A 251,854-nucleotide genomic window follows, 5' to 3' on the forward strand; every position below is an offset into this window, starting at 1 on the left:
GGGGCCGGTACTGCACGTCGCGGGGCCGGGCGGAACCGGGTCTTGAAAATCAGACCCGCACAGGACTCTGATCTGCACAGCAGGAGTCAGCAGTTTGACATCACCTCCTGATCACTGTACAGTGATCAGGAGGAGGCAGACACAAGGATGGTGCTCCATGCCATACATCTTGCAGAGTCATACTCCCGCATCATTGTGAGGTCTGATGACACAGATGTGGAAGTACTGCTGATTTATTATGCAAGCAAAGGAATGTTTGGTTAATCTCTAGTGTACATGCATGCAGGCCATGGGATGAGAGAGAGATATGTCCCCATCAACACCATATCAGAGAAACTTGGAAAAGACATGTCTAACTGTCTACCAGCATGTCATGCACTCACTGGCTGTGACACAACAAGTAGTTTGTACAGAATAGGGAAGACAACAGCATTCACCAAACTCAAGACCCATCTCAGCGAGCTCAAAGATCTGGCCCATTTTGGACTCTCTGCCAGCTTGGAAGAGTCTTTGCCAGTCGCAAGACAATTTGCGCTTCTGCTTTATGGAAAAAAGAAAAAGGAAAACGGACTGATGTGCACAAACTTGGATGAACTGAGGTTCATAATTGCATCAACAACAGATGCAGCCTCTGCAAATCTGCCGCCAACAGAGGATGCATTTGGACAACATGTGCAAAGAGCCATGTATCAGACAGCGATATGGTGTCACAGTCACATGCCCAAACCCCTGTTATGGAGTCCTATCGGCAAGGGATGGATTGTCAGAGACGGAGCCATTCAACCAGTCCTATTTACCAAACCTCCAGCACCTACAGAAGTGAGAGACATTACTCACTTGTATTGGAAAGATGCAAACTGTGGAGAGAGTGCAAAGTGCCAGTGCCTCTCTGTTGGCCTCCCCTGTACGGAGTTCTGCACCTGCTGTGCAGAATGTCAAAATGTTTCCCCAAACGTCTCTGAGGAACCTGACATTTGACATTTGTTACAACCTAGCCACTGCATTCAATAACTCAATCCCGGCCGGGCTACAATATTACAGTTTGGTTTGAATGTATCCAATTTACTACTACTATTATTACTACTTGAGGTGTCGTGGGCCTAACTTAACGAAACATCGGTGAAGGAAGGTGCCCACTTGAAAACCCCAATGACATGCTTCATACTGCTGTTGGCTAGGGTAGGTAACTGGTGATTTGTGTCTTGTTTATTAGTTTATTAGTTTGTTAGCCTGTTAGCTTGTTTTATTCTGGATTGGGCTTCTAAATGTGTTTTTCCTCGGATTTTGGCACAAGGGATAGTAACATCTTGTCCTGTGTATTAATTAATAATGATCGCTCTTTTTCTAACACTTAACGTGTGTGTATATTGTGTAAATAGTGTATCCGTCAGTAACCATGTGGTTCAGAGGAATTTTTACCTTATTTTTGACCGGTTTACTACTCTTGGAATGTATCGCATGGGGACAACAGCTGGCGCCAAACGCATGGGGCTATTGTTTACAGCAGAGAACAGCTGTTGGAGCTCAGCTCGGCAAGGAAATAAAATGTTTCCCTAATAACAAACCCTTGGTAACTAAAGACATCAAGGCCATCCTGAACGCCAAGAAAAGAGCATTTAGGTCGGGGGATAGAGATAGGATCAGAGCCATCCAGGGGGAGCTGAAAGTGAGCATCAGAGTGGCAAAGGAGGGCTACAGGTCGAAGCTTGAGGCGAAGCTCCAGAAGAACAACATGAGAGAGGTATGGAGGGGTGTGAAAGCCATTACGGGCTTCAACAGAGCTGGTGGCGGGGGGGTTGATCGGGCCAACGAATTGAATCTGTTTTTCAATAGATTTGATACAGCTGGCCCAGGGGCCCCCTCCCCCGACTCTCCTGACTGCAGCATACAAACAGCAGCCCCCACCACACGGCTCTCCCCCCCCCCCTCCCTCTCCCTCTGGCTCTGGCTGATAGCCCACCTTCCCCTCCCCCTCATCCCCCAGGCTATACCCCGTCACCCAGAGACGAGGCTACACCCCCCCTCCCCCCCCCGAAGGGCTTCAGAGCTGATGATGCCACCCCCCCCCCCCCCCCCCACCCCCACCCACGCTGACCATCACAGCGGACCAGGTGAGGAATCAGCTTATGAGACTACACACAAGGAAAGCAGCTGGCCCGGATGGCGTCAGCCCCATGGTGCTCAAAGCCTGTGCCCCCCAGCTGTGTGATGTGCTACAGCTGATCTTCAACAAGAGCCTGAGTCTCCAAAAGGTCCCCGTGATGTGGAAAATGTCCTGTATCGTTCCTGTACCGAAAAAGCCAAGACCCAGTGGCTCCAACGACTACAGGCCGGTAGCTTTGACGTCCCACATCATGAAGACCCTGGAGAAACTCGTCCTGGAGCAGCTCAGGCCTATGGTCAAACCATCCCTTGACCCCCTCCAGTTCGCCTACCAGCCCCGACTGGGAGTGGAGGACGCTGTCATCTACCTTACCAACCGTGCCTACGCCCACCTTGACAACCCGGCCAGCACTGTGAGAGTCATTTCTTCGACTTCTCCAGTGCTTTCAACACCATCAGGCCGGCTCTACTGGGTGAGAAGCTGACGGCGATGTGATGCCCCCCTGGTGGCCTGGATTGTGGACTACCTGTCTGGCAGACCACAGTATGTGCGCCTGCAGAACTGTGTGTCAGACAGAGTGGTCAGCAATACGGGAGCACCACAGGGGACGGTCTTCTCTCCCTTCTTCTTCACCATCTACACCACGGACTTCACCTACCAGACAGAGTCTTGCCACCTTCAGAAGTTCTCTGACGACTGCGATAGTGGGATGTATCAAAGATGGCGACGACGACGACGATGAGTATCGGGATGTGGTGGCCAACTTTGTCACATGGTGTGAGCAGAACCACCTGCAGCTCAATGTGTCAAAGACAAAGGAGCTGGTGGTGGACCTGAGGAGGGTCAAGGCTCCGGTGACCCCTGTTTCAATCCACGGGGTCAGTGTTGACATAGTGGAGGATTACAAGTACCTTGGAGTGTACATTGACAATAAACTAGACTGAGCTAAGAACTCTGATGCACTCTACAAGAAGGGGCAAAGCCGTCTCTACTTTCTGAGACGGCTGAGGTCCTTCAACGTCTGCCGGACCATGCTGAGGATGTTCTATGAGTTGGTAGTGGCTAGTGCCTTCCTTTATGCTATTGTGTGCTGGGGCAGCAGGCTGAAGGCAGCGGATGCCAACAGACTCAACAAACTGATCCGTAAGGCCAGGGACATTGTGGGGCTAGATCTGGGCTCTCTGACTGCGGTGTCAGAGAAGAGAACGTTGTCCAGGCTACGCTCCATCATGAGCAATGACTCGCACCCACTCCACGGCGTGCTAGTCAAACACAGGAGTACATTCAGTGAGAGACTGATTCCACCTAGATGCAACACGGAGAGGCACAGGAAATCATTCCTGCCTGTGGCCATTGGTCTATTTAATGCCTCTCTTAAAAGAGCACCTCGGAGACGCTCAGTCTCCCTGAGACTGAGCCAGCCGATAGGCTAACTGAAATAAGTGCCTGGCTGAGCCACGTGTAACGTATAGGGCAAGCCGAATAATAATAATAATAATATAAGTTCAGTGTGCAATAAAGACAATTGGCACGTAAGGTATACTTACTCTACGTATTTTGCTTACTTAGACGTATTCCACTTATTTTGCTCCTATCGCATTTAATACTGTTTATTCCATGCTATGTTGTGTTCTTCTTATTCTTCTTATTCTGCTTATTTTACTATCGCATTTACTACTGTTTATTTTATGCTATGTGTGTTATGTGAGCGAGCTACTGTAACTTGTCCTAATTTCCCCCTGGGGATCATTAAAGTCTTTCTGATTCTGATTCTGATGTATTTTCAAAATACAAAATACGTATTTGTATCTCAAATACATTTTTCAGACCAGTATTTTGTATTTGTATTGTGATACATTTTTTGAGCAAGTATTTGTAATTTGTATCAAAATACTTTATGATGTATTTTCGCCCATCTCTGATGATGGCACTGTGTGAATAAAAGCTGACTGTAATAAAACTGATTGCATTCTAATCAATAAATATTATATCATAAGGAAGTAGGCTACAGCTAGACAGTAAACTGCATATGCAATATAGATGAAAACAACTACGGTATACATACATATCAAGACAAAGACAAAGTAACGTTATGCAGCAGAAGCAGAAATGATTGACACTTTGGCAACGTTAATTTGCTCAGACTTGCAGTAGGCTACATGAGGTTTCCAAGTAAACTTGGACTCAACGGAGCTACTGCGCAGAATCTGGTTCACTGATCTGGCAGGATTTCGGCTTCACTCGACCTTGCTGGGCGGAGATAGCCATCATCTCTCCATATTTAATATAACTCAATGGTCACAACAAGTCGTGAACTCGAAGCATCTTCTCGGATGTCCGACAGCACCTGAAGGTACCTGAAGGCAGCAGCACCACTCGTTCTCGCGCACGAACGATGGACTAGGCGCATGCGCTTAGAGGACGGGGGGAACCGTGGCTCCGTTAGCATCCCGAGCTAGCGGGCTAGAGTGGCCGCTGTACTGCGTGCGCACCACTGTAAAGGCAGAAAGCTATCGGTGACTTCAGATATCCCCAGCTAATCCAGCTAGCCCTCCACGCTCTCCCCGGAATTTATAAGACAACGTTAATAGCCTGCACTGCCACCGTGCAAGACAGATAAGGAGAGCTGCGTTGCGTGTGAACATCATCCTTCCCTTCCTCTCCTCTCTCCTCCTCTCCTCGCATGCAGCATTTCTCTGTCTGCTGTTTTCAGTAACGTTACCAGCGTTGCTTTGCTTTTCGACTAGTTGTGAGGATGAGGTTGCCGACTAGCAGACATTGCGTGGTGGAAGGAGATGGCAAGAAGAAGGACCAGGCTCCCCCGTTCAGAAACCCATTTGTGCACGTCTTGAAATTCAGCCCCCTGGAGAAGGCAAAGGTAACGTTATGCCTCCACTAACTAACGTTAGCCAGTCAAATGTACTGTTTTATTTAATTACATACGACGTGCCGGTTTTATTATTCGTGGAACATGATCAATGTTAATGCTCAGCTGAGAGCCTATCACTTGGCCATTTTTCTCGCTTGCATGTGAGCCAGCTGAGCTAATGTTAGCTAGCTAACACGCACACACGCACGCACACACACGCACGCACGCACGCGTTGCTCGGCTCTCTTCCTCTTCTGTCTTGCAGCCTTGCTCTGATGCTGCTGCTGGCAAGTCTTCCAAATCTGTTCAATTACTGTTTACCCAACGAATCAGAGAGTCTGCTGAACTGGTTGTGCTCCCGCATGCATATATGCTACTTGGAGATTAGCCCGCCTCTCTGGAATTCGCTAACCATCTACCACGTTAGTCAGATAACATTCTGATTTAGATACCCGAGCATAGCTGCGATTGTTGGGCCTAGCTTGTTACTTGTTTCCAAACACAAGGATGGGGTTTCTCAGTTGAGTGAGTCTGTGGGTGTACAATCCCCATTAATTTCCAGCTGTTTAAAGTCGAGCTGAACCCAAGAATGACTTTTCTTTTCTTTTAGTTCAAATACCTGGGTATGCAGTGCACCTATTTAATAATGTATGCAAAACAAATCACAACAATCTAATTTCTTTAGTTTTTCACACTTTTTCACATCAAAAGTTCGTTTTTCAAGATTTAATTGATAACAGTAATTTACAGTTTGCTGACGTCACCCATTACCCTGCTGAAAAAACCAGCATGCACCAGCATAGCTTTTTATGCTGGTGTACCAGCATCCCAGCATCACATGCTGGGATGCTGGTAAATTTGTTGTGTTTTGAAAACACAACAAGTTATGCTGGTGTACCAGCATCCCAGCATGGGATGCTGGTGGTGTGACCAGCATGGGATGCTGGTGGTGTGACCAGCATGGGATGCTGGTGGTGTGACCAGCATGGGATGCTGGTGGTGTGACCAGCATGCAATGATGCTGGTATGCTGGTGGTGTGACCAGCATCCCATGCTGGTCACACCACCAGCATGGGATGCTGGTGGTGTGACCAGCATGCGATGATGCTGGTATGCTGGTGGTGTGACCAGCATGGGATGCTGGTCACATATGCTGGTCTTGTGACCAGCATGGGAAGCATACACCAGTACACCTATGCTGGTGTGCTGGTGTGACCAGCATACACCAGCTATTCTGGTGTCAAAACACAACATGCTGGTCTATGGTTGAATGCTTGTTAACCAGCACCCCATGCTGAGAGTAGTCAGACCAGATAAACATCACAAAAGTAATCTTTCTTGAACTAGTTAAATGAAGACTATTTCAGGTTTACATAACAATATAATTATTTATTAAATAAAAGCAACACAGAGAGGGAGTGGGAGAGAGAACCGCACATACAGCAGTGCACCTGAACAGTCAGCCTGTACCTGTCTTTATGTCAAAAGTATTAAAAGTAAAAGTGTGACTCAACTCAATTAATGTGCTGAAGGCAATTAAAGACTCATTACAATTAAACTCAATTAAATAATAAAACTACTGACTAATTAACAATAACACAACAAACAGGCAACATCACCCGACAAGAAAAGAGGTCACCCCAGGAACAGCTGGAGAAGAGGTGTGCAGGCAGAAATGTCTGGGAGCAGGCTCAATTGGGGAGAACAGGGAAGAACCGCCAACCACCGACATTTTGTCAATAGCCTATGCTCCCTTGAGGAGCAAAGGCCTTAAGTCAAATCAGAAGTAGAGAATTCCACTGAAAAACAATGCAGATTTATTTTGCACAAAATCTCACAATCCTAAAAACAGGCATTCATTTACCGTAATTAATTAATTTCAGTTATTGAGAGTTGATTTGAGTTCAGTCGTGGACCAGTGATGTCATTCACAAATCACAACTTAAATCAACTCTCAATAACTGTCAAACTAAATGAATGCCTGCAAAACGGTTTACAGTTTTTGGATATGTGTGAGATTATGTGCAAAATAAATCAGCATTGTTTTTCGGTGGAGTGTCCCTTCAAGTGCTATTCTTTGCTTGTTTGTTTATGTCCATTATTTTCTCTGTGATGTACCATCCAGGCTTCCCCACTCGAGCTTCCACATCTGCTTCACCCAGGTTTTGGTTCTGGAGCCATTCTTTGTATCAAACTGAAAAGCAAACAGAGATAAATTAGTGGCAGAGTAACACTGTTCTTTGGTCAATATTTCAACTGCCATTTGAAAAAGTGCTACACAAAAGTGACGCATGAGCTACTTTAAAAATTATTTCACTGTACTGTCTGCCCAGGGTCTAGCTGTACAAAGACCTTTCTGGCTCACAGCCCGATTGGTCCCAAGTTCCCAACACATTTTAAAATTCATCTTGAAGTTGATAAGTCAGATACTGTAAGTGGGGGCGTTAAATCGCACCTTTCTGATCCACCTTGGAACCTGGTAAAACAGCTCATCCATTCCAGACACATTACAATTTGGTAAATAAGAGTCCAAATGCAGTGACACATGCATTAGGTTCCATGGGATCATGGCATCAGCTATGTGCACAAATCATTTATTTAACAAGCCAGTCACCTTTAATTAAAACTACAGCCACCCACAGGATATGTCCATCTAGATCGTTTTGGTGTGAGTTGCTGAATTTTGGAGACACCGGCCATGTTGTGGTGCTCAAAGCACACACAAAAAATAAAAATAAAATAAAATAAAATAAAATCCTTTCCAGAAAGGATAAAAAGCAAGTAGGCCTAGAGGACCACAGGAATAGGTTTTTGGAGAAAAGAAAAGTTCTCAACTTACTTAACAGATTAATGTGTGTCCTCCACTGGCTGTTTCTCCCTCAATGTATGATATCTCATCGAAAACCTGCACACACACAGTATATAGACAAAGAGACAGTGTCCATTAGAAAAGCATGTGTGAAAAGCAGCACTTGCCCCTCCCTCATTACCACCACTGAGGTGCCCTTGAGCAAGGCCCTTAACCCCTTAATGTGTGTGTGAGTGCGAGCAGGGCCCACTTGAAAAAGAGATGGAAATCTCAATATGGTTACATCCAAGATCTACAGAGCATTACAGGGAAACAGTTTAGTGACTGTAATATTTGCACAATTGAAAAGTGAAACCCAACGAAAAAGGTCTGGGTCAGTTTCTCTAGCTTTACTTTACACATCACAAATACCAGGTAAGGTAGAGCTTTCCCCCTGTTTTCATATTTATACAGTAATTAAATCAGCTCCACCATTAAAGTCGAAGTGAACCGGAACGGAATGCACCAGCGCGAGCGTCAGACACTGAAAACGAATTGAGAGGCGGACCATATACGTGTCGATGATTTGATTTGACAATTCTGAGGACTGGCTTTGGGATTGGCCAATCCTGGCGTGTTCCACCCGCAAATCCAGTGGGATTCAGCCTGTTGTCATGCTACACGAGTGGGATCCGCAGAGTACCAGGGAGCCAGCTGCTTCGTGCGGGGAGAGCGGACAATCCGATTCATAGGTGCTGCCCGCCCGCCTGGAATCTCCGAGAGACGACCCCTGACAGCCAGGGAGGCTGTCAGGCTCGGAGGCGCGCGCCATTATCGTTATAAATGTAAATAATATTCCTGGAATGCGTGTTTTAACGAGCCAGTTACATTTCTTTGCATTCTTAGACATTACCGTTTGATTTAGTTTGCATAATTGCTCAAGTTAGTAGTTAGTTTATGGGCTAGAAACTCTGCCAGATGACAGGCACTAGGCGCCATTTTCGCCTTCATTTGGAAGAGAAAATGATCCTGTAATTAAGATTTGATTGACAGCTGAACCAAAATACTAAACTAAATACTAAACCAAAATACTAGCCTGTTACAATATAGAATTATCACCCAGCCTGAGCCATAACGCCACCACAAGCGCGCGCACGCACGCACACGCACGCACGCACACACACACACACACACACACACACACACACACAGAGCTGAAGGTGAGAGCAGCGATCTATCACGGTAAAAACGTGTTCCCCCCTCAGCTTCCATAATCAGCGGCCCCTCTCCTTCTTACAAGTAATTGACTAACGTGAATAACCTCTTTCTGTCGTAGTAAATAACACACAAGTTAAGCCTACTTCACTCACCTCCACAAATAATCTGCTTCAAGCCGCCGGTTCGTTGTTTCTGGAGTTTATTTGAAGACCGGAGCAGTGAGTGCTGTACTGACAATTGACAAATGGTGCAGACAGGTCCAGCCGCGCGAAAGTTTGGAGATGGTCTCGCGCAGCATATCAGAGGCGTAGTGATACTCAGTTCCATAAAATAGTTCCAATTGAATGGAGGGTATGCAGCACGGACGTCACTTTCCCACTGGAACATGCCCCCTCAATCGGGACTGGCAAAACCTAAAACCTATGGGCAAAACATTCAGCAGGTTCTCTGTTGTTTGGAGCAGCAGGTGTCATTAATCTAGGCTGATTACTGCATTCAAAATCAGTCTTGCTGTCACTCAGTGGGCGTGACCATGCAGTGACTTCTGCCTGTGACATCACGTGCATACCCTCTATATGGGAAAACTGGCCTCAGAAATGAGTCTGACCCACGGCCACCTAGAGTTTATATTAATTAAAGCCTCTGTTACAGTAGAAAACATAACATAGCTTGAAAGTAATAATAGTAATAATAATGACAACAACAACAACAACAACAATAATAATAATAATAATAACAATAACAATAACAATAAAGGTAATAATAATAATAATAATAATAATAATAATAATAATACATTCATGTGTAATGTTATTTTAAAGGACTATGCTTGATATAGAATTGCATTAGCCTCTTGTATTGTGTTATATTAGCCTGTTACCCTGTAAGGTGTTTTGTTGGGCATGGTTAAAACTTTTTTCTTGTGTGTTGCGTTATTTGTTGCTTATGTTATAACTTGGCCCTGTACCATTTATTTTATCTGGCAAGCTGTCAATGGAGGCCAGAAGACGATACAAAATATAAAAAAGAAGGCATATAACCCTAGCCTGGGTAAACCCAGCCTCCACGTGACCTGCTCTCAGACCTGCTCTGCTCTCGTAGTGACTGAGAGCAGGTCTGAGAGCAGGTCATGTGGAGGCTGGGTTTACCCAGGCTAATATAACCCACCCTATAACCCATAGGGGATGGGTGATGGGCCAGATTGTTTCCCAAACTTTTTCACATGGAGGTCCCCTAAACTAGACCACAGACCCCCAATTTTGTGCCAGGGTCCCCCATCCAATAAAACTTTTGCTTTTAGATGTTTTCCTCATGGTTGCCATGGCAGCCATTTTACTTTCCACTATAACCTAATTATTTTTGCATCAAATCTCCTGAACCAAACATGATGACAGAAAAGGTGATGTCTACCCCTTACTGTATGTTTTCATGGTATGATCCAGTGTAGGAAATTAGCCAGGGGCAAGGCCAAATATGCTCTAATAAATCTCAGAATGCACCAAAAAAACATGATCAAGGGGCAAAAATTGTCCCCAAGATTTTGATAGGCCTAATTATATTCTCATTACATTAATTACATTTTCATTTGCTTATCTAACACACACTAACACAATTAACTTTTGTAAAACACCCCAAAAAGGGACCTAGGCTTGGCCTGGACACGAAAGTTAAAATTAAATCCATGCCATGGACCAGCAGGGTACAGGGGAGGTCATTTCCATTGTGGAGCACTTCACAATCTCCTCCACCAGCATGACCATGCTGGTCAAGCAATCCCCAGCACAACCATGTTGGTCCACCAGCTTCACCATGCTGGTCCAGCAACTTCACCAGCTTTACCATGCTGGTCCACCAGCTTCATCAGCATGACCATGCTGGTCCACCAGCTTCACCATGCTGGTCCACCCGCTTCACCATGCTGGTCCACCAGCTTCATCAGCATGACCATGCTGGTCCACCAGCTTCACCATGCAGGTCCACCAGCTTCACCAGCTTCACCATGCTGGTCCACCCGCTTCACCATGCAGGTCCACCAGCTTCACCAGCTTCACCATGCTGGTCCACCTGCTTCACCATGCTGGTCCACCAGCTTCATCAGCATGACCATGCTGGTCCACCAGCTTCACCAGCTTCACCATGCTGGTCCACCAGCTTCACCATGCTGGTCCACCAGCTTCACCATGCTGGTCCAGCAACTTCACCAGCAAGGCCATGGTAGTTTACCAGCTTCACCAGCAAGCGTTAGCTGGTGGACCAGCAAGGTAATGCTGGTCCACCAGCATCAGACCAGCACTAACCAGCATAGACCAGCATCAGACCAGCACTAACCAGCATAAACCAGCATAGACCAGCAAGAAATTCATGCTGGTCTATGCTGGTTTTTTCAGCAGGGATCAAATTTCTACCCCAATCATCATAACCAATCATATCACGACATGCAGCTGTCAATCAAATCTTCATTTCTGGATAATTTTCTCTTCCAAATGAAGTCGAAAATGGCGCCTAGTGCCTGTCATCTGGCAGAATTCCTATCCCATAAACTAACTACTAACTTGGCCAATTGTTAGAAACATGACCAAAAAACAAAAACTATAATCTCTAAGAATGCAAAGAAATGTAACTGGCTCGATAAAACGTGCATTCCAGGGATATCGTATCGTTACAGCAGCGATAATGGCGCGCGCATCCGAGAGCTTGGTTGTTGGGGGTTGCACCTCGGAGATTCCAGGCCGACGTGCTGCACTCTCCGCTCGGCAACACGAAGGCAGCTGGCTGCCTGCGGCTCGCTGAGCTCCACTCCTCCCGTCAAAAGGCTCTTCCCGAGGGGAGCGCCACAACACACTAATCCCACTCGATTTGGAGGCGGAACACGCCAGGATTGGTCAAAGCCCAATCCAGTCCCCAGAATTGTCAAATAAAATCATCGACATGATACTATGACCCGCCTCTCAACCTGTCATCTTAGACAAACTTATGTTTTCAGTCTGAAACTGACTCATTATGCACGTGACGAACAGGTTCAGTTCCACTTTCAACACCCCCCCCCCCCCAATTATCCGCTGCTTTGTCACACTCACACATCTTTGTTGCATCCTATTCAACCAACACATGTGGAGGGGTGATGAAGGAATGGAAAACTGACGGTCATGCTCAACATTTTTCAGTTACAACTAGCCTACATTATCTTCCCCAGCTGTAAAATTCACACTTGACCAGCCACTTGATTGAATGCATTAATTAATTCAATAAGTTGCAAAGGCAGCTATCCATGATTTGATTTGATTTGATATGTTTATTTGCAAAGGGACAGTGCAAGTTAATGAACAAGACTCCAATGTATTACAGCAATGTATTACAAAAAAGCTTGTAAACAAGCCAGATTATAGCCAAGGCTAGTTTCCATCTGTTGTCCCTCAGGAGATGTTACCTGGAATCATAAAACATCTAAAGACATACAAACATTGGATTAAGACAACTATGACAGTAGTGCTAATAGCAAATTAATATAGTACTAGCAATAGCAAAAGAAAATAAAAAATAAAAAAATACGGGTCATGTTGCATGATGGGGAAAAATACATGTATGTACAAATCACAATAACGCTTGAATACATAATGTAAATACAATTATTTCACTGCTATCCATATAACAATCCATAAAACATAAAACATAACACATACTGCTCAATAGCCCCAACGTGACCCTACTACTGTACTCCGTATATTACAATATACTCGTACAGCAGTCAGGGTCACACAGCCTTCTCATAGGCAATAAGGGGGAAAGGCTGTTCAAAACGCTCTCCTACCCGGCTCCGACTCCGATTGCAGATCCAAAGATATGATAGTCCTCCTACGGAAGCCAGTAATTTACCCGGTGCTGTTAAAATGATACTGTAAGGAAGTTTGTGTGCTTGCCTTGTGTGAAGTTGCTGGATCTTAGGTAAGGGCTCACGGGTAGGGATGCATTGATTATAAATTTTGATGTACGATTATAGTCTGAGAAAAAAACCACGATTATCACGGTTTCACGATTATTGTTATGGACGTATAAAAATCACATGAGCATTCTCTAAATAGAGGTTTTATTGTATTTCCCCCACAATCTTAACAGTTGCTGCCTTCCGGAATACTAATGCACGATATGGATTTTTACAGCCGATAGTATAGGCCTACGCTAACCGATAAATATTCTCCTGGCCAATAACCGATACGATAAACATACTATGTTACTTTTTTCACATTTTTGTATTTAAAAAAATAAGTTCTTAACCTGTATTTTATGCACACCTGGGATTAAAAAAAGAAGAAAGGGCAGATGTAGTGAGCAAAGATGGATGATTTAATATTCCATGGCTCTGACCTAAACAAATCTAACTGACATCACTATTGTGAACATAAAACAAACAACATTTCTGATATAATATGATTGTATTAGTAAAGTGTATCACTCAATACTCAATACAAAAAATATTTTATTATTATTTTATAGAAGCGAAAGCCTATAGCTGCTTAGTCTGCAGAAAAAAACACAAAAGGCATAGTAACTTAGACTCTTATTGGCATGTTACTGGCAACTAAATGTGCCGTCTGAATGTTGCATTGGGGTCAGTTCTATTGAAGTGATGATGGGGCAGGCATGGAAAGCCTCACTATAAGCCATCATGTGTCGTTTCACTTTTTACTGGAAAATGCTCCTCTAGATTAAAGAAAGGACACTCTGTGGTGTTGACTGGTGTTTGTTATGTAAATGTGCGCATTTGTTTTCCTTGTCTCAGTCAGATCAGGACTGCCAAGCAGCTAGCTACGTTAGCTTCACGTTATTAGGCCTACATGTAACGTTAGCGGGTTGCTTTTGGAGTTGACACAAACCCTTGATGTTTGTTTTCGTGTAAAGCATGAGGTTCTCTATGGTTTAGGCCAGCGCTGGGAGCATGAAGTGCTTTAAATGCGGGGATGTTTGGTCACAACGAGGTTGAGGAACTATGTACGCTAGGCCATGGCCAGCTAGCTAACATTAGCCACAACAGCTAACGTTAACGTCAATGACTGTATGTTAACGCTAAACAAATCCGCTGCCTCCTCTCCACGTTTGGTTTAACGTAACACCAGCTCAGACTTTCGCCTCATCTCAGAAACCTTGCGGGACATGTATTGCAACATTTATTTTGGTGCTGGCGTCCATGGCTAGGCTACAGACTGGCTACTACTGTGAGACATGGCAGCTGCCTGTGTTTGGTGCCTCCGCTAAATAGTCCGTGCGGAAACGAAGCGAGAGAGACAGCCAGGTAAGGTTCCTCTCCTTCCAGCGCCGTCTGCGCCGCATGGGAGTTTAAACTGACGGACTGTTGTGAAACAAAACACTCGGTGTAGCGGAGCCTCTGCGGTTATATAACCGTGACGTTTTAAATCGCGGTTAATAGTCAAACCGGTTAACCCCTGCATCCCTACTCACGGGCAGTGATCGATTAGAACCACAGAGATGTCTTTCAGGCTAATTTATTTGGAATATCAGGCAGAAGCAGTATACAGAGTGGCATACAGATTGCAGAAAGGGGAACAGGACAATACATATCATAGCAGAACAACACCTTTATAATCCCCCCACATTCGAGGTATGACATTGTTGGTGATGTAGTCTCTTAGAACAGACGAGTTGGCTTCCGCAATTTTCAAATGCTTCCGCCATACCGTCTGTACTTCGTGAGGGAGAATCATGCACCAACCGGAATGGGAAGCAGAAAGGCGGGTCTTCCGCTCATTAGTCCAATCAGAATTTTTTTAAGGCGGGTTTTCCGCTAATTAGTCCAACCAGAATTTTTTTCCGTGGACAGACGTGTCGTGATTGGTCGGATTTTGTCGAACTTCCTAACAGTCTGATGGTTTTTTTCCCAACTTCCTTGTGCATGTTCTGGGGGTGTAACGTACAGACTATATAGCTGCATTCGCCGGATGTAGATGAGACAGTCTGTTTTAACTCATTCATGGCCAGTTTAGGACTGCCAATATTTAGCACAGGCCAAAGATTTTCATAATTGTTGGTCATCTTTCAAGACCCACAGTAAATTATCTACCGTAAATTCCGGACTATAAGGCGCACCGGAGTATAAGCCGCAGCAGCAAAATTGCCTGTTTGTTACATATATAAGCCGCACCGGACTATAAGCCGCGGGTGTTTTAATGTTTTTTTTTTTTTTTTTTTTTTTATTGTGTTTTAACACTTTGAGTGCCACGGCCCTTGGGCAAAAGGTTGCTTGCTGTGCCACATAGGCCGCAATGCATTTTAAAACAGTCATATAATTTCTTTAATAATTACTATGTAAACACTGAACACGCACAAATAACGATGAGACTCTCTTCTATCACCTGCAAAAAAAAGTTTATTGATCCCATTTTCCGTTCTTTAGTTATGAGCCGGAGAAGATAGCTTGATTGAAGCAAAAACACCCCTTTTTTTCTTTTTCGCATGCTTCCAGTTCGGAATAATAAGGCTGATTATGCGAATGTGCTGTTGCAGCGTACACGGAGGTGCTCAGTTGTGACAGTGGATGCTGCTGCTCGGGGCACAGCTGGCGTTGTGCTCGTTGTGCTTCATGCACGTCGATGCATACGGACGGGTGCGATGCGATTTCCTCCTTTTCCCCAGTGACTATTTCTGTGTGTTTGGCTCCTTTTTCTCTGATCAGGAGAGTGCTGTCGCCACCTAATGGGTTTGTAAAATAGGTTATCGACCTCCAATAGCTACAATATTGTTAGAGGCGACGTAAGAAGCTTAGATCGACACCCCCCCGTCAAAAAAACAATTTGGATTTACTGACGCCATTTGGCGTCGCTGGCACTCTACGGTAAATTTCTACTGACGCCATATGGCGTCGCTGGCACTCAATGTGTTAATGTTTAATTACCATATGTAAGGGTTCGTGCACAGAGGGGATTGTCGGGAAAGAGATGGCTGTTTGAGGAAGCTCCCATTTATTAACATTTCAACAAAACAACATAACACAACACCACCTGTGTTTTTTTTTACAGTGCACACAGTGTCCGCGGTGTGGTGAAAAGAGGGCAAGAGAGGAAATTAAAACAGAAGTGGATTTATAGTTAGAAAGAGTGCTAAAGAAGAGAGAATTCCGTTTTTTATTTATTTTTTTGCTGAAAAAATCCATAGATAAGCCGCATGGGCCAAAAAACGGGGAAAAAGCCGCGGCTTATAGTCCGGAATTTACGGTATTAGCACCAAAGTGATTTGCAATACCTCAAAATGAAGATGTACGTCTCTGGATTCACCAGGAAAAAAAAAGTGAGCTTTTAGCATGTTCTGTACTCTACTTACAGCCATTTATATACACCCTGTTTTCACCAAAAAGGTCTCTCTGAGAAGACAAACAGGAGAAAAGGCAATTTTTGTAGAAGACACAATCTCAGGCAGAACTCGCTCTCAATTCTTTTATTTTGAACTGTATTGACATCAGACATGTAAATATTATTCGTTATGACACAAATGACAAAAAAAAATATATATATATATATATATATATATATATATATACATGAAGTGCTTTTTTTACATTCAACAATACAGTTTACTCAGTGTGAGTGAGTGTACAGACAGACAGACAGACAGACAGACAGACAGACAGACAGACAGACAGACAGACAGACACACACACACACACACACACACACACACACACACACACACACACACACACACACAGAGAGTTCTGTAGCCTGTACTACAAAGCAAGATTAGTGGTTTAGCGAGGTAACTTCAGGTTTAACCCTGGTTTAGCCGTACTACAAAGCAAGTTAACTTCTAATCACCATGGCAACTCATGCTGCAAAGCTAACCTGGTCCCGACCAGGTTAGCTTCAGAGGATAAGATCAAAATCCATGACAGACCCATATAATCGGCTCTCTGGAGTCACTCAGCATTCATATAAGATTGCCATATGAAAAATAGATTGCAGTCAACTGAGAATAGAACAAGAAAAACATTTGTGGCTCTGTAGGCTACATAATTAAATTAAGCCTACTTACCACTTTATGTCTTAACAGCTCAACGATGCGTGGAGAAATATGATCACTATTAATCACGCAGCGCATATCATACACAGAGCTAGGCATGGGTCGATTTCCGGTTTTTTCGGTTCGGTATACGAGCCCAAACCGGTTTGATCACGTGCAAACCGAAAAACCCTTTTTTTTTTTTTTTTTTTTTTTTTTTTTTTTTTTTTTTTTTTTTTTGCCAGTCCATTCTGATTGCACTATTGTTCGTATTAGCCTCTTCTCAAGTTGCACTAGTAGGCAAAAGTCTTATTTTGTTTATTATGTTGATGTTTGAAGAAAAGTTAAGCTGAATAGTTATGAGAAATAAAAACAGTGTGTTGTTACAGTTAAAAGGTTCTGCTTATTTGTATTCAGTGTTCGTGCTGGTTGGCAGCATACCAGCTTAGAGGTGCATTATCGCCACCAACTGCAGCCGCTTTGATACGTTTTTTTGGGGAATATCGAACCGGTTTCAAAATGTTCAAACCGACCCATGCCTAGGCCCTATATTGTGTGAATTTGTGAGTTTTGATGTTTATAAGGCAGCTCAGCTGTAAGCCAATCCATTCTGATTGCACTGCTTGTGTTTTTATTAGCCTTTTTCTCAAGTTGCACTATAGGCAGAAGTCTTATTTCATTTATTATTTTGATGTTTAGAAGAAAAGTTGAGCTGAATAGTTATGAGAAATAAATACAGGGTGTGTTTGTTACACAGGTGTCCTGCTTCTTTTTATTCAGTATCATTGCTGGTTGACAATACCAGCTTAGAGGTGTATTATCGCTATCAGGTGGACTGAAGTTGCACTACAGACAGTTATGGGCCACACTCGGGAGCCCTGCTTGAAAGATTTTTTTTTTTTTTTTTTTTTTTAATTACAAAAAAAAATCGGTATACCGGTTCGATCCGGTTTAGACGGCAATATCGAACCGGTTTTAAAATTTTCAAACCGACCCAGCCCTACACGGAGCCTCAAATGGAGTGAGGGTGATATTCTCCTACATGCCAGAAAAGCCTATACATATAATATAGATATGGGATAAATATGGGATAGCCCCAATAGGCTACTAAATATGCAGGCTATTCTTGCATGTTTCAGCTGGAACTGTGTCCTAGGCTGTATGCCAATATATGCGCAAAAATAGGCTACCGTAGTTTTTATCAATGAAAACTATGCCCACATCGTCTCAATTCAGTTCAGCAGTTTTCTCTTTTATATTAGGCATCAGCATTATCATTATTTTATATATTAATTATTCGATCAGTGCAACTACACACATAATGAGTGATAGAGATCATTATTCATTGAGCATGCGTTTCTAAATCTATGGTCTAAATAGGTTTACAGATTGTGGAAATTTATAGGCTGAGATTACACATTTAAGGGACAGAAATCGCTGATCAAAGTAAATCAAATGACTGATGTGAATACAAGCGGCAGCTTTAGCAGTCCTTCAGCAGACTATATCCAACGCAGATTTTCATTCTGACATAGGTTACATTAAATATCCGCTAAAACTCTGATCACGCACTGCGCTTTCATTGAATGAGGAAATGGGTGTGGGCGTGGATCAACTCAGCTGTTCATAATGTGATTGGCTAGCGCACCTCTTTCGCGTGGACGCGCGCCTGTGCACGAGCGAAAAACGTGCGCGTGCACAGGCAGATCCCAGATAAAGCCAGCTTCAGTTATCGAGTAGAAAACCAGCGTCGTAGTATCGTTAAACTAGATAGCTTTGATCCTGTTCAGTCAAACCAGATCAAAGTGACAGATCGCGGGTCTGTTAAGACAGCTTCGTAGTACAGGCTACTGTCCACAGCTGCTGCTGGATCGCACCTCTTCCCAGGGAAAACTACTGATCGCCCCGCAAATTAGCATAGGAGGGGAACACCAAACTGGTTTGAGATCAGCGTCTAGCCTCCTCTGCCTCTGCATTGTTTTCCTCTTCTCGTTCGGGCTGGGACGAATGCTGCGACACAGGAACGGGGTCGGCTTGGCTTTGGGACCAGGCGCTGGAACCGGATCGATCATGTTGGTTTGACTACCGCGAACAAATCAATCCAGGTTCGCCCTGCAGCAGAGGCGACCAGCGCAGCGCGCCGAGGGGTGTTTCAATGGCGTTTCTCCTCTATGCAACAGGCAGCGTTTCTCCGTTTTCTCCTCCTCTTCCATTTCAAAACAACAGCTGCGGTATGTGTTTGATAACGTGTTGTCGGCTTGACTTTGAGGCTAGGGACCTGATAACATGTCACAGGCTGGGGAAGTCTTTGAACTACGCGCTGTACTAATAAAAACAAAAACACGTCAAACACGTCATTGGCCCTCTGGGCTATTCCTGATAACACGTCAAAGACGTCTTTGGCCATGAATGAGTTAAGAGACTATTGGTGATGTCACAACGTCCGGGGAGGTATGACATCATCGATGACCTCACAAAGTCACGTCTGCCATCACAGTCAGCCTAGACCGTCTGACATCGCTGATGACCTCACAGGGGAACCTCTGACATCACCGATGACCTCACGAGGTGAACTCTGACATCATCATCGATGACGTCATCATTGCGTCGTTGGCGCCTTGGTTCGTGGACGTCAATTGCCCCAAGAACAGGCCTGATGGTGGGCCATTACGGAGCATTTTCTACAGATACTGCTGCGTGAAACAACCGTTTAAAAGCAGTCTTTGCATTAGGGATGCCACGGTGTGAACATTTTCACACCCGACTAATAAGCACGTGACGTCACCGGTATTACCGGTTACACCGCCAAAAAAAAAAAAAAATCAATAGCCTATCTTTTTTCCTCCCTTCTGTTTAGGGTTAATGTGTCACCATGTGCACAAAATGGCAAATAAAAATAATAATTGCAAAGACATGTAAATATAGTAGCTTAGTGAACATTTATTTAGCCTACACTGATTTATGAATGATATACTTGCAAATCTAGAGCGCAGCAGCGCTTCACTTTACTTTGTTTGATCTTTAGCGCTAGGATCAATCATTAGATCTTCCCGACCCTGTTTCAACAACATGAATGCATAGAAGGTTGTTTTATTTTTTATTTTTTTTAATGAAAAACACAACAATAGATACAACAGTGAACAGTGCAATTAGAACCTCTCAAACAATATAGGGTAGGCGGCTATTACATAACAAAGACCGATGACGGGCAGCACAGCTGCAGACACATCCCGTGATGCTCTATAAAATAAGACAAATAAATGAGCTACACTATCTTAAATAATATATTATATACATTGTAAACAAGTGAAATTAGCAGCAAAAATTTTGGAAACAAAAAAATACAAAATAAAAAATAGGCTATGAAAAAAGCCTTCCACACATGCAGGCAAGCCAGTTTTCAAAACGAATGCTTGCTTTGCTATAACATAAATAAATTGCACCGTTTTAAATGGAGAAATTAACTATAATATAATATATATATAATACAACAACAACAACAACAACAACAACAACAACAACAACAAGGTGCTGCTGAGGTGCGGCACGGCCGCTTTCTTAAGGCCAAAGTCATAGGCTATACCTTACATGCAGGCTTTCAAAATTAGATAATATATAGCTTATAAAAAAATAAAATTAATTTGCACTTTGGCGGCAGGCTTTCAAAATGAGAGAAAAATATAGGCTATAGCCAATAAAAAATAAAATAAAATGCCAATTTGGCGACAGCCGACACAGCCCGGCCGACACGGCTTTATAGCCTACATATTCTTTGCTAGGAAAACCAGCGTATTCACCTTGTCTGGTTTAAGAATGGATCTTTTGGCGGTGACTATGTTCCCAGCCGTGCTGAAGACCCTCTCCGATGCACAGCTTGTTGCACAGATGCAAAGGTATTTCCTGGCCACCTTTGCCAGCAGGGGAAGCCTTGGTTCATTGACTTTCCACCAGATGAGAGGATCCTCCTCACATATCCTTTGCAGAGATACTTTGTCACAGCATCAGTGCAAGTGTTTTTTGATTGATTGATTGATTGATTTATTCGATGAATGACAAAAAAGTAGAGCACATCATACACAGAAATATAAAGGCCACTCATACATCACCATCAAGGATAAAAACACAATAAAGTCCGAGGACTTGTTTCCATTGTGGTCCTTGGTCTCGGACAGACAACTCAGACCAACATAAAAACAGGCATAACAACAAAGAAACATAAAACTACTTCAAACATATAGACTATTAACACATTGAGTGCCACAGCGCTTCAGTAAAATTGTCTGCAGCCTGTGCCAGATTCACTTCCATTCAGTTGAAAACAGCTATAGAATTTTTTCTATTAGGGCTATATTGACAGGGCTGGACTTTAATGAAACATTGAACACTCCTGCTTCTTCCAAAGAAGAAATTTTGTTTCTAGACAGTTCCATTATGAAATGACAGCCTCTGAAAAAAGTGCACTTTCAAGGGTTTTCTGTCGTTTTTTTTTACTTTCCAAGATATAGTCACTTTTATGAATACCTTTTGCACTCTAATTTCGAGCACATTCACTGACTCTGGCTGGTGTTTTCTGATGTGGTGGCGTGGTGTGGTTTCTGTGCAGCCTGCGTGCCCCCCCCCCCCCCCCTCTCCACCTCTGAGCTGCGGGCTCCTCCCCACACGCACAGAGTTTGTTTTCTCACAGACTCCCGTTTTTGCCCCGGACGGATCCCAGCGCGCAACAAGGAAATGCCAAACGCGACTGAACGAAAAGGCTTGGCCGTTCGGCTTCGGATGCTGGCTTTCTGGCAGGGAATCGTGTGGAGATAGATAGAAGCAGAAGAGCTCAGTTGTGAGCGCGGATGCAGCCGAGCCCACTGTCCGCTGCAGACAGAGCAATCTATACGGCTCTGGCTGAAGCATGCATCGGTTTCCCCTTTGATCACGTCTTTCCCTGCTGTCTCCTGCACAAAGTAAAGGATCTGAGGTGGGTGGCGCAGCTCCCGTGTCGATGTTTAAGGTGGCGCCGTGTGATCCCTTGAAGGGATTCATGCTCACTGGCTAGGTACGACCTTAAACAGCAGAATTATGGAATAATATGAATTATGATTTTAGGACGTCCACAGACGTCCTTGGCACCCCTCGTTACATTTTTTTAGGACGTCCAGAGACGTCCTTGGCACTCAATGTGTTAAAAAAACCATTTAAAATGTTAAAACAGTTTTACCAAAAGCAATATAAAAGACATTTGAAACAGGACCCAATCCCGAAAATAAAGAACACATTAAAAGGCTAAAAAACCAATCTGACTAAAATAAATAAAATAACTTTAAACAGGCTATAAATTAACAATACTCAAAATATTTACATTTACATACCAGAACCAGTCATGAACCAGTTTTTGAGAGAGGTTTTAAAGCTGCTCAAGGTGCCAATCAGCTTCAGGCTGTCCGGAAGGCCATTCCACAACAGCCCGGCTGAGTATTTCAAAGAGTTTTTGTTCATACAGCTCTTAAATTTAATGGGGACAACATTGTGGGAGCTCCCTCTGGTGGAGTAGCTATGAATGTCGTTTACCCTGATGAAATAATTTTGGAGATATTTAGGGACCATGTTATGCAAGATCTTATGGACCAGGCACAGCTTGATTTGGTTCACTCTTTCCTCCACTCTGAGCCATCCGAGGCTGGAAAAATGGCCAGGCAGGAGGTGGGTTCTGGGATGGAGAGAGTGTAACAGCCGTACTAGTTTGTTTTGTGATATTTGAAGTTTATTTTTGAGGGCCTTGGTGATGCCCGTGAACCAGTAGGTACATGCATAATCAAAGTGACATTGTATCAAAGCGCCCTCCAGAATTTTTAGAGTACTTTTGTCCAGGAAGTAGGAAAGTCTGGCCAGGAATCTAACCTTCTGATTTATTTTGGAGATGGTTTTTAAAGCCATACTCTCTCCCGATACTTTACTGTCCAGGATACAGCCGAGATATGTAATTTCCTCCTTGCTTTCAACAGTCACATTGTCGACTGTGATGGTGAAGCCAGGGGATTGTTTAAGTTTGGCGTTAGAGCCAAACAGAATTGACTCGGTTTTTCCTAGATGGAGAGATAATTTATTATCTACTAGCCATGTACTTACTTTCTGGAGTTCGTTGCTGAGAATAAGTTCTACATCCTCTTTCTCTTTGTGGGAGACCAGGAGAGCCGAGTCGTCCGCAAAGAGAAACAGGTCGCAGTCACATGCCGACTTCATATCATTTACATAAATTAGGAAAAAGAGTGGACCCAATATGCTCCCTTGGGGCACCCCGCACCGTAGGGGGAGAGGGGAGGACAGGGTACCGTTCACATCGGTAACCTGCTCTCTTCCCTTTCCACCTCGCGCTGTCCTTATATTTAACGCATCGCGCAAAAGCACCACTTATGGACGGCTGTGTCTCTCCTCTCTCTGGGTGGGGTTTAGCCGCGGGCCCCAGCTTCGCAGCCTCGCTCTTGTGGTGCACTTGAAGGTGAGTGTGTAGGTTCGATGTGTTTCCCCCCGATGCTGCCACCTTCATCAGACAAAGTTTGCACACTGCCTCGTTGACATTCTCCGGTTCCCTATTGGCGTTGGGTTTAAATCCGAAATATTGCCAAATAGGCGATTTTGCTTTTTTCTTTGACACCAAATCCTCAGCCCTCTCTTCTCCGCCATCGTGTCTCTTGGCCAACTCTCTTAATTAGGATCGTGATCACAGTGTGCCGCTGCTGTGAGTCCAGACAGCGACAACAGACATGTCTTGACTTGTTCTTTGGGGGGGAAAAAGACGGTGGAAAAAAAAAAAAAAAAGACGGTGTTCCCGGTGGGCACATTATGTAATCGGTGTATTCCCCAACACCGTGTAACACCGGTAATACCTAAAATCGCGGCAAGCCTACTTTGCACAGCCTGTGCTGAATTTACAGCAGGGTGTGTTTGATCTCACTATCATGGTGCACCGCTTGCACCCGGCGAGCAAACACATGCAGGAGACGGCAGCTCAGTCAGTGATCAAAATCCAGCGCACCTGGGAAGCAAAACATGTCGGGCCTGTCTGATTCTCAAGTGAACGAGCAATATAGGTGGCATTTCTAGGTAAGAAGTTGTAATTGGGCTGTCTGAAACCAGTTTGATACATAAGTTCACTGAATTTGCAACCTTCTAGGTACCTGGTTATGGATCATTTTCGAGGAACCATATGATGGTACCTTTGTTTTGTTAGGATATCCCGTGATACCTTGCGACCCTTCCAATCGATGAAGAAGAACGAAGCGAGTCCGAGCAAGCCCCTAATGGCGACACCCACAAAGCCGACCGCATCAGAAAAAAGTGAAACAACGTTGGCTAAATAACAAATATCTGTCACTTTCTTTTCGTTTTTATTCTAGAATAGTCAATAACGTCAACCTTTACTTAATTTCAGTGCAGTCAGATGTTTGTACAGTGTCAGGAAAGTCTCTTTTGAACAATAGTAGGAAGCATCTTACCTGACTCGGTTCTGGACAGCAGAGGTTGCTAGCTAACGTTAACCCAAACTTACAGGACTTACACTGTACAGCCAGGAGGATAGCAGCATGGTAGCAGCATGGCAGACCTTCAAGGGTAAGTGGAGTTCGTTTTAACCGTGCTGTATTAAATGACAAGCTGTCATTGCTTAAGTAACGTTACCAATGTGTTGGTGAAATCCTTACCCCGCTAGCCGGGCGCTTCTCGCTCATGCTCAGTATGAGCGAGAAGCGCCCGGCTAGCGGGGTGAGTGAAATCCAACGTTCTCATTAGCTTGGTTTCGCGCTTTTAATTTGAAGGCCGAAACGGGAATTGGTTTCCTATCATTTTACACGTACCATTTTCCTTCTTCGCCTTCAAATTAAAAGTTTAAAAACAATTCGCAAACGTTCGCCTGTGAAGCCTCGACCTGTTTGGATTATAATAACGTTAGAGAAAACAGCCATCAGCCATGCAGTTTTATACTAATTTATTGCCAAATGCTTTGGGAAACAACTTCATCAAGCTTGGTCAGAAAAGGTCCGTCTATTCAATGGAAACAGCACCAGTGCGACCTGTCGTGTGCGATGCTACCTTCAAGCAGTGGCGTGCCTGACCAAGTTGGTGCCCTAGGCAAGCCCCCCCCCCCCCCCCCCCCCCACGATGGAAATTAATTTGGGGACGGATAGTTTGACGATAGTTGGGGGGAAAAAATAGCCTAAACACACGCTCTGCTCGTTAGAATGAACGGCGATGAAAATGACCCAAACGCAAATGCAACCCCTTTACAACACACACGCACACTAAACAAACATGCGGGTAGAGAGGTGAGCGCAGGTGAGCTCCGTTTCCCCCTCTCTCACTCAATGCTGTGGTGTGTGTGTGTGTGTGTGTGTGTATGCCGAGCCGCATGCAGACAGTGATTCAATTTGTTTAGTTAAAGCTGCCGTTTCCCTTTGTTTAATCTAAATCCTTTGTCCTTATTTGTTTGTTTTAGACACAAATCTGTCATGAATAGATCATCTGCTGCTTTATACTGCCTGTTAACATCAACCACAACAAGGGATTTGAGCACCCTTGAAACGTTCCTCTGGTCCTCTTCACTCTGACCGGCGTCCCACTTGCTGAGGCTAAAAGAGTTCACCACATTTAGCAGTTTTGTACACTGGCTGTGATTTTTATTATTATATAGTAGCGGTTTCAAAGTGTAGGGCAGCGTGAGACAAAATTAAGATCGAGAGAAAATGTGCAACTTGGCCATGCTGCACAATGGCTGCGCAGCCTCCACTGCGCGAATCAGCCGGGGGCGGAGCTCCCGCAGTCTGGCTGCCTGTTGAGGCGAGTGAGCCGGTGAGGTGAGCTGTGAGCTGTGAGCCCCCCCCCCCCCCAAGAAAATATAATAAAAATTATATTGCAGCTAATTCCACCACAAATACCGTAAATTCCGGACTATAAGCCGCGGCTTTTTTCCCGTTTTTTGGCCCCTGCGGCTTATATAACGGTGCGTCTTATCTATGGATTTTTTCAGAAAAAAAAAAAAAAATACAAATAAAATCTCTCTTTTTTAGCACTCTTTCTAACTATAAATCCACTTCTGTTTTAATTTCCTCTCTTGCACTCTTTTCACCACACCGCGGACACTGTGTGCACTGTAAAAATAAACAACGGTGGTGTTGTGTTATGTTGTTTTGTTGAAATGTTACGGTAATACGGTAAATGGGAGCTTCCTCAAACAGCCATCTCTTTCCCGACAATCCCCTCTGTGCGTGACCACTTACATATGGTAATTACGGTAAGCAAACGGCCACTCGGCCATCAACTCCCTCCCCCGACTACCAGGAGAAAATCACAAACTTCGGCGAATTCACACAAAGGAAGATCAAGGAATATTCACAACAAGACGAGCAGTAGAAGCAACACTCTCACTTACCATGGGGAAGGTACGCAGAAATTCACACGACGCAGCTTTCAAGTTGAAAGCAGTCAATCTCGCATTAAAAGAGGGAAACAGAGCAGCCGCGCGTAACCTGGGCATCGATGAGTCAATGGTGAGGCGTTGGACGGTGCAGCAGGAGGACAAACACAAAGGAAGATCACGGAATATTATAGGAGTGTGAAAACATCCACAATCACCAACGGGTTCCAAAACGCTGGACTGCTGCGGGATGAAGAGGATGATGCCGCCACAGCTGGCGCTGAGGGCCGTCAGAGGCTTCAGAGGCTGTTCGATGCCGACAGTGATGAAGAGGAGTTCGTTGGTTTTGAGTGACAATGAAGGAGAGAGGAGAGTGGTTGACGAAGCCACCCTGAACCTGTTCGTTTCCGACACTGAAGATGAGGACTTTGGTGGTTTCAGTACGCAGGAAGAAGAGGAAGACGAGGATTAGTGACTTGACTTCTCTGGTTACAGGTTTGCTGCACATATAGCCTATTGTTGTGTGATTTTGTCTGGGGATTAGTGACCTGACTTTTGTTTTGTTTTGTTGAAATGTTAATAAATGGGAGCTTCCCCAAACAGCCATCTCTTTCCCGACATTCCTCTCTGTGCACGAACCCTTTCATATGGTAATTAAACATCAAAACACCCGCGGCTTATAGACCGGTGCAGCTTATAGAAGAAAAAAATAGTCAATTTTGGTCCCGCGGCTTATAGACCGGTGCGTCTTATAGTCCGGAATTTACGGTACTTATACAGTCACACAAACTGACGTCATGTCACTGCTAAAACTACACAAACTAACGTCATGTCACTGCTAAAACTGCTGCCTGCAGTGCAGGCTCAGAATCGCCCTTCCCCCACTCTGGGAAAAAGCTCCGAGCAGGTAGAAGGGGGCGCGGCCGCGCAGGGGGTGGGGTGGTATGGATTAGGGACCATGGTGAAAGTGCTGCAGCCAAGCACGTAGGCCGGTTTTGAGGAATACCAAGGTCGTTTTAACGCGGCGCGGGGGGCCCAGGGGGGGCTATCCCCCCCGGATAGAAAATTCTGTCCATTTTAAAGTAAAATGCTTCAATCTGGTGCACTTTGAGAGCAAAATTAAGAGGCTAGATCTATAAAGAACTACAGACATCATGTTAGATTAATATCCTCTTTAACTGTGCTGTTGCTTTAAAATGATACAAAAAATAAATGTCTCCCCATATAATATAATTTATATTCTGCATACAGGTCACATGGCAGAATACTGCTCAATTAAATAGAATGGCCCATCTACACAAACATCACTTACAGGGTAGTTACTTACCCATTCACTTCAATAGAACTGTCCCCAAAGTCTAGCCCCAATTAGAGAGCTGCGTGGCCTGAAATTTCGGCCCGAGCCCTCCCCGGCCCGTGACATGCAGACCCGTGCCCGGTCCGGCCCGCCGGAGTTATAAAATTAATTGGCCCGAGCCCGTTGCGAGGCCCGAAGCCAATATTACGATATAATGACACATCTCTCTCCCTCTCTGTTCCGCGTGCAGCGTCGCCGCGCGGCCGTCCTGCGCAGCCTCTCTCTGTCTGTCTCTCTATTTGACTCTCTCTCTGTGTTCGGGAGCTGTCCGCTCGCTGTACATGGACGGACACGGCTTGTTTCTCTCTCTCTCTCTCTTCGGGAGCTGTCTACAGCTACTAACGTCACGTGAGGGTCTGTGTGTGGCTGTGTGGCTGGGGGAGTGTCTGTGCACTGCTCCTCTTTGTCTGACTGTGCTCTGCTGTGTCAAATCAAGCGAGTACGCTAATACAACATTATTTAATTGAATTATTGAAACGGCCCGACCCCGGCCCGGCCCGGACCTATTAATAAAAAATAAAAAAAAAACAAGCCCGGCCTCGGCCCGTTTTGGTCGGCCCGAGGGGCATGTGAGGGTACCCTCGGGTTTGCAGCTCTCTAGCCCCAATCTAGCCTCAATGCAAAATCTGAATGTTGTGACTTATCTTTCTTCCTTCTATAGCACACAGAGAGGAAGCAAATTGTTGCATTTCTGATCAAAACTGTCACAACTGAGGCCATGACCTCGGTGTCCTCAATGGTAGCTACGGGCCTGGCTGCAGCCCAGGCAGCCAGAAAGCCAGAATTAGAAAAATTATTTCACTATTATTTAAAGACTTAAGACGTTGTTGTGCTTATTTTTTGTCTACTATTGCAAAATAATAGTAGGCCTATTATCATGAAAAAGTATTTGTAATTTTTTTTTTTTTTTTTTTTTTTTTTTTTACCCTCTCTGGCGCCCCTAACGGCTCAAGCGCCCTTAGCATTTGCCTAGTTCGCCTAATGGACGGCACGCCACAGCCTTCAAGAATGAGGACGTCTGAAACAAGTTATTTTTTAACCACCTATATTAAAATGAGATACCTAATTAAACAAGCATCTAGTTAGGTAACTAGATGATATTAAGCTTCCTTGCATTACAGACACAACCGTCATGAAATACTCAAACTCCCAAGGTTCCTGTCGGCACTAGGAAGCTTCTCCTCTCCTAAATACGGCACAGGCTGTGGAAAGACTGCTTTTAAACGGTTGTTTCACCCAGCAGTATCGTTTTAACAGCACCGGCTAAATTACTGGCTTCCGTAGGAGGACTATCATATCTTCGGATCTGCAATCGGACGTTGTAGGAGAGCGTTTTGAACAGCCTTTCCCCCTTATTGCCTATGAGAAGGCTGTGTGACCCTGACTGCTGCACAAGTATATTATAATATACGGAGTACAGTAGTAGGGTCATGTTGGGGCTAACTGCTCAACTATTCATGTGTGCAGGTCGATTTTGATTTTGATTTTTTCGACTATTATACTTCTCTAAACATTTGTTGCCTTGCAGAGCTCTTTTTTTTCCTCTTTTCTTCATAAGTGACAAATTACGCTTTTACTCTGAAGTCAGAACAACCCAACTTACTGTTTTAGCCTAACTTGCTATGCCTAACTAACTGGCTGATGCTTGCTAACCTGCAGTCACTTGACACTGGTGGATTTGCGCTTTTGGAGGTGAGTCCTAACGTTACTCAGTGGCCTCAGGTGTTATGTGAACTATAAAGGCAGCATTTCAGCGTCCAGTGATAACGTCTTTGTTCGTGCGCGTGCGTGTGTTGTGGTAATCGTTATCTTGCACAGCCCGCAGTGCAACACGCTGCTCAGTGCTCATACACTGTGCTTTTTGGAGGGGTTGAAATAAGTTCATTGCTGCTGTCTTTATTAGCCAGCAGTAGTCACAGCCTCCAGAGGGACTTTACAGCGGGGAGAAAGGACGAGTAGCAGCACGCGTACATGACAGAGAGCCGCCCCGCCGTAACGTAATTACCCTAGTTAAAAAAAAAAAATCGATTTTACGATTTTCATTTTTTTAACATCGTCCTAACTAATTAATTCAATTACGATTCAAAATCGATTTATCGAGCAGCCCTACTAAGCATGCTGTCCGTCATTTACATTTAATAATCAGATTTAGACCTTTCGAACTTAGAACTTTGCTTGTCTGTCAGGTGTGATTTGCCACTGGTGTGCAAAAAAGTGATTCCTTTCAGATTGCAGATATAAAACGACTAGATTGGTTATAATAGGGCACAGACCAGGTAAACTAATGCAGAGTCATAAGGATATGTCCATGCTATCCACTTTTAAATCTGACCCCCATTTTTATAAAAATGGCCTTTAAATCTCTTACTGTAAGGTTGTAACTATTTACAGCCTATTTTAATTCTTCTATGCTTGTTTATAATTGTTTTGCCTTATTATACCATTGGTTTCTGGTGAGCTTATTCTGTTGTGTGTATTGCATTATGTTTTTTTTGTTTTTTTTACGTGTACAAGCACCATGTAAACTTGTTAAGAAAAGTGCTATACAAATAGTTTATTTTATTATCATAATGCTGATGTGGTGGACATATCCCATGCAGTGTAACACGTGGCAGACAGGTGACAGTGGGCAGACAGTGTTCTGAATAAACACCTGCATCAGGTTAGACAAGTGTTTGCCCTGCATCCAGTGAAAATCACTGACCAAAGACTAAAGTTAGACACTGGGTGGTGTTGTTGAGTATCCAGCTAACGTTAGCTGCAATTAGTTTGATAAAGGAAGCAAAGACTGTTGAAACCATAGCAGCATATTCAGAATGCTGCCAACATATAGATGGTATAGACCAGACAGCATGCTTAAAGGGATACACCAACACTTTGGTAGATTCACCTATTTGCCATATTGCAGACAGTAATTGGAGAATGTGGATGCCTTTATCATCACTTTGTGTGCCCTACAAAGAGTAGGGCTGGGTATCGAGTTTCGATACTTACTTGGCACCGAAATGAAAGCATCGATACTAAGGGATATCAAAACCTCCCTTGTCAATAGATACCAATTTTCGATACCAAAACAAAACGGCGTCATTGATAGGGGTGGGAATCGCTGAGTAGCTCACGATACGATATCGTCACGATACTTGGCCCTCGATAACGATATATCACGATACTGCGATACTGCGATACTGCGATACTGCGATATATTGGAAGACGATACATCACGATACCTGTGTAACAAGTGAAAAAAATACCTCTGAAGGCAAAAAATCATGTATTATGCATTTATTAGCAGAATTGACATGAACTCTCTGAGTTCACTCACTCACTCATACCATTTTCGATACCACGGAGGAAAAGTTACACATTAAGTCTTTTTATTATTACTATTAAAACAAGAAAACCTATAGGCTATAACCTACCTACCTACCTATATAATTTCTAAAAGTAGATATTAATGATCAAACATTTCCATTCATGTAGCCTACAGTAGTTATGTTTTTGTTTCAACTACAAACATAAATAAAGTCAACTTGGAAAAAAAAAAAAAAAAAAAAAAAAAAATTAATAAACATATCGATACTTGGCGCCAGTGTATCGATAACGTATCGCGGGTGGAAATATCGCGATAACGTGGGTATCGATATTTTGTCCCACCCCTAGTCATTGAGCCTATAAGCATGCGACAGGCTGGCACACCACGCTAATACGGCTGGTGATTGGCTGTCATGTAGAGGCATGCAGGAAAAGTTACGCCCACTTTAGCCGGTGTGTGTTTGTTGTGAGGCAGGCAGCCGCAGCGTGCGGTGCGGAGACAGTATACAAGAAGTGGAACTAGCGTTAGCCACTCAAGCTAGTCCTATCCTGGAGTACCATATGGCGAAGATGATGAAAAGCAGGGAAAGAAACCGAAACAAGGACTGGTTTCCACAGACAAGAGAAATTATCGAGAGGTGGGTCAGCTTCCCGCAAGTTGTTGTTGATGTTAGCGGTTATCAGATGGTCATCTGGTGCAACCGATGTTGGGTGTGGATGCTACAGACTTGTGTCTGGATTAGGGATGTCAACGGTTAACCGTTAATCGATTAACCGTCGCTAACGTCGTTGTTCGGTTATTGCTGTCGGTCTATCAGTTAATATTATTATTATTATTTTTTTTGTCTATTTACTCAATGAGCTCATGCCCAAACAAGGCGTGTCTATTTAGATGCTGAAATGTTAATGCTTTTTGTGTTAGAAATTCTAACACAAAAAGAATTTGTGTTGAAATGTTGATGCTTTTTGTTAATGCTTGTTAACACTTTGAGTGCCACGGCCCTTGGGCAAAAGGTGCTGTACTGTGCCACATAGGCCGCAATGCATTTTAAAACAGTCATATAATTTCTTTAATAATTACTATGTAAACACTGAACACGCACAAATAACGATGAGACTCTCTTCTATGCAAAAAAAAGTTTATTGATCCCATTTTCCGTTCTTTAGTTATGAGCCGGAGAAGATAGCTTGATTTAGCCAAAAAACAGCAATTTTTTTCTTGAAGCTGAGATAATGAGCCTTTTGTGAAATTAAACATTTCAAGCACATCATTGACTCTGAAGCTAATATTTTCTGATATAATGACACCTCAAAAATAATTTCCTTCAATAAAAGAGTGAAAACAAAGGAATTTTGTTTGGCCAAATAATATGTTTTAGCTGCAACCAGCAGCGCTGGCCCCTGCGTGCGCAGACCCTACACCTTCTTGCTGTTCTTGATTTACTGCTGGTGGGCATCAGATATTCTAGCTTGCGTCTGCTAATCCTGTCCTGCTGTCTGGGTGTTGTATGCTGCTCTGCGTGCTCTGCGTGCCCCCCCCCCTTCCCCCCCCAACCCCCTCAACTGCACACTCCTCCTTCTGGGAGTGTCTCTGGGGCTTTCTGCTGCCTGCGTTTGCTCTGCACTGACAAGTCCGCTACATCCAGCTTTTTTACAACCGCGTGTATTTGTCACCAGCTTCCAGTTGAGAATAATAATAACTCCACGGTAGGGGTGGGACAAAATATCGATACCCACGTTATCGCGATATTTCCACCCGCGATACGTTATCGATACACTGGCGCCAAGTATCGATATGTTTATTAATTTTTTTTTTTTTTTTTTTTTTTTTTTTTTTTTTTTTCCAAGTTGACTTTATTTATGTTTGTAGTTGAAACAAAAACATAACTACTGTAGGCTACATGAATGGAAATGTTTGATCATTAATATCTACTTTTAGAAATTATATAGGTAGGTAGGTAGGTTATAGCCTATAGGTTTTCTTGTTTTAATAGTAATAATAAAAAGACTTAATGTGTAACTTTTCCTCCGTGGTATCGAAAATGGTATGAGTGAGTGAGTGAACTCAGAGAGTTCATGTCAATTCTGCTAATAAATGCATAATACATGATTTTTTGCCTTCAGAGGTATTTTTTTCACTTGTTACACAGGTATCGTGATGTATCGTCTTCCAATATATCGCAGTATCGCAGTATCGCAGTATCGTGATATATCGTTATCGAGGGCCAAGTATCGTGACGATATCGTATCGTGAGCTACTCAGCGATTCCCACCCCTACTCCACGGCTGATCATGCGAATGGGCTGTGCAGCGGACACGGAGGTGCTCAATTGTGACAGCAGATTGGCTGCTGCAGGGGCACAGCTAACGTTATGCTTCAATGAAGCAGCTGCATACGGACGGATGCGATGCGATTTCCTTTTCCCCAACGACTTCTTCTGTGTGTTTTACTCCACTTTCTCTCATCTGGAGTGCGCTGTCGCCACCTAAGGGTTCTGTAAAATAGGTTAGACACATTCAATAGCTCTCATATTGTAAGAGGCGATGTAAGAAGCATAGATCGACACCCCCCCGTCAAAAAAACAATTTCGAGTTATTGACGCCATTTGGCGTCGCTGGCAGCCTACGGTAAATTTCTAATGACGCCATATGGCGTCGCTGGCACTCAATGTGTTAATGCTTTTTGTGTTAGAAATTCTAACACAAAAAGCATTAACATTTCAGCATCTAAATTAGGGATGTTCATTTTGAAAATTTTCCAAAATCGATAATCGGTGAAAATTAACGATCAATTATCGATTATCGATCATATTAATACTTATTTTTTTATTTATTTTTACAAAATGAATGCCTATGGCAGAAAATACGAAAGACAACGTGTTCTCCTCAATGAACTCTTTATTTCAATGTGTCTCCTCTCCAACACTGCTGTCCCCGGCGCATGCCGGCGTGAATTCCCCATGTTTAAAACAGTTTTGTTGGCACAAAGGCCCGTGCCCAGCCAGAAAACTAGAGACTATATGAAGCTCCACCTCACGTTAGTCGGCTGTGCAATGGAGTGGGGCGAGGAGGAACGAATTCCACCCAAACCTAGTCCAAAAATATATATATATATATATATATATATATATATATATTTCTTTTTTTTAATAATTAAAAAATCGATCCAAATGCCACAGGATCGATTCCAATCCTTAACGATCAATTATCGATTTTCGATAATTGATGAACATCCCTAGTACCCGTAATCCCGCGCTGAATTTCTGGCCGTCTCTTTTTTAAATGTCTGTGAGCTTCTGCTACTTTTCATTATACACATTCTCTGTGTTGTAACAGTAATATTAACCTTGATCCATGTGTCAGTCTATGCCGTGTTGGGTCCTTGAATTTGGGGAATTGGGCCTTGAAAGTCCTTGAATTTGATATTGAAGAAGGTGTAGGAACCCTGAATGAAACATACAATTGTACTTTAGCTACATGACGATCCAGAGCAGGAGAGCCATTTTAGGGCCACACCCATAGGTAAAGAAAGGCTAGTATATTTCAGTAGCAGGTTTGACTTGAATGGGGGAGCTGTGGTTTTATTGATACGGGTATTTAAGACGGCGTCTCTCTGCCACTCCAGAAAGCGTCTGAGGAAGGGCCGGTGTGTGCCCGAAACGTCACGCTGTGTTGCAAATAAAAATAACCTAAACGGGAGCTCCTCGGTGTGCGGATTGTTTCTTTTTTCACTGTAAGTACTCTATTGATCCAGCACCCAGGCCCAGTGTGGCCTACTTTTGGATGTGCGTGTCCCTACCTATTTTTTGCACTGTTTGTCTATTTGGACACAGCACTCCATTTTGTGACTCCCAGCCGGAGGACCTTACTTCCTCGTCTATTTGAGCCGCGCTGTTCATGATGGCCTCAGCAAGGACTTTTGAATTTACAGAAGAGGATTATAATCGCATCATGGTGCCAGATTCTCAAGATTCAAGATTCAAGATTTTTATTGTCACTCCATGGTACAAGTATCACGTGTGAAATTCTTGTGCTGTGGACTCCGTTTACAACATAGTGCAAATAGTACAAATATAACAAATATAGCAGGGCATATGGGTGCAAAAACAACAAGAGACACAACAAGCATAAGGCAGTATAGTGATAAGACAAGTCAGAGACAGTGGCATATTCACTGTACATAGGTGCACGTGTCGGGTGCATACTTTAGACGTGCTTAAACATTTTAAATTCTGCGTATTTGACATACAGGTGCAAATAACATATTCCTTATTAAACATACAATTAAACTCGGCATTTTAAATTCGGCGTATTTGACATACAGGTGCAAATAGCATATTCCTTATTAAACATACAATTAAACGTTAGACATACGTAGTGGTAGCAGCTACAGTACGGTACAGTGCGGCTACTACACTATTTGTGTATGTTAAGGAGTCTCGTGGCCTGCGGGAAGAAACTGTTCCTCAAGCGATTTGTGCGTGCTTTCGGAACCCTGTATCTTCTCCCTGAGGGTAGCAGGGAGAACAGGCTGTTGTGGGGATGGTTTGTGTCTTTGATGATCTTCAGGGACCTCCTGAGGCACCGCTGTTTATACAGTTCATGCAGATCTGGCAACTCACATTCTGCTACGTGCTGTGCCGCGCGTCTCACTCTCCGTAGCGCCCTGCGGTCCATGGTGGTACAGTTCCCGTACCAGGTGGTGAAGCCGCCAGTCAGCAGGCTTTCAATGGTGCCTCTGTAGAAGTCCCTGAGGATTTCTTTCCTTAGCCCGAATTTCTTCAGGCGCTTGAGTCCGTGTATTCGCTGTTGGGCCTTTTTGACGACAGTGGCGGTGTGGCCGGCCCATGTCAGGTCCTGGTGGATATTGACTCCCAGGTACTTGAAGCTGTCCACCCTTTCCACCACTGTGCCGTTGATGGTGATTGGGGGGTGTGCGCCCCCCCCCCCTCCTGTAGTCTACAATGATCTCCTTGGTCTTGGAGACGTTCAGAGAGAGGTGGTTGTCCTGGCACCATTGTTCCAGGGCCCCCACCTCCTCTCTGTAGGCCGTCTCGTCGCTCCCCGAGATCAGCCCCACGACTGCTGTGTCGTCTGCAAACTTCACGATGGTGTTAGAGGTTTGAGTCGCCACGCAGTCGTGGGTGTAGAGGTCATACCAGAAGGGGCTGGAGACGCACCCCTGGGGCGCTCCTATGCTGATGGTCAGTTTATTGGTCATTCTCTATTTAATGAAACCACTTCGGACATTTCCAGTGGCGAATCAACCTCGTCTTTGAAAAAACTTCAAGAGAAGGAAACGCGCCTCTTCCTCCATGCAGTCACATTGAGTGACTATCTGAGGCAAAAGACAATTCCAAGGGGTCTGAGAATCAACAAAATCCCCATGCTGAGCAAAGATGATGTGACCTTCTGTGATCGCTGGTGCGAGATCCTCAACAAATGTTCCTTTGATCTGATGATCCACACGATCCAGGATGTCTCTACAAAACTCGCCAAGGTAAAAGAAGAAATCGTTACACAGAAGCGGCTCCTTGCGGACAACCTCCGCGATAAGAATACACTTCCACTTATTTTAACTGAATGTGAGAAACACCAGAAAGAACTTGAGAATGAGATCACAGCCTACAAAAAGAAGAAATTCGAACGGGATCTTGAGGACTACCGGAGGGGCGCTGTTTACAGATGGCGTTTGCCACCAGACGACAAAAAAAGCACCACCGGGGCTACAGGAGGAACACGGTCACGTGATCAACAGGAGAGGCGGACATACCGAAACAAACGGGACAACACCTACAGACGCTATTCTCCAGCTACCCACAGTGCTTCCAGGTGGGACTCCGACTCTACTAGCTTCTCCGACGGCTCCCTTTTTTTAGAGGAGCACCCCCGTCCACCAAGAGGAAATGCAGGCGGGGCAAGAAGCACACGAGAACCATACCCCATCCGGAACAGGATGACCTAAACGTCTTCAATCTTTCGAGTAAGCCAATTTCAGACATTTGCCTCTCAGCCCTCAGTAAAGGCCTTTCTTTTGTGCCGACAACATATTGCAATGAATTTAAAACAGTCATTGACCTACAGAAATTTTTTCGCAATTTAAGGCTAAAATAATTTTTCACAGGCCAGAGGGCACCATATAACTTTCCTTCTAATCCCCCGACCCCACAGGAGGCTCTCCCCACGACCACTGGAGACACTGGGCTTGTATCTACACCTGAACCTGCGACTAACTCCTCTGTTACATCGAACACCACTACAAAAGCTGCTTCTTTCTTCAGAGGTAAATCGACTTTCATACCCCCCAAATACAGAAACTCTTCACTCGACACCTATTGTAGGTTGATTGAAAGTGATTTCTCCATCATCTGTAACAAAAAGAGGGAATACAAAGTGACTAACAACTTTTCCAAGGAACAACGCGATGCACTTAAAACCCTGAGTGGAGACAGTACCTTGATTGTCCAGAATGCAGATAAGGGGGGCGCCATTGTCATACTAAACAGACACTCCTATGACCAGGAGGTGAGAAGACAACTGTCCAACACGACTTTCTATAGGAAACTGGATGGTAACCCTACCAATGACATGAAAAAACGGATTCATAATAAACTTGACATTCTATTAGAACAAGGTGTCATTACTAAGCCAGAACACTCATTCATGACTGTTAACTTCCCCATCACCCCGGTATTCTATACTCTACCCAAAATTCACAAGTCATTCACAGACACACCTTTAGGTCGCCCCATCATTGCAGCTATCGATTCACTAACTGAGAAAATCTCAGCTTTTGTTGATTACTTTTTACAACCTTTAGTGACTACCCTACCCTCTTATACCAAGGACTCTATGGATTTTATTAAACTAATTAAATCTATCAACCATATAGAAGATTCACAAATTCTGGTTACTATGGACATTGAGTCATTATATACTAATGTGCCTTTTGATGGGGGCCTCCGTTCTGCTGAACATTTCCTGGACACAAGAAATGAACTTAACCCTGACACTGCATCTCTGCTGGACCTTATAAAAGAAATTCTCACTTCTAACTTTTTTCTCTATGGGAATGATTTCTTCCTCCAGGTGTCAGGAGTGGCCATGGGCTCCAAAATGTCACCAAGCTTCGCCTCCCTTTATGTGGGTCTCTTCGAAAAAGAACTGTTCAGCCAACAAGACCTTCCCTACCTCCAAAACGTCTCACATTGGAAAAGGTATCTTGACGACGTGTTCTTCATATGGACAGGACCTGTGTCCGCACTGCAGGATTTCCACCGGTTCATCAATTCTAGAAATAAACATTTACAGTTCACAATGTCTTTTGATTTAACTAAAATGATTTTTTTGGATATGTGGGTTATAAAAGAAAATAATTGCCTTAAAACTGACCTATACCGTAAACCTACCGATAGAAACTCTCTTCTCCATGGCTCTTCATATCATCCCACACCACTCAAAAAGAGTTTACCTATTTCTCAATGTAACCGGATCAGAAGAATTTGCAGTTCTAATGAAGATTTCCAAACTCAAATCATGGACCTTGAGACCAGATTCAGAAAAAGGGATTATCAAGAGAGCTGGATAAAAAATGCTACTACACGATTTTCCAATGTCTCCCAGACTCAGTGCCTGGAGTCCACTAGACCCAAATCTAAAGAAAACAGAGTGGTCTGTGCCATAGAATATTCCCCTGTCTCCAGAGAGATTGAGAAAACTATAAAAAAACATTGGCACATTATTGATAGTGATCCAGCACTCAAGGCGTGTTTTCCCAAACCGCCTTTGGTGGTCTATAAAAGGCCTCCCAATCTACGGAATATGTTGGTGAGGGCAGACCTCCCACCTATTCCACCTGCTCATTTCCTCAGCTCGATCCCCTCTGGGAATTATCCTTGTGGCCGGTGTCAACAGTGTAATTTCACTTATAAAACCAATTGTTTTTACCATCCCCACAGTGGTAAAAAATATAAAATCAAAAGTGTTATCTCATGTTCCACTGTCAACGTTATTTATATGCTGCATTGTCCATGTGGACTTTCATATATAGGCAAGTCTCTGAGATCACTCAAAACTCGTATCTCTGAACACCGCAGCACAATCAGAAACAATGTAACAACTAGCCCGGTGGCTGTCCACTTTACCTCTGCTAAACATTCTGTATCCACTCTCAAATATATTGGGATTGAGGCTCTTAAACTGCCACGCAGAGGGGGTGACATTAATAACTTGCTACTCAAAAGAGAATTATTCTGGATATATACATTGGGCACTATGGCCCCAAAAGGCCTAAATGAGGACTTTGATATGAGACCTTTTCTATAGAGGGTGATGTAATCCTATACTCAACCTGGTATTAGGATGTCCCTAATGCTCTCTCTCTATTGTTCTCTCTCCCTTCTAGTGGTGATCTCATTCATAAGTGGTATTTTTGTATTTTTGTATTTTTTAAAAACTTTCTAATTACTATTTGTTTTAAGTTATAGACTAGGTCCCCATTTCTGCAAATGTAATATGTTGTGGTCAATGAAGTTGCCTCCAGAGATGTATTTACATGCATTTTTGTATTTGTTTTGGGCCTCTTTCAAACTTTACTTAAATACTTATTATAATATAGAGCCCACAAACTACTCCCCTCTTGGGTGACATGTAGAATTATTTCTGTCCTATTTGTCTACACTGTATATATATACTGTTAGAATCTATACATTTGTGCCTAGAATTTTTTATGTGTGTACATCTTTATTTTAACTTTACTAATTACTGATTGCTGGACACCTGGTGATCTCATGTATATTGATACGGGTATTTAAGACTGCGTCTCTCTGCCACTCCAGAAAGCGTCTGAGGAAGGGCCGGTGTGTGCCCGAAACGTCACGCTGTGTTGCAAATAAAAATAACCTAAACGGGAGCTCCTCGGTGTGCGGATTGTTTCTTTTTTCACTGTAAGTACTCTATTGATCCAGCACCCAGGCCCAGTGTGGCCTACTTTTGGATGTGCGTGTCCCTACCTATTTTTTGTAACAGTAATATTAACCTTGATCCATGTGTCAGTCTATGCCGTGTTGGGTCCTTGAATTTGGGGAATTGGGCCTTGAAAGTCCTTGAATTTGATATTGAAGAAGGTGTAGGAACCCTGAATGAAACATACAATTGTACTTTAGCTACATGACGATCCAGAGCAGGAGAGCCATTTTAGGGCCACACCCATAGGTAAAGAAAGGCTAGTATATTTCAGTAGCAGGTTTGACTTGAATGGGGGAGCTGTGGTTTTGTGAATGGCTCTGGTCTGGCATAGCAGGTGTAACACAGTATCTTGTTACCGGGGATAATAGTTCAAACAAACTGGCATAAGCCAGCAACGAGCACACTCACCGGTGTTTTCAAAGTTTCGGTGCACGGCACAGGAGGTACTTAGTAGGAGAAAGAGAGCCAGCACACAAAAATGTCCTTTCGTTGAGTTTATTCCAGCAACACCAGGTACAGCACACGGACGTTTCAGCCTAACGGCCTTCTTCAGCGTGTTGCTGTGTCAGGCGGAGATGACGTTTAAATACACTGAGAACGGAAGTACTTTCAATAAACGAAATATCAAAATTCAGTTACAATATATAAAGAATTCAAGAACCAAGCAATACACAACACAAAAGTTCCATTATCAAAGAAAATGTCTACATTCAACAATGTATGCATATAAATAACAATAGTCTGGTCAGTCCCAGTGTGTGGGAGAGCAGAACCAGGCCTAGGTAAAGGCCCTGCTGTATTCAAAGTGACAGGTAGGCAGAGTAAGCCAGGTCTGGACTACAGATAGATACAAAACAAAATACAGAATACAATAGAAATGTTTTAAAACAAGAATTATGCTTAAATAATTGCATGTTTCCACTATAATGGCCTAGAAAGAGGTCCCGCTGTATTGTGATAACAGACAGGAGAGAAGGCCGTTAGGCTGAAACGTCCGTGTGCTGTACCTGGTGTTGCTGGAATAAACTCAACGAAAGGACATTTTTGTGTGCTGGCTCTCTTTCTCCTACCGGGGATAATAGTGACATGTGGAGGTGAACACCCCTCTGCATCGGTGCAGCTCTTTTGACTGAGTTTGACAATGAGGCTGAGAAAAATAGAGAATGTCAGGCGGATCACAGCCAGGGGAATGACATCAAAGCCAGGGGAATGACATCACAGCCAGGGGAATGACATCACAGCCAGGGGAATGACATCACGGCCAGGGGAATGACATCACGGCCAGGGGAATGACATCACGGCCAGGGGAATGACTCGCGGCTTAAGGGGTGTGTTAATTAGTTAAGTCATTCAATATCTTCAACAGCTACTTAGAGCTAATTAGAGCTGCTTTCCCCCTAAAATAGATTGCATTGCTGTTTGTCATGTTGTTAGAGCGTTTACCAAACCTATGTGTGAAGCGCTGCAGTTACGCTGTGTAACTCCTCATCATGGAGCGAGAGAGAGAGAGCGAAAGGAAACATTCGGCAGCTGAAGCACATGGCTTATTTATATGGATCAAGGGACAGTGTGGGAAACTATTTGACAGGGTAACTGGATTCAGTCGGACATTTGCAGTTTGGAGGATCGTGGACGTTAGGGTTGGCACGATGGACGATGGCATCGACCATCGTGATTGGCCAACCCCCCATCGACCTCTGAGCCTTCTACTTTGGATCATCATGATTAATTATCTGTTCGAATTAAATGTGTGCCGTTTTAATAATAAAACATACCAAGTCAACTTACCGTGACGCGTGGGGGACGCGCCGGCGGCATTAAACCAGCGCCCCCAGTTCAGACTCAGAGAAGCCTCCCCTCCCCCTCCTCCGCTCTAGTGCTTCTCTGCACTGGGAGCACTTGTTTAATGGCGCCGGGGCGTCCCCCGTGCACGAGAAGTCAGTTATTTTGTTGTGAAAACTTTTAAGAGAAAGAAGAAACCTCACGTTCTTTCCTGTTTTCAACCCACAGTGAGTACAAGTCGTCAACTGTGAATTTAACTCGCCTGTTTCAAAAGTGAAAGTTGAAGTTGATTGATACAACACTAGCAATATTGAACGGCGCAGGCTAACGTTAACGTTACAGTCAGATCCTGACCAACAACGTGTGTGTGTTGAATTTAACTAGCTGGCAGAAAAGTGACAGAATTACTGGCGGATATAACGTTAGATTCGCGTGGGCTTTTGAACCTAATAAGAGAGGGTTGAGGAGACTGGAGAGAGTTGAGAGATAAATAGAGCAGCAGCAGCAGCTAGGCTACTGCTAGCTGTTACAGCAGTACTGCTTGAGGAGCCAGAGCCAGGCGAATCTAACGTTATATCAGCCAGTAATTCAGTCGGTTTTCTGCCAGCTAGTTAAATTCAACACACACACGTTTTTCGAGAGTAACGTTAACGTTAGTTTTGCGCCGTTCAAATTGCTATAGTGACAGCCGATGCCCACTTCAGTCGCCTGGCTCTGTGCTGTAGCACAGAGCAGTATTCAAGCCCGCTGGTATCATGTAGAGCTCAGGCTCAGCTGTCCTGTTAACGTGAACGCATTACAGCAATGCAGCGACTTAATAAATAATTAATTATTCCCCCAACCCCCACCCCAATGGCGATGGCATCGTGCAAAACGATGTTTCACTGTAAAATAATCATGATGGGGATTTTGGTGACATCGCACAACCCTAGTCGACGTATCGCTTGTTAAAAGGACTAGATGCATGTTTGGCATGTTAAAAGGACTAGATGCATGTAAACAGACTTGTTAAAAGGAAACAGACTTGTTAAAAGGACTAGATGCATGTAAACAGACTTGTTAGACTTGTTAAAAGGACTAGATGCATGTAAACAGACTTGTTAAAAGGACTAGATACATGTAAACAGACTTGTTAAAAGGACTAGATGCATGTAAACAGACTTGTTAGACTTGTTAACACGTTCACTGCCAATGACGTGTTTTTACGTCAAACAGGATCCAACCGTTCACTGCCAATGACGTGTTTTTACGTCAAATTTTTTTGTTTTTTTGACGGTGGGATGTGCATCTAGCCCTTTTACATCTCTTATATAGGTATTGGACGTGTACAACGTGTACAACCCATTCCACCGACCCACTAAAAGTGGCGACAGTGCTTTCCTGACTAGAGGAAGGCAAGCAAAAAGCAGTGTGACTGAAGCCATTCTCATGAAGGTGGATTGGCGAAGGCGCTTTCGTTTTCGCGCTGATTGCTGGCGGTGCGGGATTGCAGATTTGCATAGTGGATTGCGGGTGGGACACACTTTGAAACACGCAGCATAAATATGACCAGAATCGCAAAAGCTTCATCAAAGCTCTCAGCCAAAACTCCAAGAAGCGAGCGAGTCCATCCAGACTTCCTCAAACAGCGGCCGCGCAGACAGGCACAGCAGCAGCAAAGCAATGAGACTGGTGACGCGAGGTTACAGCAGCAGCAACGAGCTTGTGGCACGGCCGCTGCGGCCAAGAGGACACACACGGAGGGAGGAGTTGGAAGCGGAGGGGGGTTTCCTGCTGTTATGGAGGAGGTTGCTGTTCAGAACTATTGTTTGGATGTCTGACGTCTTACTGATGCCAGGGATGAATGGTTGAAGTGACTGTTCTATCGAATTTCACAAAAAGCCGTTTATCTCTGAATAATTTTTCTGACGCTGAAACCATGCTGTATTCAACTGCTAATGCTTACATGACTGCTAACTCTACAAACTAACTCTTTTAGACAGAGAAAGCACACATTCTATTAGTTCTTTTGAGATATTGTGTGTTCACAAAATCTTAGCAGAAAAGAATCCTCGGGTCTTGAAAGATGAGCCAGAATCCTCAAGGAAACCCTCTGGCAGAACCTACCTACAGTGAAAAAAAAACGGCTGGCAGTGAATGTGTTAAAAGGACTAGATGCATGTAAACAGACTTGTTAAAAGGACTAGATGCATGTAAACAGACTTGTTAAAAGGACTAGATTGCATGTAAACAGACTTGTTAAAAGGACTAGATGCATGTAAACAGACGTGTTAAAAGGACGAGATGCATGTAAACTAGGGGTGGGGGAAAAAATCGATTCACCTAAGTATCGCGATTTTTAATGTCACGATTTTTTGGATCGATCTTTTATTCCAGAATCGATAATCGCAAATTGAAAAAAAAAAAAAAAAATGTTTTTTTTTTTTGGGTGCTTGCAGTCAGGCCACTCACTGAACAGCAGGCCAGGCGCCGCCTACTGGTTTACTAGTGGTTTTATTACTTTATTAGTTAGTCTGAAGTAATAATTACACTTCAGGGTTAAAGTGGGTGCATCTCATTGTAAAATTGGACTTCAAACGGCCCAAATCTGGCTTCAAACGGCCCAAATTTCACGCGCGTTGGCCCATATCGGCCTGGCCTGCTTGGTATCTAATGCCCGGCCTGAATTATGATCCCAGTCCGCCCCTGTTTTTAACTATATCGCCCAGCCCTACTCATGATATATAATATACAGTCTCTAGTGTATGATTCAACTTTTCCCATGTTCTAATCTAGTGTAAAAAAGCAAACAAACTGAAAAAAGAAAAGAAAAAAATAAACAAAAATCGCAATAAATCGTAATATTGAATCGCAATAATCGTAGAATCGCAATACTTAAGAATCGCAATATAAATCGAATCGGCACCCAAGAATCGTGATAGTATCGAATCGGGAGATAAGTGAATCGCCACAGCCCTAATGTAAACAGACTTTTGGTTCAGTTATTTTACATCTGAGGATGCATCGCTGCATGTAAAGATGTCTGCTTTCATCCTACCTTGTTGCTGTCATACTCCTCAAAGTAACGTTACGGGGTATGCCCTGCCCGTATGTTTGTTTAGTGTGCGTGTGTGTATGTGCAGCCTAGCCTCCAACTGGATACGCCTCCAACTGGATACGACCCAAGACGTCGTTTGTGCAAGCAGCTGAATAGGACCTGAAATCACGTTTCAACGTTAAGCATCCTATAGCGGCCGTGTGAATAACAGCCCAGTCTGAGTTCGGTGAAAATATAACCTCGTGCGGGATTTGAACCTGGGGCCCCTGGCTTGACAGCCGCCTGTCGTAACCAGTTCGTTGCTGTCCATACCCCTAACCCACACCCACACCCACACCCACACCCACACCCACACCCACACCCTAATCCAAACACTGGGCAATAGGGCTGGGTATTGGCAAGGACCTCACGATACGATACGTATCACGATACATTGCAATACATATTGCGATATATTGCAATACTCTACATAATTTTCTGAATTTTTTTAAATGGAGATAAAAATACAACACGCTGTGTACCACCCAGGTAGTGTAATAATATTAGGGCTGGGTTAAAAAAACAGATTCTCCGATTTTAAATCGATTTTTATTTGAATCCTTTGATATCGATTCATATGTCCAGAGATCGATTTTTTATTTTATTAAAAAAATACAAATAAATTAATAAACATAGGCTATAATATTATAGGCTGTGTGTGGTAGTTGAAACATAGTTTCAAGTTGACGTTTATTTATGTTTGTAGTTGAAACAAAAACATAAATACTGTAGGGTACAGAAATGGAAATGTTTTATCATTAATATCTACTTTTAGAAATTATATAGGCTGAAATCAAATCACTGTGCATAATTGTGAAAGTCTTTATTGACAGATGAAAAGGCTGTTATTTACCCTTTGTCACCACCTGGTGAGTAAATATATGTGTAACAAAAACCATTAAAATTGATAACCGGTCCGCAACTTTTTTTCCCCATCTACCGTTCCTTGGTGCAAAAAAGGTTGGGAACCCCTGTGTTACATACTGTAACTGGACAATGTAATTCAGGTTAGAGCTCAAAAACATGTTTTAGTATCACTAACCAAATCGATATTGAAATTAATCGGATCGAATCGAATCGGGATTAATCGATTCGGGAACCTTGTGAATCGGAATCGAATCGATTCTTGAAATTTTAACCAATACCCAGCCCTAAATAATATGTACATCACTTTATATTGACAACTTAGTGGACACATTTAGTTAAAACTACTGAGTGTTTGAGTGTCTAGAACCGAACGCACTTAAATAAAAAGTATTCTTATTGTGTCACTGAACACACGGATGTGCAAAAAAATCGATATGGCGATATATCACGATATTTTTCAGAAATATCGATACAGTGTTGCGGAAAAAAGTATTGCGATATATTGCTGTATCGATTTTATTGCACAGCTCTACTGGGCAAGGGAAATCCTCTTTTACATGGGACCTTTAAAATCCAAACCATACCAAACCCTGCATATGTTACTGTCTCAGTTTGACTTGCTGTATTTGGCTTTTTAACGTGTTCCATCTCTCCTCTCCATCCTCTCTTACAGATAGCGTTAATGACAGTCACACTGTTCCCCATTCGTCTGTTCCTCGCTGCATCCATGATGCTGCTAGCCTGGCCCTTTGCCTTCCTGGCTTCAGTGGGACGCTCCGAGACCAACGTCGAACCCCAGTGCCTCTGGAGGAGGTGGGTGCTCCTGTGTGTGTGTGTGTGTGTGCTATTATTTGTTTCACTATACTTTGCAGAAATGGTGTGTTGTGGAACTTTGAAATGAGATGTTCTTTGGGAGAGCTCTCTGCTCTTAAAGGACAGGGTTTGCACGGTCATGGAAAATCATGGAAATTTAAATTCAATTTCCAAGTCATGGAAAAGTTTTGGGAAAAAATTAAATCCAACAAGGTTTTGGAAAAGTCATGGAAATTTGTTTAATAAATATTTTAATTTACACCGAGTTTAAAATAAACAATGTAACAATCTAATGTTACGACTATGCACTGTTTGTTTACGCTTCAACTCCCAGCCGTGGGCATGCCCCTCCCCCAGCTGTTTACCCCTGAGAGAAAGTGTCCATGCTTGCAGAGTGCGGTTACGCAGCCCTTCCCCCGACTGCATGAGCAATCAGTAGCTGTGATCACTGATCATCAACAAGTCATCAAGTCAATTGTGACTGTTTATACCGTAATTCAACGTGATAATGGCTGCTGAACGAGGAGAACCCCCAGAACTTCCCCCGTCGAAAAATATAAAGTCCGCGGTGTGGGAATATTTTGGATACGGATGGCCAAGATATGTATGATAGCATATCTGCGAGAACACCAACCGTCCTTACTTGCCAAATTCAACGTACGTTAAAACGTTGTCTTGTGTCATCATACATCGTATCGGACATAAATCATTTTCACCGGCAGCAGGATTAATGTCAGATTACCACTTTCATAGGCTAACATGGCTAACGCTAAATTAGCACCAGCTATCTTTGCTCTAACTAACGTTAACGTTACTTGACTGAGGGAATGTCTTGTGTAGGCCAGCATGTCGTTACTGTAGTGTTATGTAGAAATTATTAGGAGACGGCGACTGTCTTTAATCAGCTTTATTGTCGGGCGGACAATATCATAACACTAGAGACTGACTGACTGCCTGGACCATGGGCCTGGACTTGACATGGAGGAGACTGACTGCGCACACTGATGGCATCACTCTGGTATCCCTACGACTTGTGGTATATCAAATAGTATCATTACAATACAGTTATCAAAACTAGGGCTGGGTTAAAAAAATCGATATATCGATATTGAATCGATATTCATGTGAAGGAACAAGCATCGATACATAAATCCCAGTATCGATCTTTTAAAATGCATTTTACCCCGTTATTATATTTTGTATTTTTTTTACCCGTGAGTCTCGCATGGTTTAGTTCTTAGCGCAACGTGATCGCAGCCAGATCTCGCGAGGTCTCGTGCTTTTCAGACCATGCTAAAGACTGAAAAAACAAGCATGGGGGAGGCTGCTCTACTCAAGGTGCCGCGCCACATCTCAAAGCAGCAACAAGCCTCGCTGGAGAAAGCATTTACGTGCAAGCTTCCATCCACTTCTCCACGTGCACAGAAAATAACATCGGCTCTGGCAGGTTTTATTTGCAAAGATCTGCGGCCGTACAGCGTTGTAGAAAATGTTGGCTTCCGAAGCCTCGTTAAGTCACTTGAACCACGCTACGTGCCACTGCTACCGTCACGCAAACAAATGAGTGAAGTGGCAATCCCAAAGCTGTACGAAGAGGTGAAAAAGAACGTCTCAACTTCACTGAAGTCAGCAGAGAGAGTCGCTATAACTTGCGACAGCTGGACATCCAGAGCTACGGATTCGTACCTGACAATTACTTCTCTGCCCTTCTTGTCCGATCGGGCCCGTGATGACACCTTCTCCAGGCTGACCACTGTCATGACTGAAGCTGCTCGTCTGGAGCAAGTGGAGGCATCTAATGTAAGTTATAGAAATAACTGAGTGTTCCTGTACACTACAGTATTTGTATGATGGTTTATTTATTATCCTGATCATGAATATTTATTTTATCTTTCAACAGCAACAAGCTGATGGTGATGGAGCTGCTGTGTCTGTACAGCAGGAAGACGACTCCCTTGGTCCTGTTGAAGTGGATGCTGCTGATCCAAAGATATCGAAGGAGCGTACTTATGCACTGATGTCTCTCCTATAATTATAGTAATTATAATTTACATTTTTTATTATTATTTTTTACACTGGTTTCCTGCCAGTGATTTGAGTTGTTGTTTACACACTGAGCAAGGGTCACTGCCACACACTGGTAATAAGTTAAAACCAGGTTGGGAATGTGCATTGTGCATGCACCATGAGCTGCTTTATGAAACACTGTTTACAACATGCTGCTGTTCAATGATTCTGTTGTATAGTGGAAATCTAAATTTGTTTGGCTTCTCACAGAAGACTGTAAAGAAAGAGACAGAAGACTGTAAAGAAAGATAAGATGTTGAATGACTATGTTGGTCATGTTTAAATAAAAAAGAATTACATGATGTAACTGCTTGCTTTATGGTCAATTCTTAATGCAAATATTAATATTTTTTAATAATGCACCAGGTTAGAGGGTTCCTTGTACAATTTACAGCATTAGTTCTTTGAGAATCTCTTCCATTATCAAAGCAAAACTGGTATTGAAACCAGGCCGTGAAACCGTGATATTTTTGTCCAAGGTTATCATACCGTCAAAAACTCACCGGTGCGTCCCTACTCCCAATTTGATAGCGTAATCTACTGTAGCAAGAGAGGGAAAAGGAAAAACAATATGACAGATGAAACACGTAATCTACTGTAGCAAGAGAGAGAAAAGGAACAACAATATGACAGATGAAAAGGTAACATTACCAATCTAGCTGTTTTAGTGAAACAAGTGTTACATGAGACCTTGATTATTTTTGAATTGCTAAATGTCAAGTTGCATGAAAATTGTTTCATGCAATTTGCAACCTGCAACTAGTTGCCTGAAAGTTTCACAGTGTAAAGCCAGCCTTAGAGTACTAAGTGACCATGTTAGTTTTTCAATTATTGTAATCAGTTAATAGTGACATTTAAAATGTAGAATGTCATACTCATTACTCACGTTTTTATGTATACACAGAGAAAATGTTCGGTCATGGAAATGTGGTTTAAAGTCATGGAGAAATCATAGAAGATCATTGGTCAAAATGTGTATGAACCCTGAAAGGAGAATTCCACTTTCAAATTCAAATGAATCGTCTATTTGGGCTGTTCGATTTTGCCTAAAAATAAAATTGAAGATTTTTTCTCTCAAAACCCGATTTTCGATTTCGATTTTGATTTTTTTGTAAAACTACAAAAGACAAAGGAATTATTTCAAATATGTTGTTTTTATTTCAAAGATTAGCAAACAAATGTGAATTTCCCTATTGGGAATAAAAGTGCAAACCTTAAGGAAAAGATCAAACAAACAAAGATCAATCCCCCTTGGTATTAATAAAGTCTTTGCTCCATGCTATCTTCTTGTAAACTTAGAGGACCATTGCTCTTGACCAAACAAAGATGAATCCCTTGGGATTAATAAAGTGAGAACCTCACTTTCACCAAACTTCACTTAATAATAAATAACAGGTTCTTCTTGATTAACTCATTCATGGCCAGTTTAGGACCGCCAATATTTAGCTCAGGCCAAAGATTTTCATAATTGTTGGTCATCTTTCAAGACCCACAGTAAATGATCTATTAGCACCAAAGTGATTTGCAATACCTCAAAATGAAGATGTACGTCTCTGGGTTCACCAGGGAAAAAAAAGTGAGCTTTTAGCATGTTCTGTACTCTACTTATAGCCATTTATATACACCCTGTTTTCACCAAAAAGGTCTCTCTGAGAAAAGAAACAGGAGAAAAGGCCATTTTTGTAAAGGACACAATCTCAGGCAGAACTCGCTCTCAATTCTTTTATTTTGAACTGTATTGACATCAGACATGTAAATATTATTCGTTATGACACAAATGACAAAAAATAAATAAATAAATATATATATATATATATATACATGAAGTGCTTTTTTTACATTCAACAATACAGTTTACTCAGTGTGAGTGAGTGTGCAGACAGACACACAGACAGACAGACAGACAGACAGACAGACACACACACACACACACACACGATCCCCCTTTTATCTTCGTTACGTTGTTTCCGGGTCTGAGTACTGCTGGCGTCTGCTGCTGTGACTGCCGCTTCTGCCCGCGTCCTTACTTTTTGTTATTGTTAGCTGTTCGTGTGTTTATTTTGTTTTGTTCTGGTCCACCCGTCCTCGTCCATGTCTCCCTGTCCTATCCTCCCTGCTGTTTGATCGTTCCCGTTTTCCCCTCAGCTATTCAACACGTCCTCACCACCCTCTGGATTACCCGTCAAACTGATCGATCATTTCCTCATTCCTCCGCTGATCAACACATCTCTGGATTACTTTCTCCCGTTGGATTTATCATTCCCTCTCACTGCCTGGACTCCTTCTGCTTCGCCCCTCCATGACCGACCCGCTGCGTGTGACTCCGTCTCGTCTCTTTCGGGCTGGCACACAGGAACGGGGTCCGGGACCAGGATCGATCATGTTGGTCACGGGTTTGACTACCGCGAACAACTCATCCATGTTCGCTCTGCCCTGCAGCAAGGCGACCAGCTCGTGCAGCGCGCCGAGGGGCGTTTCAATGGCGTTTCTCCTCTCTGCAACGGGAAGCGTTTCTCCGTTTTCTGTTTTTCCTCCTGCTCCATTTCAAAACAACAGCTGGGGTAGTTGTTTGTTCACGTGTTGTCGGCTTGACTTTGAGGCCAGGGACCTGATACCATGTCACAGGCTGGGGAAGTCTTTGAACTACGCGCTGCACTAATAAAAACAAAAACACGTCAAACACGTCTTTGGCTGGGAGGCACATTCCTGATAAGACGTTAAAGACGTATTTGGCCATGAATGAGTTAAACAAAGATGAAGTTCCCTATTTTGGGAATAAAGTGACAACCTTAACTGTCTTTCACCAAACTTAACTTTTAAAAAATAAAAGGTTTCTCTATCCTCTTGATCAAACAAAGATGAATGAATAAAGTGCAAAACTTTCACTTTTTGTAAAATAAGTAAAGCTTGAAAAAATGCATTGTATCGCTGAGGCAAAAAACACTTTTGCAAACAACAAAATTATACATGAGCGGTAGAGGTGCTTCTGTAATGTCACTCACTCTTACATTGTTTCAGTCAGTCACATTGTTTCAGTCAGTCAGTCACATTGTTTTCAGTCAGTCAGTCAGTCAGTCACATTGTGTCAGTCAGTCAGTCAGTCAGTCACATTGTGTCAGTCAGTCAGTCAGTCAGTCACATTGTGTCAGTCAGTCAGTCACATTGTGTCAGTCAGTCAGTCACATTGTGTCGGTCAGTCAGTCACAATGTTTCAGACAGTCACTCATTACATTTGTTAGTCACATTTGCAAGTTTTTTGCAAGAAACACGAGCCTGTCTACGGAATCTGGCTTGAGGGATGCCCTGTGGCATGTTACAATGTTCCCTCCAACACTAAAGAGCCTCTCTGACGCAGCACTCGTTGCAGGGATTGAGAGGTATTTCTTGGCTAGCTTGCTGAGCCTTGGGAAGTTTTCTTCGTGTTTCTTCCACCACTGAAGTGGATCAGCATCCTCGCTTACCTCAGGGATCAACAGGTAGGTTGCCAGTTCAGTTCCAATTTTGTCTGCCTCTGACAGGGAGGAAAGGGGCACTTTATTTTTCTGGAAGAAGCTTGCCAAGCTCCTCCTCTTTTTTCGGCGCAGGGCCAGGCTGAGCTGCTGCTGCTGCTGCTTCTTCCTCCTCATCCTCCTCCTGGCGCACCTGCACAGCTGGGCCAGGCTGTGCTGTGGTGTTGTCAGTGGCCAGAGACAGCAGCTCTGTGACAGCTCTCTTCTTCATGTGTTCCACCTTGTTATGGTCAATGTACGTCGTGCGGAACCTGGGATCCATAAAGTGAGGCCATGTCCAAGAGTTCATCTTTGACAGGCTCACTGTATTTTTCAAGCATGTAACTCAGAATGTTTCCTTTGATTGTTTTTGTGAGCTCAGTGTCGTCGTCGTCTGGCTTGAGGAGACTGCTTCTGAACATGCCGAGTGTTGGTTTGATGAAAGAGACAGTCACGTAACTCTCCCCAGACAGAGCATCAGTGAAATCTTGCAGTGGTTTAACAGCTTTATTCACCGACTCTAAAACCTCAAGGTCTTGCCAGGTGGGCACGAGGTGCCTGCATTTCTTGTCTGACCCCAGGACACGTGCTATGGCTTTCTCTTGTTCTAGGACTCTTCTATCAACTGATGAACAGGTAGACCGAGCTCAGTCTGTATTGCAGTCAGATCTCTTCTTCTTTTCCAACTATATGAAAAAGAACTGACAACCTTCTTACAAACCCCGATGGCACGATCAATCCGTGAGTCCATCACAACATTTTCTGTATAAAAAGAAATATCGAAGAAACAAACAACACTGTGACATCACATGGACTACATTCACATAAGAGACTAGGCTATTTCCAGAGTCCAGATGTCTTTTTTTGTTTAAAATTTTGTTTCACCTTTCAAAATGTTGATGCATAAAAAGGCACAAACCACACACACACACACACACACACACACACACACACACACACACACACACACACACACTGTGTTATGTTATACTATTATGCTGTAATGTATCATGTAACTATGCATGTGTGCATTTTGAGGAAATATGTATCTTTGATTGAAATGAAATACAAATATTTTTATACAAGTCTTAAAATCACCTTTTTCATACTAGTAGTAATAATTTAAGTAATTAAGAATGTTGGTTATGGCTTGCTTGCTTCATTAATCTAGCAATCAGTAAGTTGTTTTTAAAGCACTACAGTTCAGATAAATAAATGCAGCTATGCATTGCCATTTTAGACACTTAGCGATGGCGTGCAGTTTGTGCCCAAAGCACTGTAGGTTGGGCCACTCATTCACTTTCAGAGCCTTTATGATATTGGAGCTGCTGTCTGTTGTCATGCAAACGAGACGGTCTTCACTCAGGTTCCAGGACTCAAGTGCTTCACTCAACCCCTGGGCGATCTCTCTTCGCCTTTGTGCTCATCTGGGAAGTAAGAGGTTTGTAGGCTGACAGACGCTTTCCAGATTCCATTCGTCAGTGATAAAATGCGCTGTCAAACTCATGTATGGCTCCATAGTCCGGCTGGACCACATGTCCGTCGTAGCAGAGTAGAACGGCACATCCTCCAGCTGCTTTGTCACTCGTTTACGTGTAGCGTTGTACAGACGGGACAAAACAACGTCACTAAAATGTTTTTGGCCTGGTAGCACGTAGCGGGAGTCTAACCAGGGTATTTGCGGGGTCTTGAAAAGTCTTGAAAGAGCTTTACTTCTAGGGCTCGCATTTATGCTTCAAAACTCATGAAAGTGCTCCTCATGTGTGAAGATTATCCTGCTGAACACAGGTTCGCGTTTGAATAAGCTTGCGTTGCCCACAGGCCTCATTTGAAGCATCGCGCTAAAAACCCATTCAAAAATACCATAGGCAGAAACAGTGAAGAACCCGGAAGTCCGGGACTTCCGCGTTCCGACTACAAAAATACGTCATCCCTGCGGTACTCTATTGGAAGGCTATGCATTGATTAACTGCTAGTCTGACTGCCTGGAAGCACTCCCTGTGTGTGCAAGGCTCAAACCTTTTGGCACGCAAGCAGCGACACCAATAATAATGTTGTTCTCAGAGTCTCTGACCACACCAAACTTCTCCCAAACGTCCGACTTGGCCATTGAGGATGTATTGTCCACAATGTGGTATTCACCGCTCGCTATTTTCGCTTTTATCTCATCCATTTTTCTGCTGCCACCTGTTGCGTCCGGCCCCTCTGTGTCTCGCAGTGCATCTAGTGAAGATTTACCTGTATGTGCGTCGAGGTCGGAGGTTGTGTGTAGATTTTGAAAATAAGATACATTTCATAAGATAAATAAATAAAACGCACTCACTTGCTGCCCGCCCGAATTTAGTTAATTCTTACCCGTCCGTACCTGTCAATTTACATTTTTGTTTTACCTGTTACACAACGTTTTTGCGCGTTACCTGCAGGACTGATTCCATGCGACCCCGTTTGGGGTTGCAACCCCAAGGTTGGGAACCACTGGTCTGTTGACATAATCAGTGGTGCAGGTTGGATACCACATTGCATTATGTGGAAGGGGTATATAGCAATGAGACTTTGGAGAAAAAAGTTTCTTTAGCTGGACCGCAACAGCAGGGCCAGCCCTACATCTGGCTCTGTCTGAGGCTGACTGACTCACAACCCTGAGGACAAATTATCAATACATCAGCAGGAGGGCCATGAGGAGAGATGATTGGTTGGGTTTAGGGCATGGGATGATGATTGGTCAAAATGGTCCATGCTAGGATGGATTGGCCGGGGGGACATGAGTGATTGATTGGGTTTAGGCATGGGGATGTATGATTGGTTATGCCAGGCCAGCTGTAGCACGCACACACACGCATGGACAACGGGTACTTGGAACAACCTAGTTTTGGTCCAAGTGAAATGCTATATGGGCCCAATCCTAATACACCCCTTGTCCCTACCACTTAGCCCTTAAAGGATGGCTTTCCCGTGGGGAATATGAATATATATTAAATCTCACGCCCCTAAGGTTGTCGAATCCGTTGAAATTTTTGAAATTGCTTCTTCACAGCCAAAGATATCAACAGAAATCCACTCTGTGTGGGGGAGGGCTGGTGCGGGGACTCGAAATCCTACATTTCCCACAATGCACTGGGCTCGCGTGGCCTTCGTTTCCATGCCCACCCCTCAGGCATTTGGCTGATATCAAACTCCAGTAGGTGGCGGTAATGCACATATGTTTGCCAACCGCCATAAAACTCAAAGAAGAAGAAGAAGGCTTCGACAATAATACATTACGAGAAGAAGAAAAAATCCAAAATAAAATTGCCTCCAAATTGCACCAAATTTAAACCGAAGTATATATGTCGGGAGATGTCTTCATAATTTTTTTTTCATGCATTTTAAGGCATTTTCGTAGGAGTTACGCGCATCTGATGTTGTAACTATTTTATGTAAAAATATGTAAAAACGGGTACATTGCTCAGCGTTGATTTCGATTTCAACGCACCTACTACTAGATGTAAAATTTGACGAGCTTTCCAATGCCGCCAGTCCCGTGTTTGTGAGTGCTTCCATGGCCATGGCACCACAGGCCCACAAGTAGTGTAGTTCATAGATGCTCGACTTCCGCAAGGCTGGACTTGTCGCTCTGACGCGTTTTGCGTCAGAGCGACATGGAAATAATGTGAGAGATGCTTGATATCTCTGGCTGTAAACAACCAATTTCAAAAATTTCAACGGATTCGAAAACCTTAGGGGCGTGAGATTTAATATATATTCATATTCCCCACGGAAAAGCCGTCCTTTAATCTCAACACTCCTCCATTTTGCACGTTTATCTAGATACCAAGAACTGCAGATGCTGTGGATGTGTGGAATTTGTTTGTGACAGCATTTCAAGTGTGTGTCCAGTTTGCGGCTGAACCGTAACATGAGTTTGGAAGGCCCTGGTGTTGTGCATAGCGTGGCTCGTAGCTTCTACCAATCTTTTTATTAAGACTCCAGACCAACTCTGCAGTAGGAAGTGGAAATGTACTTCAGTTGAAGTTGGACTGATGTACGGCAGTTGTCAAAAGACATCTGGGGTCTCTGCCATTAACAGTACTGAGCAATTTATGCTGACAGTGTCCAAGGGAGGGATTCAGACATGGTTTAATTGTGTCCTGGGTTCACATGTCCTCTTCTTCATCCTGGGAGGAAGCAGCCTGTTGGGCAGATGCTGCTGCGATCTGATGGGCAGCCTGCTGCATCTGCAACCACTGGTGCTGGGCCAGCTGTGCCTGCTGCTGCCGTGCCTTCTCAAACAGGTCCTGCTGCTGTTTGAGGAGCTCCTCCTCTGGGATGCCCAGGTTCCACAGGCGAGAGCTGGCCTTCCTCCTCTTCAGCGCTACAGTCTGACACTCCTGCAGGACGTCTTTCACCTCTGGGATGTAGCATGCAAAACCAAGGCTCTCAAGCGCGTTGATAACATGCGCAGGAGATATGATCTTCTTTTCCGACTTGTCGCATATTTCATTGGCCTCTGAAGATATGAGGTGTATGAACTCTGTGCAGCAGTTCACCGCGAGCTCTCGTGCGTCATTGGCCACTCGTACATTGGGGAGGGTTTCTTTTATCATCTTGTTGATAGCTGCCCTCGGTATGGTGATGTCGTCATCATTTCCAAAAGAAGCCATCATGGCAGGCAGTTTGACAACAAACAAATATAAGGGCTCCGATTCACAGCTGACCTTGTGTAAGAAGTTAACTGATGTCCATCTACACAATGGCTCGAGTGACATCACTGATGACATCACAATTGCCCGAGTGACATAACTGGTGACATCACTGAAAGAAAGTGGCCAGGTGATGTCATACGTGGCCACTAGGGGCCGAGTGGCCAGGTCGCCGATGATGTCATACAGTTCTAGATGCCTCGGCCTGGTGGCCAGGTCACTACTATTGTGATGTCATATATCACTGATAATGTCATAAATCACTGATTATGTCAGAGTGATGAGGTCATAAATTGCCAATAATGTCATACAGCTCTAAGCCACTTCCAGACATGAACTCCGGTCAGGGTTGCTTGCCCTGAGCCTGACCCGGGGGATACGTGAAGTTCAAGTTCAAGTTCAAGTAGTTTATTGTCATATGTATAATACAATGTATAATACAATGAAATTCTTTATGCTCTGAGCACCCTCAGCCTTACATACACAAGGACATGGTCACAAAGACCGACAGAAAAAGGGTGTAGACCTACATAACTATGTAGGCTACACGTGATACAGACCTGTCTGTACACAGTGCGTGTAGACATAACACAAACCACGATACAGTACAATACAATAATGGTCCACAACAAAGTGACAGTGCGTTGCAGTGTGTGTCAGTCAACTGTTCAGCAGCCTGACTGCCTGAGGGAAAAAGCTGTTACTGAGACGGGTGGTGTGTGATTTGATGCTCCGGTAGCGTTTTTTGAAAGGGAGGAGTGAGAACAGGGTATGAGCGGGGTGGCTGGTGTCTTTGATAATGTTTTTGGCTTTCATTTTACAGCGAGTGGTGAAGATGTTATGGAGGTTTGGTAGATCTGTGCCAATGATTTTAGCTGCTGTCTTCACAGTCCTCTGCAGCAGTCTGCAGTCCTGGGCGGTCAGGTTGCCGTACCACACTGTGATACACCCTGTCAGAACACTTTCTATGGTACAGCGATAGAAATTCACAAGGCCTTTGGTGCTCAAGCCAAATTTCTTGAGGCGCCTCAGAAAGTACAGTCGCTGCTGTGCCTTCTTGAGGATGCACTTGGTGTTGAGAGACCATGTGAGTGTGTTTGTGATGTGTGTGCCCAGGAATTTAAAGCTGTCGACTATGTCGACAGATGACCCGTTGATGGAAATGGGGGTGTGAATGACCCCTTGTGTACCCTTTCAGACATGAGGAGCACCTTCAGGTGTAAAGTAGAGAGGGGGCAGGGGTGGGGCGAATTTGGGGATGACCACACAATGGGGAGTTGTGAAAACTAACCACACAGCTGTACTTCACTGTCTGAGCATAGCCTTAAGTGAATCGCATTGACATGCAGAGTCTGAAAACAAGTTGCTAAAAATACATAATGGGCGATAACTGCCTAACGTTCACGGCATATAATCGTTTGCGCATAACATTAGTAATTAATTAAACAACCCTACAACTCACGCCCAGATGCATTGATTTCCTCAAGTCTCAAGCACTACAAAGAAAACAGGTCTTTGCTATGTTCAGTCCTAAAATGCATCAATCCTGGAATTATACAGAACTAGTGCAGTGCGGTTCTCGAGATACGCGAAGGACAGACATACAGACAGTCCTGGAATAAGTCAAAATTGCATTAAATGCGGCACCGCACTCCATCGGGGTCCGAGCAGCGCACTCCCCAAGTTTTAAGTCACAATCGGACAAATGTTTCTCGAGATAAACTGCTTTTTGTGTTGCCAGTAGGTGACACTATGTCAAAAATTCAGCGCCGCACTATAGGGCTGCCACGATTAGTCGACTAGTCGCGACAACGTCGATTACCAAAATCTTCGCCGACGTATTTGGTAGTCGACGTCATTGCATATTTTTTTTTAGCTGAAAAAAAAGTTTGTTTTGTTTCCGCGAAGCTGCTGCCTGCGATGGCTTCACTGGCTGGCTTGGCATCCAGGCGTCTCCGTCCTGTCTTTGATGCACATGCACAGTACCGATCATCCGGGGGAAACGTGACATCACCGTGACCGGAAAAAAAAGCAGCTCCCAGTGCTTCTCCACAGAAAAAATGTCTAGCCGTCCTCATACGTCCAAAGTGTGGGAGCATTTCACCCACAATAATGTGAAGTGCAAAATCTGCGAAATAAGCTGAACTCGCTTATCATGGCAGCACGAGTATGATGCGCGAGCATCTCAAAAGGAAGCACGTTGTGGCGAATGCAGATGAAGGCTAATTAGCTTGTTAGCTCACTGGCAACCGCAACGTTAAGTTTTAGCTGCTAACGTTAGCTATTGGCTAATGATATTAACGTTAAAAGCCTGCTCCAACGTTCATAGCATCGTAGCATAGCATCATAGCAATGTTAAGCTCATGTGTTGCTGACGGGAATACTGGAAACCTCATTTTACTCCGCAGTTTGCACTCTACTTACGACATTTAAAAATGTGTTTGATGCCTGAGAAGACTGAAACTATTTATTTTTGTTGATATTTTGGTTGCATACATAGTGAATAGTTTTTGGTTTGCATTTCCATTCCATGTAGTAGTGCCCTAATTTTATTTAGCATTATTCATTCAATGGATAGTACATATTTCATTGCACTATATGTTTTCTATACTATATATTTTTATAATTTATTATTAAGTACATTGATGCCAGAAATAAATATGCTGCTACATGCTCTAAACTTTAACACATTGAGTGCCAGCGACGCCATATGGCGTCAAGAGAAATTTACCGTACGCTGCCAGCGACGCCAAATGGCGTCAATAACTCCAAATTCATATTTTGACGGGGGAATGTCGATCTAAGCCTCTTACATCGCCTCTTACAATATGGGAGCTATTGAATGTGTCTAACCTATTTTACAGAACCCTTAGGTGGCGACAGTGCCCTCCCGATTAGACAAAGGCCAGGAGAAAAGATAGAAGTGATGAGGAAACGGAAATCGCAATGATATGCATGAAGCGTGCATACCGTTAGCTGTGCCTGTGAACAGCAGTCATCTGCTGCCATAATTGAGCCCCTACCGTGTCCGCTGCGATAGTCCATCCATATGATTTAGTTGCCGACACGGCGACACCAGGGTCTTTCTGAAAAATTACATTATTCTCAGCTGGGAGCTGGCGACATGCTGTAAAAAAGCAGGGGGATGCAGGCAGCGGACTTTTTCAGTGCAGATCAAACAGAGCAAACGCAGCAGAGACACTCCTCCCACCACGAAGGAGGGGGAGGAGGGGGGTGGAGCACGCAGGCCACTACAGCAGGCTCGATGCATAATGAGCAAACAAGCTAGAATAGGCTATCTGATGCCCACCAGCAGTAAATCAAGACCAGCAAGAAGGTGTAGGGTCTGCGCACGCAGGTTCTTTTCAAGAAAATAAAACAATGCAGGAAATTTTGTGTTTGAATATTGTTATGTTACACAAAAAATGAAAGCTTAGAATGTGTAGTTTCATCCAGAAAAAAAAAAAGTTGATATCTTCTTTCTTTGTGGAAATATGGACTTCAACATCCAGCATGACCCCATGAAAGTGAGCATTTTGATGTTAGACCAAGCTGTATACTAATATTTGTAGAAAATAAACAACACATTCTATTGACATACTTTTTCCCGCAGGTAAACTAGACATTCTAACCTTTCATTTCAGCTATAGCATTTTGTTCAACTCAAAGCAGAATTCATTCTGTCGCCTTTCTAACATAAAGATGTGATTATCTCAGAAACTAATTTCAGCATGCTCTTTTCGGTCGAAAACACTCTTTTTCAGAGGGGTGTATTTCCAAAATGGAACGGTTTATAAACAGTTTTTTTTTTTAAATGAAACAGAAGGGTTCAAAGTTTCATTGAGGCTATTGGTTGTCCATATAAGAGGAACACAAAAAATGATATGGCTATATTAAAATGCATTGCGGCCTATGTGGCACAGTACAGCAACCTTTTGCCCAAGGGCGTGGCACTCAAAGTGTTAAAGTTCATGAAAATATTATTTTTGAGTGAATTATCATCATTAATTGTCTTTATTTTTATTTGGCACATGCTTAAAACAACTTGAAGCTAAATTTAGAAGCTGATGATAGCTAAATCAGAGCGATTGAGTAATTGTGCGATATGATCCGATTAGTCGACTAATCGTTAAAATAATCGGTGACTAGTCGACTATCAAAATAATCGTTTGTGGCAGCCCTACCACACTACTTCGAGTTCCCAGGAGCACACTCCCCAAGTTTGAAGTCAATCGGATGAACGGTTCTCAAGATAAACCACTTTTTGTGTTGTCAGTAGGTGCCGCTGTGCTGAATTGCACAAAATTCGGCACTGCTCTATGTCCGGTTCCCAGCAGCACACTTGCCAAGTTTGAAGTCGATCAGATGAATGGCTATCGAGATAAACCGCTTTTTGTGTTGCCTGTAGGTGGCGCTATGCCAAATTGCACAGAATTCAGCTCCCTGCACTCCCTTGAGTCCCCCTAAGTGCACTCCCCAAAGTGGAAGTCGATCGGGTTCTTGAGATAAACAGCATTTTTTATGTTGCCAGTAGGTGGCGCTATGCCGAATTGCACGAAAACAGGGCACTGCACTGCACAATAGTGCCAACGGTTCTCGATGGCATGCAGCAGATGATGATCTTTATTCTGTATATTCTTGCTACTGTTGTCAGCTAGAATTAGCTAGACATATTTTCTGTGAAGCCCTCTGAGACATGCTTGTGAATTAGGGCTATATAAATAAACTTGACTTGACATGATGCTCATCCATAAGCAGTTGTGGAAATAGCCAGGTTTTACTCTGGGAACCCTACTTACACAGGATGGGGGTTTTTGGAAGTGGCGGGGCCCTAGAGCACGGATACTCAACTTGCTTGGCCTGGGGGCCACTTTTGCAAAATGACAGGAGGCAAGGGGCCAGTCAATAAACATTAATATAAATTTTTCTGTAGCAGATTGTAGGATTTTGGGCTGTCAGCCGGAGTTTAGTCACATCTTTTTTGCATAGTTAATACATATACTGTAAGTGCCTGGGTGGCGAGCAGACAGCCATATTTGACAATTTAGCTGGAGCTCAGTAAAATTTTATTTAACCTTAGTTTTCATTGTGAATTCGGAAATTGTCGGGGGGCCGCTCTGCACCCTATCGCGGAGCGCATGTTGAGTATCACTGCCGTGATACTTATTTCCGAATGCGTGACTCATTATAGCCTACCATTATAGCCACATAAAAATCTCTTAGAAATCTCACTTAACCCATTGATACCGGCGCGCCTTCTCTAGACTGGCCCTCTAAACCTACTGCACGTTTGTAAACAGCCCCTGTAAACCGGCCTTTTTCGGAGAAGTTGCCAGAGCGGTCGGCGTTCACTAAAACCTTCATATCTCAGGCTCTATAGCACATATAAACATAAAATAAAAAGCATTTGAGAGCTTAACCCTTTGGCTTTTCGTATTATATTTGCCCTAACGTTAATTTTTTTTTTTTTTTTTTTTAACCCCCAAAAATAAAAATAAAGATTCTAACGCATTTTAAGAAATGTTAATCAAGATTACAGCAAATGTAACCCTTCCAACTAAAAAGCCACGGGTTTAAGCTCTCAAATGCTTTTTATTTCATGTTGATAGCTACTATAGAAGCTGAGGAAATAGGTTTTGTTGAACTCTTGACAATTACTGCAGCCTAACGTTATCGTTAAAAAAGTAACGTTAGCGACCTCCGTTTTGCAGTCGTCTTGAAATACGGCAAATTCGCCAAAAGTCACTCACCCAATGAGCCTTGGCTAGCGTGTCAACAGTCACATCATAATATGGGTGTGGAATCTTCTTATTCATGGATGTCTTCGTCCTCAAAGTAAGTTCAGTTCATCAGCGTTAGCATTCACTTAGCTTACTGTCTGAGACGCGGCCATGCAGAATTGCCACCGTGCAGCAGAAGAACATGCAGTAAAACCTTGAGGCTATTGCAGATTGGAACATGAGATAAATAAATCTGAAATTAGGTCAGCAGCATTAATTTCATCCTAAAGTTTAATGGGAAGTATTGCTGGACCGGCGCTTCCTTGATGTTCTGTGTAGTTCGAGCTTTGAAAAACTGTCCACAGGGTCGAGGCAACAATAAAAATAAAAAACTACAAAACCCACAATGCATTTCACCTCCGCCACGTCTATTTCAGCAAATCATGATGCATGTAATCGGTCACATGTCTTGAAACAGTGATATACACGTACTACGCATATGTGTCGCAGCCGGCATGAAAGGTAAAATGACACGCCCGTTGCCGTCGGTGTTAAAGGGATATACACGCAAATGCTGCATCCGGTATCAATGGGTTAACTAAGATCACTGGACAGCGCTATTTGACAATTTAGCTGGAGCTCAGTCACACTTTATTTCACGTTGGGGGGGCCACTCTGCAAGTTGTCAAGTCAGATGCAGCCAAGCAGGGGCAGACTGGGACCATAATTAGATACCATGCAGGCCAGGCCAACACGGGCTGACGTGCGCATGCCAACGACCGAAGGTTGCCGGTGAAAAATTGTGGCCGTTTGAAGCTAAATTTAGTGAATATAATACTAACGTGACTAGGGCTGGGTATTGGCAAGGATCTCACGATACGATACGTATCACGATACTTGGGTCACGATACGATTGTATCATGATATATTGCGATGCGATACATAATGCGATATATTGCGATATTCTACAGAATTTACTCAAAATAGAATAATAAATATTAAAACTGTATTGTGCAGTCCTACTGATAATCTCATAAAGCACATTAATGTGAAAGCAATAAGCATATAGCCTACATGTTTCACTTCATGCTCTGAAATTGTAGCCTACTTGAAGGTTCCTGATTCTGATAAGTTCAACACCTTTGCTTTGCGGACCGGCACCGTCCGGGGCCCGGTGGTTGGGAACCACTGTGCTAAATGACCTACAATGTTGAGACAGTGATAGCCACACACTAGTGATGTCACGGTACCAATAATTCAGTAGTCGGTACCGGTACTAGTGAATTTCCACGGTACTCGGTACCAATTTCGGTACCACGGTAAAAAAAACAGACTGATATTTCTTCAACATATTCTCCTTTATTAAAGTATGCAACCATTTCCAATGAACAAATGGCATGTAGCCTTCAACTTTAAAACAAAACAATGTGCTTCTGCTTCTTAAATTCAACTCTGTATGGCAGTGAGTGCAGACAGTGCAACACCAGTGGCATGTAGCCCTAAAGTATTGTTTATTGGAAAAAAGAAAAAAAAAACGATCCCCTCGGTACCATGCAAAAACAGGTACCGAACAATGTAGTACCGACTAAGTACCGAAAACCGTGACAACACTACCACACACACACACACACACACACACACACACACACTCACTCACTCACTCACTCACTCTCATACAGACACACACACACACTTTACTTTACCTCGGATCGAGCACAGTTGCGATGCTGTAGAGTGGGTTTGTTTCTGTGTCAGAGAAGCGTCTCGTCACGGCTGCAGCCAGAGTTGCTTTCATTGTTTTGATGCCTTGGTCCTCTTCTGTTTCTGTGGTCAAAAGTCGACGAAGCACAGTCACAGCAGGTATCACATCTGAGGCCAGGGCATCAGCTTTGCTCACTCTTTTGGTTAACTGCTCAAACGGGGACAGGACAGTAAGAGACTTTTCCAGGATGGCCCACTGATGTGCGCTGAGGTTGTCGGGGAGCTCATATTCTGATCCATATACCCCCAGAGCCCGCTTCTGCTCGGTGAGACACTGTATCATGTAATACGTGCTATTCCAGCGGGTCTGCTGGAGTCTGGCTGGAGTCTGGCTGGTGACTGAAGGAGCTGGATCTGAACGTCTTCCCAGGCGCGAGTAGGCTAATGGAGAATGTTTAAAATGCCGTACTTGGGTTCAATTGGGGAAACCAGCTCCAGAACTGCAATCTGACTAGCCTGTTGTGCGTTCCCTTACAAAAACTACTAACGTTATATTATTCATGTGCATTTATAGCCTACTGCCCTGATGACGAGTAACGTTATGCAGACTGCAGCTGTTTGACATGCGGGCACTTTCAGAATGGACGCTAATTAGGCTACTTCATGGGAATAATTTGCTTGACAAAAAATGGGAACCAAAAGATAAGAATTAGCCTTGTACCTAATACATGATGGTGCCTCTGTGATCCATAAAGTCGATCAGATGAATATTGAAAGCCTTGTTACCTTTATTTTTCCTCTCCCGTTCTCTCCATGTGATAATCCCCATGGGTTGTGATTGTTGTCTTGTATGCAACCCACAGCAATTCTGTAAACTAGATGTGAAGAAGATGGATGTGCTCCTTCAAGACCCCTGAAGGGGCTGAAACCCTATTGTTTTTGTGACGGTTTATTCGGGGCTGAAACCCTATTGTTTTTGTGCTGGTTTATTATTAGGGGTTCAAGCCCTGAAGGGGCTGAAACCCTATTGTTTTTGTGCTGGTTTATTATTAGGGGTTCAAGCCCTGAAGGGGCTGAAACCCTATTGTTTTTGTGCTGGTTTATTATTAGGGGTTCAAGCCCTGAAGGGGCTGAAACCCTATTGTTTTTCACCCGGTTTATTAGGGGTTCAAGCCCTGAAGGGGCTGAAACCCTATTGTTTTTGTAAATCCGAATATATTATTATTATTCTTCTTCTTTTTCATCTGCCCCGACGCAAATTCCCGTGAGTTGGTAAATGGTAGAGACCTGAAACCTGGCCCAATGACAGATATTGTTGGCTGGTAGGTGCTCAAAAAAGATTTTTCGAATCGGCCTGAAGGTGGCGCTATAATCCACGGTTTTACGTTAAAGGCCATAACTTCCACGCCGTTGGTCCGATTTTCAAACTTTTTTTTTCCAGATGTTCAGGTGAACATGCTCTACAAATTTGCCTCAAGGACCCTCAATGTCCACCTGGAAAGTTTTTGAGATATTTGGAAAAGTTTGGAAAACACATTTTTGACATCTCCTCCTAGACCGTTGGACCGATTTGCACTAGAATCGCCAGGAAGCCTCTCTGGAGCAAGCTCTACAACCTGCCTTTTTGAAACCTTTGAAATCTCCTTTAGTTTCGGAGATATTAATCGTTAAAGTTGTGAGAGGGCGTGGCCTATCAGCTAAATTGTCATAACTTCATTACCGATGAAGGAATCTTCACGAAACTTGCAGGAGGTCTTCGGAGACCATCCCAGACCATGCGTGTCAAATTTGGTGCAATTCGACCAAAAGGGGGCGCTATAGCAGCATTCAGTACTTGTACCTTCTAAATTGTTTGATTTTGAAGGGCGGCAGGAAGTGCGGATTCATTGTCATTATGGCCAGCCTTCCTTCTTGTATGACACTTGACACTTGACTTGACGCACGCACGCTATTGTACAGACATCAGACACACCTATACTTGTATCACAGTGGGTATATCACTCATGGTCTCACTCTCATTTGCATATTATGTTTTGAGCAGCTCCAGCTCTTCTTTGTTAAAAACCACATGCTAAAATTGTACTGGAAACAGGAATCCGGTGAGATTTGACCAGATAAATAGAGCTTAAGAGCAACTCTGAGCAGGAGTGTTCCATGTTGGGTAGAGAGAATGATGTTAACACATTCAATTAGCTCTATCTCAGAAACCATACGAGGTACAGCTACGAAACTTGTTAGGGAGGTTCACAGAGGGGTCTTTTACTATCCACGAAAAATTCCACCAATTGACAAGATGGTGGTGCTATAACAGCCCTCTTTATGTTTTTGTTCATAACCTTTGAACCGTAGGGTCTATAATCAAACCTTTTTTTCCCCTGGATTCCTTGGGACGTTCTGCATCTACTCACATAGGCCGACCCATAACTACTTAAAGCTACATTCAGCGATGTTTTTGTGTTCCAATAAGTGTTAACACATTGAGTGCCACAGGGCTTCAGTAAAATTGTCTGGAGCCTGTGCCAGGTTCACTTCCATTCAGTTGAAAACAGCTATATAATTTTTTCTATTAGGGGTATATTGACAGGACTGGACTCAAATGAAACATTGGACACTCCTGCTTCTCTCAAAGAAGAAATTTTGTTTCTAGACAGTTCCATTATGAAATGACAGCCTCTGCAGGAAGAGCACTTTCAAGGGTTTTCTGCTGTTTTTTTTTACTTTCCGAGATAAACACACTTTTATGTAAACAAAGGTCACAGAATGAATTCTGCTTCAAGTGTGATAAAATGCTATACCTAAATGAAAGGTTGGAATGTCTACTTTACCTTGGGGGAAAAAGTATGTAAAAAGAATGTTTCATTGATTTTTTACAAATATTTGAACACCGCTTAGTCCAACTTCAAGACGCTGCTTTTTATGGCATCAAGGTGTATGTTGCAGGCCATCTCTCCATAAAGAAACATGATATCAACTTTTTTTTTTGTGATGATGAAAGTACACTTCCTAAGCTTTCATTTGGTGTGTAACAATCAAATATTCCACCACAACATTTCATGCAGTGTATTCTTTTCTTCAAAAAAACCTTCAAAGTAGTTTCAAAATAAAACACATTTTTATGCATAGTATTTTCATAATAGCCCACAGAATGAATTCTGCTTGATAAAATGCTATTCCTAAATGAAAGGTTGGAATGTCTACTTTACCTTGGGGGAAAAAGTATGTAAAAAGAATGTTTCATTTATTTTTTACAAATATTTGAACACCGCTTAGTCCAACTTCAAGACGCTGCTTTTTATGGCATCAAGGTGTATGTTGCAGGCCATCTCTCCATAAAGAAACATGATATCAACTTTTTTTTTTTTGATGATGAAAGTACACTTCATAAGCTTTCATTTGGTGTGTAACAATCAAATATTCCACCACAACATTTCATGCAGTGTATTATTTTCTTCAAAAAAACCTTCAAAGTAGTTTCCAACTAAAACACATTTTTATGCATAGTATTTTCATAATAGCCCACAGAATAAATTCTGCTTAGAGTTGAACAAAATGCAATACCTCAAACGAAAGGTTGGAAACTCAACTCAAGTCAATAACAACAAGTATGTGAAAAGAATCTTCCATTTATTTTCTACAAATATTTGATTCCAGCTTTTTTTTTTTTTTTTTTTTCAAAAGAACCAACACATTTTATGAAAAAAAGGCATACACATGACTGATGCTATTACTGTGTTACAACTGCTACTATTCTTGTTACAGTAATGACACTGCTATTGGACGGCTTGACAACAGTCAGACAGCAGGCAGTTTGTGTTTGGAGGTAACGTTACTGTAGTCTTGAAGGACTGAATCCCGCTACAGCTTTCTCTCCAGTGTCTCTACTTTTCAACTGTCAAAGCAAATAAACATACTAAAGCTTGATGGACTGCCCACACACTCGTTGACACTAACTAAACTAAACTAAACACTGCATCACTGGCTGAAGCGGGGATGGGGGGGTGGGGGGTCGGGGAAAGTATCACTGTGAGTGATACTCAAAGTAGCACGGGTAGAGGCAGAGAGGTACGTGGTCACAGCCAGGGCAAACGTACTTGGTCTCTTTTCTGAGTCCCTGGGCTGCGCAGTGCGCACATTTTCGATAGATTGTTTTTGTTTTGGTGGCTGGGTCTGCCACTGGCAGTGGCACGTGCCCCGCGAAGTCCACATCCAGCCTCGCTGAAGCGGACCTTTTGCGTGGGTGGGCTGGTGCTCTTCCTGGAAGAGGAGGTTGGGGAGGGGCTGAAGGAGGAGGGGGATCTGCGGTCCAGGACTTGAGCACAGACAGGATGAAGTCTTTTAGGGTTCTGCAGCTGGTCGTTGGGTTGCGTGCCTTGTACACAATGAAAGCATTGCTCATTGCGATCTGCATCAGGTACATGACGAACTTAGAGCTCCATTTTGCAGTCTTCCTGATGAAGGGGTAATAGGAGATCTTCTGGTCCAGGCGATCCACACCACTCATGTACTGGTTGTACTCCACCACGCATGCTGGCTTCCTCTGGGGGACTCTCTCACTGTTTCCTTTTTGTCTCACCGCCACAGTTGTCATCTCATCCTGGTGGAACGTCGAAATCATCCGGACGATGCGTTTGTCTCGCCATGCCAGGACCATCACTGTGTCATTGTGACGAGCGCGGTGTTCACCTACTGCCAGGTCAGACGTGGTTACCTCGCGGATGGACGGCGGTTCTCCCCTGTTGACACGGAGTGTGCCAGCTGAGTGGATCTGGAGGCCGAGGAGAAGACGACACATTGACTCGCTGTTGTAGAAGTTGTCCATCCACAAGCGATATCCAAACCCCTCGAGGCCGGCAATCAGGAAGCGCACGGTGTCCTGCAGGGTACTGTGAGTTCCACAGTATGGCTTCATGGCGTAGCAGTAACCATTGGCTGAATCACACAGAATGTAACTCTTGATTCCGTACTTGGTGGGTTTGGCAGGATTGTATACACGGAAACGTAAACGTCCTCGAAAGTGCAGCATCCCTTCATCCACCGAGATGTTTTGTGACGGCTGGTACAGCTCCTTGAATTTGGAGAGGAGCAGATCAAGGACAAGACGAACCTTGTGGAGCCGGTCGCTGCCATCGACCTCCCGATTGTCGCTGAAGTGGAGAAACCGCCAAATGAGCTGGAACCTGTTGCGTGGCATTGTGCTCCCGAAGTATGGTGTTTCAAGCGCCAGATCAACAGACCAATACTCGGCCCAACTCGGCTTCTTGACGATGCCAGTAAGGAAAAGCAATCCCAGAAACCGCTTCAGCTCCACCAGGGTCAGCGGTTGCCAGGCGTTTACCCTGGAGTATGGCAGACGCAGCTCCTCTATGACAGCAATACACTGTTCCGCGTACTTGTTGGTCTGATCAACAATCAGCAACATGAGCTCGTCACAGAGGAACAGTTCCACAAAGTCGACAGGCTTGTCGGACTGCAGTGATGCTGCCGCACTGGGACCTGGCACTGCGGTGAATGGCAGCGTTTTGGGGCTCCAGTCAGCCATATCCCGCCAGCTCGGAGGATCCAGGGAGGGACGAGACTTGCCCGCTGAAAACAATGAAATAAAAGGTTTTTCTTCAGACAATTGTGATATGTAAACAAGCTGTCTTTTTGACAAAATCCAATAATCTTCTCACCTCTTTTGCTTGAAGATGCCGGCAGATGCTGCTCTTCTTCCTCCTCCTCCTCCTCCTCCTCCTCCTCCTCCTCCTCCTCCTCCTCCGACTCTTCTGTATAGTAAAAGTGAGTTTATAAAAATATATTGACATTTCTTGAAGGAAAAAAAGTTTGTTTTCAATATCAGATGAATAATTGTAATTCTAAAATGGCCTTCATCTCACCATCACTGGAGCTCAAGCGCGCACGACGTGTGACGCTGGGGGGACGTGTGACGTCGTCGTCTTCTTCCTCCGAGCTGTGCTCCAACTCTGAAATTGAATATTTTACATGGTATTATTAGTATGCTAACTAATTGCAGGATCGTTATTCTTACCAAGCTTTGTGTTGACGAAAATAAATTGATGAATAATAAAAGGTGTGTGGGTGTGTTTATTTTATTTTTTACATTTCTACCTCCTATTTTTCTCCTGCTTCTTTTTATTATTAGACATTACATTACGGCATTTGGCAGACGCTTTTATTCAAATCGACTTACAATATCAGAACTTACAATATCACATTTTTGTCAACAATCGAGAAGTCATCTATGCATACAATCGTCTGGCATTTACAGCTTTAGTAGTAATAGTTTCCTGTAAAGGATCAATAAAGTAGGCTATCTATAGCCTATATGTAGGTTCTAACCTCTGGAAGCCGCCTCGTCCAAGAATGTTCGCCTCTTAGGTCCAGGGCCAGGGGGCTGCCATTCCTCATCTCTGGCGTCATCAGGAGATGATGAAGCCGTCTCCTCGGGCTCATCCGTGTCTGTTTCAGGGAGATCTCTCTCCCGAACAGCACGGCTGAGAGCCTGTTGCAGTGTGAGCTGCCCAGGCCCTGGGAGCGGCCCACCACGCTTACGCCTGGCCTTGGGCATGACAGCTAATCTAACTAACGCTAGTCTAACTGTACACTAACGCTAATCTAAGACTAACGCTAGTCTAACGCTAGTCTAACACTAACGCTAGTCTAACAAAACAGACACACAAGACAGACAGACAGACAGAGACACACAGACAATTTTTTTTTGTTTTTTTGTTTTTTTTTACACAGATGCTATCTACCCTGACCTAACTAACGCTAAATGCTAACTGCTAAATCTAACACAGGCACACTCGCTAGCACACTCAGACACACCCGACACAACCCACCCACGCACGCACTCACCTCACACCAAGCACTCGAATCCACTCACTACACAATCTCACAAACTAATCTAAAATCGCTATGCTACTAAATTCTACTAAATGCTACTAAATGCTATAAATCTATTCTCTTCTTCTGCTACGGATACTGCTAATGCTACTGCTACTGACCAACCTACTCTACAAAGAGCCTCTGAGCGTCGCAAGGTTTTAACGTGGCTGCACTGCGCAGCTGCGATGTGATTTTTAAGGTGGCGCCGTGTGATCCCTTGAAGGGATTCATGCTCACTGGCTGGGTACGACCTTAAACAGAAGAATTATGGAATAATATGAATTATGATTTTAGGACGTCCACAGACGTCCTTGGCACTGAACGTTACTTTTTTTTAGGACGTCCACAGACGTCCTTGGCACTGAATGTGTTAAATGGCTCTATATTCTGACAGCAATCACTGAAATAGAGTGTTTGTTCAGTGACTTGAAACCCCCAACCACCCACTGTCCTCTATCTCTCTCCTGTAGTCCTGCAGGCTGGGCGGACGTATCTCTGCAACCGTAACTCATAGAGACTCACGGATGGCGACATTGGATTCGGAGTGAAAAAATACATAGTCCTTTACAGGGATCGCCATTGGACCTTCCCTTTCTTAAAAAATGTCAACTTTTCTCTGATTGGATAGTTTGAGGTCGGCTCCAATTTTGATCCAATCAGAGAAAAGTTGACATTTTCTAAGAAACGGAAATGAATGGCCATGTCCCCGCTATTTTTATCAGCCTGTCCTTGATGTATGACTTTGTGAAAATCACAAACAACATCATGGCCAATTTCCCAGAGAGAAAGGGTGTGAGTTGTGTCGTTGTGTGTCGTTTAGATGCGGCTACAGCTTACTCTCTTAGAACAGACGAGTTAATTTCCGCAATTTTCAAATGCTTCCGCCATACCGTCTGTAATTCGTGGGGGAGAAGCATGCGCCAACCGGAATGGGAAGCAGAAAGGCGGGTCTTCCACTCATTAGTCCAATCAGAAGTTTCTTAAGGCGGGTCTTCCGCTCATTACAACAAAAGGGGGCGCCATAAACGCCAGAAATGGGCGTGGCTTAACATAAAAAAGGCTGTAACTCCACACCTGTTTGTCCAATGATCGCGAAACTTGTCAGATATATCAAGGAGGATGTCCTAGTCAGAATCAGAAGCTTTGTCATCTGTGCAAGGCTTGAACCCCGCCCATCGCCGCTTGCGGCTATATTTTTATTAGGGGTTCAAGCCCTGAAGGGGCTGAAACCCTATTGTTTTTCACCCGGTTTATTAGGGGTTCAAGCCCTGAAGGGGCTGAAACCCTATTGTTTTTCACCCGGTTTATTATTCTCGTTATTATTGTTCATCTGCCCCGACGCAAATTCCCGTGAGTTGGTAAATGGTAGAGACCTGACAGTTGGCCCAATGACAGATATTGGTGGCTGGTAGGTGCTCAAAAAAGATTTTTTGAATCGGCCTGAAGGTGGCGCTATAATCGATGGTTTTACGTTAAAGGCCTTAACTTCCACGCCGTTGGTCCGATTTTCAAACTTTTTTTTTCCAGATGTTCAGGTGGACCTGCTCTACAAATTTGCCATAAGGACCCTCAATGTCCGCCTGGAAAGTTTTTGAGATATTTGGAAAAGTTTGGAAAACACCTTTTTGACATCTCCTCCTAGACCGTTGGACCGATTTGCACCACCATCACCAGGAAGCATCTATGGAGCAAGCTCTACAAACTGCCTTTTTGAAACCTTTGAAATCTCCCTTCGTTTCGGAGATATTGATCGTTAAAGTTGAGAGGGGCGTGGCCTCACAGCTAAATTGTCATTACTTCATGACCGATTAAGGAATCTTCACGAAACTTGCAGGAGGTCTTCGGAGACCATCCTAGACCATGTGTGTCAAATTTTGTGCAATTCGACCAAAAGGGGGCGCCATAAACGCCAGAAATGGGCGTGGCTTAACATAAAAAAGGCTGTAACTCCACACCTGTTTGTCCAATGATCGCGAAACTTGTCAGATATATCAAGGAGGATGTCCTAGTCAGAATGAGAAGCTTTGTCATCTGCGCAAGGCTTGAACCCCGCCCATCGCCGCTTGCGGCTATATTTATTAGGGGTTCAAGCCCTGAAGGGGCTGAAACCCTATTGTTTTTCACCCGGTTTATTATTCTTGCTGTTTTTCATCTGCCCCAACGCAAATTCCCGTGAGTTGGTAAATGGTAGAGACCTGACATTTGGCCCAATGACAGATATTGTTGGCAGGTAGCTGCTCAAAAAAGATTTTTCGAATCGGCCTGAAGGTGGCGCTATAATCGATGGTTTTACGTTAAAGGCCTTAACTTCCACGCCGTTGGTCCGATTTTCAAACTTTTTTTTTCCAGATGTTCAGGTGGACCTGCTCTACAAATTTGCCATAAGGACCCTCAATGTCCGCCTGGAAAGTTTTTGAGATATTTGGAAAAGTTTGGAAAACACATTTTTGACATCTCCTCCTAGACCGTTGGACCGATTTGCACCACCATCGCCAGGAAGCATCTATGGAGCAAGCTCTACAAACTGGCTTTTTGAAACCTTTGAAATCTCCTTTCGTTTCGGAGATATTAATCGTTAAAGTTGTGAGAGGGCGTGGCCTCACAGCTAAATTGTAATAACTTCATGACCGATTAAGGAATCTTCGCAAAACTTGCAGGAGGTCTTCGGAGACCATCCTAGACCATGTGTGTCAAATTTTGTGCAATTCGACCAAAAGGGGGCGCCATAAACGCCAGAAATGGGCGTGGCTTAACATAAAAAAGGCTGTAACTCCACACCTGTTTGTCCAATGATCGCGAAACTTGGCAGATATATCAAGGAGGATGTCCTAGTCAGAATCAGAAGCTTTGTCATCTGCGCAAGGCTTGAACCCCGCCCATCGCCGCTTGCGGCTATATTTATTATTATTAGGGGTTCAAGCCCTGAAGGGGCTGAAACCCTATTGTTTTTCACCCGGTTTATTATTATTATTAGGGGTTCAAGCCCTGAAGGGGCTGAAACCCTATTGTTTTTCACCCGGTTTATTATTAGGGGTTCAAGCCCTGAAGGGGCTGAAACCCTATTGTTTTTGTGCCGGTTTATTATTATTATTATTAGGGGTTCAAGCCCTGAAGGGGCTGAAACCCTATTGTTTTTCACTCGGTTTATTATTATTATTGTGCTTGCTGACAAGCAAGGCACAATCTTGAAATCCCACATACTTATTATTATTCTTATATCTGCCAAAAAGTTAGCCGCGTAACACCGCCCACAGTTTTTGCGCCACATAGACATGCCAGACCTCAAAATGAGCGGCTCATTGAGGACATGGTTGCTATGACTTTGTTAAGGGTTTGTGAAAGCGGTTTGGCCGCAATTCGCCATTAAGCGCCATTTTTTTCCCCATTGACTTGCATGGGGTTTGGAAAAATCTTGCAAAATCTTGCAGTAAATTAGGTGTAATTCAGAAACCATAAGAGCTAGAATTACGAAACTTGATGGGGAGGTGCACTGAGGGGTCTTTTACTATCCCCGAAAAAATTGCACCAATTGACCATATGGTGGCGCTATAACAGCCCTCCTTACCTTTTGGTCCATAACTTTTGAACCGTAGGGTCTATCATCAAAATTATTTTTTCCCTGGATTCCTTGGGTCCTCCCGCATCTACTCAACTAGGCCACGCCCATTTGCGTCTGACTAGATTTTCCGCCATTTTGCATTTTGTCCAAAACCCTTTTTTTGCCATTTCTCCTTGGAATTTTGTCCAATCTTCACCAAACCAACGCACACATCATGTTGGGAGTGTCCTGCACAACACTGATTTGGAAGTTCAAAAAAAAAACACACCATTGCGATATAATCCACTTCCAATCTTCTGTGGGTGGGGCCTATTTCACAAAAATCGTCCGATGCTAACCAAACTTGGTACAGGTGTGGAGGGATGTACTCTGAGCCTATATCAGAAGTATTTTGTCATTTAGCCTTTAGGGGGCGCTATAGCAGCATTCAGTGCCTGTCCCTTCTAAATGGTTTTATTTTGAAGGGCGGCAGGAAGTGCAGATTCATTCTCATTATGGCCAGCCTTCCTTCTTGTATGACACTTGACACTTCTGAGTTGATTTCAGAAGAGATAGTGTCATTTGGCGTGTAGGGGGCGCTATTGTTTGCCTATGGGGGGCGCTACAGCAACGTATCTCCGCAACCGTAACTCGTAGAGACTCAATGATGGCGGCGTTGGAATCGGGGTGAAAAAGTACGCTACTGGTGGGCAGAATCACGATTGCACCTTCCGTTTCCGAGATAAAAGCAATAATTATTGTGCTTGCTGACAAGCAAGGCACAATCTTGAAATCCCACATACTTATTATTGTGCTTGCTGACAAGCAAGGCACAATCTTGAAGTCCCACATACTTATTATTCCTATTCTTATTATATCTGCCAAAAAGTTAGCCGCGTAATAACTCCCTCAATTTTTGCGCCACATAGACATGCCAGACCTCAAAATGAGCGGCTCATTGAGGACATGGTTGCTATGACTTTGCTAAGGGTTTGTGAAAGCGGTTTGGCCGCAATTCGCCATTAAGCGCCATTTTTTTCCCCATTGACTTGCATGGGGTTTGGAAAAATCTTGCAAAATCTTGCAGTAAATTAGCTGTCATTCAGAAACCATAAAAGCTAGAGCTACGAAACTTGGTAGGGAGGTGCACTGAGGGGTCTTTTACTATCCCCGAAAAAATTGCACCAATTGACCAGATGGTGGCGCTATAACAGCCCTCCTTACCTTTTGGTCCATAACTTTTGAACCGTAGGGTCTATCATCAAAATTATTTTTTCCCTGGATTCCTTGGGTCCTCCCGCATCTACTCAACTAGGCCACGCCCATTTGCGTCTGACTAGATTTCCCGCCATTTTGCATTTTGTCCAAAACCGTTTTTTTGCCATTTCTCCTTGGAATTTTCTCCAATCTTCACCAAACCAACGCACACATCATGTGGGGACTGTCCTGCACAACACTGATTTGGAAGTTTTGAAAAAAAAAACACACCGTTGCGATATAATCCACTTCCAACTTTCTGTGGGTGGGGCCTATTTCACAAAGATCGTCCGATGCTAACCAAACTTGGTACAGGTGTGGAGGGATGTACTCTGAGCCTATAGGAGAAGTATTTTGTCATTTCGCCTTTAGGGGGCGCTATAGCAGCATTCAGTGCCTGTCCCTTCTAAATGGTTTTATTTTGAAGGGCGGCAGGAAGTGCAGATTCATTCTCATTATGGCCAGCCTTCCTTCTTGTATGACACTTGACACTTCTGAGTTGATTTCAGAAGAGATAGTGTCATTTGGCGTGTAGGGGGCGCTATTGTTTGCCTATGGGGGGCGCTACAGCAACGTATCTCCGCAACCGTAAGTCGTAGAGACTCACGCATGGCGGCGTTGGAATCGGGGTGAAAAAGTACGCTAGTGGTGGGCGGAATCACGATTGCACCTTCCGTTTCCGAGATAAAAGCAATAATTATTGTGCTTGCTGACAAGCAAGGCACAATCTTGAAATCCCACATACTTATTATTGTGCTTGCTGACAAGCAAGGCACAATCTTGAAATCCCACATACTTATTATTCTTATATCTGCCAAAAACTTCTGCGCGTAACAACGCCCCCAATTTTTGCGCCACATAGACATGCCAGACCTCAAAATGACCGGCTTATTGAGGACAGGTGTGCTATGACTTTGTTAAGGGTTTGTGAAAGCGGTTTGGCCGCAATTCGCCATTAAGCGCCATTTTTTTCCCCATTGACTTGCATGGGGTTTGGAAAAATCTTGCAAAATCTTGCAGTAAATTAGGTGTAATTCAGAAACCATAAGAGCTAGAGCTACGAAAATTGGTAGGGAGGTGCACTGAGGGGTCTTTTACTATCCCCGAAAAGCAAGGCACAATCTTGAAATCCCACATACTTATTATTATTGTGCTTGCTGACAAGCAAGGCACAATCTTGAAATCCCACATACTTATTATTCCTATTCTTATATCTGCCAAAAAGTTCTGCGCGTAACAACGCCCCCAATTTTTGCGCCACATAGACATGCCAGACCTCAAAATGACCGGCTTATTGAGGACAGGTGTGCTATGACTTTGTTAAGGGTTTGTGAAAGCGGTTTGGCCGCAATTCGCCATTAAGCGCCATTTTTTTCACCATTGACTTGCATGGGGTTTGGAAAAATCTTGCAAAATCTTGCAGTAAATTAGGTGTAATTCAGAAACCATAAGAGCTACAGCTACGAAACTTGGTAGGGAGGTGCACTGAGGGGTCTTTTACTATCCCCGAAAAAATTGCACCAATTGACCATATGGTGGCGCTATAACAGCCCTCCTTACCTTTTGCTCGATAACTTTTGAACCGTAGGGTTTATCATCAAAATTCTTTTTTCCCTGGATTCCTTGGGTCCTCCCGCATCTACTCAACAATGCCACGCCCATTTCCGTCTGACTAGATTTTCGGCCATTTTGCATTTTGTCCAAAACAGTTTTTTTTGCCATTTCTCCTTGACATTTTGTCCAATCTTCACCAAACCAACGCACACATCATGTTGGGAGTGTCCTGCACAACACTGATTTGGAAGTTAAAAAAAAAAACACACCATTGCGATATAATCCACTTCCAATCTTCTGTGGGTGGGGCCTATTTCACAAAAATCGTCCGATGCTAACCAAACTTGGTACAGGTGTGGAGGGATGTACTCTGAGCCTATATCAGAAGTATTTTGTCATTTAGCCTTTAGGGGGCGCTATAGCAGCATTCAGTGCCTGTCCCTTCTCAATTGTTTTATTTTGAAGGGCGGCAGGAAGTGCAGATTCATTCTCATTATGGCCAGCCTTCCTTCTTGTATGACACTTGACGCACGCACGCTATTATGTAGACTTCAGACATGGCTATACCTGTATTACAAGTGCTATATCACTCATGGTCTCACTTATACATTTTACATATTGTCTTTTGAGCAGCTGCAACTCTTCTCTGTTAAAAAACACATGCAAAAAGTGTACTGCAAACAGGAATCCGGTGAGATTTGACCAGATAAATAGAGCTTAAGAGCAACTCTGAGCAGGAGTGTTGCATCTTGGGTAAAGAGAATGATGTTGACACAAATAAGGCATTAAATTAACTATCTCAGAAACCATACTAGGTACAGCTACGAAACTTGTTAGGGAGGTTCACAGAGGGGTATTTTACTATCCACGAAAGAATTGCACCAATTGACAAGATGGTGGCGCTATAACAGCCCTCTTTATGTTTGGTTCATAACTTTTGAACCGTAGGGTCTATAATCAAACTTATTTTTTCCCTGGATTCCTTGGGACGTTCCGCATCTACTCACATAGGCCGACCCATAACTACTTAAAGCTACATTCAGCAATGTTTTTGTGTTCAAATAAGTGTTAAATGGCTCTATTTTCTGACAGAAATCACTGAAATAGAGTGTTTGGTCAGTGACTTGAAACCCCCAACCCCCCACTGTCCTCTATCTCTCTCCTGTAGTGCTGCAGGCTGGGCGGACGTATCTCTGCAAGCGTAACTCGTACAGACTCACGGATGGCGACATTGGATTCGGGGGGGAAAAATACATATAGTCCTTTAAAGGGGTCGCGATTGGACTAGTGTTAATTTTGTCGGCTATTTTTTTATTTAGTCTTAGTCTTAGTCCCGTGTTAAATGTCCTTGTTACTCTGTATCATATTTAGTCAACCTCATCCTGTTTTTATTTAGTCAAGTTTTAGTCGACTAAAAGTTTGAGCATTTTAGTCTCGGCTTAGTCAAATAAAACCATAAGTATTTTAGTCTAGTTTTAGTCAACGAAAACTGTTCACATTTTAGTCTAGTTTTAGTCAATGAAAACTGTTGAATCTGCTGATGCGCTTGTACTAGTAATTGTAATTCGAAGCAGTGTTGGCAACTCTTTCCCAGGGAAAGTAGGTAATGGTGATGCTGCCCACCCGGGCCAGTGTCGGCATGCAGCGGTAGCAACGACAAGTGGACCGTATTTACAGTCCCTGCTCAGCCCGTAGCTGAGGGGAGAATGGAGGGAGCCTGGCTGTGCGGAAAGCACTCAGACTTCTCTGGATAGAATGTAGACAAGCAAGTAGCTGTACATTTTGGGAACACAATGCCTCATACACATATAGATAAGACCCTTAGCTAAGACTGGGCGGGTTCTGCTGTAACTACTGTAAATGTTTTTAAGACAGCTACATGTCAGCTACATCTATGATGCTGCAGCACAGGAACCTGAACTGCTGCATTGAGGGGGGGGGGGGGAACAGTCTATAATTAATGTTAATTTTGTCGTCTATTTTTTCATTTTGTCGTAGTCTTAGTCCTGTGTCAAATGTCCTTGTTAGTTTTTATCATATTTAGTCAACCCCGTCCTCTTTTTGTTTAGTCAAGTTTTAGTCGACTAAAAGTTTGAGTATTTTAGTCTTGTCTTAGTCAATAAAACTAAAAGTCTGAACATTTTAGTCTAGTCTTAGTCTTGGGGAAAAAGGTAGTCGACTAACATTTTTCCTCATAGTTTTCGTGGACGAAATTAACACTAATAAGTATAAATTAAGCTTTAGTCCCCCTAATTGCATGGGCAGGGACCTTGCAAGGCAGGCGGTGCATGGCGAGGACAGCAAGCACAATTACATTTTCGGTAGGAAATGTAGACATTCTAGTTATTATTCTTATATCTGCCAAAAAGTTAGCCGCGTAACACCGCCCACAGTTTTTGCGCCACATAGACATGCCAGACCTCAAAATGAGCGGCTCATTGAGGACATGGTTGCTATGACTTTGTTAAGGGTTTGTGAAAGCGGTTTGGCCGCAATTCGCCATTAAGCGCCATTTTTTTCCCCATTGACTTGCATGGGGTTTGGAAAAATCTTGCAAAATCTTGCAGTAAATTAGGTGTAATTCAGAAACCATAAGAGCTAGAATTACGAAACTTGATGGGGAGGTGCACTGAGGGGTCTTTTACTATCCCCGAAAAAATTGCACCAATTGACCATATGGTGGCGCTATAACAGCCCTCCTTACCTTTTGGTCCATAACTTTTGAACCGTAGGGTCTATCATCAAAATTATTTTTTCCCTGGATTCCTTGGGTCCTCCCGCATCTACTCAACTAGGCCACGCCCATTTGCGTCTGACTAGATTTTCCGCCATTTTGCATTTTGTCCAAAACCCTTTTTTTGCCATTTCTCCTTGGAATTTTGTCCAATCTTCACCAAACCAACGCACACATCATGTTGGGAGTGTCCTGCACAACACTGATTTGGAAGTTCAAAAAAAAAACACACCATTGCGATATAATCCACTTCCAATCTTCTGTGGGTGGGGCCTATTTCACAAAAATCGTCCGATGCTAACCAAACTTGGTACAGGTGTGGAGGGATGTACTCTGAGCCTATATCAGAAGTATTTTGTCATTTAGCCTTTAGGGGGCGCTATAGCAGCATTCAGTGCCTGTCCCTTCTAAATGGTTTTATTTTGAAGGGCGGCAGGAAGTGCAGATTCATTCTCATTATGGCCAGCCTTCCTTCTTGTATGACACTTGACACTTCTGAGTTGATTTCAGAAGAGATAGTGTCATTTGGCGTGTAGGGGGCGCTATTGTTTGCCTATGGGGGGCGCTACAGCAACGTATCTCCGCAACCGTAACTCGTAGAGACTCAATGATGGCGGCGTTGGAATCGGGGTGAAAAAGTACGCTACTGGTGGGCAGAATCACGATTGCACCTTCCGTTTCCGAGATAAAAGCAATAATTATTGTGCTTGCTGACAAGCAAGGCACAATCTTGAAATCCCACATACTTATTATTATTCTTATATCTGCCAAAAAGTTAGCCGCGTAACACCGCCCACAGTTTTTGCGCCACATAGACATGCCAGACCTCAAAATGAGCGGCTCATTGAGGACATGGTTGCTATGACTTTGTTAAGGGTTTGTGAAAGCGGTTTGGCCGCAATTCGCCATTAAGCGCCATTTTTTTCCCCATTGACTTGCATGGGGTTTCGAAAAATCTTGCAGTAAATTAGGTGTAATTCAGAAACCATAAGAGCTAGAGCTACGAAACTTGATGGGGAGGTGCATTGAGGGGTCTTTTACTATACCCGAAAAAATTGCACCAATTGACCAGATGGTGGCGCTATAACAGCCCTCCTTACCTTTTGGTCCATAACTTTTGAACCGTAGGGTCTATCATCAAAATTCTTTTTTCCCTGGCTTCCTTGGGTCCTCCCGCATCTACTCAACTAGGCCACGCCCATTTGCGTCTGACTAGATTTTCCGCCATTTTGCATTTTGTCCAAAACCGTTTTTGGGCCATTTCTCCTTGAAACTTTGTCCAATCTTCACTAAACCAAAGCACACTTCATGTGGGGACTGTCCTGCACAACACTGATTTGGAAGTTTTGAAAAAAAACGCACCGTTGCGATATAATCCACTTCCTAAGTTCAGTGGGTGGGGCCTATTTCACAAAGATCGTCCGATGCTAACCAAACTTGGTACAGTTGTGGAGGGATGTACTCTGAGCCTATATCAGAAGTATTTTGTCATTTAGCCTTTAGGGGGCGCTATAGAAGCATTCAGTGCCTGTCCCTTCTAAATGGTTTTATTTTGAAGGGCGGCAGGAAGTGCAGATTCATTCTCATTATGGCCAGCCTTCCTTCTTGTATGACACTTGACACTTTGGCTGAAAGCAAGGCACAAATTACAAAGTCCCCCATTATTATTGTGCTTGCTGACAAGCAAGGCACAATCTTGAAATCCCACATACTTATTATTATTATTATTATTGTGCTTGCTGACAAGCAAGGCACAATCTTGAAATCCCACATACTTATTATTATTCTTATATCTGCCAAAAAGTTAGCCGCGTAATAACTCCCTCAATTTTTGCGCCACATAGACATGCCAGACCTCAAAATGAGCGGCTCATTGAGGACATGGTTGCTATGACTTTGCTAAGGGTTTGTGAAAGCGGTTTGGCCGCAATTCGCCATTAAGCGCCATTTTTTTCCCCATTGACTTGCATGGGGTTTGGAAAAATCTTGCAAAATCTTGCAGTAAATTAGCTGTCATTCAGAAACCATAACAGCTAGAGCTACGAAACTTGGTAGCGAGGTGCACTGAGGGGTCTTTTACTATCCCCGAAAAAATTGCACCAATTGACCATATGGTGGCGCTATAACAGCCCTCCTTACCTTTTGCTCGATAACTTTTGAACCGTAGGGTTTATCATCAAAATTATTTTTTCCCTGGATTCCTTGGGTCCTCCCGCATCTACTCAACTAGGCCACGCCCATTTCCGTCTGACTAGATTTTCCGCCATTTTGCATTTTGTCCAAAACAGTTTTTTTGCGATTTCTCCTTGAAAGTTTGTCCAATCTTCACCAAACCAATGCACACATCATGTGGGGACTGTCCTGCACAACACTGATTTGGAAGTTTAAAAAAAAACGCACCGTTGCGATATAATCCACTTCCAACTTTCTGTGGGTGGGGCCTATTTCACAAAGATCGTCCGATGCTAACCAAACTTGCTACAGGTGTGGAGGGATGTACTCTGAGCCTATATCAGAAGTGTTTTGTCATTTAGCCTTTAGGGGGCGCTATAGCAGCATTCAGTGCCTGTCCCTTCTAAATGGTTTTATTTTGAAGGGCGGCAGGAAGTGCGGATTCATTCTCATTATGGCCAGCCTTCCTTCTTGTATTGACTTGACGCACGCACGCTATTATGTAGACATCAGGCACACCTATACCTGTATTACAAGTGCTATATCACTTATGGTCTCACTCATACATTTTACATATTGTCTTTTGAGCAGCTGCAACTCTTCTCTGTTAAAAAACACATGCAAAAAGTGTACTGCAAACAGGAATCCGGTGAGATTTGACCAGATAAATAGAGCTTAAGAGCAACTCTGAGCAGGAGTGTTGCATCTTGGGTAAAGAGAATGATGTTGACACAAATAAGGCATTAAATTAACTATCTCAGAAACCATACTAGGTACAGCTACGAAACTTGTTAGGGAGGTTCACAGAGGGGTATTTTACTATCCACGAAAGAATTGCACCAATTGACAAGATGGTGGCGCTATAACAGCCCTCTTTATGTTTGGTTCATAACTTTTGAACCGTAGGGTCTATAATCAAACTTATTTTTTCCCTGGATTCCTTGGGACGTTCCGCATCTACTCACATAGGCCGACCCATAACTACTTAAAGCTACATTCAGCAATGTTTTTGTGTTCAAATAAGTGTTAAATGGCTCTATTTTCTGACAGAAATCACTGAAATAGAGTGTTTGGTCAGTGACTTGAAACCCCCAACCCCCCACTGTCCTCTATCTCTCTCCTGTAGTGCTGCAGGCTGGGCGGACGTATCTCTGCAAGCGTAACTCGTACAGACTCACGGATGGCGACATTGGATTCGGGGGGGAAAAATACATATTGTCCTTTAAAGGGGTCGCGATTGGACTAGTGTTAATTTTGTCGGCTATTTTTTTATTTAGTCTTAGTCTTAGTCCCGTGTTAAATGTCCTTGTTACTCTGTATCATATTTAGTCAACCTCATCCTGTTTTTATTTAGTCAAGTTTTAGTCGACTAAAAGTTTGAGCATTTTAGTCTCGGCTTAGTCAAATAAAACCATAAGTATTTTAGTCTAGTTTTAGTCAACGAAAACTGTTCACATTTTAGTCTAGTTTTAGTCAATGAAAACTGTTGAATCTGCTGATGCGCTTGTACTAGTAATTGTAATTCGAAGCAGTGTTGGCAACTCTTTCCCAGGGAAAGTAGGTAATGGTGATGCTGCCCACCCGGGCCAGTGTCGGCATGCAGCGGTAGCAACGACAAGTGGACCGTATTTACAGTCCCTGCTCAGCCCGTAGCTGAGGGGAGAATGGAGGGAGCCTGGCTGTGCGGAAAGCACTCAGACTTCTCTGGATAGAATGTAGACAAGCAAGTAGCTGTACATTTTGGGAACACAATGCCTCATACACATATAGATAAGACCCTTAGCTAAGACTGGGCGGGTTCTGCTGTAACTACTGTAAATGTTTTTAAGACAGCTACATGTCAGCTACATCTATGATGCTGCAGCACAGGAACCTGAACTGCTGCATTGAGGGGGGGGGGGGGCAGTCTATAATTAATGTTAATTTTGTCGTCTATTTTTTCATTTTGTCGTAGTCTTAGTCCTGTGTCAAATGTCCTTGTTAGTTTTTATCATATTTAGTCAACCCCGTCCTCTTTTTGTTTAGTCAAGTTTTAGTCGACTAAAAGTTTGAGTATTTTAGTCTTGTCTTAGTCAATAAAACTAAAAGTCTGAACATTTTAGTCTAGTCTTAGTCTTGGGGAAAAAGGTAGTCGACTAACATTTTTCCGCGGTTTGGCCGCAATTCGCCATTAAGCGCCATTTTTTTCCCCATTGACTTGCATGGGGTTTGGAAAAATCTTGCAAAATCTTGCAGTAAATTAGCTGTCATTCAGAAACCATAAAAGCTAGAGCTACGAAACTTGGTAGGGAGGTGCACTGAGGGGTCTTTTACTATCCCCGAAAAAATTGCACCAATTGACCAGATGGTGGCGCTATAACAGCCCTCCTTACCTTTTGGTCCATAACTTTTGAACCGTAGGGTCTATCATCAAAATTATTTTTTCCCTGGATTCCTTGGGTCCTCCCGCATCTACTCAACTAGGCCACGCCCATTTGCGTCTGACTAGATTTCCCGCCATTTTGCATTTTGTCCAAAACCGTTTTTTTGCCATTTCTCCTTGGAATTTTCTCCAATCTTCACCAAACCAACGCACACATCATGTGGGGACTGTCCTGCACAACACTGATTTGGAAGTTTTGAAAAAAAAAACACACCGTTGCGATATAATCCACTTCCAACTTTCTGTGGGTGGGGCCTATTTCACAAAGATCGTCCGATGCTAACCAAACTTGGTACAGGTGTGGAGGGATGTACTCTGAGCCTATAGGAGAAGTATTTTGTCATTTCGCCTTTAGGGGGCGCTATAGCAGCATTCAGTGCCTGTCCCTTCTAAATGGTTTTATTTTGAAGGGCGGCAGGAAGTGCAGATTCATTCTCATTATGGCCAGCCTTCCTTCTTGTATGACACTTGACACTTCTGAGTTGATTTCAGAAGAGATAGTGTCATTTGGCGTGTAGGGGGCGCTATTGTTTGCCTATGGGGGGCGCTACAGCAACGTATCTCCGCAACCGTAACTCGTAGAGACTCAATGATGGCGGCGTTGGAATCGGGGTGAAAAAGTACGCTACTGGTGGGCAGAATCACGATTGCACCTTCCGTTTCCGAGATAAAAGCAATAATTATTGTGCTTGCTGACAAGCAAGGCACAATCTTGAAATCCCACATACTTATTATTGTGCTTGCTGACAAGCAAGGCACAATCTTGAAGTCCCACATACTTAATATTATTATTATATCTGCCAAAAAGTTAGCCGCGTAATAACTCCCTCAATTTTTGCGCCACATAGACATGCCAGACCTCAAAATGAGCGGCTCATTGAGGACATGGTTGCTATGACTTTGTTAAGGGTTTGTGAAAGCGGTTTGGCCGCAATTCGCCATTAAGCGCCATTTTTTTCCCCATTGACTTGCATGGGGTTTGGAAAAATCTTGCAAAATCTTGCAGTAAATTAGCTGTCATTCAGAAACCATAACAGCTAGAGCTACGAAACTTGGTAGGGAGGTGCACTGAGGGGTCTTTTACTATCCCCGAAAAAATTGCACTAATTGACCATATGGTGGCGCTATAACAGCCCTCCTTACCTTTTGCTCGATAACTTTTGAACCGTAGGGTTTATCATCAACATTCTTTTTTCCCTGGATGCCTTGGGTCCTCCCGCATCTACTCAACTAGGCCACGCCCATTTCCGTCTGACTAGATTTTCGGCCATTTTGCATTTTGTCCAAAACAGTTTTTTTTGCCATTTCTCCTTGAAATTTTGTCCAATCTTTACCAAACCAACGCACACATCATGTTGGGAGTGTCCTGCACAACACTGATTTGGAAGTTAAAAAAAAAAACACACCATTGCGATATAATCCACTTCCAATCTTCTGTGGGTGGGGCCTATTTCACAAAAATCGTCCGATGCTAACCAAACTTGCTACAGGTGTGGAGGGATGTACTCTGAGCCTATATCAGAAGTATTTTGTCATTTAGCCTTTAGGGGGCGCTATAGCAGCATTCAGTGCCTGTCCCTTTTAAATGGTTTTATTTTGAAGGGCGGCAGGAAGTGCAGATTCATTCTCATTATGGCCAGCCTTCCTTCTTGTATGACACTTGACACTTGTCGCACGCACGCTATTATGTAGATATCAGACACACCTATACTTGTATCACAGTGGGTATATCACTCATGGTCTCCCTCTCATTTGCATACTGTATGTTTTCAGCAGCTCCAACTCTTCTCTGTTAAAAAACACATGCAAAAAGTGTACTGCAAACAGGAATCCGGTGAGATTTGACCAGATAAATAGAGCTTAAGAGCAACTCTGAGCAGGAGTGTTGCATCTTGGGTAAAGAGAATGATGTTGACACAAATAAGGCATTAAATTAACTATCTCAGAAACCATACTAGGTACAGCTACGAAACTTGTTAGGGAGGTTCACAGAGGGGTATTTTACTATCCACGAAAGAATTGCACCAATTGACAAGATGGTGGCGCTATAACAGCCCTCTTTATGTTTGGTTCATAACTTTTGAACCGTAGGGTCTATAATCAAACTTATTTTTTCCCTGGATTCCTTGGGACGTTCCGCATCTACTCACATAGGCCGACCCATAACTACTTAAAGCTACATTCAGCAATGTTTTTGTGTTCAAATAAGTGTTAAATGGCTCTATTTTCTGACAGAAATCACTGAAATAGAGTGTTTGGTCAGTGACTTGAAACCCCCAACCCCCCACTGTCCTCTATCTCTCTCCTGTAGTGCTGCAGGCTGGGCGGACGTATCTCCGCAAGCGTAACTCGTACAGACTCACGGATGGCGACATTGGATTCGGGGGGGAAAAATACATATAGTCCTTTAAAGGGGTCGCGATTGGACTAGTGTTAATTTTGTCGGCTATTTTTTTATTTAGTCTTAGTCTTAGTCCCGTGTTAAATGTCCTTGTTACTCTGTATCATATTTAGTCAACCTCATCCTGTTTTTATTTAGTCAAGTTTTAGTCGACTAAAAGTTTGAGCATTTTAGTCTCGGCTTAGTCAAATAAAACCATAAGTATTTTAGTCTAGTTTTAGTCAACGAAAACTGTTCACATTTTAGTCTAGTTTTAGTCAATGAAAACTGTTGAATCTGCTGATGCGCTTGTACTAGTAATTGTAATTCGAAGCAGTGTTGGCAACTCTTTCCCAGGGAAAGTAGGTAATGGTGATGCTGCCCACCCGGGCCAGTGTCGGCATGCAGCGGTAGCAACGACAAGTGGACCGTATTTACAGTCCCTGCTCAGCCCGTAGCTGAGGGGAGAATGGAGGGAGCCTGGCTGTGCGGAAAGCACTCAGACTTCTCTGGATAGAATGTAGACAAGCAAGTAGCTGTACATTTTGGGAACACAATGCCTCATACACATATAGATAAGACCCTTAGCTAAGACTGGGCGGGTTCTGCTGTAACTACTGTAAATGTTTTTAAGACAGCTACATGTCAGCTACATCTATGATGCTGCAGCACAGGAACCTGAACTGCTGCATTGAGGGGGGGGGAACAGTCTATAATTAATGTTAATTTTGTCGTCTATTTTTTTATTTTGTCGTAGTCTTAGTCCTGTGTCAAATGTCCTTGTTAGTTTTTATCATATTTAGTCAACCCCGTCCTCTTTTTGTTTAGTCAAGTTTTAGTCGACTAAAAGTTTGAGTATTTTAGTCTTGTCTTAGTCAATAAAACTAAAAGTCTGAACATTTTAGTCTAGTCTTAGTCTTGGGGAAAAAGGTAGTCGACTAACATTTTTCCTCATAGTTTTTGTGGACGAAATTAACACTAATAAGTATAAATTAAGCTTTAGTCCCCCTAATTGCATGGGCAGGGACCTTGCAAGCCAGGCGGTGCATGGCGAGGACGCAAGCACAATTACATTTTCGGTAGGAAATGTAAACATTCTAGTTCTTGTTATTATTGTTCATCTGCCCCAACGCAAATTCCCGTGAGTTGGTAAATGGTAGAGACCTCACATTTGGCCCAATGACAGATATTGTTGGCTGGTAGGTGCTCAAAAAAGATTTTTCGAATCGGCCTGAAGGTGGCGCTATAATCGAAGGTTTTACGTTAAAGGCCATAACTTCCACGCCGTTGGTCCGATTTTCAAACTTTTTTTTTCCAGATGTTCAGGTGGACCTGCTCTACAAATTTGCCATAAGGACCCTCAATGTCCGCCTGGAAAGTTTTTGAGATATTTGGAAAAGTTTGGAAAACACATTTTTTGCATCTCCTCCTAGACCGTTGGACCGATTTCCACTAGAATCGACAGGAAGCATCTATGGAGCAAGCTCTACAAACTGCCTTTTTGAAACCTTTGAAATCTCCTTTCGTTTCGGAGATATTAATCGTTAAAGTTGTGAGAGGGCGTGGCCTCACAGCTAAATTGTCATAACTTCATGACCGATTAAGGAATCTTCACGAAACTTGCAGGAGGTCTTCGGAGACCATCCTAGACCATGTGTGTCAAATTTTGTGCAATTTGACCAAAAGGGGGCGCCATAAACACCAGAAATGGGCGTGGCTTAACATAAAAAAGGCTGTAACTCCACACCTGTTTGTCCAATGATCGCGAAACTTGTCAGATATATCAAGGAGGATGTCCTAGTCAGAATCAGAAGCTTTGTCATCTGCGCAAGGCTTGAACCCCGCCCATCGCCGCTTGCGGCTATATTTATTATTATTCTTGTTGTTTTTCATCTGCCTCAACGCAAATTCCCGTGAGTTGGTAGATGGTAGAGACCTGAAAGTTGGCCCAATGACAGATATTGTTGGCTGGTAGGTGCTCAAAAAAGATTTTTCGAATCAGCCTGAAGGTGGCGCTATAATCGATGGTTTTACGTTAAAGGCCTTAACTTCCACGCCGTTGGTCCGATTTTCAAACTTTTTTTTTCCAGATGTTCAGGTGGACCTGCTCTACAAATTTGCCATAAGGACCCTCAATGTCCGCCTGGAAAGTTTTTGAGATATTTGGAAAAGTTTGGAAAACACATTTTTTGCATCTCCTCCTAGACCGTTTGACCGATTTGCACTAGAATCTCCAGGAAGCATCTTTGGAGCAAGCTCTACAACCGTGCTTTTTGCATTTTTGAAAATCTACTTTAGTTTCGGAGATATTGATCGTTAAAGTTGAGAGGGGCGTGGCCTCACAGCTAAATTGTCATAACTTCATGACCGATTAAGGAATCTTCACGAAACTTGCAGGAGGTCTTCGGAGACCATCCCAGACCATGCGTGTCAAATTTGGTGCAATTCCACCAAAAGGGGGCGCCATAAACGCCGTAAATGGCCGTGGCTTAACATAAAAAAGGCTGTAACTCCACACCTGTTTGTCCAATGATCGCGAAACTTGTCAGATATATCAAGGAGGATGTCCTAGTCAGAATCAGATGCTTTGTCATCTGCGCAAGGCTTGAACCCCGCCCATCGCCGCTTGCGGCTATATTTAGGGGTTCAAGCCCTGAAGGGGCTGAAACCCTATTGTTTTTCACCCGGTTTATTATTATTAGGGGTTCAAGCCCTGAAGGGGCTGAAACCCTATTGTTTTTCACCCGGTTTATTATTATTATTATTATTATTATTATTATTTTTCATCTGCCCCAACGCAAATTCCCGTGAGTTGGTAAATGGTAGAGACCTGAAAGTTGGCCCAATGACAGATATTGTTGGCTGGTAGGTGCTCAAAAAAGATTTTTCGAATCAGCCTGAAGGTGGCGCTATAATCGATGGTTTTACGTTAAAGGCCTTAACTTCCACACCGTTGGTCCGATTTTCAAACTTTTTTTTTCCAGATGTTCAGGTGGACCTGCTCTACAAATTTGCCATAAGGACCCTCAATGTCCGCCTGGAAAGTTTTTGAGATATTTGGAAAAGTTTGGAAAACACATTTTTGACATCTCCTCCTAGACCGTTGGACCGATTTGCACGACCATCGCTAGGAAGCATCTATGGAGCAAGCTCTACAAACTGGCTTTTTGAAACCTTTGAAATCTCCTTTCGTTTCGGAGATATTAATCGTTAAAGTTGTGAGAGGGCGTGGCCTCACAGCTAAATTGTAATAACTTCATGACCGATTAAGGAATCTTCACGAAACTTGCAGGAGGTCTTCGGAGACCATCCCAGACCGTGCGTGTCAAATTTGGTGCAATTCCACCAAAAGGGGGCGCTATAGCAGCATTCAGTACCTGTACCTTCTAAATTGTTTGATTTTGAAGGGCGGCAGGAAGTGCTGATTCATTGCCATTATGGCCAGCCTTCCTTCTTGTATGACACTTGACACTTCTGAGCTGATTGCAGAAAATAAATTGTCATTTGGCCTGTAGGGGGCGCTATTGTTTGCCTATGGGGGGCGCTACAGCAACGTATCTCCGCAACCGTAACTCGTAGAGGCTCAGGGATGGCGGCGTTGGACTCGGGGTGGAAAAGTAGCTTTAGGAGGCCCGTGCGGAATCACCATCGCACCTTCCGTTTCCCATTTATTAGGGGTTCAAGCCCTGAAGGGGCTGAAACCCTATTGTTTTTCACCCGGTTTATTATTAGGGGTTCAAGCCCTGAAGGGGCTGAAACCCTATTGTTTTTCACCCGGTTTATTAGGGGTTCAAGCCCTGAAGGGGCTGAAACCCTATTGTTTTTCACCCGGTTTATTATTATTAGGGGTTCAAGCCCTGAAGGGGCTGAAACCCTATTGTTTTTCACCCGGTTTATTATTATTATTATTATTATTCTTCTTGTTCATCTGCCCCAACGCAAATTCCCGTGAGTTGGTAAATGGTAGAGACCTGACATTTGGCCCAATGACAGATATTGTTGGCTGGTAGGTGCTCAAAAAAGATTTTTCGAATCGGCCTGAAGGTGGCGCTATAATGGATGGTTTTACGTTAAAGGCCTTAACTTCCACGCCGTTGGTCCGATTTTCAAACTTTTTTTTTCCAGATGTTCAGGTGGACCTGCTCTACAAATTTGCCATAAGGACCCTCAATGTCCGCCTGGAAAGTTTTTGAGATATTTGGAAAAGTTTGGAAAACACATTTTTTGCATCTCCTCCTAGACCGTTGGACCGATTTGCACCAGCATCGCCAGGAAGCATCTTTGGAGCAAGCTCTACAACCGTGCTTTTTGCATTTTTGAAAATCTACTTTAGTTTCGGAGATATTGATCATTAAAGTTGAGAGGGGCGTGGCCTCACAGCTAAATTGTCATAACTTCATGACCGATTAAGGAATCTTCACGAAACTTGCAGGAGGTCTTCGGAGACCATCCTAGACCATGTGTGTCAAATGTTGTGCAATTCGACCAAAAGGGGGCGCCATAAATGCCAGAAATGGGCGTGGCTTAACATAAAAAAGGCTGTAACTCCACACCTGTTTGTCCAATGATCGCGAAACTTGTTAGATATATCAAGGACGATGTCCTAGTCAGAATCAGAAGCTTTGTCATCTGCGCAAGGCTTGAACCCCGCCCATCGCCGCTTGCGGCTATATTATGGTTTATTTTTTCTTTTCCTCTCTGCCTCATTGCAAATTCCCGTGAGTTGGTATACTGCAGAGACATGAGATTTGGCCCACTGACAGATATGGTTGGTTCCTAGATGCTCCAGAAATATTTTGTGAATCGGCCTGATGGGGGCGCTATAATTAGGGGTTCAAATTTCAAACTTTGAAAGGCCATAACTTCCATGCCGTTGGTCCGATTTTCAAACTTTTTTTTTCCAGATGTTCAGGTTTACCTGCTCTTCAAAGTACCCCCCAGTTTCCTCAAGGTCCGCCTGGAAAGTTTTTTAGATATTTGGAAAAGTTTGGAAAACACATTTTTTGCATCTCCTCCTACACCGTTGGACCGATTTGCACCAGAATCGCCAGGAAGCATCTTTGGAGCAAGCTCTACAATCGTGCTTTTTGGATTTTTGAAATCTACTTTAGTTTCGGAGATATTGATCGTTAAAGTTGTGAGAGGGCGTGGCCTATCAGCTAAATTGTCATAACTTCATGACCGATGAAGGAATCTTCACGAAACTTGCAGGAGGTCTTCAGAGACCATCCCAGACCATGCGTGTCAAATTTTGTGCAATTCGACCAAAAGGGGGCGCCATAAACGCCAGAAATGGGCGTGGCTTAACATAAAAAAGGCTGTAACTCCACACCTGTTTGTCCAATGATCGCAAAACTTGTCAGATATATCAAGGAGGATGTCCTAGTCAGAATCAGAAGCTTTGTCATCTGCGCAAGGCTTGAACCCCGCCCATCGCCGCTTGCGGCTATATTTAGGGGTTCAAGCCCTGAAGGGGCTGAAACCCTATTGTTTTTGTGCCGGTTTATTATTATTATTATTCCCGTTCTTGTTCATCTGCCCCAACGCAAATTCCCGTGAGTTGGTAAATGGTAGAGACCTCACATTTGGCCCAATGACAGATATTGTTGGCTGGTAGGTGCTCAAAAAAGATTTTTCGAATCGGCCTGAAGGTGGCGCTATAATCGAAGGTTTTACGTTAAAGGCCTTAACTGCCACGCCGTTGGTCCGATTTTCAAACTTTTTTTTTCCAGATGTTCAGGTGGACCTGCTCTACAAATTTGCCATAAGGACCCTCAATGTCCGCCTGGAAAGTTTTTGAGATATTTGGAAAAGTTTGGAAAACACATTTTTTGCATCTCCTCCTAGACCGTTTGACCGATTTGCACTAGAATCTCCAGGAAGCATCTTTGGAGCAAGCTCTACAACCGTGCTTTTTGCATTTTTGAAAATCTACTTTCGTTTCGGAGATATTGATCGTTAAAGTTGAGAGGGGCGTGGCCTAACAGCTAAATTGTCATAACTTCATGACCGATTAAGGAATCTTCACGAAACTTGCAGGAGGTCTTCGGAGACCATCCTAGACCATGTGTGTCAAATTTTGTGCAATTCCACCAAAAGGGGGCGCCATAAACGCCAGAAATGGGCGTGGCTTAACATAAAAAAGGCTGTAACTCCACACCTGTTTGTCCAATGATCGCGAAACTTGTCAGATATATCAAGGAGGATGTCCTAGTCAGAATCAGAAGCTTTGTCATCTGCGCAAGGCTTGAACCCCGCCCATCGCCGCTTGCGGCTATATTATGGTTTATTTTTTCTTTTCCTCTCTGCCTCATTGCAAATTCCCGTGAGTTGGTATACTGCAGAGACATAAGATTTGGCCCACTGACAGATATGGTTGGTTCCTAGATGCTCCAGAAATATTTTGTGAATCGGCCTGATGGGGGCGCTATAATTAGGGGTTCAAATTTCAAACTTTGAAAGGCCATAACTTCCACGCCGTTTGTCCGATTTTCAAAAAACTTTTTTCCACATGTTCAGGTGATCCTGCTCTTCAAAGTACCCCCCAGTTTCCTCAAGGTCCGCCTGGAAAGTTTTTGAGATATTTGGAAAAGTTTGGAAAACACATTTTTTGCATCTCCTCCTAGACCGTTGGACCGATTTCCACTAGAATCGACAGGAAGCATCTTTGGAGCAAGCTCTACAACCGTGCTTTTTGCATTTTTGAAAATCTACTTTAGTTTAGGAGATATTGATCGTTAAAGTTGAGAGGGGCGTGGCCTCACAGCTAAATTGTCATAACTTCATGACCGATTAAGGAATCTTCACCAAACTTGCAGGAGGTCTTCGGAGACCATCCCCGACCATGCGTGTCAAATTTGGTGCAATTCCACCAAAAGGGGGCGCCATAAACGCCAGAAATGGGCGTGGCTTAACATAAAAAAGGCTGTAACTCCACACCTGTTTGTCCAATGATCGCGAAACTTGTCAGATATATCAAGGAGGATGTCCTAGTCAGAATCAGAAGCTTTGTCATCTGCGCAAGGCTTGAACCCCGCCCATTGCCGCTTGCGGCTATATTTTATTATTATTATCGTTGTCGTTTTCCATCTGCCCCGACGCAAATTCCCGTGAGTTGGTAAATGGTAGAGACCTGACATTTGGCCCAATGACAGATATTGTTGGCTGGTAGGTGCTCAAAAAAGATTTTTCGAATCGGCCTGAAGGTGGCGCTATAATCGATGGTTTTACGTTAAAGGCCTTAACTTCCACGCCGTTGGTCCGATTTTCAAACTTTTTTTTTCCAGATGTTCAGGTGGACCTGCTCTACAAATTTGCCATAAGGACCCTCAATGTCCACCTGGAAAGTTTTTGAGATATTTGGAAAAGTTTGGAAAACACATTTTTTGCATCTCCTCCTAGACCGTTTGACCGATTTGCACTAGAATCTCCAGGAAGCATCTTTGGAGCAAGCTCTACAACCGTGCTTTTTGCATTTTTGAAAATCTACTTTAGTTTTGGAGATATTGATCGTTAAAGTTGAGAGGGGCGTGGCCTCACAGCTAAATTGTCATAACTTCATGACCGATTAAGCAATCTTCACGAAACTTGCAGGAGGTCTTCGGAGACCATCCCAGACCATGTGTGTCAAATTTGGTGCAATTCCACCAAAAGGGGGCGCCATAAACGCCGTAAATGGGCGTGGCTTAACATAAAAAGGATGTAACTCCACACCTGTTTGTCCAATGATCGCGAAACTTGTCAGCTGTATCAAGGAGGATGTCCTAGTCAGAATCAGAAGCTTTGTCATCTGCGCAAGGCTTGAACCCCGCCCATCGCCGCTTGCGGCTATATTTAGGGGTTCAAGCCCTGAAGGGGCTGAAACCCTATTGTTTTTCACCCGGTTTATTATTATTATTATTATTCTTGTTGTTTTTAATCTGCCCCAACGCAAATTCCCGTGAGTTGGTAAATGGTAGAGACCTGAGATTTGGCCCAATGACAGATATTGTTGGCAGGTAGCTGCTCAAAAAAGATTTTTCGAATCGGCCTGAAGGTGGCGCTATAATCGATGGTTTTACGTTAAAGGCCTTAACTTCCACGCCGTTGGTCCGATTTTCAAACTTTTTTTTTCCAGATGTTCAGGTGGACCTGCTCTACAAATTATCCATAAGGACCCTCAATGTCCGCCTGGAAAGTTTTTGAGATATTTGGAAAAGTTTGGAAAACACCTTTTTGACATCTCCTCCTAGACCGTTGGACCGATTTGCACCACCATCGCCAGGAAGCATCTATGGAGCAAGCTCTACAAACTGGCTTTTTGAAACCTTTGAAATCTCCTTTCGTTTCGGAGATATTAATCGTTAAAGTTGTGAGAGGGCGTGGCCTCACAGCTAAATTGTCATAACTTCATGACCGATTAAGGAATCTTCACGAAACTTGCAGGAGGTCTTCGGAGACCATCCTAGACCATGTGTGTCAAATTGTGTGCAATTCGACCAAAAGGGGGCGCCATAAACGCCAGAAATGGGCGTGGCTTAACATAAAAAAGGCTGTAACTCCACACATGTTTGTCCAATGATCGCGAAACTTGTCAGATATATCAAGGAGGATGTCCTAGTCAGAATCAGAAGCTTTGTCATCTGCGCAAGGCTTGAACCCCGCCCATCGCCGCTTGCGGCTATATTTATTATTATTCTTGTTGTTTTTCATCTGCCCCAACGCAAATTCCCGTGAGTTGGTAAATGGTAGAGACCTGACATTTGGCCCAATGACAGATATTGTTCGCTGGTAGGTGCTCAAAAAAGATTTTTCGAATCGGCCTGAAGGTGGCGCTATAATCGAAGGTTTTACGTTAAAGGCCATAACTTCCACGCCGTTGGTCCGATTTTCAAACTTTTTTTTTCCAGATGTTCAGGTGGACCTGCTCCACAAATTTGCCATAAGGACCCTCAATGTCCGCCTGGAAAGTTTTTGAGATATTTGGAAAAGTTTGGAAAACACATTTTTGACATCTCCTCCTAGACCGTTGGACCGATTTGCACCACCATCGCCAGGAAGCATCTATGGAGCAAGCTCTACAAACTGGCTTTTTGAAACCTTTGAAATCTCCTTTCGTTTCGGAGATATTAATCGTTGAAGTTGTGAGAGGGCGTGGCCTCACAGCTAAATTGTCATAACTTCATGACCGATTAAGGAATCTTCACGAAACTTGCAGGAGGTCTTCAGAGACCATCCTAGACCATGTGTGTCAAATTTTGTGCAATTCGACCAAAAGGGGGTGCCATAAAAGCCAGAAATGGGCGTGGCTTAACATAAAAAAGGCTGTAACTCCACACCTGTTTGTCCAATGATCGCGAAACTTGGCAGATATATCAAGGAGGATGTCCTAGTCAGAATCAGAAGCTTTGTCATCTGCGCAAGGCTTGAACCCCGCCCATCGCCGCTTGCGGCTATATTTATTATTATTATTATTATTCTTGTTGTTTTTCATCTGCCTCAACGCAAATTCCCGTGAGTTGGTAAATGGTAGAGACCTGACATTTGGCCCAATGACAGATATTGTTGGCTGGTAGGTGCTCAAAAAAGATTTTTCGAATCGGCCTGAAGGTGGCGCTATAATCGACGGTTTTACGTTAAAGGCCTTAACTTCCACGCCGTTGGTCCGATTTTCAAACTTTTTTTCCAGATGTTCAGGTGGACCTGCTCTACAAATTTGCCATAAGGACCCTTAATGTCCGCCTGGAAAGTTTTTGAGATATTTGGAAAAGTTTGGAAAACACATTTTTGACATCTCCTCCTAGACCGTTGGACCGATTTGCACCACCATCGCCAGGAAGCATCTATGGAGCAAGCTCTACAAACTGGCTTTTTGAAACCTTTGAAATCTCCTTTCGTTTCGGAGATATTAATCGTTAAAGTTGTGAGAGGGCGTGGCCTCACAGCTAAATTGTAATAACTTCATGACCGATTAAGGAATCTTCACGAAACTTGCAGGAGGTCTTCGGAGACCATCCTAGACCATGTGTGTCAAATTTTGTGCAATTCGACCAAAAGGGGGCGCCATAAACGCCAGAAATGGGCGTGGCTTAACATAAAAAAGGCTGTAACTCCACACCTGTTTGTCCAATGATCGCGAAACTTGTCAGATATATCAAGGAGGATGTCCTAGTCAGAATCAGAAGCTTTGTCATCTGCGCAAGGCTTGAACCCCGCCCATCGCCGCTTGCGGCTATATTTATTATTAGGGGTTCAAGCCCTGAAAGGGCTGAAACCCTATTGTTTTTCACCCGGTTTATTAGGGGTTCAAGCCCTGAAGGGGCTGAAACCCTATTGTTTTTGTGCCGGTTTATTATTATTATTATTATTATTATTATTATTTTTCATCTGCCCCAACGCAAATTCCCGTGAGTTGGTAAATGGTAGAGACCTGACATTTGGCCCAATGACAGATATTGGTGGCAGGTAGCTGCTCAAGAAAGATTTTTCGAATCGGCCTGAAGGTGGCGCTATAATCGAAGGTTTTACGTTAAAGGCCTTAACTTCCACGCCGTTGGTCCGATTTTCAAACTTTTTTTTTCCAGATGTTCAGGTGGACCTGCTCTACAAGTTTGCCATAAGGACCCTCAATGTCCGCCTGGAAAGTTTTTGAGATATTTGGAAAAGTTTGGAAAACACATTTTTTGCATCTCCTCCTAGACCGTTTGACCGATTTGCACTAGAATCTCCAGGAAGCATCTTTGGAGCAAGCTCTACAACCGTGCTTTTTGCATTTTTGAAAATCTACTTTAGTTTCAGAGATATTGATCGTTAAAGTTGAGAGGGGCGTGGCCTCACAGCTAAATTGTCATAACTTCATGACCGATGAAGGAATCTTCAGGAAACTTGCAGGAGGTCTTCGGAGACCATCCCAGACCATGTGTGTCAAATTTTGTGCAATTCGACCAAAAGGGGGCGCCATAAACGCCAGAAATGGGCGTGGCTTAACACAAAAAAGGCTGTAACTCCACATCTGTTTGTCCAATGATCGCGAAACTTGTCAGATATATCAAGGAGGATGTCCTGGTCAGAATCAGAAGCTTTGTCAACTGCGCAAGGCTTGAACCCCGCCCATCGCCGCTTGCGGCTATATTATGGTTTATTTTTTCTTTTCCTCTCTGCCTCATTGCAAATTCCCGTGAGTTGGTATACTGCAGAGACATGAGATTTGGCCCACTGACAGATATGGTTGGTTCCTAGATGCTCCAGAAATATTTTGTGAATCGGCCTGATGGGGGCGCTATAATTAGGGGTTCAAATTTCAAACTTTGAAAGGCCATAACTTCCATGCCGTTTGTCCGATTTTCAAAAAACTTTTTTCCACATGTTCAGGTGATCCTGCTCTTCCAAGTACCCCCCAGTTTCCTCAAGGTCCGCCTGGAAAGTTTTTGAGATATTTGGAAAAGTTTGGAAAACACATTTTTTGCATCTCCTCCTAGACCGTTGCACCGATTTGCACCAGACTCGCCAGGAAGCATCTATGGAGCAAGCTCTACAATCGTGATTGGTGGATTTTTGAAAGCTACTTTAGTTTCGGAAATATTGATCGTTAAAGTTGAGAGGGGCGTGGCCTCACAGCTAAATTGTCATAACTTCATGACCGATTAAGGAATCTTCACGAGACTTGCAGGAGGTCTTCGGAGACCATCCTAGACCATGTGTGTCAAATTTTGTGCAATTCGACCAAAAGGGGGCGCCATAAACGCCAGAAATGGGCGTTGCTTAACATAAAAAAGGCTGTAACTCCACACCTGTTTGTCCAATGATCGCGAAACTTGTCAGATATATCAAGGAGGATGTCCTAGTCAGAATCAGAAGCTTTGTCATCTGCGCAAGGCTTGAACCCCGCCCATCGCCGCTTGCGGCTATATTTATTATTATTCTTGTTGTTCATCTGCCCCAACGCAAATTCCCGTGAGTTGGTAAATGGTAGAGACCTGACATTTGGCCCAATGACAGATATTGTTGGCAGGTAGGTGCTCAAAAAAGATTTTTCGAATCGGCCTGAAGGTGGCGCTATAATCAACGGTTTTACGTTAAAGGCCATAACTTCCACGCCGTTGGTCCGATTTTCAAACTTTTTTTTTCCAGATGTTCAGGTGGACCTGCTCTACAAATTTGCCATAAGGACCCTCAATGTCCGCCTGGAAAGTTTTTGAGATATTTGGAAAAGTTTGGAAAACACATTTTTTGCATCTCCTCCTAGACCGTTGGACCGATTTGCACCACCATCGCCAGGAAGCATCTATGGAGCAAGCTCTACAAACTGGCTTTTTGAAACCTTTGAAATCTCCTTTCGTTTCGGAGATATTGATCGTTAAAGTTGTGAGAGGGCGTGGCCTATCAGCTAAATTGTCATCACTTCATGACCGATTAAGGAATCTTCACGAAACTTGCAGGAGGTCTTCGGAGACCATCCTAGACCATGTGTGTCAAATTTTGTGCAATTTGACCAAAAGGGGGCGCCATAAACGCCAGAAATGGGCGTGGCTTAACATAAAAAAGGCTGTAACTCCACACCTGTTTGTCCAATGATCGCGAAACTTGTCAGATATATCAAGGAGGATGTCCTAGACAGAATCAGAAGCTTTGTCATCTGCGCAAGGCTTGAACCCCGCCCATCGCCGCTTGCGGCTATATTATGGTTTATTTTTTCTTTTCCCCTCTTCCTCATTGCAAATTCCCGTGAGTTGGTATACTGCAGAGACATGAGATTTGGCCCACTGACAGATATGGTTGGTTCCTAGATGCTCCAGAAATATTTTGTGAATCGGCCTGATGGGGGCGCTATAATTAGGGGTTCAAATTTCAAACTTTGAAAGGCCATAACTTCCACGCCGTTTGTCCGATTTTCAAAAAACTTTTTTCCACACGTTCAGGTGATCCTGCTCTTCAAAATACCCCCCAGTTTCCTCAAGGTCCGCCTGGAAAGTTTTTGAGATATTTGGAAAAGTTTGGAAAACACATTTTTTGCATCTCCTCCTAGACCGTTGGACCGATTTGCACCAACATCGCCAGGAAGCATCTATGGAGCAAGCTCTACAATCGTGATTTTTGGATTTTTGAAATCTACTTTAGTTTCGGAGATATTGATCGTTAAAGTTGTGAGAGGGCGTGGCCTCACAGCTAAATTGTCATAACTTCATGACCGATTAAGGAATCTTCACGAAACTTGCAGGAGGTCTTCGGAGACCATCCTAGACCATGTGTGTCAAATTTTGTGCAATTCGACCAAAAGGGGGCGCCATAAACGCCAGAAATGGGCGTGGCTTAACATAAAAAAGGCTGTAACTCCACACCTGTTTGTCCAATGATCGCGAAACTTGTCAGATATATCAAGGAGGATGTCCTAGTCAGAATCAGAAGCTTTGTCATCTGCGCAAGGCTTGAACCCCGCCCATCGCCGCTTGCGGCTATATTTAGGGGTTCAAGCCCTGAAGGGGCTGAAACCCTATTGTTTTTGTGCCGGTTTATTATTCTTGTTGTTCATCTGCCCCAACGCAAATTCCCGTGAGTTGGTAAATGGTAGAGACCTGACATTTGGCCCAATGACAGATATTGTTGGCAGGTAGCTGCTCAAAAAAGATTTTTCGAATCGGCCTGAAGGTGGCGCTATAATCGATGGTTTTACGTTAAAGGCCTTAACTTCCACGCCGTTGGTCCGATTTTCAAACTTTTTTTTTCCAGATGTTCAGGTGGACCTGCTCTACAAATTTGCCATAAGGACCCTCAATGTCCGCCTGGAAAGTTTTTGAGATATTTGGAAAAGTTTGGAAAACACATTTTTTACATCTCCTCCTAGACCGTTGGACCGATTTGCACCACCATCGCCAGGAAGCATCTATGGAGCAAGCTCTACAAACTGCCTTTTTGAAACCTTTGAAATCTCCTTTCGTTTCGGAGATATTAATCGTTAAAGTTGTGAGAGGGCGTGGCCTCACAGCTAAATTGTCAAAACTTCATGACCGATTAAGGAATCTTCACGAAACTTGCAGGAGGTCTTCGGAGACCATCCTAGACCATGTGTGTCAAATTTTGTGCAATTCGACCAAAAGGGGGCGCCATAAACGCCAGAAATGGGCGTGGCTTAACATAAAAAAGGCTGTAACTCCACACCTGTTTGTCCAATGATCGCAAAACTTGTCATATATATCAAGGAGGATGTCCTAGTCAGAATCAGAAGCTTTGTCATCTGCGCAAGGCTTGAACCCCGCCCATCGCCGCTTGCGGCTATATTATGGTTTATTTTTTCTTTTCCTCTCTGCCTCATTGCAAATTCCCGTGAGTTGGTATACTGCAGAGACATGAGATTTGGCCCACTGACAGATATGGTTGGTTCCTAGATGCTCCAGAAATATTTTGTGAATCGGCCTGATGGGGGCGCTATAATTAGGCGTTCAAATTTCAAACTTTGAAAGGCCATAACTTCCACGCCGTTTGTCCGATTTTCAAAAAACTTTTTTCCACATGTTCAGGTGATCCTGCTCTTCAAAGTACCCCCCAGTTTCCTCAAGGTCCGCCTGGAAAGTTTTTGAGATATTTGGAAAAGTTTGGAAAACACATTTTTTGCATCTCCTCCTAGACCGTTGGACCGATTTGCACCAACATCGCCAGGAAGCATCTTTGGAGCAAGCTCTACAATCCTGCTTTTTGGATTTTTGAAAATCTACTTTCGTTTCGGAGATATTGATCATTAAAGTTGTGAGAGGGCGTGGCCTCACAGTTAAATTGTCATAACTTCATGACCGATTAAGGAATCTTCACGAAACTTGCAGGAGGTCTTCGGAGACCATCCTAGACCATGTGTGTCAAATTTTGTGCAATTCGACCAAAAGGGGGCGCCAGAAATGCCAGAAATGGGCGTGGCTTAACATAAAAAAGGCTGTAACTCCACACCTGTTTGTCCAATGATCGCGAAACTTGTTAGATATATCAAGGACGATGTCCTAGTCAGAATCAGAAGCTTTGTCATCTGCGCAAGGCTTGAACCCCGCCCATCGCCGCTTGCGGCTATATTATGGTTTATTTTTTCTTTTCCTCTCTGCCTCATTGCAAATTCCCGTGAGTTGGTATACTGCAGAGACATGAGATTTGGCCCACTGACAGATATGGTTGGTTCCTAGATGCTCCAGAAATATTTTGTGAATCGGCCTGATGGGGGCGCTATAATTAGGGGTTCAAATTTCAAACTTTGAAAGGCCATAACTTCCACGCCGTTGGTCCGATTTTCAAACTTTTTTTTTCCAGATGTTCAGGTGAACCTGCTCTTCAAAGTACCCCCCAGTTTCCTCAAGGTCCGCCTGGAAAGTTTTTGAGATATTTGGAAAAGTTTGGAAAACACATTTTTTGCATCTCCTCCTAGACCGTTGGACCGATTTGCACTAGAATCGCCAGGAAGCATCTTTGGAGCAAGCTCTACAACCGTGCTTTTTGCATTTTTGAAAATCTCCTTTCGTTTCGGAGATATTGATCGTTAAAGTTGAGAGAGGGCGTGGCCTCACAGCTAAATTGTCATAACTTCATGACCGATTAAGGAATCTTCACAAAACTTGCAGGAGGTCTTCGGAGACCATCCTAGACCATGTGTGTCAAATTTTGTGCAATTCGACCAAAAGGGGGCGCCATAAACGCCGGAAATGGGCGTGGCTTAACATAAAAAAGGCTGTAACTCCACACCTGTTTGTCCATTGATCGCGAAACTTGTCAGATATATCAAGGAGGATGTCCTAGTCAGAATCAGAAGCTTTGTCATCTGCGCAAGGCTTGAACCCCGCCCATCGCCGCTTGCGGCTATATTATGGTTTATTTTTTCTTTTCCTCTCTGCCTCATTGCAAATTCCCGTGAGTTGGTATACTGCAGAGACATGAGATTTGGCCCACTGACAGATATGGTTGGTTCCTAGATGCTCCAGAAATATTTTGTGAATCGGCCTGATGGGGGCGCTATAATTAGGGGTTCAAATTTCAAACTTTGAAAGGCCATAACTTCCACGCCGTTGGTCCGATTTTCAAACTTTTTTTTTCCAGATGTTCAGGTGAACCTGCTCTTCAAAGTACCCCCCAGTTTCCTCAAGGTCCGTCTGGAATTTTTTTTAGATATTTGGAAAAGTTTGGAAAACACATTTTTTGCATCTCCTCCTACACCGTTGGACCGATTTGCACCAGAATCGCCAGGAAGCATCTTTGGAGCAAGCTCTACAATCGTGCTTTTTGGATTTTTGAAATCTACTTTAGTTTCGGAGATATTGATCGTTAAAGTTGTGAGAGGGCGTGGCCTATCAGCTAAATTGTCATAACTTCATGACCGATGAAGGAATCTTCACGAAACTTGCAGGAGGTCTTCAGAGACCATCCCAGACCATGCGTGTCAAATTTTGTGCAATTCGACCAAAAGGGGGCGCCAAAAACGCCAGAAATGGGCGTGGCTTAACATAAAAAAGGCTGTAACTCCACACCTGTTTGTCCAATGATCGCGAAACTTGTCAGATATATCAAGGAGGATGTCCTAGTCAGAATCAGAAGCTTTGTCATCTGCGCAAGGCTTGAACCCCGCCCATCGCCGCTTGCGGCTATATTATGGTTTATTTTTTCTTTTCCCCTCTTCCTCATTGCAAATTCCCGTGAGTTGGTATACTGCAGAGACATGAGATTTGGCCCACTGACAGATATGGTTGGTTCCTAGATGCTCCAGAAATATTTTGTGAATCGGCCTGATGGGGGCGCTATAATTAGGGGTTCAAATTTCAAACTTTGAAAGGCCATAACTTCCACGCCGTTGGTCCGATTTTCAAACTTTTTTTTTCCAGATGTTCAGGTGAACCTGCTCTTCAAAGTACCCCCCAGTTTCCTCAAGGTCCGCCTGGAAAGTTTTTGAGATATTTGGAAAAGTTTGGAAAACACATTTTTTGCATCTCCTCCTAGACCGTTGGGCCGATTTGCACTAGAATCTCCAGGAAGCATCTTTGGAGCAAGCTCTACAACCGTGCTTTTTGCATTTTTGAAAATCTACTTTAGTTTCGGAGATATTGATCGTTAAAGTTGAGAGAGGGCGTGGCCTCACAGCTAAATTGTCATAACTTCATGACCGATTAAGGAATCTTCACGAAACTTGCAGGAGGTCTTCGGAGACCATCCTAGACCATGTGTGTCAAATTTTGTGCAATTCGACCAAAAGGGGGCGCCATAAACGCCACAAATGGGCGTGGCTTAACATAAAAAAGGCTGTAACTCCACACCTGTTTGTCCAATGATCGCGAAACTTGTCAGATATATCAAGGAGGATGTCCTAGTCAGAATCAGAAGCTTTGTCATCTGCGCAAGGCTTGAACCCCGCCCATCGCCGCTTGCGGCTATATTATGGTTTATTTTTTCTTTTCCTCTCTGCCTCATTGCAAATTCCCGTGAGTTGGTATACTGCAGAGACATGAGATTTGGCCCACTGACAGATATGGTTGGTTCCTAGATGCTCCAGAAATATTTTGTGAATCGGCCTGATGGGGGCGCTATAATTAGGGGTTCAAATTTCAAACTTTGAAAGGCCATAACTTCCATGCCGTTTGTCCGATTTTCAAAAAACTTTTTTCCACATGTTCAGGTGATCCTGCTCTTCAAAGTACCCCCCAGTTTCCTCAAGGTCCGCCTGGAAAGTTTTTGAGATATTTGGAAAAGTTTGGAAAACACATTTTTTGCATCTCCTCCTAGACCGTGGGACCGATTTGTACCAACATCGCCAGGAAGCATCTTTGGAGCAAGCCCTACAATCGTGCTTTTTGGATTTTTGAAAATCTACTTTCGTTTCTGAGATATTGATCGTTAAAGTTGTGAGAGGGCGTGGCCTATCAGCTAAATTGTCATAACTTCATTACTGATGGAGGAATCTTCACGAAACTTGCAGGAGGTCTTCGGAGACCATCCTAGACCATGTGTGTCGAATTTTGTGCAATTCGACCAAAAGGGGGCGCCATAAACGCCAGAAATGGGCGTGGCTTAACATAAAAAAGGCTGTAACTCCACACCTGTTTGTCCAATGATCGCGAAACTTGTCAGATATATCAAGGAGGATGTCCTAGTCAGAATCAGAAGCTTTGTCATCTGCGCAAGGCTTGAACCCCGCCCATCGCCGCTTGCGGCTATATTATGGTTTATTTTTTCTTTTCCTCTCTGCCTCATTGCAAATTCCCGTGAGTTGGTATACTGCAGAGACATGAGATTTGGCCCACTGACAGATATGGTTGGTTCCTAGATGCTTCAGAAATATTTTGTGAATCGGCCTGATGGGGGCGCTATAATTAGGGGTTCAAATTTCAAACTTTGAAAAGCCATAACTTTTGGTCCGATTTTCAAACTTTTTTTTTCCAGATGTTCAGGTGAACCTGCTCTTCAAAGTACCCTCCAGTTTCCTCAATGTCCGCCTGGAAAGTTTTTGAGATATTTGGAAAAGTTTGGAAAACACATTTTTTGCATCTCCTCCTAGACCGTTGGACCGATTTGCACCAACATCGCCAGGAAGCATCTATGGAGCAAGCTCTACAATCGTGATTTTTGGATTTTTGAAATCTACTTTAGTTTCGGAGATATTGATCGTTAAAGTTGTGAGAGGGCGTGGCCTCACAGCTAAATTGTCATAACTTCATGACCGATTAAGGAATCTTCACGAAACTTGCAGGAGGTCTTCGGAGACCATCCTAGAACATGTGTGTCAAATTTTGTGCAATTCGACCAAAAGGGGGCGCCATAAACGCCAGAAATGGGCGTGGCTTAACATAAAAAAGGCTGTAACTCCACACCTGTTTGTCCAATGATCACGAAACTTGTCAGATATATCAAGGAGGATGTCCTAGTCAGAATCAGAAGCTTTGTCATCTGCGCAAGGCTTGAACCCCGCCCATCGCCGCTTGCGGCTATATTTATTCTTGTTATTATTCTTGTTCATCTGCCCCAACGCAAATTCCCGTGAGTTGGTAAATGGTAGAGACCTGACATTTGGCCCAATGACAGATATTGTTGGCTGGTAGGTGCTCAAAAAAGATTTTTCGAATCGGCCTGAAGGTGGCGCTATAATCGACAGTTTTACGTTAAAGGCCTTAACTTCCACGCCGTTGGTCCGATTTTCAAACTTTTTTTTCCCAGATGTTCAGGTGGACCTGCTCTACAAATTTGCCATAAGGACCCTCAATGTCCGCCTGGAAAGTTTTTGAGATATTTGGAAAAGTTTGGAAAACACATTTTTTGCATCTCCTCCTAGACCGTTGGACCGATTTGCACCACCATCGCCAGGAAGCATCTATGGAGCAAGCTCTACGAACTGCCTTTTTTGAAACCTTTGAAATCTCCTTTCGTTTCGGAGATATTAATCGTTAAAGTTGTGAGAGGGCGTGGCCTCACAGCTAAATTGTCATAACTTCATGACCGATTAAGGAATCTTCACGAAACTTGCAGGAGGTCTTCGGAGACCATCCTAGACCATGTGTGTCAAATTTTGTGCAATTCGACCAAAAGGGGGCGCCATAAACGCCAGAAATGGGCGTGGCTTAACATAAAAAAGGCTGTAACTCCACACCTGTTTGTCCAATGATCGCGAAACTTGTCAGATATATCAAGGAGGATGTCCTAGTCAGAATCAGAAGCTTTGTCATCTGCGCAAGGCTTGAACCCCGCCCATCGCCGCTTGCGGCTATATTTATTCTTGTTGTTCATCTGCCCCAACGCAAATTCCCGTGAGTTGGTAAATGGTAGAGACCTCACATTTGGCCCAATGACAGATATTGTTGGCTGGTAGGTGCTCAAAAAAGATTTTTCGAATCGGCCTGAAGGTGGCGCTATAATCGAAGGTTTTACGTTAAAGGCCATAACTTCCACGCCGTTGGTCCGATTTTCAAACTTTTTTTTTCCAGATGTTCAGGTGGACCTGCTCTACAAATTTGCCATAAGGACCCTCAATGTCCGCCTGGAAAGTTTTTGAGATATTTGGAAAAGTTTGGAAAAAACCTTTTTGACATCTCCTCCTAGACCGTTGGACCGATTTGCACCACCATCACCAGGAAGCATCTATGGAGCAAGCTCTACAAACTGCCTTTTTGAAACCTTTGAAATCTCCTTTCGTTTCGGAGATATTGATCGTTAAAGTTGAGTTTGGTTTATTTTTTCTTTTCCTCTCTGCCTCATTGCAAATTCCCGTGAGTTGGTATACTGCAGAGACATGAGATTTGGCCCACTGACAGATATGGTTGGTTCCTAGATACTCCAGAAATATTTTGTGAATCGGCCTGATGGGGGCGCTATAATTAGGGGTTCAAATTTCAAACTTTGAAAGGCCATAACTTCCACGCCGTTTGTCCGATTTTCAAACAACTTTTTTCCACACGTTCAGGTGATCCTGCTCTTCAAAGTACCCCCCAGTTTCCTCAAGGTCCGCCTGGAAAGTTTTTGAGATATTTGGAAAAGTTTGGAAAACACATTTTTTGCATCTCCTCCTAGACCGTTGGACCGATTTGCACCAAAATCGCCAGGAAGCATCTTTGGAGCAAGCTCTACAAACTGCCTTTTTGAAACCTTTGAAATCTCCTTTCGTTTCGGAGATATTAATCGTTAAAGTTGTGAGAGGGCGTGGCCTCACAGCTAAATTGTCATAACTTCATGACCGATGAAGAAATCTTCACGAAACTTGCAGGAGGTCTTCGGAGACCATCCTAGACCATGTGTGTCAAATTTTGTGCAATTCGACCAAAAGGGGGCGCCATAAACGCCAGAAATGGGCGTGGCTTAACATAAAAAAGGCTGTAACTCCACACCTGTTTGTCCAATGATCGCGAAACTTGTCAGATATATCAAGGAGGATGTCCTAGTCAGAATCAGAAGCTTTGTCATCTGCGCAAGGCTTGAACCCCGCCCATCGCCGCTTGCGGCTATATTTAGGGGTTCAAGCCCTGAAGGGGCTGAAACCCTATTGTTTTTCACCCGGTTTATTATTAGGGGTTCAAGCCCTGAAGGGGCTGAAACCCTATTGTTTTTCACCCGGTTTATTATTATTATTAGTGGCCGGGCCAGCGAAGCGGCAGGGCCACTGCTTGTATTTGCCTGTATTATTATTATTATTCTTCTTCTTCTTCTTCTCCCCAGGAAGTCAGACTTCCCATGCATGAATATAAACCAAACTTTGCACAAAGGTCCAGTCCCATGCCAAACTAAGTTGACGTGAATTTGGCGCCTATAGTCCTGATGGTGGCGCTACAGCGACCGTCTAAAGTTTCAAACTTTGAAAATTCATAACAAATCAGGCATATGGGCTATGGCTTTGCCACTTTCACCGAAATGTGTGCCCAAATGAGGAGAAACTTTTGTACGCTGCAACCTATGGCCAATTATGAAGTCTAAAGACCGCAAAACTGCAAAAACTGCAAAACTAATTAAACCCTACTCCTCCCACATTTTTTTTTCAAACGACACCAAACTCCAGCATCTGCATCGTTAGACTGTCCTCCACAAAACTATCAAACAGATATTTGATAGATCAAAAATTGAGCCCACAGTGCATCAAAATGTTTGACTGTAAATGGTACTTTAATGCAAATTCTTGCTAAATAAAGCTTGAATATCCACTGATCACTGATGATGTCATCAGTGATGTCATCAGTTTTGTGACATCACTGATGATGTCATCTATAAATCACTCAGCCTTCCTCTCCATAACATCAGCTCTGCCTTCTGCCCCAGCCCTGTCATGAACGGCACCTGATGGTGGCGCTACAGCGACCGTCTAAAGTTTCAAACTTTGAAAATTCATAACAAATCAGGCATATGGGCTATGGCTTTGCCACTTTCACCGAAATGTGTGCCCAAATGAGGAGAAACTTTTGTACGCTGCAACCTATGGCCAATTATGAAGTCTAAAGACCGCAAAACTGCAAAAACTGTAAAACTAATTAAACCCTACTCCTCCCACATTTTTTCTTCAAACGACACCAAACTCCAGCATCTGCATCGTTAGACTGTCCTCCACAAAACTATCAAACAGATATTTGATAGATCAAAAATTGAGCCCACAGTGCATCAAAATGTTTGACTGTAAATGGTACTTTAATGCAAATTCTTGCTAAATAAAGCTTGAATATCCACTGATCACTGATGATGTCATCAGTGATGTCATCAGTTTTGTGACATCACTGATGATGTCATCTATAAATCACTCAGCCTTCCTCTCCATAACATCAGCTCTGCGGGGCAGAAGGCAGACTGGATTGCATGCAGCAGATGATAGAAAGCTCATCCATAAGAGACTTGAGACTTGACTTGGACTTGTGACTAAAGACTTGAGACGTGACTTGGCCTATAGCTAAAAGACTTGAGACTTGCCCGGCCACGACCCATTGCTGCGCAGCAGCTATAATTATTATTATTTTTCATCTGCCCCAACGCAAATTCCCGTGAGTTGGTAAATGGTAGAGACCTGACATTTGGCCCAATGACAGATATTGTTGGCAGGTAGGTGCTCAAAAAAGATTTTTCGAATCGGCCTGAAGGTGGCGCTATAATCGATGGTTTTACGTTAAAGGCCTTAACTTCCACGCCGTTGGTCCGATTTTCAAACTTTTTTTTCCCAGATGTTCAGGTGGACCTGCTCTACAAATTTGCCATAAGGACCCTTAATGTCCGCCTGGAAAGTTTTTGAGATATTTGGAAAAGTTTGGAAAACACCTTTTTGACATCTCCTCCTAGACCGTTGGACCGATTTGCACCACCATCGCCAGGAAGCATCTATGGAGCAAGCTCTACAAACTGCCTTTTTGAAACCTTTGAAATCTCCTTTCGTTTCGGAGATATTAATCGTTAAAATTGTGAGAGGGCGTGGCCTCACAGCTAAATTGTCATAACTTCATGACCGATTAAGGAATCTTCACGAAACTTGCAGGAGGTCTTCGGAGACCATCCTAGACCATGTGTGTCAAATTTTGTGCAATTCGACCAAAAGGGGGCGCCATAAACGCCAGAAATGGGCGTGGCTTAACATAAAAAAGGCTGTAACTCCACACCTGTTTGTCCAATGATCGCGAAACTTGTCAGATATATCAAGGAGGATGTCCTAGTCAGAATCAGAAGCTTTGTCATCTGCGCAAGGCTTGAACCCCGCCCATCGCCGCTTGCGGCTATATTATGGTTTATTTTTTCTTTTCCTCTCTGCCTCATTGCAAATTCCCGTGAGTTGGTATACTGCAGAGACATGAGATTTGGCCCACTGACAGATATGGTTGGTTCCTAGATGCTTCAGAAATATTTTGTGAATCGGCCTGATGGGGGCGCTATAATTAGGGGTTCAAATTTCAAACTTTGAAAGGCCATAACTTCCATGACGTTGGTCCGATTTTCAAACTTTTTTTTTCCAGATGTTCAGGTGAACCTGCTCTTCAAAGTACCCCCCAGTTTCCTCAAGGTCCGCCTGGAAAGTTTTTGAGATATTTGGAAAAGTTTGGAAAACACATTTTTGACATCTCCTCCTAGACCGTTGCACCGATTTGCACCAGACTCGCCAGGAAGCATCTATGGAGCAAGCTCTACAATCGTGATTGGTGGATTTTTGAAAGCTACTTTAGTTTCGGAGATATTGATCGTTAAAGTTGAGAGGGGCGTGGCCTCACAGCTAAATTGTCATAACTTCATGACCGATTAAGGAATCTTCACGAAACTTGCAGGAGGTCTTCGGAGACCATCCTAGACCATGTGTGTCAAATTTTGTGCAATTCGACCAAAAGGGGGCGCCATAAACGCCAGAAATGGGCGTGGCTTAACATAAAAAAGGCTGTAACTCCACACCTGTTTGTCCAATGATCGCAAAACTTGTCAGATATATTAAGGAGGATGTCCTAGTCAGAATCAGAAGCTTTGTCATCTGCGCAAGGCTTGAACCCCGCCCATCGCCGCTTGCGGCTATATTTAGGGGTTCAAGCCCCGAAGGGGCTGAAACCCTATTGTTTTTGTGCTGGTTTATTATTATTATTATTCTTCTTCTTTTTCATCTGCCCCAACGCAAATTCCCGTGAGTTGGTAAATGGTAGAGACCTGACATTTGGCCCAATGACAGATATTGTTGGCTGGTAGGTGCTCAAAAAAGATTTTTCGAATCGGCCTGAAGGTGGCGCTATAATCGATGGTTTTACGTTAAAGGCTTTAAATTCCACGCCGTTGGTCCGATTTTCAAACTTTTTTTTTCCAGATGTTCAGGTGGACCTGCTCTACAAATTTGCCATAAGGACCCTCAATGTCCGCCTGGAAAGTTTTTGAGATATTTGGAAAAGTTTGGAAAACACATTTTTTGCATCTCCTCCTAGACCGTTTGACCGATTTGCACTAGAACCTCCAGGAAGCATCTTTGGAGCAAGCTCTACAACCGTGCTTTTTGCATTTTTGAAAATCTACTTTAGTTTCGGAGATATTGATCGTTAAAGTTGAGAGGGGCGTGGCCTCACAGCTAAATTGTCATAACTTCATGACCGATTAAGGAATCTTCACGAGACTTGCAGGAGGTCTTCGGAGACCATCCTAGACCATGTGTGTCAAATTTTGTGCAATTCGACCAAAAGGGGGCGCCATAAACACCAGAAATGGGCGTGGCTTAACATAAAAAAGGCTGTAACTCCACACCTGTTTGTCCAATGATCGCAAAACTTGTCAGATATATCAAGGAGGATGTCCTAGTCAGAATCAGAAGGTTTGTCATCTGCGCAAGGCTTGAACCCCGCCCATCGCCGCTTGCGGCTATATTATGGTTTATTTTTTCTTTTCCCCTCTTCCTCATTGCAAATTCCCATGAGTTGGTATACTGCAGAGACATGAGATTTGGCCCACTGACAGATATGGTTGGTTCCTAGATGCTCCAGAAATATTTTGTGAATCGGCCTGATGGGGGCGCTATAATTAGGGGTTCAAATTTCAAACTTTGAAAGGCCATAACTTCCACGCCGTTAGTCCGATTTTCAAACTTTTTTTTTCCAGATGTTCAGGTGAACCTGCTCTTCAAAGTACCCCCCAGTTTCCTCAAGGTCCGCCTGGAAAGTTTTTGAGATATTTGGAAAAGTTTGGAAAACACATTTTTTGCATCTCCTCCTAGACCGTTTGAGCGATTTGCACTAGAATCTCCAGGAAGCATCTTTGGAGCAAGCTCTACAACCGTGCTTTTTGCATTTTTGAAAATCTACTTTAGTTTCAGAGATATTGATCGTTAAAGTTGAGAGAGGGCGTGGCCTCACAGCTAAATTGTCATAACTTCATGACCGATTAAGGAATCTTCACGAAACTTGCAGGAGGTCTTCGGAGACCATCCTAGACCATGTGTGTCAAATTTTGTGCAATTCGACCAAAAGGGTGCGCCATAAACGCCAGAAATGGGCGTGGCTTAACATAAAAAAGGCTGTAACTCCACACCTGTTTGTCCAATGATCGCGAAACTTGTCAGATATATCAAGGAGGATGTCCTAGTCAGAATCAGAAGCTTTGTCATCTGCGCAAGGCTTGAACCCCGCCCATCGCCGCTTGCGGCTATATTATGGTTTATTTTTTCTTTTCCTCTCTGCCTCATTGCAAATTCCCGTGAGTTGGTATACTGCAGAGACATGAGATTTGGCCCACTGACAGATATGGTTGGTTCCTAGATGCTCCAGAAATATTTTGTGAATCGGCCTGATGGGGGCGCTATAATTAGGGGTTCAAATTTCAAACTTTGAAAGGCCATAACTTCCATGCCGTTTGTCCGATTTTCAAAAAACTTTTTTCCACATGTTCAGGTGATCCTGCTCTTCAAAGTACCCCCCAGTTTCCTCATGGTCCGCCTGGAAAGTTTTTGAGATATTTGGAAAAGTTTGGAAAACACATTTTTTGCATCTCCTCCTAGACCGTTGGACCGATTTGTACCAACATCGCCAGGAAGCATCTTTGGAGCAAGCTCTACAATCGTGCTTTTTGGATTTTTGAAAATCTACTTTCGTTTCTGAGATATTGATCGTTAAAGTTGTGAGAGGGCGTGGCCTATCAGCTAAATTGTCATAACTTCATTACCGATGGAGGAATCTTCACAAAACTTGCAGGAGGTCTTCGGAGACCATCCTAGACCATGTGTGTCGAATTTTGTGCAATTCGACCAAAAGGGGGCGCCATAAACGCCAGAAATGGGCGTGGCTTAACATAAAAAAGGCTGTAACTCCACACCTGTTTGTCCAATGATCGCAAAACTTGTCAGATATATCAAGGAGGATGTCCTAGTCAGAATCAGAAGCTTTGTCATCTGCGCAAGGCTTGAACCCCGCCCATCGCCGCTTGCGGCTATATTTATTCTTGTTATTATTCTTGTTCATCTGCCCCAACGCAAATTCCCGTGAGTTGGTAAATGGTAGAGACCTGAAACCTCGCCCAATGACAGATATTGTTGGCTGGTAGGTGCGCAAAAAAGATTTTTCGAATCGGCCTGAAGGTGGCGCTATAATCGATGGTTTTACGTTAAAGGCCTTAACTTCCACGCCGTTGGTCCGATTTTCAAACTTTTTTTTCCAGATGTTCAGGTGGACCTGCTCTATAAGTTTGCCATAAGGACCCTCAATGTCCGCCTGGAAAGTTTTTGAGATATTTGGAAAAGTTTGGAAAACACATTTTCGAGAACTCCTCCTAGACCGTTGGACCGATTTGCATCAGCATCGCCAGGAAGCCTCTCTGGAGCAAGCTCTACAAACTGCCTTTTTGAAACCTTTGAAATCTCCTTTTCTTTCGGAGATATCAATCGTTAAAGTTGTGAGAGGGCATGGCCTCACAGCTAAATTGTCATAACTTCATGACCGATTAAGGAATCTTCACGAAACATGCAGGAGGTCTTCGGAGACCATCCTAGACCATGTGTGTCAAATTTTGTGCAATTCGACCAAAAGGGGGCGCCATAAACGCCAGAAATGGGCGTGGCTTAACATAAAAAAGGCTGTAACTCCACACCTGTTTGTCCAATGATCGCGAAACTTGTCAGATATATCAAGGAGGATGTCCTAGTCAGAATCAGAAGCTTTGTCATCAGCGCAAGGCTTGAACCCCGCCCATCGCCGCTTGCGGCTATATTTATTCTTGTTGTTCATCTGCCCCAACGCAAATTCCCGTGAGTTGGTAAATGGTAGAGACCTGAAACCTGGCCCAATGACAGATATTGTTGGCTGGTAGGTGCTCAAAAAAGATTTTTCGAATCGGCCTGAAGGTGGCGCTATAATCGATGGTTTTACGTTAAAGGCCTTAACTTCCACGCCGTTGGTCCGATTTTCAAACTTTTTTTTTCCAGATGTTCAGGTGGACCTGCTCTACAAATTTGCCATAAGGACCCTCAATGTCCGCCTAGAAAGTTTTTGAGATATTTGGAAAAGTTTGGAAAACACCTTTTTGACATCTCCTCCTAGACCGTTGGACCGATTTGCACCACCATCGCCAGGAAGCATCTATGGAGCAAGCTCTACAAACTGCCTTTTTGAAACCTTTGAAATCTCCTTTCGTTTCGGAGATATTAATCGTTAAAGTTGTGAGAGGGCGTGGCCTCACAGCTAAATTGTCATAACTTCATGACCGATTAAGGAATCTTCACGAAACTTGCAGGAGGTCTTCGGAGACCATCCTAGACCATGTGTGTCAAATTTTGTGCAATTCGACCAAAAGGGGGCGCCATAAAAGCCAGAAATGGGCGTGGCTTAACATAAAAAAGGCTGTAACTCCACACCTGTTTGTCCAATGATCGCGAAACTTGGCAGATATATCAAGGAGGATGTCCTAGTCAGAATCAGAAGCTTTGTCATCTGCGCAAGGCTTGAACCCCGCCCATCGCCGCTTGCGGCTATATTTATTGTGCTTGCAGATAGGCAAGCACAATCTTAGAATCTCTCATACTTCTTTATCTTTCTTTATTCTGTTTTCTTCTGGTCAAAAGTTTGGTTCGCCATTTCTCCTACAGTTTTCACACTACACAGACATGAGAGACATCAAAACGTGCGGCTCATTGAGGAATCGTGTGCATTTGGATTGCTAAGGGTTTCGTTGGCCGGTTTTCGCGATATTCGCGTTAACGTACGATTTTTTTTCCCATTCACTTGAATGGGGTTTCGAAATCGTTGGCATTAAATTAGCTCTAGCTCAGACACCGTATGAGCTGCTATTACCAAACTTTGTAGGTAGGTTTACAGAGTCACCTTTTACTCTGTGCGGGAAAATTTTAGTATTTGACCAGATGGTGGCGCTATAACAGCCGTCCTTACGTTTTGGTCCATAACTTTTGAACCGTAAGGGCTACATTCAAAATTCTTTTTTCCCTGGATTCCTTGGGTCATTCCGCATCTGCTGATATAGGCCCCGCCCATTTCCGTCTAACTAGATTTTCCGCCATTTTGAATTTTGTCGAAAAGCGTTTTTTCGCTATTTCTCCTTCAAATTTCGCCCGATCTTCACCAAACCACATCACAGAGCGTGTGTGGACTGTCCCGCACAAAACTTATTTTGCGTTTTTTTTTAATTCCGCACCGTTGCGATATAATCGACCTCCAAAGTTCTGTGGGTGGGGCCTATTTCACAAAGATCGTCCGATGCTAACCAAACTTGGTACAGGTGTGGATGGATGTACTCTGAGCCTATAGGACAACTATTGTGTCATTTCGCCTCTAGGGGGCGCTATAACAGCCATCCTTACGTGTTGGTCCATAACTTTTGAACCATAAGGGCTACATTCAAAATTCTTGTTTCCCTGGATTCCTTGGGTCATTCCGCATCTGCTGATATAGGCCCCGCCCATTTCCGTCTAACTAGATTTTCCGCCATTTTGAATTTTGTCGAAAAGCGTTTTTTCGCTATTTCTCCTTCAAATTTTGCCCGATCTTCACCAAACCACATCACAGAGCGTGTGTGGACTGTCCCGCACAAAACTTATTTTGCGTTTTTTTGAAATTCCGCACCGTTGCCATATAATCGACCTCCAAAGTTCTGTGGGTGGGGCCTATTTCACAAAGATCGTCCGATGCTAACCAAACTTGGTACAGGTGTGGACGGATGTACTCTAAGCCTATAGGACAAATATTGGACAAATATTGTGTCATTCCGCCTCTAGGGGGCGATATAGCAGCATTCAGTACCTGTACCTTCTAAATTGGTTTATTTTGAAGGGCGGCAGGAAGTGCTGATTCATTGGAATTATGGCCAGCCTTCCTTCTTGTATTGACACTTGACACTTCTGAGCTGATTTCACAAAAGAAAGTGTCATTTGGTCTGTAGGGGGCGGGGGTGGGTGGGGCCTACTTCACAAAAACCGCCATAACTCTGGACCACATTGTCAGATCCGAACCAAACTTGGTCCAGGTATGCACATATGTACTCTGAGCTGATAAAAATAAAATGGTGTCATTTTGCCTATAGGGGGCGCTATAGCAGCATTCAGTAGCTGTATCTCACAAACTGTAAGAGCGACTGTTCCCAAATTGGGTACATAGGTTCATAGAGTACTCTTCTAATCTGGCCTAAAAAATTATACCAATTGACCTCACGGTGGCGCTATAGCTGCCCTCTTTACGTTTTGGTTTGTAAGTTTGGAACCATAGCTTCTACGATCAAAATTCTTTCTGCCCTGGTTTCCTTGGCTCCTCCCGCTTGTACTCACAAAGGCCCGCCCATTTCCCGCCCACAACTACTTAGTACACCCTAGCAACGATCTACGAATGCCCTATACCGATGAGCCGAAAACACCATAGCATCCAGTTAATACACCCTTGCAACGGCCTAAACACGTCCTAGCTACACATTGCCGATTGGGGCTGTATTGATACTGGATGGGAGGCCGGGGTTTAAGGCAGGGGCGGTGCAAGGGGGGCGGAGCGTCACGGGGGAGCAAGCACAATCAAATTTGCTTCAGCAAATTTAGCCCGTTCTAGTTATTATTATTCCCGTTCTTGTTCATCTGCCCCAACGCAAATTCCCGTGAGTTGGTAAATGGTAGAGACCTCACATTTGGCCCAATGACAGATATTGTTGGCTGGTAGGTGCTCAAAAAAGATTTTTCGAATCGGCCTGAAGGTGGCGCTATAATCGATGGTTTTACGTTAAAGGCCTTAACTTCCACGCCGTTGGTCCGATTTTCAAACTTTTTTTTCCCAGATGTTCAGGTGGACCTGCTCTACAAATTTGCCATAAGGACCCTTAATGTCCGCCTGGAAAGTTTTTGAGATATTTGGAAAAGTTTGGAAAACACCTTTTTGACATCTCCTCCTAGACCGTTGGACCGATTTGCACCACCATCGCCAGGAAGCATCTATGGAGCAAGCTCTACAAACTGCCTTTTTGAAACCTTTGAAATTTCCTTTCGTTTCGGAGATATTAATCGTTAAAGTTGTGAGAGGGCGTGGCCTATCAGCTAAATTGTCATAACTTCATTACCGATGAAGGAATCTTCACGAAACTTGCAGGAGGTCTTCGGAGACCATCCTAGACCATGTGTGTCGAATTTTGTGCAATTCGACCAAAAGAGGGCGCCATAAACGCCATAAATGGGCGTGGCTTAACATAAAAAAGGCTGTAACTCCACACCTGTTTGTCCAATGATCGCCAAACTTGTTAGATATATCAAGGAGGATGTCCTAGTCAGAATCAGAAGCTTTGTCATCGACGCAAGGCTTGAACCCCGCCCATCGCCGCTTGCGGCTATATTTCTTCTTCTTGTTGTTCATCTGCCCCAATGCAAATTCCCGTGAGTTGGTAAATGGTAGAGACCTGACATTTGGCCCAATGACAGATATTGTTGGCTGGTAGGTGCTCAAAAAATATTTTTCGAATCGGCCTGAAGGTGGCGCTATAATCGACAGTTTTACGTTAAAGGCCATAACTTCCACGCCGTTGGTCCGATTTTCAAAAAAAAAATTGTGTTCAGGTGGACCTGCTCTACAAATTTGCCATAAGGACCCTCAATGTCCGCCTGGAAAGTTTTTGAGATATTTGGAAAAGTTTGGAAAACACATTTTTTGCATCTCCTCCTAGACCGTTGGACCGATTTCCACTAGAATCGACAGGAAGCATCTATGGAGCAAGCTCTACAACCCTGCTTTTTGGATTTTTGAAAATCTACTTTCGTTTCGGAGATATTGATCGTTAAAGTTGTGAGAGGGCGTGGCCTATCAGCTAAATTGTCATAACTTCATTACCGATGAAGGAATCTTCACGAAACTTGCAGGAGGTCTTCGGAGACCATCCTAGACCATGTGTGTCGAATTTTGTGCAATTCGACCAAAAGGGGGCGCCATAAACGCCAGAAATGGGCGTGGCTTAACATAAAAAAGGCTGTAACTCCACACCTGTTTGTCCAATGATCGCGAAACTTGTCAGATATATCAAGGAGGATGTCCTAGTCAGAATCAGAAGCTTTGTCATCTGCGCAAGGCTTGAACCCCGCCCATCGCCGCTTGCGGCTATATTTATTATTGTATTTTAATTTGTACTCGTTCCTTCCACTAATGTCTGTCTCTGTTATGTGTACTGTACTTGTATGTCTGTTCCTTTGCATTTAAAAATGGAAAAACTGAATAAAAACAAAGTATATATAAAAAAAAAAGCCTTGTTACCATGCTGCATATGGAGGAGACTTTCTGCATTGTGGGCATATTAAGGTGAGCTCTCATCAGACTTTATCCTTTGATGTTCTTAACGACCAGCTGCAGGTTGAGAGCTGCTGGCATACATCGGCAATGTTTGGTTGTTGAATGAATTTGTTCATCACACAGTAGCCTATAGGCTACACTAACCTATGAACATATTCCTTTAGGCTACTAGGAGGAGGAGCAGGGTGGAAATGCCTCCCCTCGCCTCATTTAAATCCGGGAGGGGTGGATGTCACCTGAAAGCACACCCCGGGGCAGAATTATGGCAGGGCTGCTTGGCTCTGTGTGAAAACAATTTCTGTGGCAAGGCTGCCGGTGTTGCGGGCCTTCTGAATGGCAATATTGCGCAATCTCTGTGTGAAAGTGGCTTTTGTCTCAAGACGTTACACGCTAATTTGCATATCAATATGTGCTAACTGCTGCTGTTGTTGACTCCCCCTGCTCAGTGTTGCTGTCATCAGTCTCAACCATTGATAGTATAATAGATAGTGAGGAGAACTTAAAGGGATACACCACTTTTTTGGAAGTTTAGCTCATTTGCCACATCCCCCCCACATAACCAAGATACACCATGCCTTACCGGCACTGTCCGCTCAGTTTACAGTGAGCTACAGTCGTGAAGTTAGTAATTATTAGGGCTGTGACGATTCACTTATCTCCCGATTCGAGACTATCACGATTCTTGGGTGCCGATTCGATTTATATTGCGATTCTTAAGTATTGCGATTCTACGATTATTGCGATTCGATATTACGATTTATTGCAATTTTTGTTTATTTTTTTCTTTTCTTTTTTCAGTTTGTTTGCTTTTTTACACTAGATTAGAACATGGGAAAAGTTGAATCATACACTACTTTACTTTTACTTTATTGATATTTAGCAGACGCCTTTATCCAAAGCGACATACAACCAGGATTACAACACAGTACAGCAAGAAAAATTACATAACAGTTTTTGCGAACAAATGTAAAAACAGCAATTTAAATTAAAATATATTTACAAACAAAAGAGCATAGGACAATAGAGGGTGGCCTGACTGCAAGCACCCAATTTTTTTTTTTTTTTTTTTTTTTTTTTTTTTTGCGATTATCGATTCTGGAATAAAAGATCGTTTCAAAAAATCGTGACATTAAAAATCGCGATATTTAGGTGAATCGATTTTTCCCCCCACCCCTAGTAATTATCGCCATAGAATGGAGGCTAATGGTACAGCTGTTAAAAATCTGCCAAAACACACATCTCACGGTGCCAAAATACATGTTGTGCTTCGGGTACTCACCACACGATGAAATATTAATCCAAAATGCACATAATTTCACATCTTTGCACATCTTTTTGGAAGGAAAAGTGGTCGGCGGCCATGTTTGGAAAGTAGTGCCGGCTACCTCTTTTCCTTCCAAAAATGAATTAATTCATTCAAATATATTGAATTGAATTGCGGATTTCAGATATATGAGGACTAGAGATGAAACGGGATGACAATTTAATATCACGATTATAGTGACCAAAATTATCACGGTGTATCCCTATCTACAATTGAAGTGAAACTTCCCTCCCACCCTTCTCCTTTTCCAGACTGGTGGACGTGGTTCTGAGGACCATCATGCGGGTCATGTGGTTCGCCGGAGGCTTCCATTGGATGACGGTGAAAGGTTGTAGGGCGCTCCCCGCAGAGGCGCCCATCCTTACCCTGGCACCCCACTCCTCGTACTTTGATGCCATCCCAGTCACCATGACAATGGCCTCTATTGTTATGAAGGCAGAGAGCAAGGATATACCTCTCTGGGGCAGTAAGTACCAAACACACGCATGCACACACAGAGATACGGCATATTGACACTATTGTTGCCCATATGACCGTGACCTGTATTGTGAGGGAGGGAACGTGCAAACTGATACCACAGTCTTGAAATCTCTGTGATCTGAGCCACAAAGGCCTTGGACAGGATCATGGAGCATCTCACAGGAAGCAGTTGTCCTCCAGAGATAGTGCCCCTGATGTGTTGATGCAAAGCATTGTTTTGATTTGCATGCCTAGGCTGTCAGTGAAACATCACACCCATGCTCTATATGACAGGGGTGTCCACACTTTTTGAATGGGGCCCAGAATAGATCATGTGAAAATACCTGGGGGCCAGCTGCTTCTCGCATCATATGGGTTATTAAAATAAATCATATACAATACAATTGTATTCGAAGGATTTTTTCCAGCGCCATTATATTAGCTTAAAGTCCCTGGAAACCAAAATCCACAAAAACGTTCTACCGGTATGTTATTTAGGGTCTCATGTTAGTAATTGTGTGCCTCCGAAATTATTATACATTACTTTCAACCCAAAGCCTTAAAATCGACACTTTTCTACAAGATTCTACAAGGTACTTCCTCATTGAAGAGAGCAGTGCGCGAGGTGCTAAAATGCAGGAGCTTATGACGTCATAAGCTCTATATAACCTTTGTACACGCGCGCAACCCGCCCTACTGTGTGTGTGAGTAACCTCGCGTCACCAGGCTGTGTCGAGTGCTATGCTGCTCTCCTTCTCTCTCTCACTAGTCCAGAGAGAGAGAGAGAGAGAGAGAGAGAGAGAGAGAGAGAGAGAGAGAGAGAGAGAGAGAGAGAGAGAGAGAGAGAACACAGCACAAGTGGGAGGGAGACAGACACTGAGCGAGCACTGTGGGGGCAAAGAACGGACAGAGATCTCTTCCTCTCAGCAACGCGCGAACACACACACACACTCTCTCTTTCTCTCTCTCTTTCCTCTCTCCTAGAGAGACAGAGAGAAATTTCCCTGCTGCAGACGGGACATGCCCACACAGTCCGCGGGAGAAAATACACTCTAAAAAATAATTGATTCTCATGAATTTTGCCACGACTGTCAAAGCTAAATTTATATACTTTGCGACGTTCATCATCGTTCAAATTTGGCTGGTGGCTTATTAACTCATTCACCGCCAATGACGTCTTTGACGTGTTATCAGAAATAGCCCTCCCCGCCAATGACGTGTTTGACGTGTTTTTGTTTTTATTACTGCAGCGCGTATTTCAAACACTTCCCCAGCCTCTGACATAGTATCAGGTCCCTAGCATCTAAGACAACACGTGAACAAACACATACCGCAGCTGTTGTTTTGAAATTGAGCAAGAGGAAAAGCAGAAAACGGATAAGGAGCTTGCCTTGTGCAGACAGGAGAAACGCCATTGAAACGCCCCTCGCACGCTGCAGGAGCTGGTCGCTTTCCTGTGTGCCAGCCGGAGAAAACGGGAGAAAGTTCCAGAGATGCGTTTGATCATCGGAGGAATGAGGAAATGATCGATCAGTTTGACGGGTAATCCAGAGGGCGGTGAGGAAGTGTTGAATAGCCGAGGGGAAAACGGGAACGATCAAACAGCAGGGAGTATAGGACAGGGAGGCAAGAAGACAAGCCAGAAGCGGCAGTCACAGCAGCCCGCTGTCCTTCTCAAGAGCTATTCAGTTGGTTCATGAAATCGCTGGGCTGCGTGCCCTCCAGTGTTGCTCCTGGCCAATCCCGGCGCCACAGGGCGTGGTTATTGCTTATCCTATGTGGGGTTAGAAATCACGCAACGAAGGGGGATCGTGTGTGTGTGTGTGTGTCTGTCTGTCTGTCGGTGTGTCTGTCTGTCTGTCTGTCTGTCTGTGTGTCTGTCTGCACACTCACTCACACTGCTGTATTGTTGAATGTAAAAAAAAAAGCACTTCATGTGTATATATATATATTTTTTTTTTCATTTGTGTCATAACGAATAGTATTTACATGTCTGATGTCAATACAGTTCAAAATAAAAGAATTGAGAGCGAGTTCTGCTTGAGAATGTGTATTTTACAGAAATTGCCTTTTCTCCTGTTTGTCATCTCAGAGAGACCTTTTGGGCTAAAACAGGGTGTATATAAATGGATATAAGTAGAGTACAGAACATGCTAAAAGCTCACTTTTTTTTCCTGGTGAACCCAGAGACATACATCTTCATTTTGAGGTATTGCAAATCACTCTGGTGCTAATAGATAATTTACTGTGGGTCTTGAAAGATGACCAACAATTATGAAAATCTTTGGCCTGTGCTAAATATTGGCAGTCCTAAACTGGCCATGAATGAGTTAACATAGGGTCCTGTGATGTGATGAACTCAAAATGCTAAATAATAATAAAATATTTCTGGTTTCCAGGGACTTTAAATCAATAGTTCAATAGGTTGTTTCACTTTATCCACCCGTTCACTGCCCGACAATCGCTGGTATGAATTAGGCCTGTCAAAGAATATTCTATATTCAAATATATATTCAAATATAACAATTTAAATAATAGTTGAATATGAAAATTAATATTCAAATTTATTGTTATTATTATCATTATCATTATTATTATTATTATTATTATTATATATTTTTTTACATAACGTGAAAAAATCACCAAGATGGCAACATCAAAACATACATTGTTTGCCTGGTTATTTAACACGTTCACTGCCGTTGACGAGTTAACTCGTCAAGCAGAAACCAACGGTTGACTGCCGTCGACGAGTTTTTTTTTTGACGGTGGGACGTGGATCAAACCCCCATACATCTCCTATAAAAATATGGGAGCCACCGAACATGTACAACCCATTCCACCGACCCACTAAGTGGCGACAGTGCTCTCCAGACTAGAGAAAGCCGAGCAAAAACAGCAGGAAAAAGCGTGAGGAAACCATTCTCATGAGAATGGTTTGGCGAAAACGCTTTCGCGCTGGGAGCTGGCGCACAACGGTGGGGGATTCCAAAAATAGACTCTGGGTGCAACACACTTTGAAACACGCAGCAGAAAGCCCAGAATCGCACGCAGCTTCATCCCAGCTCACAACCGAAACCCCAGAAACGAGCGAGCCCGATCCAGACTTGCCCGACGAGCGGCCGCCAGGCAGCACAGACAGGCAGCAGAGACTCGCCTGTGACACACGCTGCAGAGCCACCAGAGACACACCCACGGAGGGAGGAGTTTGCGGGGTGCTGTGGGGGTGCTGTTATATTGGAGGAAATTACTGTTCAGAACTATTGTTTAGATGTCTGATGTCTCACTGATGCCAAAAATAAATGGTTAAAGTGACTGTTCTGCCTGTTCTATCGAATTTCACAAAAATGCATTTATCTCAGCTTTCCTTCTCAGACGCTGAAACCATGCTGTATTCAGCTGCTAATGCCTACATAACAGAACATGCTAAAAATTAACTCTTTTAGACAGAGAAAGCACACATTCTATTAGTTCTTTTGATATATTTTGTGTTCACAAAGTCCTAGCAGAAAATAATCCTCGAATCCTCAAAAAAAAACTTGGCTTCTTCTGGCGTTTGTTCTCAGACCTTCAGCTCCGTTGAAGCGAGCCAGACCACTGTGTCATCGTCCAGGTCAATTAAGCCACGATCACCGTTTGGTGGCCGGTGTTTTGGTGTTGGGTCCCCACATTCACACTGGGCGCTGTCCGCGAGGCCCCACCTCAGCATGTCTGCCCCGAAACGCCCCACGCCTGTCCTCAGGCGGTTGAGAGTCGACCATTGGTTTCGGGGCAGGTGCTGGCCAGGAACGTCCGTGGCTACGTCCGTGGCTACCTACTGTATTGGATAAACTGTTGGCAGTGAATGTGTTAAAAACATTACAAAAGTGTAGGCTACTACTGTATTAGTACTGACTGAATAAATATGAAAAAAAAACAATGTTTATGATGGAAAAAAATATGCTCAAATAAATATACCAAGTAGTTCTCTAAGCTCTCTGGTTGTACTGTTTTGCCTTGCCACGCATGCCAAAAAATGAAGACAAAAAACCCAATTTGAATATATTCGAACAAATATGTTTTGTTAAGAGCGAATATTCGAATATGATTTTGGGGCAATTTTGACAGCCCTAGTTCAGACCTTATTGATTTTCGGGTTTGAGAAATTTGGAACCTGGTCCTTATGGAACCGGGTATCAAGCTCCATCCCTGCTTCTGGCTGGAACTGCCGTTTGTTTTAAGCAGCAGCAGTTCATGGTGACACCATGCCCTCTTTGAACTGTAACTACTCCTTCATACTTGAAGCTAGACACTCCATTTAAACTTTAATATACCCCGCTGGTCCCCCTAGCCGGATCGAAGCAGTAATCGCGTAAGTTAAATTTGGAAAATCCTGGAGCGAAAGGTCTGAAATTCAGCACAGGTTTTCTTTATGGTTTATTATGGTAATTCACGTTGCCAGAACTAGAAAAACATCATCCTGGCACCCAGAAAATCAAGTTCACCTCAATTTACTATTAAGCTCCCCCTGCACGACAATTGACTTTCATTATAACCGCCTTTTTGAGACCTCCAGGAAATTCTTACAAAATTAATGTATTTCATTTTTTTCAGCGGGCATCCTGGACCAAATACCTTGATATTTGACCTTAAAGGAACACTCCGCCCATTTTCAACCAGCTTTGTATCATTAGAACATCAGTAGTATATCAGAAAACTGTAAACGGTTTTGAAGTCTGTCATTTAATTTGACAGTTATTGAGTGTTAAAGTGTGGACCAGTGACATCACTGGTCCACACTAACTCAAATTAATAACTCATTAATTCAAATCAACTCTCAATAACTGTCAAACTAGATGAATGATGAATAGTTTGACAGTTATTGAGAGTTGATTTGAGTTAATGAGTTATTAATTTGAGTTAGTGTGGACCAGTGATGTCACTGGTCCACACTTTAACACTCAATAACTGTCAAATGAAATGACAGACTTCAAAACTGTTTACAGTTTTCTGATATACTACTGATGTTCTAATGATACAAAGCTGGTTGAAAATGGGCGGAGTGTTCCTTTAATATCTAACCTTGGGGTTGATTGAACATTTGGTGGAGTTACATTTTTTTTTCGACTCCCAGCTACTTTCCCCAAAAATAATTATTTTTCTGATCTTACACCTCTCAGCTCGAGTCAAGACATCAAATTTGTAGTTCTATTGTGTCCCCCCCCCCCTATTTTCTCAGTGTAGGCACAGCAACCACTTGCATGGAGATTTACATGAAATATACACTACAGTGATCGTCATGGAAACATGGTCACATGACCTTGAAACCCGGATTTTCCGGTGCAAACTACTGATTTGAAGCCTTTAGACCGAGATTGATGGAGGAATCAAGCTATTTCATGTTTTTTGTGAAAATTTGCTGGGAGTCCAAAATTGGCAGTTTTGTGTTTTTTATGGTCAAATTTACCTGTTTTGAAAGTTCATCGTATCTCAGCAACCGTTGGTCCTAGAGACTTGCGGCGGCCATGGCTGGAATCAGCGTCGAAAATTGAGTATAAGTATTGAGTATAGTCGTGCGTGGTGTGGCGATCAGGCCTTCCGTTTCCCGAAGACGATGCTTCAGATTGCTTGTGCTCTGCACCGCAGCACGGCCCGCCTGATGCCGGGGCAGACAGCCCTCTCGGGCGGGCTGTCAATCAGTGTAGGTCGGTGCGTCTACCTTCCTCATTGGCCCGCGGACGCAGGTCAGACCCGTGTGAGTGTTGACCCGGATGTCAAAACTCAACAGTTGCTGGGAGTTACATTTACTCCTCAAAGTAGCCTATAATTTCACAATAAAAGCCCCTGCAACACAACCGTTTTGAAAACGTTTGGTGACGGTTGGTTCTAACGGTTGTGTTTCAGCAAGTAAAACAACTTGGTTGGGAGTTTATTGTTATGGTTATGCTTATGGTTTGGATATATAAAAAAACTAAATGTGATCCCCCCTTTCCATAAATGCAAAGTTGATTTTTTTTAGCAAGAGAAATATTATTCAATGTAAAAATGGCAATTGTTTTTATTATTACTCATATTACTTTTTACCTATATTACCTTATTTTGTTCTAGAAATAAAACACACATACAAGTTCACTTTGGGAAACAGAAACAATTTATTTCAAAACATAAAAAAACTACTTCAGTTAAACCTACTTCAGCAACAAAATTAGGCTACCTAGGCTATACCACTGGTATGCCAGTGGTGTTAGTAGCCTATGTAGCTTAATTTTGCAAAGGACAACTCTGGTATTGCTGCACTGTGGGCATATGCAACAAAATTACAACAAAAACACAACAAAATTAGGCTACATAGGCTACACCACTGGCATACAGTCCTTGCAAAGGACAACTCTGGTATTGCTGCACTGTGGGCATATGCAACAAAATTAGCCTACAGCAAAAACAATAACAGCAGCAACAAAATTAGGCTACATAGGCTACACCACTGGTATGCCAGTGGTGTAGCCTATGTATCCTAATTTTGCAAAGGACAACTCTGGTATTGCTGCACTGTGGGCATATGCAACAAAAACACAACAAAATTAGGCTACATAGGCTACACCACTGGCATACAGTCCTTGCAAAGGACAACTCAGGTAATGCTGCACTGTGGGCATATGCTTGGCTTGCAGTTCGCGCAGGTGCAGGAACTGCGGCCTGTCTGGCACAGTTGACACTTCTTCCTCGACTTGGTGGGCTTGGTGGGAGGCTGGAGGGTTGGACCCGGGGTGGAGCCGATGCTGCTGCTGCTTCGCCTGCCTGCCGTGCAGCACACACTCTTGCCATTGTGACGAGGGCGGCGGCCCCTGCTCCTCTTGGGAGGCGCTTCCGGTAGGCCATGTAGGGGATGGTCAGCGCCTTGCCCAGCTCCTCAATAAAGAGCCGGCATCGGTACATAGCTCTTGAGTTCCAGGTTGGGTGAACCTCCTGCCAGAGGACCCAGGCATTGTACGCCGATGTGTCCAGGATGTGGTGGAAAACAGCCACTGGCCAGCGGTTGGTCTTCCGGCGGCAAGTGTTCCAAGTTCCAACACACTGGATATGAGAGAGAGAGAGACAGGGGAGCATCATTAGACCAAATCATATTATGACATCATTATTGACCAACATCAGAGGCACTGAATAATTTCCCTAAGAAGAAAACTGCTACACACCTTGTCGAGGTTATCAACCGCCCCTTTCGACTTGTTGTAGTCCATGATCATCATTGGCTTCTGCTTGTCCCCTGGGTGTATGGCTGCATTGCGGTGTTGGGTTGAAAGCAATACAACGTTTTTGCCTTTCCTCGGGAGGTAGCTGGCCAGGGTGCACCGTGCCTTGAAACCAAACAGTGTTGAATGTTTGGCCCGGCCCACGGTGGTGCGGAGGACAGGGGGTACCTCCGTCCGGGACTTCCTCATCGTCCCGACCAGGGTCATTTTTCTGGCAAGCAGCTGCTCTCCAAGCCCGTAGCTGCAAGGGTAAGTAATAATTTACAGCGTCAAAAATAAAATAAGATAGGCTAATAGCCTATAAAATTGTGTCAAAAATAACATGCAATAAAATAAATGCATACCTCGTAAATAAGTTATCTGTGGTTACAGTGCCCTGCAGCCCTTCCGTCAGCTGGAGCACCACCCTGGCTCCCTGATTTCTTTCTGCTTTCTCCCCGGTCTTCCCCGTGTAAATCTAGGTTCGGAATACAGTAGTGGAGTGTTAGGCTACAATCACATGCATAAAAAAATTATAATTTGCAACGTAATAATAATAATTATAATAATAATACAATTGTAGTAGTAGTATTATTATTATTACCATTATTATGATATAATTATAATGATTACAGAATAATTCTAATAATGATAAAATTATGATTATTATTATAAAACCATATCCTACCTCGACGTTCCAGGCATATGATGTCCGCACGTCTGCGCAGCACCAGACTTTTATCCCGTATCAGCACGGCTTGGAGGGGATATACTGCCTGAAAAGGCAGCGGCCGCGGAAAGGAATCATCATCTCGTCCACACACACGCTTCTCCCCGGGTTGAAGTTTAGAGCCAAGCGGCGGTGCCAGGCCTCCCAGAGCGCGCGGATGGGAGCCAAGCGGTCCAGCTCGCCCCCGCGGGAACGAGACCTATCCAGCCTGGTCAGCTTGTCATCGAACCTGAGGAAAATGGTAAATATGTCAATAAAAATAATATTCAATAATTCAGAAAAATATATAGACTATAAAATAAAAAATAAACTATTGAAAAAGAAAAGTGAAAAAACAAACCTTATTTGAGATGTCAATTGCTCGAACCTTCCTCGAGACATGGTGGGCCGGAAAATATTCCTTCCCGTCCCCTCGAACCACAGGCTCCGAGTACACTCATGTGCGGAGCGGTAGACCCCAGCTAGGAGTAGCAGGCCGATGAAGGCTTCAATCTCCGCCGCATCGACCCGCTTCCAGCTGGGGCCTACAGTACGCTCGGCCCGCACATTAGTATGCTGGACAATCCCCTGGACCATTTCAGCCGTCAGGAACAGCCGGAATGTTGCCTCTGGGTCGTCCGCCCTTGCGGCCGCATAGCGCGTGATGCCCCGGGTTGTTGCAGCGGGGTACATTAGGTCGGTGGTCCCGCTGCTGTCCCGGGACCAGGGCCCGGCCTGGGACATCCAGCACGGCGGTGTTGGCTCTTCGGCTCTCTCCGGCGGTTCTTCTTCCTCCATCTCCTCCGTCTCACCTCCATCCTGGGATTGCTCGCCTCGGCGAGGGGCCCATGTCGGGTCATCTTCTTCAGCCTCACTCACGGAGCTTGATGATCCAGAACGGGGGGGATCCCCTTCCCCATCACTCTCGTCCCCCGACTCCGAGACACCGGTGTCTTCCTCCGAGCTATACATGACTTCATCATCAGCTTCGCGGGGCAGCTGCACCATAGCTAAGGCTTGTTCGATGGTGAATTTGGCACGGCTTGCCATCTTGTCTGTCAGTGTCAGGGTGAAATGAATGGCACCCAGCCACGACATACATATATAGGCTATTTATCAGCACCTGTGTAAACAACATCAGAAACGGGCCCCAATCTGACGCAGATTTTATTGGTTATTGGGCCCTGACGACAGTGTCACCCTATCCTGGGCCCGTGTGACAGTGTCCACCCTATCATGAACGGCTTCAGCACTGCTAACTGTCCCATGTTGATTTTCAACATCAACATCGAAAACGGGCCACTGAGACGCCGTCTCTATGGGCCCTGACGACGGTGTCACCTATCACGAACGCCCCGACGCTGTTGCTGGGCCCTGACCACAGTGTCACCCTATCACAAACCGCTTCAGTCCTGGGAACTGTCCCATGTTATTTTCCCCAAAAACGACATCAAAAACGGGCCACCGCGAAGCCATTTCTAAGGGCAATGACGACAGTGCACCTATCACGAACAGCTCCGACGCTGTTGCTGGGCCCTGACCACAGTGTCAACCTATCAGGAACGGCTTCAGCACTGGGAACTTTCCCATGTTTTTATTCATGGAGGAGCTCATGTGTGGGTGTGTATTGGGATCAGAACTGGAGTTTAGGAGATAAGAATGAAAATGTGCAATTCTCAAAAGATGAAAGATGGAATAAAATAATTCCTCCGCGAAAAATGTGTCAAATCCAAGGCTATGATAATCCCACCAGTGAAGATCCAGGTGGCATTCATGGGAAGGAAAAAAAAATCATATTTTGTGTTTTCTACTATCAATTTGATTGTGCAGTAAGTACAGTAAACTGGCATTCGAGGGGTTAAAATTCAGAGTAAGCACTAAATGTTGATATGAGGTATGAGGGATGAACTTACCAATGGATAAGAATCAATAAAAAATAAAAAATAAAATTAATTAAGACTATCAAAAATAAGAACCGGTCCCTGTACAGGGACCAGTAGACAGTTAGGGGTAACAGTGTTAAAAAAATGCAAATTTGCAATTCTCAAAAGATGAAAGATGGAATAAAATAATTCCTCCGCGAAAAATGTGTCAAATCCAAGGCTATGATAATCCCACCGGTGTATGAATGAATGAATGAATGAAAGTTTTATTTACGTGTCAGGACAAATGACATGACCCATCCCACATGGGATTATCAGACACATCAACATACAGTTATTTCCATATCGATTACGGTGCATGAACAATACAAAACCGTACAAACACACACACAGCACACGCGGCATGAGCAGCAAAACACAGATTTAACTACAATGTGTAGTAAATAAAATATATGAATTATCTATCATATGTCATATTTTTCCTCCTATCCCACGCATGAGAGATATATTCGGAAAAAGCAAAGATGTTGTCAAAAAGGAATTCAAGTATGGCACCTTCTTCAAAATCTAACAAGTTTAACTCGGGGGAGTGAACTTTTTTAAATAGTATCTCTCGTAAGTCATGATACAAAGGGCAATACAAAATCAAATGAAATTCATTCTCCACTTCCATCAACTCACAATATTCACAAATCCTATCCCCCTCCGCCGTCCCTCTGTATCTGCCTGTTTCAATATGTAAAGGCAGGATACCACATCGTAACTGAGCACATAAGGACCTCTTACTTTTAGGTAAATTAAACATCACATATTTTTCACATTTAAATTCATTTTTAAATAAACAATAAGTTCTTAATTTTGGCTTCTGCCATATTTCTTCAGTCCAAGACTGTAACCAGTTAGCGCGGATCTGAGATTTAAACGACTCTACATTTATACACATTCTTTGAGAGTAATATTCTCCAAAACCACACTCCTGAAACAAGTCATACATACTGTATCTGAGACCCACTCTCCTTCAACAGACAAGTCCCAGAAGAAAATCTGACTAGCAACCCTATTGGATGGTAGGTCCAGCAATCTATTCCAGAGGTTCACCATGCTGACTTTCCATCTGACCACACAAGGGTCCCACCCCATTTCTCCACTAACTCCTGGAAGAGGAGCATATTTATGAAGACCCAAAAAAAAGCGAATTGCCCGGTTCTGGATACGCTCGCTTAACAAAAAACGTTTACCACCCCAAATACCAGAAACATAATCTAACACAGGGCATACACAGGAGTGATACAGTTTTGAATAAGTAAGGTAGCCCAAGTCCCTCAGAACTTTGGTCTTACCTATAACACCTCCTAGAGCCCTGCTTGCAGGGTCTGCCAACATAGAAACACCAGGCAAAAAAGACAAGTGGTCATCCAAAAATAAACCGAGGTACTTGTATTTGTCAGTGAATTCAAGCTGTGTGTCACCAATAGAAAACACAAACTGACTTCTTGCGACACCTGGCTTAGTGTGTAGATCCAGGTGGCATTCATGGGAAGGGAAAATAAATCACATTTTGTGTTTTCTACTATAAATTTGATTGTGCAGTAAGTACAGTAAACTGGCATTCGAGGGGTTAAAATTCTGAGTAAGCATGAAATGTTGATATGAGGTATGAGAGATGAAGTTACCAATGGATAAGAATCAATAAAAAATAAAAAATAAAATTAATTAAGACTATCAAAAATAAGAACTAATATCAAGGTCCCTGTACAGGGACCAGAGGACGGTTAAGGGTTAGCGGGTTAGCGGGGTACAAGGGTTAAACGAGTCACCACTTTTAGGACTCCATCACCTTAATTCAGCTTTAATGTATCTTTTGTACAGTTTGAGAAATCACAATTTAAGTTTTAGGCTTTTTTTTTATAATGGGACCCTATGGAGCCAGGCTTGAGTGTGTCTCACTCTAGATGTCAGAATTGTCCCCTCATACTAGGGGTGTCATGGTACACAAAAGTCACGGTTCGGTATGTACCTCGGTTTCGGGGTCACGGTTTGGTATGAATACGGTACAACGGAGAAAAAAAGCAACAAATCCCAAATTTGTTTTTTTTTCCCTTTGAATTTTCTGAATTCTGTGTTTTGCTTTTTACGCTCATTTTACCATCAGGAATAGTGTCTAATAAGTGGGAATGAATACATGTCCACCATTTAATAAAATCTAGGCAATCCACACAAAAAGGTTTTACTCTAGAGCAGCGATTTTCAAAGTGTGGGGTGCGCCTCTCAGATGTCTGTATCCCACGGGGCGCAGCGCACGCTGCGACCTGGCAGAAGGGAGTAGAATGGTCTTTTGGAATCTGTAATATTAAAGTGTGCCTTTATTACTTTCAAACTAGTAATAATGTTTTAATAACCACTACTGCCTGCCCTGATGTAAACCAAAGTGCCCTTCTGGGACATGTATTAAAAATGATTGATTGATTGATTGATTTTCCAGCTGTTTGACAGGGCATTTCCCCCCACTTTAAATCTTTATTGTACACAAGTTTGTAAACAGAGCGCATGTGGAATACTCCCACCCACCCCTCCCCCGCTGTCAGACAGCGGGGTGGGGTTCACTTTCCCAAGTACCGGTAAGTAGGCTAACGTTATTGGATGCGAGTTTTGTTTACCATAATGATTACATTCGGTCATCATAATGGATTATTGGAATATGACAAGCAGTCATCCCCTCTTCCTCACGCCGCATCTTGCTTGTCATCTCACGTGATGTAAGTTCCTTGTTTACAAGTTAACAGCTTTGTCAGTGTTATGTAACGTTTAGCCGCGACGCGCAACTATAAAGGACTAAAGGAAAGTCCTTCATAGTTGCACGTCGCGGCTACGTAACGTTACATTAGCAAGCTTACCTCATTGGCTTGATGTAGACAGAATTAGCAAAACAGCTTAGCGCCTGAGTCCTAATTAGGATACTGCTCTGCACTCGCTTTTTTGACGACGGTAAAGGGGGGGCAGCTGGACGCTTCAATGTTGTTGTGCTTTTGTGAAGTAGCATGGAAGCTACAGCTTAGCTTGTAAACACGCGACCCCCGGTAATGTTTCCTCTCCACAAAACGTTCCATTCAGTGAACGCGGATTTCTATGGCCCTTGTGTTGTTTTGGTGTGTCTTCTTCTGTGGCGTTTATGGTGTTCAAACAGCACTTAGGTGCTTTACCACCACCTTCTGGATTTGACGTATTCGTCGTGTCACGCACCGAACCGTGACGCCCATACCAGACAAATACACGTGCCGCGTAGAGCTGTCACTTTTTAATCGAAATTTGAATGTACCTTCCAATGTGGGGAAGGGGGGGGACGTTTGATATGTAATTGACCCATCCGAATTAAAAGAATAATAATAATATTGTTTTTTTTGCGGCGGGGAGATTTTTTTTAAATGTAATTCCTTGATGATCCAGCAGAGGATCATCCACTCTAACAGCCGCTCTAACAGCTTGACCTATCCTGACCACCTGACGTGTTGACACAAGTTATTGTTTGATGAGAGACACAAGACAAAATGGAGGCGGCCGATGCAGACAACAACAAAGCCAGGAGCGGACAATCACAACACTAGCCTCAACGCGTCTCATCAGTAATTCTTCCTTCTTCGTCTGGGAGGTCGGCTCAAATGGCTGCACGCATACACACCATTATAAAACGGGACCTTCTTCGGCTGTGTCATTTTGGGTTTCAACTGCTCCACAGTGCCAGATGTATCGGTTTGGTGCTCATTGGTTTGGTGGTGTATTGCAGTTTACAATTTTGAGCATCAGCTCTAGCATGTGAATAAGGGCTCACTATTGGAAACTACAGAATATTGTAATACCATGGCCCCAGATACTTTGATGATAACAACATTGTGTCGGAGGTAGGTACAGTTTTATTGTGTTACTTGAGTACAACAACAAATCTGCGGACACACCTGCTAGCGAGTCACCCCACTCACGTTACATAGGCTATCTCTTATGTAACGTGTAACGTAATCTTTATTGGCCCGTGGGGGGGGGGGGGATTAACCAATTAACTTTGGATATAATCTAACAAATTGCGGGTCAATTAAAGGTCAATTCAAACTTTATTTTTAGAAAAAGTTGACAGCTCTGGGAACCGCGACACCCCTACCTCATACCCTCCCCTACTAAATAGAATAAAATGTATCTTAATGTATTTTCTATTTTGGTTGCTCTTTCTTTTTCTCAATTCTACTCAAACACGAAAATATAGCATTACTCACCCCCCCCCCCCTTCTTTGTCCATTCCTGTCTCTACCCCGTCCTCGCTCCCTCCATCCCTCCCTCCCTCCAGCATTGATCAAGTACATACGGCCAGTGTTTGTATCACGGTCAGACCAGGACTCCAGGAAGAAGACTGTGGAGGAGATCAAACGCAGAGCCCACTCTGGAGGGGAATGGCCTCAGGTAAACACAATGTTATTTCAGTCACACAGTATGAACATTTTTCGAGACAAAAATTTAAATACATCTTGTTTTGGCCTCTTATTTATATACCGTAAATTCCGGACTATAAGACGCACCGGTCTATAAGCCGCGGGACCAAAATTGACTATTTTTTTCTTCTATAAGCCGCACCGGTCTATAAGCCGCGGGTGTTTTGATGTTTAATTACCATATGAAAGGGTTCGTGCACAGAGAGGAATGTCGGGAAAGAGATGGCTGTTTGGGGAAGCTCCCATTTATTAACATTTCAACAAAACAAAACAAAAGTCAGGTCACTAATCCCCAGACAAAATCACACAACAATAGGCTATATGTGCAGCAAACCTGTAACCAGAGAAGTCAAGTCACTAATCCTCGTCTTCCTCTTCTTCCTGCGTACTGAAACCACCAAAGTCCTCATCTTCAGTGTCGGAAACGAACAGGTTCAGGGTGGCTTCGTCAACCACTCTCCTCTCTCCTTCATTGTCACTCAAAACCAACGAACTCCTCTTCATCACTGTCGGCATCGAACAGCCTCTGAAGCCTCTGACGGCCCTCAGCGCCAGCTGTGGCGGCGTCATCCTCTTCATCCCGCAGCAGTCCAGCGTTTTGGAACCCGTTGGTGATTGTGGATGTTTTCACACTCCTATAATATTCCGTGATCTTCCTTTGTGTTTGTCCTCCTGCTGCACCGTCCAACGCCTCACCATTGACTCATCGATGCCCAGGTTACGCGCGGCTGCTCTGTTTCCCTCTTTTAATGCGAGATTGACTGCTTTCAACTTGAAAGCTGCGTCGTGTGAATTTCTGCGTACCTTCCCCATGGTAAGTGAGAGTGTTGCTTCTACTGCTCGTCTTGTTGTGAATATTCCTTGATCTTCCTTTGTGTGAATTCGCCGAAGTTTGTGATTTTCTCCTGGTAGTCGGGGGAGGGAGTTGATGGCCGAGTGGCCGTTTGCTTACCGTAATTACCATATTGTTGGGGATATTTTTACCAGATGAAGCGCTTGGTTGTAAGACAAGCTTCCCCAGGCTCTTTTACCAAGATCGTAAACCACTCAGACTCAAAGATAGACAGACTCGAGTTCTCAGTTTTTACTTGCTGAGGCAAGGAGACAGTGTCGAGCGGCACCTCTGCCCGTCTCCGAAACACTTCTGCTCTCCATGCTCCGTGCTCAGTCTTTTATTTACTATAACTCGTGGTTACACATGAAGCAATGGTCCTCCCAGTTCCTGTTTATCAGATAGTACACGTATGCATAATTTCAACACACATCAACAACGGTTGGACTGAACGCTGACTGCGCAAGCTGTTATTCTGCAACTTTAGATGAAGACTTCCTCATTTTAAAGCACAGCAAGCACACATGAGCATCCATTTTGCATAGGTCATCTTATTTTGCAAGACACACACATGACAGTTCCATTTCTGCACAAGCTGTAAAATATATAGGTCACAGTGCAGTAAACCGTTCAGTCAGCAGAGTGGCAGAAAACAGCCAACAGATAAAACATGATTAAGCAAATATGAAAAACACTTCTTCAAACCCTAACAATCCCTACTTTTTTTTCATTTTTACCTTATACATTTGTTTCTCTCATATTCAGATGCAGGTTAACTTGTTATTCACATTTTCTAACCTCATCGTCATTATAAAACATAAGTACTTGGCTTTACAGTTTGGTTTGATCGTTGGGACATGTGTAATCTTCTTGTACTGCTTCCACTTGCTGTAACATGACATATTGTACAAATGCATTTGACACCAGCTGGGCTGTCAACACTTTAACACCTGAAATGCAACAAGCCATAAATATGCATATCACGATAATTACACACAGGACGACGATTCCTCCTCTGATCAGCCTCTGGACCCAGCTGCCCGACCACAACCAGCTGAACCAATCATAGGTAGTACCAGCATGGTCTGCGGTCATGGCTTTCTGCAGAGCCAGCAGTCGGTCCATCGCAGCAGTCATATTCGGGGAATGTACTTCATCAGTAATGTATGTACAACAAGTTGTATTCAATAGCACACAGGTCCCTCCTGAAGCAGCTGTGAGCAAGTCTAAGGCCATTCGGTTTTGCATCACCATAGTGCGTAGTGCGTTTTCTTCTTCGTCCGGGCTCTCTTGTCTCTGTCCGGTAGTGGACTGTCACTTGTCAGTCTGATCGTTATCAGTACCACTGTGACTGTGAACAGTCCAATTGACACCTTCCCGACCATCTCTAAATGCTAGTGGCTTCAGTTGTTTTCTTCACCGAATTGAGACTAGCGTTTATAAGAAACGCCACCCTTTGTAGTCGGACTTCCTGCCACTAACCGTCGGCTGGAGGGAAAGGTATCACCTTTTTGCAATGTGTCTGATGAATCCAAGTGTCTCTTTCAGCGATCTTCAGGGCAGTCGGAGTGGTCAGCAGGACTTTGTAGGGGCCGATCCAACGTGGACTGAACCAGCTCTTTCGCTTGATCTCTTTGATGAGGACTTCGTCACCTGGGTCCACACGAGTGTCCTGTAGGGCAGAAGAAATCTCTGGCAATTTATTTGCACGAGCCACTGTCACTGTATATCTTTTCTGGGATCCCATGGTTTGGTATTATGACTTTGCATATAGCTTTTGCTACTGTGATGGCATCAGCATTCTTGGCTGGGATTATTTCAACCCATTTAGAGAAAGGACATGATCTACAAAATTGTTTTGAAAATTTTGTGTAGTTATATGTGTAGAAGTGTTGTCCTACTATCTCATTCCCCCTGTTGAGACATGGCCACGCCCATGGCTCAGGTATGAGGCTATTTTATAGAGACTTTTCTCGCCCATTGTGCAGCGAACACGTGAATAGTGGAGTGAGCATATTGACTGTCTGTCCATATTGTAATATCTCTCCCTTGGGCCTGTTTGCATGCTTCAGTAAGAGCTATTAGTGTGTGAGGGAGCCTTCCTGCTTTCACATCCTCTTTTTCTGAGCACAAACTGCCTGTACACAGAGGGGAAGTGCCATTGACACGGGATCAAGTCGCTTTGTTTGGTTCCGTGTTTTTGGGTAAGGACAGATGTCATAAATCCATTTTTGCAATCCACCATTTGTACAAACATTTTGTCATAATCAGGTAAAGCTAAGACGCACGAGCTCACTAGACAATGTTTTGTTGTTGAAAACGCCTCATTAGCTGCAAACGTCCACTCAATCTCTTTGTTCATGGTCTTGGAAAATTAGTATTATCATAATAATAATGTACTATTTTCTTCCATGCATTCGGTCTATGTGACGCCTATTATATCTATTTGTATAATCTATAGGCCATCAAATAACATTCCATATCTATACCTCTATCGAATCCACCATATCTATTTTATTGTCTCGCATTTTGGTCACAAAAGCTAATTTTACTTTGAAAATCAGTTCAGTTAAAAACGGAAACAGTTGCATTCTAATACTGGCTAACTTCACCCCGCAAACTAAAAAAAAAACATTTTAGCCTGCTGGACATCAATCAAAGCCAGGATCGGAATATGATTATTATCCAGCAACAATTTGAAACACATTGGGGACATATTTTACATCGGAAGACGTTAATCAGAGGAACCGCGTCAGAAACAGCACGATTTATTATCATTCAACCGAGCGCTCTCACTCTTTCCACCTCTTCTCCTCCGACTTGCATCCACTGTGAAGCCGTCTCCATTTCCGCATCGCACATTATCTCTTAACAAATCAACCGTTACTATTATTACCACCATATCACAGTGATGATGTTCAGACTCGTTTTCATGTATAGCGTGACGTATCTCATGCAATATTAATCCCGGCTTCACGGTCGTTTTACTGTAGGCTAAGTGTGAGCTGACTTCACAACAGCCTATTTACGCCCATGTCGCAGGACGGCCTAGCCGCAAATTTAGGGTGCAGGGCGTAGGCCAGACCGAGGGAAAAAATCCCACGTTTTGGCCAAGAAACATGTCATTCACGCAGTTTGATCATACATCGATTCCTCAGAATTTGCTTGCCAAAGGCTCTTATTTTAAAATAACATTACCTCAGTGATCCCGCGCATGCAGCCAAATATAATCAATAATATAATAGGCTATAATAGGCTACAGTAACAGCGAGCCTATTCATAATGCACAGTGAAATAGCCACACCATCGCTTAATACTCGAATCGTTCTCCAATAAATTGCATAATTTGGAGGTCACATTCCATGACCAAATTTACCATTTATAACAATATCTATTTACAATTCTCTGCTCTGTAGCCGCATCTCCGCCAGACAGGCGGCGCTTCCTCACAGACTTCTCCTGCTTGAACGCCAAAGCTCACTCACACAGCAAAAGTGCCAGCACATCACACCCGCGGCCATTTGGCTGCACCCGGACCCTTGGTTAGAAGCTGCGCGCATCAACTATGGTGTATTTTCTTCCACAAACAGTTTTTTCATAAGCGTCAAATTACTGTTGATGTTAATAAAACTCCCAATCTTTTAATAATAACTATTAATACAGGCATATAAAGTCACTATACTCGCCTATCTTGATTAAATCACTATATTCCTGCGTATCACAGTTTCACTGTAAAATAGGGCGTCCCCTCATACAATGAAACTCTGCTTCGCAGTATAATCCCACTCCCTTCACAAATGAAGGTGTGTGCCTAATAACACAATTTATTTCGCTCTCTGTTATATATATAAAATGTTCCTCTATAGGAGAGGATCATTTACATTCATTTTCCCCCCAAAAAAAAAAAAAAATAATCTTCTTTAGGACTTTTATTCCTCATTCACCCACTTTGTGTACTTCAATTCAAGTCCACTGGTGACATTCGTATCACTCGCACATACACACTCTTTCACTTCATTCACCACAAGTACTTTCACTTCTCTTATTTTAACCTCCTCTCCAGGGAGAACTATAGTTTCTTTCAAACCTCCTTCAGGCGGAGAAACCAAACCTCCTTATGGTGGAGAAACCAATTTCTTATCAAACCTCCTTATGGCGGAGAAACCAATTTCCTTACCGTGTATCTGAGGTCTGTGGTTAGATCTGGATTCCCGTCGATCGTTTTCCTGAAGAGAAGAAGGCTGGACAGGATACCGGCCTGGGCCCGAATTCACGCCCCAGGACTTTTCAGGGTCGGCTGTTGACCCCGGCTGTCGACAGACTTGCGGTGTGTCGTTCCCTCCCTCTCTCCTGGTCAACGATGTTGGGATCCGGCTCGAAGGACCAATAATGTTGGGGATATTTTTACCAGATGAAGCGCTTGGTTGTAAGACAAGCTTCCCCAGGCTCTTTTACCAAGATCGTAAACCACTCAGACTCAAAGATAGACAGACTCGAGTTCTCAGTTTTTACTTGCTGAGGCAAGGAGACAGTGTCGAGCGGCACCTCTGCCCGTCTCCGAAACACTTCTGCTCTCCATGCTCCGTGCTCAGTCTTTTATTTACTATAACTCGTGGTTACACATGAAGCAATGGTCCTCCCAGTTCCTGTTTATCAGATAGTACACGTATGCATAATTTCAACACACATCAACAACGGTTGGACTGAACGCTGACTGCGCAAGCTGTTATTCTGCAACTTTAGATGAAGACTTCCTCATTTTAAAGCACAGCAAGCACACATGAGCATCCATTTTGCATAGGTCATCTTATTTTGCAAGACACACACATGACAGTTCCATTTCTGCACAAGCTGTAAAATATATAGGTCACAGTGCAGTAAACCGTTCAGTCAGCAGAGTGGCAGAAAACAGCCAACAGATAAAACATGATTAAGCAAATATGAAAAACACTTCTTCAAACCCTAACACATATGTAAGTGGTCACGCACAGAGGGGATTGTCGGGAAAGAGATGGCTGTTTGAGGAAGCTCCCATTTACCGTATTACCGTAACATTTCAACAAAACAACATAACACAACACCACCGTTGTTTATTTTTACAGTGCACACAGTGTCCGCGGTGTGGTGAAAAGAGGGCAAGAGAGGAAATTAAAACAGAAGTGGATTTATAGTTAGAAAGAGTGCTAAAAAAGAGAGATTTTATTTGTATTTTTTTTTTTTTTTCTGAAAAAATCCATAGATAAGACGCACCGTTATATAAGCCGCAGGGGCCAAAAAACGGGAAAAAAGCCGCGGCTTATAGTCCGGAATTTACGGTATATATATTTATTTATATATATATATATATATATATATAAGCCAAAAATAGGATACTTTTGAAGCTGGTTCGTAACATTTTGGCGTCAAAATGTACTTTTCTTTTGACTGATTTTAAATCCACTATCCAAGAATATGAATCAAATGCACTTGATTGTTGAAGTACTCTCCCTCTGTACTTTCCCTTGAGTCTACCATGTATCATTATCAGTTACGTAGTCAGGGTATATATTCCAAGAAACAGGATTACTAATCTAGCCATATAATTTAAGCAAAATAATTACCAAATAACTTAAGTTTTCACCTAAATCAGGGGTGTCAAACTAATTTTAGTTTGCAGGCCACATGGGACTCAATTTGGTCTCAAGTGGGCCAGACAAAATAATGGTCCTGGAGGCAAATTTGTAGAGCATGTTCAGGTGAACATGTGGAAACAATTTGCTGGAAAATTGGAGAAATGGCGTGGGAGTTCCAAACGGGTGTGAAGTTACTGCCTTTTTTGTGTTTTTGCATCTGTGGCGCCCCCTTTTGGTCAAATTGCGTAATAGCATGTCAGAAATGCCATTCCAGATGAGGCTGAGAAGTTTGCAACCGATTATGCGAATGGACTTGATTTACCGCTATTACATGCTTACACCATAGACCCCACCCAATTTCACCAATGATGACAAAACAGATTTTGACTAGGACATCCTCCTTGATATATCTGCCAAGTTTCGCGATCATTGGACAAACAGGTGTGGAGTTACAGTCTTTTTTGTTAGGCAACGCCCATTTCTGGCGTTTATGGTGCCCCCTTTTGGTCGGATTGCACAAAATTTGACAGACATAGTCTGTGATGATCTCCGAACATCTCCAGCAAGTTTCGTGAAGATTTGTTAATCGGTCATGAAGTTATGACAATTTGGCTGAGAGGCCACGCCCTCTCACAACTTTAACGATTAATATCGCCGAAACGAAAGTAGATTTCAAAACGATTGTAGAGCTTGCTCCATAGATGCTTCCTGGCGATTCTGGTGGAAATCGGTCAAACGGTCTAGGAGGAGATGTTGGAAATGTGTTTTCCAAACTTTTCAAAATATCTCAAAAACTTTCCAGGCGGACCTTGAGGGTTCACCTGAACATGTGGAAAAAACGTTCTTGGAAATCAGACAAACGCCGTGGAAGTTATGGCCTTATACGTAAAACCTTTAATTATAGCGCCACCTTCAGGCCGATTGGGAAATATTTCTTGAGCAGAAACTAGCACCCAATATCTGTCATTGTGCCAAATTTCATGTCTCTATGATTTACCAACTCAAGGGAATTTGCGTTGAGAACAAGAATAATAATAAACGGCACAAAAACAATAGGGCTTCAGCCCCTTCGGGGCTTGAACCCCTAATAATAATAATCAATGGATAATAACCTATAAATAACAACACCTCCAATTGTTCCAATTTCTTTTAGTGTAAAGAATTAGGCCTACAGGTAAATTTTAAGAATACAGTTTCACATTATCTCAGCTACCATAGGCCTGTTGTGCTCGTTATTTGGATTAAATTTGGTTGGGTAAAATAAAATATTAATAATCCGAAAATTATTAATATTTCATAAAATTATTGAAATATCAAATATGTAATCCTTGATAAGGATTAACCTAGGGGCACCACCTGCTTGATTTTTGCAGGACCCAACCTTAATCACAGTTAGTCTCTCTGAAGTGTGTAGTTTCTCATCTTTAAGCCGAGGTTCACCACAATACCACAAAATCACTCTGAAACAGTTGAATTCTATTAAAAGTTGACACTATTTATTATATGTAAAATAATAGGGAAGTATTGGCAATGCAATCAACGAATTTCTTCTATAACTAAGTTACATTCCAAATCATTGACCTGTAGGTATGGAAGTGTGTGTGTGTGTGTGTGTGTGTGTGTGTGTGGGGACTCAGGTCAGGTCTTAGAGGGGGCAGACTGGTTGCATCACAACATGGCTGCCTCCACAAGACCCTGTGAGTGTGTGTGTGTGTGTGTGTGTGTGTGTGTGTGTGTGTGTGTGCACGTGAGCGTGCACGTGGATGAGAAAGTAGTGCAGGGGAAACAGACGCGACACCATTCACCACTACAGCTGTGCGCTGGCGTTTAACTAGTGACGAATTGTGCCGTTAGTCTTAACACATTGAGTGCCAAGGACGTCTGTGCACGTCCTAAAAAAAAGTAACGGGGAGTGCCAAGGACGTCTGTGGACGTCCTAAAATCATAATTCATATTATTCCATAATTCTGCTGTTTAAGGTCGTACCTAGCCAGTGAGCATGAATCCCTTCAAGGGATCACACGGCGCCACCTTAAACATCGTCACGGAAGCTGCGCCACCCACCTCAGATCCTTTACTTTGTGCATGAGACAGCAGGGAAAGACGTGATCAAAGAGGAAACCGATGCATGCTTCAGCCAGAGCCGTACAGATTGCTCTGTCTGCAGCGGAGAGTGGGCTCGGCTGCATCCGCGCTCACAACTGAGCTCTTATGCTTCTATCTATCTCCACACGATTTCCTGCCAGAAAGCCAGCATCCGAAGCCGAACGGCCAAGCCTTTTCGTTCAGTCGCGTTTGCCAGCGCGCATCATTTCCTTGATGCGCGCTGGGATCCGTCCGGGGCAAAAACGGAGTCGAGAAAACAAACTCTGTGCGTGTGGGAGGAGCCCGCAGCTCAGAGGTGGAGAGGGGGGGGGGGGGGGGGGGGGGGCACGCAGGCTGCACAGAAACCACACCACGCCACCACATCAGAAAACACCAGCCAGAGTCAGTGAATGTGCTCGAAATTAGAGTGCAAAAGGTATTCATAAAAGTGACTATATCTTGGAAAGTAAAAAAAAACGACAGAAAACCCTTGAAAGTGCACTTTTTTCAGAGGGTGTCATTTCATAATGGAACTGTCTAGAAACAAAATTTCTTCTTTGGAAGAAGCAGGAGTGTTCAATGTTTCATTAAAGTCCAGCCCCGTCAATATAGCCATAATAGAAAAAATTCTATAGCTGTTTTCAACTGAATGGAAGTGAATCTGGCACAGGCTGCAGACAATTTTACTGAAGCGCTGTGGCACTCAATGTGTTAATGCCTAGATCTGCTCACGCAGGATCGGAGGTGGTCTTAACTAGCATTCAGAGATTCACAGTTTCATGCACATTTATACAGTCACAAATAGTCACAGATTCATTTACAGTATCATATCAGTCAATCAGATATATCTATGGATATATATCATCTAACTCTAAACATTTCTAAGCCCGGACTTGAGTGATCAATTCAGTCTCTTACTTGGCGTGCTCAGTCCTGCACACGCGTGTGCAGCGGTTTGTTTTCGTCGGTCTCGCAAGATTCCTCCGGCACGGAGGGGGGGGGTTGCTCGTGCGTCCGCAGGCAGGAGGGCAGAAGTGGAGGAGTGAGCGCAGGCAGTCGAACTCAGCTGGCCACGCTGGGTTCTTTGGATCTGCTGTCGTCTCGGTGGGGAAAGGAGGGCCTCACAGCTCGCTTCTTCGGGTTGAAGGCACTCGCCTGGTCGCGGCGACGCGGATCGGGTTCAGGATATCAAAGCTAGTTTAGCTCTGATGCAGATATCGTCAGGCCTGGTTGCGGCCTGCAGTTCAGCTGCGATGAAAGGGGGGAGGGGTGGTTTGTCTCGAGTTAAACCACACGTCCTGTTGTAGCTTAGAACTTCTCAGAGGAGGACCTGTCTGCAGCTAGGCTGCGTAGGAACTGAAGATTTTGGGGCTTCAACCCTGTATATAATGTGAGGTGCAGGGTGTGTCTTTGTTGTGGTGAGACACACCGATTGGTTCACCTTATCTCGCTGCTGTGGGACAAAGGAGTCGGCTCGGTTCCCTGTGGTTTTTATCACGGGTGTGGTATTCAAATTGGCCAAATGGCCAGGTATGTGGGGGTTGTGTGCTCCCACTGTCTCCACATAGAACAGCTAGTATTCAAACAACATGTCTTTCATTCAATGTCAGTGTTCGTTCAACATGTCTTTCATTCAATATCAGTGTTCATTCAATATCAATGTTCCTTCAATATGTCTGGCCCAACATCCCCCCGATGGTTGAAAGGGTGTGTTCTGGCACAGTCTTTAAAGCATCTCCAGGGCCATGCGGCCTGCGGGTGGCGACCCATTGGTTGCCTAGTCCGTGAGGCTGAAAGGAGCAAGTTCGTTAGGTCCTACGCTATGTGGTCCTATCTGGGCTCAAGTCCGGGCAGATCACCTGTGTCCGGGCAGGACTTTTCTCAAGCTATTCTATCATTCTGTATCACACAAACAATACATTCAGATTGTCATCCTATACTATATCACACAAACAATATATTCCGATTGTCATACTAGTCTACATCACACGAAGCAATACATTCAGATTGTCATACTTCAAGTTTTCTAGGCAGGGCCTGGGCCCGGTTCTCTGTCTTGGTCATTTAGCTCTTCGTTTTTACACGATTTGCATAAGGGGAAGGGAGAGAAGGAGTGTGAGGTAGTGTAATGACCTGGTTACATGTTTGGTGAATGGGGGTCCAGTTGCCTTGGGGCTGAACTAGACTAGTTTGGTCCCTCGGGGGACCGTGTAGAACACCGTCTGATTCATAGGCTCAGTTTAGTGACTGTGTCATAGCGGTTGTGTGACAGTGTTTTAGCCTACATGTTCTGCGGTTCAATGATTGGTAGGTTGACAAGGAATCCTATTTCTAGATGCTGTGGATCTATGAAAATTGGGATTGCACTGCCAAGACTATATGCCAAGTGTACCTGAGAGGGCTAGGCCACGGTGGTCGTGGCGGATTTTAAGATTTGTTCAACCAGAGCTAGGGATACCAGGTAGGGGGGTATGTTACTACCACTCAGACTGGTGACTGAGGAGGATATCTCCCTGTAAGGTCTTGTGTCAAGTCTCTGGTCACGTGCACATAGGTCTTGTCCTCTCGTACTACGCTGGTTAGAGTCTGTAAGGCATGGAGGTTGAGTCTGAGTTACTGGCAGTAGGGCTGTATGTAGCCTAGGTTAGTGGTTAGTGCATACTGGCGGAGTGAGTGGACATGCACCTATCCTGGCTACCCTACTAAGTCTCGTTCACTACCTCTGTGGTGGGGCTTGCCCCCCCCCCCCTTTGGAGGTGTATACGAGCTGTTAACTGACACTCCCAGTGGCTGCCTCATCAGCGCTGGGTCAGGTGCATGCGTCGGGTTCTGCACCAGAGTGTTGGTTGAACGATTGTCCAACTTAAAGAAAGGAGTGCCGCGCATCGTCATGTTTTGTTCTCTGTCCCGGGGCAACGGCTGGGAGAATGCCTGCCTGCCAGGCAGTTTCTGTCCTGGGCTGATGGCCAGGCGTATGGGAACATTCGCGGTTCGAGCGGGAACTGACGTGCGGGTTTCGTTTGCGGAGAATGCGGGGAGCAGCCGCTCCTGTTTGCACAGGCGGCGGTACAGCTCGGGGCTAGCGGTGGAAACGTTGCGTGCCGGCAGCGATGTGCCAGCTTCCTTGATGACAGCGACTTGTCTGTCTGTGCTAGGCTGGCGGCCAGGTGACGCCCATGGCTTTGGTGTTTGAACCTGAGCCCAAATGCGATTGCTGGAGCAGTCGATGATTGGGACTAGCCGGTCCAGGAGATCCTGGCCAATGAGAAGCGGTTCGGTATCGAGAGGGCTGATGTGAATGGGGTGGCGTATAGTCATCCCCTGGAAGGTGATGTCCAGCAGAGCACGCTCAGCAATGGGGGTTTGGTCTTGTGTGTAGCTGGTGATGCTAACATCACAAGGCTCGATCCGAAGTGGCCTATTGGTGGCGTGCATGGCTATGCAGACCTTCTCGAAGGTGTTGGCACTCATCAAGCTGATGGAGGCTCCTGTGTCCACTAAGGCGAGGGTGCAAGTGCACCCCCCTACCACCACTGGGGTGTAGATATGATGGGCGTTGCCCTTGCGGACAAGGTTGCCCATGAAAGTTAGAATAGGACGGTTTGGTGAAGCCTGAGAAGGAGACTTAGGAAGGGATCTGGTTCTTCGGGGTCCCCTCCGCCTGTTGACAAAGCGAACTTTGGCAGGTGGCGGAGGTTCCCCCCCGAGTCATGCGACCGGGGTTTTGTCTGGCTCCGGCGGGGAGCCAGCTGGTTTGTCTTTATCAAAGAACAATTTTACCGTGTCAGCTAAAGCGTTCAGCAGTCGGGTCGACTGGTCTTCCGCGGTTGTTCGCCTGTCCCTACCGTCGGTGTCGCTCCCTGACTGGTTCTTATGCTGGTTGGGTTTGTGTGATTTCTTACCTGACTGGTCCTGGTTCTGCCAGGGGCGTCCCTGACTGGGGTAGTAAGAGTTCCCTGACTGGTTCTGTACCAGTCCTGGTTGTACCAGGACCGTCCTTGACTGGGGTGGTAGGAGTTCCCTGGCTGACTTCGTTCCCACTCCTGGTTCTGCCAGGGCCGTCCCTGGTTGGGTCTCCCCCCCTTTCCCTGCTTCCTACCCCTACCTCGATGGCTGGGCTGTCTGTCTTTTAAGTGTGAGGGTGCAGGGTGTCGAGGAGCGGTTGGCTTCCGGACCTGGGGCACCTCGTCGCCCTCTAGGGTGAGACGGTCAGGTACTGGCTTCTCTACGCTGTAAACTGCTCTACGCTGGGCTTCCTCTTCATCAGAGTAGTCTTCCACTGAGTAGGCTTGGGGGCTCTCTAGGTGTTTCCTGGTTGGCTTGGGTCGTGCTTCCCATGCCAACTGTGCGTACTGTCGCGTATAGCTCAGTGTGGACTGGAGGAGCCTACAATGAGTTTCTACACCGGAGCGTATGCTCTCGTGCAGGTTTGACATGTACGTGAGGAGGAAATCCCTATCTCCCTCCCCCCCCCCGATGGGGGGGCCTCTACCCTGGAAGTAGGCTGCTGACAAGCGCCTGAAGTACTCTCGGGGATCTTCGTCTACTTTCTGTTTGATGGCCTCGGCGGCCCTTCGCGCGATGATCGGGTCAGAGTATGGGCGGTACTCCTGTCGGAGGGCCCGGCAGACGAGTCGGTAGCTCTTTTGAGTCCGACTGGGAAGTACGTCTATGAAATCGCGGACGGTGCTCGTGGTGGTCTTCCAGACCAGCCAGAGTCTCTCACGCGTGGTAGGTCGCTCCAAGTTGGTGAGGTAGCGATTGACGTCTCGTAGGTACCGATCGATGTTGGCGGCACGGTGCGCCGGGTCAAAACGTTCTATGTCCCTGGCGAAGGACTCGATTCGCCGGTCACGGACATCTCTTTCCCGCGCGGTGAACGCTGGCTCGGAGTCGGACGACGATGAGTCGTTGTGGTCGTCCGCCCATAGGCCACGCCCCATGTGACCCGAGAAGAGGAGGGGCGTCTCTTGGTAGTAGCCTTCGCTCCTCTTACTCTCCTGGCCATGCCGACGTCGCTCCTCCCGTGGGTGGGAGTCGGCGTGGCGTTCATCGCCCCAGCGGTCGTCTGCCCGCCGCCCCGTGGGCGGGAGGCAGTCGTCCGGGCGGTCGGGGTGGCGTTCGTTGCCCCAGCGGTCGTCTGCCCGCCGCCCTGTGGGCGGGAGGCAGTCGTCCGGGCGGTCGGTGCGGCGTTCGTTGCCCCAGCGGTCGTCTGCCCTCCGCCCTGTGGGCGGGGGGCAGTCGTCCAGGCGTTCGTTGCCCCAGCGGTCGTCTGCCCGCCGCCCTGTGGGCGGGAGGCAGTCGTCCGGGCGGTCGGTGCGGCGTTCGTTGCCCCAGCGGTCGTCTGCCCTCCGCCCTGTGGGCGGGGGGCAGTCGTCCAGGCGTTCGTTGCCCCAGCGGTCGTCTGCCCGCCGCCCTGTGGGCGGGGGGCAGTCGTCCAGGCAGTCGGTGTGGCGTTCGTTGCCCCAGCGGTCGTCTGCCCGCCGCCCACAGGGCGGCGGGCAGTCGTCCGGGCATGGGTGCGGGGAATGGTCGCGCCTGTATCTATTCCCCCCCTCCTCTGGTGGGGGGGAGACGTCGGTCCTACTGTCCTCGAAGTGTGGTTGTCCCCAGGCTGCCTTTTTGTGGCCACTCTCACGGGTTAGCGACCCCCCTTGTTCATGCCTATGCGACGGCCTTACGAGCGTGGACTCGTATGGGGGGTGGGGTCCCCTGACCCCCCTGGGCTGGGACTCGGGCATGGCGGGCGTGTCTATGGTATATAGTGAGGGTTCGACCTCACCACCGGACCCGTTGCGCGATAGCGCTGGTGCAGCAGGCGTCTGGGCAACGTGGGATGAGGATACCTGTGGAGGCGGGCTTACCTGTGGCCCCTGGTTATGGACCTGTCGGTGAGGGAACGAACACGCAAGCTGGTTGGCTCCATACCTACCTGTTTTTCTTTTCTCCTCCTCTCTCTCTAGGTCCGCCTTTTGTTTTTCCAACTCCGTTGCTCGCTGGTCCAACTCAGCTGCTCGTTCCTGCAGCTGTGCGTTGGTTTTCCTGTTAACGGTTTCTCTGTGGAGAACAAGATAAAGCATATTGGGTCCCCTGGCCTCACTGGGCTGGGACCCGAGTACGACGGGCGTGTCGATGTCGTATGGCGAGGGTTCGGCTCCACTACCGAACCCGTTGCGCGGTGCAGCCGGCGTCTGGACGCCGTGCGATGAGGACGCTTGGGGAGGCAGACTTACCTGCCTCTCTTCTCCTGGGACCTGGTGGGGGGTGGACGAGAACGGAGGCTTGTCGGTTTCACGCTTACCGTCATTGCCTCCCTCTCCATCACCCTCTTCCTCAGAATCTGCTTGGGCTGCTCGCAGTTTCCTTTCCAAGTCCTGGTTTGTCCTCTCTTGGTCTTCGTTTGAGACCTCCAGGCACGCATTTTGCCTGTCCAACTCAGTTGCTCGCTTATGCAGCTGTGTGTTGGTTTTCCTGTGAAAGGTTTCTCTGTGGAGAACAAGATAAAGCATCTCTGACAGGGTGGTAGCGTCTACCTTACCTGTACTTTTCAAGGTCTCTGCTTTTCCTTTCAACAATTCCTCACATTGGTTTTCTGTGAGCGTCCGCAGGTATTCACTCTGTCCCGCGCTAGGGGGAACCGCTTTCATGAGCGCGTCATGTAACAGCTGGCCGGACGGGGCCGAGGGCTCTGCAGTAGCACTCGGGCTGTTGTGCTCTGACATCTTACCTGCTGGTCAGTGCACTTTTCTTTAAGCTTAGGTGGAGCTCGTACCTGTAGCTTGAATGTCAAATAACTTGTATTTGAGAGGCAAACGTAAATAGGCTCGTAGTCAAACTGTGTTTGCGAAAGTCCTATTGTTGAATTTTAAATATAAGCAGGTTTTAATTCAACTGTCGTTGCCTAATGTTAGGAGTTAGTAGCTATGCAAGCTTGAAATAAGGGGTTCTTAAATCAAAACGATTGAACTGTGTTAGATCGTCTGTGTCAGTTTGAATCTGTGTCAGTCTGAGCGGTGGTAGCTCTGTCTGGCTCCGCTAGTTCTGGCTGGAAGCTGTTTTGGGAGGTTACTAGCATTCAGCAGCTTGGCATGCGCTCAGTGGTTACACAATGCAATTTGGGAAATTCAGTGTTTCAGTCAAAATTGTGATATTTGTGGTAAACTCTGCCTGAAAGATGCCTCGGGCGGGGCTCCAAATGTTGTGCTCGTTATTTGGATTAAATTTGGTTGGGTAAAATAAAATATTAATAATCCGAAAATTATTAATATTTCATAAAATTATTGAAATATCAAATATGTAATCCTTGATAAGGATTAACCTAGGGGCACCACCTGCTTGATTTTTGCAGGACCCAACCTTAATCACAGTTAGTCTCTCTGAAGTGTGGAGTTTCTCATCTTTAAGCCGAGGTTCACCACAATACCACAAAATCACTCTGAAACAGTTGAATTCTATTAAAAGTTGACACTATTTGTTATATGTAAAATAATAGGGAAGTATTGGCAATACAATCAACGAATTTCTTCTATAACTAAGTTACATTCCAAATCATTGACCTGTAGGTATGGAAGTGTGTGTGTGTGTGTGTGTGTGTGTGTGTGTGTGTGTGTGTGTGTGTGGGGACTCAGGTCAGGTCTTAGAGGGGGCAGACTGGTTGCATCACAACATGGCTGCCTCCACAAGACCCTGTGAGTGTGTGTGTGTGTGTGTGTGTGTGTGTGTGTGTGTGTGTGCACGTGAGCGTGCACGTGGATGAGAAAGTAGTGCAGGGGAAACAGACGCGACACCATTCACCACTACAGCTGTGCGCTGGCGTTTAACTAGTGACGAATTGTGCCGTTAGTCTTAATGCCTAGATCTGCTCACGCAGGATCGGAGGTGGTCTTAACTAGCATTCAGAGATTCACAGTTTCATGCACATTTATACAGTCACAAATAGTCACAGATTCATTTACAGTATCATATCAGTCAATCAGGTATATCTATGGATATATATCATCTAACTCTAAACATTTCTAAGCCCGGACTTGAGTGATCAATTCAGTCTCTTACTTGGCGTGCTCAGTCCTGCACACGCGTGTGCAGCGGTTTGTTTTGGTCGGTCTCGCAAGATTCCTCCGGCACGGAGGGGGGGGTTGCTCGTGCGTCCGTAGGCAGGAGGGCAGAAGTGGAGGAGTGAGCGCAGGCAGTCGAACTCAGCTGGCCACGCTGGGTTCTTTGGATCTGCTGTCGTCTCGGTGGGGAAAGGAGGGCCTCACAGCTCGCTTCTTCGGGTTGAAGGCACTCGCCTGGTCGCGGCGACGCGGATCGGGTTCAGGATATCAAAGCTAGTTTAGCTCTGATGCAGATATCGTCAGGCCTGGTTGCGGCCTGCAGTTCAGCTGCGATGAAAGGGGGGAGGGGTGGTTTGTCTCGAGTTAAACCACACGTCCTGTTGTAGCTTAGAACTTCTCAGAGGAGGACCTGTCTGCAGCTAGGCTGCGTAGGAACTGAAGATTTTGGGGCTTCAACCCTGTATATAATGTGAGGTGCAGGGTGTGTCTTTGTTGTGGTGAGACACACCGATTGGTTCACCTTATCTCGCTGCTGTGGGACAAAGGAGTCGGCTCGGTTCCCTGTGGTTTTTATCACGGGTGTGGTATTCAAATTGGCCAAATGGCCAGGTATGTGGGGGTTGTGTGCTCCCACTGTCTCCACATAGAACAGCTAGTATTCAAACAACATGTCTTTCATTCAATGTCAGTGTTCGTTCAACATGTCTTTCATTCAATATCAGTGTTCATTCAATATCAATGTTCCTTCAATATGTCTGGCCCAACAGGCCTATCATATCAAATCTACTGTCTGTAACTCTGCATTACAATTGGGTGCAGCTGTGCAGTTCTTTTCTATATTCAAGGCACCATTCTACAGGCCTGGCGGGCCCGCCAGGCCAACAGCGCCCCCGCCAGGCCAGAAAGAAGTTTATTTTTTGTTTTCCTTTTTCTTTTTTCCCTGCTCTCCCCAAAATTTCAATAAACCTTTATGGCATATTATTACAATACAACAATACTAGTGTTGACAGTGGACAGTAATAGAAGATGCCAAATCATTCAAAACAATAAGCATTTTGCTTTTAGGAGCATTGTGCCAGCGTGCAGTGCTGTTCCAAAACGTGTCAACGTGTGTCGTTGCCCGGGAAACGCACATCCCATAATATAACTGTTCGCATCGCATCCGATAATAGTATGATACTTGGGATGCCATTGCCAACATAGATGCGAACAGGTTAGCTAAAAGTTTAGCGTCGCCAGCGAGGGCCCCCACCGCTGTAGTCGGGGTACGTTTCGAAATCCCTCCAGGCCTGAAAAAATGTCTAGGGGAAACACTGCAAGGGTAATGAAAATAGTTGCTTGAGTGCCCTGTTTGCTGTTTTTGAAAATAGTTTACCATTTAGTGATGCATATAGAAAACATATTGTAACTTGCTCCTGAAACCTGATACGATCAATCTTAGTTGTCAAAACCTGAGCTTGAAAAATTGGATTGAAGAACTTCACATGCAGTTTTCACACTTTGCAAAGTCATCCTGTGGGCCGGATTGGACCCTTTGGCGGGCCGGTTCTGCCCCCCGGATCATATGTTTGACCCCCCTGACCTAAATCCTCAGTTGGTACTGGCACAAGACATCCATAAAAACAACTGAACAAGGCACAAAATGACTTGTGTTACCCTACATAAAACATATAACCCTGCTTCCTGAAATAGCCACTGCTTAACATGTGTGATATGTGAACCATTTCCTCTTCCCTACAGATAATGATATTTCCAGAGGGAACGTGCACCAATAGATCCTGCCTAATCACATACAAGCCAGGTAGGGATACTTCTTCATCCTCTTTTCTTCTCACTCATCCTGCTCCTTCTCTTTTGTTTCTCCCTTTGAAGTCATGAACTGTTTACTCTATCTAGTCTGACTCACTGGAAGCAGACTGCGGTGATAATAAGCTCTGCCATTGGCTCTGACAATTTCATTCGGAGCGGTAGGGAAATCCCTTTCCACTCCCTGCGTGTCGCTCTCAAATGCTTCCGCCGCTGTGAAACAACAACAATACTAGCTAGCAAGCTAGCAACCTACACGCTGAAAAAAACAGGTTTTGATGAAGATTTGAAGTGAACTGTGCAATAAAGCAGGCCTGCTTGGTACTTTCGGTGGATGGTTGTAAAGATAACACAGCCTTTTTTATGCGGTAGTGAAGCGGTAGAATCACTGCCTACCAACACGAGGGTCGCAGGTCCGCGCCCCTGTGTTACCTCCGGCTTGGTCGGGCGTCCATACAGGCACGATTGGCTGTGTCTGCCGGTGGGAAGCCGGATTAGGGGTATGTGTCGTCGTCGATGCACTAGCGCCTCCTCTGGTCGGTCGGGGCGCCTGTTGGTGGGGGAAGGGAACTGGTGGGAATAGCGTGATCCTCCCACGTGCTACGTCCTGTCGGTGAAGTTCCCCGCTGTCAGGGGAAAAGAAGCGGCTGGCAACTGCGCATGTGTTGGAGGAAGCATGGTGCTAGTCTACAGCTCTCCCCAGATTGGCAGAGGGTGGAGCAGCGACCGGGGCAGCAGGGGGAAATTGGCCAAGTACAATTGGGGAGAAAATGGGGGGAGGGGGGGAGGGCGAAGAAAATTGCAGTTGGAAAACATGAGAAATTATAGCTGTTGCGCATCAACAGACAGATATGCTCACGTCATTTTTTGCAAGTCCAAGTAAAGTCTCAAGTCTTTGAGCTAGAGTCCAAGTCAAGTCTCAAGTCTTTTAGCTATATTCCAAGCCAAGTCTCAAGTCTTTGGTCACAAGTCCAAGTCAGGTCTCAAGTCTCTTATGGATGAGCGTTCTATCATCTGCTGCATGCCATCCAGTCTGCTTAGAACACTGCATAGCTAAAACTAAGGGATTCAAAGCATGTAGGCTACTGTATTATCCACATTCTATCTATTAGCATACATAATACATTATTATTAGTAGACCTTTCCTTAATGTTAATACACACAAAAATAAAGATTGTTCACAAGTCCCAAATCTCAAGTCCAAGTCAAGTCTCAAGTCTTTGAGGAAAAGTCTCAAGTCAGCGTGTGTGTCACTTAAGTGCGTCTCAAGTCCAAGTCTCCAGTCCAAGTCCCCATCTCTGGGCACTGATGATCTTGTCACAACACGACATGATGACACAATGCACAATTGCTCAAGTGTCATCACTGATGACATCACTTATGACATAAGTGTGTCTTTTCCCAGGATGACGAGGGCACTTCCCACCGTTCCCCAGGATGGCAAAGGCATCAATGCTCTTGGCTATACATGAGGGCAGAATTCAAAATATTGTCAAAAATTCAGTTTTTGAGATAAAATTCAGAGATTTTACACACTTCAACTACTGTGACAGCAAAACTTTGTAAAAAAACATTGTGACATTTCGAGCTTTATTTAGTGAGAATTTGCAGTAGCTGTTTACAGTAAAACATTTTGATGCACTCTGGTGTCAATTTTGGATCAATGTGTTGGACAGTCTTAACGATGCAGATGCTGAAGTTTGGTGTCGTTTGAAGGAAAAATGTGGGAGGAGTAGGGTTTAATTAGTTTGACAGTTTTTGCAGTTTTGCAGTCTTTGGACTTCATAATTGGCCATAGGTTGCAGTGTACAAAAGTTTCTCCTCCCTTGGGCCCACATTTCGGTGAAAGTTGCAAAGCCGTAGCACGTATGCCTGATTTTTTATGAGTTTTCAAAGTTTGAAAATTTAGACGGTCGCTGTAGCGCCACCATCAGGACTATTGGCGCCAAATTCGCATCAACGAAGTTTGGCATGTGACTGGACCTTTGTGCAAAGTTTGGTTTATTTTCATGCATGGGAAGTCCAACTTCCCAGGAGAAGAAGAATTATAGCTGCTGCGCGGCAATGGGTCGTGGCCGGGCACTGACAGAGATGCTCACGTCATTTTTTCCAAGTCAAGTTTCAAGTCTTTGCGCTAGAGTCCATGTCAAGTCTCAAGTCTTTTAGTTATGGTCCAAGTCAAGTCTCAAGGCTTTAGTCACAAGTCCAAGTCTCAAGTCTCTTATGGATGAGCGTTCTATAATCTGCTGCATGCAACCCAGTCTGCTTAGAACACTGCCGTTCATGACAGGGCTGGGGCAGAAGTAAGGCAGTAGGTTAACTCATTCATGGCCAAAGACGTCTTTAACGTCTTATCAGGAATGTGCCTCCCCGCCAAAGACGTGTTGGACGTGTTTTTGTTTTTATTAGTGCAGCGCATAGTTCAAAGACTTCCCCAGCCTGTGACATGGTATCAGGTCCCTGGCCTCAAAGACAAGCCGACAACACGTGAACAAACAACTACCGCAGCTGTTGTTTTGAAATCGAGCAGGAGGAAAAACAGAAAACGGAGAAACGCTTCCTTGTTGCAGAGAGGAGAAACGCCATTGAAACGCCCCTCGGCGCGCTGCACGAGCTGGCCTTACTGCAGGGCAGAGCGAACATGGATGAGTTGTTCGCGGTAGTCAAACCCGTGACCAACATGATCGATCCTGGTCCCGGACCCCATTCCTGTGTGCCAGCCCGAAAGAGACGAGACGGAGTCACACGCAGCGGGTCGGTCATGGAGGGGCGAAGCAGAAGGAGTCCAGGCAGTGAGAGGGAATGATAAATCCAACGGGAGAAAGTAATCCAGAGATGTGTTGATCAGTGGAGGAATGAGGAAATGATCGATCAGTTTGACGGGTAATCCAGAGGGTGGTGAGGACGTGTTGAATAGCCGAGGGGAAAACGGGAACGATCAAACAGCAGGGAGGATAGGACAGGGAGACATGGACGAGGACGGGTGGACCAGAACAAAACAAAATAAACACACGAACAGCTAACAATAACGAAAAGTAAGGACGCGGGCAGAAGCGGCAGTCACAGCAGCAGACGCCAGCAGTACTCAGACCCGGAAACAACGTAACGAAGATAAAAGGGGGATCGTGTGTGTGTCTGTCTGTCTGTCTGTCTGTCTGTCTGTCTGTCTGTCTGTGTGTCTGTCTGCACACTCACTCACACTGAGTAAACTGTATTGTTGAATGTAAAAAAAGCACTTCATGTATATATATATATATATATATATATATATTTTTTTTTTTTTTGTCATTTGTGTCATAACGAATAATATTTACATGTCTGATGTCAATACAGTTCAAAATAAAAGAATTGAGAGCGAGTTCTGCCTGAGATTGTGTCCTTTACAAAAATGGCCTTTTCATCTGTTTCTCTTATCAGAGATACCTTTTTGGTGAAAACAGGGTGTATATAAATGGCTATAAGTAGAGTACAGAACATGCTAAAAGCTCACCTTTTTTTTCCTGGTGAACCCAGAGACGTACATCTTCATTTTGAGGTATTGCAAATCACTTTGGTGCTAATAGATAATTTACTGTGGGTCTTGAAAGATGACCAACAATTATGAAAATCTTTGGCCTGAGCTAAAAAAAATAACGTGATATATCGCCATATCGATTTTTTGCAATTTTTGTTCAGTGACACAATGAGAATACTTTTAACTTCAGTGCGTTCAGTAACACACTCAACACTCAGTAGTTTTGACTCAATTTGTGCACTAAGTTATCAATATAAAGTGATATACATATTATTACACTACCTGGGTGGTACACAGCGAGTTGTATTTTCAGCTCTATTTTCCAATTTTCAGTAAATTATGTAGTGTAAATTTGCAATATATCGCAATATGCATTGTATCGCAATGTACCGTGATACAATCGTATCGTGACCCATGTATCGTGATACGTATTGTATCGTGAGGTCCTTGCCAATACCCAGCCCTAGCAATTACAATGCTCTTTTTTGCTATATGGGGGCAGAATTCAAAATACTGTCCAAAATTCAGTTTTTGAGATACAATTCTGAGATTTTGCACACTTCAACTACTGTGACAGCAAAATCTTGTCAATTGTTTTCATGAAGATTCAAGCTTTTGGGAGGAGTAGGGTTTAATTAGTTTTACAGTTTTTGCAGTTTTGCGGTCTTTGGACTTCATAGTTGGCCATAGGTTGCAGTGTACAAAGGTTTCTCCTCATTTGGGTGCACATTTAAGTGAAAGTGCAAAGCCGTAGCACGTATGCCTCATTTGTTATGAATTTTCTAAGTTTGAAACCTTAGACGGTCCCTGTATCGCCACCATCAGGACTATTGGCACCAGATTTGTGTCAACAAAGTTTGGCATGGGACTGGACCTTTGTGCAAAGTTTGGTTTATTTTCATGCATGGGAAGTCCAACTTCCCGGGAGAATAATAATAATAATAACTAGAATATGCTAAATTTCCTAACGGAAATTTAATTCTGCTTGCTCTCCTTGCCATGCCACGCCCCCTTGCAACGCCCCTGCAGCAATGTGTAGCTAGGACATCTGTAGAAGAGGGAGGAGCCAAGGAATCTAGGGGCGAAAGAATTGTGATTGTACAGTTCAAAAGTTATGCACCAAAATGTAAAGAGGGCTGTTATAGTGCCACCATCAGGTCAATAGGTGTCATTTTTTTAGATCACAGCAATGAGTAAAAGTGGGGCAAGCCAAAGAAACCTGGGAGAAAATAATTTTGATTATAGAAGCTAAGGTTCCAAAGTTAAGACCAAAACGTAAAGATGGCTGTTATAGGACCACCGTCAAGTCAATCGGACTTTATGAACCTATGGACCCAATTTGGGCACAGTCGCTCTTGTGGTTTTTGAGCTACAGTTACTTAATGTTGCGATAGCACCCCCTATGGGCGAAATTACACAATATTTTTCCTATCAGCTCAGAGTAGATCCATACAGTCCTGTACCAAGTTTGGTTAGGATCTGATGATGCGTTCTGGACTTATGGCGATTTTTGTGAAATAGGCCCCACCCACAGAAGCTTGGAAGTGGATTATATCGTAACGGTGCAGTCTTTTCAAAACCCGCGAAATCAGTGTTATGCAGGACAGTCCCCGATGTGTGCTATGGTTTGGTCAAGTTTGGACTAAATTTGAAGGAGGAATCGCAAAAAAAGGGTTTTGGACCAAATTCAAAATGGCCGAGAATCTAGTCGGACAGAAATGGGCCTGGCCTATATCAGTAGATGCGGAAGGACCCAAGGAATCCAGGGAATCCAGAATTTTGATTGTAGACCATACGGTTCAAACGTTATTTTCCAAAATATTTGCAACCTGGTAAAAGCATCCTTATCTTTTTGTCAATAATATGGACAATTATTTATTTAAAAATGATAAGAGAACAATCTCTCTCTGTCTCTCACCCTCTCTCCCTGATATACAGTAAAACATTTAAAACTATCAGTGGTATGTCAAAGTGGAAGATCATTGTAACATATTTTGTTGTCTTGTAGGGGCGTTCATTCCAGCTGTACCAGTGCAACCTGTGGTGATTCGCTACCCAAATAAAATGGTGAGAAACAGCTTGGTTAGTGTGCGTGGCAGTAATAATATTGTGTAATAATGTTGTGTCTGCATGTACGCACAATGATGCTGCACATTGTGAATTTACATGGTTTTGCCCCTCACACAAGCAGATTTGTTTAAAATCACAGGCATTTTTTTTGTGTTTAATGTTTAAAGCCCCCCTCCAGTGTGAGTCATGACCTGGTCTGTTGATTATACACACTAGCCGCTTTCACACCGGCCTTGAAAGCTGCAAAATGCATGGAAAATAGGATCCGTGCCTCCGATGTGAAAGTTGTGAATGCGCGTGGTGGGTAATTGTTGTACGCCTTTTGTCCCGCCAGCCGACCTAGTCTCAGCGCCGGGTTACCAGGCAACCCGCCTCCACTTGAAAGCGTAGGAGCAGCAACCCGGAACAGTGCGAATGCTCAGCTCATTCATAAAAAAAATTACAGGGGAAATCACCTCATGCAGCAAGAAAGACATCAGCGAAAGTAAAAAAAGTAGCCTATACAATCATGACTGCAGGGGCGCCACGAGGAATGCTCCATGCCTGTAAGTAGGTTAGGCTTTATGCTCAATTCGATGTTGACATTAGTAGGTAAAATTAACGGATATAATAATACGCTTCATAGGACTATAGCTGTCTGTGGCGGGTTGGTCTGAGGATATTCCCTCTGGGAAACCAGCTCCAGAACTGCAATCTGTCTAGCTAGCCACTTGTGCATTCCCTTACAAAAACTACTAACGTTATAGTAGTCATGTACATTTATAGCCTATACTATTCCCCCGACGAACGTTATGCAGACTGCAGCTGTTTGATATGCGGGCGTCGTCTTTCAGAACGGAGTACGGACGCTAATTAGGCTACTTCGGCCTCGCCCGTCCTTCAGCTCGCATCCGCGCTCGGCTGCTGTGCGGCCTTGCCCGCAACTCGGCTGCTGTGTGGCCAATGAGTCCAGCATCACTGATGTCAGTGATGCAGCTCGCCGCCTCGCTAGCCCGCTATGCGCGCTCCCTGCTCTTATGACATCACTGATGTCACAACTTTGCATCACTGATGACATCGCAAATACTCTTATGACATCGCTGATGATGTCACAATGCCTATGACATCATCAGTGATGTCACAATGCACAATTGCTGAGGTGACATCACTGATGACATCACTTTCTGGGACTTTATGACATCACTGATGACACCATCAGTGATGTCACAATGCCAGGACTTTATGACATCACTGATGACATCATCTATACTGTTCTCATTGTGTGGCAACACAAATCAACAGCAAGCCAAACTCCGTCCATGAAATGCACAAGAGCCAGGAATCATCTTAGTTGTGCCTTTTAATACGATGCTGTTACAGATGCATTCATGAATCAAGAGTGAAACTAGAAAAACACACAACAAACACACAATTACAAAATACGTAATTAAATAACAGTAGAGAGAGCTGGTGCTGTACAATGCTTACTGCTACATACTACATGTACATGGATTTTAAATAAAGAAAATTAATGATTGAATTTCTACTATAAATGTATCCTAAATTACAGGAGTCATGCGGCAGTGGAACAAGCTAGGGATGGGCAACAAATTTAGAATTTTCGAATAATCGTTTTTATTATCAAGATTGACCTTTTATTATTGAAATGTTTTTTTCTTTTATTTTTTACCCACGCCTGTCTCTTTAAGAATGACACCGTTTGTCCATGTGATGTTGCCGTAGGAGCTGCGCACCGCGCACTGGAACAGAACAGCTCTTGACACTAGCAGCACCAGTGAGCAGCACCCAGTCGCTCTAGAAATGCTAGAAATGTAGTAGAAATGGTCTTAACACGTTCACTGCCAATGACGTGTTAATACGTAAAAATTTTTTTTTTTTTTTTTTTGACCGAACGTGTACAACCCATTCCACCGACCCACTAAGTGGCGACAGTGCTCTCCCAGACTAGAAAAAGCAGAGCCAAAACTGCAGGGGAACGCGCGATGAAACCATTCTCATACTGTAGAATGGATTGGCGAAAACGCTTTCGCTTTCGCGCTGATTGCTGGCGGTGAGGGATTGCAAATTTGCATAATAGATTACGGGTGGAACACACTTTGAAACACGCAGCATAAATAAGACCAGAATCGCAAAAGCTTCATCAAAGCTCTCAACCGAAACTCCAAGAAACGAGCGAGCCCATCCAGACTTGCCCAGCGGCCGCCAGCAGACAGGCACAGCAGCAGCAGCAACAGAAACGAGCTTGTGACACGCCCGCTGCAGCCAAGAAGAACACACACGGAGGGAGGAGTTTGAAGGAGAGGGGTGTTTCCTGCTGTTATGGAGGAAATTACTGTTCAAAACTATTGTTTAGATGTCTGACGTCTTACTGATGCCAAAAATGAATGGTTAAAGTGACTGTTCTATCGAATTTCACAAAAAGCTATTTATCTCAGCTTAAATTTTCAGACGCTGAAACCATGCTGTATTCAAGTGCTAATGCCTACATAACTACTAACTCTACAAACTAACTCTTTTAGACAGAGAAAGCACACATTCTATTAGTTCTTTTTAGATATTTTGTGTTCACAAAATCTTAGCAGAAAAGAATCCTCAGGTCTTGAAAGATGAGCCAGAATCCTCAAAAAACCCCTCTGGCAGAAGCTACCTACAGTAAAAAAAAAAACAGCTGGCAGTGAATTATGAGTTAAACTGTCTATATTACAGCAACACTCAGCCACGAGGAAAAGGTTTCAAGGCTTGTTACTGCATGAAGAAAAGCTGATTTCTGTCTACTGTTCCATTGGCCATCTTGGCGCTATGCTAATGCTAACATTGCTAACGGCTAACATAGATCTGGTTGCCTAATGACAATAAGAGTGCCAAAGTCACCCCCTCTCCGGCGTCCATGGGATTTCATCCTCCATTAATTTTTCCATAGACCTTGCGTAAAATGCTTATAAAAAATGTTTTACTTGGTAAACCAAGCGATTCAAATATACTTAGAATCAGGGGGAAACCATGTAAAATTTGACTGGCAAAAAAAAAAAAAAAAAGATTGCAGAAAAGTGGACTGGCAGAGCGTATTTCGACTAGTGTTTTTGCTAGAAATGCCCATCCCTACAAGCTATTAGCTTTTGTTTCTTATCGATGTAAGTTCTTTGGCGCAAATGGTGACGTGCGATTATACAGCGCGCGCTCATGTGTGTTTGACATGGAACACCAAACGTTACACAGGTAGAAAAACTGACTGGAGGGGGCCTTTTAAGTAATTGGCATTCTACAATTTAACAATCTGGGAACCCAACGGTAAAAAATAATAATAATAATAATAATTCTCTAACCTCTGGGGGCAGGCTCTTTTGAATGCATGAATAAGCAGAACTCAAGGGGCTCCGGTCGGCAGCGGAAGAAAATCCCTTTCAAGATTCAATATTCAAGATAGCTTTATTGTCTGTCACACAGTGACAGAAATTCTCCTTTTGACAGGCTCCATAAAGTGCAGCTCAAGAATACATTTCCACATTAAAAACACATACATTAATACATACAATAAAAACAGACAGACAAAGCAGTGTTTATAAAAGTGTTATGGTTTAAGAAGCTAAAATGTTGTGGTTTAAAAAAAAAAAAAACAATGTGCCTGCATGTTCTGCCATTGGCTCTGACCGACCGGCTCTGACCATTTATGGATTTCCTTTCCGCTCCGTGCGTGTCGCTCTCAAATCCCTCCGTCGATATAACACAACAACACGCTAGACGCTGAAAATGATGAGTTTTACTACACATCGGTTGAGTCTCGGTCATGTCCATTTTGATTGGGTAAAGCGCAGCATGCGAGCCTGCCTCCTACGAGTTATTCGGCTTTTCACAGAGATTTTCGATGCAAGTCGAAGGTCTGTCTCGAGAGATTAACAATTGAATAATTGTGGCTTCTCTGACTTCTTGTTTTTCCCTTTGCTGTGTACAGGACTCAATCACATGGACATGGCAGGGGCCTGGAGCGTGAGTATACAATTTGTCATTTGCCACAAACGGATAGGCTGTGGTTCAATTTCCACTGACTGCTTAACTCATTCTCTGCCAGGGTCATTTCGGTCTGTGGGCTCCCAGTGCCAGGATTTTGAGCATATTTCCTGATCTTCCAGGACCCACAGAATATTCTATGCTAGGAATAAAATTACACAACATATCTCACAATAAAGCAGAGACTCTCTTCTTACCCCTTGTAAAAAACTGAAACTCTACCATGTTTCCTTGTTTAGTTACAAGCAGTGGAAGTTAGCTTGTTTTCACTAAAAATGCCCTCCTTGGAAGAGAAATAGGAGAAAAAGAGGTTTTTAGTGAAGGACACCGTTTCAAGCAGAACTCTCTTTTGAGCCTTTTATTTTTTGCCTCAGTGACACATCAGACATATACAGTATTTGTTTTCCCCAAAAAATAAATAAAAAATAAAAAATAAAAAAAAGTTTTTACTGTCTTTTACTTCCTGGAACTTATTTACCAGATAGTCCAAGACTGGACGGACCTTGAACAATCTGTCACCTGGGTTTGCTACAGTATTGTCAGTAAAATGGAAGAACCTCAGAATAAGTTGGAACCTATTTCGAGACATGGTCTTTCCAAAATAGGGGGAGCCACGTCCCTTTCCATGTGGGTGACCTGTAAATTATAGAATAGAAATACATAATTACCATAAAATACATATCATAAAAAATACATATATTACAATACATGTATTTACAATACAATAACATCTTTTTTTGTATGTGGTAAGTGTGATGAGAAACTTTTTGTCCTTACCCACAGGACTGGGACTAGGACTGGACTCCATCGACTCAGAGTCTGAAAACACAAAATATCAAAGTATGATAAATATGTGCACAAAATCAAATAAATAATTTACTTTTACAGTTGCCATGTGGATTTTTAGCTTAGCTTGATAAAAGCATAAACAAATGGAACCAAATGAACCCTTATATGTTCTCTCTCTCTCTCTCTCTCTCTCTCTCTCTCTCTCTCTCTCTCTCTCTCTCTCTCTCTCTCACACACACACACACACACAGAGGAATCACACAGGCAGCTGCAGGCAGCCAAATGGCCGCACATGATCGTCACTAACGTATCGATCACAATAAAACAGTACATACCTTCTGCACAACGTTGCACAACACAGAGCTAGTCGAGTCGCTAAGTTTACACAGACGGCTGTGTGTGATCATTTCATCTCAAACGCGATACAAAATGTAGGCTACTTCTTACCATCGTCATCGCTCTCTCGAAGTGGCACCCATTCCTCCTCCGATTCATCTGTGTCAGACGGATCAGAACGCTGTGAAGGGGAGCCTTCGTCGCCCTGGCGCTCCGTCGTGGAGCAACAACAAAAGAAACGCCCGCGTCTTCCTCGCCATCGTCGCCATCCGAGAACTCTGGGTCGGACTCTGTTTCGACCACAGGCTCCATCTGGACCCTGGGCAGGGTCAGCAGCCCCATGGTCTCTTCGATTGTCCGCTGGCGTGGACCGGGGTGCGTGGTGGAACTGGGCCCAGGCAGGGAATCAAAGTGTTGAGGACGCCCAACAGCGCTGCGGCTGCGGCCACGCCGGCCACCGCCTCTCTTTATCTGCTACTGCTAAATAGATTACTGCTAAATGGGTGACTATACTATAAATACTAAACGTGATTTAGCGGGTTCCTTTTATCAGTTTGACTTGAAACAATGTCACAGGCTGGGAAAGGGTCTGATCTAATGTAAACAACCAAAACATGAAAGTACGTCCGAGTACGTCCTTGGCACAGAACGCCATTGTTAAAAGTACGTCCGGGTACGTCCTTGGCAGAGAATGAGTTAAGATGGAAACACTTTTCCTCTATGTTCTGTCTTTCTCACAAAAAGACAAGCAGTCTTTCCCTAATTAAATTAAATTGGCATTTTGGAACGGTCTGAATCTTTCTTAGGTAATTTTACTTGTTCACGAAGGTGACCAAAATCACACACAGTTATAGGGCCTCCCAAGAAGGGTTTGTAGCCATTGTGCTATTGTGTAATTGGGTTTTAGTGCAACTGTCAGGCTAATGAATTGGTCACATTCTTAACATCTAACTCAAACTTATATTAATGGGAGACATGTTCTTATAAAGGGTAAGCTGTACTATGAAGTGAGAGTGCTCACCGTTGTGTTGGCAGTCCTCCAGCCAGCAATACAAATATTTCGTTTTATCAATAGGGCTTTTGGACTGATTGAGTTGCATTATCCACACGAGTGGAACTTTCTTTTTATGCCTCCGCCGGCAATAGCCAGGCCGGAGGCATTATGGATCCGGGTTGTCCGTCCGTTCGTCCGATAACTTCGTTAACACGATATCTGATATCTTTAATCAAATTTGCCTCAAACATCGACTTAGACACAAGGATGATCTGATTAGATTTTGAAGGTCAAAGGTCAAGGTCACTGTGACCTCTCAAACGCCATTTTCAAGCTTGTTAATACAATATCTCAGGAATGCCTTGACGCAATTTCATCAAATTTCCCTCAAACATCGCCTTGGACTCAAGCATGAACTGATTAGATTTTGGTGGTCACAGGTCAAGGTCACTCTGACCTCTCAAACGCCATTTTCAAGCTTGTTAAAGCGATATCTCAAGAACGGCTTCATGGAATTTCTTCCAATTTGGCTCAAATGTCGACTTGGGCGCAAGGATGAATGGATTACATTTTGGTGATCAAAGGTCAAGGTCACTGTTACCTCTTCAACGCCATTTTCAAGCTTGTTAACGCCATATCTCAGGAATGCATTGACGGAATTTCATCAAATTTGCCTCAAACATTAATTTGGCCTCAAGAATGAACTGATTACATTTTGGTGGTCAAAGTTCAAGGTCACTGTGACCTCACGAACGCCATTCCCAAGTTCGTTAACGCGATATCTCAAGAACGGCTTGATGGAATTTCTTCTGATTTGGCTCAAACATCAACTTGGACGCAAGGATGAACTGAATCCATTTTGGTCGTCAAAGGTCAAGGTCACTGTGACCTCTCGAATGACATTTTCAAGCTTGTTAACACGATATCTCAGGAATGTCTTGATGGAATTTCTTCGAATTTGCCTCAAACGTCACTTGGACTCAAGGATGAACTGATTTGATTTTGCTGGTCGAAGTTCAATGTTACTGTGACATCACGACCGCTCCTTTCATGCTCGTTAACGTGAGATCTCATGAACGCTTTGACAGAATTTAATCATATTTGCCTCAAACCTCCACTTGCACTCATGGATAAACTGGTTCGACTTTGATGGTTAAAGGTCAAAGTTCAAGGTCACTGTGACCTCACACACCCAATTTCCAAGCTCTGTTACGCAACATCTCAGGAGCGCCTTGACGGAATTTCTTCCAATTTGCCTCAAATGTCGATTTGGACTCAAGAATTAACTAATGGGGGAGGCATAACCCCATGGTGCCGTTGTTCTAGTTTGAAAACAAAGCTTGTCTTCTGAACCACACATCCAACATCCAACACACACGTCATGCGGCGCGCAGGCACTGTAGTACACGTGTGCGCACGCAGTGTTTGTTTTGCTCCCTTTTACCGTCTTCTACTCATGACATCTGCTCACCTACTTGAAGCTGAATACCCTTTTCTTCCTCCTTTTCTGCTCCTCACGGAGATTTATTTCTGTTTCACTTCCTGAAACCGCTGCGAACGGCTTGACTACAAGTACGGGTGCGACGAATGGACAAAATAGCGGCATGCAATTAACGGGATAAAAAAAATAACGCGTTATGGTCGGCCCTTAACTCATTGAGTGCCAAGGACGTCGATCGACGTCAAAGTAAATAGTGACGTAGAGTGCCAAAGACGTCGATCGACGTCAAATGCGTTTTTTGACGGTGGGACGTGGATCAAAGCCTCCTGCATCTCCTGTACAAATATTGTAGCTATTGAAGGTTTTTGACAAGTTGCTGCTGTATTAGTGAATCAGTTACATGTCACACTATATACAAGTATTGGCCTACTGTATTGGAAAACAACATTGTATACATCATATCATCACATTAGGGCATGCCGATTTTTGCCTGTCACACTGAAACTAAAATAAAATGAATCATGTGACTAGTTGATTTGCATTTCACTTCAGAGAAGACAGGACACTGATTTCAAGTCTGACATTTACCTAGATTTGCTAGAAAAATGAACAGCATTTCACCTCTTCTATAACTAGGGCGCTGCTTGATGATGTCACTGTTGACTGTACAGTACAGTACAGTATAAGGATTTTGATTGACCAGTGCTCAACGTTAACTTTTAAAAGTGGTTGCCGGAGTGGCAACCTGGCAGGAGCTTTTGGTTGCTCGAATAAAAATATGGTTGCCATTTTTAGTCGCCTTATATTTTGAGTAATTAAGATACTATGCAGTCATAAGCCGGCTTAATAATGACGATTTGACAGAAAAGTAAGTATAATAGTATATAGTATAGTAGGCCTATTCAGTGCGCGCACCGGGTGTAGTAGTAGTAATAATGATAATCATAATAATAATAATAATACATTTGTGTAATTTCGTTTTCTAAACAAATCTTAGTTATATATTAGTTAGTAACTAATTAGGGCTGTCAATCGATTAAAATATTTAATCGCGATTAATCGCATGATTGTCCATAGTTAATCGCGATTAATCGCAAATTAATCGCACAATTTTTTATCTGTTCTAAATCTACCTTAAGAGAAAGACGATGAAAAAAGAGAGAAGAAGTCATTGGGGAAACGGAAATCGCATCGATATGCATGAAGCATAACGTTAGCTGTGCCTGTGAACAGCAGTCAATCTGCTGCCACAATTGAGCCCCTCCGTCTCCGCTGCGATAGCCCCTCCATATGATTTAGTTGCCGACACCAGCGTCTTTCTGAAAAGTTACATTATTCTCAGCTGGGAGCCGGCGACACGATGTGAAAAAGCGGGGTGCAGCGCACTTTTCAGTGCAGAGCAAACGCACAGCAAACGCAGCAGAGCAACCAGAGACACTCCCACGGAGGAGGAGGAGGGGGGTGGGGCACGCAGGGCAGCATACCATTGACAGTAAACACAGACCCAGACAGCAGGAGGCTCGATGCACAGAGACAGGCAAACAAGCTAGAATATCTGATGCCAGCAGTAAATCAAGACCAGCAAGAAGGTGTAGGGTCTGCGCACGCAGGGGCCAGCGCTGCTGGTTGCAGCTAAAAAATATTATTTGGCCAAACAAAATTCCTTTGTTTTCACTGTTTTATTGAAAGAAATTATTTTTGAGGTGTCACATCAGAAAATATTAGCTTCAGAGTCAGTCATGTGCTTGAAATGCTTCATTTCACAAAAGGCTAATTAACTCAGCTTCTAAATTGAAACGTGTGTTTTTGCTCAAATCCACCTATCTTCTCCGGCTGATAACTAAAGAACGGAAAATGATATCAATAAACTTTTTTTTGCTGATGATAGAAGAGAGTCTCCTAATTTTTTGTGCGTGTTCGGTGTTTACATAGTAATATCACACAATATTCTGTGGGCCTCGAGAAATGACTGAAAACGCTCTGAAACTCTGGCACTGGGAGCGTCCGTTCTCCAAAAGTGGCTGGCACTCAATGAGTTAAAGGGGGACTAACCCCCCAGATATGTATCAGAACAGTGATTTGAAAAAACCAAGAAATGACATATACTCTTGTCTATACTAGACTCTTTGTTAAAGTCAAGATTTTTTTTCAGAAATCGACGCCATTACAGTTTGCCTACCGCCTCAAAAATAATTTATTTGAGAGGGGCAATATCTTTATAAATATCAACAACTAGCCAACGCTGTTGGTCTGTATGGAAACAGCGTTGCTTAAAATGGTTGAAAGTTATATCAATTTGGCCATTCAGTGGCAAAATAGAAATTTAATTATTTTTGTCCCATGTGTGTGTGCGTGGCTTGTCTAAACTTACGTTAAAAGAGCCTCGCTGCTCACAGCACACAGCACAGTGAGGACAAACGCCCCGCTCTCAGCTTATGTAATCACAAAGCGAGATTTCTCCATTTCTCCATTCCCTCGTCCAATTTGCCATAAATCGCGCCATCAAATCCATTTTTAATTTTCGTTTCTCCCTTTTCCATGATTCTTTGCAAAAGTTTTCCTCTCAGCTGCGTTCTCTCGGCTGCGTTCTCCCCCGCCTCCCTCCTGCCAGACCCGGGCTGGCAAAACAGCCTCCTGCATGCATGGGGCGCTCTGTAACCTCACGGAGCAACAAACAAACACACACAGAAATAGCTGGTGTGCGATTTTTCTGCTCAATACAGTCTGAGATTGGGTACAGGATTGAGGGAATCCCGCATCTGTTTGCGAAGGTGCGACTGGACAGGACGCTTTTCACAGACGGGCACAGTAGCTGAGTAGCCTGCTATAGTCGGAGCGAGGCGAGGGTCTCTCAGGGCACAGCTGCAGATCTCTCCTCCTCCTCCGCGCATTCAGTCTGTCCAAAATCAATACCGATATAATCTCAGTAGGAGGGATGCAGGGAAATATATGATAGTAGCCGATGTGTTTAGAGAAGCTTTGTCACGTTGTCACGTCGTAGTATAGCGTTATATTTTACATGTGCGCTAAACTGCCATGAGATTTGTTTGCGGAAATGTCAGACTGTGCTCTCTCTGCTCTCTCTGCTCTGGCCGAGAGAGCACAGAGAGCCCAGCTGCTGCTGCGCGCGCCCCCGGAGCTTGGGGCTCGTGCATGAGGATGATGAGGATACAGTCTCCCGCCTGACTGGGCTGGAGACAGTGCTTCCAACTCGGACTGATAATATAAACATCATCATTCGAGCTTATCCAGGTAAGATATTAATAAAGTAATGACACATTCAGCGGGAAACTAACTATAATTAAGACATGTGCCAACTTTGACAACGTTTGGTTCAGTATTTTAAGAGCAAACTTCAATAGGAATAGGCTTGGAGTTGTGAGGAGCCGAAAGGGTACAGGGGGGGTAGGGGAGTAACTATCTTGAAATCCCATAGTCTTTGGGGACAACCTGACGTCAGGTTGTACCAAATCTCCCATTCATTTGAGGAAAAAAAAAAAAAAGCAGTGTTCCACCCTTAGAGGGCGCTTATGCCAGGTATGCTGCTGAAAAATGATACAAATGGTAAAATGGCAACAGTTTGGTGTCAAATGTGGAAATTTTGACCAGAATTCTTCACACATCACCCCCAAAGTCATATATATTGGTTAAAAGCTGAAAAAAAGTGTTTTGGGGGTTAGTTACACTTTAACCTGTTAATCCCTAAGCCTATTTTTCAGCTCACCTGCCGAAAATGACATGCCCGAACTGAATGGAGTATATCTCCACAACTACAGGGTATTTTCTGAAAATTATTTTTTTCAAAAGCTAGCCAACACCTGTGAGATTGCTGTAGAAGTGTCAGAATCAATTACAAAAGTACTGTCTCAGAGTAAAATCAGTTGGAACATGGCAAAAAATTAAAAATTCAAGCTCCGCCTAAAAAAAACAACACTATTTTGGATGAAAAGCACCTGAAAATCATGGGTTGGTAGCCAAATTATTCTATGGAGCAGTAGACTAATATCTTATGAGTGCTTGTATCAAAGGAAATCCTTAGAAAGTGAACCAGAGCAATTTTACAGATGATTTACTACATGTAGGCCCAGGCGGACCTGATCTGGGCACATTTTGGGCATCATGGTGCCATTTGAGTTTTCTATGGTAGAAGACTGAAATACCTTTTTTTTCTCCTATTTACATATCACTATAGGTACTCAGTTAATATGCGTTATGGTTTGGATAACCCTCAAGCCTTATATCTGTATTTTTACTCTGTGAAATGCATCAAAAGGGCTTCTTCAATTTGCCTGCAAAGCCTGGGGCGATACGCAGAGGGATATCTCGGGACCCCATTGGCCTATTTAGATGATTGACACCTCTATGGAAGCGTCAGAGCCAATAGAATCGACGTGAACTGAAATAATTTACGTCAGGCAGTTTTTTCAGGAAATGCTGTCGACTGAACCCAAAGCTCGTCTATTCTGTGAAGATGACCACTCCATGTAAAATCCTCCATATGGCTTTGTAAACACGATGACTGTAAAAAAACAACGCTTTAAGATGATGAAGAGGCATTAGGAGTAGCAATTAGTAGCGTTTTTATGAAGTCAAACACAACTTTTGATTGGAAAACGGCAAAGGTAAGACATAACTTGTAGTTTTATCTGTAAAACGTTAAACACTTTTTTGCTGTTCTTTGACAGCCTACTGAGTGAGTTTTCATCTCTCAGAGACGAGCTATACCTCTTTGGAAAGAGGAGACTCCGAGCTTTCGAAAGCCGCCTCGTTTGGAGAGAAAATATTCACTCACAAAAACAAATCACCACATAAACGCAGGCATGCACTGTTTTCTTGTTTTTGCTACATGGTGATATTGTTGCTTGGGGTTGGAATTATTTTTCGTTTGAATACAAATGCTTGTCAGAGTTTTGTAGCCACGTTTCTTCCCGACATTTTGGTGTGCTGTACGTCTCCCTGCCTGCTTCCTAAGCTGCTATAGAGAGTCATTTGTGAGAGATGACAAGGGCTCAGCCCGCCGGCGGGCCCGCTAGGGGGGAAGAGGTGTTAATAACATAGCCTACTTGTGTTGTTAGCTTGCTAGCTGTCAGCTATCAAGCTACTACCGCACTGAACTAACGTTAGTTTCAGACTGCTTCCTTGTATATTGTGCGCTGGGATCAGCGCTCCCCAGCGCACTCCCAGCGTTTAACAGTCGAAAAAAGACGCTAGGTGGACACAGGCCCTAAGGTGGCTTTCACATATAAGCTGGTGGACTCGGTGCGATTCGGGGGGGTGAAGTTGCAATATTGTTTCCGATTTTCATTTGGTCTGGTCTGGTCTATTGGACAGAATAGAGAAGGGAAATCTCTCCTCTCTTCAGCAGGCTTCTTGCCTGGCTGAGGGCTGACTGAACAACACAAGTGAATCTGCAAAACACAAACCATGGAGCAACACCACCTGCGATATTGGGATTTCTGTTTTTACTTTGGTGTTACTATCAAATAAATATTTGACAAGAATGTGCCTAATATGAGCAGCAGATGAGGCAGAAAGCTGTTGAACATTTCATTCTGCAGATGAGACGAGTAGCCTACGTACCGAAGGATAGCCAAGCCAGCTGTTGAGTGTTGTTGTTATGACGACGTACGTTACGCGGCGCGCATGCACTGTAGTACACGTGTGCGCACGCAGTGTTTGTTTTGCTCCCTTTTACCATCTTCTACTCATGACATCTGCTCACCTACTTGAAGCTGAATACCCTTTTCTTCCTCCTTTTCTGCTCCTCACGGAGATTTATTTCTGTTTCACTTCCTGAAACCGCTGCGAATGGCTTGACTACAAGTACGGGTGCGACGAATGGACAAAATAGTGGCATGCAATTAACGGGATAAAAAAAAAATAACGCGTTATGGTCGGCCCTTACCTCATTGAGTGCCAAGGACGTCGATCGACGTCAAAGTAAATAGTGACGTAGAGTGCCAAAGACGTTGATCGACGTCAAATGCGTTTTCTGACGGTGGGACGTGGATCAAAGCCTCCTGCATCTCCTGTACAAATATTGTAGCTATTGAAGGTGTATAACCTATTTTACGGACTCATTAGGTGGCGACAGTGCTCTCCAGATTAGAGAAAGGTCCGGAAAACAGCAGGAAAAAGCCCCGTGATGAAAGAGAAACCGCTCATGCTGCAGCCAGAGCCATATACAGTAGATGGCTCTGGCTGGAGTTAACGTTGGCTGCGAACAGCAGTCAATCCGCGCCCACAACTGACCCTCTCTGTCTCTGCTGTATAGTTTCTGCACACGATTAGCCACCAGAAAAGCAGCACCCGACGCCGAAGGGCCAAACCATTCTCAGCAGTCCGGTTTGGCTTTTCCGTGTCACGCTGGGAGCCGGCGCACAAAAACGGAGCACTCCGAAAATAGACGCTGGGTGCGTGAGGCTGTGTGTTAGTGTGGGGAGGAGTTTGCAGCTGGGGGGGGGGCACGCAGGGCACCACACAACTACACCATGTCACTACATCAGAAAATATTAGCTTCAGACTCAGTGAATGTGCTTGAAATGCTTCATTTCACAAAAGGCGGAATAACTCAGCTTCTAATTTGAAACGCATGTTTTTGCTCAAAACAACCTATCTTCTCCGGCTCATAACTAAAGAACGGAAAATGGTATCAATAAACTTCTTTTTTGCTATTGTATTTCAAATATTTTTATTGATTTTTTTCAAACAGACAAGACAAAAACTCACAAAACGTAAACCCCCTCTTCCCACATGAGACAAAAACAAACAAAAAGACAAAAACAAAAACAAAAGCAACAACATATAACTTTTGACCACTACCTCACACAGTTCCATCACCACCTTATTATAGAAACTTAAAAAAATAAAAAAAAATAAACAGAATATCATTTTACTCTATTGTAGCTGTAGCATATTGAGATTCAAAATAATTTAAAAAAGGTTGCCAGACTTTAAAGAACTTTTGCACAGACCCTCGAATTGAATATTTCAACTTTTCAAGTTTTAGATGAGCCATCACTTCACCAACCCATTGTTTATGTGTAGGAGGTGTAACCGACTTCCAATTAAGCAGGATGAGGCGTCTAGCCAAGAGTGATGTAAAAGCCACCACATCCGACTGGGCCACAGAGAGCTTCAGAGCGCTCGGGCCCACTCCAAAGATAGCAATCATGGGGTCAGGTTGTATTACTTTGCCCTCACATACATAAGAAAGGGTTTTAAAAATGCTAGCCCAGAAGTTACTCAGGGTTGGGCATGTCCAAAACATATGGATAAGTGTAGCTGGGTCTCGTTTACACCGGGAGCAAGTTGGATCCAATTCTGGGTACATTCTGGAGAGTTTGTCCTTGGAGAGATGGAGTCTGTGCAAAACTTTAAACTGAAGCAAACCATGCCTGATACAGATAGATGTTGAATGTATTCTTTCAATTGAGTATTGCCAGACATGATCAGGAACCTCTTCCCCAAAGTCTCTTTCCCATGCCTCTTTCAAATGATCAAGAGAGGGTGAGGTCGCTGCTAGAAGAGTGTCATATATTCTAGAGATACATGCCCTTTCAGAAGGATCTAATTTTACACATTCCTCCAACCAGCTAGCCGGTGGTCGGGATGGGAAAGAAGTAACAATTTCCTTTACAAAATGACGTACTTGAAAGTACCTCAAATAGTGTGATTGTGGAATACCATACTCCTTTACCAAAGTATCAAAGCACATGAAAATATTATCTTTAAACAGGTCATTCACACATTTCAACCCCCGACTATACCACGATTGGAAGGCTGTATCTATGAGTGACGAAGCAAATAATGGGTTTGCCGTAATTGGCATCGAGGGTAAAGCCTGTTTAAATCCAAAATGATTTCTGAATTGGGTCCATATCTTCAGTGAGCCTTTTATAATGGCATTACCGTGTAATCCTGGTCGTTTCGCAGGGACTGGCGCACATACCAAAGCAGCTAAAGACACAGGGCTGCTGAAATATTGCTCCATGTGGGTCCACACTGGTCCCTCTCCCTCATGATACATATAGACCCAGTAAGCTATTTTATGAACATTGGCTGCCCAATAATAATAAATAAAATTTGGCAGTGCCAAGCCTCCAGCCCCTTTATAGCGTTGGAGAAAAGCTTTCTTTATCCTGGGATTGCTCTTATTCCAAATGAAAGTACTTATACATTTGTCCAACTCCTTAAAATAAGATTTGGAAATGAAAACCGGGATTGTTTGAAACAAAAACAGAAATCTTGGCAAAATTGTCATTTTAACAGAATTTATCCTCCCAGCCAGTGATATGGGGAGTGTAGACCATCGGTTAAGATCTAATTTGGCTCTCTCCAGTGCCGGCTTGAAATTCTGTTTAAATAAATCCCCATATTTGTGTGTGACTGAGACCCCTAGGTATGTAAAATTGTCTCGAGTCACTCTTAATGGAAAAGTTTCATACGAGCGTGATCGAGCCTTTTCATTAATTGGAAACAGCAAACTTTTGGTTAAATTGATCTTGTAGCCCGATATTTTACCAAATTCTGAAATCACATTTAATGCCACGGGAATCGAAGTATCAGGATCTGACAAGAACAAGATAAGGTCATCCGCGTAAAGCGAAACCTTGTGGATCTGCCCCCCTCTACCTATGCCAATCAGCTGTGTGGTGTTTCTAAGCATAATTGCCAGTGGTTCGAGGGCAATATCAAATAGGAGCGGAGAAAGCGGACAGCCCTGTCTCGTTCCCCGATGTAGTGGGAAAAATTGAGAGAGTAACCTGTTTGTACGCACAGCAGCTTTCGGTGAGGAGTACAGTGTCCTAATCCATGAACAAAAGGAGGTTCCGAATCCAAATTTCTCTAAAGTCGAAAATAAATAATCGTATTCTACACAATCAAATGCTTTGTGGGCATCTAAAGAAATCAATACCTCTGCTGATATTGGTGAGTGTGGAGAATACAATACATTGAACAGGCGTCTCAAGTTACCAGACATCTGTCTCCCTGCAATGAAGCCGGATTGGTCAGCATGTATAATCTTATGCATAACTGTGTCCAATCTAATGGCCAGTATCTTCGTTAAAATCTTATAGTCACTACATAATAGACTAACTGGTCTATAGGATTCACATTTCGATGGATTCTTATCTTTTTTAAGAAGTACCGATATCACAGCTTCAGTCATTGTAGGGGGCAGTGTTTCCTGTTCCAATGCTTCATTATATACCTCACATAAAAGTGTTGTCAGCTTTGTAGAGAATTTCTTAAAGAATTCAATAGGAAAGCCATCAGGCCCTGGTGATTTACCGCTTTTCATTTTTTTAATTGCCTGTTCTATCTCAGCTATTGATATAATCTTATCTAATTTGTCTTTATCTTCCGCACTAAGAGTGGGTGTCTCAATTTTATCCAGAAATTGATCTTTTTCAATGTTATGTCCCGAGTCAGACGAATAAAGAGTTGAGTAGAATTTCTGAAATTGATCATTGATTGCTCTTTGATCCATAGTTAACCCTCCCTCGGGAGTTTCAATTTCTGATATAAATCCAGCAGCTTCCGATTGTCTAAGTTGATGAGACAGTAGCTTACCAGCTCGTTCTCCATGTTCATAGTGTTTCTGACGGGATCTCAAGTGTAGTTCTTCAGCCCACTCTGTAGTTAATAAATCAAATTCAGTTTGTAAGGTGATTCTCTCCCTAAAAAGGTCAGCAGAGGGTGCTCTTGCAAGTTTTTTATCAAGCTCACTTATCAAATCAATTAACTTGTCGGTACGCTTTGTCCTCCTTTTGTTCATGCCAGCACTATATGATATCACCTGCCCTCTCAGATAAGCCTTCATAGCTTCCCATAAATTAGCCTTAGTTGTACTAGATGTCTGATTTGTTTCCAAAAAAAAGTCTATTTGGTTAGATATGAAAGAGACAAAGTCTTCATTATTTAGTAGCCGTGGGTTGAGTCTCCAAGAGCGATAGGCAGGTTCATTTTCTGGGAATTGTAATGACATTAACACTGGACTATGGTCTGATATGATGATATTCCCACACCCACTAGATGACAACAGAGGAAGCAGTTTTTTATCCAAAAGAAAAAAATCTATCCTTGAATAGGATTTATGAGGAGGTGAAAAAAACGTATATTGTCTATTTGTAGGGTTTTTAAACCTCCAAGGATCTATTATTCCATACATCTCCAGGAATGAATTAATACACTGTGATGATTTACTTAAGGTTCCCATCGTACCTCTGGAACGGTCAAGAGTAGGATTTAATACACAGTTAAAGTCCCCTCCAAGTAACAAATGGTGAGTATTTAAATCCGGTAATAGGGAAAAAAAATCTTTAAAAAATTGAGCATTGTCCCAGTTATGAGCGTACAGGTTCGCCAACACAACCGGTAAATTAAATAATTTTCCTTGTACCATAATGTATCTACCATTATTATCTGAAATAACTTTTGTGACAGAAAACTGAACCTCCCTGTGGATAAGTATTGCTGTCCCATGGCTCCTTGCATTAAAATTTGAATGAAATATCTGTGAGAACCCTCCTCTCTTAAGTTTAGCATGGTCTTTAACCAGCAGGTGTGTTTCCTGCAAGTATGCAATACTCGTTTTTAACTCCCTCAGATGTGAGAACACTTTATTTCGCTTCACTGGATGGTTAAGCCCTCGAGTGTTCCAGCAAGTAAATTTAGTCTGAAGCTGTTCCTTCCCACTATTACTAGGGAACATCCTGATACCAAAAAAATATATTTAAGTTTCTATGGAATTTGGATAGTTTGGAAGAGTATTGCTGATTTATGAAAACATCGAAGTAGTAGTCAAATACAAAAAAATAAAGACAAACAGGAACAGTGTCTAACACTAAGCCATAACATAACCCACCGATACATATAAACACAAACTTTAGTAGACACCGCCCTCTGCAGGCCTCTCCCCAAACGAGAGGCTGCCCCCTGACTCCCCACTGCGCAGTCACTCTACTGTGCTGCATAACACCTCACTAATGAGTCTGAGCCTCTTCTAGAACTGTAAAGTTGAAAAAAAAAAATAATAATAGCCTACTTCCTTCAAAAGGGAAAGAGTTCAAAGCACCTAACTTACTCTAATCGCTCGCTAGGCATACAGCTAAAGAGTATAGCTATAGTATACGACAAAAGATTAAAATAATAATAGCAACTCCGGGCCTATTATGGGCCTATTATGTTTTTTTTTTTTTTTTTTTTTTTTTTTTTTAATGCCAGGGGTTAATTAAATAATGTCGTTAATTAAATAATGTCGGTTAGACCGATTACAAGCTATGTACCGTATTGGGCCGTGTTTCTGGCATATTATAAACACACATTGGAAACTTCTTTTTTGCTGACGATACAATAGAGTCTCCTCGTTCTTTGTGCGTGTTCGGTGTTTACATATACTAATATCACACAATATTCTGTGGGCCTCGAGAAATCACTGAAAACGCTCTGAAACTCTGGCACTGGGAGCGTCCGTTCTCCAAAAGTGGCTGGCACTCAATGAGTTAATAGCATCGCGATTAACGCGTTAACGCTGACAGCCCTATAACTAATATTTGTGAACTCTCATTTTCATATATTTTTTAACAGTTATTGTTCATATTGTGCTTAATTTATTAATTAAAAGCGTTATTGATAATGAAGTAGCCTATGCCTCTCATTCATGTTCATTCAGGGATACTATGATGACAGTGGTTTGGGGCCCCCACTCTAATTTTGCATCGGGCCCCAAAAGGCCCAGAAGCGGCCTTGGCCCGCCCCTCTCTCTCTCTCCAACCCGATCTCACCCGAGTATGTATGACACGTGGGTGTTTTATCGTGGAATACATACGTGGAGTTTCCGCGTGCAGTTCCGACACACTTTGCCTCGTCCACTTACATTAGAAATCTAATATGCATACTTTGCAGTTAGGCGCGATGCACAACTATAAAGGGGCTCGCCTACCTCTGTAATCAGGAAATTCCGCACAGTCTGCGGTCTTACTTCTTCTTCCTACATTCACCAATCTCAAATGAAAGTACACACCTTTGAGCCACGGCCGTTGTCTCGGAGCGCGCTGTTTGTTCATTCTGAAATAGTACATAGTTTACGAGTAGGTCTGTTTCCCCTGACACGGTTCTCCTCTTTTTCTCAAATGCCATTGTTTTTTCGTGCAAGCGGTTCATCTCGTTATTTGTCAGTTGAAAATCATCTTTCTTGCTCGTTCATTTGTGATGTTGACACCACACCGGGTTAACGTTAGTTGGGGCTTTCACACAGCCAGACTGTTTGGCCATATCAAACGTGTGCTTGCAGCTGAGCCGGTGTGCGCGCAGCGTCTGACCTGAGTAAACACACCGCAAGTGTCTACTGGGTTCCTTCTGGTAATTAGCAACACCGTTCCGAGTGTAACAATGTGCAATGTAGCAATAAAATGTCAGCGTGTCACTCACAAGTATTACAAATTATGTATTTGGTGCATATTTTGCTGTTTGCTGCTTATTTTTTACATGTTAAACCGCGGTCGCCACTATGGCAACCAAAGGCCAAGAAATGGTTGCCATATTTTTTTTTTGTTTGCCCGGGCCAACCGGGCATCCGTTAATGTCGAGCTCTGTTGACTCAATCCCCCTCCCCCCCCCCCCATTTTCTCCCCAATTGTACTTGGCCAATTCCCCCCCCCCCCCCCCCCTGCTGCCTGCTGTCCTGGTTGCTGCTCCACCCTCTGCCGATCTGGGAAGAGACTTAGACTAGCACCATGCTTCCTCCGACACATGCGCAGTTGCCAGCCGCTTATTTTCACCTGACAGCGGGGAGCTTCACCGGCAGGACATAGCACGTGGGCGGATCACGCTATTCCCACCAGTTCTCTTCCGCCCCGAACAGGCACCCTGACCGACTAGAGGAGGCGCTAGTGCAATGACCAGGACACATACCCCTAATCCGGCTTCCCACCCGCAGACAGCCTGTATTGACTCCCGACCAAGCCGGAGGTAACACAGGGGGGCGCGACCCTCGTATTGGTAGGCAGGGAATCTACCGCTACACTACCCGGACGCCCAGGATTTTGAACATTTTGATAAATCAAAACAACCACAATCCAAGTCAGAAACACAACAGCATATACTGTGAGCCTGTTAGAATTCAAAATACTTAATACCAGCACTTAACTAGCCTGTAATTCACTGTACTGTAGTTACGTGGCTGGATTATTTCATTTCCTCCATTTGCTAGTTTGAGGTTTGAAAGTGAAAATGCAACAAAGAAGATGATGCTATTTGGCTATTGGGTGATAAGTGCCCGCTATTAACGTTCATGCATATTAATTAATCGTTTGTGCATATCAATTATGGCTCACTTGAATGGTTTCTTTTCCTCAGAGTCTACCTGTCTGTTGTGTATCATGAATGATGAAAAAGATGATAGTGTGAGATTGTCAACCTGGCTGTAAAATCGCCTTTTCCAGCGTTTAACATTACTGCGATCACTATTTGACAGACGACTTTTGTGCGATGTGCAAACAGGCGCTCACTGTTTGGCACATCGCCACCCCAAGTTATCGCCTGAATAATACGTCGGTTTTTCATGGAGTGGAGAATTGCTTTCTGAAATATCACCTATCTCTGATGTAGCCTGTCTCGCATACACACTGCGGTTCCTACAGCACACTGCAATGCCTACTCCCCCCCCCCCCCCCTCCACACACACTACACTAGAGATGTTCCTTGTGTGTTGAAGCCTCTTGCCTGAAAGGGTAGACTCCAGGTAATGCCCAGTGAATGCTTTTCACATAATAGTTGGTGGTGTTTTATTTTCCAGGTTTGAAATCTTGTGGCTGACGCTCTGCCAGCTGCACAATGAGTTTGAGATAGAGGTGAGTGTGGTTTTTACATTTTTCTTTCTTTCTTTCTTTATAGATAGATGGATAATTATTTGTCAATACTTTGTCCAACCCCTTATATATACTCTATATATCATTGTTCTACCAACCATAGGTGTGGTAACCTATTATGTAGTGACCTATTTCTTTTATGTTGGATGTGACTAGGTTGAGCGTGATAGCTCAGCAAGTGTGCTTATTACAAAGCCCAAGGCATTTTGGCTGTGATCATTTAGATCCCAGCTGTATCTTAGCATCCTAACCTGTTATCTCAGACCTGATCCCACAGTGACATAATCAGTCCAACCATCAACACCTCATGAAATACAAATGATACAGTGGTGGCTCATGCATGAGTGCATACTGATGTGGGTTTATAATAAAACAGAACCGTTAGAAGTCAAGGATGGACTGATTAGGGGACCCAAGCATGCCAAGACCTGGTGGTCAGGTCGCAGCGTGCGGCTGCACAGATCGACCATACTCTGACCCATGGCCGACAGGGGGCACGGGATGAGGCACGAAAGGTTAAACCCAATGTCTAACGGCTGTGTTACGGCTCCGTCCGGATCTGGTACCACTGCTGAAACAGACTCTTGCCGATGTTAATAGATGGGCAGTACGGAACACGTGTTCTATTTTTTTATATTTTATTTTCAATTTTTTTATAGAGCAATACACAACCAAGACAAAACAAAGGCACAGGCACAGGAAAAGAAAGAAAAAACATACAAACATCAACATTCAATATTACAACGTGGTGCTACCAGCGACGTAAGGCGCACATGTGCTTAAAAGAAATGTACATGGGATCCCGCGCGAGGGGTCCATGATAAACCAGCCAGGCGAGTCACCCATCACCCCTAACCTCATCGAGGTAGACTAGAAATGGGTCCCAGATCGTTAAAGATTTTCTAAGTGAGTTGGTTCTCAGGAACCTGAGCCTCTCCATCCGTATAACAGAGTTCATGTCCATCAACCACAATTGAAAAGGAGGTGAATCAAAATTAGTTTTTTGGCAACAATTGTCCCCAGTGTCAGAGACTGTTGCACAGCTGTAGGGAAGTTCAGAGAGGGGCTCGAGCGCAATGGCAAAGGGAGAGGTGGGCACGAAGGGGGTGGGGGGGACTGTGTATTGTTTTTTTGTTTAACTCAGCCAGGTCTGTCACGTTTTGTTCTTTTTCTCTTACATGTATAATGCTACCAGCCGCTCCACTTTGTTGTTATATATATCTGTGCTTGTTAGTAAAAATATATTTTCTGTTTATACATGCCTATGTCTCAGGGTAGGATACAGCTGGGGCGTAGGGATTAGAGCCTGACCGATACTGGATTTTTTAGGCCGATACCGATATTAGGGAGTAAAACAATTCCGATATCGATATATCGGCCGATATTCTAATATTAAATATACACATTATATTACAATGTTTTTGCAATTATCCCTCAAATATCAAACACTTGCCAAAGATATGACTTGACATGACTTGACATATGTAATGTGTAGGCAGGATATTTTACAACTTATCAATAAACTTTATTGTCCAAAATGACATCAATACAATGAAACAGTAAACTTAACTGGGGATTTAATAATGATAAATAACTAGAAATACAAAAACACAAATAGAACAAATATAAAATATAACTTGAATTAAGAAAAAATATCAAATATACACATGTTGTCTATGACTTAAAAAATACAAAATAAAAAAATATCGGCATATTGGCCAACATATCGGCCGATACCGATATATCGGTTATCGGCCAATATCGGCCGATAATATCGGTGGACCGATATATTGTTAGGTGATGTCATCATGACATCTCTGTCGGATCGTGGTCCAATGTGTCCAATGTGGGGTACTGTTAGATGATGTCATAATCCCCATGTCATCTTTGATGATGTCAACGCAGTGTGATGTCATATTCGGGACCTATAAAGGTTTGCTCTGCAGTTGCTCTGCAGTTGTTCATAGAGAGGAGCTTGTGAAGAACGAACATCCCCACAGTCAAAGCATTTCCCCGAGATATCCATATAAAAACGTTTGTTGCTTTAATAACAAAAATAAAACCTCTGTATGTGATGCTAACCCGTTAGCGATTGGTGGTGGTTGTGTACTAAGCCTCATCTTATACCCGGGACGGGAGTTAACGTTATAAAACACATTTCCTGGCAGTTGGACAACCTGGTAAGTTCTGAAAATATGTGTCTATTATTGTGTTATTCCAGCTATCGTTATCGGTTGTTAAGTTATAGTAAATGATGAAAAGCAGCCGACTAGCGCAAGCAGCTAACGCTAATGCTAGCCTGCATGTTAAAAACCATTGTGTACCGATAACGTAGCTGGAGTAACTAATAAAACACATATTTTCTGAACTTACTTCAGTCCCCAACCAACGTTACTTCCTCGTGCACCTTTCTCAAAACAATGTCCTTTTTATTGCGGTCCATCGATATGTCTGGTTGTGACCTATACTGGCACCTGCCGCCAGAGCGGCGATCTAACATGCAACGGCTTCACTAAAGGGGACCAGGCCTACACCCTTGGTCGAGATCCCTAGTATGTATATATATATATATATATATATATATATATATATATATATATATATATACACACACACACACACACACACACACACACACACACACACACACACACACACACGTGTATATGTGTTCTATATAAGCATTAAACAACAAAACATTACTTCCAAGGCCCGTGTTCAATGGGTTTTTCCTTGGCCCATGCTACACCTTTCCATTAAGTTTCATGAAAATCAGCCCAGTAGTTTTTATGTAATCCTGCTGTCAAACAGGTATTTGACAGATGCCTAACACTTGGTAAGAGTTTGGGTTAAGATGTGTGTTCCAGTCGGGATTCGAACTTGTCACCCTCAGATCCATAATCCCCCATATCATACTTAGGGACGTGTCATGTTCACATTTGTGACACATTTCTCAAATTAAGAGGCTCAAAAGTGTGTCCTAGAACTTCCGATGGGCAGCAGAGTCAATAGTAACTCTCAATTCACTTCATTTGCACCCAATTTTCTTATTTTTTCTCTCTTTTCTTCATTTTTCTCCTTCCCCCTTCTTCCCTCTTCTTACCCCCTCCATCCAGACTATTCTTCCCCAGCTTTAGTGGAGTGGTTAGAGCACTAGTCTTGTAAACCAGGGGTTATGAGTTCAACTCTCGCTCTGGCTTTTCTTTCTCTCCCACTCTGCTTTTGTTTCAAAGGAATGTTGTTCACCATTGATAGAATATATCAATGATAGAATATACTCTTTTTTTTTTTTACTATTCTTTTTAACACTATGCCCGTCCAGTAAAGCATTGGCTTGTGATGTGTGAGGTTTGGCTAAATGAGACTCTGCTTGTGTCCTCTCTCTGCAGTATCTTCCCATCTACACACCCTCAGAGGAGGAGAAGAAGAACCCTGCTCTGTTTGCCAACAACGTCAGACACCTCATGGCCAAGTAAGTCAACATGTGCTGTTCCTGTGCTGTCTGACCATTATATCTTTGCCAGTAATTGCTTATGAGTTGATACCGTCCCAGAGCCTTTGGTGTCAATTTTCCATCTCACTGATTTCTCAGTAGTGCTAGGTTGTCATATGAAATGAACACCGTGCTCTCAGCCCTGCTCTGGAAAAAAGGCCAATTGACACATTTACATTTCAGACATATTCTTAATCATAGTGACATGGAGTGAGTGAGATTTAGGGTGTATTCACTCCTATCTCGTTTGGAGCAGTTGTTCCGAAACAGAGAGCGTTTTCCCCCCTGTTGCGGTTCGTTTGGGGGAGTGTGAACATAGCAATCGCACTCGGATGCGGGACAAAACAAGCGGATCGAGATCGCCAAGAAAGGGTGGTCTCGGTCCGCTTTAAACAAACTCTGGTTCGGTTCGTTTGTGGGGAGAACGTGATCAGACCTCGATCCGACAAAAAGCAGGAAACTGCGCATTTTTGGATAAAACCGCTGCCGTAGTCAGCTGCGCTGTGCGTAATGGCCTGAAGAACGAACATTTCTATCGTTTAAAAACTTTGCATCATCACATAAGCAGTTTGAACTCGATCATCTTACCTCTGGTCTCCATTAAATAACAAGTTGTGGTAATCAGAGCTAGCCTTCTTTGTGATAAGATTGTCTGGTTCAATCAGACTGATTGCATGTCTTCCTTGAAATGTCCATAGGCTATTATTAAATAATTTATTAATGTTTTATTCCTGACAGGACAGGTGTTCATATGCGTAATCCTCTGAAGTCTCCGTGATAGTAATAGCAGAAGTTGCGAGGCTCTTTGATCTTCTACCTTCACATTCCCGATAGATAGCCTAAATGAATAAATAAATAACTTTCTCCCTCTCTCTCTCTCCCGATCCCTCCCTTTTTCTTTCTCTCTCTCTCCTCGCACGGCGCACGCCCGACGTAGACTACAATGTAGGTCTAACAAAATAGGTCTAACAAAACGCATTATTATAATCATATAACCTCTCTGGGAATTGTTTTTTCCATCCCGGGAGGCTATTAGCCTACCAGAGTGTCTCCTGGCCAATCCAGGAGGCTTGGCAATACTATTTGGACCGTTTGATTTGTGGCAAACGAACCAAGGCACAAATGCAACAATTGTATCAATTAAGCCCCCGAATCGGAACAAAGCAAATGACAACAGAGGTGTGAATACACCCTTAAATGTGATAATGTCACCAGCATTGCAAGAAGCCAAAATAGTGAGTGCAATAGACAAACTGTGTTTGGTGGTTGCCTATCACTGACTAATGTTAACCATTTGTGGGTGGTCTCTCTTGTATTTTGTAATTACTAGAAATATTGCACGCTTCGTGCCTATCTTCCAGCGGAGAGAAAAAACACACCTCTTCAGGCTACACCTGGACCCTTCTTGAACCAACTGCTCCTCTATATAAACACACACATACACACACACACACACACACATATATATATATATATATATATATATAATATATATAATAGTCGCTTTGGAATGGATAAAAGCGTCCACCTAAATGACATAATGTGTGTATTGTATGATTTCGTAGTTTTCCATAGAAGGTTTGAGTCAGTCCAAATATAATGTAATGTTTTATCACTATAGATGCTACATTGTCTCCCGCCAGTAGATGGCAACACCTGGATGTGGTATATGATCAAAAACCTGTTGGGCACCTGCCTTTGCAAATGACGATGAATGACAATTACAGATGTGTTTTGTATTTGCATCGTTTGCTAAAACATGTTTCATGCAAAGCTGTCATACATCTTGGTCCAAATCACCTGGCTCCTTGTTACTACCTCTATTCTCTTTGTAGTGTCTCTTATGCCCCATGCTTCATAGCTTTCGGCCTGGAACGGGCAACTTTGGCTCTGAGGACGGACAAAGTGTTGCACTCAGCAAGAAAGCAGCTGTAGCACCTATACCGTATAGCAGCTGCAACGTATAGGCTATACACTGCGCGCTTACGTGCCTGAAGCTCATCTCTATTGAGCTGCACAGACTCATGTCACCTTGTTGTCTCCTGTGCGCTGTGTGCAGAGCCCTGGGGGTGCCCATCACCGACTATTCATTTGAAGACTGCCAGCTGGCCATGGCAGAGGGCCAGCTCAGACTGCCAGTTGACACCTGTCTGCTGGAGTTCGCCAAGCTGGTCAGGAGACTGGGGTGAGTCTCCAGCAATCGAGCACCGCAGAGATGACGTATTTTTGTAGGCGGAAGGCGGAAGTCCCGGACTTCCTGGATCTTAAGGAGAAAAGTCAGTGGGGTTTTAGAATGGGGATTTCACTTAAATGCATAAAATAAGGTATGTGGTTCACAAAGGTTTATGGGAATGGTAATTTGGGTTCAGCAGGATAATAGTCACAAACGTGAATCACTTGTATGCCTTTTGAAGCGTTTTCTAAAAATAGTGTTTAAAAAAATTCATTTATGTTTCAAAAGTCATAAGACTTCCTCTCTTTCCTTGACTGCTTTCATCATATCGTGCGTTCCTTTATCGCAAAATAACTGGGATGTGGAGGCTAAATGACATCACATCCGTTTTGTTAGCGTTCCATTTGCAGAAAACTTGAGCTGGGAAGTTCACTGTTCATTGGTCAGATCCAGTCGCTAGCCATTGTTAGCAATAACAATTGACAACATGGCATTTCGCGGCATTTTGCGCATACAAACACACTGCAGCCTCATGTCCACGCAGCTAGAAGTTAGGCAGTGCTGTGTGTGTACAACTGATTTAATGAGACACAAACAAAACAGAAGTGCTAAACAATATTACTACGATTACTACTATTGTTGTTGCGTGGCGCAGCCATCTTGGATTTTTTTTGGTTGGGGCTGCTGAGGCTCCTACGAGTTTGGAATGGGAAATACCAGCTCTGATGACGTCACCGCCCAGCTCATGACCTTTGAAGTCGTAAGATTACGAGTTCCCAGTTATAAAGTTTGGAATGGGGCACGGTGGCTCAGTGGTAGAGCTGTCGCCTCGCAGTCAGAAGGTCCTGAGTTCGATTCTCGCCTGGGACACTGTGGGCGCTGTGGTTGTGTTCCCCCCCATATCTTCAGTGCCTACTGCCCAGGTGGGGTATCTCGTCGTAAGGGCCTTTCTGTCTGTGTGGAGTTTGCATGTTCTCCCCGTGCTCCCCCAGGGGGGTTCCTCCGTATATAACCCCCCCCCCATTAAAAACATGCAGAAGATCAGATCGTCATCGTCATCCGACCAGTGACGACAACATCCGAAGTCGGTCCCCGGGCGCTGTACGAGAAAAGCGACCACTGCTCCTGGCCTGCCCCCCGGAGGAAAGGACAAAGCCAGGATGGGTTAAATGCAGAGGACAAATTTCACCGGCCACCATCAGCATGTGTGTGTTGTGGCCCTCCGTGCATGTGTTGATTGTAATCGTGTGACAATAAAGACGGGCTTGTCCGTCTGAAATCGTGTTTAATCGTGTTTTTAAAGGAATGCACGATTACCCAGCACATCAACTTCCCCACCCATATAAAAGGTCACAGACTTGACCTAGTCTGTTCTGCCTTCCTACCCATATCCAACTTTCACCCTCTCCCGTTTCCACTCCGACCACCACTGTATCCTCTTCTCTGCCCCCGTGCCCTCACCCCACAAAACGCTCCATCTTCTTCCGTAATATCAAATCTGTCAACCCACTCACTCTCTCCCAATCTATATCCCCTGCCCTCCCCCCTGACTCCGCCCCCTCCTCTCCTGATGACTACGCCATCATGCTCAACTCCATTCTCTCCGACTCCCTTGACAAACTGGCCCCCCTGAAAACCACCACAGCCTCATTCACCACCTCCTCCCCCTGGTACACTCCTGAACTCCGCACTCTGAAACAGACCGGCCATCAACTGGAAAGACTTTACAAAAAAATCACCTCACCGTCCACGCTGAAGCCTTCAAACAACACATCTCCTCCTACCAAGCTGCCAAATCCGCCCACTTCTCCACCCTCATCAACAGCACCAACCGGAACCCCCGCACCCTCTTCTCTACTGTCTGAAGAGAAATTGAGAAACAAGCCGTTTCTGAGAGTTACTGAGAAATTACTCCAACCCCCGGACAATAACACACTTTACTTCCCTGACCTCTGCAACTCCTTTCTCCACTCTTTCAATAACTGTCGCCTCACAGCTAGAAGGTCCTGGGTTCGATTCCCACCTGGGACGCTGTGAGCACTGAAGGAGTGCATGCCTGTCTGCATGTCCTCGAGTGCCCACCGCCCGGGTGGGGTCGTCAAAAGGGCCTTTCTGTGTGGAGTTTTTTCTTCCTGTGCCGCCTGGGGGTTTCCTTCATATAGGCACCCCACACCAAAACATGCACTATCCTGGTCGCTGAAGTGGTGGTCTGGTCATTAGGGGCACCTGTTCGGAGGGAGAGGAACTCGTTGGAATAGCGTGATCCTCCCACGTGCTATGTCCTACCGGTGAAGCTTCCCTTGTCAGGTGAAAAGAAGCGGCTGGCTACTGCCCATGTCTCGGAGGAAGCCTGGAGCCAGTTTCGGCTCTCCCGGGATTGTCAGAGGGTGGAGCAGCAACCAGGATAAATACATTTAAATTAGCACTAATGGGGGGGGGAGAAACTGGAAAAAGAAAATCTGGGGAAGAAAAAAAAAAAGAAACAAGACCGAACTTCTTCTCATCGGCACCAAATCTACACTCAGCAAACCAAACCCATCTCACTCACCATTGACAACACAACCATCACCCCCTCCCCCCCGGCTCGCAACCTTGGCTTCATCCTGGACCCCACCCTCTCATTTGATCCCCATGTCAGCTCCATCATCAAGACCTCTTACTTCCATCTCCGCAACATTGCAAAAATAATTTTTATGTTGCCAGTAGGTGGCGCTATGCCGAATTGCACGAAAACAGGGCACTGCACTGCACAATAGGGCACACTCCCAAAGTTTGAAGTCGATCCGACCAACGTTCTCAATGGCATGCAGCAGATGATGCTCATCCATAAGCAGTGGTGGAAATGGCCAGGTTTTACTCTGGGAAGTGGTGTGGCCCTAGAGGGTATTATTTCTGAATGTGTGACTCATTATAGCCTACCATTAAAGCCACGTAAAAATCTCTTAGAAATCTCACTTAACTAAGATCACTGAGCTCTACTGATTATTTCCCCTTGATTTTATTCATGACAGACTTGATGACACATGAATATTAATGTTGCTTATTCAGCTTACAAATACATGTTCTCCTACTATTCTCTGCTCCTTTCATGCTGTCCTCTCTCCGCTGCATTCCAAGACATGTTTTAATTGGAACCTGAGGAGGGATGCTGCCCCCCCCTCATTTACTCACATCAATGTTTACTTTAAATCCTCCCCATTCTCACCAATCATCTAGAAGTGAAGTCAAATATACGCACTTTCTGGCAGATTAACGCTAAATAACTCCTAATGAACACTCACCAATAAAGTGTCCCTTGCCTCAGCAGCGATCATAAAGTCCTCTCATCCCGCCGATGTTTTAGTCCTTAACTCATTGAGTGCCAGCCACTTTTGGAGAACGGAAGCTCCCAGTGCCAGAGTTTCAGAGCGTTTTCAGTGTAAACACCGAACACGCACAAAGAACGAGGAGACTCTCTTCTATCATCTGCAAAAAAAAGTTTATTGATCCCATTTTCCGTTCTTTAGTTATGAGCCGGAGAAGATAGGCTGTTTTGAGCAAAAAGACAGGTTTCAAATTATAAGCTGAGATATTCAGACTTTTGTGAAATGCAGCATTTCAAGCACATTCACTGACGCTAGCTAATATTTTCTGATGTAGTGACGTGGTGTAGTTCTGTGGAGCCTGCGTGCCCCACCCCCCTCTCCCCGCCTCAGCTGCAAACTCCTCCCCACACGCACCCAGTCTATTTTCGGAGCCTCCGTTTTTGCGCCGGGCGGCTCCCGGGCGGCTCCCAGCGCGACAAGGAAATGCCAAACGGGACTGCAGGGATAGGTTTGGCCCTTCGGCGTCGGGTGCTGCCTTTCTGGCGGGTAATCGTGTGGAGAAACTATATGCAGACAGACAGACAGAGGCAGAGGAGCTCAGTTGTGTGCGCGGATTGACTGATGTTCGCAGCCCGACGTCAGCTGCAGACAGAGCAATCTATATGGCTCTGGCTGCAGCATGCATCGGCTTCTCTTTGATCACGGCTTTTTGCTGCAGTTTTCCGGACCTTTCTGTAAGGGACCGTTCGTTATTTAGGGAAGGGGCCACTGGAGGAAAATAGGGGAGGGTAATCTTGTTTTAAATTTAGTTTGAGGGAGGGTACACTCTCTTTAATTTGAGTCCAGGGGAGGGGTATACAATTTTGATTAGATAAAAATATATAAACTTTTTGTTTGTGTGTCTAATGTTTGCTTTTCGGACTTCAACAACTACTGAGTTGCTTCATTTACACCCCTCCTGTCCAAACTGTTTGGTATGTCCCGGTGCATTGTTTCTCTTTGGCGGTCTGATCTGTCGATCTTTGTGCTTGGCCTATCCAGACAGTAGGCGTGTACAGTATCTGGCGAATCAGTGGCGCTTTTGTGGTGATTCCACGGCTGCTGGGCTCTGTTTGCCTCGACGGAGGGCTGGGGTCTTGTACGCACCGCTGGGGTAACCTATATGTTCATACCAGCGAGGCTGCGACAGGCTGGTGTGCTGTTGCTGCTTTCTTTCGGGAGCGCGAGCCCCAGAGGTGTCTTTCGTAACGAGTGGCCGACTCATTGTGATACATTAGTTTGATTTGATTGTATAACTTACTGTGTAAGACCACCATCCTGCGGGAGCCCTTACACGGAATTATTGTTGCTGCGTGCTATCATGACGTGGTGATATGTAACAAGTGTCAACCAACCTGTGCTGTGATGCTATGAGCTGTTTTAATTAAAACATATATATATATTTTTGTCGATAATAAAGATTCCTATTTTAATATTAAGCTGCTTCTTGGTGTGTGTGCCTTAACGGCGTTGGAGCCTGTGGCTGTGGTCTCTAGGTGCCACAATATGGAAGTACATTTCCAGCACGAAAAGTCGAGCAAACAAACAGACATGGCATCACAAAATATATATATGTCGAGCAAACAGACATGGCATCACAAAATATATATGGGCTCTATGTTGCGCCAGAAAAGTCGTCTAGGAAGTCACAGTAGAACCGAGTTACGGCTCACTCATCTCCTAAATTACGTTAAGTCTACAAGGGATATTTATACCACCAGGATGACATATATGTTTCACATAGGGTTGTGTTTTGATTTCGAGATTTTATTTTGTCCAATATTGAAATGTTCTACAATTGCATGTTGTGTTAACATTATTTCTATCTACCTTTCTATCTATTTAGGCTAATTTGGATGCTATTTGTTATCGAAATGTAGCTCAATGGATGCTGGGAGATTTTACATGTGTGGCTTTGTGCCTGTCTGCTGAGGGAGTGAGAGAGAGAGGGGGGGGACAGAGAGTGGAGAGTCCGCCACAATAATAGAACCGGCTAACTTTTTTCCATCAGTCATTGACTGCTATTTAAACACAAATATTGATATACACAGACTGAAGATGGTTTCACAAGTGAAAATAGCATTATGTAGCGACCGGAGGAGGCGGTCGCTCTGATTGGTGACAGTTGTGCTCTAAGAAGCGCAAAGGATTATGGGAGTTCATGTTCTTGTGGGAAGCTTGTTACTGTACAGTTAAAAACATGGTTTAGTGATGTTGTGCTCATGTTTTGATTGCATTATGTGGTAATGGCAATGTTTGTGTGGCCAGGATGTTTAGTTTTACTATCAATGTAGCCACCACGACTGAGACTGTTAGTGTGTTCGATCACCTCTGGCCGGAGTTTCTGCATATGTTTGGTTAAAAGTAAGATATCGGTGTCAGTCTGTATTCTTCCACGCACAATATTGTTTGGGGAGGGTTAATCATATTTTTCAAATCAGTTGGGGAGGGTCAAGAAAAAATATGTTTTAATCGGGGAAGGGGCACAGCTTTCTATTTCAGAGCACACCAAATCCCTCCAGTGACCCCCCTTCTAAATAACGAACGGTCCCTAATCTGGAGAGCACTGTCGCCACCTAATGAGTCCGTAAAATAGGTTATACACCTTCAATAGCTCCCATATTTGTACAGGAGATGCCTGATGCTTTGATCCACGTCCCACCGTCAAAAAACGCAATTGACGAACATACTCGTCCTTGGCACTCTACGTTACTAAACGAAATGACGAACATACTCGTCCTTGGCACTCAATGAGTTAATTATAATTAATCCCAAAAGTCTGCCTTTTCCTTGAAAACGCCAAATAAAACTAGAGTAGCACGTGTGCCCCTGTTTACAAACACCTTGATATGTAAATTCCTCTCCCCCGTGTTTCACGCAAGTAGGGGAGACCTGTGTGTGTGTGTGTGTGTGTGTGTGTGTGTGTGTGTAGGCTTAAAAAGAAGCAGCATTAGTGCATTACTGAGTCTATGTTCTGGGCTTGTTGTATAGTGGAAGCTTCCTCTTTGCTTTGATAATGACCAGAACGGGTGGGTTGAACTGAACATTTCCTCAAACGTGCTGCAGCAATAGGAGATCAAACAGTGGACCGCATGTTCATCTTGAAACACATACAATCTAGCGAGGTTAAGCTAGTTCACTGCATAAGGCAGACACTTCCGTCTTAGAGTTTCAAAGTAAAGCGCCTAATGCATGAAACAGGAAATGAACATGAAATAATCCGGGCATGTCAAATAAAACATAAATGAAATTATCGTTACCAGATTTCTAAATACATTTGCTGTAAATATTGTAACTATCACATATTTTAGTTTTGATGAGAAACTACAACCTTTTAACTATTTATTGCTATTTACTATTTATTGTCTTATTTAATTACTCAATCAAAACAATTCACAACAGGGCTATATAGCCTATTTCTTCATTTAAGGAATAAATATTGAACAAGATGTTTAGATGGTAAATTAATTATTAACAGCTTAGTTGTATAAGAGAGGGAAAAAATCGGATCTGATTGATATCGGTATCGGCAGATACTCAAGGTTGTGGATCGGATATGGAAAAAGTGGTATCGTGCCATCCCTACTTGGTGTATTGCACAAACATATATGTGTATTTTTCCTTATTCTAAATGTCATCGTCTTGTTTCCTCATTAATATTTCAATTCAAATGCATGTCACTCTTGTGTTAACACATTCACTGCCGTCGACGAGATATCTCGTCAAAAAAAATCCAACGGTTGACTGCCGTCGACGAGGTATCTCGTCAAAAAAAAAAAAAAAAAATTTGACGGTGGGACGTGGATCAAACCCTTTTACATCTCCTATAAAAATATGGGAGCTATTGAATGTGTATAACCTATTTTACTGACCCACTAAGTGGCGACAGTGCTCTCCAGACTAGAGGAAGCCAAGCAAAAACAGCAGCGTGAGGAAGCCATTCTCATGAAAATGGATTGGCGAAAACGCTTTCGCTTTCGCGCTGGGAGCTGGCGGTGGGGGATTCCAAAAATAGATTCTGGGTGCAACACACTTTGAAACACCAGCAGAAAGCCCAGAATCGCACGCAGCTTCATTCCAGCTGAGCTCACAACTGAAAACCCAGAAACGAACGAGCCCCATCCAGACTCGCCCAAAGAGCGGCCGCCAGCAGCCAGGCAGCACAGACAGCAGAAACTCGCTTGTGACACACCCGCTGCAGAGCCACGGAGGGAGGAGGAGAACACCCACGGAGGGAGGAGTTTGAAGGAGAGGGGGGTGGGGGTGCTGTTATGGAGGAAATTACTGTTCAGAACTATTGTTTAGATGTCTGATGTCAATACTGATGCCAAAAATAAATGGTTAAAGTGACTGTTCTATCGAATTTCACAAAAAGGCATTTATCTCAACTTTACTTTTCAGACGCTGAAACCATGCTGTATTCAACTGCTAATGCCTACATAACTACTAACTCTACAAACTAACTCTTTTAGACAGAGAAAGCACACATTCTATTAGTTCTTTTGAGATATTTTGTGTTCACAAATTCCTATCAGAAAATAATCCTCGGCTCTTGAAAGATGAGCCAGAATCCTCAAAAAAAACCTTGGCAGAAGCTACCTACAGTAAAAAAAACTGTTGGCAGTGAATGTGTTAAATGAGCTGAATTAAAGTTCACTGTAAATGCACATTGACCCATTGGTGCACATTGGTGATTGTTTTATATCACCCTTGATCAATTCTCATTAATCTTTGATATATATTTTTTAAGATTTGTCTATAGGCTACATACGTGCACTGCCAAGAGTAGCGGCACCATTCTAAACCATAGACCAAACTATATTAAATACATAAACACACAGTGGCGTCTTTCATGCAGGCTAACAAGCGAAACTGCTGTCTGTCTGACCCACTGAGTCTGACCACAGACTAGAAAGAGATGCAGGATAGCTAAGTGAATGTGATTAGAAAGTGAAAGTTTGACACTAGGCCTATCAGACGCAGAGAGGGGTGTGTCATGCCTTCCCCTATCCTTCACCATCACGGGGGGGGGAGAAATATCGTGACCTGATCTATAAAATGAATGATGAGACTCAAAGACATTGAGACTGTGAGAATGAATGAATGCACCTGACACTGATTGAATCACATTGATGCTGGCACTGGACTGTGAATGAGCAAAGCAGAGAGCTAGCTACTGAGACCACAGAGAATGGTGGAATTGGTTTATTTAAAAGGAACCCAGGAAGACTAGCTGTCGTCTAGGCGGCAGCTAATGGGGATCCAAGACAAAATATACATTACATGACACGCAATAGTTAAAATACAAAAACACAGTAAAAGAAAAGACAAAAAAACAAACAAATCTAACCTAAGACAAATATTAGCTTGGTCAGCTAGCTATCTAGCTTGCCAATAAGACGGAAAATAACACTTGGTTATACGACAATCTGTACGTATAAAAAACAAATCATGAATGGAAAAGTGATGTGATACTTAAAGGACGGCTTTTCCGTGGGGAATATGAATATATATTAAATCTCACGCCCCTAAGGTTTTCAAATTTTTGAAATTGGTTGTTTACAGCCTGAGATATCAGCAGAAATCCACTCTGTGTGGGGGGTGCGGGTGCGGGGACTCGAAATCCTACATTTCCCACAATGCACTGGGCTCGCGTGGCCTTCGTTTCCATGCCCACCCCTCAGGCATTTGGCTGATATCAAACTCCAGTAGGTGGCGGTAATGCACATATATGTTTGCCAACCGCCATAAAACTCAAAGAAGAAGAAGGCTTCGACAATAAAACATAGAGAAGAAGAAAAAAATCGAAAATAAAATTGCCTCCAAATTGCACCAAATTTAAACTGAAGTATATATGTCGGGAGATGTCTTCATAAAAAACAATTCATGCATTTTAAGGCATTTTCGTAGGAGTTACGCGCATCTGATGTTGTAACTATTTTATGTAAAAATGTGTAAAAACGGGTACATTGCTCAACGTTGATTTCGTTACTTCAACGCACCTACTACTAGATGTAAAATTTGACGAGCTTTCCAATGCCGCCAGTCACGTGTCTGTCCGTGCTTCCGTTCCCGAGAAAATCGTCTCTTTGCAAGGAGCTATGGAAAGCTAACCTAGCTACAGCAGGCTAGGTGGTGGAAAAAGATGGCTGCCTTTTGGTTTTGTTCAAGACCTCTGAAGGGGCGTGGAGGACCTCTAGAGGCGGGACCATGGCTCACAACAATTGTAGTTCATAGGTCCTCGACTTCCGCAAGGCGGACTTGGGCCAGATGACGCGAAACGCGTCGGCTGGCCCAAAAAATGTGTGAGAGATGCTTGATATCTCAGGCAGTGAACCTCCAATTTCAAAAATTTCAACGGATTCGAAAACCTTAGGGGCGTGAGATTTAATATATATTCATATTCCCCACGGTAAAGCCGTCCTTTAAGTTATTATTGTGAGTGTAAATTAGCTCTAAGCATCATTTTAAAACAAGCTCTACCTTAGTTTAATGGAACAAATGTTGTGTGGTAGACAATTCCAAGTGGCTATGGACCTGTATATGACAGTTTTCTTCATGTAGTTGGTTTTAGGTCTAAGTAAAGTCATCTGACCACCACTCGCCCATCTGGTAGAGTGTGAGTGAATCTCTGAACTATAAATTAGGTTATTGACAAGAAATTTGGGAGTTTGATTTTGAACAACTCTGTGAAAAAATATGAGTAGGTTGGCATTTAGCCTTTTCTCAACACTAAGCCATGAATCAGGATTGGAGATGCTGTTGGCTGAAAAGCAGCTAGTTGTGTGTGTGAAGATTGAGAATACACATGCACTGGAGATTAATGCAACTGGTACCATTTAAGTGGTTTATGTACTATTCTGAATTACTAGTAGCTAGCTGCACGATGCTAGTTACTATCTACAAGCCACAGTGAACATTTCCATAGACTTGGACATTGATGGATTTTCCATGCCAAGCCATCACTGTGTGAGAATGGGAGTCACACATTTACTGAACTACAAAACCAGGAAGTCTTCCAAGTAGTCTAGGACCTGGGCACCTGGTTCAGAGATGTATGCACTTCATTTAGGAGACAATATCTCAACTGTTATAGGCTAATATGACCCCTGCGAACAACTTGGGATCTGTGACAAAATCTCTATCCGGAACAAAAAACCTGAAAATGGCCAAAATGGCAAGTTTGTTTTTTAAGCTGAATGGGATTGTTTTCCCTTTCAAAGATATCCTCATGATTTTCTACCAGTTTAATCTTCACATTAAAATAAATATTTTTTGTATTACACTTTTTCTTTAAAAAATAATAATATGCAATTTAGCCAATATATCATTAAATATGCATAAATTAGCATATAAACTGGTATAACAACAGATTGTTCAGAATGGCAACTTATTACAATACAACTAACAGCACACAGGAATTGCCATATATTTATTAACTTAAACTTTCTGGACTTAAAGCAAAGTTAGAACTTTTGTGTCATCTAGAGTTGAACTGACAATTAGGAATTTGAGCAATATAGTAGAGGACCTGGCTCAGATATGTATGCACTTCAGTTAGGATAGAATACCTCAACTGTTATAGACTAATGTGACCCCTGCAAACACATTGGCATGTGTGGAAAAATCTCTATACGGGTCGAAAAACCCCAAAATGGCCAAAATGCCCCTTTTGACACTACAGATGAATAGGATTTTTATTGTGCTTGCTGAAACCAAGGCACAACCTATAAAGTCTCCCATACTTATTATATATTATATATTCTGCCAAAAGTTTGGTGCATAATAACTCAAAAAAAAAAAATACACTTTATTTGTAACTTTTTCATTTATCAGGTGGGCAGAAGCTTTTGCTCATTTATCAGATATGACATCAGTATACAATTTTCTCGAGTCACAAATATCCACAGAAAAAGAATCCCAAAAATCAGCATAGACAGAACAAAACCAAAATCCACATGCCAAACGGATCACACAAAAACAAACACAAAAGATGCACCATAGCATATTCATTATAGGACAGTCAACAGGAATGAGTAGGAGTTCATAATTCTAGTTCCAGACCAGGTTCACATAGTTTATTAGGGGGTCCCAGGTTCCATTTGAATAATATCAGGCGTTTAGCTAATAGACAGGAAAAAGCAATGACCCTCTGCAAGTGAGCAGGGGGACCAGACCCAGCCAGGTCTGAGAACCCACCAAAAACAGCAACCAAGGGAGAAGGCAAAATATTACAGTCATAAGCTGTAGAAATGGCTTCAAAGAAGGATGACCAGAAAGGTGCAAGTTTCGGGCAAGAGCCACATCCCATTCCTCATAGCTGGACCTCCAGATCATTTCCCCATTGTTCTCGAATATGAGATATAGAGAGACTACAACTATCCATGATACGGGAATAAATCAATGATATTCTACCCTTATTTAGCATATTGACCCTTAATAGGGAATCCAAGCAGGAGAAGGGAGGAATAATTGGATAATTAGAACACTTTTTCTGAGTAAAATGCCTAATTTGTAAGTAGCGGAAAAAATGACTATTGGTCAGGCCAAATTTTTGGGATACTTGTTCAAAGCAAAAGTGTCATCAATATACAGGTCCTCGATACTATGAATGCCCTTGTCATACCAAATTATAACTCCCACATTTTTCACACCACATGAAATGGTAAAATGGCCTGCATTTATATAGCGCTTTTATCCAAAGCGCTTTACAGTCAGTAGGTACATTCACCCATTCACACACCGATGGCGGCAGGTTACCACGCAGGGTGCTGGCACACGAATGGGAGCAATTTGGGGTTCAGTGTCTTGCCCAAGGACACTTCAACATGCAGACTGGAGGAGCCGGGAATCGAACCACCGACCTCTTTTATCCAAAGCGATTAGTGAACGACCTGCTATACCTCCTGAGCTACAGCCGCCCCTAATAGACATAGACATGCCAGACCTCAAACCGTGCGGCTCATTGATGACGGGTGCTATATCCTGTGATTTCGTCAAGCGGTTTGGGCGCGATTCGCGATTTAAGCGCGAGTTGTTTCCCCATTCAGTTGAATGGGGTTTCAAAAAATCTTGCATCAAATTAGCTGTATCTCAGAAAGCCTAGGCCCTAGAGCTACCAAACTTGGTAGGGAGGTTCCCAGAGGGGCCTTTGACTATCCACGAAAAAATGACACCAATTGACCTGCTTAAGTCAAGTTTATTTGTATAGCCCTAATTCACAAGCATGTCTCAGAGGGCTTCACAGAAAATATGTCTAGCTAAATCTTGCTGACACAACAGTAGCAGTTACAGTAGTAATAATAACACAATGAACAATCATATGATAGAAATATAGAAAATATAGAAATATAGAATAGAATGGGTGCCATGCTTTAGGGTAGAATGGGTGCCATGCTTTAGAATAGGGGGTGAGGAGAGATCAGGAAAGGGAGGGGGTGGGGAGGGAGAGCAGGGGGATTGTGAGAGAGGAGCAGGAAAGTGAGGAGGTGGGGAGGGAATGGGAAATGTGGGGGAGGAGAGAGCAGGGAAGGGGAGGAGGTGGGGAAGGAGCAAGGGAAGGGGGAAAGAGGAGAGAGCAGGAGAAGGGAGGAGGGAGGGAGAGCGGGGGAATGTGGGCCAGGAGAGAGCAGGGAAAGGGAGGAGATGGGGAGGGAATGGGAAATGTGGGGGAGGAGAGAGCATCGAAGGAGCAGGGGAAGGGGGAAAGAGTAAGAGAATGGGTGCCATGCTTTAGAATAGTGGGGGAGGAGGTGGGGAGAGGGAGGAGGTGGGGAGGGAATGGGGAATGTGGGGGGGATATACTGAACAGATAGGATAAACTGTGGGGGAGGAGAGAACAGGGAAAGGAGGGGATGCCATGCTTTAGAGTAGAATGAGTGCCATGCTTTAGAGTGTGAGAGAGGAGAGTCCAACCCCAGTGCGCGCAAGGAAACCACCTGATGGTGGCGCTATAACAGCCCTCTTTACCTTTTGGTCCATAACTTTTGAACCGTAGGGTCTACAATCAAAATTCTGGGTTCCTTGGGTCCTTCCGCATCTACTGATATAGGCCATGGCCATTTCCGTCTGATGAGATTTTCCGCCATTTTGAATTGTTTCCAAAACCGTTTTTTTGCCATTCCTCCTTCAGATTTTGTCGAAACTTCACCAAACCAAAACACACATCATGTGTGGACTGTCCTGCACAAAACTGATTTCGCGGTTTTTGGAAGAAAAAATACACCGTTGCGATATAATCGACTTCCAAAGTTCTGTGGGTTTCACAAAAATCGTGCTAACCAAACTTGGTACAGGTGTGCAGGTATGGACTCTGAGCGCTACTGTATGTGCTAGATTGGAATTTTACGATTTATGCTTTCTGTGCACTCTGACATGATGATGATGTAAGTGGAGATTCTGGTTAAAATGCATCATCATCAGTGATCGGCTGATCACACTCAGAAAATCTGAATTTTTGGAATTGGAGAAAACCTTAACAGTACACACCTAGTTTCGGCTGATCCTTTCCCTCTTGTTTTTCAATGAGCACAGACACAGTATGCTTCTTACTTACTGTGTCAGGCAGACTGTGTGCTTTTAATATTTTTTTATAAACTACTTTGCTGGACATTTTGTTTAATCTTTGTAATCCCTTTCTCCTTGCTTTTAGATAGTCTGTGTTTACTGTATACCCACGGTCTCAACTACCACTAGGGCTGCACGATTATGGTCAAAATGATAATCACAATTATTTTGATCAAAAGTGAGTTCACGATTATTTAACACAACTACACTTTGACTTTGGGAACAATCATGCATTTATTGAAGTTAAAAAACTAACACTGGATTACTTTGAACTGTCACATTAAGAACCACGCCGGCTCGCTGTTCTCGACTCGAGCTGAAACTACAGCGTGTTTGGGCTTTGGAGGAGGGGCAGAGCGCACCACTGCAAGGGAAAGGAGGGGTGCGTTGGATTTACAACACAAGACAAAACGAAATGTTTTATATCTCGATTTTATCACGATTTTCAATTTTGTTTTCATGATTGTGGGAAGCCGAAATCTTGATCACAATGAATATCCGATTAATCATGCAGCCCTAGCTACCACTGTTTCACTATGCCTGAGTTATAAACTAACTCCAAGGATCATCCCCCTCCCCTCCCCACCACTCCAGGCTGAAACCCCGGAACACGGAGAAGCTTCTGCAGGAGTACGGGAACCGAGCCAGGAAGCTGGAGGGAGAGAAGCTGGACTTGGATGACTTCGCTCACTACCTGGATGTGGCCGTCTCAGACCTGCTGCGAGATATGTTCGCTCTCTTCGACGAGGCAAGGACCCAAGATATAACTCTCACAAATCATAAAAATAAAATTCAATAAGTTACACATACAGTATAATAGTCTATACATTGAGGTGCTTACCCACCAAATGTGAAAGGGATTCTAAATCTTATACAGTAGTGTCATCCACCTGAATGGGCCTCATTCACAAACAGTGTGGATGCACAAATATGTGCTCAAACCGTGCATACCAACGTTTTTCGGAGAAATCCGGGATTCATCAATATTTTCTTACCTGAATTTGTCCATAGTCTGTGAACAAATTTAGACCTGCCTCAGACCATGCATATGCACAAATGACGAAGGCCCGGCTGTCTTAGAAAATGTAAACACACCTTTTAACCCATTGATATCTAAGCGTGTGCTCTAGAACGGCCCTCTAAAAACGGAAATGTTAATGAACATTATGAATGAACATTCATAATGAATGACATTTTTTTCATAAACACCTGACTTCCGTGTTGCTGTCTCTCTCGTGTTGCACCCGTCAGAAGCTCCTCTTAAATGGTCGCCTTTTATCTCATTTTAAGCTACATTTCTTTGCTAAATTTCTTTTCTGGTCGTTTTACCGGTCTACTGTAGCATGGTGAAAGATTTTTAACGATCGGGTACTCGGATTTTAAGTTTTAGCAGTTTTAAAAGTCTTCGGGGTCTTGCTGCCTGTTGCACGTACTGCAGCTAGTAGGTGCTAAACGCCTTCACAAACAACATTAATCCAGGAGGACACCACGGCTAAGCTTGCTTACCGGAGACCGATCAACCACAACAGGCCCAGTCTTTGGGCTTGTGCCGGTAAGTTTCACCCCATAGAGGACCTCCTGTGTGTCTACTTTCCGCTGTGGCCTCCCGTTTGTGGAGGCCTCGCGGGTGAGTGTTGCCCTGTGTCGCTGCCCGCCTGCTCCACCACCATTGACAACAATATTTACCCCTGTCACATTGCCTGTTTACTGGCCACAGTTGTTTTTCTTTCACAGCAGCCACCACCGAACCTCCATAAATCATGCATCCACTAACCTCACCCTCCAGTGGTGACAGCTGCCTCCGCCTGACCCAGAAGATCGCCGTGCTCAAAGGGAGAATATCCACTCTGTACCAGCTCGGTGATGAAGAACGGATCATGGACTCCATTGTCAACGGGTGCTGTGCTGTCCCCTCTGCAGTCGCTGGAGTTGACTCTACTACTGACTCTGTGGTCGCCGTGGGACCCGCTATCGACACCCCGCCACCGGGGTCCTGGACTCAACTGTCCGTTCCCTGGATGTCCCTGCTGCCCAGGCTGTGAACTATTGGGGACTGCTAGGAGCCAAACCCAAGGCTCTGATTAGCTCTATGCCTGACCAGAGAGAGAATTGGACTCCTGCCTGCAGAGGTAGCCATGGGGGGAAGCTCCTGTCTCGTCCGAATCCACAACAGGTTTTCAGTTCTGGATGAGTTAGGCTTTCCCCCACTTTCCGGTTGCCCCTCCCCCCCTCCGGAGTCCAATGGCCCTGTCTCATCGTCTCCCCTTCCTTCCGCTGTGGAGTCTGCCACTCCTGTTGTTTGTTGTCCTCCCCGACGCCCCCCCTCCTCCTCCGTGCAGTTCACCCCTCACCCGGTATCCAGCTCCGCGGTTCTGTTGTCCGAACGCGCACCACTCGCCTCTGACCAGTCTCCGCTCTGCTCAGAAAACCTTCAATCGTCATCTCCCCATCTTCTTTTCCCTCCAACCTCAGTAATAGTTGGGGACTCCATCATTAGAAACCTCCGCTTCTTTAACACTGCTACTCACTGCTTCCCTGGTGCTACGGTCCCCATTATTCTTGGAAAGCTCCAGTGGCTGGTCCGCTCACTCCCCTCCTCCATTAAACGCATCATAGTCCATGTGGGGTCAAATGACACTGCTCGTCACAGCAGATTTGAATTGCCTTTTTAACTTCTTAAACCGCTGCGGCAAGTCCGTTTATATCTCCGGTCCCATCCCTACTATGGCCCGCGGAATAGAGCGTTTTACTAGGATCCTCAGCCTCCACACTTGGCTCAAATCCGCCTGTAGTGCTGTCAATATTGGTTTTATTGACAACTTCAACTTGTTTTGGGAGTGCCGCTCCTTTTTTAGGACCGATGCAGTCCACTCAAATGAGCTGGGTAGCAAAATGTTGGCTGCCAATTTACAGCACGCTGTGCATTCCGCTGCGTCCCCCCCACGTGAATGACTACTGACGTCACACACCCAAGAATCCCCGGAATCTCCCTCCTCACCACTGTTGTGGTGAAAAATGTTTGTACATGTACATTTCAAAAATTAAATGCATCAATCTGGTGCGCTTTGAGAGCAAAATGTAGAGGCTAGTAGATCGATAAAGAATTACACACCACATTGATATCCTCTTTACTGTGCTGTGCCTTTGCAGTGATGAAACAATAAATGTGCCTCTATATTTTGCATACAGGTCACTATGGTAGAATACTACTGGCACAATGGCCTATCTATACCTAAATCCCTTGCTATATAAGCACCAAAACAGGAGTTTGTCCGACAGCCAAAAAATGAAATAGGCCTAACCTTTTTTCCTCCTAATTTTGATTATTTATTATACATAATTTGTACAACAGTGATGTTCCCTTGGTTGTTTTATAGGCTACAGAATAAGCACCTAATTTGGATTATTAAATTAATGTGGCAAATGTATGTTTCCCCATATTTTGCATGATTGAGAAGAGAACAGAATATATGATAACGTTTCATTTGGACCAAAAAATAAATAGAATGTATCATTTTTTACCAGAGTGAAATGGTCTCTGATTCTAAATATAGCTGAATCGCTTGGTTTTACCAAGTAAAACAATTTTTTACAAGCATTTTACGAAATGTAGATGGGGAAAATGAATGGCGGATGGTGCATATGCCTGAAGAGGGAGTGACTTTGGCTCTCTATTTAGATCGCATCATTGCATGTTCACTCCATTCTTCTAAAAGAAAGAATGTTATTTCATATGTGGTGGAGGGCTGATCAGATCTTTACAGTGAGTGTGGTATGAAGGGCTGATCAGATCTTTACAGTGAGTGTGGTATGGCTGTTAAAATACTTTAAAATGCTCAGCGCAATGCATGGAGTAGTTGCATCGCTCGTGGGCCATGCAGTCGGACTTGCTGTGATGTGTAACGAACGGTGGCTGGCTGATAGTGGGTTTAAACCTGGTTAAACATGCAGCCCTGCTCCCCAGACTCCAAAGCTGTTTTGTCAAAGCAGTCTGACGACCGCTGCTGACACGCCGAGGTGTATGAAGCAGACCGACGATTCTCGCTGTGATGTGTGATTTCCTGGTTGCGGACTTTCTGAGTAGACGCAGCCGCCTCCCCCACATGCATCTCAACCAATGACGATGCATTTAATCGATCACGTGAAAACGACATACTCTGCCTCTGATTGGCCCTGATATCACTCAATCACTCTGCTGTCCTGTGGGTGTGTGCGTTTAGTGTGTGTGTGTGTGTGTGTGGGCGGGCCAATGTGGAGTTTTGCAAGGGGGGAAAAAATGTCAAATTCTGACGTGGCGCTCATTGGTGCATTGTGGCGGTGCGCCATAAATGTATTAATGAAAGGGAATTAATGGTAAATGGCCTGCATTTACAGTATATAGCGCTTTTATCCAAAGCGCTTTACAGTCAGGTACATTCACCCATTCACACACCGATGGCGGCAGGCTACCACGCAGGGTGCTGGCACACCAACGGGAGCAATTTGGGGTTCAGTGTCTTGCCCAAGGACACTTCGACATGCAGACTGGAGGAGCCGGGAATCGAACCACCGACCTCTTTTATCCAAAGTCATTAGTGGACGACCCGCTCTACCTCCTGAGCTACAGCCGCCCCATTAATGAATGAACTGTGGTATGTCTGTCCAAGATTTATCAGTGTCTCTATCTGCTCCCTCAGTTTCTGATCACTCCCTTATTAAGTTTACGGTTCTGATGCCCTTCACCCCTGGCAACCAATGTCCATCTCTTTAAGAGCCGCTGTATCAATACTGCAGCCAAAATGGCTCTTGTGTCCTCTCTACCAATCGCGATTAGCCCCCTTAATAACTATCTTGGCCCTCTTGATAGTTTTACTAACAATTTTAACAATGTTGTACATAATACAATAGACTCAATCGCTCCTTTAAAGTCCAGAAACCGCACGTCTCATAACATCACCCTATGGTTCAATGATGACACCAGGGCTCATAAGCGAATGTGCCGACATCTTGAACGCAAATGGCGCAACACTAAGCTCGAGATATTTCACATAGCATGGGATGATTCTCTGCGCAACTACAAACATGCTCTAAAGCTAGCGAAAAATACGTACTACTCTAAATTGATAGCTAACAATAAAAACAATCCCAGATTTCTATTTGACACCATCGCCAATCTCACTAAAACCGCTCCCGTCGCCCCTCCCTCAGTCCCGTCAACTTTCTTAACTTTTTAATAACAAAGTAGAGTCGATCAGAGAAGAGGTCAAGAGTATGGCCACACTTCTCTCCACGACGCCACCTCAATCTCCGTCTCACACGTCCCCCACTCCTCAAGCTAGCAGCAGCCTAATTCATTTTAATGTAATTACCCAGGATACCCTTGCAAAATTGGTTGCTAGCTCTAAGTCCACCACTTGTCTGTTAGACCCAATTCCCACCAACCTCTTTAAAGAGCTGCTTCCTATATTAAGTCATCCACTCTACTATAAGTGAGTCTCTCAACACAGGCACTGTTCCTTCAATCTTCAAGAGAGCCATAGTTAAACCACTACTCAAGAAACCAAACCTGGACCCTCATATCTTAGCTAACTACAGGCCAATCTCTAACCTCCCCTTCATATCCAAATTGCTCGAAAGAGTCGTCTCCAGTAAGCTCACAGCCCATCTCTCAAAAAACAATCTCTTTGACAGTTTTCAGTCTGGTTTCAGACCCCACCACTGTACAGAAACGGCACTGGTCAAAGTTATAAATGATCTATTAATAGCTATGGACTCAGATCGGACCTCTGTTTTGCTGCTCCTTGACCTGAGTGCCGCGTTCGACACGGTCGACCACGCCATCCTCCTCTCCCGCTTAGAAAACCTCGCCGGTATCAAGGGACTAGCTCTTCATACTTATCTGACAGATCACATCGTATAGTATTCAAGAACTCCATGTCTGATTATTCAAGTGTCAAATATGGTGTTCCACAAGGCTCAGTTCTTGGTCCCATTCTCTTCTGTGTATATATGTTCTCCCTAGGACACATCTTTAGAAAATTCTGCATAAACTCATTGTTATGCCGACGACACTCAAATCTACATCCCTATTACAGCCAACGACTCCTCCAACCTTCTCAATCTTACAACCTGTTTCAGTCAACCTGGATGTGCAGAAGCTTCTTACTCCTCAACTCCAACAAAACAGAGATGCTGCTAGTCGGCCCACCAGAACATAGACACCAGTTCAGTCATATAACCATAAACCTAGATGGCTATTTAATTTCACAAAAACCGACAGAAGTAGTAGGAGTAGTTCTTGACCCATCATTATCATTGGTTCAACACATCAAAACACTACCAAATCTGCTTTTTTCCATCTACGCAACTTAGCTAGGATCCACCCGATTTTATCATTGGCGGATGCTGAAACTAGAATTACTGTAATTCACTCTTCTCCGGTCTACCATTAACTCATTGAGTGCCAGCCACTTTTGGAGAATGGACGCTCCCAGTGCCAGAGTTTCAGAGCGTTTTCAGTGATTTCTCGAGGCCCACAGAACATTGTGTGATATTACTATTTATACCATGGTCTGGGTGAATACTCGATTCTGATTGGCTGCAAGGTGTCCATTAAAAAGTGATATTGTACAGTGATAATGGACACCTAGCTAAATGGTCTGTTCACCGTTCATATCAATGCGCCATAGTTTCATCAGTGTTATCAGGAGAGCAGTTTGAGCTCTATACCCCCGTTAAGGGTTAATATGACAATTTTGGAACTTGAGAAAAAAATTGAGTCGGTCAAAGTAAGTATTTAAATCACCCCTGTGTGCTCAGTTTATCAAAAATAACTCTTATTTACAATTTTGATTTTCGTTTCGGAGATTTTTTAACCTCGTGTCATCAGGCTCTTCTCGGCGAGAAAGAGGAGATTTCCCTCGCTCGTGCACGAGCGGGGGCGAGCCCGGCCTTTGACACAGAGAGAGAGAGAGAGAGAGAGAGAGAGAGAGAGAGAGAGAGAGAGAGAGAGAGAGAGAGAATTTTCGTTTCGGAGATTCCCTCTCCTGAGAGAAGCCGGCTCTGTTCTGGTCAGCTGACAGAAACCGGGCTCTCAGCTGTCAACTGTCAAACCTCCTGTTTACAACTTGCAGCAACCAGCAGCCAGGCGCTCTGGGAGAGCGCGCGCTGCCTCTTATCACTGATACAAATCAAGGGGTCCACCCGCTATGCACAAATCAAGTCAAAGAGGAAAAAGACGAGATCAACAAAAAGAAAACAACGCAATGGGCAGTTAACAGCAACACACTGAGAGACGTCCTTGAGAGAGAGAGAGAGAGCTGCATTTCACCACATACAGTACAGCACGCAGCGCGAGCCCCCGCTGCACTTTTCACTTCCTGAAACTCTTAAATGTTAATATACTTGGCCAATACGTATCTATCATACAAAATAAAGCAAGCAGCCAAACGGTAATGTCTTCATTTAATGTAGAACGCAAAACATCGTTAAACCTGCATTCCTGTAATAAAGTTAACGTTTGAGTCGGCTTTAAAACGGTGGTTGGTGGAGGTGGGAGGGACTATTTTATTTCGTGGAAGACTGATTTACAGACATTTAGCCATTTAGATTGCTTTATTTATTACACATGGAAATATAAATGACTGGTCTTATTGTTTTGTTGGCAAGTGACCATGGTATAAGCGGGTTAATGCCCTTCGAGGTGTCCATTATCACTTTTTAAGGGACTTCGCGGAGGCAACCGGTCCTTGGCTGCGCCTCGGACCGGTTCACGCCTCTGCGTCGTCCCTTAAAAAGTGATAATGGACACCTCGTCGGGCATTAACCCTTACGTAAACACCGAACACGGCCAAAGAACGATGAGACTCTCTTCTATCATCTGCAAAAAAAAGTTTATTGATACCATTTTCCGTTCTTTAGTTATGAGCCGGAGAAGATAGGTTGTTTTGAGCAAAAAGACACGTTTCAATTTAGAATCTGAGATATTCAGCCTTTTGTGAAAGGAAGCATTTCAAGCACATCATTGACTCTGAAGCTAATATTTTCTGATGTAATGACACCTCAAAAATAATTTCCTTCAATAAAAGAGTGAAAACAAAGGAATTTTGTTTGGCCAAATAATATTTTTTAGCTGCAACCAGCAGCGCTGGCCCCTGCGTGCGCAGACCCTACACCTTCTTGCTGGTCTTGATTTACTGCTGGTGGGCATCAGATAGCCTATTCTAGCTTGTTTGCCTGTCTCTGTGCATCAGCCTGCTGCCTGGGTCTGTGTTTACTGTCAATGGTTGTATGCTGTAGTGCCCTGCGTGCCCCACCCCCCTCCTCCTCCTCCTCCGTGGGAGTGTCTCTGGGGCTCTGCTGCGAGTGCGTTTGCTCTGCGTTTGCTCTACACTGAAAAGTGCGCTGCACCCCGCTTTTTCACAGCCTGTCGCCAGCTCCCAGCTGAGAATAATGTAACTTTTCAGAAAGACGCTGGTGTCGGCAACTAAATCATATGGAGGGGCTATCGCAGCGGACACGGAAGAGCTCAATTGTGGCAGCAGATGACTGCTGTTCACAGGCACAGCTAACGTTATGCTTCATGCATATCGATGCGATTTCCGTTTCCCCATTACTTCTTCTCTCTTTTTTCCTCGCCTTTCTCTAATCTGGAGAGCACTGTCGCCACCTAATGGGTCCCTAAAATAGCTTTTACACATTCAACAGCCACCATTCTTTCACAGGAGATGGATCTGGCTTTGATCCACGTCCCACCGTCAAAAAACGCAATTGACGAACATACTCGTCCTTGGCACTCTACGTTACTAAACCAATTGACGAACATACTCGTCCTTGGCACTCAATGAGTTAACTACAACCAACGGTCTTAAATTAGTTCAGAATGCAGCAGCTAGAGTCCTTACCAGAACAAGGAAATTTTACCACATTACCTCTACACTCATAGCCTTGCATTGGCTCCCGATACAGGCTATACCTGTTTTATCAGGTCAGCATGATAATCTGGGTCTGAAATTAAGTCATCATTGTTGTTTTCATCATCTAAAAATCTGGCCCGTCGCTTGCATTGTCAGCCATTTCTAGTTGTAGTTCAACTTTGAACCCTAACCCAAAAAGAAAAATATAATTATCCTACAAAACCCACAATGCATTTAGCCTTCCCGAAGTAAATTTCAGCGAATCACGATGCATTTAATCGGTCACATGTCTTGAAACCAGTCTGTGTTGTAGCCGTCATTAAAGGGAAAAGGACACACACACTGCTGCAGCTCTTAAAGGGGTATACACGCAAATGCTGCATCAGGTATCAATGGGTTAACTAAATGTATAGCATATTAAAACCGTGTTCATTAAAAAAGGCTTCAATAGACCACAACAATAGTGAAACAACAGAAGTTAAACATTTCAATGAAAGTTAAATGTTTCAAAAATAACATTTTCACTCAATTCACTGTGCTATGTCTATGAAGTAGACTATGGAAAATGTTGATCATGTTTAACATTAGAATGGCCAAAGCCCATCTGGCATTGTTATTTTAAATTTTTTGTTCCTACAAACCTGGAGGAAAATGCATTTTTTCCTTCCTCCATAACTTGGATAATACAGACACTCCACTATATTGTCGTGTTGGTTTGTGTGAATGCACGCCTCTCTCTCTTGCTCTCTGAAACGGCTTGCTTCAAGTAGGTCTGACTTTGAGCCTAATGAAAACATACTATAGTGAAACGAATTTCCCACAGATTACACCATGCTTTAATCATTGTGCCAAAACCAAGATGGCCAGTAAACTGGCCAGTTTTGTTTGTGTGTAGGGATGGCGATTTTTTTATTTTCTCTGACCAACAACCGATCATTAACCAGTAATCAATTAAATGTAGCATTACTATTTAGAATGCATTTGCCCGGTGGGAGAGAAGTTTGCACAACACTATTTCTGCCTCCCGACTTGTTACCCCGGTGGTGTGTTTCAGCTATCATCAGGCTGCCCAATGGACTCATCCCTGACCACAACCATATTCTTCTTCTTTTACCATGTAACACACTTTTTTCCCTCTCTCCTTTTTCCTACATTTTTGTACTGTTTAACTGATTGAACAGTATTAATGGGTAAAAATTATGAATGTCGTTAAACGGTTAACTGTTCACATCCCTATTTGTGTGACATGGAGATGTTAACGCACATCAAGGATGTACAGAAGGTGCACAGAGCTCCATGGTGCACAGGAGGTGAGGTGCACAGATCAATCTGTCCTGGGAAGAAAATGCAGTATCAGGTGGATTCACTTGGGAGAAGTAAAAAAATGTGGTTATTGCAGCTTGTTTTGTTTAACCATCGTCAGTCCAGAGGAAATACTTTGGAGAAGTAGCTTTTCTGGCTTCCACCTTGGACACAATTTCTTCAGTCATGACAACTGGTAACTTTATTTCTCAAAAGTGATCTGGCGACTTTTTCTGATCAAGCTTGATCAACCTGAATCCCAAAGCATTTGGCAATGAATTGGTATAAAAAACGGTATGGCTAATGGCTGTTTTCTCTAACGTTAATTACTTTTATAATGGAGACAGGTCTAAGGCTTCACACAGTGCACCCCTCCCGCCTGCCAGCGGGGAATGTAGCGTTTGTTTTTGCTACTGACAGACCAGTGTCAAACATCCATCACTTCACACAGTACCATTTCCCTGTTCTGCCTTCAAATTAAAAGCGTAAAACGAAGCTAATGAAATATTACAACATATTCAACCAACAAATGGGTTCTAAAGTACTGACCGCTAATCATTTAAAGCACGGTTAAAAACAAACTTCACTTACCACTTAAAGGTGAACGTAGTGCCTGCCATACTGGTATCCTCCTAGCTATGTTTAATCTCCTAATAGTTTCCTAGTTAGGCAGCAACCTACCACTGGTGTCCAGATTCCAGTCAGGTAGGATGCTTCCAACTATCGATCAAAAGTGACTTTCCTGACACCGTACAAACAACTGACCACACTAAAATGAAGTAATGGTTGACATTATTGACTATTCTAAAATAAAAATGAAAAGAAAGATAGATAGATGTTTGTTATTTTAGCGAATGTTGATTCACTTTTTCCTCTAGTGAGAGGTTTTAGGGGGCGCCATTAATGAATGTTTGGGGGGCTAGTTTTGTTCTTCGTCAATTAGGAGCATTGCAAGGTGTTATGGCCCATTTTGGGATATCCTAACCCACCCAAGGTACCATTGTATGCTTCCTAGAAATTTTGCCAAAAATAGGTACCTAGAAAGGTTGCAAATTCAGTGACCTTATGTATCAAACTGGTTTCATACAGCCTAAAACGTACCTACCTAGAAGTGTCAGATCCTTGCGTTTCAGACACAGATACTGAGGCTGTAATATGTAAGAACAGTTTTATTGCTACAACCTGTATTCGACGCAGGGACCGCCCTCAGCTACTTGAGCTACAAAAATGAAAAGAGATACACTTGCTCACACACCCTCTCCTCTCTTCTCTCATAAAAACGCGCACTGTTTTCCCTCCTCTCTCCAGCATGAAGATAACTCCATGGATATCAGAGAATATGTGATCGCCTTATCTGTTGTATGCAGACCCGCCAAAACTCTGGAAACCATGAAATTGGCCTTCAAGGTATGTTCTGTTTTGCCGCGGCTGCTTAAGATCACATGACATTTGCTGTGTTAAAATGTCACACAGGCCTGGATTGCATTTTGCCCTGCCCAGTATTCAAATTGTACTGTGTGAAGGTCGATAAACTCCTCTTGTAACATTAGTGTTAATAACGTTTGTGTGTGCCTTTTTGTCATGGAAAGTGTACCCCCCTTGTCTGTGCACAAATGTCAAAAATAAACAAATACAAGCTAACTTATCATTATACAGGAATAGATGAGCAGTTATCAGACAACCAGTCTGTTGCATGAAAACCTAATACCTCCTGTTTGAGTGATTAACATGTTTTCGCTTGAATTGATTTACATAATGCTTTGAGTTGAGCAAGTTTTGTGACCTTAGGGCCCACGAAACTCACTCAATAATGATCATATTACAATAGAGTTATTATAGTTACCCAAATGCAAAATCATAGAGATAACATCTGCATGTCTTCACCCACATCCAGATGTTTGAGGCAGAGGAGGACGGTGCCATCACAGAGATGGAGCTGGCAGTCATTCTGAAGACGGCTTTAGGAGTGACTGGCCTCAGCGTGTCGCGTCTGTTCTCTGCCATCGACCTGGAAGACACGGGGAAGATCACGTTTGGTAAGAAAGCTCCACACAAAACTGTCAATCTTTGACCCAAATGCTGTCAGTTAATTTAAGCATTACTCTGAACTTCACATGGCCATCAATGCAGGGGGCACAAGGAAGAATACGTTTCACGAGATGTCATGTAGCGAATCAGGGTCTAATTTCTAAAACAGGGCGTAGGATCCATTTTAGATTTAGAATGCATATTTTACATTCTAAATCTAAAATAATTTTTCCAAATAATAAAAACACAATTTTACCTGCTTAAACGTACATTCAGCAATGTTTTGTGTTAAAATAAGTGTTAAATGGCTCTATATTCTGACAGCAATCACTGAAATAGAGTGTTTAGTCAGTGACTTGGAACTCCCAACCCCCCACTGTCCTCTAACTCTCTCCTGTAGTCCTGCATGCAGGGTGGATGTATCTCCACAACTGTAATTGTAACACAACACTAGAGACTCACGGATGGGGGCGTTGGATTTGGGTGAAAAAATACATAATATACCGTAAATTCCGGACTATAAGCCGCGGCTTTTTTCCCGTTTTTTGGCCCCTGCGGCTTATATAACGGTGCGGCTTATCTATGGATTTTTTCAGAAAAAAAAAATACAAATAAAATCTCTCTTTTTTAGCACTCTTTCTAACTATAAATCCACTTCTGTTTTAATTTCCTCTCTTGCCCTCTTTTCACCACACCGCGGACACTGTGTGCACTGTAAAAATAAACAACGGTGGTGTTGTGTTATGTTGTTTTGTTGAAATGTTACGGTAATACGGTAAATGGGAGCTTCCTCAAACAGCCATCTCTTTCCCGACAATCCCCTCTGTGCGTGACCACTTACATATGGTAATTACGGTAAGCAAACGGCCACTCGGCCAACAACTCCCTCCCCCGACTACCAGGAGAAAATCACAAACTTCGGCGAATTCACACAAAGGAAGATCAAGGAATATTCACAACAAGACGAGCAGTAGAAGCAACACTCTCACTTACCATGGGGAAGGTACGCAGAAATTCACACGACGCAGCTTTCAAGTTGAAAGCAGTCAATCTCGCATTAAAAGAGGGAAACAGAGCAGCCGCGCGTAACCTGGGCATCGATGAGTCAATGGTGAGGCGTTGGACGGTGCAGCAGGAGGAACTGTCTCAGTGCAAGAAGACCAAAAAGTCCTTCAGAGGTCATAAAAGCAGATGGCCCGAACTTGAAGATTCCCTTGAAGATTGGGTGTTGACCCAGAGAGCAGACGGCCGAGGCGTTTCCACGGTGCAGATCCGACTGAAGGCCAAAACAGTCGCCACCGAAATGAAAATTGAACATTTCATAGGTGGCCCATCTTGGTGCTTCCGATTCATGAGACGAAAGGGACTGTCCGTCCGGGCGAGAACTACTGAACAACTCCCTCCCGACTACCAGGAGAAAATCACAAACTTCGGCGAATTCACACAAAGGAAGATCACGGAATATTATAGGAGTGTGAAAACATCCACAATCACCAACGGGTTCCAAAACGCTGGACTGCTGCGGGATGAAGAGGATGACGCCGCCACAGCTGGCGCTGAGGGCCGTCAGAGGCTTCAGAGGCTGTTCGATGCCGACAGTGACGAAGAGGAGTTCGTTGGTTTTGAGTGACAATGAAGGAGAGAGGAGAGTGGTTGACGAAGCCACCCTGAACCTGTTCGTTTCCGACACTGAAGATGAGGACTTTGGTGGTTTCAGTACGCAGGAAGAAGAGGAAGACGAGGATTAGTGACTTGACTTCTCTGGTTACAGCCGTTTGCTGCACATATAGCCTATTGTTGTGTGATTTTGTCTGGGGATTAGTGACCTGACTTTTGTTTTGTTTTGTTGAAATGTTAATAAATGGGAGCTTCCCCAAACAGCCATCTCTTTCCCGACATTCCTCTCTGTGCACGAACCCTTTCATATGGTAATTAAACATCAAAACACCCGCGGCTTATAGACCGGTGCGGCTTATATAAGAAAAAAATAGTCAATTTTGGTCCCGCGGCTTATATACCGGTGCGCCTTATAGTCCGGAATTTACGGTAGTTCTTTATAGGCATCGTGATCTGACCTTCCGTTTCCCAGAAAATGTCAACTTTTCTCAAATTGGATAGAAATTGCCGCCGACCTCAAACTATCCAATCAGAGAAAAGTTTACATTTTTACTCCTTAAACCCCGTAGTTATACTATAACTACACTCCTTAAACCCCGTAGTTATACTATAACTACACCCCATAAACCCTGTAGTTATACTATAACTACACTCCTTAAACCCCGTAGTTATACTATAACCACACTCCTTGTACCCCGTAGTTATACTATAACTACACTCCTTAAACCCCGTAGTTATACTATAACTACACTCCTTAAACCCCGTAGTTATACTATAACTACACTCCTTGTACCCCGTAGTTATCAGTTATCGTAGTATCAGTGTACATGCACGCTCTATTTTGACAAACAGCCCTCTCATTTGGCACTATTTCCTCCCAACCGTAGTAGGGCATTCACGACTAGTGAATTTTGCTAGTCGACTAGTCGCCCCTAATGGTAGTCGACTAGTCGACTAGTCGGAGTTCCCCCGCCCCCGCAAATAACAATGCTCAACTCACGTCAAAAGGTCTCAAATACAACCAGGCAGCAGGGCTATTGAGATGCAGGCCTACAGTAACAATGGTGTAGGTGGGACCAACCTGGAGGTATGTGAAAAGCAGAGCCCTCGATTGGCTCTGAGAGGTTGTTTACAAATTAACCGCGATCTGATTGGACTAAACCCAGCACGGCGAGCACGCTTGTCTGAACTGAGATGCTGACTGCAACGCAACTCCAAATAGTTTAAATTCTGTTTAGTTAACATGGCATAAGAAAGAAAATAGATAGAAAATGATTGTTAAAACAAATCATTCTATGTTCAACAACAACCAAAGTTATGTCCACCTTCGGTCATTAAAAAGCCATCTCAAAAGCTCTGAATAGCGCATCATACGCTATGCACTAAAATAACGTTATGCCCAAATAGAGATCAACTTCAGATATCATTTGTGAAACTACTATAGTATAGTAATCTCGCCAATAAACATGAATGTCCACACAATTGCATAACGTTTACGAATGGTTTATTTTAAATAAACACTTCACAAAAACATTTTTGCGGAGGAATGAGCTGCCCATGATGACGATTATTGAGACATAACCAGTGCGTGAAACATACTGTAGAACTTGTGTAACTGTAACATCGCCATTCTCTATTATAATGGGTTTACACTTGGAAAATAAATAGTGGCTACTGGCTATAGTAAGACAAAATATAAACGCAAATTCAAAACTTACTCACCATAACGAAAAGTGCATGCTGGTAATTCCAGTATACTCCATAAAGTAAAGTGCAAATTCCAGTATTATACTCCATAAAGTAAAGTGCAAATTCCAGTATTATACTCCATAAAGTAAAGTGCAAACTGCAAAGTCAAATAGTATAGCTAGCCACTCACTACGTCACCAGGCAAATATCCAACGTTTTAGGCTATCTCCTCCGGCTCGCTCTCGCTGTCGCAAAAGTCATCCTCGTTTACAATCCTCGCTCTGCACTTCTGGTTAGCGTTCAGAAAAACAAGGGAATCAACATGAGCTGGGTGTAAGCTTGCTCTCTGCCGAGTGATCGTGTTCCCAGCCAGGGAAAACACTCTCTCGCTCGGGGTGCTGGTGGCTGGGATAGCCAGGTAGCATTTAGCCAGCTTGGCCAGACGGGGAAGCTGCTTCTCCTTGCGGGCCCACCACTCCAGAGGGTTGCAGGTCGTGGGGATGCGGGTCATCTGGAGATATTGCTGTACCTCCTCTGGGCAGGTGCTGGCACTCGCTACTTTTTTACTGGTATAGTGAGGCCCAAACAGTTCCTCATAATCAGCCTCGAGTCGTGTTTTCTTCTTCTCTGGCTCTCGCTCGTCTGTGTTGTTGTTTTTGTCCACCTCCTCCTCGTCGCTCTCTGTGTCTGTGGAGACGTCACCCTGTGCAGCTGCAACTTAAATCAGAAAGATACCGTTTCAGTTCAAGGTTTTAGTGAATGAAAGCCCCCACCATTCACTGAATCAATGAAATTACACCCCACCCCCACCACACATATTTACCTGGCTCGTCTGCATCTGCATCTCGCAGTAGCCTGATCAGGTGGCTTTTGACCTCCAATCTGGTAGTCTCCGCGAGGAATTGGAGGTCTTTAAACCTGGGGTCGAGCATGCAGGCCATGATAGGAACCGACCCTGCCAAGTCGTCTTTCTCCTCCAGCTTGAACCTGGTCTTCAGCTGTTGTCGGACAGCAATCTTGAAGTTGCGAGCTGCTGGTATATCAGACTCTTCGCTCAGCACACCATCTACCAGGTTGATGATAACAGGGTAAATGAATGAAAGCCCGACGTGAAATTCCCCGCACATAATTGTAGTTGCCTTTGCCAGTGGTCTGAGTACAGGGAGCAGCTGCTGGATCAGCTCCCATTTTGAGGCTCTCATTGCCAGGGCTTTTCTGGTGGCGGATTTGGTAACGCTATCGTCTTCGAGTACGGCTTGTACAGGGATACGCAGCTGGTGAAGTCGCTCCAGCATGGTAAACGTTGAATTCCAACGTGTGGAACAGTCGTTCTGGAGCCTCAACTCTGGCTTTTTTTTGCCGTCAGCAGTGGGCTGCAGCTGGGTTTGACGCTTCTTCAGTGCAGACGTTGCCACTGTTGACTTGCGGAAATGAGCCACCACTCGCCTCGCCGCTTCAATGGCCTTTGTCACTTCTGGTAAATCCAGCCCTGCCTTGATCGCCAACTGCAACGTATGTCCAGTGCAGCCAAGGTCGTGCATGAAATCTTCACACAAAGACATTGCCAGATTAATGCTGCTTGCATTGTCATGTACAACGCAGAAGACCTGCAGGCTCCACTCTCCAATTATATCAGTCAGCCTCTGGGCGATATTGACAGAGGTGTGCCTCTCTGGCATCAAGGTGGTGCGGAGGACTTTTGCTTTTATCTCCCATGTGTCGGTGAGATAATGCGCTGTCACGGTGATGTATGCATCCATCGTGGGTGAAGTCCAAAGGTCTGTGGTGAGTGAAACATCCTGGTCTTTGATCTCGTCTTGTATTTGTGCTCGGAGTGTATCGTACTGGCGAGCGATGCTGTTCCACAGTGTGGTGTGTGAAGGGATAACGTAGCCAGGTTCAAAAAAATGTACGATATCCTTAAAGCCGGCTCCAGACACTGCAGCAAGCGGTCGGCAATCCTTCACAATGAAGTTGGCTAAGAGCTCTGTTATTTTCCTTCTCTTCTGGGTGTTGATCGGGCGTCTGGAGAATTCTCCGATTGTGGTTTGTGTAGTGGTTTCACTCAGCTTGCGTTTGTCGCCAACACTGTTGCTGGTGCTTGCGGGACCACTAGCCGTAGCCTGCACCGGGTGTAGCTTTAGATGGTTGTGCATCGCGGTTGTACTGTTGTTGTACTTAAGAGTAACCTTGCATATTTTGCAGGTGACCGTTTTGTCTGTTCTGCTAAAGTATTTCCACACTGTACTAGTCTGTCGCCCATCAGAACGTCCAGGTTGTCCATCAGAAGAACGTCCAGGTGTTGCTTGTTGTGAATCCGCCATGTTGCTTGTGTTTCATGTTTCCGCTCTTCTTCTGCTCAGTGCTCTCCTATTTCTGCTGCTTTGGCAGTCAACACTCCCACGGCGCCCCCCAGTGGCATGTCTGCTGTATTGCTTGATTAACTTGCACTGAGAAACGGGTCTGCTGTATTGCTTGATTAACTTGCACTGAGAAACGGGGGAAACCCCAAAATGCCGACTAGTCGACTACTATGCACAGTGTCGACTAGTGGTTTTACTAGTCGACTAGTCGACTAGTCTGTGAATGCCCTAAGTTGTACGGTTAAGAGGGAATAGTGCAGAAAGAGAGGGCTGTTTGACGGTAAAGTAAAGTGCTGTGGAGGCTGTTGCTTCAGAGTGCTGGGTCTCGATAGACGGTGCGCTCAGCGTCCAGAACACTGTACCTATTTCAGTTAGTGTATCGAACTAGCTGATAGGACCCCACTTCAAACAAACCAAACTATCCCTTTAAGGCTCTCCATGTGGATGTGGGCATACTTAAAGTGTAACTAACCCCCAAAACACCTTTTTTCAGCTTTTAACCAATATATATGACTTTGGGGGTGGTGTGTGAAGAATTCTGGTCAAAACTTCCACATTTGAGACCAAACTGTTGCCATTCTACCAGTTGTATCATTTTTCAGCAGCATAACTGGCATAAGTGCCCTCTATGGGTGGAACACTGCTTTTTTTTTTTGCCCTCAAATGATGGGAGATTTGGTACAACCTGAAGTCACGTTGTCCCCAAAGACTATGGGATTTCAAGATAGTTACTCCCCTACTCCCCCTGTACCCTTTCCCAGATCCTCACAACTCAAGCCTATTAGTCCATGGGCCAGACCAGATATCGGTATCACTCAAGGTGGCAAAATATAGTCACATTTTTTGAAAAGGTACATGTCCATAGATGATATTTTGGTATGATAACCTTTGCTAAGTGGTAGCTTTGTCACAGTTATCAGCACATGAAGTTAACCACCCCCTACAATAAATTGGTATCTTAGACGCTGGTGCATATCCTACTTTAGGCTCATTTTCAGGACCTTTACTCATGTTTTATGAAGGCATGTTTGGTCTAATTTTAAAGGGTAGACTCATAGGTTCATTTAAGCACAGTTGTGAGTTTGTCTAATAAACATAGAGGTCACATGGGCTCTTCAAAGTGTCAACAACATTCGTTTAACCACCATTTCCGCCTAAACTATAGTCTTTATTTGAGCATTATGACATGTAGGAACATCACTGACACAAATAACAAAACCTGAAATACTCACAGGACTGTAACAATTGAGGAAATGTATAATCTTCCCATATTATCCCACCATGAAGGCTGATTGTGGGCCTTAAAGTAGAATATGAACCCGGGCCAGAATTTTCACTAATTGGTACCATCCAAGTTGACAAATTCTAGTTTTGTATTTTGAAAAGGTCTGTACCTTTAGATGATATTTCAACTTGATAAATCTACTCAAGTGGTATATTAGTCACGTTAACCCTCAATGACACCAAACGTTGATCCAAAGAAAGAGACAATCGTGTCCCTTTATTTGAACAGAACATGTGATAGAAAAAAATCAAGAATTCTAACTTATCATTTATTTAACCAATGATCTTTATCATCACCACTATCACAAATATAATATTAAACAGTATTCATATTCTGTTTTATTCATCATCATCATTATCATCATAGTCATCCAGGGTCACGGCCTCCTCATGGGAAGACTTTAGCTCTTCAACATTACAATATTTTTTGTTGAGACAATAGCATGTCTCTCCACAGGTTGCAAATAGCTGCTTGTCCTGAAGCTTTGCCCAGTTCTGTGGTAGCTTTCACTGGTCCACGATGAATGTTATCAAGGCAGTTTTGCTGTCAGGCTGAAACCCTTGGTTCGATTGTCCTTGTTTATGGTCTCCTCAATTGTCTGGTCTACCATAATCTTTCCAATATGGAATAATTTGTCTGCAGGACGTATGCACCGTCATCCAGTGTATGTGATGCCAACAATCTTTGCTACCTGCTGCTCTGCACCAAATGTCCTCGAGTGGCCACCGCCCGGGTGGGGTCGTCAAAAGGGCCTTTCTGTGTGGAGTTTGCATGTTCTCCCCGTGCCCCCTGGGGGTTTCCTTCATATAGGAACCCCTCACCAAAACATGCAATATCCTGGTCACTGAAGTGGTGCCTCCTCTGGTCGTTCAGGGCGCCTGTTCGGAGGGAGGGGAACTCATTGGAATAGCGTGATCATCCCACGTGCTATGTCCTACCGGTGAAGCTTCCCCTGTCAGGTGAAAAGAAGTGACTGGCTACACTGCCCATGTCTCGGAGGAAGCATGGAGCCAGTTTCAGCTCTCCTCAGATCGGCAGAGGGTGGAGCAGCAACCAGGATAAATAAATTAAAAATTAGCACTAATGGAGGATAAAAAAATTGGGAAAAAAGTAAGATTTTTTTTTACTGTTTAATATTATATTTGTGATAGTGGTGTTCTGTTCAAATAAAGTGACAAGATTGTCTCTTTCTTTGGATCAATGTTTGGTGTCAATGAGGGTTAACTGTGACTAATATACCACTTGGGAAGGTTTATCAAGTTGAAATATCATCTAAAGGTACAGACCTTTTCAAAATACAAAACTAGAATTTGTCAACTTGGATGGTACCAATTAGTGAAAATTCTGGCCCGGGCCCATCAAAATCCCACAATCAGCCTTCATAGTGGGATAATATGGGAAGATTATACATTTCCTCAATTGTTACAGTCCTGTGAGTATTTCAGGTTTTGTTATTTGTGTCAGTGATGTTCCTACATGTCATAATGCTCAAATAAAGACTATAGTTTAGGCGGAAATGGTGGTTAAACGAATGTTGTTGACACTTTGAAGAGCCCATGTGACCTCTATGTTTATTAGACAAACTCACAACTGTGCTTAAATGAACCTATGAGTCTACCCTTTAAAATTAGACCAAACATGCCTTCATAAAACATGAGTAAAGGTCCTGAAAATGAGCCTAAAGTAGGATATGCACCAGCGCCTAGATACCAATTTATTGTAGGGGGTGGTTAACTTCATGTGCTGATAACTGTGACAAAGCTACCACTTAGCAAAGGTTATCATACCAAAATATCATCTATGGACATGTACCTTTTCAAAAAATGTGACTAGATTTTGCCACCTTGAGTGATACCAATGAGTGAAATTTGGGGCTTTGGCCCATGGACTATATTGGAGGCAGGGAGGGGTTATTGTGTGGTTGCAGCTGCAGCTCCGAGGCTCCCCAGCCACACAGTCACACACAGGCTAACCTGACGTTAGTCTGCCAGGACTCATGTCATGACATGTAGCTATCTGCTCAGTCAGCGACAGACAGCGTGCTGTCAGTATGTAAAAAACAACGAAACAAGCCGCGTGTCCGTCGGTGTACAGCGCAGACAGCTCCTGAACAGAGAGAGAGAGAGAGAGAAACAAGCCGTGTCTGCGTCCGTGTAGGCTACAGCAGCGGACAGAGAGAGAGAGAGAGGCTGCAGGAGCACGCGCAGCAGCTGAGGAACAGAGAGAGGGGGAGAGATATAGGGAGCTCTGCAGCTCTGCCCTGCGCTGCGCCCTGAGAGGAAAAATCAGAGGTGCAGTAACTTTGAACAAGAATCACGAAAAGCCAAACGAAAATTAAAAACGGATTTCATGGCGCGGTATATGGCAAGTTGGACGAGGGAATGACGTGGAGAAATCTCGCATTGTGATTACATGAGCGTGAGAGCGGGGCGTTGGTCCCGACTATTGTGCTGTGCTGCTGTGCTGTCTCTTTTAACACTTTGAGTGCCACGGCCCTTGGGCAAAAGGTTGCTTGCTGTGCCACATAGGCCGCAATGCATTTTAAAACAGTCATATAATTTCTTTAATAATTACTATGTAAACACTGAACACGCACAAATAACGATGAGACTCTCTTCTATCACCTGCAAAAAAAAGTGTATTGATCCCATTTTCCGTTCTTTAGTTATGAGCCGGAGAAGATAGCTTGATTGAAGCAAAAACACCCCTTTTTTTCTACGAGCTGAGATAATGAGCCTTTTGTGAAATTAAACATTTCAAGCACATCACTGACTCTGAAGCTAATTTTCTGATGTCTGGGTCTGTCTGGGTGAAGTGTATGCTGCTCTGCGTGCTCCCCCCCCCCCCCCTCCCCCCCTCAACTGCACACGCCTCCTGGGTGTGTCTTATGTGTCTGTTGGCTCTCAGTCTCTGCTGAGTTTGCTGCGCACACACAGTGAATGGTGCGCGACATCCAGCCTTTTGGTTCCGTGTGTGTTTGTCACGGGCTCGCATGCTTCCAGTTCGGAATAATAAGGCTGATTATGCGAATGTGCTGTTGCAGCGTACACGGAGGTGCTCAGTTGTGACAGCGGATGCTGCTGCTCTGGGCACAGCTGGCGTTGTGCTCGTTGTGCTTCATGCACGTCGATGCATACGGACGGATGCGATGCGATTTCCTCCTTTTCCCCAGTGACTATTTCTGTGTGTTTGGCTCCTTTTTCTCTGATCAGGAGAGTGCTGTCGCCACCTAATGGGTTTGTAAAATAGGTTATCGACCTCCAATAGCTACAATATTGTTAGAGGCGACGTAAGAAGCTTAGATCGACACCCCCCCGTCAAAAAAACAATTTGGACTTACTGACGCCATTTGGCGTCGCTGGCACTCTACGGTAAATTTCTAATGACGCCATATGGCGTCGCTGGCACTCAATGTGTTAACGTAAGTTTAGACAAGCCACACACACATACATAGGAGAAAAATTATTCAATTTCTAGTTTGCCACTGAATGGCCATATTTATATAACTTTCAACCATTTTGAGCAACGCTGTTTCCATACAGGCCACCAGCATTGGCTAGTTGTTGATATTTATAAAGATATTGCAGCTCTCATATAAATTATTTTCGAGGCGGTGGGCAAACTGTAATGGCGTCGATTTACGGAAAAAAATCCTGAGCTGAGCACAGCCAAAGAGTATAGTATAGACAAGAGGATACGTCACTTCTTGGTTTTTCCCATATGTTTTTTCAAATCACCGTTTTGTTACATATCTGGGGGGTTAGTCCCCCTTTAAAAAATATAAATAAACAATAACAGCCGCCCTCTGAGCAGATTCTGCCTCTCCAGCACAACTTCCGCAGCTCCGTTGTGATGCGTAACGTGTCAGGAGCATAACGGAGCGCTTTGGCAGAGGAGGAAATGCGGGATCTCTGAGGAAAACACAGAGAGAGGTAAACACTGCGCATGTGCTTATATTACCAGATTATTAACACTTTGAGTGCCACGGCCCTTGGGCAAAAGGTGCTGTACTGTGCCACATAGGCCGCAATGCATTTTAAAACAGTCATATAATTTCTTTAATAATTACTATGTAAACACTGAACACGCACAAATAACGATGAGACTCTCTTCTATCACCTGCAAAAAAAAGTTTATTGATCCCATTTTCCGTTCTTTAGTTATGAGCCGGAGAAGATAGCTTGATTTGACCAAAAACAGCCCTTTTTTTCTACGAGCTGAGATAATGACCCTTTTGTGAAAGGAAGCATTTCAAGCACATCATTGACTCATTGCTAATATTTTCTGATGTAATGCTGCAGCTGCCTGGGTCTGTTGTATGCTGTAGTGTCCTGCGTGCCCCACCTCCCCCCCTCCTCCTCCCCCCCCCCCGTTGTGGGAGGAGTATCTCTCTGCTCTGCTCGGCTCTGCTGTGAGTGCGTTTGCTCTGCGTGTGCTCAGCAGTGAAAAGTCCGCTAGATCCAGCTTTTTTACACCCGCGTGTATGTCACCATGCTTCCAGTTGAGAACTCCACGGCTGATCATGCGAATGGGCTGTTGCAGCGGACACGAGGTGCTCAATTGTGACAGCAGATTGGCTGCTGCAGGGGCACAGCTACGTTATGCTTCAATGAAGCAGCTGCATACGGACGGATGCGATGCGATTTCCTTTTCCCCAACGACTTCTTCCGTGTGTTCTATGGTTTTACTCCACTTTCTCTCATCTGGAGTGCGCTGTCGCCACCTAAGGGTTCTGTAAAATAGGTTAGACACATTCAATAGCTCTCATATTGTAAGAGGCGATGTAAGAGGCATAGATCGACACCCCCCCCCCCCCCCGTCAAAAAAACAATTTCGAGTTATTGACGCCATTTGGCGTCGCTGGCAGCCTACGGTAAATTTCTAATGACGCCATATGGCGTCGCTGGCACTCAATGTGTTAATGGTACAAAGTGGGTTGATTACCAGTAAAGCCATCCTTTAACACATTGAGTGCCAGCGACGCCATATGGCGTCATTAGAAATTTACCGTTGGCTGCCAGCGACGCCAAATGGCGTCAATAACTCGAAATTGTTTTTTTGACGGGGGGGTGTCGATCTATGCCTCTTACATCGCCTCTTACAATATGAGAGATATTGAATGTGTCTAACCTATTTTACAGAACCCTTAGGTGGCGACAGCGCACTCCAGATGAGAGAAAGTGGAGTTAAACACACAGAAGAAGTCGTTGGGGAAAAGGAAATCGCATCGCATCCGTCCGTATGCAGCTGCTTCATTGAAGCATAACGTTAGCTGTGCCCCTGCAGCAGCCAATCTGCTGTCACAATTGAGCACCTCCGTGTCCGCTGCAACAGCCCATTCGCATGATCAGCCGTGGAGTTGTTATTATTCTCAACTGGAACGCGGCTGTAAAAAAGCTGGATGTAGCGGACTTTTCAGTGCTGAGCACACGCAGAGCAAACGCACTCACAGCAGAGCCGAGCAGAGCAGAGAGACACTCCTCCCACAACGGGGGAGGGGAGGAGGAGGGGGGGAGGTGGAGCACGCAGGACACTACAGCATACAACAGACCCAGGCACTGCAGCAGGCTCGATGCACAGAGAGCAAACAAGCTAGAATAGGCTATCTGATGCCCACCAGCAGTAAATCAAGACCAGCATGAAGGTGTAGGGTCTGCGCACGCAGGGGCCAGCGCTGCTGGTTGCAGCTAAAAAATAGTATTTGGCCAAACAAAATTCCTTTGTTTTCACTCTTTTATTGAAGGAAATTATTTTTGAGGTGTCATTACATCAGAAAATATTAGCAATGAGTCAATGATGTGCTTGAAATGCTTCCGTTCACAAAAGGCTGAATATCTCAGGTTATAGAAAAAAAGTGGCTGTTTTTGGTCAAATCAAGCTATCTTCTCCGGCTCATAACTAAAGAACGGAAAATGGGATCAATAAACTTTTTTTGCAGGTGATAGAAGAGAGTCTCATCGTTATTTGTGCGTGTTCAGTGTTTACATAGTAATTATTAAAGAAATTATATGACTGTTTTAAAATGCATTGCGGCCTATGTGGCACAGTACAGCACCTTTTGCCCAAGGGCCGTGGCACTCAAAGTGTTAACAAACCAAAACAAAGAAAAACAAAAAACATACAAAACAAGGCTAGGTGGAAACCTAGCATAGGGCCAGCGCGGAAAAGCATTGTCAAACCTGTTGGCTGTAGCAGGCAGCGGCATTGTTAATACCAGCAGTGGAAATGGGCCATATGGTGGGTATTGTCTACCTTCTTTTTTCTTACACACCCCTATGTAATAGCTGGTATCTATGGTGGGTATTGTCTACCTTCTTTTTTTCTGGTCCCGCCCAATGTGTTGTGAGTCCTGTGTCTTCTGGTCATCATTCTGCCTTCTCTTCTGAGTTCTTCATCACTGATGATAAACCAGGCCACTTCATTCCAATGTGTCTTCAGGCGTTATTATGTAAGCCTCTGTCTAACCTTGACTCTGTCTCTGGCACCTCTCGTGGCCTTTCCGCAGACAAGTTCAGGTGCTTTGTGGAGCAGCACCCGGAGTTTGCCGAGGAGTACCTGTACACGGAGAACACAGGCCTCCACAGCAGCCCTGCCCCCAACCACGCCCACCAGACTAACCCCGGCCCCCTCTCCTCCTCCACTGCCGCCCACAGCACTGCCAACGGCATCTGCCCCAAAGACTGCATCTGCCCTGACTTCAACCCCAAAGACCGCGACGGCATCACACACGGACTCCTCAAGAAACACAACTGAAAGGGTTCATAGCAACGGAGCGGGGTCAAAAAGCAACATCTCTCCTGGTGAGAGAGTGTAGGGAATATGTGAAGGTTAGTGGGTGTGTCTGAGTGAGCAGAACTACAAAAATGAAGTTTACCTTACCAATTTTTTATAGTATCATGTCCAAAACATTTTAGGAGGTTATTTTCAGCCTGGTAATTTTGTAGTATTTGTTTTAAATTATTGTCTTTCTTTCTTTTTTTCTTTCTTTCTTTCTTTCTTTCTTTCTTTCTTTCTTTCTTTCTTTCTTTCTTTCTTTCTTTCTTTCTTTCTTTCTGTTATTATTTGTTCTTAGAACGTTAAAATGCCAAACAATGGCCATTTCAGATACAATGCTTGAATACTTGAAGGGCAAGCACTTATTCAGATTCCTTGGGCGGGCAGTGAATGTGGTGGTATTGTTATGATGATGATGATTATTATGATAATTATTATTATTATCATTATTATAATTTTCTCCAACATGGTACGGACTATGCAGGTTTTCAAAAAGGAAGCAAAAAAGAAAAAGAAACCAGCCCTAATCTGTAAAGTGATCTTGTTTCTAGTGATATCAGTGTTTTCATCTTCTACTTTTTATTTGTAACGGTTGTCTCTATCTTTTTTAAATGGTAGCTGCCTTTTTAATGGAAAATGTACGTAAAATGCATGGGCTCAACTCATACATGACTTTGAGCAGTATTGAGCACGTGTGGAGAGGGCCAGGGAGCACCAGTGACAATTGTTTGACTGGTTGGGAGTCAAACTGGAGGTGTACTCAGGTCTGTGGAAGGAGGTGGTTCTAATGGATATGAGCCGGTTATATATACAATATATTTGATTTAGCTCAGGGTTCAGTAACAAAAATATAACTTGTATGATGTCGTCGTTTTTGACACTCACTGGGTAATATGCATGTCGTCTTTTTTCACATGACATCAGCGCTCCTTAAGAACCTGCTCAGTCATTCCTCTCACACACCAAACTTGAATTACTTTTTTTCCCCATTTCTAGTGAGGAACCGCAAAGCCGTTTCTCTGTTTCTCATGCCGAAAAATCACAGGAACCTGGACCAAAAACGATTGTGTGCATCGCCCGGTTACGCATGGCACTGCCCTTTTTTCAATCCAGATGGTATAATGGCTCTAAGGAGAAAGCCCATGGTTTTATATCAGAGTGTGTAATCATCAAGCACATTCAGTTTGAGGCTCAGCTCGACCTTTTTTCCTTTCTGCCTTACAGTACATCATGACATTGTGGGGGAAAAAAATTAGACCATCATTATCCATGGAAATTCCTAGTATTCTGGTTTGTTTTTCTTTTGATCTTTGCCAATAAGGGCAAGGATGAGCAAATCTTGAAGGATGCAATAATCGGCATAACCGAGAAAGCATTCGCCCCTTTGTCACCTGTAGGTTTTGTCCTCCATGCTCAAGTTTCCGATGTGGCAAATGTTTTGAGAAACACGTTAGTGTAGGTTCTGGGCGATATGGTTGAAATCAATATCACGATAATCACAATGTTTTTTCTGTATCGATATGACGGTGGCTCACATATGCAAAATCTCATAAAACTGATAGTTCCGATTCTTCATTATGATTGGCTGAGCCGTGCTTCGAAGCCATTGTAAAATATAAACACACACCTGTGACCACATCACAGTATCACTGCGCCATGTTAACTAGCTACGTTAGCTAACCCCGCTGCCTGCTGACTGTAACAGTGTTCGTCAGCCTCAAAACGCCACTGAGTGACCAAAACATTAGTTTGTTAACCATTTCGAGTCGCGCTCTTCCTATGGGGGGCATCAGCTTTAAAATCCTTTATCTGGTTGTTGATATATCAGCAATAACGCGGCTATCCTTGCACCTAAGCTATGGAGGGAATACTGTTTCCCAACTAACTTGCTCTGTTACTCGGGCGTATCTCCTTGGTCTATAGCACAGATGATGTGCGACTATACAGCAGGCGCTCATAGGACATTGAACTGACTGGAGGGGGCTTGCTTAGCGGAAGAACGGTTATTAGTTATCAATATTGCATTTTATTTGTTGCTCAAACCTTACCAGGTAGGCTATATGTAGTAGCCGTTTTATAAAAGCAAATAAGCCCGTGAGGCAGTGATTTACAGTGATTTTACAATGGCTAAGAGGTGTTTAAAGGATGGCTTTCCCGTGGGGAATATGAATATATATTAAATCTCACGCCCCTAAGGTTGTCGAATCCGTTGAAATTTTTGAAATTGCTTCTTCACAGCCAAAGATATCAACAGAAATCCACTCTGTGTGTGGGGGGGGGGGGGGCGGGGACTCGAAATCCTACATTTCCCACAATGCACTGGGCTCGCGTGGCCTTCGTTTCCATGCCCACCCCTCAGGCATTTGGCTGATATCAAACTCCAGTAGGTGGCGGTAATGCACATATATGTTTGCCAACCGCCATAAAACTCAAAGAAGAAGAAGAAGAAGAAGGCTTCGACAATAATACATTATGAGAAGAAGAAAAAATCGAAAATAAAATTGCCTCCAAATTGCACCAAATTTAAACCGAAGTATATATGTCGGGAGATGTCTTCATAAAAAAAAATCGTGCATTTTAAGGCATTTTCGTAGGAGTTACGCGCATCTGATGTTGTAACTATTTTATGTAAAAATGTGTAAAAACGGGTACATTGCTCAGCGTTGATTTCGTTACTTCAACGCACCTACTACTAGATATAAAATTTGACGAGCTTTCCAATGCCGCCAGTTCCGTGTCTGTTAGTGCTTCCGTTCCCGAGATATGGTCTCTTTGCAAGGAGCTATGGAAAGCTAACCTAGCTACAGCAGGCTAGGTGGTGGAAAAAGATGGCTGCCTTTTGTTTTTGTTCAAGACCTCTGAAGGGGCGTGGAGGACATCTAGAGGCGGGACCATGGCAGCACAGGCCCACAAGTAGTGTAGTTCATAGATGCTCGACTTCCACAAGGCTGGACTTGTCGCTCTGACGCGTTTTGCATCAGAGCGACATGGAAATAATGTGAGAGATGCTTGATATCTCTGGCTGTAAACAACCAATTTCAAAAATTTCAACGGATTCGAAAACCTTAGGGGCGTGAGATTTAATATATATTCATATTCCCCACGGAAAAGCCGTCCTTTAAGAACACCCCTTAGCTGTTGTAAAATCTCTGTAAACCACTGCTCCTTGGGTCTTATTGCTTAATTAAATCCAGTTGAACTGAATGGTCAAGTTCTAGGTGTGATGTAAAAAAAAAAATACAAATACTCAAATATTATTTCTTAAAAAAAAATCAACGACTGTTCATATTTTATTTTATTTTTTATTAGGAATAACCCCTTGAAATGAACCATCTCGTTTTCAAGGGGGTCCCTATACAAGAATGCAATACAATAAACATGATTAGACAAGACAGTTAACAAAACAATAGACCAAGTGTGACAAAACAATAACAATAAATATATCCATAAATAAATAGGTATCAGGTAATAAGATATGAAAAATTAGAGATCATACTCAAGGCAGAGTATTAAGATGGATCTATATATATTGCTAATGATATATTATATAATACAGATATAGTACAATAGATCTATGCATTAGGTGTCATAACATTCATGATAGTGATAGTGACAATCATAGTATTAAATTAATTAATTAAGTGATGGCATATAATTATAATATATATAAACATATATATACATATACATAAATAAAAATGTACATATATATATATACATACATACGCATTTTTGAACATGTGGAAAGATGATATGAAACGAATATTTGCAGGTAAATTATTCCAATCAGAAGGAGCTTTAAACATAAAGGCTTTCTTAGCTATCGACTTAGAAACTGCAGCAACAGACAAAAAGAGCTGTGTGGAGTGTCTCAATTGATAGTTATATGAAAAAGGGGCAAGAAACTGTTTTAGATAGTATGGATAATTAAAATGTATACATTTAAAAAATAACCTGTAGCCAATGGTGCAGTCTTCTCATCATAGGAGAAGGAAAGTTAAGAGTTTCATACATTGTACAGTGATGAGTTGTGAAAGGACAGCCAAGAACAAATCTGCATATTCTATTATAGATTACAGTAAGGCAAAAAAGATTTGTTTTGGATGCAGCCTGATATACAGCAGCATAATCCAATATTGGTAAAATAAGTTGTAAAGCAAGTTTCTTTCTAACAGAGAGAAAATGGAGAACAGAAGTGGACCAAGAGTTTAGCCTTGAGGCACGCCATGTTGTTGTACTAACATATCAGATGTGTTACCTTGTATGACAACACATTGTTTCCTGTTATGCAGATATGCATTGAACCAGAGTAGAGCATTGCGAGACAGACCAACAGAAGAAAGTTTATCTAAAAGAAGGTAGTGGTCAACAAGATCAAATGCCTTGGTCAGATCAATAAAAATCGCACCTGTTAACCTATTATTGTTAGATGCAGAGAAAATGTCATTCGTGAGTTTTAAAAGTGCAGTGGTAGTGGAATGGTTTGATCGAAAGCCAGATTGGAAAGGTGACAAAATATTGTGCTTATCGAGATAGCGTGACAATTGATCATTAATTAATTTTTCAAATACTTTTGCAATAGAACAGATGATTGAAATTGGTCTATAATTATTTGGATCTAGTGCATCACCCGCTTTGTGGAGCAAATACAGCAACAAACTTATTTTTAATGGTTAATGTGATTACGTCCACAGGATGTAATCACATTCCAGTCTGCAGGAATGGCACGCGTCATCTACTCATAGAAGTTAGGTGGGTCTTCTATGGTAGTGATGTCAAAGTCGACGATGAAGACCATGTCTGACCTGGTGAAGTTCAGGTACACGGGCAGAGTCACCATGCGAAAACAAAACAAGGGCAACTTTGGCCCAGGACCATTGTGCGTCATGTAGCAACCCGGGCGACCTCATGCAACTCAAGCCCATTCAAGGAAACTACATCTTTCCACAGCCTAAGTTTAACAGGTTTAAAGATGCTTTCGATATCTTCAATCTCTGGCAGATGTTCAGCTGTGTCACACTGGAACAGAACCATCGCCAAGGCAACGACGGAACATACGCAGAACTTGTCAACAGAATCCGTTTCAGAGAATAACATGAGGACCTTATTAATGAAGACTTGGCCCTCTTACAGTCAAGACAGAGTCAAAATACCTGATGAGGATGAAACCACCAAAATATTTGGCATGACATCATCACTGATATCCATTCCTGACTGAGTGAATGAATGAATGACTCACCTCAAAAAGCTTTCTCTTGCTGCGCACGTGGTAGAGTATTTTGAGTAAAATGTGCTTATCAATTTAGACAGCAAAATTGTGTCATGTCAGTCACGATATCCAAGATCACCATATCACGATATGATTCCTCTGAAAGACGATAACCGATAATATTAAACTATCGCCCAGGCCTACTTTAGTGTAATTTTATCATAGATAACATAACAATGCTCATTTCAATCATTTGCCAACACCGGAAGAAATATTTGTTTTCGTATTTCTCTCTCTGGCGGGCAGACAAAGTAACCCCCTGCAAATCTAAAATGAGGAATGGAAGGTTATTCTGGTTATTCTCAAAATGCAGGATAACTTAATTTTAAAGGGAAATTAAGCTTGGTATACATTAGAACAGATGTTTTCAAAGTGGGAGGCGGGCCTCCCCAGGGGTGCTCCAACAGTTTCAGGGGAGGCTCAGTGAATGGAAGTGATTTTTTATTTTTTAGGGTTACTTTTTTCTTTTTCTTTTCTTTTTTACACTAGTTATCACATATAATAGTCTAAATTGTGTGATTTGGTTAAAGAGATGTAGGCATCCAAGAATTTAGTGAAACTAAGCAAGTAAACTAAGGGGAGGCACCTTTTTCCCAGCTTTTATCTGAGGGGAGACCCCTGAAAACCCCTGGATTAGAATATATGGAGTCCATTTGAGCTAATTGTACTTAACTTGGCATCTGTGCATTCATGTTTTTTTACAGTTGACTCTTTGAATGTCTAATCAGGATTCACAACAAACACACTTCAGATTTTTGTGTGCCGAAGGTTTGTAACGTCAGTGAGCAATGGTTGGATTCACCACCACAGGTGCATGTGTGGCTTTTCAGTGAAGCAATATTTGACATCTCTTTAGCCTTCTTCAGATTTATCTTTTTGAAGAGTTCCCATACTGTATGTATTTTGAATATTCCAAATGCGGGGCATTGTGTGAATTTTTGATATACATATATGAATGCGTTTGTTTTATTTTCACTGCCATGACAAAAGATCTGTGATCTTCTCTCCTCTGCAGATTGTATGGATGGTAAAAAAAAAATATATATATATATATACACTTCTCCCCCCCTTTGTATAATACTGCAATTGTTTTTGTGCTACAGTATATTCCTGAAACAGTGTAAACCTTTACTGTTGTTATATTGTTATTACTATTATTATTGCTGAGTTGACTGCTTAGATAACAAAATGCAGATTTCATATGGAAACCGATAGCCTTGAATCTATAATTTTTATGATTAAAAAGAGAATGTATAGACAATCTTGTCACAATCAGAAGCTACTCAAAAAGCGCTGGTCTACAGTAGACTTTGAAATCATTGTTTTTAATTAATGTGCATGTTGTGAAGCAACCTCTGACCTTTGCTTATGTGTGAAGCGTGCAGGTTGAACGAGTGTGTTGACATGTCGGGCTCCGATGTGATGTTTACCACCACATATGACGGGCCTCAACCACACACACTCCAGACTGCACGCGTATACAAACATTTGTTACATTGAATCACAACGCTTATTTGCCCCCTTCCCCGGCGATTTTGTCACATAAATTGTATGTATTTGTGCTTGCACTTTAGATTTTCTTTACTCTTTTTCTTTTCTTGAAATATGACAATGCTGTAACGCATGTTAAGTTGGTAGGTTATAGTGCCGTCGCTCAATTTTGCTAATACAAAGTTTTTACATAATGTTACAGTAATGGGAGCACATAAGAAATTAGGGATCACAAATCCCCCCATTAAGAGTTTCTTAGACATCGGCCCCTATCTTCCCACTGGCCTTGGGCGCTAAACTGGCGTCAAACGCAAAAAAACACGCTTTGCGCCTGCCTCGGGAAGATGGCATCATGTTTTTAGGCCCCGAAATACGCTTTACGCCGAAGAGGCATGGCGCAGTGCCAGAATAGGCCAGAATGGGCGTTTCGGCCTTAAATACTGGCCTAACGCTATCTTTCCCCCTGGTGTTAATTTTGTGTTTAGCGCTTTTCAAAACCAGGCCTTATTCAGTGCGCCGGGGATATTACTCTGCGTAATTGCGCGCAGCTCTCCTCTGCCATCTCACTCTCTCTCGCGCGTCAGACAGGCACAATGACAGATGAAGACAAAAGTTGTTATACCGTAGTTTTGAGCCCCTGTCATTCAGAGGCTGTTGCATCATCCTACCTGTGCAGTGGGGGAGAAGAAAAGGTAGCGGGAGAAAACGATATCATTCTGCCCAAACTTTCACCAATCTAATCTCATCATGACATCCAGGGATAGGCTATGTTTTTTAGCCGATGCGTTTAGAACATTCTTTTCAGTTTGATCTTGCTATAGTGTAGCGTATTTACATGCTTGCTGTATTTGAACTGCAGTGAGATTGGTTTGAGAAGCATAATATGGAATAATATATATGGAGACAGACGGGGATGAAAGAGGGAGGGGGGAAGCTCAGAGCGCTTTGGTCGGGCTTTTCTGACCGGATTGGATCGCTCCGTGGAATGGAACATGAAAGGGACATTGTGATTTGTTTACTGCACTTCTCCAATGAGCACGATATGAATAATTATACGCTTAAAAGGCGTGGATATATTGCTGAAGGCCGCGTGTAGCGACGACACGAAAATAGGCAGTGCGCCGGTCCACGCCCACTAATATAGGCTGCGCCTGACGCTAAGCGCTAATTCAAGGCCAGTGGGACGATAGAGCCCACCGTCTTCTGCTTTGTCTCAGGATTGTAGCTCGGGTATGGCTTTGTAAACCTAGGGGGGTTCAGAACAGATGTTACTGCACGTGTGCGAGGGCCACCATACTGTCCGTTGTAAACGTCTGTGGTGTTTTAAAGGAATGTCCAGGACAAGTTCAATATTTATGTGGCACTCAAGCCTGTATTTCTGCTAATGCAAATTCTGAGTATTGGTTTTTGCTTTGCTTTTATTTAGGGATGCACGATATCAGATTTTTTACCGATATCCGATATGCCAATTAGGGCTGGGTTCAAAAAATCGATTCTCCGATTTTTAATCGATTTTCATTTTAATCCTCGATTATCGATTCATATGTCCAGAGATCGATTATTATTTTTATTAAAATTTTTTTTTTTTTTTTTTTTTTTTTTTTTTTTTTTTTTTTTTTATAAACAGGCTAAAATATTATGCTGTGTGTGGTAGTTGAAACATAGTTTCAAGTTGACGTTTAATTATGTTTGTAGTTGAAACAAAAACATAAATACTGTAGGCTACATGAATGGAAATGTTTGATCATTATTAATATCTACTTTTAGAAATTATATAGGCTGAAATCAAATCACTGTGCATAATTGTGAAAGTGTCTTTATTGACAGATGAAAAGGCTGTTATTTACCCTTTGTCACCACCTGGTGAGTAAATATATGTGTAACTAAAACCATTAAAATTGACAACAGGTCTGCAACTTTTTTCCCCCATGTATCTACTTGGCTGGTTGGAAACCCCTGTGTTACATAACTGGACAGTTATGTAATTCAGGGTACAGCTCAAAAACCACGTTTTGGTATCACTAACCAAATCAATATTGAAAATCGATCGAATCGGAATCGAATCGAATCGAATCGAATCGAAATTAATCGATTCGCAACCTTGTGAATCGGAATCGAATCGATTCTTGAAATTTGAACCAATACCCAGCTCTAATGCCAATGTTTCCCAACTCTTTTGGACGATTGCAAATTCCGATGTGTATGATTCTTTTTCCCGCATAGAGAACATCAAGTCTCAACTGTAGTGGAATTAATACATTATTATACCTACTCTTATCGTTATGGCCCACTGGCAGATGCAGACATAAATACAATGCTTTTGAAAATGTATGCATTCACTGGGCAAAATAAGAAAACTTCTTCAACTTATGTTAAGTTATGTAAAACATGCCATATATTTTTTTTTGTTTATGTAATATTTCCTTTCAAACAAAACTGTAAGATTCATTCCTACTTAAACAGGCTTGGATGATGCTCTCCCTAGGTTAGGGTTAGCTTCATTTTATCGGCCTGTCATATCTGCACAAACGTTTGTTTCGGGCCAATGCCGATATTTCATTTTAAAGCCTTTCTCCACCGATACCGATGATCATCGTGCATCCCTACTTTTATTTTCCTTTTCACTGTTGCTGTACGACTGTGAATTACAAACGGTAAGATTCCATTTGAAAGACCTGATCTGGAATTGAATGTTGAGCCACAGAACAACACATTTTTTGTTTTGATTCATGTGATTGAAGCCTCTTTTTTTCCATGCTCACAATAATAGCTTTATGGACACACTGACAACTAAACACACACTTTAACTCTACGTTACTGTAAATTTGTAAATGATTTATTATGTTGTTTAGAGCAAAATTCTCTTTGGAGGGCTTATTTTAATTATTTCTTTCAGCAAAGTCTGGCCTTTTTTCTTTTATTTTTTTACATACTCATACCTTCAGAACAATTCCGGGTTGGGGCTCTACAGAAAGTGTTTTCCTCGTTTTATTTCAAATACCTCACACAAAAGAGAATCATTCATTTTTCTAATTGCTATCAATTTAAAAAGTAACAACTTGTAAGAGCTAATCTATTTATTCTACTGCTGCCTGCTTCCAGCAATGTGTCCAGCAGCGAGCCTAAGACGAAAGCCTCCTCCACTCTGGACACTCAGTGGATGTGGAGAGTCTTTCTGATGGCAGTGGATGTGGACCAAGTCGCTTAACTCACCCTTTTCTCTGTACTTTTTTCTTTTTTCTATACTCCTCTCCCTGAGGTTTGATTTTATTCAACGTATTTTGATGATGAAGAGTCATTACTGCAAGCTAGTTTGAAATTGTCTGTTTGGGACTGCTATGATATTACTTGTTAATGTGACTCTTGAATTGGATTAAAAAAGAAAACCTAATGCACTGTCATGCATGCGTTGTGTGTGTGCATGATATAGAGGGAAAATGTTGTCTAGTCTTTATTAATCAGGTCCTTGAAATGGTTCAAAGTGTGTGAATTTGAGGGGGGGGGGGGGACAAGGCCTTGAAGGTTTTTCAAAATAGACAGACACATGGGTCATTGAAAGTGCTTGAATTGATATGGTTGTGCAATACAAATTGAAGTTCTTTGGATATTATTTTGTTATTTAATGTTGGTAAGTAGGTGTAACACAGCACACTAGAGAAGTGTCCACACATTCAAGCCTCGCTGTCTTTTGAATTGTGAGTTTCTGTAAAGATGCTAGTTCTCATTATAAAAGAAATTGTGTTGCAACTAATTCATTTTGATCTGCGACTCAAACTATGCTGTGTTGGGTCCTTGAATTCAAGATTCAAGATTGTTATTGTCACTCCATAGTACAAGTACGCACGTGTGAAATTCTTATGCTGTAGGCTCCGTTACAGACAAGGTGTAGTAGGTAAATAGGTGGAAAATCACAGCAAACACAATTACAACACTATACAGTATATACTGTGTATATATATATATGTGTGTGTGTGTGTATATATATATATACATACAGCAATATAGTTAAAACACGATTTCAGACGGCAGCCCGTCTTTATTGTCACACGAACACACTACAACACATGCATGCGGCCACTACACACACTCATGCTGACGGTGGCCGGTGAAATATGTCCTCTGCATTTGACCCATCCAGGCTTGTCCTTTCCTCCAGGGGGCAGGCCAGGAGCAGTGGTTGCTTTTTCTTTCCAGCGCCCGGCGACCATCATTGGACCAACTTCGGATGTTGTCGTCACTGGTCGGATGACGATCTTCTGCATGTTTTTAGTGGGGGGTTATGTACGGAGGAACCCCCTGGGGGGTACGGGGAGAACATGCAAACTCCACACAGAAAGGCCCTTTCGACGAGATAGCCCACCTGGGCAGTAGGCACTGAAGATATGGGGGGGTCACAACTCCAGCGCCCACAGCGTCCCAGGCGAGGATCGAACTCAGGACCTTCTAGCTGTGAGGCGACAGCGCTACCACCGTACCCCGTTCATATTCAGTTAAGCACAATTACACTATCAAATGAGTTTGTAACAGTGTCGTTAATATTTTTCTTAGCCTCAACTTACTACAGTGGTACAATTTGAGCTTTTCATTAAGATGTCATTAATTATGTAATTACACTGTCTTGGTTCACGTCAAATTGTCATAACAAAGACATTGACAGGGTTATGTTGTCTTGGTTAATGTCAAGCTGTCATAACGAACACATATCTAACAATGTCTCTAACAATGACATGATTTATCGAATGACATGCACTATTAATGATAACAGTCATAAAGCTTTCTTAATGTTCATGACAGGTGTCATGTCAAGGTTATGACAGCGTCATGTCAGTCTTATGCACCGCAGCACACTCCTTCAAAGAAATTGTTATATCAAAACATTTCTACCAGAGTAAGGAGAATCTGCCCTCACCTACTAGCAGCTTAACTAGCTAATTGGATAAAGGTCCCCCTCTTGAGGTGGACACTGAACTTGCAGCCTGTAGTCAAACAACGTATTCTTGCATTTTCATCCATCAGGTTTATAATCCTTTTCCGAATATAAATTGTGTGATTTCTACAAACAAACGGAAACGAATTATTGATCTGGGATCAATTCCGGCTCACAAGGCCTTTTGAGCAGACATTGATTGCTTTTAAATTAAACGTCTCTGATCTATGATGTAGCTCTTAATAGGCAAGTTGTTTCTACCAATATCACAGCTCATTTTCAGCAGGCCTGTCTCTGCACTCATCGATTACACGTCGGTACCTATAGATGTTCTGTCTCTCATCATCTGGAAGTCATTGGGTGGCATTGGACTGAATTATGGAAAAATTTCCACTGGCAGAATGGTATTCTGTTGTTTCACAATGTATCGATCTCCATTCTTTATCTTCAGTATTTGCACATTGAAATACACCTTTTCCTCATATTTGAGGACAATATAGGATACTGCTAAATTGGAGTGTTTTTATATCAAGAACCTCTTAATGTATTTTCCTCAGGGATCCCCACTGCGATGCTCAGCTGGTGAAATGGTATCGTATCTGTGTTTGGGGCCATGCAACGTTCTGTAATTGTCTGGAATCAGTGGAACTCAGCAGACCAATAATTTGTTCTCATTCCTCTTTTGTACAGTGGTGGAAGAAGTACTCAGATATTTTAAGTAAAGGTAGTATATAAAAATAGCCCTCCTTCCATCATGGCCACGCAATCTTCCCTCATTACTTAATTGCAGTGTTGGGCAAGTTACTTTCCAAATGTAATATACTACATATTACTAGTTACTTTCATTTGAAAGTAATAAGTTACTTTACAATATTACTGTCTGTGTAGAGTAACTTGTTACTTATAACACTACTTTTGCATTACTTTCACTGTAATAACAGCAGTAGCAGAATGACATCGCCACCCTGGAACCATCCCGAAAAATTATTTCAACCATCTTGAAGTCAGTGTAAACAAAAAATTGTAAATCCTGTTATCCTTGTTATCCTTTTACTTTGTTATTGTCATCTATAGTGGTTATTTGCCTAAAAACAAACAATTTGATTAGGAAATGATGTAAATATGTGCTTTGAAAATGTAACTCAATTTGTAACTTGAGTTACTTGACAAAGTAACTGGTATAATATTACTGAAATCCTATAAGTAATAAGTTATATTACTGAGTTACTGCTAAAAGTAATATATATCATGTAATATGTTACTTTTGTAATGAGTTACCCCCAACACTGCTTAATTGGCACATTCAGTCCTCAGTTCTCCACCATGATAGCTGATGTGTGGTGTGCGTTCTGGCGCAAATTGGCTGCTGTGCATCACTCAGGTGGGTGCTACACATCAGGGGTGGATGAGTTGAGTCTCACTCCCCATATGTGAAGCGCTTTAAGTACTGTATTTAGAAAAGCGCTATATAAATGCAATCCATTATTATTGTTAAATGCACTTCCCACCTCCGCTTGCGTGTGATTTGTGTGTGTGTTTTGGGGGGGGGGGGCTGGGTCGTCCCCAGCATTCAGAGGAAGCAAGGGGAAGGAAAACTGTAGATTGACATTTCTTAACACAACTGGTGGACATTTTTGTACCATCATCGCATCGGGAGGACGCTTTATCTCTAAGGATGAACCATCTTCACATCTGGAGGACGCTTTATCTCTAAAGATGAACCATCTTCACATCTGGAGGATGTTTTATCTGTAAAGATGAACATCTGGACGACGCTTTATCTGTAAAAATGAACCATCTTCACATCTGGAGGATGTTTTATCTGTAAAGATGAACATCTGGAGGACGCTTTATCTGTAAAAATGAACCATCCTTACATCTGGAGGACGCTTTATCTGTAAAGATGAACATCTGGAGGACGCTTTATCTGTAAAGATGAACCATCATCACATCTGGAGGACGCTTGATCTCTAAAGATGAACCATCATCTCCATTGGGACAGAACACATCTGGAGGACGCTTTATCTGTAAAGATGAACCATCATCTTAACACATCTGGAGGACGCTTTAATTGTAAAGATGAACCATCATCTCCATTGGGACAGAACACATCTGGAGGACGCTTTATCTGTAAAGATGAACCATCATCTTAACACATCTGGAGGACGCTTTAATTGTAAAGATGAACCATCATCTCCATTGGGACAGAACACATTCGCAATACAACCTTTGCCATCCTCCTCTAACTCATCCATTCCCTGCCCCTCCACCTCCCTGGGTCTCAGCTGTTGCATTTATGAAAACAAGGCACTTCATTATGTCTGAACGCAATCGTAACAAAACTCATCCATCCAACCCGGCTTAGATTGACCCAACGGTTTCGAGCAGGGGCCCATGAGGTCTGATGGATGATTGCACTTTAAAGGTGTTGTTGAATGTGGTGGTGGTGGTGGTGGTGGGGGGAGGGGGGGTGAAGGGCTGATTGATCATTATGATTGGCGTGCGAACAGCGAGCTGTCATTCCGGACACGTGGGTCATAAATCTCTCCGTGGGGACTGGGCTGATTGGGTTATTTGGTGGCCCGGTCCTGTCGCTGTGGTTGAGTTTGAAATGGGAGAGGCCTGCGCGTCAGGATTGATTCTGGTTAGGCCTGTTGGACATTACAGGTAATGAGATTTCTGTCCAAATGGCAGGTAGGCGGGTGTTGTGTGTGTGTGTGTGTGTGTGTGTGTGATTATTTTATTTAGCCTATCTGTACTGTACAGTATGTGTATACTGTACAGTATGTATGTGCTGTGCATCTGTGGTTGTTTGATATCTACTAACAGTGTGTGTGCTGTGTATAGAGGTTGTTTGATATCTACTAACAGTGTGTGTGCTGTGTATAGAGGTTGTTTGATATCTACTAACAGTGTGTATGCTGTGTATAGAGTTTGTTTGATATCTACTATACAGTGTGTACGCTGTGTATAGAGGTTGTTTGATATCTACTAACAGTGTGTATGCTGTGTATAGAGGTTGTGTGATATCTACTAACAGTGTGTATGCTGTGTATAGAGGTTGTTTGATATCTACTATACAGTGTGTATGCTGTGTATAGAGGTTGTTTGATATCTACTAACAGTGTGTATGCTGTGTATAGAGGTATGTGTATACAGTACAGTATGTATGTGCTGTGTATCTGTGGTTGTTTGATATCTACTAACAGTGTGTGTGCTGTGTATAGAGGTTGTTTGATATCTACTAACAGTGTGTGTGCTGTGTATAGAGGTTGTTTGATATCTACTATACAGTGTGTATGCTGTGTATAGAGGTTGTTTGATATCTACTAACAGTGTGTGTGCTGTGTATAGAGGTTGTTTGATATCTACTAACAGTGTGTATGCTGTGTATAGAGGTTGTTTGATATCTACTATACAGTGTGTATGCTGTGTATAGAGGTTGTTTGATATCTACTAACAGTGTGTATGCTGTGTATAGAGGTTGTGTGATATCTACTAACAGTGTGTATGCTGTGTATAGAGGTTGTTTGATATCTATTATACAGTGGGTGTGCTGTGTATAGAGGTTGTTTGATATCTACTAACAGTGGGTGTGCTGTGTATAGAGGTTGTTTGATATCTACTAACAGTGTGTATGCTGTGTATAGAGGTTGTTTGATATCTATTATACAGTGTGTGTGCTGTGTATATCATCATATATCAATTATATACTAGAACTCTCGCGCGCTGCGTGGCCTCGCCCGCAGCTCGGCTGCTACGTGGCCTCGCCTGCCCTATTAGCATGTGCAGCGCACTCGGTGCCTATGACATCATCAGTGATGTCATAAGACGATTTTGGTCACTGATGACATCACTGATAATGTCATAGACATTGTGACATCATCAACAGACAAACAGAGCCCACTTGTTCCTATATATATGTTAGGGGTGGGGGGGGGGATCGATTCTTAGATGCATCGAGATGCGGAAGTGGACAATTATGAATCGATTCACAAATGTCAATAATCGATTTTTGTTTACGTTAGTTAAAACGTGATGTTGACGGAGGGAAAAGGCGGAACTAAACTGTGAGCGCGAGGCAGCGCCCGGACAGTTTATGTCGTGGCGCACCAGCTGAAAGAAAAACAAACGTGTGTGTGAAGATGGCAGACACACAGGCTGCAGTTGCTCCCAACCAGCCAACAATTTAGCAAGCCATGCTATTAAAGCATCCACCCAACTCGGAAAGGGCGAAACGAATCACAAAATCCATCGCAAATTGTATTGCCATGATGGATATGAAGCTTAGCGAAAATTCTTTAAGAGAGACCTGTAGTGTCATTCATTCACTCTCTTTTCATTCATTCACTCTCCTAGGAGAAACACTCTAGTTGTCATACCCACTTCTTAATCACTCCGCTTTTCCTGCTTCTAGGAGAAACCCTTTAGTTGTCACGGGCACTCATTCATCCCTTCTGTCGTCATTCACTTCTTTCCCGGTTAGGAGAAAACCTAATTGTCACACCCACTCATTCATAAAACTCAGTCATCAATCACCCCTTTCCCACTTCTACCTAGCGTCACTGTTTGTGGGCGGTAATGCTTAGATTAAGCCAATCGGAGTAAGACACATCTTCCCATTCAGCCTATCATTGTCTACCTGTCGTCTATAGCTAAAAGCCCCCTGTTTCTCTCTGTGTGGTCTGCGTCCCTCCTCCACCCCATTCTCCTCCAGTCCTCAGAGGTCTTCAGATTCAGAAGCCTTCTCCAGCAAGACCAAGACTACCTTCACCACCACCAGGTCTAGACTCCACGGGGGGGATATTCAACCCTACTCCTGGCTGCATCCATCTACCCCTGCTGATCATGACGTCATAATCAAGCTGACGTCATGATGGAGTCTAATCGCCAAAATATATCTATCGTATGTGCCTACAGGCTCATGTATCTAATCATCTAATAAATCATTGTCATTCTAGAAATGTGTCTCTGGTTGAAATATGTCCATACTCAGTCATTGAGAACCAGGGATTACGCGCTTTGGAGCAGAGGTACAACGTCCCATCTCACCGGTTTTTTACCAACACAGTGATCCCCAGACTACAATGAGACCAAAGCCGAAGTTAGGGACTCACTGAAGAAAGCGGGTAGGATAGCTCTAACTTGTGATGTGTGGATCAGATAATCCATTGTTACTGCGCACATCATCACTGAACACTTGACAGTGGCAGCTAGCGTCTCATGGACTCCAAAAAAGTGATGAGTGACTGGTGCAAATGTGGCGGAGCTGATACAACATGTAGAAGAAGTGATTCAGAATATGCTGAAGTGGAGTTAATTTACTATAGGATGCTGCTACAGACACAACTGGCACACTTGTTTCTTTTCCTGTTGGTTCTTTGCAATGTAACCTTCCAGTTGACACATCTCTTCTATTTGCTTTGTTAATAAAAGATAATGGAAGTAAATTCATCTGTTTATTTTAATTATGGATCATTACAATGCAATTTAAATTCACTTTATTTTAAAAGTAGTAACATAGTGAGAAAAAGAAAGCATGTATTGAAAAAAAAAAGAAAAATCAAGATGCATCTATACTGTAATCGATGCATCTCGATGCATCGATAATCGTTTTATAATCAAATCGTAGCCCTCTCAATCGAAATCGAATCGCGAGGTGCCTAGAGATTCCCACCCCTAATATATATATATATATATATATATATATATATATATATATATATATATATATATATATATATATAATCAGGAATCTTGTCAAATCAAAGTGTAAACACAGTACAGTGGTGTGGCCATTTAGCTTTATGACATAACACCCCCTCCCACCAACCACATCCCCCTAGCCACTCCCCTTACCCACCCCTCGAATCCTGACTCTCTACCACCTTCCTATGAATAGCTATAGCCCCTTTTGCCTCACCCCCTTCCTTGCCCCCTCTCCCCCCCACAACCACCACTGCCCATATCCCCCTACCCACCCCTCGAGTCCCTACTCTCTAGTCTACATTATAGCTATGCCCCCTAGTCCAAACTCCCTAAACAGCCATGAGTAGTGACTGACTGACTGTCCTGACATTGCTGTCCTCTGACCACGATAGGGCCTGCTGGCCCTGCGCCGTGGGAGAAACATGGAAAATCTGCAAGGCAAAGGTGGGGGTGAGAGAGGAGGAGGATGGGGAAGAGAGGGGGATGCACAGACAGAGGGGCTGGGGGTGGATGGTGTGATTGTGTTTCATATTTCAAGAGTGGTCCCTCAGACAGATCTCCATAGCAGACACGCAGGGTTCACTCTGCTGTCTGTCTCAGAGGATTTCTCTACAACTCACAGATTATCAGGCCTCTCATTCTCTCTCTCTCTCTACATAACTGTCTCTTTCTCTTTTTTGATTCAACCTGGGTCCGAGCTTCAACTCAGCACTCTACACCAGTATGGTCACTATCATTTTGTGGCGCCTGCATGAAGAGCATCATCACAACTGGAATTAAATTGTCCCTGTTGTTGAGGGCTGGAAGAGCTTTCCCCTGTCATTTTACTAAGGTGAGAATCTTTAAATGTTTACATGTTTCTTATTTTCTAATGTATTATGTTATATTAGATATGTGAGATGTACATTTTTGCTTTTCTTTAAATCAAATTGTTAATAGGAAGGCATTTGGCTGTGACTCTTTGCATGTTATGGTGATAGGCTATACAAAATTGTTGTTGTTTGGCAACATATTTAGTATTTCAGTGGTTTATTTGTTAAAAATTTGTTTCCCAAATATTGCGGTCAGAGTTCAGATTTGTGTTATGCTAAAAACATGTTTCCATGATCTTTGTGAGAGAAGATGGAAATTCAGTTAAAAAAAAAATCTGAATTTGTCTGAAAGCTCTATGGAATAACATTCTCTTTTTATATAATTTGGACAATAGAAATGAATGAAACTGATTATAGATCAATTCATTTTGACATTGTTAAAAAAAAAATCAAAAAAATTCCTAAGCTAATTTTCAAGAAAAGTTCTAAACTCAAATTGGGTGAACATTGATACAATAAAGGCTGGAGAGAAGCTGTGGCAAATCTGGGAGCAAAATGGCGATCAACAAGTGTGAAATGAGACGCTGTGATGGCCTTGCTGAACCCCCCCCCCCCCCCCCCCCCTTCTGTTACATTCATCCCCACCCCATCCCTCTCTCTCCCTTCAGCTCTCCACTATCTTCCCTCTCTCTCCCTTCAGCTCTCCACTATCTTCCCTCTCTCTCCCTTCAGCTCTCCACTCTCTTCCCCCTCTCTCTCCCTTCAGCTCTCCACTCTCTTCCCCCTCTCTCTCCCTTCAGCTCTCTCTTCCCCCTCTATCTCCCTTCAGCTCTCCACTCTCTTCCCTCTCTCTCCCTTCAGCTCTCTCTTCCCCCTCTCTCTCCCTTCAGCTCTCCACTATCTTCCCCCTCTCTCTCCCTTCAGCTCTCCACTATCTTCCCCCTCTCTCGCTTCAGCTCTCCACTCTCTTCACCCTCTCTAAACGGTAAAACTGTAAATTAATGTGTATATATTTTCATATCAACAGGGCTTAAAATTCACTTTGCAAACTGGGGGGATTCCCCCCTTATGTTCTTCAGATAGGGGGATTTATAGATTTTGGGGGGGATCTATAGACTTTAGGGGGGATTTTTTCAGCCAATACTATAACCAACAAATATCTGCTTCTCATGTCCAATAAGCCATAACTTTACATTTTTCTATTTAAAAAAGGAAGTTCTTAACCTGTAGTTTATGCACACCTGAGTCTAAATTACTATGGTTCATTGTGTTTTATCTGCAGACTAGGAGCCATAGGGCCCTATCTTCGTACAGGCGAAGACACAGGCTATCGTACAGGCGATATCCCCTATTAGCGCTTGCGCACCTGTTTGCGAGTGCCTTAATGCAGGGAATCCAGGTGTTATGCCGAGTTTTGCACCCCCGCCAGACAGCAGCAAAACGCATCCCCACCATTACTGTTTAAAAATGATATAATTGTTTGGGTAGACATGACCTCCCTGTTTTTAAGTTACTGTAAAACAGCCCCAACATATGGTGGCGATGCATGGTGGTGCGGGGAAGCATAACTCGTCACAACAACGGGCGCAAACGCAGATTAGAGGCATGCCAAATCATTTATGCACGGTGCAAACGGGATTTGGGCGGTGTTAACCACCATCATTATTCACAGGTGTGGCCTGGCAATGCCTGGGCGTTAGATCAATCAAACCAGATTCCCGTCTTGCTGTCCATGTAATACAGTTTGCGTGAGGCATGCAAATTACCGCTTTTGGGAAGATGGGGCCCATAGGATTTTGGTTCTATCAAAGCCTTTATTTATTTTTTGTATTGAGCGATATATGAAGTGCTTTGAATGCGCGGATATTTAGTCACAACAAGCAGTTTTCTGCTTGCTACACCGCTGCCTGGGGTAACGTTCCTGCAAGCTAACAGTCCGCCCTCTAATTAGTCCGACCAGTCCTACGTATTCAGCAAACGTTCGTTCTGCTCCGTCGGCTTAACATTACAGAATTAAAAAGTCTCGACCCAGCCAACCTCTCAAACTACCGCCACCACCCCATCTCAAACTCCCTGTTTTTAAGTTACTGTAAAACAGCCCCAACATATGGTGGCGATGCATGGTGGTGCGGGGAAGCATAACTCGTCACAACAACGGGCGCAAACGCAGATTAGAGGCATGCCAAATCATTTATGCACGGTGCAAACGGGATTTGGGCGGTGTTAACCACCATCATTATTCACAGGTGTGGCCTGGCAATGCCTGGGCGTTAGATCAATCAAACCAGATTCCCGTCTTGCTGTCCATGTAATACAGTTTGCGTGAGGCATGCAAATTACCGCTTTTGGGAAGATGGGGCCCATAGGATTTTGGTTCTATCAAAGCCTTTATTTATTTTTTGTATTGAGCGATATATGAAGTGCTTTGAATGCGCGGATATTTAGTCACAACAAGCAGTTTTCTGCTTGCTACACCGCTGCCTGGGGTAACGTTCCTGCAAGCTAACAGTCCGCCCTCTAATTAGTCCGACCAGTCGTACGTATTCAGCAAACGTTCGTTCTGCTCCGTCGGCTTAACATTACAGAATTAAAAAGTCTCGACCCAGCCAACCTCTCCAACTACCGCCACCACCCCATCTCAAACTCCCTGTTTTTAAGTTACTGTAAAACAGCCCCAACATATGGTGGCGATGCATGGTGGTGCGGGGAAGCATAACTCGTCACAACAACGGGCGCAAACGCAGATTAGAGGCATGCCAAATCATTTATGCACGGTGCAAACGGGATTTGGGCGGTGTTAACCACCATCATTATTCACAGGTGTGGCCTGGCAATGCCTGGGCGTTAGATCAATCAAACCAGATTCCCGTCTTGCTGTCCATGTAATACAGTTTGCGTGAGGCATGCAAATTACCGCTTTTGGGAAGATGGGGCCCATAGGATTTTGGTTCTATCAAAGCCTTTATTTATTTTTTGTATTGAGCGATATATGAAGTGCTTTGAATGCGCGGATATTTAGTCACAACAAGCAGTTTTCTGCTTGCTACACCGCTGCCTGGGGTAACGTTCCTGCAAGCTAACAGTCCGCCCTCTAATTAGTCCGACCAGTCGTACGTATTCAGCAAACGTTCGTTCTGCTCCGTCGGCTTAACATTACAGAATTAAAAAGTCTCGACCCAGCCAACCTCTCCAACTACCGCCACCACCCCATCTCAAACTTACCATTCCTTTCCAAAGCCCTTGAATGCATCGTTGCCGCCAGTGGTGTGCACAGACATTTTGGGGGGCAGGCGCTCAAGTGAAAAAAGGGCACCCCTCTCATAATTATCGATAAAAAATAAAGTGACATACAGTCAGGGCCGGATTAATACAGTGTGGTGCCCCTGGGTGACCACACTTGAAGTGCCCGCCTCCTTCCAATTTACATGTAAAAAATAAATAAAAAATTACTATGGCAATAAAGACCACAGATTTTCATGAATGTATTGCTAAAGTACAGGCTCAACACACATGTAAGACACAAAGAATCATTTTATACAGTGAGGTCAAGTTTCGAAAAATGGTTTCACTACAATGAAATGGTTACTATAATGGGGACTAACATCATCACACATGAATACAATTGGGCTCATTGAATCCACAAGAGTCTCAGTTTTCCAGTCATACCCAAATTATGTAATTCCAAGACTTTATGGACCAGTTTCTAGAACTATTCAAATAGAAGGTGAAAATAACACATTATACTGTAGGCTACTGCATGCAAAAGAAAAAGTCATGGGTACCCATAGAACCATTCTCATTCAGACATCTTGAGGTAAGAGATCAAGGGGCCCCTTTGAAAATGACCATGCCAGTTTTTCCCTCGCCAAAATTTAGCCAAATTTTTTAGCGTTGTTTATCCCCCTTCCCGACAAGGTAGCATGACATGGTTGGTACCAATGGATGCATTAGGCATTCTAGTTTCAGAGGATATCTCCTTAAAGATTAGTCCGCTACAGCCTCTGAAACACAGTCCCCTAATGTCTTGCAAAAGTGTCACTTATCATTCAAAGGGAAACGGGTAGGTGCTTGGTCACCACCTGGGGTCTATCTGTGCACGTCCCTTCACTCCCACCTCCAGTACAACAACCTGTACGAACCTCTCCAGTCTGGCTTCCGCCCACTTCACAGCACATAAACTGCCCTGATCAAAGTCATCAACGATCTCCTCACCTCCGCAGACTCAGGTGCCATCAACATCCTGTTACTACACGGGCAGTCTTTGACATGCAGTGTCACTCCATCATCCTCCAAAAGCTCCGCCAACTGGGTGTTGAGGGCACCGCACTGGACTGGCTCACCTCCTACCTCACAGACAGACAACATTTTCATCTCTCTCCTGCCACACCTCCACCACTCTGTTACGCAGGAGGTCCCCCAAGGCTCAGTCCTCAGCCCCCTGCTCTTCATCTTCATCTGCTTCATGGTCACATCATCCGCAAATTCAACCTGGACTTTCATTGCTACGCCGATGACACAGAGATCTACATCAGCTCTAAATCCACACAGAACCCACCACTCACCCACATAGAAACCAGCATATACTGTATGCAATAAAAACCTGGATGACTCAACTTCCTCCAACTCAACAGAAATAAAATGGAACTCCTCATCTGAACCAAATCAGCACTCAGCAAAACCGGACCCATCTCAATCAACATTGATAACATAACCATCACCCCCTCCCTCCTGGCTCGCAAACCTCGGTTTCACCCCTGACCCCACCCTCTCATCCGGTGCCCATGTCAGCGCCGTTGTCAAGACCTTGTTTTTCCATCTCCATAACAAGACACTGCCTCTCTCCCCCTGCTGCTGAATCCCTCATCCACGCCTTCATCTCCTCCCACGTAAATTACTGCAACTCCCTCTTCACCGGCATCAGCTCTCGCTCCCTCCATACACTCCAGATGTGTTACGAGGGTAACCGTGTGTTACGCCCCTTAAATGAGCGTCTAGGGTGAGAAGGTGTAACATAAAATAAGTACAAGAAAAACCGGAGTGAAATTGAACAAAAAGCATGATTTATTTTAACAAAGGATGGTTTAAACAATAATAATAATAATAATAATAATACCGTAATAATAATAATAATGAAAATAGTTAGGCTACATCTAACAAAATGCCAAGAAGCATAGGCTAAAGCAAGGCCAGTGAGAGTAACTTCAGAGACAACATTAACATACAAAAGATAGGTACAAAGCCTGCAAAGGGCTAACAGCTAACTGACAGTAGCTGCTGCTCCAGCGCATACACCACAGAGTAAGTGCTGGCTGTTGATTGGCCAAAAGGCCATCTAAAAAACGAGGCTGTCACAAAAAGAGCTAACCAAACAAGCTAAAACAGTCAGCTAAATGTAGCTTAACAAAGGAGAAAAGGCCAGCACTCCAGAATGTCCTTTATGCGTTTAATAGGTCTTGTACAGCACAGCCACAACGTAAGCGTTTCAGGCGGAAATGGCGTATAAATACAAACAATAACTGGAACTACATTCAATAATTCAGTTCCCAGCTGACTCAGCACAATGCTGATGAAGGCTACCCGCTGATAGTTACTATGTTGTGGCTGTGCTGTACAAGACCTATTAATGTAAACGCATAAAGGACATTCTGGAGTGCTGGCCTTTTCTCCTTTGTTAAGTTTCTGCCTTGGCCCTGCACCTTGAGTTAACTTTATTTTGGAGTGTGCTCGCTACTGCTGTTTTTTTAAAGGAGAACTGACCTCCAAAACACTTTTTTTCAGCTTTTAACCAATATATATGACTTTGGGGGTGGTGTGTGAAGAATTCTGGTCAAAATTTCCACATTTGACACCAAACTGTTGCCATTTTACCATTTGTATCATTTTTCAGCAGCATACCTAGCATAAGCGCCCTCTAAGGGTGGAACACTGCTTTTTTTTTGCCCTCAAATGAATGGGATATTTGACACGTCATGACGTCACGATGAACCAAAGACTATGGGATTTCAAGATAGTTACTCCCCTACTCCCCCTGTACCCTTTCGGCTCCTCACAACTCCAAGCCTATTCCCATGATGTCACTTGACCTGTTAATTTATTACAATCGCCTGTTATTTTCCTACCAACTCATATGTAACACAATACTATCAATAAACGCCACTATAATCATAAAAGGAAGGACATCAAGTAAATCATTCCCAACCTTTTTCATACTAAGGGGCCCTATGATGAGATTTGGTCTCATGTAAATCTTATTTTTTATTTTTTATAGCCTAGATATGATTTTGTCCAGAATTCCATATAATTAGGTTGAGAGACAACGAATGCTGGAATCCTCTCAAGGACGACTGGTGGTCTTCTGTGCCCCTTTTCGCTGCTCACAGAGCTGCTGCACTGCCGCTCTGCCCGGAGGGAGGGAGGGGTTATTGTGTGTTTGCAGCAATCAGCTCCGAGAGCCCAGCACCAAAGTGAGAGCCTCACTTTCATCCTTCCGCAAACAAATCTCATCGCAGTTTAGAGCACATGTAAAATATAACGCTATACTACGACGTGACAACGTGACAAAGCTGGTCTAAACACATCGGCTACTATAATATCGTCACTGTGTACAAGCAACGCCAACTTTTCAGGAAATGAAGTCAGCAGAGCAGAGCGACTGGCGACTGGGGACTGGGGACACACACACTCTCTCTGTCTGTGTGTGTGTGCTCCTCCTCCACGTTGACTCGCTGTGTGTGTGTTTTGCTGCGCGGAATGGGTTTGATCAGGCAAGTAGCTCCTGTGCTCTTAAAATACTGAACACCACGTTGTCATATTTGACATATTTCTTCATTGTAGACAGTTTATCGCTGAATGTGTCATTACATTATTAATATCTTACCTGAATAAGCTCAAATGCTGTTACAGGATTATCACACCGAGTCTGGAGCACTTTCTGCCGGCCAGGCAGCAGCTCGTAGGCACCCTGCCTTTTAGAGCACGAGCACGAGCTGCTGTGCTCCAGGCAGCGGGGACGCGCGGGCGGAGCTCTTCACATGGAGGTCTGACACTGCCCTGCGCTGCAGTAACTTTTAACAAGAATCACGAAAAGCCCATAAACGAAAATTTAAAACAGATTTCATGGCGCGGTTTATCGAAAGTTGGGCGAGGGAATGACGTGGAGAAATCTTGCATTGTGATTACATAAGCTGAGAGCGGGGCGTTTGTCCGTGCTGTGTGCTGCGGTAACGAGCCTCGCGTCGCGTCACTAGTCTCTTTTAACGTAAGTTTAGACAAGCCACCTACACACATATGGGAGAAAAATAATTAAATTTCTAGTTCGCCACTGAATGGCCAAATTGATATAACTTTCAACCATTTTCAGCAACGCTGTTTCCATACAGGCCACCAGCGTTGGCTAGTTGTTGATATTTATAAAGATATTGCAGCTCTCAAATAAATTATTTTCGAGGCGGTGGGCAAACTGTAATGGCGTCGATTTCCGAAAAAAAATCTTGACTTGAACACAGCCAAAGAGTTTAGTATAGACAAGAGTATATGTAATTTCTTGTTTTTTTCCATAGGTATTTTCAAATCACTGTTCTGATACATATCTAGGGGGTAAGTCCTCCTTTAACGTAGCTACATGTAGCAAAAAAGCTAATAGACAGGAGCTAATGCAAAAGCTTATGTAAGAAAGAAGGTCTCAAACACAAGCAGAGTTTGGAGGAGGGAGCAAGGAGGATGGAGGGCCGGTGTCTGCACGCAAAGCGCTCCGCTATCACCGACCCCAGTGCCATCTTAGAACAATGGAGTTTAAGTAGAGCTTGCACTGGGGGGTACGGTGGTACAGTGGCAAGCGCTGTCGCC

At 43.7% G+C, this 251,854-nt stretch overlaps 2 protein-coding genes across 2 annotated transcripts; one reads left to right on the forward strand and one right to left on the reverse strand.

Moving 5' to 3' along the window:
• Nucleotides 1-4,859: 4,859 nt before the first annotated feature.
• On the forward strand, nucleotides 4,860-225,780 carry LOC310787932 (lysophosphatidylcholine acyltransferase 1; the record flags this gene model as incomplete). Its single annotated transcript, XM_083649377.1, has 14 exons — nucleotides 4,860-4,982; nucleotides 46,412-46,551; nucleotides 120,379-120,593; nucleotides 134,720-134,832; nucleotides 153,185-153,245; nucleotides 158,773-158,831; nucleotides 162,784-162,818; nucleotides 180,201-180,255; nucleotides 183,663-183,745; nucleotides 185,826-185,951; nucleotides 200,444-200,597; nucleotides 211,354-211,452; nucleotides 211,940-212,081; nucleotides 225,533-225,780. 14 exons carry the CDS (start codon nucleotides 4,860-4,862, stop codon nucleotides 225,778-225,780), a joined length of 1,653 nt encoding a protein of 550 aa, XP_083505503.1.
• On the reverse strand, nucleotides 56,240-56,749 carry LOC310783616 (protein Dr1-like; the record flags this gene model as incomplete). The annotated part of the gene is made up of 1 exon (XM_083644515.1): nucleotides 56,240-56,749. One exon carries the CDS (start codon nucleotides 56,747-56,749, stop codon nucleotides 56,240-56,242), a length of 510 nt encoding a protein of 169 aa, XP_083500641.1.
• Nucleotides 225,781-251,854: the final 26,074 nt, after the last annotated feature.

The sequence above is a fragment of the Poromitra crassiceps genome (assembly GCF_964638095.1).
Source record: "Poromitra crassiceps genome assembly, chromosome: 1".
NCBI classification, from domain to species: domain Eukaryota; kingdom Metazoa; phylum Chordata; class Actinopteri; order Beryciformes; family Melamphaidae; genus Poromitra; species Poromitra crassiceps.